A 245,652-nucleotide genomic window follows, 5' to 3' on the forward strand; every position below is an offset into this window, starting at 1 on the left:
TCTTTGTTCTCCCACCTCTGGAGATAGGAGGTATTTCACTGACTATAATTAAGCTCAAACCTCTAAGCTCAAATGGCTATGGAAACAGTGGTGATGTTGCAATTTCTCTTCCTGACTTCCCCATACCCACCTTTCTTTCTTTCTTTTTTTCTTTTCTTTTTTTTTTTTTTTTTTTTTTTTGTGACACAAAGACAGGGACAGACAGGAAGGGAGAGAGATGAGAAACATCAATTCTTCATTGCAGCCTCCTTAGTTGTTCATTGATCACTTTCTCATATGTGCCTTGAATGGGGGGCTACAGCAGAGTGAGTGACCCCTTGCTCAAGCCAGCAACCTTGGGTTCAAGCCAGTGGCCATGGGGTCATGTCTATGATCCCACGCTCAAGCCAGCAACCCAGCACTCAAGCTGGTGAGCCCATGCTCAAACCGGCAACTTTGGGGCTTTGAACATGGGTCTTCTGAGTCCCAGGCCGATGCTGTATCCACTGCGCCAGTTCTGGTCAGGCAGAACTGTGCTTTAGTGTAAGAGTTGGCAAGTATACCTTCTGTAGGCCAAATCCTTTTGGTTTAAGGCCTATAAGCAAAAATTAGTTTTTTTTTTTTTCATTTTTCCAAAGCTGGAAACGGGGAGGCAGTCAGACAGACTCCCGCATGCGCCCGACTGGGATCCACCTGGCATGCCCACCAGGGGGCAATGCTCTGCCCATCTGGGGCGTCGCTCTGTTGCATCCAGAGCCATCCTAGCGCCTGAGGCAGAGGCCACGGAGTCATCCTCAGTGCCCGGGCCATCTTTGCTCCAATGGAGCCTCGGCTGTGGGAGGGGAAAAGAGAGACAGAGAGGAAGGAGAGGGGGAGGGTTGGAAAAGCAGATGGGCGCTTCTTCTGTGTGCCCTGGCTGGGAATCGAACCTGGGACTCCTGCACGCCAGGCTGATGCTCTACCACTGAGCCAACCGGCCAGAGCCCAAAAAATAGTTTTTATACTTTTAGAGGTTTCTTTTTTACATGAAAGGAGGGGAGATAGACTCCTGCATGCACCCTGACTGGGACCCACCCAGCAACCCCTGTCTGGAGCCGATGCTCGAAGCAACTGAGCCATCCTCAGTGCCTGAGGCCGAGCCTTGAAAAAAGGTTTTTTTTAAGCACATAAAAATCCTAAAATATTTACTGTCTGGCCTTTGGCAGGTAATTTGATAATGCTTGCTCTAGAATTTTAACAAAAAGTGGGCATTAGGTTGAAGAACAAGAGAGGTGTTATATATAAATATATGCAAAAGGTGGTTTATGGAAAGCTTTGTGGTGTTAGTCATAACATGAGAATGTAATATATATATATATTTATTTTTATTTTTTTTTAAGAAAGCATTTTTAGGCCCTGGCCACTAGTTCAGTTGGTTAGAGCATTGTCCTGATGTGCCAAGGTTGTGGGTTCAATCCCTGGTCAGGCACATAACAAGTATCAACAATAAATGCATAAATAAGTGTAACAATAAATCAATGTCTCTCTCCCTCCTACTCTCTAAAATTAATAAAAATTAAAAATGTATTTTAAAAAAAGAATTTTTATTGATTTGGCCACTTAAAAACACTTTTGAACACTTACCTGTGCCAGATTCAGTATAAGACACTTTCACATATGACAAATCATGTGGCCCTTAAAGATTTTTGAAGTACACGTGATAAAACCAATTCTCAGGCTGACCAGATCACATAGTTAATGACAGAGCTAGAAGTTTTGGACTCTGCGTCCTTCACATGGAGAGTGGATAGGCAGACGGCTAGTTGTTTGTCCCACTTGCTTCTGCTTAAACACTCAAATGAATGATAACCAAGCTAATGGCCCTCACCTCAGGGAGTCTTGTCACCAATTTACAAGGAAAAAAAAGCTGAGGGTTATTATTTTTTATCTGTTCTTTTAATGTTTTGTCATTAATTTGAACCTTTTCCATCTAGAGTAGAACACATTGAGTTTAATTTTTGTGCTGAGATTGGGAATCTCGGTAAACTGAGTCAAACAGTGGAATGTAATAAGCATGTGTATCAGTATAAGAGGAGCTGTCTAGCCTGCCCAGGCAGTGGCACAGTGGATAGAGCGTCGGACTGGGATGCTGAGGACCCAGATTTGAGACCCCGAGGTTGCCAGTTTGAGCGCGGGCTCATCTGGTTTGAGCAAAAGCTCACCAGCTTGGACCCAAGGTCTCTGGCTCGAGCAAGAGGTTACTCGGTCTACTGAAGGCCCATGGTCAAGGCACATGTGAGAAAGCAATCAATGAACAACTAAGGTGTTGCAACAAAACACTGATGATTGATGCTTCTCATCTCTCTCTCTTCCTGTCTGTCTGTCTCTATCTATCCCTCTCTTTGACTCTCTCTCTCTCTGAAAAAAAAAAAAAAAGTTTTTTTTTAAAGGAGCGGTCTAGAATTACTGTTTTCACTTCTTTTGTATCTGTTATAGAAGTTAATACTTTGGAGTGCCAAGTGGGAAAGAGATTTTTTACTGGTAGGAACAACATAGATTTGTCATTTGGTTCTTGCCAGGTACACAAATAGAACTAGTCACAGCTGGGGTGGCTTGGAGATAGGGCAAGATACCTGTGTGGATGAACTTTGTAATGAAAAGTAGATACATGCATTGTAAACTCATGAGTCCAATGGTAAACATCTGAAAACATCATACTGTTTAATTCATGTATGTTCCTATATATTCATGTATGTATTAAATGTATGCTAATATATACCATTGATTGTAGTAGTAATGTCCCATGAATAAAGGCATTTATTTAGCAAATGAAACACTTGGTATTTCAAAGTAATTGCATAGCTGAAAATATAAACGGTTTCAATTTATTAACCTAATAGTTTACATATTATATCTTTTCCCTACAAACCCCAAATAAGAAACTTTGAAATAAAAGGTAAAAGTAAAATCCATTTATTTGTTTGTTTGTTTATTGTCCAGGGGTACAATCCTTAAGATTCTTATATTTATTCATTGACTGAATGGGATTTCTTTGGTTTTATAGGAATTCTTTTCAAAGAAGTCAGATTGTTCCTTATTTATGTTTGGCTCCCATAATAAGAAGCGACCAAATAATCTAGTAATAGGTAAGTATCATTTAGCTTTTAGTATTTTTATTTATAGAGTCACTTCAGTGGTGATGATGTTGAGGACTCGGGGGTAACTAATAAGCACCAAACTAGTACAGTGATATCTTGAGATGAGCAGAACAATATACGAGTTTTTCTTAACATACGAGCTGCGACTTTGTTCGTATTTTTGTTCGAGATCCGAGCAAAATTCCAAGATAAAAGTCGTGACTAGAGAAGCTGCTGCTAGTTGGCACGTTGGCACACGGGTCCAGTATCGGCAGCACAACACCAGCATCTCGTTCTTTCTCACATGTTACCCACAGAATCAAGTCAAATCTTGTGCGCTGTACTTGTTCTTGCATCATTTTTGCATTTTTTACTAACCTTTTTTGTGTGCTATCATGGGGCCAAAGAAAGTGAGTGTAAAGGACAGTGGTGAGAAGAAGAAGAGAATGATGTTGATAGAAGTAAAGCAAGAAATAATAGAAAAACATGAGCATGGCATATGAGTGATTGAACTGGCAAGGCTGTACGACTACAATACGTCTAATCTGTACCATCCTTAAACAAAAGGATGCCATCAAAGGCACAAATCCAGTGAAAGGAACTACAGTTCTGTCCCAATTAAGGACAAATATCCATGAAGAAATGGAGAAGCTTCTGCTGGTGTGGGTGAAAGAGAAAGAGCTGGCAGGAGATACAGTGACGGAGACTGTAATATGCGAAAAGGCACGTATTATTTACGGCAACTTGAAGAAGAAAGAACCATCAACCTCAAAAGAGGCAGCAGAATATACGTTTAAGGCAAGTCACGGCTGGTTTGAAAATTTCAAGAAGAGATCTGGCATCCACTCGGTGGTGAGGCATGGTGAAGCTGCGAGTGCTGACGTTAAGGCAGCTGAGGAGTACATCGCAGGTTTTGCTGCACCTATTGCAAAGGAAGGCTACATCCCCAACAAGTGTTCAACTGTGATGAAACAGGATTGTTTTGGAAAAAAATGCCCCAGAGGACTTTCATCACCGCAGAGGAGAAGAAGCTGCCAGGCCATAAACCCATGAAGGACCGTCTGACCCTTGCATTGTGTGCAAATGCTAGCTGTGACTTTAAAGTAAAGCCACTGTTAGTGTATCATTCCGAAAATCCTCGAGGCTTTAAGACTCACAAGATTCTTAAAGAGAAACTGCAGGTTATGTGGCACACCAGTGCTAGGCATGGTTTACACAGCAGTTTTTTTATTGAATGGGTAAATCTCATCTTTGGTCCTGCAGTGAAGAAATATCTTCAAGAAAAACTCCCAATGAAAGCATTACTAATCCTTGATAATGCTTCAGCCCACCCACCGGGTCTTGAAGATGACATTCTCGATGAGTTCAAATTTGTGAGAATCCTCTACCTCCCACCCAACATGACTTCAGTCTTGCAACCTATGGGTCAGCAGGTCATTTCCAACTTTAAAAAGCTTTACACAAAGCACTTGTTCCGCTGCAGCTTTGAGGTGACAGAATACAAATCTAACCCTTCGAGAGTTTTGGCAAGATCACTACAACATCGTGATATGTTTGTGCATTATTGACTTGGCATGGCAAGAGGTTACAAGAAAAACCTTGAACTCGGCATGGAAAAAGTTATGGCCTGATATTGTTGCAGACAGGGACTTCGAAGGATTTGAACCAGAGACCGAGACCGAGGTAGAAGCGTTGGAGGAGATTCTGTCCCTCGGAAAGTCATTGAGTCTGGAGGAGTTGAGGGTGAGATAAACAAGCTTGTCTAGGAACATGAGGAGGAACTCTCAACTGAGGAGTTGAAGGAGCTACAGATGATGCAACATACAGAGCTTCTGCAAGAGATTAGTAGTGAGGAGGAGGTAGAGTCGGAGGAAGTGATTCTACAAGTGAAATTAAAGACATGCTGGCAATGTGGGAGAAGCTTTCAAGTTTCCTTGAAAAGAAACACCCAGAAAAAGTTTCAACTGGTCATGCGTCAGCACTTTTTAATGACACTTGTTTGTCACATTTCCGTAACATTTTAAAAGGCAGGCAAAAGCAAACCTCTTTGGATAGATTTTTATTCAAAAGTCCTGCAAATGAAAGTGCCAAAAGTGCAGCCAAGAAGGCAAAAACAGGTGTTGATTAAATGAAAAATATTGTATACGTAATGTTAAGCTTAGGTTAAGTTTAAAGTTAAGAAAGTGCATTATTTTGCCTGACCAGGTAGTTGTGCAGTGGATAGAGCCTCCGACTGGGATGTGGAGGACCCAGGTTCGAGACCCTGAGGTCGCCAGCTTGAGCGCGAGCTCATCTGGTTTGAGCAAGGCTCCACCAGCTTGAGCCCAAGGTCGATGGCTCAAGCAAGGGGTCACTCGGTCTACTGTAGCCCCCGATATCAAGGCACATATGAGAAATTAATCAGTGAACAACTAAAATCCACAACGAAGAATTGATGTTTCTCATCTCTCTTCTTCTTGTCTGTCCCTATCTGTTTCTCTCTCTGGCTCTCCCACATGAAAAAGAAAAAAAGAAAGAAAATGCATTTTTTTTTTCAATTAAGTTTTTGTGGTTTCATTTTAAGTAAAGCAAGTGCAGTTTTACTTTTGTTTAAAGTAAAGAAAATGCAGTTTTAGTTTACATTTAGTGTTAAGAAAGTGCAGTTTTAGTTTACGTGTCTGCAGTGCCTGCATCCCTTCCTCTCTCCCTCCTCCGCCATTCACCTCTGTTAGCTGCACTCGTCTGTCTCTAAGGTAAGAATACAATACTAAATAACACTTTTTTCTTTTATTTCATATATTTTGTTATGCATTGGTAAAGTATACATGTGTGTTTCTTAATTGAAAACATGTCTTTTCTGCCTGACCTGTGGTGGCGCAGTGAATGGGGTGTCGACCTGGAGCGCTGAGGTGGCTGGTTCGAGACCCTGGGCTTGCCTGGTCATAGCACATATGGGAGTTGATGCTTTCTGCTCCCCCCTCTCTCTTTCTGCTTTCTTCTCTCTAAACTGAATAAAATATTTTTTAAAAAATCATGTCTTTTCATAATTTAGGATGGTTTGGGGATGTTTCACAGGCTGGAACGGATTAAATCTATTTCAGTTATTTTAAGTGGGAGAAATTTGTTTGATATACGAATTGACTGACTTATGAGCTCGGCTACAGAACGAATTCAACTCGTATCTCAAGAGACCACTGTATATTTTTTTTGTAACTTGGAATAAAATTTTCTGTCTTCTAGCCTTCAGGTAAAGAAAGAAGAGGCATCTAATTATTGCCCTACCTCAAGTTATAGATATTTTTCTAATATAAAACATACACATCACCCTTGCCAGATAGCTTGGTTGGTTGGAGCATCACCCTGATGTGCAAATGTTGTGGGTTTGATCTCCGATCAGGGCACATATAGAAAAAAATTGATGTTTCCATTTCTTCCTCTCTCTCTCTCTTCCTCTTTCTTCTCTCTCTAAAATTAATAAATTTAAAATATATGTATATATCCTAAATTAGTATTAGAGTTAGGGAAAAACAAAGAACATTGCATTTCTACTTGCATAGATTAGTCTTTTCCCAATAAATATCTGTTTAATGCATACACTTGGGGGAAAGAACCTTTGCCTGGCTGGTCTGAGACCTGGTGTGGTGTGCTCAATGGCTTAGGCAAGCAAACCCGTTACCCTCTGGGCCTTCATTTACTCTTCTGTAAAATAGAGGAATTGGCTAAATGACATCTACGATACTTTTCCAGGACCAAGATTGCAACAGTCTATCCTAGGTAGTATTGAAAATGTAAAGAAGATGAGACGTTTGAAGGTATAAGGAGAAAGAAAAGAGGCAGATATTAGGATGTCTTAAACATTGAAGATAAGCTGTTTGGGATAAATGAATGCTTAAAAGAGAATGTATTTTTCTTCTAGGTCGTATGTATGACTATCATGTGCTGGATATGATTGAATTAGGTATTGAGAACTTTGTCTCTCTAAAAGATGTTAAGGTAAGATACTGATAAAAATAAACGTTTTATAATGTTGCTCCTGGGCAATAGTGACATCTTGTGGTAAAAAGTGTTGATACAGTTTTGTAGCTTAAATAAGAAGAGAGCTTTGTTTTTATACTAGTGTACATTTAAGATAAAAGCACAATTTTATTTTACCTTTAGTTTAAAAAGAAATATATTTACAGCATATAACACGTGTGTCTTCTGGCAGTTAGACTTCAGAATGGATTCTAGCACTTGTCGGGGCCCATGGTTTATGCTATCCTCTCCCTCTGAGTTATCACAGTACCTATTTTATGGAACTACAGAAATACTAGAATTTTCAAAGCAAGCCCGGTTCAAAACCTAAGAAGCTTTAACTGATCAGTGTTTTGGCTGCTAGCCACCAAATTGCTAGTTCAGTCCTTCCCTGAAGGACTTGCATCTTTGTCTTTTTTTTTTTTTTTCCAGGGACAGAGAGAGAGTCAGAGATAGGGACAGACAGACAGGAACGGAGAGAAATGAGAAGCATCAATCATCAGTTTTTCGTTGGGACTCCTTAGTTGCTCATTGATTGCTCTCATATGTGCCTTAACCGTGGGCCTTCAGCAGACCGAGCAACCCCTCATTTGAGCCAGCGACCTTGGGTCCAAGCTAGTGAGCTATGCTCAAGTCAGACTAGCCCACGCTCAAGCTGGCGACCTCGGGGTCTCGAACCTGAGTCCTTCCGCATCCCAGTCCGACGCTCTATCCACTGCGCCACTGCCTGGCCAGGCTTGTGTCTTTTTTGTTTGAATGGGATTATGAAATAGAAAGTAGTAAGTAGTCTTACTTAGTGCCAAGAAAACTCCTAATTCAGTTCCTGAGCACAAATTGGGCTTCTGTTCTCTCAGAACTCTGCTTGCTTTATTTATTTTAAGTAGTATAAAATATATCACAATTTCTTGGGATATTTATTTTTAAATTTGTATATAATTTATAAAAATTTCCTTTTTTTTCTTTGTCGAAAACAATTCAAAGGTTAGTATTATAGTATTTTTAATATATCATATCATAGTATTTACATTAGTATTTAGAATTTTTAGTACCGTTCAGGCTAATGGAATAAACCTTTTCTGTTGTAGTTTCTTCTAGTTCAGGGTTTTTACATTGTGAGAAATATCAGTGATCTGTGTGATAAGAACCGTTTTGCATAACTTGTTCAGTTATATTTTTATGATGTGTATACTGGGTCCTGACTTAAAATGATATTTTTTATTACTGTGCATTATAGTCAGGATGGTTTGAAAGCCAAAGTTATAATTGGTTGGTGTGGTCTCACTTTCTCTTAGTAATTACCATATTTTTCGCTCCATAAGACACACTTTTTCCCCAAAAAGTGGAGGGGAAAATGCCCATGCATCTTACGGAATGAAAAATATGGTACTTTATTAAATATTTTAACACACCATTTGGTTCAGGATATTTTTTTTCTTATTTTCCTCCTTAAAACCCTAGGTGTGTCTTATGGTCAGGTGAGTCTTATGGAGTGAAAAATACGGTAAAGAGCCCCTGTAGGGGTAGGAATAGGAGGGCCAGGTAGGACAGATGGCGTACAGGGAAGCCATTGGATTTGGAAAGTCCACGTAGGCCGTGGATCACACAGATCTTTGGCACACCTCCTAAGGAATAGACAGTTAAGTTGCAGGATTTGGAAGCAGAGAATGCCAGCAGGAGTGGTCATGATAAACAGGGAAGCAGCTGGTGACTCCTGGTCCTATGGCAGAGGATGTTTGTTCTTTCTGTCCGTCTTTTTGTTGTTTGTTTTTTTGTCAATTTGAATAATCCTTCATTGTCAGAGCGGAGGTACTAGAAGCAGTGGGAAGCTCAGACCAACAGCCATTTACCTTCCTCTGTAAATTAATCTTTCAGTTAAAATTTTTTTTCTATTTAATTTTCTTTGGTAGCTTTTCAGTTTAAGTCCTCTTATTACTTATATTACATTCTTCTTGGTATAGAAAATCCAGAACTGGATAAAATACTTTTTTTGGTAAGAGCTTTATCCCTGCTGAGTGAGGATTAGCTCATACTTTCTATAGCTTGTATAAAATTATATTGGTTCTCATGTGAATAATTAGTTGGTAGTTTAATTAGGTTTCATTTAAAAATACTACATATTATGCAATAACACTAGGAAAGGAACAGTAGTACAAATAATTCAAGTACATTTATTTTGACTTTGGCTGTTAGAGGGCTGTGTTTGTTTTATAGTGAATTTAGCTTTTTGTTTTATTCTTTGCATAGAATAATGTTAAGTAGCTTATATCATTTCTCTGATCATTTATTAATTTGGCAATGTGAGGGAGTGGAGTGAAAATTAGTTTTAGTGTAAAAATCTGTAAGTTGAAAAATTCCCAACTCTGGTTTTAAGCCTAAAATCAGTATTCACAGACATAGGTTAGGATAATTTTAAAACTGAAAATGAATCATTACAGATAAGTATCAACTACTTTAAAATCAGCATATAAGCAATTTATATGCTGATTTTACAAAATTACTTCTTTTTATTTCATAGAATAGTAAATGCCCTGAGGGAACAAAACCCATGTTAATATTTGCTGGTAGTGATTTTGATGTAACGGAAGACTACAGAAGACTAAAAAGTCTTCTTATTGGTAAGTGTCTTAATACTTATTATCAGGTAAGCAATCTAATAGTGTCATTGGTGGCACTTGGCCACTTAACTCTAGGAGTACTGCTTTTTATTTTTCATCTCTTTTCTTTCTTTTCTTTTCATTGTTTTCTTTATTCCCCACTAGCAGGAGAGAGTTAAAGGGATGTTACACTTCATAGATCATTATTATTTTTTTGACCAGTTATTAATTTGGCAACATTTTATAAAATGCTTGCACTCATCTCCTGGTTATTGACATCATTAAGTTGAATTTAGAAAATTAAAAGAGCCTTGACCAGATAGCTCAGCTGGTTAGCACAGCATCCCACAGTGCAGAGATCGCTGCTTTGATCCCCGGTCAGGGCACGTATAGGAGCAGATCAGTGTTTCTGTCTCATTCTCTCATTCTCTCTCTCTCTAAAATCAATACAGTAAACATTAAAAAAAGAAGAAAATTAAAAAGTTAGATTTTCAAGGTAGCTATACACCCTTCACTTTCCATTCAAACCTCTACTAGTTTTTCTTAATCTGATATATAAGGCTTTTCATGTTATAACGTGCTTTCTTTATCTCCCCCAATTTTCTTCCTTTCTTTTTCATTAAAAGTGTTTTTTTTAAAGTACATTATGCATATTCCCATTGTTCTTTTCTGATTTCATTCATTTATCAGGTTTATTCTATTCTTGCAAATTGCATTTTTCCAGGAAATTCTCAGTGACCTCTCCAACTCCTTTTATTTCATTATCATTATCATAAGTGTCGGATATATACTAGGCACTTTACATATACTGCTTCATTTTAAAATACTTTGTAAGGTTTATTTTATAGGTGACTTATTAGTGAACTATGCTAGTTCCTAATGATTTATGTGATGATGACTGCATTCTTACCTATGGGTTCACAAGTCACCTTAAAATTCAGTGTGCAGTTATTTTCATCGTCTGCAATTGGCACTAACTTTACCAGTTTTACACCACTTTTTCTCCCCTTTTGGAAAAGCTTATGTAATTGTTCTCCGTGATCTCCCCCCCCTTTTTTTAGAGAGACAAACATATAGGAAGGGAGAGATGAGAAGCATCAATTCATAGTTGTGTCACCTTAGTTGTTCGTTGATTGCTTTCTCATATGTGCTTTGACTGGGGGCTACAGCCAGCAACCATGAGGTCATGTCTATGACCCTGTGCTCAAGCCGGAGACCCCATGTTCAAGCCAACGACCTGCTCACAGTTCCAGGCCAACCCTGTATCTACTGCGCCACTGCCTGGTCAGGCTACATGATTTCTTAAATGTTACTGATACTTAATATTCTGCAGTCACATCTGCCAGCTGTTTTCTAACTCTGGAAAGAAATTAGTTTACACCTAGAGACACAAATGCCTCTGATACTTGGCAGCCTTATCTCAAGTTTAAATTTATTTCATTTGAGCTTTTCTTGCATCACTCTTACAAGCTAGGCCATGTACTTTATTTTTTTTTCTTTTTTTTAATTAAGATTTTCTTTATTGATATTAGAGAGAGGAGGTAGAGAGAGAAAGGGAGGGAGAAATGGGAAACTTCTTTCATGTGCCTTGACCAGGCAAGCCAGGGGTTTCAGCCCGGCAACCTCAGCGTTCAAGGCTGTTGCTCTGTCTACTGCACCACACAGGTCAGGTTCTAGGCCATGCGCTTTTTTGGTTGCCCTTCTTTTGGATCTTTATATTTTTCCCTAGATCACTTTTGAAAAGTTGGTGGGATTTTTATTATAAATTATATATGTGTTCTTTATAGATCTGAGTTGACAAAGTTTTGTACATAGACACTGCTTTCATTTTTCTTTATTGAGACTATTTATGGCCTTATTGCTAGGTTTAGAACTTTCAGAACTTCTCATTTCTCTTACTAATAAATGGCTATTTTTAGAAAACTGAGTGCCACTATAACCTGCTTAATCTTTTCTAAAACTCTTGAGTTTGATGACATTCTATTTTTCAGGTGGGAAAATGGAGGCTCAGAGAGGTAGGTGAGCCAGAATCAAAACCCGAAGCCTAAGCTTTTCTGCCTCCACCTACTATCATGCGGTGGTGAACAATTCCCTTGTAGAGTCTTTGCTAGAGGTTCTTACCTATATTTTTCATTAATTAAGAAACAATCTGGCCCTGGCCAGTTGGCTCAGCAGTAGAGCGTCGGCCTGGTGTGCGGGGGACCCGGGTTCGATTCCAGCCAGGGCACATAGGAGAAGCACCCATTTGCTTCTCCACCCCCCACTCCTTCCTCTCTGTCTCTCTCTTCCCCTCCCGCAGCCAAGGCTCCATTGGAGCAAAGATGGCCCGGGCGCTGGGGATGGCTCCTTGGCCTCTGCCCCAGGCGCTAGAGTGGCTCTGGTCGCTGCAGAGCGACACCCCCTGGTGGGCAGAGCGTTGCCCCTGGTAGGCGTGCCGAGTGGATCCCGGTCAGGCGCATGCGGGAGTCTATCTGACTGTCTCTCCCCGTTTCCAGCTTCAGAAAAAAATACAAAAAAAAAGAAACAATCATACATGAAAGACAATGACCAACATTTATTTCTTTCAATGTCATACACCCCAGAATGTCAAGGGTGCGTTTCCAGCTTACTATTACTTGCACTCCAATGGCCCATATTTCCAGCCTTTTATCCCCTGATTTTTTTGATTGATTATTGTCAGTAAGGTTAGCACTTATCATTTGTTATTACAGAGAGGGCTTTTGTTTAAATGTTTTTTTATAAGTCTTGATCTTACTACCTTGTGTTTCCACTAGCAGGAATAACCACGTATTGCAGTGAGGGGATGGAGTGAAAACCATAAAGGAACCTGGGGAAAGAAAAAAGAAAGGTAGAGGAATGGAGTGAGGTTGTTGGGTACCAAAGGAAGTTAAGTTTTTTTTTTTTGTTTTTTTGTTTTTTTGTTTTGTATTTTTCTGAAGCTGGAAACCGGGAGAGACAGTCAGACAGACTCCCGCATGCGCCCAACCGGAATCCACCCGGCACGCCCACCAGGGGGTGACGCTCTGCCCACCAGGGGGCGTTGCTCTGCCCCTCCAGGGCGTCGCACTGTTGCGACCAGAGCCACTCTAGCGCCTGGGGCAGAGGCCAAGGAGCCATCCCCAGCACCCGGGCCATCTTTGCTCTAATGGAGCCTCGGCTGCGGGAGGGGAAGAGAGAGACAGAGAGGAAGGAGAGGGGGAAGGGTGGAGAAGCAGATGGGCGTTTCTCCTGTGTGCCCTGGCCGGGAATCGAACCCAGGACTTCTACACGCCAGGCCGACGCTCTACCACTGAGCCAACCGGCCAGGGCCGGAAGTTAAGTTTTTAATACAAATATGAAGTAAGGCAGCTGCTGACTTCTGGTTTATGTTTTCTGTTCAAATGAAATAAAGTAGAACAGTAGGGAAAGAGTTTTTTTGTTTTTTTTTTTTACAGAGGCAGAGAGTGAGTCAGACAGAGGGACAGACAGACAGGAACAGAGAGAGATGAGAAGCATTAATCATTAGTTTTTCATTGCGTGTTACAACACCTTAGTTGTTCATTGATTGCTTTCTCATATGTGCCTTGACCGCAGGCCTTCAGCAGACCAAGTAACCCCTTGCTGGAGCCAGCGACCTTGGGTTCAAGCTGGTGGGATTTTGCTCAAACCAGGTGAGCCCGCGCTCAAGCTGGCGACCTCAGGGTCTCGAACCTGGGTCCTCTGCATCCCAGTCCAACGCTCTATCCACTGCTTCACCGCCTGGTCAGGCGGGAAAGAGATTTTTATCAGGACTTTCTTCCTCCTAGGAAGGTGTGTGTGAAAGAGCGAGAGAAATCTGTTGTCTATGTGTGATATATAGTCTTTGAATAATTTCTCCCAGTCTGTGGCTTCCCTTTTTGTTTTGACAGTATCGTCCAAAGAGCAGAACTATTTAATTTTGTGAAGTCTCTTTCATACCTTTTTGTCTCTATTGATATGTTCTTACTGTTTGTTTAAGGAACCTTTTCTTATCCTAAGATTGTAAAGATTCTTTTCTTACATTTTCTTTTTTTCTTTTCTTTTTTTAAATTTTTATTTATTTATTTCAGAGACAGAGCGAGAGTTAGAGAGAGGGATAGACAGGGACAGACAGACAGGAACAGAAAGAGATGAGAAGCATCAATCATCAGTTTTTCATTGCAACACCTTAGTTGTTCATTGATTGCTTTCTCATATGTGCCTTGACCGTGGGCCTACAGCAGACCGAGTAACCCCTTGCTCGAGTCAGCGACCTTGGGTCCAAGCTGATGAGCTTTTTGCTCACACCAGATGAGCCCGCACTCAAGATGGCGACCTTGGGGTCTCAAACCTGGGTCCTTCCGCGTCCCAGTCTGACGCTGTATCCACTGCGCCACCGCCTGGCCATACTCTTACATTTTCTTTTTGATGTCTTTTTTTCTTTTTTTTACAGAGTAAGACAGGACAAGAAGGGAGAGAGATGAGAAGCATCAGTTTATAGTTGTGTCACTTTAGGTGTTCATTGATTGCTTCTCATGTGCCTTGACTGGGAGGCTGGACCCCTTGCTCAGGCCAGCAATCTAGGGCTAAAGCCAGCCCCTGCGCTCAAGCTGGATGAGCCCACATTCAAGCTGGTGACCTCAGGGTTTTGAACCTGGGACCTCAGCATCCCAGGTCGATACTCTGTCCACTGAGCCACCACTGGTCAAGCCTTCTTGAAGTCTTAATCATCTGACCTGTGGTGGCGCAGTGGATAAAAGCGCCGACCTGGAAATGCTGAGGTCGCCGGTTCAAAACCCTGGGCTTGCCTGGTCAAGGCACATATGGGAGTTGATGCTTCCAGCTCCTCCCCCCCCCTTCTCTCTCTCCCTCTCCTCTCTAAAAATGAATAAATAAAATTAAAAAAAAAAGAAGTCTTAATCATTTTACATTTACATTTAGGTTTGTGATCTATTTAAAAAAACATTTTTTTTAATTTATTCATTTTAGATAGGAGAGAGAGAGAGAAAGAGAAGGAGGGGAGGAGCAGGAAGCATCAACTCCCATATGTGCTTTGACCAGACAAGCGCAGGGTTTCGAACCAACAACCTCAGTGTTCCAGGTCAACACTTTATCCCTTGCGCCACCATAGGTCAGGCTGTGATCCATTTTGAATTAATTTTTGTGCATGGTGTGTAAGGGTCAATATTCTTAAAACTTTCTACTTTTATTTTTTGTTTTTCTTCTTAAGAACTTCTGGAAAAAGCACATATGCCTGTAAGTTTTGTGTTACAAAAGCTGTTTCAGGGGAGATTGAATGTATATATCTCATTCCCCAGAACAATTCTGACTTCAGTAAGTCTCCACAGCAAGAAGCAGGGCTTTATTAATGAGGCCACTTAAAGAGCGTCAGGTTTTGGCAAAATAATGAGAAAGCTGTTATTAATTATAGTCAAACTTTAAATCAGCCTGACCAGGCAGTGGTGCAGTGAAGGGAGCGTTGGCAAGGTACAAAACCTTGAGGTTGCCAGCTTGAGTTCAGGGTCGCTGGCTTGAGGGTGGGACGTAGACATGACCCCATGGTTACTGGCTTAAAGCCCAAGGTTGCTAGCTTGAGCCCAAGGTCACTGGCTTGAGCAAGAGGTCCCTGACTCAGCTGGAGCCCCCAGTCAAGGCACATATGAGAAAGCAATCAATGAACAACTAAGGTGCTGCAACAAAGAATTGATGCTCCTCATTTCTCTCCTTTCCTGTCTGGCTTTCTCTATCTGTTTTTATCCCTGTCTCTCTCTGTGTCTCTCTCTCACCAAAAACAACGACAACAACAACAAAAAACTAGAATACCTTGAAAAAGTACATACTTGGTTCATAAAAATATTCCTGAGGAGTTTTTGTTTAGTGGAGTAGGGAAGGGTGGTGTATACATGTGCATGCATATTAGTGCTGTGATTTTCTTCTAGTTAACCATAAGAAAAGCAAAGCAAACAAAAGAGATTTGCGGGTCCCATCTTATGAGCTAAGGGGAAGAGGGAAGGAAAATGTTGGGTAGCTACAGATTGGGACGGAATGGATTTCCTGTTGAATAGATCACCTGCTTTCCGTCAGCTCTTCCTAAGTAATTAAGTTGGTTAAACTTATGTATAAGTTTTTCTTATTAAATGTTATTCTTGTGTTTCCATTTATCCTCCTTGGTGTTCAGTCCTCTTAGCAGTAAAATGAAGGGACCAAACTTAATTGCTGTTTTCCACATTTCTTTCATTTATGTGCTGCCTTCATAACTTTAAGCAGATCCATGAATTAGTATCTATAGTGTTGTTCACTGGGGATTTTTCTTTAATTCTTTTTTTTTAAAGCAAACTTTATGCCTCAACCATGAGTAAAAAAATGTTATATGATAACATAAATAATATATAGTAACTATCTGTTTGTACATAATTTAAAATCATCTCACATGTCACCAAAGGTATAATTATCAGTGTGTGGAAAAAACAGCCTAATCACTGATGTTGGTTCTTTCCTGCCTTTAAGAGTATTGTCTGTTATTCTTTGCTCATATAATTGAGAATTCTTTTTTTGTGTGTGTGTATTTTTCCTAAGTGAGAAGCACGGAGGCAGACAGACAGACTCCCACAAGTGCCTAACCAGGATCCCGCTGGCATGCCCACCAGGGGGTGATGCTCTGCCCATCTCGGGTGTTGCTCCATTACAACCGGAGCCATTCTAGTGCCTGAAGTGGAGGCCGTGGAGCCATCCTCAGCTCCTGGGCCAACTTTGGTCCAATGGAGCCTTGGCTGTGGGAGAGGAAAAGAGAGAGAGAGAAAGGAGAGAGGGGAAGGGGTGGAGAAACAGGTGGTCGCTTCTCCTGTGTGTGCTGGCCAGAAATTGAACCTGGGACTTCCACACGCTGGGCCAACGCTCTACCACTGAGCCAGCTGGCCAGGGCTTAATTGAGAATCTTGTTAGATTTTTCTTACTTGTTGGCTTTTGCCATAAAACAAAGTCTCATCTGATTTACTAGTCAGTATTGTAATAGCTATTTTTATAGAAATTTGCCATCTTAACCTACCTCCTGTCTTATAGGTTAAGATTTGATGTCTTGATAGTTAATATCCATGATAAATGTGACACACTTCTGTGCTGAGCATTGGCTTAGCGGAAGTACTTCAAAACTGAAAAATTAAAATGGCTTAGTAAACTAAACAGAGAAGTAAGGTCATGAGATTAGTAGAGGGTTAGGATGGAGCAGTCATTTTTCAGGGGTTTGTTTTATGCTATCTTGTCTTTTTAGATAAGTGTGCAAAACAGCTTTTAGAATACATCTATTTGTAACTGAATTTTAAAATTATGTTTATTATTTTTAAAACAATCTAATATTTTCTTTTAGATTTTTTCAGAGGCCCCACAGTATCAAATATCCGCCTGGCTGGTTTAGAGTATGTCCTGCACTTCACTGCACTGAATGGGAAGATATACTTTCGAAGCTATAAGTAAGTGCCTTTCTTAGCATGTTTTTATTAGTCCCATGGTTAGCATTTTAGTGTGACTGGTTATATAGAGCTCAGACTTAGAATTGATGTTGGGCCAAAAGTTTATTTAGAGAGTTTGCAGAATAGCAGTGGCACAGCTGTTCTGTTCTGAACCTCAAGTCTGTCATTCCTCTATCAACTTGTCTAAAACCCTGCTTCCCAGGGCCCTGGGACATCTAACACTGCACTCCCTCTGAGCTTAGAACTCTAATGCAGTCTTGAACCTCCCTACTTTTATGCAGCATTTCCTGATTTTTCTTGACTAGCTTTAGAGCACCAAGCCACAAGACTTAGGCCAGTCAAAGCAGATCTCAAAACCTAGAGTCTAAAAAATGGAGTCTAAAGGCATAAGAAGATTAAGTGCCTAGACTGATTTTATTTAGCCTAAGCCTTCTACCACTACCCCCACCACAACGTAAATCTTAACATTAATCCTAAGCTGATTTTGTTTTTATTAAAAGACGTAATGACATGCTACAGTCATGCTTTTTGTATTGATAGAGCCCACGCTTTCCTCGAGAGTACCTTGACTCAGACAAACTGCCTTCCTTTGACTGTCAAATTCAGACTGACGTTTTCTTTGAGCTGTGGCCTGGCAGGGCAGCCTGACTCTCCGAGTTAAAAATGTCTTCTGTGCAGCCATTTGTGCACTTCAGCATTTCCCCATGGTTTTAATTTTGCCTTTGTCTTTACAATGCCATCCATAGTTGACCAGATTATGTCCAGGAGCATCCAAATGAAACTAAATGTTCCCCTCTTTTGTCAATAATTTCCATCCTTGGCCCTGGCTGGTTGGCTCAGTGGTAGAGCGTCGGCCTGGCATGCAGAAGTCCCGGGTTTGATTCCCGGCCAGGGCACACAGGAGAAGCGCCCATCTGCTTCTCCACCCTTCTCCCTCTCCTTCCTCTCTGTCTCTCTCTTCCCCTCCCGCAGCCGAGGCTCCATTGGAGCAAAGATGGCCCGGGCGCTGGGGATGGCTACTTGGCCTCTGCCCCAGGCGCTAGAGTGGCTCTGGTCGCAACAGAGCGACGCCCCCTGGTGGGCAGAGCGTCGCCCCCTGGTGGGCGTGCCGGGTGGATCCCGGTCGGGCGCATGCGGGAGTCTGTCTGACTGTCTCTCCCCGTTTCCAGATTCAGAAAAATACAAAAAAAATAATAATTTCCATCCTTGTCTCAGCTGTGTTGAGTCAGAGGTACTCAGTTTTTCTTACCATATGATTAATACCACCACATGTGTTTTTCTGTTTTACTCTCCCTTAAAATAGAAGGAAATGCAATAAAATGTCCACATGACTATAAGAGTAATTAGGGATTTTATAATAATTTTTGGCTTACTGAGCTTGAAAGCTCCCCAAGTCTGTTGTTTGAATTTCCCAGCTTGATTTTTGGCTTTTTAGAGCATATTTTAGGCCCTGTCTGGTTGGCTTAGTGATAGAGTATCAGCCCGGTGTGTAGATGTTCCGGATTCGATTTTCAGTCAGGGCACACAAGAGAGGCACCCATCTGTTTCTCTACCCTTCCTCCTTTTCTTTCTTACTATCTCTCTGTTCCCCTCCCACAGCCAAGGCTCCATTGGAGAAAAGTTTGCCCAGGTGCTAAGGATGGCTCTATGGCCTCTGCCTCAGGCGCTAGAATGGCTCAGGTTGCAACGGAGCAATGCCCCCTAGTGGGCATGCCAGGTGGATCCCGATTGAGCACATGCGGGAGTCTTGTCTGTCTGCCTCCCCACTTCTCACTTCAGAAAAAATTTTTTAAAAAGCATATTTTATTATAAAGTTGGTGTCTCCTATTCAGAGAACAGGAAATAAAAGATGAATAACTACTGATATAAAAATTAGTTTGAAAACTTGTGTTAAGGGGACCCTGAAGATACAAGTAAAATAAACAATAAATTAAGAACTCTGATAATGAACAATTTCACAGAAAGTATCAGAACATGTATTCAGTGAAAAGAAAGATTAATTGGTAAAGACAAAAAGACTTTTTTGTCACAGAGAAAATTTTAAAATGGACAAAAAATTAGAAAATCAGCTTGACCAGGTGATAGCGCAGTGGATAGAGCATCAACCTGGGATGCTGAGAACCCAGGTTCAAAGCCCTGAGGTCGCCAGCTTGAGCATGGGCTCACCAGCTCAAGTGCACGGTTGTCATCTCAAGTGTGGGATCATAGACATTATCCCCGTGGTCACTGGCTTGAGCCCAAAGGTCTCTGGCTTGAATCCCAAGATAAATGGCTTGAGCCCAGGGTTGCTGGGATTAGCAACAGTCACTGGCTCAACTGGAGACCCTGGTCTAAGCCTGTATGAAAAACAATCAGTGAATAACTGAAAGTGCTACAACTACAAGTTGATGTTTCTCATCTCTCTCTCTTCTTTCTGTCTCTATCTCTCTCTCTGAAAAAGAAAAAAAAATTAGCAAATCAGACTTGAACAAGGGTAAATTAGCAGAGTAAATATACACATTACTTACCCATTTACCTTAAGAATATAATGTGAAGTCAATATTAGGTTAGCATGGCAGCTCCTATAGTGGAAAAGTTTTCTTTGAATTTTTAAAATCAGAGAACCTACTATAAAATTTTAATTCTAGGTGTTTCATATATGCCTTATAATGTCTATTAGCTATTGATTTGCAATAGAAGCTGGACAGCATGATGATTGAGAGCTGCTACTGGGAAAATTACTGAGCATGTGGATTAGCTTAGCCTCCATGGGCCGTGCCACACTTGGGAGGGGAAGAAAGTTGAGCATCCCCTCTGAGTCTAGTGACCTGTCTCTGGACTGAAGCTCAACCACATGATGTGAGCAGGTCACGTCTCAGGGCCCCTTGTTTTTTATTTGCAGTGTGTAGCAGTACCATTTAGGTAATTCTGCGGTCCCTCCAAAATTGATCCTTTAAGAGGGATAGAGGGTGCAGATAGAGGAGGGAATATGACAAACTTAGAATTGGGTGTTTTGCCTTGTTCATGTGGTGTAAATTACAGTATCTGACTTAGTACGGCTCCTTGGACATGTGTGCAGGCTGCACTGTGCCCTGCCCACTCTTTTGCCATGTGCCAGTTCTTAAGTAGCTGGTAAAAGTTAGTTAGGTAATATTCACACACATTATTTGTGAAGGTTAGTAAGACTTATAAGTGGTTTTGAGCTTAGATGAAAGGAATTCTTAACATGAAAGTATATTAATATAACCTTTGACTTGACCTACTAGGGGACTAAGGCAGTGTTACTGCCCTCTTGTATATCCTATAATAATTACTCACTAATATCTGAGTGACAAACTCTGTTCCTTGGAGGACTTTATTCACTGGAAGTCCAGAACCATAAATATGAAGCAAAATCTTTATTTTTTTTTCTTCTGAGACAAGTTTTTAATAACTTCCACATATACTTTTGCAGTGGCATTAGTTAGGCTTTATGGAAAGAAGTAAGCAAAACAAGTGTTAGCATACTTTAAAAGTAGACACAACCTGCTAAGCAAGGAGTTTAAATAATGAGAACAGAACCTCAGCAGGAGAGGGGGTGTTCAAGGGAGAAAAATAAGGAAAGTACAATATGTAGAAATTACCATTAACATATCTAATAGCTGGAGCCAATTTGAGAGGGAAGTAACTGAGTTCTGTTTTTCTTTGTATCACTATATCTCTGCCTCATGCCCCCCCCCTTTTGAAATTGATTTTAGGGAGAGAGAGAGAGAGAAACATCAATTTTTGTTGTTCTGTCCATTTATCCATTCATTGGTTGATTCTTTTATGTGCCCTGACCAGGGATTGAACCTGCAACCTTGTTGTATCTGGACAATGTGCTTATCAACTGAGCTACCGGGCCTGGACAGTACCATATGGTCTTGCAGAACTGAATTTAGAGCTTATAGGGAAAACAAAATGAGTTTAGAATCCAGGATGGAGATTAGGGATATGATCTAAAAGTTCTGGGCAATAGATATTTGGTTGGAGATAGGAAAGGCTGGAATTGAAATGTCTATAGTATTCACGGGGCATATGTTCTAAGACACCCTCGCTTCCCCGCAGGCACCTGAAACTGAGGATAGATAGCACTGAATCCTCATCAACTTTTTCAACTTGTCAGTTTCTTTATTGGCAGATACAGCCTCTCCAGTAATTTTTATATTTTTATTCCAACCCTATTCCTAAATCTGTAACCATCCTTTACTTGCAGTAAATGGCTTGGTGTTTGGTATCACTTGTTTTTGAGGAGCCCTTGCTGAAGTTTTCATACAGGCTTAATGCTTTCTGGTGCAACTCAGTGCTGTTAATCAGAACACACTTCTGTTCAAGTCTTCTACCCATGAATATAATGTCTCTTTCCATCTTAACTAAGCACTGACCATGCACAGCGGCCTTCACTTTAGCAGTTTGAAGTAATACAGCAAAACTAGCACAGATTTTTTTTTTCCTTGATCATAATTTCATGGATAGGAAATTCATTCTTATTATAGATCTTAGCAAACTCAGTATATGTTTTTTTTTCTTCTCTTGTCAAAGAAGTTTTACCTTTTGACTTAAAGAAGGTACTTTATACCTTCTCTTTGGCATATCTGAGTTGTCAGCATCACTACTCTTGTAGTTTGGGACCATTATTAAGTGAATAAGGGTGACTTGAACACAAGCACTGCAGTACTGGGACCATTGATCTGATTACTGAGATGGCTGCTGCGTGACCTGGTGAGGGAGCTTATACACATGGAGATGCTGGACCAAGGGATGATTAACGTCCCAGTCCTGACAGCGCAAGACGGTGTGAACTTTCATCGTGCTATTCAGAACAACGCACAAGTTAAAATTTATGAATGGTTAATTACAGAATATTCCATTTAATATTTACAGACCGTCGTTGACCATGGATAACTGAAATCATGGGAAATGAAACCACAGATAAGGGGGACCACTGTATTCTTTATTTATTAAAAATTTTGCCCTGGCCGGTTGGCTCAGCGGTAGAGCGTCGGCCTAGCGTGCGGAGGACCCGGGTTCGATTCCCGGCCAGGGCACACAGGAGAAGCGCCCATTTGCTTCTCCACCCCTCCGCCGCACTTTCCTCTCTGTCTCTCTCTTCCCCTCCCGCAGCCAAGGCTCCATTGGAGCAAAGATGGCCCGGGCGCTGGGGATGGCTCTGTGGCCTCTGCCCCAGGCGCTAGAGTGGCTCTGGTCGCAACATGGCGACGCCCAGGATGGGCAGAGCATCGCCCCCTGGTGGGCAGAGCGTCGCCCCTGGTGGGCGTGCCGGGTGGATCCCGGTCGGGCGCATGCGGGAGTCTGTCTGACTGTCTCTCCGTTTCCAGCTTCAGAAAAATGAAAAAAAAAAAAAAATTTTTTTATTGATTAGAGTGAGAAGGAGAGAAAGAAACACTGATTTGTTATTCTACTCATATATGCTTTCATAGATTGATTCTTGTGTGTGCCATGATGGGGGTTGAACCCACAATCTTGGTGTATCAGGACAATACTCTTACCAACAGAGCTACCTGGCTAGGGCTTAGAAAACTTTTTTTTTTTTTTTTTTTTACAGGGACAGAGAGAGGGTCAGAGGGATAGATAGGGACAGACAGATAGGAACGGAGAGAGATGAGAAGCATCAATCATTAGTTTTTCGTTGGGACACCTTAGTTGTTCATTGATTGCTTTCCCATATATGCCTTGACTGCGGGCCTTCAGCAGGCCGAGTAACCCCTTGCTCGAGTCAGCGACCTTGGGTCCAAGCTGGTGGGATTTTTGCTCAAACCAGATGAGCCCACGCTCAAGCTGGCGACCTTGGGGTCTCAAACCTGGGTCCTCTGCATCCCAGTCCGGCGCTCTATCCACTGCGCCACCGTCTGGTCAGGCTAGAAAACTTTTTGATTGAAATTTTATATATAGTTTCCCTGATTTCTTAAGTAATCAATTGAACACATTTTTTCTTTTTTTTTCTTGACAGAGACAGAGAAAGGGACAGATAGGAACAGACAGGCAGGAAGGGAGAGAGATGAGGAGCATCAATTTTTCGTTGCAGTTCCTTAGTCTCCTTAGTTGTTCATTGATTGCTTTCTCTGCTGTGCCCTGGGGGCTGCAGCAGAGCGAGTGACCCCTTGCTTAAGCCAGTGACTTTGGGTTTCAAACCAGTGACCATGGCGTCATGTCTGATCCCACACTCAAGCCAGTGACCCCGTGCTCAAGCTAGTGAGCCTGCTCTCAAGCCAGATGAGCCCACGCTAAAACCAACCAACTACCGTGGAGTTTCAAACCTGGGTCCTCCAGGTCCCAGTCCTACACTCTGTCCACTGCACCACCACCTGGATAGGCTGAACACATTTTTTCTTGATGTGTTCATCAAGATACTAATCTTGATCTGAGTTCAGCAGTATAAATATGATTTATTTGGAGATACTGAAGATGTGGGTACAAATGCAGAAGTATGTGTGATATGACAGTCAACTGATCACTACCCCGTATGCTTTGAATTAGTTCTTTGGGAAGGTGCCCTGAAGCCGCCAGCTTTAGCTTCTAAAATCGTTTTCCCTCAGTGAGCCCGAGACAGGCATTTCTCTCTCTCCTCCTGGAACCATGTGAAGAGAGTGGCTGCCCAAAGACTCTTTTTGGGGCTCTTTTCCCCTGTGCTTGTTCTATACAGGTTCCATACTAATATTCATTTATCTTTTAATTTCAGTCTTGCTTTTCTTTTATACTTCAGCTCTTTACATATCCTAGGCTGGTGGGTTTCTTTCTTTTCTTTTCTTTTTTTCTTTTTTTGTCTCACTCAATTAGGTATAGATTACTGTGTCTGATAGAGCATATTTACCACTGTGACTCTTCCTGCAGCCAGTGAATGCACCTCTCATGGGTGCACTGTATTGGTTGGGCATCTGCGTGTGACGCACTTAAGGCCCAAAGGGCCTGCTAATGAGCATTTGACATGCACTTCTTCCCGGTGTTTGCTGCTCTCTTGTGTATTCCTTACTGTGCTTCCCTCTTCTTTTCTTGTGTCACCTGCTGCCTCTCTCACACTCTGGCTTTTGTATGAAAAGGGTGACCTTGTATAAATATTGTTATACAATCATTCCCACCCCCCCCCCCACCCCACCCCCGTGGAGGTCACTGTAACAAGTTGAGTCAGCTTAGATAATCTTCAGGCCTCTCAGCTATTTTTGTGGTATCACTCATAAACAGAATTTGCTGGTCTCCCCGCCTCCCCACTGTATCTCTCACGTTTTCAGATCCAGAGCTATTTGGACATGTGGTATCGAGAAAGTTGTGGTAATATTATGATTTTAAAGTTCATTCTAGACTCCAGAGATCAGTAAATGTCTGTGCTATGGAGAAAAGTTGATTCTAAATAGGTCTTAGATAAACAAGGATTTGTTCATCACTTAAACGTAATATTTCAAAGACCCAATTAAAATTATTTTTATGCTTATGTAAATCTTATGTAAAATGAAGTCAGATCAAAAAATTCCATTTCTTAGAATTCTTATCTCATTTGCTGTTTCTTAGCAATATTGTAAACTTTTTGTATACATTTTTTTAGTTTTAAAAATAATGTGAATCAGCCCTGGCCGGTTGGCTCAGTGGTAGAGCATCGGCTTGGCGTGCAGGAGTCCTGGGTTCAATTCCCGGCCAGGGCACACAGGAGAGCCGCACATCTGTTTCTCCACCTCTCCCCCTCTCCTTCCTCTCTATCTCTCTCTTCCCCTCCTGCAGCCAGGGCTCCATTGGAGCAAAGTTGGCCTGGGTGCTGAGGATGGCTCTGTGGCCTCTGCCTCAGGCGCTAGAATGGCTCTGGTTGCAACAGAGCAGCGCCCCAGATGGGCAAAGCGTCGCCCCCTGGTGGGCATGCCGGGTGGATCCCGGTTGGGCACATGCAGGAGTCTATCTGACTGCCTCCCTGTTTCTAACTTCAGAAAAATACAAAAAAAAAAAAGTGTGAATCAAAGAATACACTTGGCTCAGATATATAAAGTAGTTAAGATGCTTAGCCTTTCTAAAGATTTTATGTCATTTTGTGGAACTGGAATGCTCTTGGACAAATTTTTTTTTTCTTTTTATAGTGAGAGAAAGAGACACAGAGGGACAAACAGGAAGGGAGAGAGATGAGAAGCAACAACTCGTAGTTGTGGCACTTTAGTTGTTCATTGATTGCTTCTCATACACCTTAAGCTATCAACCTTGGGCTTCAAGCCATCAACCTTTGGGCTCAAGACAGCAACCATGGGGTCATGTCTGTGATCCCACGCTTAAGCTGGTGACCTCAAAGTTTCGAACCTGAGTCATCAGTGTCCCAGGTCGATGCTCTATCCACTGTGCCACCACCTGATGAGGTGGACAAAAATATTTGATGGGGATAGGATATTTATCAAAGTCTGTGTAATACTTCTTTTTTCATATTTCATGAAGGCTGCTTTTGAAGAAATCTGGTTGCAGAACACCACGGATTGAATTGGAAGAGATGGGACCCTCACTGGATCTGGTTCTGAGGAGAACACATCTGGCATCAGATGACCTTTATAAGTTATCCATGAAAATGCCAAAGGCCCTCAAGGTATATGACTTATAGATTGTATATTCCACTCTTTGCAAAAAGGATTTGTGGCATACATTAAAATATATACCTCAAAAGATCCATTTAATATATATAATTAGACTTTCAGAGCCAATAAAAGGAGGAAGAAGCAAATAAGTCAACCATAAAGTATAATAAAAGAGTTGTAGAAACCAGGCATTAAGTGTGGCTGAGAACTTTCTGGTATCCAAGACTGCCAGTTTTCAGCAAAGAGAAGAATTGTTTGGGGCATTGTGAAGAGTGAGGATTCAGAGCACAGGATGTGTAACCCATACTTGCATGAAAATACATTTGGACTTTTGAATGGTTTTAAAAGACAAATAGAGGTGGCATCTCTGGAATGCCAATAAAGATATAATAGTCACAATTCTTGAACCTAAACACAGGAAATTCTCTCAATGCATGTTAAAGGTCAGTGGAGTCTTATTATGTTGCACGTCAAAGTGTGGGGTCTGACAATTTACCTGGGAGTTGTTACAAATACTGAATCTCAGGTCTCACCCTAGGCGTACTGAATTAGAATCTGCATTTTAACAAGAATTGCAAGTGATTTGTATGTACACCTGAGTTTGAGAAGAAAGGTCAATAGTACTATATATATAGACTCTATAGCATTGAAGGGGTGCTCATTGATGGAAATTGTTGATAAGGTAGTTGTATGTTACATTTTTTTACCAGTTCATGATAGTAGTGACCATTAAATATATATGTTCTGTTTCATAGCCAAAGAAGAAGAAAAATATTTCTCATGATACTTTTGGTACAACTTACGGAAGGATTCATATGCAGAAGCAAGACCTAAGCAAACTACAAACTAGGAAAATGAAGGGGTTGAAGAAGCGACCTGCAGAAAGGATAACAGAAGACCGGGAGAAAAAATCAAAGAGAATTAAAAAAAATTGATGAAACTTAGCCAATAAATAGTTTTATTATTTACTTAAAAGGGAAGTATCATGCATTAGTCATTTATAAGATTTTATTATACATTTTTATAATAATTTACCTAAACTATATATATGTATTATGAACAGTAATGTACTATTATCAGGTTGAAAGTAAGCCTCTTGAGAAATTAATTACATGCTGATGTGCCATTTTTTCTCTGTGATATATTTCCCTCTTTTCACCTGCCCTTCAAAGTTCCCTATCTTGTTGGGTGGATGAGTGAGGAGGGATCTCCAGAATGCCTTTGGTATCTCAGGGAATTTCTGAGTTAAGTTTTAGATAAGGAAGGAAGCCATGAAAAGTAGAAATGACCCAAAGGAACTGCATACACACTCACTCAGAATGACCTACCTGGAAAGTTAACTCCATCTCCCAGCATATACCTACAACTCAGTTTTCTTTTACTTTTCAGTTATGTTGCTTGAAATTCTACCAGTTAGAGATTAATTGGAGATTTTTTGTTATAAAATACAGGCCAAGAGAAATGTCTATTATCTGATTGTGGACATATTACCTTAATATTGATTATTTTAAGAGATTTTGCTACTAAGTGGAGCCCTACCCCCTTCTCTGAGAGAAAGGAAATTTTCAGAAGAGTAGAGTGAGAAAGGAGAAAATGGATAGGATCTGTGCTATTGGGCACTTCAGAGTGCTAGGCCGCTAAAGATCACACAAAGGCCCTGGGTGTTTGCACACTGAGTAGAGCAAGCCAAGGAATTTGTTTTGAAATTTCTATTACATTTTTTTAAAGATTTTATTTATTGATTCTCGAGAGAGAAAGGGTGGGGAGGGGCAAAAAGCATCAACTCGTAGTAGCTGCCTCTCGTATGTGCATTGACCGGGCAAGCCTGGGAATTTGAACCAGTGACCTCAGCATTCCAGGTCAATCCTTTATCCTCTGCGCCACCACAGATTAGGCTACTGTTTTTTTTTTTTTGTAAGCTACTTTATTGAGTTTAATTGGCACACAAGAAAATGCATATGTATAAATTGTACAATTTGATGTTTTGCCACATGCATATCCTTATAAAACTATGCATTAAAATAGTGAAAATAACCATGATTTCCCAATATTTCTTGATATTTCTGTATAATTTGCCCTACTTTGCCCCTATTGCAAGCAGTCATTATCTCTTTTTTGTCCCTATATATTAGTTTGCTTTTTTTAGTATTTTATATATGGAATCATAGAGAATGTGCCCTTCTGAGGAGCAGTTGGGGAGTCTGGCTTCTTTCACTCAATATAATTACTTTGAGACTCATCTATGATGTTATACATATCAATAATAAATAAAGTCACTTCTTGCTCTAACCTGCTGGGATTTCAAGGGGAAAAAAGACATTTATCTGCTATATGAAAATATTATCATCATCTACTCACACTTATATTATCCTAACTCTTCCTTTTTTTTAAGGCCATCAATCACAGTAGTATTTATTGTGGGTTTGTTTGTTTGTTTGGTTTTTTTTGAGATTCTATCATTTCTCTTGGAAAAGAGCCTTGAAAAAAACGAGTTTCAAGAATTTAGAGAAGAAAAACCATTATGTGCTTTGGTCAAATCCATATGTCCTTTTTTTTTTTTTTTTTTTTTCATTTTTCTGAAGCTGGAAACAGGGAGAGACAGTCAGACAGACTCCCGCATGCGCCCGACCGGGATCCACCCAGCACGCCCACCAGGGGCGACGCTTCTGCCCACCAGGGGGCGATGCTCTGCCCATCCTGGGCGTCGCCATGTTGCGACCAGAGCCACTCTAGCGCCTGAGGCAGAGGCCACAGAGCCATCCCCAGCGCCCGGGCCATCTTTGCTCCAGTGGAGCCTTGGCTGCGGGAGGGGAAGAGAGAGACAGAGAGGAAAGTGCGGCGGAGGGGTGGAGAAGCAAATGGGCGCTTCTCCTGTGTGCCCTGGCCAGGAATCGAACCCGGGTCCTCCGCATGCTAGGCCGACGCTCTACCGCTGAGCCAACCGGCCAGGGCTTCCATATGTCTTCTAATGTACTGTCAGTGATGCTCTCGGTTGTATTACCCAGCATTCAAGAGGGATTTTGAAGACTTTTTTATTTTCTAATTGATCTCAATATTCTATTTTCTAGAGTATAACTCTATTCCTCCTTCTCACTTTATCCATCAGCTAGCAGTAAATGTTCCCAAAATCCTTCAGATATGTTTCCTCAATTGAAATCTTGTTGTCAATAGTCATGATTTATATCTTTTTTTCTTTGCATTTTTTTTCCCACAAATTAGTCTTTTGGCTTCATCATAATACTGTCTTTCATCCTGGGACTTCTTTTTTTTTTTTTTACTTTCAGGGAAAGGAAAAACATGATGCTTATGGTAAAATATATTCTAATTTATCTGGACTGCCCTTGCCCAATCAAACTCATTTTGCTAATCACTTTGACTTCTTCCCCCAGTCTTCCCAAGTCCATCCCTTTTGAATTCGTATCTGTCTCTTTGTGTTCCCACTTAGTCCTCTTAATTTTATGATAGTTAAGTATGCATAGAATATATTCCTGCAGTCTGTGAGCTTTTGAATGGCAGCCTTGAGTCTTTGAAAATGTTTTGCACCAATGGAATAAATATTATTTCAGGAGCTTCTGTGGCATTCTCCCTTCTCTGAACAAATGCAAAAGGTTCCAGATGACCTTCCCACCACTCCTTATGGACCAATAGGTCTCTTTATAATCAGTTTTTTTCTTCTCTTTCTAAACTTCTTTCTCTGAAGTGACAGATGATTCATATATGGAGGTGAAAAAAAGAGGGCGCCAAATTAGTAACATGATTGGATCTATCAAATATCGTTTCTGTTTCAATAGGCTGGAGTGTGGTACAAGGTTCTGCACTTGGGCGATGCTAAGGCTGCCTGGTTGGAAGACCTCGTTTTGAGTGAGTGGTACTCTACAGCAATGCTCCTCAAATTTTAGCATGCATCAGAATCACCTTTAAGCTCATCCAGGTTGTTTCACAAACTTAGTTCCTTATGGTTGTAGAACTGGGGTCCTCATTTCCTTGCTGTCAGCCAAGAGCCAGTCTTGTGGCCCCTCCATCAAATGTTAAGTCCCTCATGATTCTAATCACAGCTGCTTCTGCATCTCCAGGCTACTCTTTTTTAAATTGAATTTTTTTGGGTGACATTGGTAAGTAAAATTATATAGGTTTCAGGTGTACAGTTCTATAATACATCATCTGTATATTGTGTGTTCACCACCCCATATCAAGTATCCTTCCATCACAATTTATCCCTCCTTTACCTTCTACCTCTCTCCACTGCTCATTCCTGTGGTAATCACCATACTGTTGGCGTTGGCTTTTGTTTTTGTTTTTTGCTTAATCCCTTCATCTTTTTCAATAGCCCTCCTATCCCCCTTCCCCTCTGACAGCTGTCAATCTGTTCTCTACATCTATGAATCTCTTTTTATGTTTGTTAATTTTATTCATTAGATCCCATATGTAGTGGAATCATGGTACTTGTCTTTCTCTGACTGGCTTATTTCACTTGGCATAATACTCTCCAGGTCCATCCATGCGGTTGTAAAGGGTAAGATTTTCTTTTTCACAGCTGAGTAGTATTCCATTGCATAAATGTACCACAGTTCTTTTTATCCATTCATCTACTGGTGGGCACTTGGACTGCTTCCAAATCTTAGCTATTGTGAATAACACTGCAGTGAACATAGGGTTATATATATTCTTTCAAATTAGTGTTTTGGGTTTTTTCAGATATATTCTCAGAAGTGGAATCACTAGGTCATAAGGCAGTTCCATTTTTAATTTTTTGAGGTAACTGTATACTGCTTTTTACAGTGGTGACACCAATCTGCATTTCCACCAACAGTGTATAAGGGTTCTCTTTTCTCCACATCCTCGCCAACACTTACTGTTTGTTGATAGCCATTCTGACAGGTGTGAGGTAATATCTCATTGTGATTATAATTTGCACTTTTCTGATTAGTGAGTGATAGTGAACATCTTTTATTGATTTTTTAGAGAGAAGCATCAAACTCATGGTGTCACTGATAGTTGTCATTGATTGCTTCTCATAGGTGCCTTGACCGTGGGGCTCAAGCAAAGCCAATGACCTTTGGGCAAGTAAAAAAACAAAACGGGAACAAATACAATATTTAAAATAAAGAACAAGTAAATTTAAATCCACAAACTGACCAATATTTCAATGGGAACTATGGGCCTGCTTTTGGCTAATGAGATGGTCAATGTCTGGTTCCATATTTGTCACTGCTAGCTGTAACAAGTGATATGACGCACTTCCGGAGCCGTGACGCGTGCGTCCCGCATCACCGGAAGTAGTACTGTACGTGAGCGACACCGCGCTTTGCATCCGCATCCTGTGCTGCTCTCACTGACCACCAATGAAAGAGGTGCCCCTTCCGGAAGTGCGGCAGGGGCCAGATAAATGGCCTCAGGGGGCCGGATGTGGCCCGCAGGCCATAGTTTGGGGACCCCTGGCTATATTCACTGCACCACCACTGATGTTCACATTGAGCATCCTTTCATGTCTATTGGACTTTTGTCGTATTTGGAGAATGTCTATTCAGGTGCTTTCCCCATTTTTTAATAGGAGTGTTTTTGTATTGGAGGGGAGGTTGGGGTTCAGTTGTGTAAGTTCTTTATAAATTTTGTATATTAACCCCTTATCAGATGTATGATTGGCAAACATCTCCCAAAGTAGGTTGTCTTTTCACTTTATTGATGGTTTCCTTTGCTGTGCAAAAACATTTTCATTTGATATAGTCCTATTGTTTATTTTTTCTTTTGTCTCTTCCCCAAGGAGATATACCAGAAAAGATATTGCTACAAGAAATGTCCCAAGGGCCCTGGCTAGTGGCTCAGTGGATAGAGTGTCAGTCTGGCGTGTGGATGTCCTGGGTTTGATTCCTGGTCACAGCACATGACAGAAGCACTGATCTGTTTCTCTCCCCCTTCTCTCCTTCCCCTCCCACAGCCAGTGGTGCTATTGGTTTGAGCATCAGCCTGGGTGCTGAGGATGGCTCTGTTGGTCCTAGAATCTCAGCCTCAGGTGCTAAAAATAATTCAGTTTATTCAAGCATTGGCCCCAAATGGCATTGTCAGGTAGATCCCAGTGGGGACTCATGCAGGAATCTGTCTCTCATCTCCCCTCCTCTTACTTAAAAAAATAAAAAATAAAGAATGAAAGAAATGTCCCAAGATTTTACTTCCTATATTTTCTTCTAGGATATTTTGGGTTTTAGGTTTAGTATTTAAGTCTTAATCCATTTTGAGTTTATTATTGTGTATGGTGTTCTAGTTTCTTTTTTTTAAGTGAGAAGTGAGGAGGCAGAAACAGACTCCCACATGTGCCCCAACTGGAATCCACCTGGCAAGCCTCCTACCAAGTGATGATCTCCCCATCTGGGTCACTGCTCTATTGCTCAGCAGTTGAGCTATTTTAGTGCCTGGGGTGAGGCTGTGAAGCCATCTTCAGTGCCCAGGGCCAACTTTGCTAGAATCATTCAAGCCATGGATGCAGGAGGATAAGAGAGAGCAAGGCAGAAGGGGGGAGTGTTGGGAGGAGAAGCAGATGGTTGTTTCTCCTGTGTGCCCTGACCAGAAGTCGAACCCAGGACATCCATATGCCAGGCTGATGCTCTACCACTGAGCCAACTGGCCAGGGCCATAGTTTCTTTCTTTCTTTCTTTTTTTTTTTTTTTGCACATATCTTCAATTTTTCCAACCCCATTTAGTGAATAAACTCTCTACTCCTTTATATGTTTTTGTCTCTTTTGTTAAATATTAATTGACTTTAAAGGTGTGGGTTTGTTAGTGGGCTCTATATTCTGTCCCACTTATCTATATGTCTGTTTTTATGCCAGTACCATGCTGTTTTGATTACTCTGGCCTTGATAGTGTAGTTTGATATCAGGGAGCGTGATACCTCCAACTTTCTTCTTTCTCAAGATTACCGTTGTGCCTGACCAGGCAGTGGCGCAGTGGATAGAGCGTTGGACAGGGACGTGAAGGACCCAGGTTCGAAACCCTGAGGTCGCCAGCTTGAGTGCAGGCTCATCTGGTTTGAGCAAGGCTCACCAGCTTGAGCCCAAAATCGCTGGCTTGAGCATCAGGGCACATAGAAGAAAGCAATCAATGAACAACTAAGATGCCGCAATGAAAAATTAATGTTTCTCATCTCCTTTCCTGTCTGTTCCTATCTGTCCCTCTCTGTCTTCTGTCTCTCTGCTACAAAAAGAAAAAAAAGATTACTGTTACTATTTGGGGTCTGTTGTTATTCATTGTTCTAGTTCTGTGAAATACACCATTGGTATCCTATTAGGAATTATATTAAATCTATAGATTGCTTTGGGTAGTATGGACATTTTAATGTTAATTCTATTTATGCACACTGTTTACTTCAACTTACTTGTATCTTAGTTGTTTTTTTTTCTTCAGTGTCTTATAACTTTTTGAGTACAGTCTTTTATATCCTTGGTTAAACTTAATCCTAGATACTTTATTTTTTCTGAAGCAATTGTGAATGGGCTTGTTTTTTAGTTACCCTTTCTGATAATTCATTATTTGTATATATAAATGCAGCTGGTTTCTGGATATTTATTTTGTATCCTGTTACTTCAGTGAATTAATATATTCTAGTAGATTTTTGGTGGAATTTTTAGGGTCTATATATACAGTATCATGTCACCTACAAATAAAGACAGTTTTACTTCTTCCTTTCCAATTTAGATGCTTATTATTTCTTCTTGTCTGATTGATGTGGCTAGGGCTTCCAGTACTATTTCAATATGATGGTGAAAGTGGGCATATTTGTCTTGTTGATATTAAGAGAAATAAATGCTTTTAGTTTTTGCTCATTGAGTATGATATTGGGTTTGTCATATATGGCTTTTATTACCCCTTTATTGAGAGTTTATCTATTATAAATGAGTCCTGGATTTAATCAAATGCTTTTTCTACACTTATTTATAGGATCATGTGATTTTTATCCTTCATTTTGTTTATATGGTGTATGACATTTATTGATATACAGATATTATACCAACCATGCATCCTCAAAATAAATCCAATTTGATCATGGTATGATTGTGTATATGTATGATCTTTTTAATGCATGCTGGATCTGGCTCACTAATATTTTGTTGAGGATTTTTGCATCTGTGTTCATCAGGAATATTGGCCTATACTTTTCTTTCTTTGTAGTGTATCTGGTTTTGAAATTGGGATAATGCTGGCCTTATAAAATGAGCTTGAGAGTCTTCCTTCCTCTTGAATTTTTTGAGTAGTTTAAAAAGGATTTGTGTTCTTTGAATGTAACATTCACCTGTGAAGCCATCCAGTCCAGGACTTTATTTTATTTATTTTATTTTTTGTATTTTTCCCAAGTGAGAAGTAGGGGAGGCAGACAAACAGACTCCCACATATGCCCAACCAGGATCCACCTGGCATGCCCACCAGGGGGGCAACGCTCGTCCCATCTGGGGCGTTGCTCTGCTACAACTGGAGCCATTCTCAGCGCCTGAGGCAGAGGCCACAGAGCCATCCTCAGCACCCGGGCCAACTTTGCTCCAATGGAGCCTTGGCTGCAGGAGGGGAAGAGAGAGATAGAAAAGAGAGGGGGAAGGGTAGATAAGCAGATGGATGCTTCTCCTGTTCCCTGGCCAGGAATCCAACCTGGGACTTACACATGCTGGGCCAACGCTCTACTGATGCTCTACTGCTGAGCCAACTGGCCAGGGCCCAGGACTTTATTTTGTTGGGATTTTTTTTTTATTACAACTTCAATTGCATTGGTTGTAAGCTGTCTACTCAGATTTTCTGATTCTTCCTGATTTATCAGTTTTAGAAATTATATGTTTCTAGGAATTTATCCATGTCATTCATATTGTCCAATTTGTTGGCATATAGTTAATTGTTCATAATATTTTCTTACATCCTTTGTATTTCTTTGGTGTTGTTGCTTCTCCTTTATTTCTAATTTTATTTATTTGGATCCTCTGTTTTTCTTGATGAATCTCATTAAAGGTTTTTCAATTTTGTTTATCTTTTCAAAGAACAAGCTTTTGGTTTGATTGCTCTTTTGTATTTTTTTGTAGTCTCTATTTCGTTTATTTCTGCTCTGATCTTTGTTTCCATCTACTCACTTAGGGCTTAGTGGGGTTTTTTTTAGTTCCTGTAAGAGTAACGTTAGATTGTTTATTTGAGATTTTCCTTGTTTTTGAAGTAGACCTGTAATGCCATGAATTTCCTTCTTAGGACATTTTCACTATGTCCAATAGATATTTGGTTGTTGTAAGTTATCTTTTGATTTCTTCATCACATTGTTAACTCATTCATTGTTTAGTAACATTATTTAGCCTTCAGGTATTTGTGTGTTTTTCAGTTTTTTCTTGTGATTGATTTCAAGTTTCATACCATTATGGTCATGGAAGATGCTCAATATGATTTCAGTCTTCTTAAATTTATTGAGACTTGTTTTGTATCCTAACATGTCACTTTTCCTAGAAAATGTCTGATGTGCACTTGAAAAATATGTATATTCTACTGCTTTAGGATAAGATCCTCTAAAGATGAATTAATCTGCTCTAATGTGTCATTTAAAACAAAATTATTTTTGTATTTTTCTGAAGTTAGAGTCAGGGGGGCAGTCAGACAGACTCATGCATGCGCCCGACCAGGATCCAGCCGGCATGCCCACCAGGGGGCAATGTTCTGTTGTGGTTGGAACCATTCTAGCACCTGATGCAGAGGCCATAGAGCCATCCTCAGCACCTGGGTCAACTTTGCTCCAATGGAGCCTTGGCTGTGGGAGGAGAAGAGAGAGAGATAGAGAGGAAGGAGAGGGGGAAGGATGGAGAAGCAGATGGGTGCTTCTCCTGTGTGCCCTGACTGGGAATCAAACCAGGGACTTCCACACGCTGGGCCAATGCTCTACTGCTGAGCCAACCAGCCAGGGTAAAACAAACAAAAAAAATTTTTTTTTAATTTTTCCAGATGGCTAAAACCTCTTCTCCATAAAAATGAGGGTGCTAATGTCATTCATTTACCCTTGTAGTTTGAAAATACGTTTAACCAAAATCATTCTATTTATCTGAAGCGAACATTTGAATTTTATGTCTAAATAGGAAGAAAGGGCTAATATAATGCCATCAGCAAGTGGATAGACCGTAGTTGAGATGGGGGATCATTAAATGGCATCAGAAATGATGGATACATAGTTCTCCCCCAATACCTGGCCCCTGACTGGTCCAGCTAATGCTAATAGAGATAGTGATTCAGGAGGCAAAGCAATGGGTCTCTCACCAGCCACTTACTGGAAGGACCCCGTGAAACCTTGACCCCTCTCCACCAGGAAGACCTACCCCAACAATTTTTCTTCTTAATGTAAAGATAGCCACAGTTTCCATATGTGGGACATTGTCTTAAGGGTGGGGTTTTTTTTTGTTTTTATCCATAGCCCTCTAGTTTGAGATTTGGTAATAGAGCCTTCTGTTTCCTATGTAGTTTTTATATTTGATAATAGTATCTAGTAAGTATTTGAATGCATCTTCTTAGAGAAGTATTATGTAGTATTACTGAAATCTAATTCAAAGACTGTTAAAAAATCTTTTTGTTGTCATTGTAAAACTATCTGGAACCCTTGATCCACCATTTATATCACTGTTTTTGTGAGAAGTGCATTTTGTCACTTGTTTTTGAACTTTAGAACACAACCTATATAAAATTGGAGAATATGTATTTATTTCAATAGAGGTTGTAAATTGCCTGTCTTAAGTTTTACTTAATTTTGGATCATGGTAGATGAGGAAAGCAGGTTAGAGGTTTTTAGTTTTATTTTATACAAACTCCTTGTATTTTTTTTGTAGGATGTTAATACTACTGTAATACCAAACTGTTATGATTTTATGAAATTTGGTTTCAGGTTTACCATTCAAATGCTGACCCCCCCCCCAAATCAAAATAGACACATTATTACCCAACTGAAGGATGGAAGAGAGGAAAGAAGGAACTCACCCCAAAGCAGTTTTCTTCCTCTTTCTCTTCCTCTTCCCTATCTTCTTCTTCCTCCTCCTCATTCCTTTTGTAATGTGAGAGGAGAGAAGATAGTGAGACAGACTCCCAGATGCGCCCCAACCAGGATCCACCTGGAAACCCATCTGGAGCCATGCTCAAGTACCACACTCAGACCAACCAAGCCATCTCAAGTGCCTGAGGCCACACTTGAACCAATTGAGATGCTGGCTGGGGGGGGGGGGGGAGGAGAGGGAGACGAGGGAGAGAGAAGCAGATGGTTGCTTCTCCTGTGTGCTCTGACCTGGATCAAACCCTGGACATCTGTATGCTGGGCTGATGCTCTATCCATAGAGCCACTGGCCAGCGCCCCAAGTCATTTTCAATTACCTAATTATCTAGTTTCTGATCTCTATTTCTATTTATAGCCATTTTGCCATCTTACCACCCCCCACCCAAAGAGGGGGGAGGCCAGGAAATGATTAAAAAAAACTTTAAAATGGAAGTTAAAATCACTGCTAAAATTTGATCAACAAGTGAAAATTGGTTTGTTCTTTTATGAAATTTCAGTGCTTTTTGTCCATTATAAAATTGACCTGCAAAAATACAGGGTCTTCACTGGTCTTTAATGCACTCTCTTCTTTAAACAATAGAGATTGAGGAAAAGATGAGAAGCATCAACTCATAGTTGAGTCACTTTAGTTGTTCATTGATTGCTTCTCATATGTGCCTTAACAGGGGGTGAGGGTATACCATCCAAGCCAGTGACCCTTGCTCAAGCCAGCAACCATAGGATTCTATCAATGATCCCATGCTCAAGCTGGCAACCCTGAACTGGTGAGCCTATGCTCAAGCCAGATAAGCCCACACTCAAGATGGCAACCTCAGGGTTTTGAACCTGGGTCCTCAGCATCCCAGGTTGACGCACTATCCACTGTGCCATCACCAGTCAGGCTGTCTTTAATGCACTATTTTTTCTGTATTTTCCTTAAGTGAGAAGCAGGGAGGCAGAGAGACAGACTCGCACATACGCCTGACTGGGGTCCACCCAGCATGGCCACTAGGGGGCAATGCTCTGCCCATCTGGGGCCCTTGCTCCATTGCAACCTGAGCCATTCTAGCGCCTGAGGCAAGGCTGTGGAGCCATCCTCAGCTTCGGGGACAACTTTGCTTCAATAGAGCCTTGGCTGTGGGAAGGGAAGAGAAAGATAGAAGGGCGAGGGGGAAGGGTAGAGAAGCAGATAGTTGCTTCTCCTGTGTGCCCTGACTGGGAATTGAACCCAGGACATCCACATGCTACCACTGAGCCAACCAGCCAGGGCCAAATGCACTTTTAATACATCACAGAAATGATCAAATATCCTATAATTACATTGAAGACATATTATAGCATACATACATCATAAAATTCTACCTTGAGATCCGAGTTTAAATAGTTCTGTAACTGAGCTCGTAAGTCAGTCAACTCGTATGTCAAACAAATTTCTCCCATTTAAAATAACTGAAATAGATTTAGTCCGTTCCAGCCCTATGAAACATCCCCAAACCATCCTAAATTATGAAAAAAGACATTTTTAATTAGGAAACATACATGTATACTTTACCAATGCATAACAAAATATATGAAATAAAAGAAAAACGTGTTATTTAGTACTGTATTCTTACCTTGGAGACAGACGAGTGCGGCTAATGGAGGTGAATGGCAGAGGAGGAGGGAGGGAGGAAGGGATGCAGGCACTGTAGACACGTAAACTAAAACTGCACTTTCTTAACACTAAATGTAAACTAAAACTACATTTTCTTTATTTAAACAAAACTAAAACTGCACTTTCTTTACTTAAAATGAAACCACAAAAACTTAATTGTAAAAAAGTGCACTTAACTTTAAACTTAACCTAAGCTTAACATTACATATTTTTATTTAATCATCACCTGTTTTTGCCTTTTTGGCTGCACTTTCGGCACTTTCACTTGCAGGACTTTTGAATAAAAATCTATCCAAAGCGGTTTGCTTTTGCCTGCCTTTTAAAATGTTACGGAAATGTGACAAACAAGTGTCATTAAAAAGTGCTGACGCATGACCAGTTGAAACTTTTTCTGGGTGTTTCTTTTCAAGGAAACTTGAAAGCTTCTCCCACATTGCCGGCATGTCTTTAATTTCACTTGTGGAAACCACATCCTCCGACTCTACCTCCTCCTCACTACTAATCTCTTGCAGAAGCTCCATATGTTGCATCATCTGTAGCTCCTTCAACTCCTCAGTAGAGAGTTCCTCCTCATGTTCCTCGACAAGCTCATTTATTTCACCTTCATCTACCTCCAGACCCACTGACTTTCCAAGGGACAGAATCTCTTCCAACACTTTTACCTCGGTCTCTGGTTCAAATCCTTCGAAGTCCCTGTCTGCAACAATATCAGGCCATAACTTTTTCCATGCCAAGTTCAAGGTTCTTCTTGTAACCTCTTGCCATGCCAAGTCAATAATGCATAAACATATCACGATGTTGTAGTGATCTTTCCAAAACTCTTGAAGGGTTAGAATTTTATTCTCAGTCACCTTGAAGCAGCGGCGAACAAGTGCTTTGTGTAAAGCTTTTTTTTTTTTTTTTTTTTTTTCAAAATATGTAGAGCATTTTTTTTTTTAATTTTTATTTTATTTATTCATTTTAGAGAGGAGAGAGAGAGAGGAGAGAGAGGAGAGAGAGGAGAGAGAGGAGGGAGGGAGGAGCTGGAAGCATCAACTCCCATATGTGCCTTGACCAGGCAAGCCCAGGGTTTCGAACCGGCGACCTCAGCATTTCCAGGTCGATGCTTTATCCACTGCGCCACCACAGGTCAGGCATGTAAAGCTTTTTAAAGTTGGAAATGACCTGCTGATTCATAGGTTGCAAGATTGAAGTCGTGCTGGGTGGGAGGTAGAGGACTTTCACGAATTTGAAATCATTAAGAATGTCATCTTCAGGACCAGGTGGGTGGGCTGGAGCATTGTCAAGGATTAGTAATGCTTTCATTGGGAGTTAATTTTCTTGAAGATATTTCTTCACTGTAGGACCAAAGATGAGATTTACCCATTCAATAAAAGAACTGCCATGTAACCCATGCGCTAGCACTGGCGCACCACATAACCTGCAGTTTTTCTTGAAGAATCTTGTGAGTCTTAAAGGCTTGAAGATTTTCGGAATGATACACTAGCAGTGGCTTTACTTTACAGTCACCGCATTTGCAGACAATGCAAAGGTCAGATGGTCCTTCATGGGTTTATGGCCTGGCAGCTTCTTCTCCTCTGCAGTGATGAAAGTCCTCCAGGGCATTTTTTTCCAAAACAATCCTGTTTCATCACAGTTGAACACTTGTGGGATGTAGCCTTCCTTTGCGATAAGCGCAGCAAAACGTGCGATGTACTCCTCAGCTGCCTTAACATCAGCACTCGCAGCTTCACCGTGCCTCACCACCGAGTGGATGCCAGATCTCTTCTTGAAATTTTCAAACCAACCATGACTTGCCTTAAACATCTCTTCTGCTGCCTCTTTTGAGGTTGATGGTTCTTTCTTCTTCAAGTCGCCCTAAATAATACGTGCCTTTTCGCATATTACAGTCTCCGTCACTGTATCTCCTGCCAGCTCTTTCTCTTTCACCCACACCAGCAGAAGCTTCTCCATTTCTTCATGGATATTTGTCCTTCATTGGGACAGAATTGTAGTTCCTTTCACTGGATTTGTGCTTTTGATGGCATCCTTTTGTTTAAGGATGGTACAAATTGTAGATGTATTGCGGTCGTACAGGCCTTGCCAGTTCAATCACTCGTACACCACACTCATGTTTTTCTATTATTTCTTGCTTTACTTCTATCGACATCATTCTCTTCTTCTCACCACTGTCCTTTACACTCACTCTCTTCGGCTCCATGATAGCACACAAAAAAGTTAGTAAAAAGTGCAAAAATGATGCAAGAACAAGTACAGCGCACAAGATTAGGCTTGATCCTGCGGGTAACACGTGAGAAAGAATGAGATGCTGGTGTTGTGCTGGACCCATGCACCAATGTGTCAACTAGCAGCAGCTTCCCAAATCATGACTTGTATCTCGAAATTTTGCTTGGATCTCAAACAAAAATACGGACTGAGTCGCAGCTTGTATCTTAAAAAAAAAAATCATATGTTGATCTGCTCCTATCTCAATAGAATATTATTCATATCCATTGAAATAAGACTGTGAACAAGATAAAGTGGGCTTGCTGGCTTGACATTTATGCTAGTTGTCAGAAGAAAGTCAACTTGCTTTTAAATGTATGTTGTTTTCCTGTCACACAAACAATTTGAGTTGTTCAAGTTTAAAAAACAGTAAAGATATCACTGTGTTTCCTGTACCACCCAGAGTGGGCCATTTTAGGATTTTTATTGTGCCATAGTTGAACTGGAGCCAGTCTGCACTTTTTTCCATTTCAAAGCCCTTTAGGGAAAAGTTTTGAAATATGGCATAAATGAAAGATAGGTCTTTTTTTGTAGATAACCATGCATTTTGTTACTGTTCTTGTTTCTGCCTCATCCTTTACAGAACTCTCTCTTCCCTCCCCCAATCCTTCTCACCCACCCCACCTTTCACCCATATTCTGGGCGTGTTCCAAACATTGGGAGAGAAGTCTAGCATTGTGCTGATCCCTGTTATTGAAAGGACTGGGGCCAGCAGGAAAGAAGGCAGATAAAGAGGAAATGGCAAAGCTTCTAATATTTAGCAGTTAGGGCTTTTGCCAAAGATCAAAGCTCCTGAATTTTTAAGTACACTTACTGGATTGAGATTGATTCCTCAGGCTGAAAGCTGGATTTTGGAGGGCTCAGCCAGAAGCAGCGTGGCAGAGGCATGCTCTGTGAGGCATGCTCTCTTCCACTCAGCCAGAACCCAGGGCTGCAGAGGCACTACCTTGACACCTGATCAGGGTGTCTGCAACCAGAGTTAGAATAGCCCCTCTGTCCCTCTCAAACGCTGCAAGCAAGCTCAGAAAGAAGTACCTGGAAGGCAAAATACAACCTGTTTTCCTGGTGCATTTCAAATGCACACGGAGAAGTTTCTTTTCCGATCCCTCAGCTAGTTCCCCATAGTTATGTGACAAAAGTAGATGGGACATTTACTGTTTTATAAAGTAATGACTGAGACATTACTTTAAATGAGAACTTGCAGCAGCACCAAGCTCAGCCTCCCAAAGGCAGCTTGGGGTTTGTGGCACTGAGGGAATGAGCATGAGAACTTATTACTGTCCCCATTAGACCCCATTTCCACCCATTGGGCTCATCAAAGCTAGCCTATGTCATAAATGTGTCCTTAGTTTTGTCCCCAGTACCTTCCTCCATACAGGGAGACCTTGGAGAAGATTAGACAGAATCTTAAAAAATCATTTAATAAAGCTCAAGTGGCATGGGAGCTCCTCAAAAATGGAATATATGGGAGGGAGGGACAGCAGGCAGTGAGTGCAGTGTTGGGAATGAAAGTTGTGGCATTTAAAAAAAAACAAAAAAACACTAGCATCTCTGTTCTCTGAGAGCCCAGCTAATATTTAAAAGCACAAGGACCCACTGAAAGACAGCACAAGACCACCATGGGCAAGACCAACCAGTGGAATGGTTCTCTAAGAGTAGTTCCCAACATTTTTAAAGGGTCCTATTAAGGCAGGTGGTATAAATACTAGCTGGCAGAGTTCTTATGTGATTTCCACGCTTAGAAAATGAGCAGAACCATGGCCAGATACCTCGGGTGGTTAGAGAGCATCATACCGATACACAAGGGTGGCAGGTTTGATCCCCAATCAGGACACACACAGGTACAAATCAGTGTTTCTTCCTCTCTCCCCTTTCCTCTCTCTCTAAAATAATAATAAAATTAAGAAGAAAACAAAATGAGCAGAACCATCATGCTTGAGAGTGGGGCTCCAGAGAGAAACCTTATCCTAACCTCAAGATGGGTGAGACATGGTATGGAAAGCCCCTGGCAGATTGAAATGACTTGAAGCTTCAATACCAGATAAGAGCAATCAGTTAATCCTGTAGAAATTGTGAGGAAGTAGAGTGAGACAGATATAGTTAACTTCTAGATTTCGCCCTGGGAACATTTTGGGAGGAATCATTAGGTAGGTGGCTTGTGAGGTTTTACTAAGATATTGCTAGGAGCCAGCGTGAGTTTTCTGCAAGCTTAGAGTGTCAGCTAATTCCCTTCTTTTTTTGAAAGGAGTACTTGCCTAGCACATAGAATAATCATTCACTCCACACTTCTCAATCATTATGTTTCAGGCATTGTGCTAAAATAATGCTTTTCATTGTATATGTTTACAATTTAGAAAGCATCTTGTTTAAAATACAGGTTTAATTTTTTTCTTGATAAAAAAACCAAATTATTTTTCTGATTATCAAAGAGAAAGTTGCAGAAAATAAAAAGTCAACTCTAATTTCACCATCCAGAGATACCACTTATTAACATTTTGCTGTATAACTTGCCACTTCTTATAAATGTGGGCTTTAAAATAAGAATAGGTCTGGTCTGTGGTGGCACAGTGGATAAAATGTCAACCTGGAACACTAAGGTCACCAGTTCAAAACCATGGGCTTGCCTGGTCAAAGCACACACAACAAGCAACCAACGAACAACTAGAGTGAAGTAACTACTTCTCATTTCGCCACCTCTGTAAAATCAATAAATAAAATCTTCAAAAAAATCAAATCAACATAAGACAGATTAACAAGAGAAAAAGACTAAATTTTTTTTTTTTTTTTTTTTTTTTTTGTATTTTTCTGAAGCTGGAAACGGGGAGAGACAGTCAGACAGACTCCCGCATGCGCCCGACCAGGATCCACCCGGCACGCCCACCAGGGGGCGACGCTCTGTTGCGACAAGAGCCACTCCAGCGCCTGGGGCAGAGGCCAAGGAGCCATCCCCAGCGCCTGGCCATCCTGAAGGAGGGGAAGAGAGAGACAGAGAGGAAGGAGAGGGGGAGGGGCGGAGAAGCAGATGGGCGCCTCTCCTGTGTGCCCTGGCTGGGAATCGAACCCGGGACTTCCGCACACCAGGCCAACGCTCCACCACTGAGCCAACCAGCCAGGGCCAAAAAGACTAAATTTAATTACCTATATATCTACTGGAACCCCATATACACGAGGGATTCAGAGGCAGAAAGAAAAAATGGGGTAATAATGATGTTCTGAGCTAAAGATGAAGTAAGTTACTTTAAGGCTTCAGAGGAGAACATCATTTGCAGGATGGTAAGAGCAGATTTAAATTCATATGATAACTCTATGTCTATCTTTTTGAGAAATCTCCAAACTATTATCCATAGCAGCTATGCCATTTTACCTTCCATAACAATATATAAGGATTCTAATTTCTCCACATTCCCACCAACACTTCTTATTTACCATTTTTATTATAGCCATAATATTGGATGTGAAATAATGCCTCAATTTGTGGTTTCTGTTTTAGATGTTGGGTGCTATTTATAAATAACACAGTGTCAAAAGCTCTTTCAGCCTGACCAGGCTGTGGTGCAGTGGATATTGCATTGGATTGGGACATGGAGGACCCAGGATCGAAACCCTGGGATTGCCAGCTTCAGTGTGAACTCATCCAGCTTGAGTGCGGGTTCACCAGCTTGAGCATGGGGTCACTGGCTTGAGTGTGGGATCATAGACATGACCCCATGGTCATTGCCGTGAGCCCAAAGTCACTGGCTTGAAGCCCAAGGTCGCTGGCTTGAGCTCAAGGTTGCTGGCTTGAGCAAGAGGTCACTTGCTCTACTGTAGCCCCCTCGTCAAGACATATATAAGAAAGCAATCCATGAACAACTAAAGAGCCACAATAAATAACTGATGCTTCTCATCTCTCTCCCTTTCTGTCTGTCCCTCTCTCTGTCTGTCCCTCTCTTTGTCACACACACACACACACAAGCTGTTTTCAGGCAGACTTGTTTCTCTTTGTTTTGAATTGCATTTCTGTGATGACCAGTTATGTTAAGCATCTTTTGATGTGCTTATTAGCTATTTATATGTCTTGAAATAATATCTATTAATCTCCCTCCTTATTTTATTTTATTTTATTTTTCTTTTTTTGTATTTTTCTGAACTTGGAAACAGGGAGGCAGTCAGACAGACTCCCGCATGCGCCCAACCAGGATCCACCCAGCATGCCACCAGGGGGCGATGCTCTGCCCATCTGGGGCAATGCTCTGTTGTGACCAGGGCCATTCTAGCACCTGAGGCAGAGGCCACAGAGCCATCTTCAGCGCCCGGGCCAACTTTGCTCCAATGGAGCCTTGGCTGCGGGAGGGGAAGAGAAAGACAGAGAGGAAGGAGAGGGAGGGGGTGGAGAAGAAGATGGGTGCTTCTCCTGTGTGCCCTGGCCAGGAATCAAACCCAGTACTCCTGCACGCCAGGCCGACGCTCTACCACTGAGCCAACCGGCCAGGGCCTCCCTCCTTATTTTTAAATTGGGTTATCTTTTTATTATTGAGTTGTAAAGTTTTAAAATATATTCTAGATACAAGTCTCTTGTTAGATATATGACTAGAAAGTATATTCTCCTATTCTGTGAACTGTTTTCATTTTCTTGAAGTACTTTGAAGCACTAAAGTTTCAAATTGTATGATGTACAACTTATCAATTTTTTTATTGTGTTTGGGCATCTAAAAAATTACTACCTATTCTGTCACTAAGACTCCTATGTTTTCTTTCAAGGCATTCAAAACTTTCTTTTAAAAGTTTTACCTCCTATATTTAGGTCTTTGATCCATTTTGAGTTAATTTTTTGTATATATCATAGTATGACATAGGAGTCTAACTTTATTCTTTTACATATGGATATCCAGTGTTCCAACACCACTTGTTGAAAAGACTAACTATTCTTTTTTCTTTATAATCAAGTAGTCTTATAACCTAATCAAAAATAAATTTATACTAAGTATGAGGTTTTATTGCTGGACTTTTAATTCTATTCCATTTATCTATGTCTATCTTTTTAAAAATTATTTATTTATTTATTTTAGTGAGAGAGGAAGGGAGGGAGAGATAGAGACAGGAACATCTGCTCTTGTATTTATCCTGTTAGGAATCAAACTGGCAACCTCTGTGCTTCAGGATGATGCTCTAACCCAGGGGTCCCCAAACTTTTTTTTTTTATTTATATATATAGCCTGATGAAGAAGCTACTCTTTTTTTTTTTAATTTTATTTATTAATTTTGGAGAGAAGAGAGAAAGGGAGAGAGAAAAACAGAGAGGGAGAGAGAGGAGAGAGAGACAGAGAGAGAAGGTGGGGAGGAGCTAGAAGCATCAACTGCCATATGTGCCTTGACCAGGCAAGCCCAGGGTTTTGAACCGGCGACCTCAGCTTTTCCAGGTCAACGCTTTATTCACTGCACCACCACAGGTCAGGCAGGGTCCCCAAACTTTTTACACAGGGGGCCAGTTCACTGTCCCTCAGACCATTGGAGGGCCGAAGTATAAAAAAAACTATGAACAGGCCCTGGCCGGTTGGCTCAGTGGTAGAGCGTCGGCCTGGCATGCAGGAGTCCTGGGTTCGATTCCCGGCCAGGGCACACAGGAGAAGTGCCCATCTGCTTCTCCACCCCTCCCCCTCTCCTTCTCTCTGTCTTTCTCTTCCCCTCCCGCAGCCAAGGCTCCATTGGAGCAAAGTTGGCCCGGGCGCTGAGGATGGCTCTGTGGCCTCTGCCTCAGGCACTAGAATGGCCCTGGTCGCAACAGAGCAACACCCCAGATGGGCAGAGCATCACCCCCTGGTGGGCATGCTGGGTGGATCCCGGTCAGGCGCATGCGGAAGTCTGTCTGACTGCCTCCCCGTTTCCAAGTTCAGAAAAATACAAAAACAAAAACAAAAAAACTATGAACAAATCCCTATGCACATTGCATATATCTTATTTTAAAGTAAAAAAACAAAACAGGAATAAATACAATATTTAAAATAAAGAAGAAGTAAATTTAAATCAACAAACTGAGCAGTATTTTTTTTGTAGTAGATTCCTTAGAATTTTCTTTTTTTTTTTTTAAAGATTTTTTATTTATTTATTTTAGAGAAGGGGGGAGAGAGGGAGGGGAGGAGCAGGAAGTTTCAACTCCCATATGTGCCTTGACTGGGCAAGCCCAGGGTTTCAAACCGGGAACCTCAGCGTTCCAGGTCAATGCTTTATCCACTGCGCCACCACAGGTCAGGCCCTTAGAATTTTCTATATGTAAGATTACTTTATGAGCTAATAGGATAATATTTCTTCTTTTACAATCTAGATGCTTCTAGTTCTTGTTCTTGGCTAATTGCCCTGGCTAGAATGTCCTGCACAGTGTTGAATAAAATGGGAGAAAGGTCATCTCATCTAAGATGAGATGCTCCTCATCTTGAGGGAAAGTACCCAGTATTTCAACGTTAGGTATAATGTTTACTATGAGTATTTTGTAGATGCCCTATATCAAGTTGAGGAAATTCCTTTTTATTCCTAGATTGTTAGGTGTTGTGATAAGGGGTCTTGAATGCTGTCAAATGAATTTTCTGCATCTACTGAGATGACCCTGTGGGGGTTGACCTTTATTCTGTTGGTGTGCTGTATAACAGTAATTGACTTTTGGATGTTAAGCCAATATTGCATTCCTGTGATAAATCCTACTTGGTCATGGTGTGTAAATTTTTTTTTTTTTAGATTTTATTTATTGATTTTAGAGAGAGGAGAGAGAGAGAGAGAGAGAGAGAGAGAGATTGGTGGTGGGAGAGGAGCAGACAGCTTCAACTCATAGTTGTTGCTTCTTGGATGTGCCTTGACCAGGCAAGCCTGTGGTTTTGAATGGCAGCCTCAGCATTCCAGGTCAATGCTTTGTCCACTGTGCCACCACCGGTCAGACTAATCTTTTGTAAACTTTTTAAAACAAACAAATTGGAGTCTGAAAAATCTACTTTTATGAATATGGAAGAATTAGAAAATGAATATATATATATATATATTTTTTGACAGAGACAAAGAGAGGGACAGATAGGGACAGACAGACAGGAAGGGAGAGAAAAGAGATGCATCAATTCTTCATTGTGGCACCTTAGTTGTTCATTGATTGCTTTCTCATATGTCCCTTAACTGGGGGGTTACAGCAGACCAAGTGACCCCTTGTTCAAGCCAGTGACCTTGGGCTCAAGCCAGTGACCATGGGGTCATGTCTATGATCCCACGCTCAAGCCAGCGACCCCACACTCAAGCTGGTGAACCTGTGCTCAAGTTGGATGAGCCACGCTCAAGCCAGTGGCCTTGGAGTTTCGAACCTGGGTCCTCTGCATCCCAGTTCGACACTCTATCCACTGTACCACTGCCTGGTTAGGTGCAAATGAATATTTTTATTAAAACATATTAATACTGCAAACAAAATTCAGTATAAGTATTCCTAAGATAGTAAGTATCTTTTACATATTAAATGATTCTAATATCTAAAGGTTCACCCACAACCTTTCAGAAATACAATGGTCTTTTAAAATAAGGCACACCTATGTGTATAAAGTTAGAAAAATGGGAAATCTAATACAATGGTCCCTTGTCAATCATGGGGGTCAGGTTCCAGAACCCCGGGCAATAGGCGAAAATCCGTGAAGTAGCAACCTTATATTTATTTTATTATTTATATATTTTTAAGTCTTTATAAGCCCTCCCCACACTCTTACAAACCTTTGACACACTGTTATTAACCTTTCCCACATTTATTTATTTATTTATTTATTTATTTTTGGTGACAGAGACAGAGAGGACAGATAGGGACAGACAGACAGAAAGAGAGATGAGAAGCATCAATTCTTCGTTGCGGTACATTAGTTGTTCACTGATTGTTTTTTCATATGTGCCTTGACTGGGGGGCTACCGCAGATCAAGTGATCCCTTGCTCAAGCCAGCAACCTTGGGATCAAGCTGGTGAGCCTTGCTCAAACCAGATGAGCCTGCACTCAAGCCGGCAACCTTGAGGTTTCAAACCTGGGTTCTCCGTGTCCCAGTCCGACACTCTATCCACTGTGCCACCGCCTGGTCAGGCCCTTTCTCACACTCTATAACATTTCCTATGCTCTTAAACACTTTCTACACTCTTAAACCTACATGAAAACCCACAATATAGCAAAATATTCACGATACAATATTAGACATATACAATTTAAGAATTTATGAGACTGTAAAAAGTAAACCGCAATATGGTGAGGGATGACTGTATTTGGATTTCTTTTAGAGGTAAAGATCTGATATAATTATTAAGGTAATTAGCCAACTCTGTTCATGTTAGATTTATTTAGCAGAAATATACAAACTTAATATTTTTGCTCATCTTAAACATGTTCAGAAACCTTTGGGACAGAAAGTACAAAATACCTTTAGAAGTAGATTGATTTTTTTAATTTACAGAGACAGAGATAGAGTCAGAGAGAGGAACAGACAGGAAGGGAGAGAGATTTTTTTGTTGTGGCACTTTAGTTGTTCATTGATTGCCTTCTCATATGTGCCTTGACCAGAAGGCTACAGCAGACCAAGTAACCCCTTGCACAAGCCAGTGACCTTGGGTCCAAGCTGGTGAACCTTGCTCAAACCAGATGAACCGGCGCTCAAGCTTGCGACCTCGGGGTCTCAAACCTGGGTCTTCTGCATCCCAGTCCGATGCTCTATCCTCTGCGCCACCACCTGATCAAGCTAGAAGTAGATTTTATTAATGAAACTTCAGTAACTTATTGTATTTTTATTTTTGATTAATTGTTCTCTCTGCTTTTGCATAAAGTTAGATGTTTTGAAATAATATTGCATTGTTCCAACAATCTGTCAGGCATGGATTTGATTTTTTAGACTAGGAGATATTTAGGGCCAGCTAAGGCAGAGCAATCACTGCTCTGAATCTCGGTTTCATGTTAGATGTGGAGATTATAACAGACTCCTTTTACTTCTGGCTCAGTGTTAGAGACTTGGAATAGATTTCAATTTCCCTGTGTTAGTCCTTTCTTGAACAGTTCAGCCTTTGTGATATGTGGTGGTTAGAATAATCTTCTTGCCTACAAAACTTATAAGTTGCTTGGGTTTTATGTTGTTGGATTGTTACGAAGAAAATACATAATGGTCTGAATACATTTGGATGTCTTCCTTCAACAGACTAGGTGGAGTTTGGAGCAGAGTTAGAAGGAAATGCACTGCAGTTAATCAAATTCTGACCAATTTAAAGTCACACGATTACTTCCAACCTCGTCTCTAACCAAGCCGTTGCTACAACCACTAACAAACAAACTGCTTGAAAGATTATCTTTCTCCATGCCAATGAGGTCAGTAAAAGGCATTAAGTAGCTCAAGGGAGCAAGAGAGTGTCAACCCCCAAACCCTAGGGTGTAGGGTTAATGCTTGACACGGCCCTTCCATACCTCCTGGCAGATGGAGAGCCCAGGTCTATCCGCTCTTAAATGTGCATCATGTTCTGCAAAGGACCAAACAGACCTTGAAGAAGGCTTCTGTTCCCTGACTCCCAAAACATGTGCTTCTTGCCTTTGGCTTTGTGACACTAATGTCTAACTACTTTATAAGCAAGACCACTTGCATGGCCAGTGTGGGTCTTGGTTGCCCATCCAGCAGTCATTGGGCTTCCCTATATGTAACTAATAAAATCTATGTCCACTCCATTTGGTCCTCCTTGTTGTTTCTTTGGGATCTCACAACAATACCAGATCCATTTTCTAGGTCTGGACCTCCTGCATTACACAAACATAAACTTAGTTTCAGCTCTCCCAGAAATGGAATATTTAATCAGTCAATTAGGAATTACCTGATAAATGTTAATTAGGTAATCTACCAGGCAGACCTCTCTGATCCCCTAAAGGAAAGTAACCTTCCAATAACCAACCTGCTTTTTTGCCTAAAGTAATTTCCTGTTCCTCCTCCCTTCTGCCTATAAAAATGTCTTACATTTTGTGCAGCTTCTCAGAGCTTCTTTCTATATGCTTGATTGGATACTACCTGATTCCATTCAATTTTTGCATAACTTTATCCTCTAATGGGGGGGGTGTCTTAGGGCTTCATTTCAACATATGAATTTGGTGGGGCACAATTCAGTCCATCATAACAACTTTAAGCATTTTAGATCTGCTTTAGAGCAGTAGAAAACCACTGAAGGGGTTCTGGCTAGTTGGCTCAGGGGTAGAGCATCAGCCAGGCATGTGGACGTCCCCAGTTTGATTCCTGATCTAGGCACACAGGAGAGGTAACCATCTGCTTCTCCATACCTCTCCCTCCCCTTTCTCTTTCTCTCTCTCTCTCTCCTCTTCCCATAGCCATGGCTCAATTGATTAGAGTGAATTGGCCCTGGGTGCTGAGGATGGCTCCGTGGCCTCTGCCTCAGGTGCTAAAACTAGCTCTGTGGCCGACCAATATAGCAACATCTTAGATGGGCAGAGCAGCCCCCAAAAGGGGGCTTGCTGGGTCAATTCTGGTTGGGTTGCATGCAGGAGTCCGTCTTTCTGCCTCCCCTGGTCTCACTTAATTAAAATAACAAAACAAAAAACCATTAAAAGGTTTTAAGCAGGGGCTATAGTGAAGGAGATGTAGCAGATAATTTTAGATATCAGTTATTTACTAACAAACCTTGTTTTTGGTTCAAGGCATTTATGTGTTCAGCCTAAAATGCAAATTGACTGGTTTCCTTGTTTAATGCAGGAGTTTGAGACTAGGTATATCCACCTGTCTCACAGATATTAAAAAAAAAACCACAAGGAGGGACAGATGGAGTGGACATAGACTGTATCTCTTACATATAGGAAGGCCTAATGGCAGTCAGTTGGCCAAGCAAGATCTGCATGGGCCACATAGGCAGTCTGGCTTATGAAGTAGTTAGATAATAGCAGCACAAGTCAAAGGCAGGAAGCACATGTACAGTCAGTCGTCCCTCAACGTATCATGGTTCACTTTTCGCAGTATCACTGTATTGCGGATTTTTATTTAATTTTATTTTTTTAAATTTAATTTAATTTAATTTTTGTTTTGTATTTTTCTGAAGCTGGAAACTAGGAGGCAGTCAGACAGACTCCCGCATGCGCCCAACCAGGATCCACCCAGCATGCCCACCAGGGGGTGATGCTCTGCCCATCCAGGGCGCTGCTCTGTTGAGACCAGAGCCATTCTAGCACCTGGGGCAGAGGCCATGGAGCCATCCCCAGCGCCCGGGCCATCTTTGCTCCAATGGAGCCTTGGCTGCAGGAGGGGAAGAGAGACAGAGAGGAAGGAGAGGGGGAGGGGTGGAGAAGCAGATGGGCGCTTCTCCTGTGTGCCCTGGCCGGGAATTGAACCTGGGACTTCTGCACGCCAGGCCAACGCTCTACCACTGAGCCAACCGGCTAGGGCCGTATTGCGGATTTTTAAATTGTATATATATCTAATTTTGTATTGAGGATTTTTCGCTATATCACAGGATTTTGCAGTAGTCTTATATATTTATTATTTTAAATATTTTTGTGGTAAAATAAGCAAAATAAGTGTGGGAAAAGTTTATGAGTGTGGGGAGGGTTTATAAAGCCTTAAATATATATGTATAGCCCTGGCCGGTTGGCTCAGCGGTAGAGCGTCGGCCTAGCGTGCGGAGGACCCGGGTTCGATTCCCGGCCAGGGCACACAGGAGAAGCACCCATTTGCTTCTCCACCCCTCCGCCGCGCTTTCCTCTCTGTCTCTCTCTTCCCCTCCCGCAGCCAAGGCTCCATTGGAGCAAAGATGGCCCGGGCGCTGGGGATGGCTCTGTGGCCTCTGCCTCAGGCACTAGAGTGGCTCTGGTCGCAACATGGCGATGCCCAGGATGGGCAGAGCATCACCCCATGGTGGGCGTGCCGGGTGGATCCCGGTTGGGCGCATGCGGGAGTCTGTCTGACTGTCTCTCCGTTTCCAGCTTCAGAAAAATGAAAAAAAGAAAAGAAAAAAGAAAAAAAATATATATGTAGATATAGATATGTATATATCTACATATATATATGATAAATATAAGGTTGCTACTTTGAGGATTTTCGCTTATCATAGGGAGTTCTGGAACCTAACCTGTGCAGGAGACGAGGGACCACTGTACTGGTGGGAGTCAGGGAACAGGAACCTTTTCAAGGCCTTTTTGTTCTTTGACAGAACATGATGCACACTCAAGAACACATGGACCTGACTGGTGGTTGCACAGTGGCGAGCATCAAATTGGTACACTAAGGTCCTGGGTTTAAAACCTCGAGGTTGCCAGCTTGATCACAGGCTCATCCAACTTAAGTGCAGGGTCTCTGACTTAAGCATGGGATCATCAACATGATATCGGGGTCGCTGGCTTGAGTCCAAAGGTTGCTGGTTTGAAGCCCAAGGTTGCTGGCTTGAGCAAGGGGTCATTGACTCTGCTTGAGCCCCCCAGTCAAGACACATATGAGAAGCAGTCAATGAACAACTAAAGTGACACAACTACGAGCTGATGCTTCTCATCTTTCTCCCTTCCTGTCTCTTTCTCTCCCCCTCTCCGCCTTCTTCTCTCTGGCTCTTTCTCTTAAAAAAAAAAAAAGAGCAGATGGGTGGACCTGGACCCTGGGTCACCTTCTAGGAGGTGCGGAAGGGCCGTGTCTAGCATTAACCCTAACCCTTTTAGTACGAGGGGTGGCAGTCAGATATAATTTGGAAGCCTACTGAGTGAACTTTCAATAATCATAGGGAAAGCTATTGTTTAACTGATAAACATGGTTTGTCACTTTGCTTTACACTTTCTTCTTTTTCTTGTCTGGGAGGATACAATACCTGGAGGTGCAGCAGTCATCTTGCAACCATGCGGAGGAAGGAAGGTTTCATGTCAAGGATATAGAATGGGCAGATAGAAGGAACTTGGTTTTCAGATGACAGCCTTGAGCAGCTATATAAATTTCAGTTAGCCCACATCCAGATTTTTTGTTACATGAGAATAGTAAATACCTACTTGTTTGTGTGGGTTTTTTTGTTTGTTTTTACAGAGGCAGAGATAGACAGGGACAGACAGACAGGAACGGAGAGAGATGAGAAGCATCAATCATCAGTTTCTCGTTGCGCATTGCGACTTCTTAGTTGTTCATTGATTGCTTTCTCACATGTGCCTTGACCACGGGCCTTCAGCAGACTGAGCAACCCCCTGCCGGAGCCAGCGACCCTGGGTCCAAGCTGGTGAGCTCTTTGCTCAAGCCAGATGAGCCCACGTTCAAGCTGGCGACCTCGGGGTCTCGAACCTGGGTCCTTCCGCATCCCAGTCCGACGCTCTAGCCACTGCGCCACCACCTGGTCAGGCGATATACCTACTTGTTTAAACTACTGAGGTAGGGATTCCTGTTATAGCTGAACACATTTCTGACCAATATAGAGGGCTGGAACAGAAGAAAGAATACCAATTTGAAAGCTTTTGCCTAAGTCCAGATCAGACGTGACAAGGACCTGTATTAGAATGGCAGCAATAAACTTGGAGCAAAGACACAAGATACATGGCCCGAACAGTCCCCATATGGATACCAGGAATTTCCCTTACAGATGGGCCATTGAACCCATCTGCATTTAAGACATTGGAGAGACTGAGGCTGGGAGTTTGTTGTTGTTTTTTTTTTTTTGTATTTTCCAAAGCTAGAAACGGGGAGAGACAGTCAGACAGACTCCCGCATGCGCCCGACCGGGATCCACCCGGCACGCCCACCAGGGGCGAAGCTCTGCCCACCAGGGGGCGATGCTTTGCCCGAGGCTGGGAGTTTTGAAGAGGTTTCCTGGAATATATGGATTTGCACAAGTCAGTGAATGAGGGATAGAAAACAACCTTTTTTCTGAAACAAAGTTCACTCTTTCAGTCTTGTTATTTTTTGTACTTGCTGCCTCCATTTACTAACAAGAGACATTTCTGCTTCCTGGGCCTCTGAGTACACACCTATCCTGTGGGTGGGAGATGGAAATCTCAGAGTTCACATTCTTGGCTCACATGGCCAGACCTGGCAGGCAGGTCACCTCCTATCACTTTGGCTCAAGAGAGGGCCCAGCTGTTCCTAAGACAGCCACCTAAGAAATTGCTCTTTCAATAAATAGAACAAGGCAGCTTTAATTTGGCAACCTGGAGCAGGCTCCAAGATACACTGATAAGTGAGAAAAAGGAAGCACAGACACTGTGTACAATATGCTACTCTTAGAGGGAGAAAAAGGAAGAACATTTATTTGCAAATACACATTTGCATATATGTAGAATATCACTGGAAGAACACAAAACAAACAGGCTGGAGCCAGTTTTATGTTTGAGGTGAACTGGATAACTGAGAGAGACTTATTTTTCATGTATACACTGCATTTTTGAATTTTTTTTTTTTTTTTTACCAGAAGGCAGAGAGACAGACTCTTGCATGTGCCCTGACCAAGATCCACCCGGCAAACGCACTAGGCGGTGATGCTCTGACCGTTTGGGGCATTACTCTGTTGCTCAGTAACTGAGCTCTTCTGAGCACCTCAGGTGGAGGCCATGGAGCCATCCTCAGCGCCTGGGACCAACTCACTCCAATCAAGCCATGGTTGCAGGAGGGGAAGAGAGAAAGAGAGAGAGAAAAGCAAGAGGGGGAGGGGTGGAGAAGCAGATGAGTGCTACTCCTGTGTGCCCTGATTGGGAATTGAACCCAAGACATCTACATGCCGGGCCAATACTCTACCACTGAGCTAACTGGCCAGTGCCTCAGGTAAACATTTCTATAACATTTGAACTGTTGATTATGTTGTATACCCATCACCCAAAGTCAAATCATTTTCCATCACCTTATATTTGTCCCTCTTTACACCCTTTCCCCTACTCTCTCCTCCCTCCCCCATCCCACTACCCCACTTCCCCTTCCCCCTGGTAACCACTTCAGTTTTACCTATGTCCATGAGTCTCAGTTTTATATCCCACTTATATGTGAAATCATACAGTTCTTAGCTTTTTCTGTTTTACTTATCTTTACTCAGTATAATGTTCTCAAGGTCCATCTATGTTATAAATGGCAATATGTCATAATTTCTTAATGGGAATTCTCTCCTTTTAAAACTATTTTCAAATTTTCTTGTATTATATCTTTTTTTTCATAGTAGTGAAAAAAATAAGCCTTATAACAACGAAAATAAATTGCTTTTTCTTCCCAGCAACTGAGCTGTCTGTAAGAAGACTACTCTGTCCACATGGTGTTGACCTCCCTGTGGCTTGAAGGGTTAGATTTGGAATAGAAATGAGGCTGAGAGCCAGTGGACAGAGTCAAACAAAGAAAAATACAGAAAGGATTTCAACTGCCTTCCACCTGAGAGGTTTGTTTGTTTGTTTACCTTCAGCACAGATGTTTTCCAGTGTGAAAGAGTCTTGTGTTCTGGGATGGGCATTCCTACTCCTTAAAGTTTTCTTCATCTATTATGCTACCACCTCTTGGGTCACCAACTCTTCTAGTCTGTAGCTCATAATTTCATACTTAACTCCTATACTGTCTGGTAGCGTCCGTTTGATTCTCCACCTGTGGGTGCAGCTCCACTACTAGGTTTGTCCCTGTCTAGGCTAAAAGTGTCATATTATCAACTGCTTCCTGGGTGTCTTTCCCTGGAGAATACCTAGATACTTTAAAAAGGGTTTGAAATGAATGAGCAACTCCTCTTCTAAACCTGCTGCCTATGCCGTACTCCTAATCTCTGTTAAGAGCACAACCACTCACCCAGTGGCCCAGCCAGGGATCTCCAAGTTCACCTTGATTCTCTCCTCTTCCTCTTTTCTGCCAGTTCTCCTCTTCTTTCCATATCCTTGCCTGCTATTTTTCATCCCTACCCTCCCAGCCTTTAGTTCAGTCTACCATTTTAAAATTGAAATCTCACCAAGCAGCTCTCCTACTTAAAGACTTCCAGCAGGGCCCTGGCTATTTGGCTCAGTGTTAGAGCACTGGCCTGGCATGTGGAAGTCCTGGGTTCAATTCGCAGCCAGGGCACATAGGAGAAGCGCCCATCTGCTTCTCCACCCTTCCCCCCCCCTCCTTTCTCTCTATCTCTCTCTTCCCCTCCCACAGCCAAGGCTCCTTCGGAGCAAAGTTGGCCCGGGCGCTGAGGATGGCTCCATGGCCTCCACTTCAGGCACTAGAATGGCTCCAGTTGCACCAGGCAATGCCCCAGATGGGCAGAGCATCACCCCCTAGTGGGCATGCTGGGTGGATCCTGGTCAGGCGCATGCGGGAGTCTGTCTCTCTGCCCCCCTTCTTCTTACTTCAGAAAAAAAATACAAAAAAAAAAAAGACTTCCAACAAAGCTACTATCTCTGGTTGCATCTCTGGCCAGTGCCTAAATTACACAAACCTTCAGTTTCTTAGTGTTGCTTGAACAAATCTTGTCCTTTACAACTCTGTCCTTGAGTACATGCTGTTTCTAATACTTAGCTCTCTTCTTCCCAACTTCGCCAGAGGGTGGCTGCAGTTCCCTCCTCTGTGCGCTTGGTACCAGGCCTTAATCCATAATTCTTGCACCTACGCAAGAACAGCAAGTGTATATTATTCTTTATTTTCCCAGAGCCTTCCCTACACAATGCCCTGCACACAGTAGGTGCTCAAAACACTGAGTGAACTAATGAAGGTTTGCATTTCATCTGTACTCCTACAATGCTATAGTGGCCCTGAATGTCGTCAAATCACTGGGTAACAGAGAGCTAGGGACCAGAAATCTTTAGTAAAGAAAACTTCCCTTTCGCCTGTTTCTCTGGTTCTTTCCCTCCAGTTCTTTCCCCCGTTATCAATCAGCAGACCTGGGCTATGTGGGTGGTAGTATGCATAATAAAACAACTAAGGCTTTGATTTAATTCTATTCTTAATTTTCATCCTACTCAACTCTATTCTTTCCAAAGGTTTACTAAGGAAGCACAAATTCTCTCTTGATATCAGGCCGCAAATGGAGCAAGAGGATTCTATTACAGCTAAGGGCATCGTCTAAGCAAACACAAGAATGGAGAGCTCAAAGTTGTGCCGGATGGAAAAGGGCTTTCAGGCTCTTGGAAGGGAGCTGCCCACCCCAATCCTCTGGCTTTGATCTCCAGGCTCCTCCAGAACAAGGTATTATCTTTAACCGGCTCTTTGTTTCTCTGCCAGGAATGTAGACCAAGCAGTTGTATATATAAACTAAAAAGAATAACAACAACAAATTGTGTCAGAGTCAGACATAATACAACACCAGGAGATGGGTCCTGTCAGACATACTCAAAAACAGTCAGGAGGCTTTGGCTAGGAACGACTGACAAAGTTTTATTAAAGGGTCTTAGGGTCCTACATTCTTAGCCTGTAAAATGGTCCGAGATGATAATCTTCAGAGGTCTGGTGGTCTAAACAATGGAACTATTTCTTCTTGAGGTCATTTAGATGGTCATCTGAGGATCTGATGTATATCCAGGCATTGACTTGGACTAGAAAGTTCAGAAGTTTAAGTTCTCAGGCTGGTTAAGGCAAGAATAGAATTGTTTCCTCATGCCTCAGCCTATTTTATTTTAATAATTGAGCAGCTTGACCATACTGACTCCATTTTATTTCTTTACTCTAGTCCTCAAGACAAGAAGAGCAGTTTTGGCTGTGATCTAGAAAAAGAGGAGCAGGTAATCCCCGTCTGCAATTTACCAGCTTTCCCTGGAGCCAGAGCCCCTGCTGACCAGAGGAGGCTAGGCTTAGGACTTTCTGAAGGCAGCTGCTATGGCCATGCCTCCGGGGGGAGATTGCTACATGGATAGAGTGGGAACAGAGGAGGCACCAAGACCACTGAATCGTCTCAAATGGTGTCCTCTTCTTCCCTGGGAGAATGATAGTGTCATTCACAGAATAAGGAGGTCAAGGGTAAGTGGTCTCTCATTCACTGTCTGTGAAACCTTGGGGTCATTTTTGGCCCTTTTGTGCCCTTTCCCTCCCCTCACTAGCCTATCAGCTGAGGAGTTGCCAAGTCCCAACCAGTCCCCCTCACAGGATCTCTTTACACCTGCCAACTCTCTTCGTCCTCACTGCTGCGGCAGAACCCAAAAGTGGGGTGGGGACCCTGCCACCGCCAACCCCAGCTCTCCAACCATAACCTTCTTCCTATTTGTATTACTTTCCTAGGGTTGTCATAGTGAATATCATAAACTGAGTGACTTAAAGCAACAGAAATTCATTCTCTCACAGTTCTGGAGACTAGGAGTCCAACTTCAGGTGTTGGTAGGGTTATCTTCTTTCATAGGCCCTAAGGAGAATCTATTCCACGCCTCGCTCCTGGCTCTGGTAGCTGCCAGCAATCCTCGGTATTGCTTGGTTCCTAGATGCGTCTCTCCAGTCTCTGTCCCTCTCTGTTTCTCCTCTCTCCGTGTGCATCCCTTTGTCTCCATTTTCTTAAAGGAAGACCTGACATTGGATTTAGGGTCCACTCTAATGCAGTAGGATTTTTTCTTAGCTAATTATATGTACAAAGAACCTATTACCAAATAAGGTCACATTCTGTGGTGGACACATTCTGGGTGGACATGGACTTTTGGAAGGCACTATTCAACCCAGAACACAGTTTTTCCTGCTGTCACAGTCTCACGCCCATACTTCCTCTTTCCTCTCCAGTCTCGCTGTCTCCCTACTTTGTCTGAGTGCGTCAGTCTTGTGTTGACCTCTGACATTTCTATCTAGCCTTGACCACAGTTGATGACCTGAACCTTACCATCCTTCCCTTGACATTCCGTTGCTCACCCCACAGTCTGCCTCCCTCCAAGCCATACGCAGACTTCTGCCATTTGCTAAATGAAACTGCACACCCACGAGGACTGCAGTCACAACAAAACTTTGTCTTGGGTTGCAGCTGGGCCCTCTGTGCCAATCAGTAGTGTTCAGAGACTCTTGGAAAGCTTCTCTCTTTCTGAGCCCTACTGACTGATCCTCCTTTAGTCTCAGGAATGGACTCCCTACTTCATCAAGAAAATTGAGCCACAAAGCTTTAAAAACCTCAATAACCTGCTCCCCCTCCATTTTACCTACATTTACCACTAACTTCACTGCTCTCCCCATGACACAGGGAGAGCTTCCCCCTCTGTTCAGGCCAGGCCAGGCCCCGCACAGCCCTCTAGGGACTTGCTCTTTCAGCCATCTCTGTTCTGCCTCTCAACCTACACCCAGGCTCAAGTCACTCCGGTGTGGAAACATGCCGTGCTCTGATCCCGTTTCCTTCCAGCTAATGCCTCTTCTCTCTCTCTGTCTCTCCTTCTCTCCCTCCTACTCCTCCCTCCCCTTTGCCCCCTCTCTCATTAGCTAAATTGTTTGGAAAATAGTCTCTGTAGTTTATATCTCCTCTCTTCCCATTCACTCAGAAGTCACCTGCTTCATGGAGCCCTCTCAGTGAGTTGCCGCTACTCCTCCCCCTCCCCTAAACCCTAAGCGACTTCCGTTGGTGTCCTCGTACCTTCCAGATTCGGAGCACATGGGCTGAGAGATACAGCAACCTTTTTTTTTTTTTTTTTTTTTAGTGAAAGAGACAAAGAGAGTGATAGATAGGAAGAGGAGAGAGATGAGAAGCATCAATTCTGACTGGGTTCTACAGCAGAGCAAGTGACCCCTTGCTCAAGCAAGCAACCTTGGACTCAAGCCAGCAACCTTGGACTTCAAGCCATAAATCTTTGGGCTCAAGCCAGCAAGCATGGGGTCATGTCTATGATCCCATGCTCAAGCCAGTGACACTATGCTCAAGCTGGTGAGCCCGCCCTCAAGCCAGATGAGCCCACACTCAAGCCGGCAACCTTGGGGTCTCGAACCTGGGTCCTCTGCATCCCAGTTCGAAGCTGTATCCACTGTGCCACTGCCTGGTCAGGCGAGAGACAGCAACTTAATGAAGCAAAGAGACAGACCCCAGCATCCAGGATCTCCTCCCTGTGGATGCTGCTGCTGCCTTCAATGAGTAGCAGCTAGTGGCAATTTGGGCCGGGAAAGGGGGGAAGTCCCGGGACTGAGAGGGCAGCTCTCCCAGTGGTGCCAATACCCTGCTTACCTCCCTTCTGACCTGACACTTACCTCTGCACATGATGGCGTAGGAAGCGTGAATTTCACTTCATGTGTGGCTTTGCAGGCTTAGTCTTTGCTGGCTCATCCTCTGTTCTCCTCCTCCTTCATACAGCAGTGGGGCAACCTTTTCTCCCCTCCACCTACAGGCCTCTTGTTTTTCTCTGGGGACAATATTAGCCACTAATTATTAAATACAATGTGTTAAATAAATAAATAAGCCCAATGTGTTAGGCTCTGAACTAGGTGCTTTACATACGACTTTCTTTTTTATTTATTTATTTATTATTTTTTTTATTTATTCATTTTAGAGAGGAGAGGGAGAGACAGAGAGAGAGAAGAGGAAAGACAGAGCAAGAGAAGGGGAGGAGGAGCTGGAAGCATATGTGCCTTGACCGGGCAAGCCCAGGGTTTTGAACCGGAGACCTCAGCATTTCCAGGTCGACGCTTTATCCACTGTGCCACCACAGGTCAGGCTTTACATACAACTTTCTTGAGTCCTTATAGCTCCCTAGTGAGGCAGGTATTATTTTCCTCATTGTATAGGTGAGAATTTAAGACTTAAAGAAGGTAACTTTCCCAGTCACGCTGCTAGTCATTTATGCCCCCAAGCCCTGGCCTGGGTGCTGCCAAAGCCCACACTTGTGGCCACTACTCCAGCCTGCCTTCTTTTCTCCAAGGTCAGCCTTTATCTGAAGTTCTTCCTGACCTCACCCATGATGGTTCTGGGGTGCCTTAAGTTCTTCCTGACCTCACGCATAATAGTTATGAGGTGTGAGCTGTTCAAATGACACAACACCCCCTCTTCCCTTTTGGCTTGCCCACTAGTTCTCTCTTCCATTATTTATCACAGAAATACACAGTGGGGGGTGTGGGTGGAGAGGGAGTGATTGAAAAGAAAACAATGGATAGGAGCTCTTACTGCATAGATTCCATTCTACTTGACTAAGGGACAAGGACTAGGGTTGCATTCTCTCCATTTTCATGTCTCTAGTGCAGTGGTTCTCAAAGTGTGTGCTAGGGCACTCTGGTGTGCCCTAGAAGATTTCCAGGTGCGCCCTACGGTATTCCAGAGAAATATGTGCCTGTTGGGGACCAAAAAACCAACAGGGTTTTTGGAGTTTAGATTTTTGGGGGATAGAGGTATGGGGAATTGGCTGTAACCTGACAGTCTGCCCAACCCCCCACCTCACTTGCCTGATTAGGTTGCAAAAGGCTGTTAAGCTGTGGTGCTGGATTGTTTATACTACCCGCCATGTTCCCTGAAAGACTGGAGGCAAGTTTCTTCTATCCTTTGTTTCGTTGAGGAGGAAATGAGAGTTTGTCTTTCAAATATGTGCCCAAACATTGAAGAAATCGCTAGGACACATCAGGCTCCTGTTTTTCATAAATACAAGAATGAAAAAACTTAACACATTCGTGCCAGGACCTGCTGAATTTACTAAATCTTACTAAGAATGAATATATATATATATATATATATATATATATATATATATATAGATAACTTTTTTGTTGTTTTTTATTTTTTAACTCCTCTTTTTTACAAATTCTAAAAGGCATAACTCAAAAACTGTAACATAAAAATATCTTTAATGTCAGAATAAATTTAATTTTGTCATATTTATTTCATTTAATTACCATAAAAACACACTTAAACTTTATATTTTTTTCTTTAATATTTGACTTAATTATTATAACATATTTCTCAGGAACTTGTATATAGTGTGCCTACAATTATTTGTAGGATTTTAAATGTGCCCTGACTTCAAAAAGTTTGAGAACCACTGTTCTAGTGACTTAAAATATGTGCTGAGTGAAGGAAGACACTTTTACTCCTGACCAAAATCTACAAGCACATTTATTTTCCTTGCTGTGAAAAATGTTGCAGAAGCAGATTCCCTTGTTGACTCTCTTCCCACTGCATTATCAGAATGTCATCTCAACAGTCCTGTTGAGATGCCCTGAAGTCTGTTGTCCAAGAGCTGCAAATGGTTTGGACATTAAAATTGCATGAATATTTAATGTGATAACTTGAGTAAAACCTGGCACAATTTTTATTGAAAGGGAAGTGTTTAGTAAAGTATAAAACATATATTGCTTCATAGCTAATCCTCCAAAGTAGCATCCAAATGAGTGTGGCAAAGGGGGTAGTCACTTTTGTACCGCTTTAAGTGGCCATTTTACCTTAGTGGTGTTCTTGCCGCGGTGTGTGGCACAGATAAAAACATATCAAAACCAGCCACTCTACTTCTCTTAGGCTCTACACTGGACTCAATAAAACCCAGCTACCTCCTCTAACGTCAGGCCCTCCTTCATCTGGCTCCTTCTCCTGTTCTCTCTGTTCTCTTGGCTGAGGGAGCAGCCCAGAACTTGCTTAAAATGCTCTGCACATGCTTTTCCCTCTTGTCCTTCAGGGCTGAGTTGAAGTGTCATCTCTTTCTCTGATCACCACCCAGCAACGTCCTTGTTTGTCTTTTGTTTTGATTGTAAAATGATCTTTTTTTAAAAAAAAAAGATTTTATTTTTTATTTATTTTTTTGTATTTTTCTGAAGTTGGAAACTGGGAGGCAGTCAGACAGACTCCCGCATGCGCCTGACCGGGATCCACCCGGCATGCCCACCAGGGGGCGATGCTCTGCCCATCTGGGGCATTGCTCTGTTGCTACCAGAGCCATTCTAGCGCCTGAGGCGGAGGCCGTGCAGCCATCCTCAGCACCAGGCAAACTTTGCTCCAATGGAGCCTTGGCTGCGGGAGGGGAAGAGAGAGACAGAGAGAAAGGAGACGGGGAGGGGTGGAGAAGCAGATGGGCGCTTCTCCTGTGTGCCCTGGTCGAGAATCGAACTCGGGACTCCTGCACACCAGGCCGATGCTCTACCACTGAGCCAACCGGCCAGGGCCATAAAATGATCTTTAATTGAAATATTTTCTTTTGTAGTTCTTTAATTGAAATATTTTCCTTTGTAGTTCTTAACTATATGAGCATTCCACTATATTACTATATATTTATTCTTCACAAACACTAATTACTGTGCTAGGTGCTGGGGGTTAAGATGATGCACAGTCTCTCCCTTCAGTGTGTTTATTTTATTTTATTTATTTATTTTTTAAATTTTATTTATTCACTTTTAGAGAGGAGAGAGAGACAGAGAGGGAGAGAGAGGAGAGAGAGACAGAGAGAGAGAAGGGGGGAGGAGCTGGAAGCATCAACTCCCATATGTGCCTTGACCAGGCAAGCCCAGAATTTTGAACCGGCGACCTCAGCATTTCCAGGTCGACGCTTTATCCACTGCGCCACCACAGGTCAGGCCTCCCTTCAGTGTGTTTAGCAAGGTAGACAAACAAGTAAAAAAATTATAGTATTGTGAACTAACTAGCTGGGCATTTGTGAAGGTGGCAGCCATCAACATTGCAGCCCATAGACTGGGCAGTCCCCAGGATCTCTTTAATGATTCCAGGGAGTTTGTTTGTTTTTTAAGTTTATTTACTGATTTTAAAGAGAGAAAGGGGAAGAGATAGAGACAGATACATTGATCTGTTCCTGTATGTGTCCTGACTGAGGATCAAACTGGCAACCTCTGCGTATCAAGAGAATGCTCTAACCAACCAAGCTATCCAGTGAGGGCCAGAGAGTTCTTTAATTAAAGATCTATCTATGCCTCATCAGTTGGGCAATGTTGACATCTCATTAGAAGTGTTATTTCCACTGTGTTTAAATTTTTTTTTCTTCTTTCTGTCCCTTGGTGGTTGAGGGCTTGGATAGTATGGGCAGAGGCAGAAAGTACTACTTCAATCATGGCCTCTCTCTTCTAAATGGTCAATTTCACTGTACTCCTCAGACCCTTCCAATCACTGCTTGCTCTGGCGATGTCATCACCAGCCATTTTTGAAGACAGACCTAGGGGACCACTTGTGGGGCCAGGGAAGATGTGGCACCAACTTTGCCACTGGAGTACCTCAAGTATATGACTTTGATCTTTTTTTTTTTTTTTTTTTTACAGAGACAGAGAGAGAGTCAGAGAGAGGGATAGGCAGGGACAGACAGACAGGAAAGGAGAGATGAGAAGCATCAATCATTAGTTTTTTGTTGCGCGTTGCGACACCTTAGTTGTTCATTGATTGCTTTCTCATATGTGCCTTGATTGTGGGCCTTCAGCAGACTGAGTAACCCCTTGCTCGAGCCAGCGACCTTGGGTCCAAGCTGGTGAGCTTTTGCTCAAACCAGATAAGCCCACGCTCAAGCTGGTGACCTTGAGGTCTCGAACCTGGGTCCTCAGCATCCCAGTCCGATGCTCTATCCACTGCGCCACCACCTGGTCAGGCTCACGACTTTTTTTTTTTTTAATAAATAATTTTTTTTTTTTTTTTGTATTTTTCTGAAGCTGGAAACGGGGAGAGACAGCCAGACAGACTCCCGCATGAACCCGACCGGGATCCACCCAGCACGCCCACCAGGGGCGAGGCTCTGCCCACCAGGGGGCGATGCTCTGCCCCTTCGGGGCGTCGCTCTGCCGCGACCAGAGCCACTCCAGCGCCTGGGGCAGAGGCCAAGGAGCCATCCCCAGCGCCTGGGCCATCTTTGCTCCAATGGAGCCTCGGCTGCGGGAGGGGAAGAGAGAGACAGAGAGGAAGGAGGGGGCGGGGGTGGAAAAGCAAATGGGCGCCTCTCCTATGTGCCCTGGCTGGGAATCGAACCCGGGTCCCCCGCACGCCAGGCCGATGCTCTACCGCTGAGCCAACCGGCCAGGGCTATAAATTTTTATTTTAATGGGTTGACATCAATAAATCAGGGTACATATATTCAAAGAAAACATGTTCAGGTTATCTTATCATTTAGTTCTGTTGCATACCCATCACCCAAAGAGAGATTGTCCTCCATCATCTTCTATCTAGTTTTCTTTGTACCCCTCCCCCTCTCCCTCCTTCCCTCCCCCCACCCCCCGCAACCACCACACTCTTGTCCATGTCTCTTAGTCTCGTTTTTTATGTCCCACCAATGTATGGAATCCTGCAGTTCTTGTTTTTTTCTGATTTACTTATCTCATTCCGTATAATGCTATCAAGATTCCACCATTTTGTTGTAAATGATCCGATGTCATCATTTCTTCTAGCTGAATAGTATACCATGGTGTATATGTGCCTCATCTTTTTTATCTAGTCCTTTATTTTTTTTTACAGTGATTAAAGCCTTTAAGCAAACTCTTGGCCAATACAGCAAGAATCCATAAAAAAGTAGTGTCCTTAACATGTTCACCAAGTCCAAATTGGCCCCATCACCATGCCAAATCCCTGAAAAATGCAACCCAACCACAGTTCAGTCTGTTAGGAGCTGTCACAGGGAGCAGTAGTCCAGGAAAAGTCCACATCCAGGAAAAGTCTGCATGGCACTGGAATTGTTGTCACCATTCTATACTTTGCAGCTCATGTCCAAGTCCTAATGACCGCTGCTTCTAGCTGGTAATGATTCAGGTAGACTGGAAAAGCCATGTGCAGCATGTGTGGATATGGAGCTTCTGTTCTCCTCTACCTGGAGACATGAGACCAGGTTGCTTTTCCCTGGAGCTCTGCGACTGTGGCGTGGTCAAGAGAACCTTGGGATACACTAAGCTGGGTGGCAAAGGTAGATTCATAATAGAAGTTGGCAAAAGGGGGAAAGAGAGCTCTAAATTAGGAGTAGGTCCCAGCCTGAAATATGAGTGGGGCATTGAGGTAGGAGGGATAAAGGAAACACTATATATTAAGCAAAACAGCAGAAAATAGGACTATCAACACCCACAACAGAGATCTTCGAGGGAAGAATAAAAAACCTGACTATTCAGGCAAAACATAGTTAAGGGGCCCTTGTGCAAATGAGATCAGTTTACCTGCTTCTTGGAAGAAATACCCTAGGCTCGTCCACAGTGTTGTAGATGGGGCCGACGGCCTTGGGCACCTTCAGCCTTCAGTGGCAAACTCGAGCTTTCTGGGCAAGGTTAGTTCAAAGGTGGCTAGAGCAGGGCTGGAAAGGCTCACGATTTTGATCTTGTTGGGGTCAAACTTAGGTGGCCTAGTGGAGGTGGCTGGTGTCGGATGAACCCATATGCTGAACCCAGATGCTGAACCCAGATGCTGAACAACAGAAGCAAGTTGCACCTAGGCCTTCTCTGAGCCAAAAGCTGAAAGCTTGGCCTGACCTGTGGTGGCGCAGTGGATAAAGCGTCAACCTGGAAATGCTGAGGTCGCCGGTTCGAAACCCTGGGCTTGCCTGGCCAAGGCACATATGGGAGTTGATGCTTCCAGCTCCTCCCCTCTCCTCTCTCTTTCCCTGTCTCTCCCTCTCCTCTCTAAAATGAATAAATTAAAAAAAAAAAAAGCTGAAAGCTTGTCTGTCTTTTTTTTTTTACAGAGACAGAGAGAGTCAGAGAGAGGGATAGATAGGGACAGACAGACAGGAACGAAGAGAGATGAGAAGCATCAATCATCAGTTTTTCGTTGCGACACCTTAGTTGTTCATTGCTTTCTCGTATGTGCCTTGACCATGGGGCTACAGCAGACCCAGTAACCCCTTGCTCAAGCCAGCGACCTTGAGTCCAAGCTGGTGAGCTTTTGCTCAAACCAGATGAACCCATGCTCAAGCTGGCAACCGCAGGGTCTCGAACCTGGGTCCTCTGCATCCTAGTCCATCACTCTATCCACGGCGCCACTGTCTGGTCAGGCGCTTGTCTGTCTTTTTTAAAAAAACTACTCTATGGCCTGACCTGTGGTGGTGCAGTGAATAAAGTGTCAACCTGGAACACTGAGGTCGCTAGTTTGAAACCCTGCACTTGTCTGGTCAAGGCACATATGGGAGTTGATGCTTCCTGCTCCTCCCCCCTTTCTCTCTCTCCCTCTCCCCCCCCCCTCTCTTTTCTCTAAAATGAATAAAAAATTAAAAAAAAACTACTCTATCTCCAAGAATGCCTGACAAATAGATGTTCAATAATTAGTTGTTGACTGTGTGCACGAAGGAACAGGACCATTGCTACTTTAGGTGGTAAAGGTGGGTCTTGTTTATTTTGGAGTTTTATCTGTCTTCAGGGCTGTTTTCAAAGTGATGCCCTGAATGATTTTCAAAATTTTGGTTGATCTGGAAGATATTTTTTAAAAATAGAAAAAAAACCCTTTTGGTTTGTGAATCTAGTAGATAATTGCTTGAAACATTTGTAGCAACACCTGGACACCATCCATTTCCTGATTCTGCCTTTTGCCCTCCCCTGCCACCAGCACTATATGTCCATCAGTGTAGCTTATTGTTCCACTGCTATTTTCTAGATTTCTTGACATACTGCTTTCCTGATTTCTGATCTAACAAAGAAAACCTAGTTTCACAGCTTTTTATCCTAATTAAAATTATTGAACAGCCTGACCAAGTGATGGCACAGTAAATAGAACATCAGAGTGGGACGTAGAGGACCCAGGTTTGAAACCCCAAGGTCACTGGCTTGAGCATGGGCTCACCAGCTTGAGTGCAGGGTTGCTGGCTTGAGCGTGAGATCCTAGACATGACCCCGTAGTCGCTGGCTTGAGCCCAAAGGTTGCTGGTTTGAAGCCCAAGGTTGCTGGCTTGAGCCGGGGTTGCTGGCATGAGCAAAGGGTCACTCGCTTTGCTGTAGGCCCCCCAGTCAAAGTAATATGAGAAAGCAATCAATGAACAACTAAGGTGCCGCAACAAAGAATTGATGCTTCTCATCTCTCTCCCTTCCTGTCTGTTTGTCTCTATCTGCCCCTCTCTCTGTCACAAAATAAATAGAGAGAGAGAGAGAGAGAGAGAGAGATAAAAGTATTCTACAACATTATTAAGAAGAGTGACAAAATTTGTTTCGTACTATTTGCCAAACTCTTCATATGGAGTTGGTCAGTTTCAAACTGGGGCCACAGTGAGGCTGACCTGCCACAGAGATTGTTAGCAGCCAATGGCAAGGGTCTCAGCCATGGGACAGAAGTTGCAGGTTTAGGGCTCCTGGGGAGCTATGGTCTTGCCTCTGAGCACCATTAAGAGGTGCTCTACAGTGTGACTGGTGGTGGTGCAGTGGACAGAGTGTTGGCCTGGAATGCTGAGGTTCCAGGTTTGAAACCCTGAGGTTGCTGGCTTGAACACTGGCTCACCAGCTTGTGTGCGGGGTTGTAGGCTTGACATGATCCCATGGTTGCTAGCTTGAGCCCAAAGGTCACTGGCTTTAGCAAGGGTCACTGGCTTAGCTGGAGCCCCTGGTCAAGGCACTTACAATGAACAACTAAAGTACTAAAGTGCTCCAACTATGACTATGAGTTGATGCTTTTCATCTCTATAAAATAAATAAATAAATAAATAAATAAATAAATAAATAAAACTTGTTCTACAGAGGAGAAAGAAATAAGTCTAAAAACCAGAAATATTTTCCAACAGAAAAGAAAAGTTAAAAAGAAAAGTGAATGTTTGACAATCCTATGGAAATAAAAAATGGCATTGACCAGGACAATGAGGCTTATATATTTACTCACTCCTTCATTCTCTCAGCATTTATGCATCTATTCAACAAATACTTGGTGCATTAGGCAACGCACCAAACAAAGTCCCAGATGATGATATAGGGACAAATGAGTCTTGGTTCTTGGCTCTAAATAGCTCAAATTACATGGCCAAATGATATGGTGTTTGTGAAAGTGGATTGTGAATGGCACAACACTATAATGTGTTGATTATTTTTCCAACGTTTAACACAAAGGCTGGCATGGAACAGCTGTTCAAAAATGACTGCTGAGTGAATAAATTAGGAGCAGGACTGAAACAACAAGCCAAAATATGTGAGTACTGATCACTGCTGGGACTGAAAACTACAAAGGAGAACTGTGTGATTCAGGAAAATACCAATCAGGGCTCCTGGATAACTTCAGAGGTTGGGAACTCAATGTTCTAAACCCTCAACCATATGACCTTAGTTGACTTAATCTCTCTGGGATTGAGTAAAAAAGTACTGTACAACCATACCATGAGAGTAAAGTTTTAAATTTTTGAAAAAAATTTATTGATTTGAGAGAAAGTGAGGAAGGGAGAGAGAGAGAAACATCAATCTGTTATTCCACTTATTTATGCATTCATTGGTTGATTCTTGTAATGTGCCCTGACCAGGGATTGAGCCTGCAAACTTGATGTATGGGGATGACACTCTAACCAACTGAGCCAAGTGGCCAGGGCAAGATTACCATCTTTGATGTGCTATATTTGTGAACTGGGCTCCATCCTAAAATTTGCTAAAGTAGCTGGAGTTGAGATAATACCTTACTGATTCTCAAGTGTAAATCCTTTCAAATCCCATGAAAGAAAACAGATAAAACTGTTGAACAAACATTTCCTTTTCTGCATAGGAATATGGTCATCTCAAATAAGAATCAGTAGTTAAATTATAACCTTGTTCTGGTGCTTACATGAGATTGTCTTTCTCCTGTTGATCTCCAGGAAGCTGCAATGAGAATTTAATTTGGAAATTAATTAGCTAGTTAAGTTTTGACACTTACTACTTTTAAAAGAGTTTCAATAATTGTGCCAAATTAGGTTCCTCAATTTCTTATATCATAAAGTGACCAATAGTGGTTATAAATATAATAAATAAAAAGTGTTTGAAGGCTGTTTGACCATCAAAGCCAATTATCACTCTTAATTTGTGCCAGGTCAGGGAAGAAATGTGGCCCGAAACTACAGTGCAGAAAAGTTTAACAGTGCCCCACATTCCAGAATGAGTTGGAGAGAAGTCAAAATTTAATCCTACAACCTTGTAAATGCTTTATGACTATAATTATTACTTGGAAGCTATCAGGTGGCATATATATACACTACTACTGTGGAAATTCAGTAGTACGTCTTCATTTTTCAACAGAGAGATTACTTTGAGGGTAAATTTATCATAAGTGGTAAGGATCTATTTTCTATTAAAACATTTTGATGTATTTCTTTATATGGTTAATAAATATTATTGTCGAAAAATTAGAAATATATAGATAAGTGAAAAAGAGGAAAAAAACACTCAAAATCCCATCCTGTAGGCAAAAACCACACACATACTCCCCTCCCACCCCTCACTGATTTGAAACAGAGGAAGGGGGGAGAAAGGAAGGGGGGGAGAGAGGAATGGGGGGAGAGAGAGGAAGGGGTGGAGAGAAGGAGAGAGAAAGAGAAGCATCAACTTGTTTCACTTAGTTGTGTACCCATTGATTGCTTCTCCTTTGTGCCCTGATGGGGGCTTGAACTGGGGTTGAGACAGTGACCCTGGGATCAAACCAGCAGTCTCAATGCTCCAGGATGATGCTCTATCCACTGGGACACCAGCCAGTGCCACACACATACTTTTTAAAATTAAAAAATGGGATACTATTTGTAACAGAAAAAATACTCAGAAACTAAGATCAAAATGTCTGTTTTCATATTCTTGTACTAGAAAGAGAAGCACCTAGAAAATGGTAGAAGTAAAGTCTGACACTTGTTTTATAAATTATAAATATAAAGGAAAATGAAAACTTTGAAAAAATACCTTAAGGCCCTGGCCAGTTGGCTCAGTGGTAGAGCTTCAGCCCTGAGTGTGGATTTCCTGGATTTGATTCCCAGTCAGGCACACAGGAGAAGCACCCATCTGCTTCTCTACCCCTCCCCTTCTCGCTTCTCTCTCTCTCTTTCTTTCTTTTCTCCTCCCCTCCTGCAGCCATGGCTCGATAGGAGTGAGTTGGCCCCCGGGACTGAGGATGGCTCCACAGCCTCCACCTCGGGTGCTAAAAAATAATGGCTCTGGTCACAGTGGAGCAAGGCCCCAGGATGGGCAGAGCATCGCCCCCTAGAGGGCTTTCTGGGTGAATCCCAGTCAGGGCACATGCAGGAATCTGTCTCTGCCTCCCTTTCTCTCAGTAAATTAAAAAAAAAGAAAAAGAAAATAACACCTTGATATCAAGGCAATTTTCTATGTTGCCTTATATTATATATATTTGTATGGTATTATTTGAGGTTAGAGAACTTGAATTCCTTATTTCGTCTTCTTAATCCTCATAAGTGTTTATTGAATTGTTTGCTGACTGGTAACGTTCAAGTGTTCCACTTAGTCTAGTAGGTGTGATAGTGTTTATTATACTCAAGTACAAAGCTTAGCAGGAATCAGCCTGGCACAGTGTTTTGTTCCTAGTAGAGACTCAGTGAGTGTTTGTTGAATAAGTGAATTTATGTACACTGTTTAAACCATAGTTATAAATATTATCCGAGTGAACAAGCCTAGGTGTTGTATTCATATAGAGTTCATGGGTCTCAACAATCTTCAGAACACTGTTTTCTTCTTTTTTTTTTTCCCTGAATCTGGAAACAGGGAGAGACAGTCAGACAGACTCCCACATGCGCCCAACTGGGATCCACCCGGCACGCCCACCAGTGGCGACGCTCTGCCCACCAGGGGGCGATGCTCTGCCCCTCCCGGGCATCGCTCTGCCGTGACCAGAGCCACTCTAGCGCCTGGGGCAGAGGCCAAGGAGCCATCCCCAGCGCCCAGGCCATCTTTGCTCCAATGGAACCTTGGCTGCGGGAGGGGAAGAGAGAGACAGAGAGGAAGGGGGGGGTGGAGAAGCAAATGGGCGCTTCTCCTGTGTGCCCTGGCCGGGAATCGAACCCGGGTCCCCCGCACGCCAGGCTGACGCTCTACCACTGAGCCAACCGGCCAGGGCCAGAACACTGTTTTCTTAAGAGACCTGAATGACATGCACAAAGTACAGAATGACATAATTATAGAGACTAAATGGCATGCTTCATAAAGTGCCCCAGAATTTGTCTGGCTACTAAGATAAAAACTTGATTCATAGAAACAATAAATAAACTGCAAACCTTTAGGAAATTTCATCACAAGGAAAAAGTATAGGCCAAGAGTGCTGGTTTAACAATTCCCCATCAGAAAATGATAGTTTATTTCAAAGGCAAGGAGAATTTCAGAGAAGAGGGAAAGACTTGCTTCCAAGTCACATAGCTAGCTAATGGCAGTGATAGGACTAGCATGTCTGTAATAGCATGTGTCCTACAAGTGCTGGGTCAGTGGCCTCAATTTTGAATACTTTCACATCATATTATTTCTTTTTATTTTATTTTTTTAAGTGAGAGGAGGAGAGATAGTGATACAGACTCCTACATGTGCCCCGGCTGGAATCCACCTGGCAACCCCCATCTGGGGCCAATACTCAAATCAATCAAGCTATCCTCAGCACCTGAACCAGTCGAGACATTGGCTACAGAAGGAGAAGAGGGAGAGAAGGGGGAGAAGGAAGGGGAAAAAGCAGATGGTCGCTTCTCCTGTGTGCCCTGACCAGGAATCGAACCTGGGATGTCCATATGCCAGGCCACCGCTCTATCCATTGAGCCTACCGGCCAGGGCCCACATCACATTTCTAATGATGAAAAGCAAATGCTTACCATCCTTATTGTAGATATAATAATCACCTCCTAAAGAAGTCCACATCCTAATAATCCTCACATTTTGTGAATATGTCACCTTACATAATAAAAATGATTAAGTTAAGCATTTTGAGATGAAAAGATTATCCTGGATTACCTGGGTGGCCCACAAATAACCACAAGGTTCCTTATTACAAGAGTTGGGAGTGTCAGAGTCAGAAAAAGGAGCCAAAGATTGGAGTGATGGAGCCAGCTCACAAAGAATGCTGCCAGCCTATAGAAGTCGGAAGAGGCAAAGGACGGATTTTCTCTGGGTGCTTTCATAAGGGACCAGCCCTGAGCACACCTTGATTTTAGCCTAGTACCGTAACTCATTTCAGTTTTCTGACCTCCAAATAGGTAAGAGAATCAATCTGTGTTGTTTAAGCAACTAAATCTGGTAATTTGTTATAGCAGTAATAGAAAACTAATACCATTTTCATTAAACTTTTAAAAAAATTGATTTAGCAAGAGAGGAAGTGGAGGAGAGAGAGAGAGAGAGAGAGAGAGAGACAGAAACGTAGATATGTTCCTGTATGAACCCTGACCAGGGATCAAACCGACAACCTCTGCGCTTTGGGATGCTGCTCTAACCAACTAAACTATTCAGCCAGTGCTGTCTTCTTTTTCTTTTTCTTCTTTTTTAGGTGATAGGAAGAGAGATAGAGAGACAGACTCCCACATGTGCAGTGACCAGGATCCACCTGACAACTCTATCTGGGGCCGATACTTAAGGATCAACCTATTTTGTTTTAAGCACCTGAGGCTGACGTGCTTGGACCAACTCAGCCATCCTCAGCGCCTGGGGCCACATTCGACCAATTGACCCACTGACGGCTGGAGGGGAAGATGGAGAGATGGAAGAGAAGGGACAGAAGGGAGAGAGGGAGAAGGAGCGAAGCAGATGGTTGAGGGGGAATCAAATCCTGGACACCCATATGCCAGGCTTATGTTCTATCCACTGAGCCACCAGCCAGGACCCATTTTCATTTTTAAAAAGATTTATTGGTTTTAGAGAGAGGAAAGAGAGAAAGGTGCCAGGGAAGAGTGGGAAGCATCAACTAATTAGTTGCTTCTCATATGTGCTTTGACCAGGCAAGCCCAGGGTTTTGAACTGGCAACTTCAGCATTCCAGGTCAACGCTTTATCCACTGCATCACCACAGGTCAGTCCCCATTTTCATTTTAATGTAGTTCTAATCTATTTTTTATCAGACTATTGAAAGTCTGGAGGGTGGATAGGTGATAGAAGAAAATCCTTTTTGCTCTGTGGGTGCTCAAATATTTTCCACTTTGTTTTTCAAAAGCTTTGTAATGTTTTGCGTTTATCATATTCACCTATTTTTCTCTCTCCTTTTATCAAGCCGTCTGTTTACATATCCCATTCATATTTTTTCTACTCTTATTAAAGCAAACTGTTTTATAAAGAACTTATTAGGTCACTTACTATATCAGGGAGAATAAATTGGAGCTTCTATTTGTACCTTTTATCACAGACCTCCCATACATCTTACTCTTTCTCCCCATCCCAATTCTTTCTTCTCTTTAGGTTTCTTTTTCTCAAGATCCCTCTTTCCTCCTGCACCTTCTATCCTGCCCCTCTGATTGATATAATTCCAGTTAAATTGCTTAATCATCCACTTTCTTACGTTTTTTTCTCTGGTGCTCTCTCTTACCCTGTCATATTCGTGAGTTTCCATCTAATCTTGCTTAAAATAGTCTAGACACTTTCTCTACTTCATTTACACTTCCCAGAGTTTCTCATCCAAGGCTCAAAACCAATCAGAGGAGTCAGAGATCCTCAATTTGAAGGATTTCATAGATCATCTAGTCTAACTACCCACCCATTTATGTTTGAATTCATACTTCCTCCCTGATATGTTTGACAAATAACTTCCTTCCACAAATTTTTCTTTTTTTAAACCCATGTGTCAGGCATGCGCTTAGCCTTTGCTTGAACATCCCCAGGATGGAGAGCTCATTCATCAGGAAATTCTAAACTGATTGGTTTAAAATTCCACTTCTTGGAGGGGTTGAAAATGCAATTAGGTTAGTTATTAAGTTTTGGTTTGGGGACTTGGTTTAGCAAAAGTGACTCCATTTGGGGTCTTTTGTTTCTTTCTTACAGTGCTTTATTGTTATAACAACAGCAATTTGTTTTCTCACAGTTCTGGAGATCAAGATGTCAGCAGGTTTGGTTTCTTCTGAGGTCTCTCTCCTCGGTATACAGATGGTGGCCTTTCTCCTGTGTCCTCAAATGGCATTTCCCAGCTGTCTCTCTCTCTCTCTCTCTCTCTCTCTCTCTCTTTGTATATCCTATCCTCCTCTTACAAGGACACCAGTCAGATTGGCCCACCCTAATGGTCTCATTCTAACTTAATCACTTTTTTATAGGCCCTATCTGCAAATACAGTCACACTGTAAGGTACTCGGGGATTAAGGCTTTAATGTATGGAATTTTTTTTTGGTGGGAGGCAACACAATTTAGTTCATAATAATATGGTTCTGATTTTATTTTAAAATGCACATTTTTTAAAAAGTCTGAAAGGAAATATAATAGATCTGTGGATTTGTGAGCAATCCTGAAGAGTATATATGGTCATTGGTAAATAACTGCGGATGTACAAATCTGAGTCATATGAATTGCTAAAGGTGGTCTTTGCAATAGGCACTGGGCATCATTATCTTATCAGGTTTATTTATGTTTCACTTTAAGTTGTGGTTTGGGGATTTTGTGCATTTTAAAATAAAATATCATCTTGGCCTGACCAGGCAGTGTTAACAGTGGATAGAGCATCGGACCGGGGTGCAGAGGATCCAGGTTCAAAACTCCGAGATTGCCAGCTTGAGCGCAGGCTCATCTGGCTTGAGTGCAGGCTCACCAGCTTGAGCTCAGGGTCACTGGCTTGAGCATGGGATCATAGATATGACCCCATGGTTTCTGGCTTGAGCCTAAGGTCGCTGGCTTGAGCAAGGGGTCACTTGCTTTGCTGTAGCCCCCTGTTCAAGAGACATATGAGAAAGCAATCAATGAACAACTAAAGCGACACAATGAAGAATTGATGCTTCTCATCTATCTCCCTTCCTGTCTGTCTGTCCCCATCTGTCCCTCTCTCTGTTTCTCTCTCCCTATCTCTGTCATACACATACATACATAAATATATATATGTACATATATATATTATATATACTATATATATATATTTCATCTTGGATGCAGCTATTTTCATTAGGAGTTAAGAGTCACAATTATTTTGGTGCTACCATATCATATACCGTGTATGTATATATATATATTATTTATATATTCTTTTTTTTTTTTTTTTTTGTATTTTTCTGAAGTTGGAAACGGGGAAGGCAGTCAGACAGATTCCCACATGCGGGGACCCACCTGGCATGCCCACCCGGGGGCGATGCTCTGCCCATCTGGGCGTTGCTCTGTTGCAACCAGAGCCACTCTAGCACCTGAGGCAGAGGCCATGGAACCATCCCCAGCGCCTGGGCCATCTTTGCTCCAATGGAGCCTCGGCTGTGGGAGGGGAAGAGAGAGACAGAGAGGAAGGAGAGGGGGAGGGGTGGAGAAGCATATGGGCACTTCTCCTGTGTGCCCTGGCCGAGAATCGAACCCAGGACTTCCGCATGCCAGGCTGACGCTCTACCACTGAGCCAACCGGCCAGGGCTATTTATTCATTTTTAAAGAGAAGGGAGAGAGAGAAAGAAAAGGGGGGAGGAGCAGAGGAGCAGGAAACATCAATTCCCATACGTATCTTGACCAGGTAAGCCCCAGGGTTTCGAACCGTCGACCTCAGTGTTCCAGGTTGACACTCTATCCACTGCACCACTACACGTCAGGCTATCATATCATATTTTATGGGAAAAATATGCTACAAAAATATTTACAAATAATGATGCTCTATCTTTCATAAATACATAAATAATAAAAAATATTAAAGGTTAAGTGAGGTTATTTGAGGAGTGTGGTAATAAGTTATTTTAATTTACTGTGTTTTATGATATTTGCTATTATGAGCATGTATTACTTTTATAACTGGGAAACAAATCTATGTTGTTTAAAAAATATTGAAAAATTTCTACCTGAAAAGATGGGACCAAAACTGATGTGTTTGATTTTATGGTTTGTGATTCTTTAAATATTTTTTAATATTTTTTGAATTTTATTCAGTTTGATTAAACAAATATACTGCTCACAAAAATTAGGGGATATTTTATGGCTTCATATTCATTTTGAAATATCCCCTAATTTTTGTGAGCAGTATATTTGTTGTACACCTACACTATACTTGGTGTTATGGTTCAAGGCTTCATTGAGACATCATCTGACCTGTCTGAAAATTCTTACTCTAGTTAAGGAGACTGAAAACCACTGTGCCAATTATGAAAACTGCTATAAATAAAACATGGCAGCTTAGATGAAGAATCAATCAAGGTTTCACAGAGGTGACTTCCATTTTAGAGTTAAATCTTAAAGATAGACTAGAATTTCACCATTCAAAAAAGGGGAAAGCTGTCATTTTGAATGTGGGATCTGCAGGGAGGCAGGCATGGAGGTGTTTCTACCTGCTCCTGAAATGAGGAGCAGGCCTAAAGCCTGGAGAGTATGTTCAGGCAGGAGTATGGTAGAGGATGAATTGGTGGAGGCAGTTTTTGTAAGACTAGTTAGGGAGTCATTATGATGGTCCATGAGAAATGATAAGGAACCATTAGGGAACTAGCAGCTATGTAGATGGAGAGTAGGGGGCAAGTCAGAAGACCCTCTGGACCTAGAGTTGGCAGTATTGTACACATATTTGGGGGAAGTAGCAAAGAGGTACATATCAAGGAGTTTATTAACCTGGGCTTGAGAAGATTAGGGGAAATTCTAGGGATGAGCAGTTTGAGGGATTTCTGAAAGAGATGAAGAAGCGAAGGTCAGAGCCTTAATTCAGCCTATTTCTAAAGAGAAGAATTTAGTGACAAATACTTCATTTATTATTTTTAAGTCAATATTGAAGAATTTCTGTGCATAAAAAATTTTTTTTAAGTGAGAGGAGGAAAGATAATGAGACAGACTCCTATATGCTTCCCCAACCACAATCCACCCAGCAACTCCTGTCTAGGGTTGATGCTTAAATCAACTGAGTGGCCCTTAGCCCTTGAGTCCTACGCTCAGACCAACCAAGCTATCCTCAGTGCCCCGGGCTGCGAGAGGCAAAGAGAGACAGAAGGGAGAGAGGGAGGAAGAGAGAAGCAGATAGTTGCTTCTAATGGTGCCCTGACTGGGTATCAAATCTGGGATGTCCATACGCTGGACCAACACTCTATCCACTGAACCACCACAGGTCAGGCCCAGATGTTAACTCTTTAATCCTTTAAGTCAGAGCTGTTCCTATATAAATTTTCCATGAAAAGTGTCAAACTTTAATCTGACATTAGGGTATGCGATATAATGTTTAGAAATAATATCGACACATAAATAGTATTTTTTAAAATTTTTATTATTTATTTATTTATTTTTACAGGGACAGAGAGAGGGACAGATAGGGACAGACAGGAATGGAGAGAGATGAGAAGCATCAATCATCATCAGTTTTTCATTGCAACACCTTAGTTGTTCATTGATTGCTTTCTCATATGTGCCTTGACCACGGGCCTTCAACAGACTGAGTAACCCCTTGCTTGAGCCAGCGACCCTGGGTTCAAGCTGGTGAGCTTTTTTGTTGTTGCTGTTGTTGTTCAAGCCAGATGAGCCCACGCTCAAGCTGGTAACCCTGGGGTCTCGAACCTGGGTCCCTCCGCATCCCCGTCCGACGCTCCATCCACTGCGCCACTGCCCGGTCAGGCTAAATATTATTCTAATTGAGAATAACTTATATATTCAAAATGAACATTTCATGGCCTCTGTAAAAATACATATAGCACTTTATATATAAAATGAAAGTTTAAAAATAAGCTATCATGTTTAATACATTGATATGCACACAGACATATATACATTTTTTACAAGATAAAATAAACTTTATTTTTTAAAGTTTTAGATTTAAAGAAAAATTGTACCTGACCAGGTGGTGGCACAGTGGATAGAGTGTCAGCCTGGGATGCTGAGGACCAAGTTTCGAAACCCTGAGGTCACCTGCTTGAGCGCGGGCTCATCCAGATTGAACAAGGGTTCACCAGCTTGAGCACAGGGTCACTGGCTTGAGTGTGGGATCATAGACACAACCTCATGGTTGCTGGCTTGAGCCCAAAGGTTGCTAGCTTGATGCCCAAGGTCACTGGTTTGAGCCCAAGGTTGCTGGCTTGAGTGAGGGGTCACTGGCTCAGCTGGAGCCTGCAGGTCAAGGCACATATGAGAAAGCAATCAATGAACAACTATGGTGCTGCAATGAAGAATTGATGCTTCTCACCTCTCTCCCTTCCTGTCTCTCTCTCTTACTAAAAATAATAAAAGAAAAATTGCAAAGATAGTATAGTTTCCATACCTCTACATCCAGTTTCTCCGATTATTAACATCTTAATTAGTATGCCACAGTTGTTACAATTAATGAGTTAATATTAATAATGAACTCCATATTTTACTCAGATTTCCATAGTTTTTATCTAATGTCCTCATTCTGTTCCAGGATCCCATTCTAACATTATATTTAGTAGTCATATCTCTGGTCCCTATTGGCTGTGACAGTTTCTCAGACCTTGTATGTTTTGGATGTTTCTGACAGTTTTGTTTTGTTTTTATTGATTTTAGTGAGAGAGGGGGAGGGAGAGAGAAAGAGACAGAAACATCAATCTGTTTCTGTATGTGCCCTGGGATTAAACCAGCAACCTCTGTGGTTTGGGAAGATTAACCAACCAAGCTATCCAGCCAGCACTGTTCTGGGCAGTTTTGAGGAAAACTGGTTTATTATTTTGTAAAATGTCCCTCAATTGGGATTTATCTTATTTCTTGCCCCTCCTCACCATGATTAGACTGGGGTTTTAGGTTTTTGGGAGGATGATCACAGAGATAGAATGCCATTTCATCACATCATACCAGGGATACATACTTGAGTATGTATCCCTCACCAGGCAGAAGTAGCATTCATCAGTTTTTGTACTCTAAAGGCCCTGTATTCTGTCCTTTTTCATACTTGCTCTAGCTGGGTAACTCAGTTGATTAGAGCATCATCCTGATATACCACGGTTGTGGGGTGTTTTTTTTTTAAGATTTTATTTATTTATTTTAGAGGAGGGAGAGAGAGAGAGAGAGAGGAAGAGGAGGAGCAGGAAGGACCAAGTCCCATATGTGCCTTGACCAGGCAAGCCCAGGGTTTTTTTGTTTGTTTGTTTGTTTGTTTGTATTTTTCTGAAGTTGGAAATGGGGAGGCAGTCAGACAGACTCCCGCATGCGCCCGACCAGGATCCACCCGGCATGCCCACCAGGGGGCGATGCTCTGCCCATCCGGGCGTCGCTCCGTTGCAACCAGAGCCATTCTAGCGCCTGAGGCAGAGGCTACAGAGCCATCCTCAGCGCCTGGGCCAACTTTGCTCCAATGGAGCCTTGGCTGCGGGAGGGAAAGAGAGAGACAGAGAGGAAGGAGAGGGGGAGGGGTGGAGAAGTAGATGGGTGCTTCTCCTGTGTGCCCTGGCCAGAAATCGAACCCGGGACCCCTGCACGCCAGGCCAACGCTCTACCACTGAGGCAACCGGCCAGGGCCAAGCCCAGGGTTTCAAACCAGCGACCTCAGCATTCCAGGTGGATCTTTTATCCACTGTGCCACCACAGGTGAGGCACAGTTGTGGGTTTGATCTCTGGTAAGGGCACATACAAGAATAATACACTGCCCACAAAAACTAGGGGATCAGGGAATGTGCAGATAATCCAGTACTTCCGGTCTTTTGTATAGTGCATTTTCAGCAATGAAATAAAAGTTGGTTTTGCCCTGTCCAGTTGGCTCAGTGTTAGAGCATTGGCCTGGCATGCAGGAGTCCCAGGTTCGATTCCCGGCCAGGGCACACAGGAGAAGCGCCCATCTGCTTCTCCACCCCTCCCCCTTTCCTTCCTCTCTGTCTCTTTCTTCCCCTCCCGCAGCCAAGGCTCCATTGGAGCAAAGTTGGCCTGGGTGCTGAGGATGGCTCTATGGCCTCTGCCTCAGGCGCTAGAGTGGCTCTGGTTGCAGCAGAGCATCACTCCCTGGTGGGCATGCCGGGTGGATCCCGGTTGGGCGCATGCAGGAGTCTGTCTGACTGCCTCCCTGTTTCCAACTTCAGAAAAAGAAAAAAAAAAAAGTTGGTTTTGCATCTTATTTGCATAATTGAACAACTTTCTTTGACTTATTTGCTTTTCTGATGTTTTTGTTTAATAAAAATATAAAATGCTTTTTTTATTGCTTCATATTCATTTTGAAATAACCTCTAATTTTTGTGAGCAGCATACTTTTATTTTTGAAGGAAATCACTATACACAGCCCATACTTAAGGAGTGAGGTGTTGTTCTTCATCTGCTTGAGGTTGGCATATTATTGGCAATTTTCTGCAGGGGAAATCCATTCCCATTCTCCTTCCTCCCCATTTATGTACTTAATCATTTACTTATATCAGTATTGACTCATGGGTATTTATTTTATATTTCATGTTCTTATCCATACTTTATTTGATGTGCTTTCTTTGTACAATAAAATGTTGTGGACAGTGCGACTAGTGGTGGTGCTGTGGATAGATAGCATTGGCCCAGAATGCTGAGGTCACTGGTTTGAAACCCTAAAGTTGCTGATTTGAGCACAGGCTTGTTGGCTAGAGTGCAGGCTCACCAGCTTGAGTGTGGGGTCGCTGGCTTGAGTGAGGGATCATCAAATGTTCCCAAGGTTGCTAGCTTGAGTCCAAAGGTTACTGCCTTGAAGCCCAAGGTTGTTGGCTTAAGCCCAAGGTCACTGGCTTGAGCAAAGGGTCACTGGCTCCGCTTGGTCCCCTGGTAAAAGCACTTAAGAGAAACAGTCAATGAATAACTAAAGTGAAGCAACTGTAAGTTGATCCTTCTCACTCTCTCTCCTCCCCCCTCTCTCTCTTTCTGTCTCTCTCTCTCTCTCTTTTTTTTTCTTCTGTATTTTTCTGAAGCCGGAAACGGGGAGAGACAGTCAGACAGACTCTCGCATGCGCCCGACCGGGATCCACCTGGCTCGCCCACCAGGGGGCAACGCTCTGCCCACCAGGGGACGATGCTCTGCCACTCCGGGGCATCGCTCTATCGCGACCAGAGCCACTCCAGCGCCTGGGGCAGAGGCCGAGAAGCCATCCCCAGCGCCCGGGCCATCCTTGCTCCAATGGAGCCTCAGCTGCGGGAGGGGAAGAGAGAGACAGAGAGGAAGGAGAGGGGGAGGGGTGGAGAAGCAGATGGGCGCCTCTCCTGTGTGCCCTGGCCAGGAATCGAACCCGGGACTTCTGCACGCCAGGCCGACGCTCCACCACTGAGCCAACCGGCCAGGGCCCTGTCTCTCTCTCTCTAAAAAGGAAAATCTTGTGGACAACTTTCAAAGTCAATAGAGGTTAACATAAGTTTTAGAGGTTCTATAGTACATATCTAATCAATACTGTACTGATGCACTTTTTTGCTTCTCCTTTTTCCTTACTTCCAGAAATGATGAAATAACATCCTTGTACATTCTTTGTGTGTGTGCACTTGTGTGATTCGTAGTTTATCCTTTAGCCCCATCCCTACAACACATTATACTTGAGCTATGTTTCCTGCTCCTCAAGTACACCTTGCTTTCCTCAGCTTACACCATATTTTCTCTATGTAGAATGCTCTTCCCCTATCTTTGCCTGCTGAACTTCCCTGTTTGATTCGGGGCTCAGCTCAAAGGGCTTCTTGCTATGAAAGGTCGTCTTGAGCGTTTCAGATATAGTGTAATGGTTCCATCCCATTTCTCTTTGTTGAATATGTATCATAGTACATCATCTGAGTCTCCTACCCCAGGGCCTTTTCCTACTAGCTTATGTGCATGTAGAGGAAGAAATGTAATCAACCACACTCATCAGTGTACTTCATCACAGTGGTAGACACATAAAGTAACTAGCATATTTTGACTTTGGAGTGACGAATCAGAAATTAAGTAGTTGTGCTCAATACTGAATAGCCAATTACTCTTCTTTCTTTTCATACATTGTTATTCCATGCTTCAGGGGACAGAGAAGTTGCATACAGGTGTTAGTGTTTAAGTGCAAACAGCTGTGCTGTAGTTTAAAAGTGATGTTTACTAGCTGTCTGTCAAAACTTCCAAAATGAGCTTGTCAGTGTGTCAAGTATTTAAAGGAAATTGTATATGAATGTAGGAGGAGTAAAGTAATTAAACAAGGCCTCCTACTCCGCTTTTAAGTAAGCAGGTGGCATAATGTTTCTTATATGTTATAATTAGTAATTAGAACTGAATGCCAAAAAACAAAACAAAGAGACAATGTTTGGTTGTGAGGCTATCAGTGAGCTGAAACTAAAGATTCCATACTGCTGCCCTGCAGACCCACCAGTCTGTACCCAGGAGACGCGTGCCTTCCGTTAACACTTTGAGGCCGGATGACCTACCTAGCTGTGACCCCGCACTCGGTAGGAGGAGGCTCCGCAGGAAGCGCGCGCAGTTACCACCACCCGCCAGCACCTGGGACCGCGCTCAGCCGGGGTGAGGAGTGGGCCCCGCCTCCGCTCCCCGGAAGCCCAATCATCTGAACACCCTGAGCACGTCCCCCTGCCGGCCACGCCCCCAGCCAGCTGGCGGGGCGGGGGGCGTCTTTAAGTGCCCGCTGCTGGGGCCTCGGCTCCGTCGGGCTGCGGAGCTGTGTGTCGGGAGGCCGGAGTGCTAACCCTGAGGCGCCGCTGTGCAAGCGCCTTCCTCGCGGCAGGCTCCGCGCCCTGCGCCGCCTGCCAGCCCCGGGCTCCACAGCTCTCGCCGCGGCCTCACCAGCCCGTCCGCCGGTCTCTGGGCAACTCCTCCGGCAGCTCGCCGGGAACACGCGCTCCCGCGGCGCCCAACGGGACAGGCTGGGGCCATGGTGCCCTCCCCTGCGACGCCCGCCGCCACGCAGGGGACGAGCGAGACTGAGTCGCTCGGCCCCGCGCCCATGGGGGCTGCTTCGCCGCCCGGCCTGGGACCCTCGGACGTTCCCGAGGCGGCCGCCGAGAAGGTGGAGGTAGAGGTGGAGTTGGCGGGGCCGGCGGGTGCCGACCCCCCTCAGCCTCCCGAGGGCGGCTGGGGCTGGCTGGTGATGCTGGCGGCCATGTGGTGCAACGGGTCGGTGTTTGGCGTCCAGAACGCCTGTGGGGTGCTCTTCGTGGCCATGCTGAAGACCTTCGGGTCCAAGGACGATGACCAGATGGTCTTCAAGACAGGTGAGGCGCGGCGCCCGCCGCGGCCAGTCCCGGGGGACACACGCTTGGCCCCCGCAGCCGCCCAGACGCGTTCCGCGTCCGAACTGTGGGTCCACGCCGGCGTGTGCGTCTCGGACGGTCCCTGTGTGCCTGGGTTTTTTTGGGGGGTGGAGGGCACGGCTGGGCCAAATACGGAAAGCAGAGGAGGCAGCCAGATTAGGGAAGGGAAAGGTGAGGGTTTACCTTTTCCTGTTGTGTTCTTTGTCGTGCTTAACGATTTACCAGAGTAGATGATAAAGGTGCAGACTCAACCTTTTTTCCCCAGCGTTAATACGTGGTCTCTTGACTGATTAGGCAAAAAACAAGTCCAAGACCTTCTGCGTAACTCTTTTACATACATTATTTCACTTTATCCTGCATGCAGGCATTGTCAACCCCATTTAGGTGAGCACACTAAAGCTTGGTGAAATAAAAGTGGCTTGGTGAGTAGCAGAATGGAGATAGAATACACCTCTTATGACTTAAAGGGCTAAGTGATTTCCATTGCTAAATTAGAACCCCTCCTCCCTCACTTGGAGGACTTTATATGATTAATTGCCTTTTAAAAACCTTAGTTTTCTGTTAGAGTGAATATTCCTTAGGTCTTTAGTGTGCATATAATAAATATGCAAGACTGTTATTATAAGTTTTAAGGCAGAGGTAATGTCCAGAGTTTTAAAATCTTATATATTATATAAATAATATTCTCCTATAAGTATTGTTCTGCAATTTGCTTTTCTTTTACTCTATGTTATGTCTGCAATTTATCCATATAATACTTCAATTTGAGCTGCTAGCCAAATTTTTTTATTTTAACTCTTGGTTTTCCATTGTAGGATTTTTATATTTTATTTATGCATTGTCCCTTTAATAGACATTTAGATTACTTCCAAATTTACTATAAACAATGCTGCAATGAATATTATTGTACATTGTCTCCTTGCGCATGTATTAAGTTAGGTACCATATTTACCCTGGAATTTCTGCTCTATAAATAGCTCTTGAAGCTGCTGTGTTATGCAGGTCACAAGGGTAGGTACAAAAGTGTTAAAAATGTAATCATTACTTTCTTTGTAAGAAAGGTTACCATTAAAAAGTTTATGCATATGTAATGGCAAACAAAAATAATTTTGTGTCTTTTCTATATGAGTATCAGGTATCTAGGAGGGAAAAGTTCAAGGAGGCTGAACTGACAGTTACCATTTGTTGTTCACTGATTGCTTTCTCATTTGTGCTTGGGGTGGGGGGCTATAGCAGAGCGAGTGATCCCTTGTTCAAGACAGCAACCTTTAGGCTCAAGCCAGCGGCCATGGGGTCATGTCTATGATCCCACACTCAAGCCAGCAACCCCACACTCAAGCCAGATGAGCCCGCACTCAAGCTGGCGAACTCGCGGTTTCGAACCTGGGTCCTCAGCATCCCAGTTCGATGCACTTTCCACTGCACTACTGCCTGGTCAGGCTCACTAATTTTTAACTATGGGACTACATATGAAATACAAGTTTGAAATAATACATATGGACCAAAACAATGTTTCTAACCTTCTTTGTTCCCTCTTGATTAGAATTCTCCTGGTCCCTGAAATGGATACACACCTCCAAGGGTAGTTTACCCTTTGATTGAGGATCACTAATATTCATAAGATAAAGCCAAGTATTTATCCACCAGCAAAGATTTTGTCACTTTATTTTTAGTTTATTTTGCAGATAATTAGGATTCTATTTTTGTTTTGCTTTTTTTAAATACAGAATTATGGTAGAGCATTGGCCTGGCGTGCAGGAGTCCCGGGTTCGATTCCCGGCCAGGGTATACAGGAGAAGTGCCCATCTGCTTCTCTACCCCTACCCCTCTCCTTTCTCTCTGTCTCTTCCCCTCCCGCAGCCAAGGCTCCATTGGAGCAAAGATGGCCCAGGCGCTGAGGATGGCTCTGTGGCCTCTGCCTCAGGCGCTAGAATGGCTCTGGATGCAACAGAGCAACGCCCCCGATGGGCAGAGCATCGCCCCCTGGTGGGCATGCCGGGTGGATCCCGGTCGGGCGCATGCGGGAGTCTGTCTGACTGCCTCCCTGTTTCTAGCTTCGGAAAAATGCAAAAAAAATTTAAAAAAATACAGAATTATAATATTGAGTATTTTTTTTAATTTAATAATTTTATTTTTTTAATGGGGTGACATCAATAAATCAGGATACATATATTCAAAGATAACATGTCCAGGTTATCTTGTCGTTCAATTATGTTGCATACCCATCACCCAAAGTCAGATTGTCCTCTGTCACCTTCTATCTAGTTTTCTTTGTGCCCCTCCCCCTCCCCCTTTCCCTCTCCCTCTCCTCCCTCCCCCTATAACCACCACACTCTTATCAATGTCTCTAAGTCTCACTTTTATGTCCCACCTACGTATGGAATAATGCAGTTCCTGTTTTTTTCTGATTTACTTATTTCACTTCGTATAATGTTATCAAGATCCCACCATTTTGCTGTAAATGATCCGATGTCATCATTTCTTATGGCTGAGTAGTATTCCATAGTGTATATGTGCCACATCTTCTTTATCCAGTCATCTATTGACGGGCTTTTTGGTTTCCATGTCCTGGCCACTGTGAACAATGCTGCAATGAACATGGGGCTGCATGTATCTTTACGTATCAATGTTTCTGAGTTTTTGGGGTATATACCCAGTAGAGGGATTGCTGGGTCATAAGGTAGTTCTATTTTCAGTTTTTTGAGGAATCACCATACTTTCTTCCATAATGGTTGTACTACTTTACATTCCCACCAACAGTGTATGAGGGTTCCTTTTTCTCCACAGCCTCTCCAACATTTGCTATTACCTGTCTTGTTAATAATAGCTAATCTAACAGGTGTGAGGTGGTATCTCATTGCAGTTTTGATTTGCATTTCTCTAATAAGTAACGAAGATGAGCATCTTTTCATATATCTGTTGGCCATTTGTATTTCTTCCTGGGAGAAGTGTCTGTTCATGTCCTCTTTCCATTTTTTTTTAATTGGTTTGTTCGTTTGTTTGTTGTTGAGTTCTTTGTATATTTTGGATATTAGGCCCTTATCTGAGCTGTTGTTTGAAAATATCATTTCCCATTTAGTTGGCTGTTTGTTTATTTTGTTATCAGTTTCTCTTGCTGAGCAAAAACTTCTTAGTCTGATGTAGTCCCATTCATTAATTTTTGCCTTCACTTCTCTTGCCTTTGGAGTCAAATTCATAAAATGCTCTTTAAAACCCAGGTCCATGAGTTTAGTACCTATGTCTTCTTCTATATACTTTATTGTTTCAGGTCTTATGTTTAGATCTTTGATCCATTTTGAGTTAATTTTAGTACATGGGGACAAACTGTAGTCCAATTTCATTCTTTTGCATGTGGCTTTCCAGTTTTCCCAGCACCATTTATTGAAGAGGCTTTCTTTGCTCCATTGTGTGTTCTTGGCTCCTTTATCAAAAATTATTTGACTATATATATGTGGTTTTATTTCTGGGTTTTCTATTGAGTATTTTTTTTTAACAGTCTTTGGACTCCTTGGTTTTTTTATTTTATTTTTTTTAATTTATTTATTCATTTTCGAGAGGAGAGGGAGAGACAGAGAGAGAGAAGGGGGGAGGAGCTGGAAGCATCAACTCCCACATGTGCCTTGACCAGGCAAGCCCAGGGTTTCGAACCGGCGACCTCAGCATTTCCAGGTCGATGCTTTATCCACTGCGCCACCACAGGTCAGGCTCTATTGAGTATTTTTTAAAAAAACTAAACATGTCTCCTGGAACTCTGATATGCATCTTAGTGAGGGAGAACAGTGCTTACTTCCTTCTCCACTCCAGTCTCCCCGCTTGAGAACTGCTGACTGGAGTTTTAAATTCAATTTGAGTACAGTCGTCCCTCGCCATATCGCAGTTTACTTTTCGCGGTCTCCCTGTATTGTGGATTTTTAAATTGTATCTAATTTTGTATCGCAGCTTTTTGCTATCTCGTGGGATTTTGCGGTATATAGGTATTTTAATATATTTATTGTTTTTGCAGTAAAATAAGCAAAATAAGCATGGGAAAGGTTAATAGTGTGGGAAAGGTTTATAACAGGTGGGAAGGGTTTATAAAGCCTTAAAATGTATATAAATAATAAAATAAATACAAGGTCGCTACTTCGTAGATTTTCGCCTATCATGGGGTTCTGGAACCTAACCCCTGCGATAGATGAGGGACCACTGTATATTTTTTTATGATCAGATAGTTAAAGCTCGATGAAAGGTCAGTTAATGGTCAATTCAAAGTATGTTTTCCTATAGTTAGATAGTTAAAGCTCGATGAAAGGTCAGTTAATGGTTAAATGGAAAATGGTTAAAAGTCAGGGAAAGGTGCATTGCTCTGCAGTTCAGCTCTTACCCATTTTTTTTCCTTGCTAAAAAGTAAATCATGTCAATAGTATTCTGTGTGTGCTCAGAAAGTCAAAATGTATTCTTGTGACAAACTTGAACTGGATCCAAAACCAAATTATGAGATACATTTTGTAAAAATAGAAAACCACTATTCATTAAATGGAGATAATTATTGATTTTTCTGGGTATATAGGTATTAATGGCAAGTTGAATTGGTTAGTCTAGTGACTATTTTTAGTAGTAAAAACCTTTTCATCTTGCTTAATTATCCTTTTTATTAGTTTTGACTTCATGTTCCACTTTCAAATGACAGCATCTCAAAGGACTCACACTTGTCAGTGGCTGTTTAAACAGTGACATTCTGCAAAGTTGATTGACGTTTCTGTGTAGATGGAGACAGAAAGTTACCTTTGTTGTGGTAGCAATACCCCCAATTTTGTAGTTATCCCTGAACTCTGGGTTTTGGGGTTTCTTACTTTTTGTTTATTTGTACCTTCTAATTTTTTCTGTGTTGAATAGTATTGCTTTTATAATAGTACACATTTTAATATTTTTAAAATCTACCATTAACATTAGAAATATTAGTCTTCAGACTTAGCCTTCTGTCCCTGGTGATGTTGGAGCATTTATGATGAAACATGGCCAAACTTCAGTTATGTGCCTGAAGCTATGGCTTCTTCCTCTCCAGAAATGATAGTTCAGTTGTGAGGCAGCCCTCTAGTAAGGCAAGGCACTGAAACATTCTTGGATTTGGTTTGTTTAATAAAAGTTGTAATAAGTTAAAAAAAAAAAAGACTAATGGTAAACTTGCCCTAAGAATAAGCCATTTTGTAGGAATAAATGATAGATGAGTGGAGTTTTAGTTATAGGTGTATGTTTTGTTTCCTACTCAGAGGAAAGTGTTTATCATGGAATACACTGGAATTGGCAAAGGGACCTGATTTTGAATAAGATTAGATTATTTGGCCTCTTTTATTTTTGGATCAAAATGGAGATATTTCATATCAGGTGGACAATCATTAAAAGCTAGATCATGTCCTGGCCAGTTGGCTCAGTGGATAGAGGGTCAGCCTGGTGTATGGATATCCTGGGTTCAATTCCTGGGCAGGGCACACAAGAGAAATGACCATCTGCTCCTCTGGCCCCCCTCCTGCTCCCCTTCCTCCTCCCCCTTACTCTCCCCCACCCTCTCCCACTCCCCCCCCTTCCCTTCCTCACTCCCTCTCTTCCTCTCCCTCCCTCTTCCCCTTCCACAGCCAGTGGCTTGATTGGTTCTAGTGTTGGCTTTATGCCCTGAGGATAGCTCAGTTGGTCTGAGTACATCAGCCTTGGGTGCTAAAAATAGCTTGGTTGAATAGAGCATTGGTCTCAGACAGGGGTTGTGGGGTGGATCTGGTAGGGGTGCATACAGGAGTCTGCCTCACTATCCTCTCACCTAAAAAAACAAACAAACAACAAAAAACTAGTTCATGTGGTACTAATCATACCTGAGTCCAACCAGGCACTGCACATTAAATTGTTGAATTTTTTTTTTGTGAGATAAAGATTAGAGAAGGATCCGAAGAGATAATAGACTCATATTTGTGTCTGTATGATAGTTGTTCTTTTTTCAGAGAGAGGGACAAACGAGAGAGATGAGAAGCATCAATTCTTTGTTGCGGCATCTTAGTTGTTCATTGATTGCTTTCTCATATGTGCCTTGACTGTGGGACTACAACAGAGCAAGTGCTCAAGCCAGTGACCTGAGGCTCAAGCCAGCAACCTTGAGTTTCAGGCGACCTTTGGGCTCAAGCCAGAGACCATGGAGTCATTCTGTGATCCCATGCTCAAGATGGTGAGCCTGTGCTCAAGCTGGATGAGCCCACACTCTCGCTGGTGACCTTGGGGTTTCGAACGCGGGTCCTCAAAATCCAGGCCGGTGCTCTATCCACTGTGCCACCCAGGCAAGCCTAGGGTTTTGAATCGGCGACCTCATCGTTCCAGGTTGACACTTTATCCACTGCAACACCACAGGCCAGGCAAGTTTAAAAAAAACAAAACACAAAAAAACCCCTGAGGGTTTATTATTTCTTTCAATAAACTTGTAAATGATCGTTAGTAGGACAGATGACTGACCCTATTCCAGAAATGCTGTGAAATCCTTGATAGGAATCTACTTGAGTCTAAGTAAAAAGAAATTGTGACAAGTTCAGTTCTGTTGGTTTGGAACTTGTAATTATTTGGAGAGGAATTTGGTTTATCTACAGTTATTTCTCTTTCCGTACATTCATGCAGAGGTAGCCATTTTTAGGAGTCGTCCTGAAAGAGTACACTCCTATAAAGCACTGTTTACAACAAAACCTAGGAATACCAAACTTTAACTTTTACTTTAAATTTATAACTGATGCATATATACATATGTCGTTCCATATGCATAGAGGTCATCAGTACAGAGCCAAAGTCCCTTATCTGAAACTCTTGGGACTAGATATGTTTGGGGTTCAGATTAGTTTTGAATTTTGAGAAAGTAATCTGGTATATACACCTATATCTTTTAACAGCCCTCAAGGCAGCACCCTGTAATTGACATTGATATTTCTACAACAAAATGGTTTGGGTATTCAGAACAAATGGGACAGATAGAGATCATAAATAGCCTCATGTGAGTTTAGATCATGTTTTGGAGTGTTGATACCATCTTACAAAAAACTTTGGGTTAGGGGTTTTATTTCAGAATTGAAAATAAGGAATCATAGATTTAAATGTAAATATTTACTTTGTTTTCTGTTTCTCAGTGAACATTCTCTTTAAGGTATGTTTTTCTATATCATATAGTGTACCTAGTGTTTTCAGTAAGTGTAATATTCTACCTTACTGGTTGGTTACCTCAGGTTATTCAGCCAACCTCCTTGGCTGCTGTGTGAATTGCAAGCAGTGTTATGTGGTGTAAGTAGCATATGTGTATACATCTTTAAACAAATTGTTTTTCCCCCCTTTGGATTGCTTCCTTTAGGTATATGTCCAAAAGTGAGATTACTGGTTCAAAGGGTATGAAAACTTGATAACACTTGTTCCATACTGCCAGCTTGTTCTCTAGAGAACTTAAATTGCTTTACTTTGCCCCAGCAATCCACTGGCTTCCTGAAAACTACCCGTGCTAGGTTTATTTTGATCAATTTGATAAGTGCCACTGATATTTTCAAAAATTAGTTTTAAGTCATTTTTCATTGCTTTTACGGCTTTGTGTTCTCCCAGTTTTTGAAGCCTTTAGGAGCAGAAAATGCCTTGGCAATTATACATAATATCTAGAAATATAAGAGGACACATACCAGTCAATAAATTTGGAGTAAAACTTTGATACCACAGGTGGGAATAATAGGAAGGCCTGAGAAAGAGAGAGAGAGAGTGAGAAGGAGAGAGAAGAATTCATTTGTTGTTCCCACTTAGTTGTGCATTCATTAAGTGTTCCCACTTAGTTCTGCTTCCTGAAGAACTGGGGATTGAACCCACAGCCTTGATGTTTTGGGACCACACTCTGACTGAGCCAGCTGGCCAGGGCCAAATTATCTCTTGACACACTTTGGCAGGTGGGACATACCCTTGTTCCCTTTCCTCTGCTCTCTCAGTGCAGGTGTTGATTAAGGCCTTTCTTGGGGTTGAGAGTGGTATTGGAAATTAACCATCTGGAGACTTAGCCATTAGTTCTTTATGACTCTTCCAGGTGACAGACAGCTCATCCCTCAGAGGCTCAGTCTGCAAGAGCAGTCCTGTCTCCTACTTTGCTTCGACCTTCTCTGGACCTGGCTAATTCTGTTGAAAATACTTTAATTAGTCCGAATCTATGTGTGTTTAAAATAATTTTTTGCTTCTGTTGGATTTTTAAAAGTTATATAAAAATCATTCAATTTATTGAGCAAAAACTATGTACTAGGGGCCATGCAAGAAACATAAATTTGACTTACTCCATATTTGTGAGAGGTTATGAGGGCAGACAGAATGCTATGTACATAACTCGAAAGCAATATGCTACCCGTGTTAAGTGCAGTGTAAATAAGAGGATTTGAGAGGAAGGCAAAGTGACTTCTGACTGCGCCGACCAGGGAAGGCTTCCCAGAGGTTGCTTTTGAGTTGGGCTTTAAAAGGATTGGTAAACAGTCCTCAGCAGATTTAGCAGAAAAGGTATTGCATGTGGGGGTGTAGGGCCTGGGCAAGGGCTAGTAAAGTCTAATAATGAATGTTTTACTGTGTAGTTTGTTTTATCTATTCAATCATCCTATGATATTACTCTTATTACGATCTTCATGTTTTATATCGGCAACTGAGACTAGTAAGTAGAGGGGCTGGATTTGAACTTAAATCTCTTGCATCAGGACCCAGGTTCTTTATACTGAACTATATATACCCTGGGCTTATTAAGTGAACAACAAGGAGTGTGGTTTGGTTAGAGCCTAGAGTGTGTAAAGGAAAGTCCTAGAAGGTAGGTTGGAAGGAGGTGGTTGGCGAATGGAAGGTTTGAATGCTGAGTTAAGCAATTCAGACATTATTTAACAGACAGGCAGTGGGACAATAATGAGGGTTTCTGAAGAGGGCCTTCAAAACATGTGAGTGGATTGCAAAAGGAAATAAATAGGAAGAACACCAGTTATGAAGTCCTTGGCTGAAAGCCAGGTGAGATTTGAGGTGCCGCAGCAGAAGAAAGGAAGGTACTTTTGTGAGACATTTCACAGAATGGACTGAAGGAATTCTGGCAAATGATGGTTGTGGCAGGACATGGGAACAGATGATGTCTGTGTCTGGAGACTGCGTGTAAATAATTTTTGAACTGGGAGGCCCCACATTTTCATTTTCAGCTATGTCCCCTACAGATTATGTAGACAGTGATGGCTGGTGCCATTGATAGGACCCAGATCTGTGAAAAGGAGTTGACAGAGAAAGGCTGACTCAGGTATTAGACATATGACTGTTAACTGCCAGCAAAACATCATAGGGTGATGCCAAGCAGATAACTGGAAATGTAAACCTGGAGCCTCAGAGTGAAGCTGAGGCCAGAGGTAGAGCTTTGGAAAGAGTATATGTCTCTAAGAGAAACATGTTGTAATAGTAAAAACCAGGAATTCTGTCGCAAGCAGCTCTGGGGGCTGCTTCTAGGTAGTTTCCACTGAAATCATCTTATTTAAAAGTAACAAAACTTCATCCCTTAAGAAGTCTTTCCAGCATTTAGATTTCTCAAATTCAGATTTGTAACTTTCCAAAGGAAGGATTGTATTTTTACTATCATTGTCTTAAGTATTTCCAAAACTTAGTCTTATGACTTTGTCATTTTTTCCTTTAATTTAACAAGACTTCCGAGACTGTTGGCATTTATGGTTTCTTTCATTCATGATATAGTTAAGCCAGTCTGTAAGTCTTACTTTCAAGATGTTTTAGGCCAAGAGATTGTGAGAATAGCTTAGAATCATTTCAATTAATTTATGTATTTCTAATTTAAATGTATTGACTGTGGTGGAAAACTCGTTCAACAGGCAGGTAATGTTATCTTGTAGATCAGCCTTTACACATAGAGTAACTGAGTCAGCTACTTCATTCACAATTCATAATGAAAACAGCCAACTTTTAAGTGTAGGCTCACTCTTTAAAAAATTGTTTAGGCTCTGGCCATTTGGCTCAGTGGTAGAGCGTCGGCCTGGCGTGCAGGAGTCCCGGGTTCAATTCCCGGCCAGGGCACACAGAAGTGCCCATCTGCTTCTCTACCCCCCCCTCCTTCCTCTCTGTCTCTCTCTTCCCCTCCCGCAGCCAAGGCTCCATTGGAGCAAAGTTAGCCCAGGCGCTGAGGATGGCTCTATGGCCTCTGCCTCAGGCGCTAGAATGGCTCTGGTTGCAACAGAGCAATGCCCCAAATGGGCAGAGCATCGCCCCCTGGTGGGCGTGCCAGGTAGATCCTGGTCAGGCGCATGCGGGAGTCTGTCTGACCGCCTCCCTGTTTCCAACTTCAGAAAAATACAAAAAAAAAAATTGTTTAAAGTCCTGGCTGGTTGGCTCAATGGTAGAGTGTCAGCCCAACATGTGCAAGTCCCGGGTTCAATTCCTGATCAGGACACACAGGAGAATTGTCCCCGGGCACTGAGGATGGCTCCATTGCCTCCGCTTAAGGTGCTAAAAAATGGCTCCAGTTGCAATAGAGCCGGGGTGGGGGGTGGGGGCGTGACAGGGGCGGGGGGATGGGTAGAGCATCACCCCCCTGTGGGCTTGCTGGTTGGATTCCAGTCAGGGCTCATGCGGGAGTCTGTCTCTGCCTCTCCTCTTCTCACTAAATAAATAATAAAAGAAAATAAAAAAAGTTGTTTAGGAAAACTCTTAAAAAATTAAAACAAATGAAATTATGTTCTTTTTTGACTAGGACAAGGGTGGAATATCGTACACTTTGTTAAGAAACCTGACTTGCACACTAGACAACTGAGGTTTGACAGACAGAGGAAGGGTTGTCTGTGTTCTTGTGGTGCTCGCTGGCCGGAAATGGAGTCAGTTCTAGTTCAGATTATAACTATATAGTTCCCTGGCTACACACAGTTGTATTTTGCCTTAATTTCCTGTCACTCAGTATAGCAATGAGCCTCACGGTAATAGAATGTCAGTGTTTTGGATGTATAAAGCACAACAGATATGTCAAACAGTATTGTTACTGAGCAGGTTGGCACTGTCTCTGTGTGGGTGTGTATGTTGACCCATGTGCCGTGCTGTAATCTCTCAGAACTCAGGTCCTGAATTGCTCTCTTGTGATTGAAGCCCGGCTGAAGGTGCTGGAAGTGCAGTGACCCTGGAGGAAGAACCAGTAAAAGCAGGGGGTGGATGAAAAGGGAATTGATAGTTGTGCAAGAAGAGGGTGTCTGCCTTATTTTGTAAGCCGAGACACCCTACCCTTCCAGTAACTCTTTCATCTTTTAATATCATTTGGCTTCATTTACAAGGTCTGAATTAAAGCAAATGATAAGGTTTAAGGCAGTATTTTGACCATGCTGTTGCTGGCTGGGGTGGACTGAAGTACTGGCTTGCTGACAAGTAAATCTGACATCTGATAATTACGGGGAAAGTAGGAAAAGAGAAGTTTAACTAAAATATTTTTTCTTCAGAATTTGAGTAATAGAAACCATATAGTCTTAAGTCCTGTGCCAACACACCAGACAGAAAGAGACTTGTAAATACCAATGGTTGGGAATCACAAAAGAGTTATACATACTTTTTTGGTATACACTTTAAAATACACTGTTTTCTATAACTTAGAGTTCATTTGTTATGTGTATGCTAGGATAATTACTTTTGTATATATGGTAATTGGTGTTTTTTTTTTTTGTAACTTTGATTAGGAACAAATACTAAGCCACTTAAAAGGCAAACTATTATTCTTTTCAGGGAAAAAATGGGTAAAAGTAATGCTTAATCCAATTAATCTGCCTTCTTCCTCTAATTCATCCTGATGACTTTGGGTGTCTGGTGGCAACTGAGAATGGGTTATGGAAAAATGTCAAGGCAGTGTAATCCCTATTATTTATGGTCACTTAAGAGGATAAATTGATCATTGGTCATTAATCTTTGGATAATTACTCTATTTAGTTGGAAACATTCTTAGCTTTTTGGAAAGCAAGTCAGTGAGTTAGAACTGTCAAAATTGATCAGTTTTTCTGAGTCTAATGATAAGTGAATGGAAACGAGTTGCCTTCAGCCTTTTCTCTCCTGAGCTGCAGTATGATCATTCTGTAACTCTGGGAACTGTATATGGAACAACAGGGAAAAGACATTAATATACTACCTTGTGATTTTCAGATGGGCATGAATAGCCTTACCCGATCTGAGGATTAATAAAATTACCTGAACGGGTAAAGGCTTGTGACCTGTATATGTGTTTTGGTTGCTAAAATTAGGCAAGTTAATAATGTTATAAAATTTGTTTAAATATAGATTATTTAGGAAGTGAGTCTTTGGTAATAGCAATTCCATTTATGTAGTAAATAAATATCTTGAAGGACTTGACATTAAATATTTTTTTTTCCTTTTATTTGAGAGGTAGGGGAAGAAAGAGAGAGAGAAGCATTAACTCATCGTTCCACTTAGCTGTTCCATTTAGTTGTGTACTCATTGATTGCTTCTCATATGTGCCCTGACTGAGGATGGAACCCACTACCTTGGTGTGCCAGAACAATGCTCTATCCACTTAGCCACCCAGCCAGAGCCAGTGGTCAACATTGTTTAAGAACTGTATTTATTAGGTGCTAGATGTGGGAGTGGAAATAAGGAAAAAAATATACTGCAAGTCCCAAAGAAATAAAAAGACGAGGAAATCCTTGCTTTGTTTTCTTTATGGGTATAGTGTCTCAAAGGCAGACTCTCATGTTCATCGTTTGGATTTTGAGGTTTTCATTTAGAAGTTTCCCAAAGCATCTCTGTATTTGAGAGCAAATGAGATTGCTGTGTGGTTAGAATCAGAGACATGCAATTTATTTATCACACAGCGTTGCCACTTTGGTAATAACAGATTCACATGCTTATGTCATAGGAAATAAAACAGAATTCTACTATGTATTGTTTCCAATCAGTTGAAAAGGATTTGTGTCATTATGAGAAACAATACCACATATGGGATTGAATTTCTGTAGAATTAAAATGTAGATAAGGACATTTAGAAAACAAATACAAATTTAGAAATCTTAACTAGGACCCATTTTTAAAGACTCACTTTAATTAATTTTTAAAAGTCAACTTTATTGAGGGATAATTATATAATGTTAAAATTTAATAATTTTAAGTTTACAATTTGGTGAGTTCTGACAAATGTATACAGTCATGTAACCAACATCACAGTGATGACCTGGAGACTTTTCATCACCCCAAGATACTCCCTTGTGCCCCTTTGTAGTCAGTCTTCTTCTGTACCTCAGCCACTGGCAACCATTGACATGTTTACTGCCACTATAGTTTTGCTTTTTCTGAAATTTTCTGTAAATGGAATAATACTGTATGTTTCTTTTGTGTCTAGCTGTCACTTAGTGAGATGCTTTTGAGATTCACCCATGTTTTTGCATGTAGTTTATTACTTTTTATTGCCGAGGAGTATTCTGTTGTATGTCTGCATCACAATTTTTTTTATCCATTCATATATTGATGGACATTTGACTTGTTTTCTGTTTTTGCCTTTTATGAATCATACTGCTATGACTATTGTGTGCAAGACTTTGTGTGGACATATGTTTTCATTTCTCTTGTGCACACTTTATTATTGTTTTAATTTTATTCTTTATGCTTATCTGTATAAAAAATAATACTATACATATATATATATTTTTTAATTAAAAGAAATTGTGGCCTAACTAGTGGTGGTGCCGTGGCTAGAGTGTCTACCTGGGACATTAAGGTCCCAGATTCAAAACCCTAAGCCTGAGTTTGAGCATGGGCTGACCAGCTTGAACGTGGGGTTGCCAACTTAAGTGTGGGATCATAGATATGATCCCATGGTTGCTGGCTTGAGTCCAAAGATCTCTGATTTGAAGCCCAAGGTCACTGGCTTGAGCAAGCAGTCACTGGCTCAGCTGGAGCCCCCAGTCAAGGTACATATAAGAAGCAAACAATGAACAACTGAAGTGCTGCAACTATGAGTTGATGCTTCTTATCTCTCTCCCTTCCTATCTCTCTCTCTCTTGCAAAAAAATTTTTTAAAAAAGGAGGAATTGTGACTGTGAAAATATGGAATAGTGGGAATGGGAGGACTCTGAAGGATGGGTTTTCACTTGGGTGATTGGGTGGCACTGTCAATCCACAGTCAAATATGGCTGAGGATTTCTATTTTTAAAAAAGACTGAAGAGGGTTCACTGAAGTGAGTCATTAGGAAATCACTGATGATCTTTGGCCTTGGTATGCAGGGTATGGGGCCTGAGTATATAGTGTGTGAGGCAGTGAATGGAGGTAGAGATGGGGGTGCAGGCTAATGAATGAGGAAGTACCATCAAGGGGAGAAATAAGGTGGTAGCTGGAGGAAGACTGGGGTCAAGGATGGGTAAGAAATTAATTTGTTAAAGATGGAAGTAGTTTCAGGAGAAGAAGGCTGTAGAGAGAGAGAAGGTGAAGTTACCAAGTGGCTAATTGATAGAATAAGGTTCATGAGTAGGGAGCAGATTGGAGATGAGGGAACCCAGCACTCAGCTGGTGGAGGTGGAGTTCACCAGAGGTGCCACCTATTGGGGCCTGTAGAGAAGAAAGGAGAAACCGGAGCAAATGGAGGTAAGGTTGGGGAGGATCAGGAAAACCAGGGGCCTGTGTTTTCTCTTTGTTAAGTGTGGTGTGTGGGGTTGAATTGCAGATTTGAAGAGAGTGGCAAAGGTTTGGGAGCTGACTAGTGGTAGGAAAAGGATTGATAACAGTTTTGAGATTGGAAACCATGAATTTAAAGTGAAACCAGTTTCTAAGATTGTGGCTTCCACCTCTGCAGCTGGATATGTGAGCAGGGAAGGTGAACTGAACAGTTGATATAAGGCTAGAAGAGAATCGAAGCAAAGTAATATCACATTTTCTATTTTCAGCTCTGTGCCTTCTGGCTTCTTCTTTTCTCCACTTTTTAATATACCATTCTGCAACTTCTAAGAACACATGTGTTTTAAGTCTTTGGTGAAGTTGATTAAAAACATTTCACAACCCAGTGCAATTTTTATGCTATTTAAAATATTATGGTAAAATATGTGTAACATAAATCTACAATTTTAATCTTTTTAAGTGTACATTTCAGTGGCATTCACAATTTTGTGCTCCCATCGCCACTATATTATAATTTTAATTTGAAGCATGACTTTGTCATCTTTTTCCTCTCTCTGTATCAGTTCTGATCCATAAATTCAACATAGTCCTTTGTTGGATTCAGTATTCATATTTTTGAAATTGAGGAATTAATAACAGTACTACCAAGTTTAACTTTGGCAGGTGCTATATAAAGCACAGTTGTGGCATTAGCTTTCTCGTTATTTAGTTGTAATTATTTATTATTGTCTCTTCTCTTTACTAAATATATAAGGTTCACGGTGCAGGTGCTATCTATGTCTGATGTTTACAATGATATTTGTATTGTCAGGCACAGTGCTTGGCACATAGTAGGCATTCAGTGAAGTTTTTTAGTAAATGAAAGTCCTTCATTGAAGAAATTTGTATGTTTAATAAGTTTTTTTCTGTATGCTTAATATGAAGTAGGCAAAACTTGTATTTACACATTAATACAGATTACAGGGCATGGCACATTTTGATGTCTAGTTAATTAATAGAAATCAAAAAGAGTTTATATTTGCAATTTCATGTTGGAGTGTATTAGAACAGATTGTGCATTAAACAAATGGTTGTACAGAATTGGCAGCAGTAATCTGGAAGCTTGAAGACTGTAGGTTAATTAGGATAACTTGACAGAAAGTGAGTTAATCAAATTTGAGAGTTGAAAGAATGTTCCAATAATTTATGTTCAAACACACTTCAAATACATCAGCAGGTAACAGGAACTTTAGTTGCATAACGCTCCAAACATCAGCACACCAGTGGATTTTATGATTTACAGTAATGTTATGGAGAAAGAAAACTAAAAAAATAGTTTGAGGTTGTTTGGTTCTCTTACCCTATATTAAATATAATACACTAGAGTTTAAAATAGTACTTTTGTTAAAGATAAAAAAGATACAGTTTAATGCCCTGGCTGGTTGGTTCAGTGGTAGAGCATTGGCCCAGCGTGTGGAAGTCCCAGGTTTGATTCCTGGTCAGGGCACACAGGAGAAGTGTTCATCTGCTTCTCCACCCCTCCCCTTCTCACTTCTCTCTCTCCTCCTCTGTCTCTCTTCTCCTCCCCTCCTGCAGCCATGGCTCGATTGGAACAAGTTGGCTGCAGGTGCTGAGGATGGCTCCATAACTTTGCCTTAGGCACTAAAATAGCTTGGTTGCTGAGCAACAGAGCAATGGCCTCAGATGGGCAGAGCATTGCCCTGTAAGTGGTTTGCCAGGTGGATCCTGGTCAGGGCATATGCAGGAGTCTGTCTTTCTGCCTCTTTGCCTCTCATTTAATAATAATAATAATAATAATAATAATAAAATTTAAAAATGTAAATAAAACAAAACAATGTAAGAAGTAAAAAGATAATACAGCTTATTAATAAATTATTTTAGGATTTCTATTTTTTCTTTTACAGTTACATTTATGAATAAATTCAGTAATACTTTTATTTATTTAAAAATATGCTTAATATGGGCATGTCTGTGTTAACTGGTATTAAATAAGTAAAACACTATCATTTTTTTCCAACTGGCTTATGGGTAAATGGAGTTAAAGGAAAAAAACCACATGTATATGGATTAATTAACAATAATGCATTCCTATAATAATAATCACAATATGTCCTCTGATTCTGAAAAGTAAGGGCTCTTGGTGTATATTTGTAGAAAAACTTATTGAAACCCTTTTAAAAAAATAATACCTCCCTCCAGCAAAGTATTTTTGGATTATATGGAAAGAGAAAAGACCGTGCTGTGAGGAGCCAGAGTTCTATCAGTTCCTTACCCCTTTTGATTCTCTCTATAAGTTAAAAATGGAATTTGGTTTTAGGAATCAGTAATGGGGATTTTCTTCTGTGCCATCAGTAAAATCTAGTACTGAAGAATTGCTATGGCTAGTGTGTGTGTGTGTTTGTGTGTGTAGGAGAGCGACAAACAGACAATGGACATAGGTCTTTGAAATGGACTTCCTCAACTAAAGAATAGAGAGAAGAATGTAAATGAGTGCGGAGATAGGGGAGTGGAGAGATGAGGTGAGGTGGAGGGAGGAGGAGGAGCAGAATCTGAAGAAACAAAGACTGAGCTGCGGTGTGGGTTGTGTAAAAGCCACTGCCTTGTCTCTCCATCACTGCAGCCTGCTTTGTCATGATGGTGGTGGTAGCCCACTTTGAGTGAGTGAGAGGAGCTGGCTGTGTGAGGCAGGTCCTGCGATCTTAGTGCGTGCGTGGCTGACGGGAGCAAGTTGTGTCTCTGCTGGGCTCTGGAGTAGCAACAGCACAGATTTCCAGGAAACGTTCCTCCTGTCATCATTTTTATTCCTGAGTTATCACGTTCCGTTATTTAGATGTGTGCTGTCCCCAACTACTTACATATCAAGCAGGCAGCTTTTGGGTTTTTTCTCCCCCTTATTTCTATCCTGAGTGTTACTCTTCTTTTAGTCAAGCACCCATATTTGAACACAACAGTTGCCATTTCTAAAACTAGTAAGCATAAGATTTCCTCCTTACCTAAATGACTCTTAATCCTATGGTGTGTAGTGGTGAAGTAAGACATTTAAAGATGTTACATACATGTAACAGTATTGGTAAGTCTCAAGAACAGAGTATTGGCCCTGGCCGGTTGGCTCAGTGGTAGAGCGTCGGCCTGGCGTGCGGAAGTCCTAGGTTCGATTCCCGGCCGGGGCACACAGGAGAGGCGCCCATCTGCTTCTCCACCCCTCCCCCTCTCCTTCCTCTCTGTCTCTCTCTTCCCCTCCCGCAGCCGAGGCTCCATTGGAGCAAAAGATGGCCCGGGCCTGGGGATGGCTCCTTGGCCTCTGCCCCAGGCGCTAGAGTGGCTCTGGTCGCAACAGAGCGACGCCCCGGATGGGCAGAGCATCGTCCCCTGGTGGGTGTGCCGGGTGGATCCCGGTCGGGTGCATGCGGGAGTCTGTCTGACTGCCTCCCCGTTTCCAGCTTCAGAAAAATACAAAAAAAGAACAACAACAAAAAAAGAACAGAGTATTGAGTGAAAATATGAAGTTGTAGAATGTCTAAAATGATACCATTTGCATTTCATTTAAAAACTTTGTAAAACAGTACTACTATATTTCCTGGATAAAACACTATGGTCTGAGAAATGCACCATTATTTTATGTACCCCAAGAAAAGGGGAAAACCTGCAGATTAAATTGTAATGTAATGCTTTGTTATGGATTGTAAAATACATCCCAGTTTTAGAGATGCTACAATGTGAACAAAATATAATCTTAGAATTGAAGACATTAAGGTATATATGTATTTTATTGGAACATACTTATGTAATAAAATAAAAAACATGCATAGAAATGATACATAGCCAATGTAGGGTGTGGTTTATCTCTATGAAGGGAGTGAAGGGTTAGACGATAGGGCCACCCAAAGGGCTTCAACTAATTTTTTTTATTTTTCTTATTATTTTTTCTTCTTTTCCATGTGAGAGAAGGGGAGATAGAGAGACAGACTCCTGCATGTGCCTGGACCGGGATCCACCCAGCAACCCCCGTCTGGGGCCTATGGTCTGCCCATCTGGGGCCATGTTCACAGCTGAGCTATTTCAGCATCTGGGGCAGTAGCTCCATGGAGCCATTCTCAGCACCCGGGACTGATGGACTTGAACCAATAGAGCCGTAGCTGCAGGAGGGAAAGAGAGAGAGGGAGAAAAGAAAGAGAGAAGGGGGAGGGAGAAGGGTGGTAAAGCAGATGGTCACTTCTCCTGTGTGCCCTGACCAGGAATTGGACCTGGGACATCTATCCACGTGCTGAGCCAACCCTCTACCACTGAGCCAGCCAGCCAGGACTGGATAGACACTTTTAAAGTAGAGTCATGAAGCTTACAAACTGTTTTTTTACTGTTTTACTGAAACCTAAACAGAGTGTCTCAGTTTTGCCCTCTGACCTCCAGATGGAAGGATCTGGAGTAGTAGAATGTTTGCTTATTATGCCCTAAGTGGTAAGGAGTTGAAAGGCTGAAAGGAGTATTTGATTTATCATACTACCATTGAGACTTTTCACTTTCTACTTCCATGAGAAAGAAATATTTTTTTCCTATCCTGTAATATTTTAGTATCACACTTAGGTGTTTAATAGTACTTACTGTTAAATTAAAAAATAAATTGGGCCTGACCAGTTGGTGGCGCAGTGGATAGAGCGTCGGACTGGGATGCGGAAGAACCCAGGTTCGAGACCCCGCAGTTGCCAGCTTGAACGCAGGCTCATCTGGGTTATTTTATTTTATTTTATTTTATTTATTCATTTTAGAGAGGAGAGAGAGGGAGAGAGAGAAGTGGGGAGGAGCTGGAAGCATCAACTCCCATATGTGCCTTGACCAGGCAAGCCCAGGGTTTCGAACCAGCAACCTCAGCATTTCCAGGTCGATGCTTTATCCGCTGCGCCACCACAGGTCAGGCCCCAGGCTCATCTGGTTTGAGCAAAGCTCACCAGCTTGGACTCAAAGTCGCTGGCTCAAGCAAGGGGTTACTCGGTCTGCTGAAGGCCCGCGGTCAAGGCACATATGAGAAAGCAATCAATGAATAACTAAGTTGTCGCAACGAAAAACTGATGATTGATGCTTCTCATCTCTCTCCGTTCCTGTCTGCCTGTCCCTATCTATCCCTCTGTCTGACTCTCTCTCTGTCCCTGTAAAAAAAAAAATAAATAAATTGGCAGACCTATTAAAAAATGCCAAGCACAGGGGTAAGTAAAAGTAGGTTTCCAGTTGTTCGTCTGGAAAATAATATGATAATAAATAAATAATAATACAAGAATAAAGCCTTGTGTTTTTTGTCCTCACAACTGTAAAGCTACTTTCGCTCCATCATGTATAGTCACACCTCTTGACCTGGGATCTCATTCCCTGTGAGATGGCCTAGTCACTCCTCAGGAAAAAAAGCTATATGCATGAAGATCCTCACTACTGTAGGAAAGTACAACTCTAAGAAAGTAAATCTTTAGGGGTGGGGCAACTTAAATGCCCCCCCATATTATCAAATAAATAATGAATATCTACTTTATAGATTATGTTGCAACTGTAAATAATGATTGCTATGTAGCAACATGGGAAATGTTTGATGATGAAAGGAGTAGGAAATATCACATGACTGACTTAAAACATGCGTGGATGTGAATAGTGATTAAGGGAATATGGAAAAAGAAAAATAGTTGCATTGGAGTGGTAGAATTTTGAGTGAATTTCCCACTTCACCATTTGTAAAAAATTTTGTACTTATTTTTTGGGGGAAACCAGGTTTTTTTGTTTTTGTTTTTTTTACAGAGACAGAGAGAGAGGGATAGACAGGGACAGACAGACAGGAACAGAGAGATGAGAAGCATCAATCATTAGTTTCTCGTTGCACATTGCGACGCCTTAGTTGTTCATTGATTGCTTTCTCATATGTGCCTTGACCATGGGCCTTCAGCAAACCGAGTAACCCCTTGCTCAAGCCAGTGACCTTGGGTCCAAGCTAATAACTTCTGCTCAAACCAGATGAGCCGCACTCAAGCTGGCAACCTTGGGGTCTTGAACCTGGGTCTTCCGCATCCCAGTCCGATGCTCTATCCACTGCGCCACTGCCTTGTCAGTTGGGAAACCAGGTATTTTAAAGAGCATATTGCGTGTCTCTTTAAGAAAATGGCAGATGATGATAGGATGGGGTGATACCTAGAACACTAAAAGTAAGTGGCCCGTTTGAAGATAAAACTAAAACATTTTAAGCCAAATTGCTTTAGCAATGCACATATTGATTATTTAATTTTATCTTTTAGAAGAAAGTTGGCCTAGTGAAATTGTGTGGAAATCAGACTATTGAAGAGGATTGGTAAAAAGAAGTGGGAGGATCAAAGCCAATGTGGCCGGCTTATTCTTTTGCACTACCAAATAAACCAAATTTTTGGACTATATCTGCTTTAGTCAATATTTGGTTATTTGCTTTGAAGCTATTTGTTTGTAATAATGTCATTAACATCTTCAAGAGCCAGAGTCTGACCCTGAGATGGTAGAATCTTAACTAATTTTATTATTTACAGAAGTGCCCCCTGCCCATCCTTGGTTCGCTTTCTGTGGTTTTCCACGGTTTAAGCACGTTTTGAAAATATATACGGAAAATTCCGGAAATAAACAATACATAAGTCTTAAATTGCACACTGTTCTGAATAGCGGGATGAACTCTGTGCTGTCTTCTTCCATCCTGCTGGAGATTTGAACCACCCTTTCTTGAGTGTACCTGCACGTCCACACTCGATATGCCACCTGCCTGTTAGTCACTGATTAGCCCTCTCAGGAGCACAGAGCTTGTGTTCAGGTAATCTTGATCTTACGTCACAAGGCCTGAGTCATTTACCCTATTTCATCTCACCACACAGGCATTGTGTCATCTCACATCATCACAAGAAGGGTGAGTGCAGTGCAGTAGGATATTTTGAGAGAGAGAGAGAGAGAGAGAGAGATCATGTTCACATAACTTTTATTACAGTATATTATAATTGTTCTATTTTACTTATTTATTTTATTTTAGTGAGAGGACAGGAGGCAGAGAGACTCCCGCATGCACCCTGACCGGATTTTACCCGGCATGCCCACTAGGAGCGGATGCTCTGCCCATCTGGGGCCATTGCTCTGTTGCAGACAGGCTGTGGAGCCGTCCTCAGCTCCAGAGGCCAATTTGTTTGAACCAGTTGAACCATGGCTGCAGGAGGAGAAGAGAAAGTGAAGAGAAAGAAGGGGAAGAGTGGATAAGCAGATGGTCGCTTCTCCTGTGTGTCCTGACTAGGAATCGAACCTGTGCATCCACACGCTGGGCTGATGCTTTACCACTGAACATGTATCCACTGAGCCAACGGCCAGGGCCTATTCTATTTTATTAGTAGTTGTTATTAATCCTTTCCTGTGCTTAATTTATAAATTAAACTTTATCATAGTTATGAATGTATAGAAAAAACATGGTATATATAGGATTCAGAACTATCTGCGATTTCACAACTATACACTGGGGCTCTGGGAACATATCCCCTGCTGTATGTAGAAGCCAAACTTCTGAGGACATGAAGGATCATTTCTTTTTTATATATGTACTACTACTTTTTGATTTTAACATCACCACTGACTTATGGCTACCAAATAAAATGTCCTATAATTAATTCCCAGTTAAATCATCAGAGGTAGAATGGGGCTGCTGGTGATTGAGAGAATAGAAAAAGATCAATAGACAAGTAATTTTAGACTTTTAGTGCCATGCTGACCAATTAATCCAGCCCCTTTACATTATAAGTAGGAAAATAAGTCCCAGCCTGACCTGTGGTGGTGCAGTGGATAAAGCGTCTGACCTGAAATGCTGAAGTCGCTGGTTCAAAACCCTGGGCTTGCCTGGTCAAGCACATATGGGAGTTGATGCTTCCTGCTCCTTCCCCTCTCTAAAATGAATAAATTAAAAATATATTAAAAATAAAAAGAAAGTAAGTCTCAGAGACTCAGCAATGAACCTATGTCTTAGACTCCAAATCTAATACCGTTTCTATTGTACTGCAAGGAGAGAAGGAGGGAAAGGGGGAGCCAGCCAAATTATTTACATTTTAGGGGCTACTTTTTTAGGAAGGGTGGAATGTTGGACTTGATGCCATTATCATCCTAAGTTATAGTTTTTACAAAGACCATCCAAAAATAAAAATAAAAGACTTGAACAGACAATTCACTAAAGAAGAATGATAATAAACACGAAACATGTAACGTAATTGAAGGAATGTAAATAATAAAATAAATGCATATTACTACCTGAAGGTAAAACTTTGTTATTCAGACCATTGACCTAATTGGGATTCTTTTTTTTTTTTTTTTCTTTTCATTTTTCTGAAGCTGGAAACAGGGAGAGACAGACAGACTCCCGCATGCGCCCGACTGGGATCCACCCGGCACGCCCACCAGGGGCGGTGCTCTGCCCCCCAGGGGGCGATGCTCTGCCCATCCTGGGCGTCGCCATATTGCGACCAGAGCCACTCTAGCGCCTGAGGCAGAGGCCACAGAGCCATCCCCAGCGCCCGGGCCATCTTTGCTCCAATGGAGCCTTGGCTGCGGGAGGGGAAGAGAGAGACAGAGAGGAAAGCGCGGCGGAGGGGTGGAGAAGCAAATGGGCGCTTCTCCTATGTGCCCTGGCCGGGAATCGAACCCGGGTCCTCCGCACGCTAGGCCGACGCTCTACCGCTGAGCCAACCGGCCAGGGCCTAATTGGGATTCTTGTTGGCAGTTTACTCTGTATTTTAGGAATGTGTGGTAATTATAATGGAAAAATGCTGCAAATGATAAAAGACAAACTACAACCTGGTCAATAAATTTCATAAAAGTTGTAGTTTTAAACCTCTTTTTATTCATTAATTCAATCCTAGCTGACACCCATGGCTGAATGATCTCAAGTGGTGTTTGCCAACAGTGAATCACTAAGAAGGAAACTGTAAAGAGCTCAAAGCAGTTGAGAGTAGGTATCAGCACCTAATTTTACTTTCCTCACAACCAGAGAAGCTGCTTTAGATTTGACTGGGGAAATAGGGCCCCAGGAAGACAAAGCCAAAAATGAGAATAATCCAAACAGGAATGGGACCAAAGGCACAAACAGTTAAGTTAATGGAGGGTGTCATGCTAAAAAAGATGGGTGGGACTTTGCTGTGACTCTGATAATAAATGACCTCAAGTCAAGTGTGGTTCAGTAAAGCCAATGAATGATAAGGGGACTGAGTGGGTTATCTGTCCTTGGCAAACATCTTTTGCTTTTACAAACAAAGTTATAATGAATTTTTATACATATGGATTATTAACATATGTTGGTAAATTTGTAGATGCATTCCCTAAAGGTAAAATTTCTGCGTCAAAGGTTATATGCTCTTTTTGCACTTTTAGAAACTTTTTATTTAGAAATGAAGTTGCAGGAACAAGGATAGTGTAAAGAATACCTATAAATTTTTCATTACCTCATGTTAACATTTTATTCCATTTGCTTTATCTTTTGTGCTTGCTCTTTCTTGTGTGTTTGTATATATACATACACACACATATATTTGAGGAAAAAATTTTCTGAACTGTTTAAAATAAGTAAGTCGAATATATTATGGCCCCTTTCTCCTAAATGCTTGTATATTTCCTGAAAATAAGGTCGCCAGCTTGAGTGTGTGGTCGCTGGCTTGAGTGTAGGATCATAGACATGATCTCATGGTCACTGGCTTGAGCCCAAAGGTTGCTGGCTTGAAGCCCAAGGTTGCTGGCTTAAGCAAGAGGTCACTCACACCCCCGTCAAGGCACATAAGAGAAAGTAATCATTGAACAACTAAGGTACTGCAACGAAGAATTAATGCTTCTCATTTCTCCCTTCCTGTCTGTCCCTGTCTGTCCCTCTCTCTGACTCTCCCTCTGTCTTTGTCAAAACAAACAAAAAGAAACTGATTTGTACGAATTACTAATTTATTGTGAAACTCAGTTATTTGTCAGTAATATGATTTGCAAATATTTTTCCCAGTTTGTCATTTGCTTTTTGTATTTGTTTATAGTGTTTATTGTTGTTACTGTTTGTTTTGATTTAGGACATTTTGAAACCATGATGTACTGGCAGGATGAATTGTGAATATTTTGTATTATATATATGTTTGGGTTTTTTTAGTGAGAAGAAGGGAGACAGAGAGACAGACTCCCACATTCACCTGAACTGGGATCCACCGGCAAGCTCCTTATGGAGAGATGCTCTGTCCATCTTGGGCCATTGCTTGGCAACCAAGCTATTTTTAGTGTCTGAGGCAGAGGCTCCACAGAGCCATCCTCAGCATTCAGGGCCAACTCATTCAAACCAATGAAGCTACGTCTGTGGGAAGAAAAGAGAGAGAGGGGCAGGGGTAGAAGCAGATGGTCACTTCTCCTGTGGACCTGGACCAGAATCAAACCTGGGACATCTACATGTCAGGCTGAAGTTCTACTACCGAGCCAACCAGCCAGGGCCTGTATAATATTTAGATTTCATAATCACATACAGAAATGTGCTTAGGCTGGCTATCAGTAGAGCAATATAAGAAAGGAAGAAGCAGGTTTTCCCCTGTTGTTATAAAGGGGTGAGTAAAACAAAACATAATGCATTTATTTTGGACTTAAATAATTGCTACTATCCCCATTGTGCCAAGGCTGTTATCTCTGTATCTCAAAAAAAAAAAAAAAAAACAGAATAGTTATGGTGAATATCTTATAATGTTGCCTGAAACTTGATCATATCCAGGCCCTACCTAGGACTGGGAATTTTGGAAACTAAACAATACCACAAGAGACCATTGTAACCTTAATTGTTTTGGGAAACATTGGTATTGGTAGGATTTCTGGTCTTTATTTTTATTATTTTGGATGTTTGTCTTCAGTATTTTATGTATCCAAACTTATAGTTTTTATGATAAAGGAACTTACTTTAAAGTTAATTAGGTATAGTTATTAAATATGAAGCTGGTATAAGCCATTAAGTAGTGTTAATGGGGATATTTATTATAGAAATTAACTCAAAATATTTAGAAATATAAAAAATGTGATTATGACTGTCATGCCTATATCTATTTTGATAAAAGCTGATTTGCATATATCTTCACATTGAAGAATTACATGTATTCAGAGAAACATGCTGACACTGTTTTTCCAACATCCCTAGTTTGGGTTTCATGAAGCATTTTTTTTTCCACTTTTTATTTTTCTGTGTGTAATACTTTCTTAGATTCTTGGAAAAATAATTAAGACATTTCCTCTGGGTTTATTTATAATTTTAGATTTGTACCCAATGTGAAAAGTGATCATCAACGTTGTTTTAAAATATACACAAACACACAAAAATGGGACCCTAAATCAGAGATTAGAGTTGATAAATGGCAATTTTCCTACATGTCACTGTTTTACAGATTTAATTTAGTTTATGGACTAATTTAGGGCTAGACAACTTTGGCACCTTTTCATTTTCAAAATATGCTTCTTTAGCCTGACCAGGTGGTGGCGCAGTGGATAGAGCATTAGACTGAGATGCCGAGGAGCCAGGTTCGAGACTCCGAGGTCACCAGCTTGAGCGCGGGCTTATCTGGTTTGAGCAAAAGCTCACCAGCTTGGACCCAAAGTCACTGGCTCAAGCAAGGGGTTACTCGGTCTGCTGTAGCCCCACGGTCAAGGCACATATGAGAAAGCAGTCAATGAACAACTAAGGTGTCACAATGTACAATGAAAAACTAATGATTGATGCTTCTCATCTCTTTCCGTTCCTGTCTGTCTGTCCCTGTCTATCCCTCTCTCGGACTCTCTCTCTGTCTCTGTAAAACAATAAAAAATAAATAAAAAATTTTAAAAATGCTTTTTTATATTTAGAGTTTCTACACAATATAAATTTTATACCTTAAGTCAAAGTAAAGTGCTAATTGGAATCTGTTATTGTGTGTATATTTTCAGTTCAAAATGACTGAAAAAAAATGAGGCAGACAACATTATATGATTAGATTTATTAGGCATAGAATTACCCTTTCAAATTACTATAAACATTTTGAAACACTCTTAGTTTCTTTAGTTATCTTGTAGTGAATTGGCCATAAATAGATCACAGACTGCCCACCGCAATACTTGGACCACTTTAAGCACTAGTCTCTATGACTTTAATTTATGCCAACTGAGTAGGTACTGTAGATTATTTGACAGCCTTTTTGCAAAAATGATAAACATCATGTCACAGTGTTGATTATTAAACTGCTCCCCTAATTTTTGTGAGCAGTATATTATTTGAAGACAATATTAGGGTTGTCTCAATCACTATAGAGTGGTCAATGTGAGATTTTATAAGAGTTGATTTGATAGTATCTTAGGATGTCAGGGTTTTTTCTTTTTTTAGCAAGAGAGAGAGAGATGAGAAGCATCAACTCATAGTTGTGGTACATTAGTTATTCATTGATTGCTTCTCATACATGCCTTGACACCTAGGGCTCCAGCTGAGCCAGTGACCCCTAGCTCAAGCCAGCGACCATGGGATCATTTCAGTGATCCCACACTCAAGCTGGCGACCCCACACTCAAGTTGGTGACCTGTGCTCAAGCTGGTGAGACTGCACTCAAGTTTAAGACAGTGACCTTGGGGGTTTTGAACCTGGGACCTCAGTGCCCCAGGTCAACACTCTATCCACTGCACCACCACTGGTAAGGCTGTTGGTTATTTTTAGTCTTCAGAACTTCTCTTATAAAGTGAACTACTCTGAAGAAAATCTTATTTTGTGGAGAGTTATTTTTAAAATGTGTCTATGTGAAAATGAGGCAAGCTTTGGCCCATGGCTCAGTGGATAGAGTGTCAGCACGTGTATGGACATCCCGTTTGATACCCATTTGGGGCACACAGGAGAAGCGACCATCTGCTTCTCCACTCCTCCCCTTCCCCCTTTTCCCCATCTTCTCCTCTCACAGCCAGTGACTTGATTGTTCGAGGAAGGCCCTGGGCACTGAGGATAGCTTGGTTGGTCTGAGCATGTACGCCTCAGGCACTAAAAATAGCTCAGCACTGGAGCATTAGCCCCAGACTTAGTTGCTGGATGGATCCCGATCAGGGCACATGTGGGAATCTGCTTCACTATCTCTTCTCCTCTCATCTAAAAAAGAAAAAAAGAGGAGGAGGAGGAGGAGAAAAAGAAGAAGAAGAAAAGAAAATGAAGCAAGTAATTTTATTTCTCTGATGGAAAAAATAGAGTGTTTTATGAAGTATTTCTGTTTATTGTTTATTCATTCAAAGTATATTTGGAATGTTTATTGCCACATGATCTTAGAATATACAATACAACCAGCTTTTTAAAACTCCAGTTTAAAGGAGTCACAGGTCAAATGTTACCTGTAAAATTTAATGACACATATGTTTCCCACCCACATTGGAGAAATTCAGACACGCTGCTTCCCTTATAGTTCTGGATTAGTTTAGTTCCATGGCACCAGTATTATCAAGATTTCACTGTAATGCCAGGAATAATTTCTTCTCCAAACTGAGTTTCTTACCTGTCTCTGTCAGCTTCCTAGGGTCTGACTTTTTGACCGTGGCTTGCCCTTATTGTTGCTTGTGAGTCTCCCAGCTTTGTTGGTTATGGCCTTTCTTTCATTCATTCTCGTTATTGACAGCCTCTGTATCTTACTCTTGGGTGTCCTGAACCTGGACCTGACTCTGCCCCTTGGCCTGAGTCTGGTCCACATCTTAGTATTCCCTAGAAAGCCTGCTCAGCTGCATGGACAAAGAAGACGGTGTTTTGGGTTGTAAAGAGAAAGCTAGTATGACTATCAGAAAGGAGTACAGATTCTGGCTAGACTCCGGTCACTGATTTTCTAAGGTAGAGAAACTTAATGCTTGTTGTACTGCCCACCAGTAAGAACTCCTTTTTCCACAGGAGGGTGGCTGGGGAGGAACTCTGGCCTTTTATCTCATTGTGCTCTTTAAAGGTTCCAGGGCCCAACTGTGAGATCCTTCACTGCAGCTCTTCATGCAGCCTTAGCATCTGGTTTAGATAGGGCTCTTGTTACTTGGTTCTTATCACACTCCGCACAGCACTTGCTTCCTGCTTCTCCAGAGAGAACTGGTGGGTTCTGTTTCAGGGTGTTCTGCACGGTTGGAGTTCACCCTCAGTTGCTGTCACCTGTGTCCCTGGAGAGGGGGCCTGGGCATAATCGCTAGGCACTGCTGTTGGCATTTTCTTTACAACCAGTTCGTCATTACTGAGAATCATGCCATCTGGAAAATAAACATTGCCTCACCTGTTCATGGTATAATATTTTTACACTTGGCTTTCACTCACATGTTGCATATTAACTTTCCTTCTGAAAAGATCAGTGTGCTCTGGGAGCCTGGCGTGATCTGGATCGTATTACGCCCCATGTATGTTTTTATCATCATGTGTTTCCTTCAGGCTCTCGCCCATTCCTCCCACCTGTCATCATCCTAGTGGGCTGATCTCTGCCTGGGTCTTCATTAACTTTGCTTTTGTATTTTTATTTCTTCTCCTACCTATGCTCACTTCCCCTGTCAAATATGATCCTCTTATGAACAACTGATAATCCCAATGCAAAGGCCCAGGGTGTTTTAATGCTTGCAAGGAAGTCTCTTTAAATTACAGTAGCGTAAAAGAATCCTTTCCCTTTCAGCCTCTTGGTGCTTACTGGATCAATTATTTATGTATTTGTGTAATTCGTGTCCATGCTCAGGTACGTGTTAGTGTAACTCTGAAACTGGCTTCCTCTGGAGAAGGATCTGTGTCTGAGATTAGCTCCTTCCTCAGTGTCTAATTTATTGAGGACTAAATCGGGGGGAGACTTACTGGCAGGAGACCTGCTGTTCTCTCAATTATTTGGTACAGCCAGGAGCTGACAGTAACTTTGCCTGATTCTGTTGTATGCCAATAGACTAATAACCAGTAAAAGTTACTAAACCTGATGTAGGTCTAAGGGGCAAATAGGAGTGTGAGTAGGAGTTTCTTGTCACAGATGGCTTCCCTGGGGTGCTGGATTTGAGTCTTTGTTCTCCTTCATACCAACTTCTGTGCCACTCAGCTGAAGGGGTTTTTTCTCACTTAAATGCCTTTCTGCAGGAGGTGCCAATGCCAGATAGACTTTACAGCTGTGGTCCCCAACCCCCGGGCCATGGACCGGTACCAGTCCATGGGCCATTTGGGACTGGTCCGCAGAGAAAGAATAAATAACTTACATTATTTCCATTTTATTTAAGTCTGACGATGTTATGATGTTTTATTTTTAAAAAATGACCAGATTCCCTCTGTTACATCCATCTAAGACTCACTCTTGACGCTTGTCTCGGTCACGTGATACGTTTATCTGTCCCACCCTAAAGGCTGGTCTGTGAAAATATTTTCTGACATTAAACCAGTCTGTGGCCCAAAAAAGGTTGGGGACCACTGCTTTACAGTATGTTACCATCAGGGAGACACTGGTTTGAGCTCCACCCTTCTCCCCTTTTAAAATCTCCAAGAAGTCCAAGGAGTCAGTAGTGGATCAGAAGAGGCAGGAAAGTTTGCCAGTTGAGGTAGGAAAGGGCTGTGGGTTCCAATGCTTTACAGGGAGAATTGAGAGGCCACATTAACAGCCAAACAAACACGCCGAGAGTCTAAGAGAAAATTGCTCTAAATCCAGGACGATTTCATCCTAAAATATAAGATGGAGGCTGTGGGCTCATTAGCTGTGGGCTGGCTTTTCAGATGCCACCCAGTAAATAAACTTTGGGTGGTAGAAGTGGCCACAGTAAAACAAAGGATTCTATGCCTTCAGCTCTTCTTAAATTAAGACCTTTTCTCTGCTTCCTCTGAGCCTAAGTGTTTAGGATTGGTTGATGGCTGAGAAATGGACTTTTGTACTTATATAATAATTTGGGGGGGAAAAAAAGAAAACTTGAAAAGATTTTTGTTTTCCCCAATAGAGTGCTTTTCCTTCCTTGGATCCCTAAAACTTTATTCTGGCTTACGTTAATTTTTAATGTGATCTTTAGTATGATGTAAAAATAAATCTCTGACAACATGAAGTAGGAAATGTTCTTTATAGACTTTCTATAGGAAAAACAAATGTTTTATAAGCTGTTTATCAACTGTTTGTTTTTCCTACCTCTGCAGTTTCATCCATTAATAACTGTCAGAGTTTAAGTTCAGTTTGTTGCACAGTATCTGGAAATTTTCCTCACTGATAATAAGTCTTTGAATCATAAGTGTGATGACTGAATGGCACAATTCATTAAAGATAGTCATACTTTAACCTTAATACTGCTACATTGGGAAGATGAAGTAAAATTAAAAATATATTTTATTAAAATATCTTAAATTTTTATTAATAAAATTAATCTTAACCTTGATTTAGCCTTTATTTTTGTTTCTATGTTTATTAGCTAGATCTAAATAGATCCTGAAATCTACAGACTTATTTCAATTCAAAGATCTTCCTGCTTCTGTAACTAACCTCACTAAAGCTCACATTATCAACCTTAAAAGCAGTGTTATTAAATTACAGAGAATTCAACAGTTCAACTCCAGGGCTAATGGGAGTAGTTTGGGGTCAGTCTTTGTAGAAATGGTAGTAGGTTTGTTAAATGATACGTGAACTCATGGAGTGGCTCCTGTGAAATGTCTGGAAAGTCATACTTTTGAAAACCAGGACACATTTACAGTAAGATGTTAAGATTAAGACTCATTAATAACCTGTGTGGCCTGACTAGGCGGTGGCACAGTGGATAGAACATCGGCCTAGGATCCTGAGGACCCAGGTTCGAAACCCTGAGGTCTCTGGCTTGAGCGTGGGCTCACCAGCTTGTGTGTGGGTCACCGGCTTGAACATGGGATCAGAAACATGACCCCATGGTCACTGGCTTGAGCCCAAGGTTGCTGGAATGAGCAAGGGGTCACTGGCTCAGAGGGAGCCCCCTGGTCAAGGCACGTATGAGAAACTAAAGTGCTGCAACATGAGTTGATGTTTCTCATCTCTCTCCCTTCCTATCTGTCCCTACCTCTCTCTCAAAAAACAAACAAATAAATAATAAAAACCTATGTGACTTGATGAGTTCACCAAAATACCACTCTCTACAGGTCTTGTCAAAATGCTCTTGAAATCCCTTTGCCTCTATGATAAATTTTTCTAGAAGGTCTGAGTAAGAGTGTAATTTGTTGGATAGTTCTGTGGTTAAATAGTTTCTTAAAATTCTCTTCAACCCTGTTTGGCTCAGGGGTAGAGCGTTGGGCCAGTGTGTAGATGTCCTGGGTTCAATTCCCAGTCAGGGCACACAGGAGAAGGACCCATCTGCTTCTTCACCCCTCCCCCCTCATCTCTCTCTCTCTCTCCTCCCCTCCCACTCCCCCTTCTGCAGCCATGGCTCGATTGGAGTGAGTTGGCTCCTGGCACTGAGGATGGTTCCATAGCCTCCACCTCAAGGGCTAAGAAGAGCTCAGTTGTCGAGCAATGGCCCCAGATGGGCAGGGCATTGCCCCCTAGTGGGCTTGCTGGGTGGATCCTGGTTGGGGCGCATGTGGGAGTCTGTCTCTGCCCCTTCTCCTTTCACTGAATGAATGAATGAATGAATGAATAAATAAAATTCTCCTCAATCCCGACTAGCAATAAAAGTTTGTATTTATATTGTATATTTGCTATTAGAATTGCTTTCAATTGCTATATAAGAAAATGTATAGTCTGTTTACTGCTTGGTACTTTTTGGTGTATTTTTACATAACTAATACCCTAATCCCTACTTGACCAACATTTAGGATGGTGGCATTATTATTATTATTATTCTCCTTTTCACTTAAAGTCCTAGAATATTTTGAAGACTATTAACAGTGTTGTAGATTGGGTATTCTTTCTCTCTCTTCCCATGTAATGAACGAGGACCCAACGTGCTGGTGTTTAACTGTAAAGGTGAAGCTGACTTCATCAGGAATATTTTCTTGGAGAGATATTTATAGGTCCTCTTTTCGGCTCTGATTCTTTGGTTAACTTGTTCCTATACTTCATTCATACTTACACAGTTGCTGCTAAAGGATAGGTGGGTAAAACATGCATTGACTTATGTTGAAATATATATGTAGGAGGGTCACATTCACACTACTGACAGCTATGCCAGCAATGAAGTGTGAGATTAAAGAATTTTACTTACTACATTTCTTTTTGACCTAGTTAGATTCATGTTAGGCAGTTTGTAACTACTTAGGATATTTTAATACTTTTGCATAGCACTTTACATTTTTTCATTGTTTTTATATTGGAGTTCTTCACAATAAACCTGTTAAGACTAGTGAAATGATATGGTTATTACAGTATGTTACAAATGAAGAAATATGACTTGGACATTGTGGTTAAGAATGTGATTTATTTTATTTTATTTTATTTTTTTTATTGATTTTAGAGAGAGAGGGAGGGAGAGAGAAAGACAGGAACATCAATCTGTTCCTGTCTGTGCTCTGACTGGGGATTGAACTGGCAACCGCTGTGCTTTGGGACGATGCTCTAACCAACTGAGCTATCCAGCCAGGGCAAGAATGTGAGTTTTTATATTCTTATATATCCTTTTATGAATGAGACCAGAATCCTGACTCTGCCAGTTACTACCTGAGTGACCTTACAGCAAGTTATCTATTTAAGCCTAGGTATTCTAATCCATAACATGGGGGACCTTGTGAGTTATTGGAAAGTTTAAATGGGATGAGTAGAGAGTATTTAGAACAGTGGGCAATCAATAAATACTGGTTAGTCTCATTTCCAGAGGTTATTACTCATGTAGCTAACTCAGCAAAAGCTGAGAGCCCCTCCTATGTGCTAGTCATTGGGCTAAGCATGTGGGACATGATGGTGAACTTACTCGAATAGAATTGATATTTTAGTAGTAGAAATGGTAAATGAGTCTACAGGAATTTCATGAAGTGACAAGGGTTTTCAAGAAAGTAAAAGGGGACAATGTTGAAAAGGGCATTCTTAGTTTGGGAAGTCCTGTTGGAGAGAGTGGTGTTTGATCTCACACTCGAGTGGCCATAGCCATAAGAAAGTCTGGCAGAATAGCCTTCCAGGAGGAAGCGGATGTGCAGAGGCTGAGAGGCAGGAAAAAGGTGTCACAGGCAAGAAGACACTGTCCTCTGTGGAGAGGCGGAAGGGCCAGGTTGTATAGTTTGTAGGCCACGGTGAAGAGCTTGCGTTTCTTCCAAGTGTGGGGTTTTAAGCAGGGAATGGATATGTTCAACCTTGGGTGAGCAATTAGGCCAACAGCTATGAAGGAAACAAAGGTATAGGGAAAACATTTCTTTCTTCCTGTAGTGCTTTGTCTTTGGTGTCATAAAACTAGTGCCTGGCAGATTAGCAGTTAGAGTACTGCAGTGTTGCTGCTGGCTGCTCCTAATCTGGTAATGGGTGCTGTTTGTCCTGTGTGCTCCCTGCAGTCATTTCTGAAGTGACATTGTGGTTCTTGTTATCCATTGACAGATCTGTTTCTCTGATTGTCTAAAGGGGTGTGGAGGATGGAGACAGAATGGAGGGAGAGGACAAAGAGGCTATTTCTAAACACTGGATACAAAATAGAGATTAGGAAGTAGAAGAGTGAAGGGAAAAATGCAAGACCTTGTGCACAGAGATGTTTAAACTGTGGCTCTTTAAGGTGATGTTGGGTGAGCGTACCTGGCCAAAGTGACATGTCTCCCAGGTTAGTCGATGCAGGCTGTGCAACCCTCGATGCTGCCATCTTGGCTGAAGTATGAGACTGTTTACTGGCAGCTTTTCTCACCTCCGCCAAGAGTGAAAAGGGCATTCATACCTTTCTGTTTTCTTCTCTGAACAGGGTTCCAGTCCTTTGGAAGTCTGTTTCTTTGAACCATCCTATCAGTTTAAGTTAATCAATTAACATTATAATAATTATATATAATCATTATAGTGACTAACATTTAAAAACTTTTATTGATTGAAATTTTAGATAGAAAGGGAGAGACAGAAACATCCATCTGTTTCTGTATGTGCCTGTTACAGTAATATAATGTTATAGTAATTAAATATAGAGAAATGGGAGATATATAGAAATAAGTTAGGATATAATATTAAAAGCAATTAAGGAAAGTGAATAAGGCTATGCCGTCTGGATAGGAATTAATCTAGTGTGTACAGATATGATAGGCAGACTCTGCCTTTCGTGCAGGGCCCAGTTAGTGTGTGTGTGAAGTTATATATAGATAAAAAGTGGCTTGATGTCATAACTCTGTAGGATAACATAAACAAGAAGCTTCCCTAGGAACACCTTAAAAGCGGCTTGATGTGACATTTCAGTAGATTAACATAAAAAGGGCTCCCTGTGAGGAACTCCCAAAAAGGTGGTTTGAGGTGATAATCCTGTAGATTGACACCTGTTAGAAGGTGTAGGCCAGAAAAGGTACTAAAGCTGAGGGCCCTCCCTGCTGTAGTAGTCGCCCAGACTCTAGTGTTGAATCTGGAGTGTCTCCACACCGCTCTGACCAAGGACAGCCGAGAGGAGCACGCTGACGGGCCCCATTTAGCTGTACCCAAGCATGCCAAAAGGATTTGTGAGTAATAAACTGCCTATGTGATTCTTGCAACTAACTTGTGTATCAGTAGGTCTTTCCTCTGGTGGTAGTTGGTCTTGGCACTGATAAGTAGAATCCTCACAGCCACCTCAAGAATAGTCTTGAAGAGGCTGCCAGCCCTGCTGATAAGCAGGAGTGTCCCACTGGGCGGAGAAGTCGAATTGGGGATGCCTGATCCATGTAGAGTTTGGGCTCTGCTGGGACAGTGCCCTTACAAAGAATTGAACCAACAACCTTTGCACACCAGGATGATGCTCTAACCAACTGAGCTATTCAGCCAGGACTAGTAACTAGCATTTTATGCTGACTGAGAGCTAGTTACAAGCTCTTTTACCTACATTAGTCTACTAATCCTTAAGCCCTCTGAGGTAGGTGCTACTACTCTAACCACTTTACTGATGGGAAAAATGAGGCACAGAGAGGTTAATTAATCTGCTTGTGGTCCCAGAGCAGTTCAGTGAAGCCAGGGCTCACCCATACTTAATTACAGACTGAAGACTATGTTCTTAATTGCATCTTCACACACTAATACACAGTTACTTATTGGTATTTATGGGCTGATAAGAAGGAGAGTGGTGGTGCTCTTCTAGGGGGGAAAGTAGACTAACTGATCTAGATGATACCAGTTAGTTTTAAGAAGAAATATAGAAGTTAATTCCATAGCGTCATGCTATGAACCTTTCTGTTCCAAAGAGTTCCACCTGTATACCATTAAGTGAAGTGAAACGAAATGAATTAAGGGAGGCTACTTACTGAGGAGAGAACAAAGATGTGTTGTCTCTTATAGAAAGGGCTTTTACCAGTGACAGATTGCGAATATAATATTATTAATAATAACAATTTATATCAAGAAAAACTTTACCCCCAAATTAACTGTTTTAATTTTTTTCTCTTTCATTTACAGTTCTTGTGTTTATTTGTGTATAATTTGTGCATATTTATGTAGAGCATCTATTCACTTTTTATTTAATCTTATGCGATAACAGGTTTTAAAGTTAAGCAGCAAGTCTATCCAGTGAAGAGGAAAGGATTGGAATATGGAAAGGCTGTGAGGCATTCATAATTGATTGGGGTGATGTCTACCAGGCAGCCACGTCAGTTTTGGAGCTGGCCTTGGAAGGAGCAGCTGTGTTTTTGGACCTTGGAAACTCTTCATCTTTCCATGCAGTCTGTCAGGCTTCCAAGGAAGTCAGGGGGAAATGGAAAAATACAGTGATTTGGAACTGATGTGAAACTAACAAGCTGCTTGAGGTCAGTGTGGAAAAGAGGAAAAACATTCCCTACCTGATAGGGCACCTGAATTGAGGGTAAAGCTTTAGTGAACAGGCAGTGCATCATTGTTTGTCAGAATTATCAACAGTTTGCTCTTTTCAGTGGCTTGAATAGTTACTTCCTGGTTATAAAAGCAGTTTTATCAGACTGAAAGAATAAAGTTCTTGACAAATACTATTTTAGTGATAAAACTGTTATTCTGTATTTAAGTTGAGTTTAACTCAAAGTGGTTTTTACGGTTCAAATTTGTGTAAATATAGACTAGCCAGGTGGTTGTCAACGGCCTCCACGCTCTAACTACCGACACCTTAAGTTATGGAATCGCATATTCAGGATTTTTATTGATAGCTCCCTCATCCAAATTGCCCTTTTTCTCTTGTGCAGCTGGATGTGACAAGAGTTAACTTGAGTGAAAGGCAATAGGACAAAGTAGAAATCTTGTTAAACTAGGATGGAGAAGGCATGATATAATTTGTAGACATACTTGTTTCCTTTTTGTTATTATAAAGTAAGTAAAATTTAGTGTTTGGGGGGGGGTTTTTTGGCTTTGGTTTTGGGTCTGGCACATAGATGATCTGATTGAGATCATCTTACACAGCAGATCCCTGGGAACATAACTTACACACACTAGAATTCAAAATTAGGTTTTATGTTAAGTTTAGTCCATTACATTTTAAATTAAGGATGCCTAAATTTGAGTTAAAAATTGGAATATTTAATTATGAGACACATCATTATGTCAGAATATGTAGTTTGCTTCAAAACACTTTGTGTGTGCTCTAACACTCTCCCCTTTCTTTATAACAAAAATATGAGACAGATGTTGGTGCTGGAACATGTACCATATTTTTTGCTCCATAAGACGCACCTGACCATAAGACATACCTAGGGTTTTAAGGAGGAAAATAAGAAAAAAATATTCTGAACCAAAAAGATGTGTTAAAATATTTAATAAAATACCATATTTTTCGCTCCACTTTTGGTGGGGGGGAAAGTGTGTCTTATGGAGCGAAGAATACGGTATATAGGTCAGGGGTCATGTGATCTAAATGAAATGCCACCACAGTGGAGTTAGCACAGTGATATTTCTGGGAGAGCAGATTTTCCTATTAAGTTCACATAAAGGCTTTCTTCTCTGCTACGGAAACTTGTTTTTGTGACAGTCTTTAGTGAGCCCATTCACTGACTTGTGGCCACTTCCTTTGTGTTTACATATAAATATGATAGTAACCTGGAAAGAAGCATCTTTCCCTAAGCCCTTGCGTTTTTTTTTTGTGGTCTCTGCCTTTTTTGGAGGGTGCTCCAGTTTGAATAACCATTGTGGACCCGGATATCCTGTTGTGTGTGTACAGCTGCCTTGTGGCCTGGCAAACATTACATCTGCCCTCAGGGAGGCTGCAGCCTTGCCAGGCAAAAAGGCCACTTATGTTTTCTGCTGCTGTTTGCCCGGTGCCTCAGTGCACATCCTCCTGCTTCCCTCCCTGGACCCCACACTTGGGTTCCATGTTGCCTTCATCCGTGCTCCCACCTGTCCATCTCTGTTCTGATGGAATGCTCTAGGATACTGGAGTAGCTTTCTCCCACAAGGATAATCTGATTTTTAATAGGCAGCAATACGTAGTAGGTTAGAGCACAATTTCAACTGCCTATTGTCAATGTAAGAACTGTCTAAACCTCTAAGAACTTTGTAGGATTTTATTTGAGCTAAACTGATGACAATTGCCAGGAAGCAAAATTTCAACGGATTGAGAAAGTGTTCCAGAAAATGGCAGTTTCACTTCTTATTTTAATTTTTATTTATTTATTCATTTTTACAGAGGAGAGGGAGAGACAGACAGAGAGAGAGAGAGGAGAGACAGAGAGAGAGAGAAGGGGGGAGGAGCTGGAAGCATCAACTCCCATTTGTGCCTTGACCAGGCAAGCAGGGTTTCGAACCGGCGACCTCAGCATTTCCAGGTCGATGCTTTATCCACTGCGCCACCATAGGTCAGGCTCACTTCTTATTTTATACATCAGAATCAAAGGGGAAGACGTAAGGTGCTTACATGAAATCCACTGGTGATAGATTGGGGAGGGGGGTGGAGAAAGTGAAGGAGGTAATCTTTGGAACTGGATAAAAAGTAAAATGTTTAGACACTTCTTTTGCATAGGCAGGTGTGGAATAGTTAACAGTTAACAATTAACATGATATAATATCAATGAGGGGATTTGTGGTTTCTACTGGGGGGGGGGGACCGTGCCCTGAGGGGGCTGCAAAAGAAAAGATTTATTATCAGGTAATTGTTGTAGATACAAAAAAGACAACAGACTGGCTCAATTAAGATAAGCATTGACTTTTGTTATAGAAAAATACCGGCCTAGGGCTTAACTTCCAACCAGGAACTGCTTTTAGTTAAAAAAAGTTTTAATTTCAGACCTTCCCGGATGGCTACTTTTTAAGTTTCTTTTGAGTCTGCAAGGCCGCCATGCAGGCCTTCCCTGAGCTTGTCTGGGTCAGCATGTGGCCCCTTTTTCGTTTACACTGTTTGAATCCTGGCGGGGTTACTTACTAGTTGTGTAATCTTGGGCAAGTTACTTAATCTCTGTGCTTTGGATTCCTTAGGTAAACAGGGGATACTAATAATTCCCTCCTCAGGGTTGTTATGAGGATCAAATGAATTGATATTTATAAAACACTTAGAACTTATATAAGCATAAAGTAAAATAAGTACTTTTTTTCTAATTATAAAAGTAATATACTAACATTCAGAGAATTCAGAAAAGTGGTATTACTCAGTAAAAGTTGAAATAAATAATGGGGTAGTCATGATGGCAGGAGTATATTTTAGGCAGGGGGGTGTGTGATGTCAAAAAACTGAGACTAGAATCTGGTCTTTGAACCCCTAGCCTGGTTGTCTTATTCATTAGGATGGTTTGCTCCTCTTTCAGTTCCTAGATCTTTCTTCTACTGTTGATAAGTCAGTGACTTTGGTATATTTGATGAAGTAATCGTCAGCGCGCTGGACTTGAGCCAGCATTCTACCAACTTGTTCTGTGGCCTTTTGGGGAATTACTTATTCTTTGTGCGCCTCTGGTTTCCTACCATTGAAATGGAGTTAGTGTTCCCTGTCTGGCAGGGCTGCTGCCAGGATTAGATGACATGTATATGGAAAGCCCTTGGCTCTGTGCCTGGCAGTTGGTCAGGCTATTTGGGTATTCTTTTCTTTTGGTTCCTTCCCAGCTCTTCTAACAGTACTGGAGATGATGTGCTGTATACTGAAGGTCTCCGGTCGCCTCGAGGAAGGAGATTCTGGAGAGTTGTATGACTTGACCCAGGTTCTCCAAAAGCTGAATCCATATATAAACAAAGTGTGCATACTGACAGTCTCACCATACTTTATATACCCAGTTTAGTTGGAAGATTCATAGTGTCCATCAGAGTCACATATTGTGACCTTCTGAGATGCTGCTTTTCATTTTCCTCTTTTTTTAACTGTGAAATGTAACCTATGTACAGAAAAGTGCAAAAACATGCTTGTATAGTTTGAAGGAAAATTATAAACACCCTTATAAAGAAATAGAACATTCCCAGCCCTGCCTGCTTTTAAAGTACAGTTGGAGTTCTATGTATTTTACATCTAACAACTGTTAAAATATGCTCTTTACTTTGACAAATAAACCTTTATAACAACAAAATTAGGAAACATGTCAAGTAATGTTTTTAAAAAGTTGAAAATTTGCAAATTATCTAAGATGATTAAGTTCAATTATGTCACATACCTTAGTATTCTTAGGATATGCTATGATGTTTGAGTAATAAAGTAAAATAAAGACTTACAGTAATATAATGTTATAGTAATTAAATATATAGAAATATAGAAAAATATGGAAGATATATAGAAATAAGTTAGGATATAATATTAAAAGCAATTAAGGAAAGTGAATAAAGCTGTGACATCTAGACAGGATTAATCCAGTGTGTACAGATATGATAGGCAGACTCAACCTTTCTCGCAGGGCCCAGTTAGTGTGTGTGTCAAGTTACATATAGATAGAGTAGCTTGATGTCATAACTCTGTAGGGTAACATAAACAAGAAGCTTCCCTAGGAATACCTTTAAAGTGGCTTGATGTGACATTTCAGTAGATTAACATAAAAAGGGCTCCCTGTGAGGAACTCCCCAAAAGGTGGTTTGAGGTGATAATCCTGTAGATTGATACCTGTTAGAAGGCATAGGCCAGAAAAGGTACTAAATCTGAGGGCCCCCTGCTGCGGTAGTCACCCAGACTCCAGTGTTGAACATGGACTGTCTCCATGCCACTCTGACAAGGACAGCGAGAGAAGTATGCCGAAGGGGCCCCTTTAGCTGTACCCAGGCACGCCAAAAAGATTTGTGAGTAATAAACTGACTGTGTAATTCTTACTGTTAACTTGTGTGTTGGTCACGTCTTTCTATCTGGTGGCAGTTGGTGTTGGCACTGATAAGTAGAATCCTCATAGTCACCTCAAGAGTAGTCTTAAAGAAGCTGCCAGCCTGCTGATAAGCAGGAGTGTCCCACTGGGCAGGGAAGTCGAATTGGGGATGCCTGTCTACATAGAGCTCGGGTTCTACTGGGACAAAGACATATTCATACATTACTAAATAATTATTGAATGAGATTATTTACCTTTATTTCAGCAAAACCACTGTTATTATAATCTAGATATTTTGGTGTACTAGTAACATGATGTAATCACAGTAATTGTATTGAACCACAATATTTGAATGATTTTCAAGAAAGATGTAAAATAAGGCCCTGGCCGGTTGGCTCAGCAGTAGAGCGTCGGCCTAGCGTGCGGAGGACCCGGGTTTGATTCCCGGCCAGGGCACACAGGAGAAGCGCCCATTTGCTTCTCCACCCCTCCACCGCGCTTTCCTCTCTGTCTCTCTCTTCCCCTCCCGCAGCCAAGGCTCCATTGGAGCAAAGATGGCCCGGGCGCTGGGGATGGCTCCGTGACCTCTGCCCCAGGCGCTAGAGTGGCTCTGGTCACAACATGGCGACGCCCAGGATGGGCAGAGCATCGCCCCCTGGTGGGCAGAGCATCGCCCCTGGTGGGCGTGCCGGGTGGATCCTGGTCGGGCGCATGCGGGAGTCTGTCTGACTGTCTCTCCCTGTTTCCAGCTTCAGAAAAAAAAAAAAAAGAAAAGAAAGATGTAAAATAAGGCAAAATAAGTATTGTATGGTTCCATTTATATAAAAATCAAAAGATGCACACCAACCTATAGTGACAGAAAATGAATCAGCAGTTGTGTGGGAAGGGCAGAAAGGAGGAATTACAGTGAGGCAAGAGAAGACTTTGGGAGTGACAGAAATACTCATTATCTTGATCTCGGCAATGATTACACAAATCTATACAAAAAAGTCATCTTCTCATTCAGCACTTAGGTGCAGTTTTAGCATAGCAGTTATGTCTAAAACGTAAAAAGTAAATGAAAATTTTGTTTTTAAAATGTTATATTCTTCTAAATATTAAAGATTATTAAGATAAAAAAGGCGCCTGATCCAGGCGGTGGCGCAGTGGATAGAACATCACAGACTGGGATGCAGAGACCCCAGGTTTGAAACTCCGAGGTGGCGGCTTGAGTGTGGGTTCACCACCATGAGTGTGGGGTCATAGACATGAACCCAAGGTCGCTGGCTTGAGTACAGAGTCACTTGCTCTGCTGTACCCCAAAGACACATTTGAGAAAGCAATCAGTGAACAACTAAGGTGCTGCAATGAAGAACTGATGCTTCTCATCTACCTGTTTGTCCCTATCTGTTCCTCTCTGTCTCTGTCACACACACACACACACACACACACACACACACAAAATAAAATCGGTGAAAAGAGCAAGCCAAAGCAATTGAATGGGAGAAATAATAGACTTTTTAACTAATTGCGTTGGGCCAGTTGGATTGTCACATACATAAAGAATGGAGTGGGATGCTTATTTTATACCACATACAAAAATTAATTCAAAATCCATCAAAGACCTCTGGGAGCTAAAATTATAAAAATTTCAGAAGAAAACAGGCATAAATCTTCATGAGCTTGAATCATACAGTGTTTTTTAAGATATCACATCAAATGCCTAAGCAACGAAAGAAAAAATGGGTAAGTAGAGAATCATCAAAATTAAAAACTTTTGTGCTTCGAAGGACACCACCGAGAAAGCGAAAGAGGCAGTTCCTCAGCGGCCCCAGAAGAGCGCCACACGGTTAGATCCGCGCTCCGGGGGCGGGGCGCCGGGGCCCTGTGGCTGGCAGGCGCTGCACCCGGTCGGAAGTCATGGAGGAATGCAGCATTGCAGACGGTGTGGATCCTACGGGCTCAGGCAGCGGAGCTCTGAGTGCGGCGCAAGCACAGGACGTTTCGGGACAGAGAGGAGACACCGCACTCACGGCCAGAAGGCCGGGAAATCGGCTACGTGTATTCACCCTCAGTGTGCCGTTCCCCTCCCCCTTGGAGGCAGACATCGCCTGTGAATCCCTTGCCCCAGATGCGGAACCCCACCGAGAGGCAGTTAGGAAGGAGCTCACTGTGAACAGAGGCATCTTGTTGGTCTGATGGAGGGCTGAAGATTCTCGCCTTCTTCGAATTTCCATCATCAGCTTTCTTGACCAGCTTTCCCTGGTGATGCAGACCATGCAGCTCTTTGGGCCCCCTCTTACCCACTAAACCTGAGCTAGGAAAAAGGGGGCTGAGGCCCAACCTCGTATCCAGTCCTAGGCAGTGAATCCTTTCTACCGCAGTGAATTCTGTGGTAGTTGCCACATTATTATGGGGCCTTAATCTTTTACCTGTACTGGCCTTTGGGTACTTGCGGTCCACTTGTTTTATTTGGTGCCTAAGTATTTGTCACAGCAGCAAATAAAACTGAGCTACTATTCCATGTCTGAATTTCTTTTCAAATACAGCGCCTAATAGTCTTGCCTTTGACTATTGGAGGGAAGGTCTGGGAATCATATATTCAACCACTCCTAGGTAACTGAAGACAACTTAGGAAATAGAAGATGGGTCTTATCATTCAGTATTAGCTACTGTAAACATTTTGAAATCTTTCCTTAATTTTTCATTTTTATTTATTGATTGAGTTTTAGAAAGGAAGTGAGAGAAGGATTGATTTGTTGTTTCACTTATTTGTGCATTCATTGGTTGATTTTTGTATGTGCCTTGACTAGGGATCAAACCTCCAACCTTGGCATATTGGGAAAATGCTCTAATCAGTTGAGCTATGTGGCCAGGGCTTTCCTTAGTTTTCTAGCTGTATTTATATACTAAATGTATAACAATAACAATGTATAATGTTTTGCAAGGTTTACATTTTTACTAGTATTTTTCATCAAACATGAACTTTTTCTCTTTTTTTAAGATTTGTTTTACCTGGAGATGATAACTTTATTTTTCATTTATTTATTTTTTCTTTGTAATTAACTCAAACCTTCAAACTCTCTCTCTTTTTTTTTTTACAGAGACAGAGCGAGAAAGAGAGGGATAGATAGGGACAGATAGACAGGAACGAAGAGAGATGAGAAGCATCAATCATCAGTTTTTTGTTGCGACACCTTAGTTGTTCATTGATTGCTTTCTCATATGTGCCTTGACCGGGGGTCTGCAGCAGACCGAGTAACCCCTTGCTCAAGCAACCCCTTGGGTCTTAGCTGGTGAGCTTTGCTCAAACCAGATGAGCCCGCGCTCAAGCTGGCGACCTCAGGGTCTTGAACCTGGGTCTTCCGCATCCCATTCCGATGCTCTATCTACTGCTCCAATCAGGCTGAACTTTTTCTGTTTCTAAAAATTCTTTAAAAGCATTACTGAATGGAGGCATAACAGATACATTATGATGTGATTATTGACCATTTAAATTATTTTCAATTTTTGTCCTATTATAGGTAATAATTCAATGGAATTCTTCTATATAAATCGTTGTATGAATGATTGTTTCCTTAAGGTACATACATTCCAAGAAGGTCCTGGCCAGTTTGCTCAGTGGATAGAGCGTCGGTCAGGTGTATGGACACCCTGGGCTCGATTCCTGGTTAGGGCACACAGAAGTGATCATCTGTTTCTCTCCCCCTCCCTCTCCCCTTTCTCTCCCTCTCCAGTAGCCAGTTGGTTCATAGCCCCTGGGCTCTGAGGATAGCTGGTTGGTTCCAGCCTCAGCCTCAGGTGCTAAAAATAGCTCAGCTGATTCCTGCATGGACCCCAGACAGGTAATGCTGGCTAGATTCCTGTCGAGAAACAAGCAGGAAGGAGTCTGTTTTATGATCTCCCCTCCTCTCACTTAAAAAAAAAATCAATAAATAAAATCTTTGGAAAAAAAAGATACCAAGAGGTAGACATACTGAGTTAAATATCAATATTTATGATTTATTTTATAAAGCTCTCATTTTACAGTACAAAATTGCACAATAGAAAGTGTACTCTTGCACCAGAATGCTGGTTTCCCACATCTTTGTCACAGTTCGGTGTCCTTGGCAAACATCTTTGTCACAGTTGTGTGTCCTTGGCAAAATTTTTTTTTTTTTACAGATACAGAGAGAATCAGAGAGAGGGATAGACAGGGACAGACAGGCAGGAACGGAGAGCGATGAGAAGCATCCATCATTAGTTTTTCGTTGCGACACCTTAGTTCAGTGGTCCCCAACCCCCGGGCTGCGGACCGCTACCGGTCTGCAGAGAAAGAATAAATAACTTACATTGTTTCTGTTTTAATTATATTTAAGTCTGAACAATGTTTTATTTTTTAAAAATGACCAGATTCCCTCTGTTACATCTAAGACTCACTCTTGATGCTTGTCTCAGTCACATGATACATTTATCCGCCCCACCCTAAAGGCTGGTCCGTGAAAATATTTTCTGACATTAAACCAGTCCCTGGCCCAAAAAAGGTTGGGGACCACTGCCTTAGTTGTTCATTGATTGCTTTCTTATATGTGCCTTGACCGTGGGGCTACAGCAGACCGAGTGACCCCTTGCTCGAGCCAGCAACCTTGGGTCCAAGCTGGTGAGCTTCTGCTCAAACCAGATGAGCCCGCGCTCAAGCTGGTGACCTCGGGGTCTCAAACCTGGGTCCTCCGCATCCCAGTTCGACACTCTATTTACTGCGCCACCGCCTGGACAGGCGGCAAAAATTTTTTTTAAATTTAGTTTGTGTCCTGGCTGGATAGCTTTGTTGGTTAGTGTTGTCCCAGTATACAAAGGTTGCAGGCTTGATTCTTGGTCAGGGCTCATACAGAAACAGACCAATGTTTCTGTTTCTCTCTCTCTCTCTCTCTCTCCCTCCCTCCCTCCCTCCCTCTCTAGAATCAATAAAAGTTTTTAAAAAATAGTTTGCATGAGAAGAATGAACAACCCAACAAACACTAAAATCAGACCTTTGTGGGCTGACTGGCCTTGTCTTGGATTAGTGAAGAAATGTGCTCGGACAATTGGTTTAAGCCTTTCATTGGAATGAGTGAGCTCCCTGTGAATTATATCACCTATCCTGCTGAACTCACTTATTATAGCAGCTCTTTTATAGATTTCATCAGATTGTCTCCGAGATGATCATATTTTCTTAGAATAAAGGCGATTTTATTTCCTTTCCAATTTGGATGCCTTTTATTGGTTAATATTTTTTCTCATAATGGGATTGTATTTTCCTACTTCTCCACATGTCTGATATATTTTAAAATGTTTTAAAGTTGAATTTGTTGGAGTGACATTGATTAATAAAATTACATAGGTTTCAAGTGTGCAATTCTATAAAAAAAATAAACTGAGTAGGAACCTACATGGGAGAAAATTTTATGCGAAATGTATCTTAAAGGACTAGTATCTAGAATATATAAAGAACAACTGAACAGTAAAAGGACAAGTAACACAATTTAAAAATGAGCAATTAGCCCTGGCCGGTTGGCTCAGTGGTAGAGCGTCGGCCTGGCGTGCAGAAGTCCTGGGTTTGATTCCCAGCCAGGGCACACAGGAGAAGCGCCCATCTGCTTCTCCTCCCCTCCCCCTCTCCTTCCTCTCTGTCTCTCTCTTCCCCTCCCGCAGCTGAGGCTCCATTGGAGCAAAAGATGGCCCGGGCGCTGGGGATGGCTTCTTGGCCTCTGCCCCAGGCGCTAGAGTGGCTCTGGTTACAGCAGAGCGACGCCCTGGTGGGCGTGCCAGGTGGATCCCCGTCGGGCGCATGCGGGAGTCTGTCTGACTGTCTCTCCCCTTTTCTAGCTTCAGAAAAATACAAAAAAAAAAAAAAAAGAGCATTTATTTGAATAGACATTTCTCTAAGAAAGGTTAACAGATGGCCAATGAACATGTGAAAAGGTGCTCAACATAGCCTGACCCGTGGTGGCGCAGTGGATAAAGCGTCAACCTGGAACACTGAGGTTGCTGGTTCAAAACCCTGGGCTTGCCCGGTCAAGGCACATATGAGAGTTGATAGGATGGGAGTTCAGCTCTGCCCCTCTTCCTTCTCTCTCCTCTGTTTCTCTAAAAATGAACTAATAAAATCTAAAAAAAGAAAAGGTGCTCAACAATCAGTCATTAGGGACATGCCAATAGAAATTACAGTGAAATACTATTTCACTGGTACTAAAATAGCTATAATAAAAGAGGATGAACAATAACAAATGTTGGCAAGGATGTATAAAAATTAGAACCTTCATACATTACTGGTAGAAATTTAAAATGATACAGCCACTTTGGAAAATAGTCTGGCAGTTCTTCAAAATGTTACCACATGACAGTAATTTTGCCTAAGAGAATTGAAAAGATATGTGCATGCAGAACCTTATATACAAACATAGTAGCATTATTCATAACTGAAAAGTGAAAACAATCCAAATGTTCATCAATGGAATAGATAAACAAAAAGCAGTATACTGATAAATGGAATATTACTCAGCCACAAAAAGGAAGAAAATATTCATACTTCGAAGCTACAACTTAGATGAACTTTGAAAACATTCTAAGTGAAATAAGCTTGACCCAAAGTGGAAGTGTATTGTATGCTTTCATTTATATAAAATGTCCAAAGTCAAAAAATATGTTAGTGGTTGCTAGAGGCTCGGGGGAGAAAGGATGGTGTTTCTTTTTGGGGTGAATAAAATGTTCTGTAATTAGATTATGATCATGGTTGCTCAACTTTGTGAATATACTAAAAACCACTGACTTGTGCATTTTTTAAAAGGTCAAATTTTATAGTATATAGATTATTTCATTAAAATAGTTACATGAGAAAAAATCAAAAGTAAAATACAAAATATAAACCAAGAATTTTAATATTTTTGAGAATTTTAATTTTTAAATACAAAATATTTGTAGCTGAATTTATTTTTGAAGTTGTCTTATTATTTGTATAAAGTCACAACCATCCTAACATTCAGTGTCTACTAATTTCCAATATAAACAATTAGTGTCATGTTTCACTCACTTTAGATCCAACAATGTATGTGTGTATTTAAGAATAATGTAAATTGTTTGATACTGCCACGTTTCTCTCCAAGTACAATGTCTGTGAATATCATGCTGATTGGTGAGTACCACCAGAACCATAAATTGGAACAGGAAGAAAAGCAAGGAAATGAATACTCAGTTCTGCTTGGAAGTGAAACTTCATTATTCAAGAATCCACTGCAATCCTGCTCCCTTAGTGAAGGACTAAGTTAATTTGTTTTTCTCTTACCTAAGTGCTGCTGCTGCTCAAGTCCTCTGCACACACTTGAGCCATCTGTGGTGCCACTTTCTGAGTTTGGCAATGGCACAGGCACAACTTCATGGCCTTTGGAAGAGATCCCCTTTTGTTTTTAGGACATAGAACAGTAGATGTGGAAATGGTCTTTTTTTGAGCCCTGAACAAGAGCAAGTGTAGAGTTATGAGTCTCTCTGTGTCAGTGCTGAGCCTCTGCGTGTTCTTAAATAAGATTTTTTTGTGAGAGTTTGCATCGGTGATCTGCAGGGGTTCTTCTGTGAGAGTCTAAGGGAGTGGTGCTGGTCACATCACATCCACCTTCAGGTTTTAGTTGGTTATCAATCTTTTTACTGTTACACTTCCAACAGAGGCCTGTTATTTGAATTTGATTTTGAGATTAAATAGACTGGCAGAGGTAATTTTGATTTGGCTAAAATCTTTCTTTCATGCTATGGCAAGAAAGTCAGAATTTCTAGAGCATAGGAGAACAGAGTAAAAGATGACTGGTTTTGGTATCCTTTCTTTTAAGCTATTTTTTTTCTTAGTCATTCATCAACTCAACTTGTCTTAATAAACTCTTTTATGTAAAAGCTGATCTAGGTCCAGAATCTTCTGTTGGAGAGGAATGTGAGTGAGAGGTGTGGCTTGAAATCCAGCCTAAATATGCATTTTGTGGCTTATCTTGGCAGTTTAAATGTTACCTCTTAATTTGCTGCTATTCAATAGTAAGTAACTCCTTGGCAGAATTACTTATGCCTAGGAATGCTGTTATGAGAGCATCTTTGTTTAGTTGGCACTTAGGACAGGGGAAAGAGGCATTTGATTCACAGAGATAGAAATCTACCTGTTAGGTTGAAACTTATCTGTGTAGGTTGATGCTTTCTTAGAATATCAAGACTTGTTTGTACAGAACAGTTTCAGGAGGAGGTGCTCCAGTGTGTCTCCATAGGTTTGCTGTAGTTGCTTACAGACTTGGCTTTGTACCTTTGTGGCCTTGGGCAAGTTGTTTAATCATTTGCCTCAGTTTCCTCCTTTGCACAGAGATAATAAGTGTACTTCAATCAGGGTTGTTTAAGGATTACACATGAATGATTAAACATTCATTATATTAATAATGAATATCAAGCACTTAAATGGTGCCTGGCATGTGGTAAGCACTTAATAAATGTTACTTAGCACAAAACTCTATAGGAAACATATGCAAAGTTCTGTGCAGGGCTATAGAGGGGTGACAGTTTGAGATTAACTGGAAAATTTTTTTTACCTTAGAGTTTTCCTAGACCTATCTAAATTACTTAAGAATAACCTACCTCATAAGTTTGCTGTGGATATTAAATAACTTAAAATATATGAAGCATCTAGAGTTTCTGGCACATAGTGAATTTTAAATAAATTCCAGCATCATCATCATCATCAATATCATTATGATGCATGGCCACCAAATACCTCCCTCTGCCTTGAAAGGATGGGAATGGTGTGGCAGTTACAGGTGAGGTGATCCATTTAAGTCTCTCCTGCAGGCTTTGCCCTGTAAACGTATGTCATGGATTATCAGAGAATTTGGACCTCCTGGGGACAGGCTACTACTAAGGAGGGAAGCCCAAAGGGGCTGACTGACATGCTCAGTTCCTTTTACCAAAGGCACCAAGCAGATCATCTTTCCCAAGTCACCGAGGGGGTGGAGGCAGGCCTTGAGTTGACTCCATTGGGAAGTCCCTGAATGGGAAACAAGAGACCAGGGAATGAGGAAGGTTTTCTGTGACGAGTCTCTACTCGCACAGTATTAGGACACATATTTTTGTTTTGTGAGTGCATATTTGTGATCTCTACAACATAACTACTTACTCACTATGTTGCTTTTTGAAATTTATAACATCTAAACATGCAAGTATGAGGCATGCTCCAGGAAAATAATCAATCTGTTAAATTTATGTGCTCCTTTTTAACCAATTATGTCTATCAAGTCACCTCTACTAGCATTCAAAACCAGCAGCAGTCAAGGTAGTTTCTGGCTTGTCTCCACCAGCAATAATTGTTTCAAAATATAGAAATTGAGAAAGTGCCCTATGATACGGAAATTTTTGAAAGATAATTTAATATAAAGCAACTACTTCTTCCCTCAGGAATAATTTTGGAAAAAGAAACTGGCCTTACATTCAGGCATATTGAGTAAGTTGTTGGTATTTTTAAACAAACTCATTATCCCCTTTGCCCACTCCCCAAACCCATTCTTTATTCTCGGACTCTGCCTCTGCCCTTTCTCCACTTTGTCACTTAGCCAGATCTTTTAAGAGTCAACCTGTAGCTCAGTTGGTTAGAGCATTGTCCCGATAAGCCAAGGTTGTGGCTTCGATATGTGCCAGGGCACATATAAGAATCAACCAATGAATGTGTAAATAAGTGGAACTACAGATTGATGTTTCTCGTTCTCTCTTCTCTCTCTAGATCAATCAATAAAAATATATATTTTTTAAAAAGAGTCAACCTTATTGTCAACTCCCTTTATCTTTTCATATTTAATGAATCATAAGTTCTATTGATTCCATCACTACATCTCTCTGTTTCTTTGGATTCTTTGCCACTTCTGAGTTCATATCATTATTTGTCGTTGTAGAAGCCTCTCAACTGCCTCCCTCACAACCTCCCCCATGAATAATAGTTCATTCTCTGAACTGTTGGCAGAGTGAAGTTTCTAAAATACCATTTGATCATGTAATTCCTAGGTTAAAACCTAATGACATCTTAACGTGTTAAGGTTAAAGTCTGTATTTCTTAGAATGACAGACAAGGCTGTGCTGTGATTCTGTCTGCACCCGTCAATAACTGCTTATAGATGTTAATTCTGTACATGCTTTGCCCTCTGCATGGAATGTTCCTGCCTCCTCTTTCCCCCATCTTTGTCTGATTAAGGCTTGCTCATTCTTCAAGACATTTTGGGTATTACCCTGAGGAAAGAGGGTCTGACAGCTCCTTCCCTTCCATATCTGGGGTGGGTGTCCCTCCTGAGTGGTCCCACAATACATGGTTCACACCTTGTTCAGTTACCACACAGCTGTATATCCCTTTCCCATTTATATTTGTCTGTTTAATTTCCTGGACTCTATATGTAAAATGCTATATTTTCTCCTTCATTAAATTTTTTTCTTTTTTTATTCAGTGAGAGGAGAGCAGGCCGAGAGACAGACTCCTGTATGCTCCCCTACTGAGATCCACCTGGGAAGCTCATTAGGGGCGATGCTCTGCCCATCTGGGGCATTGCTCTGTTGCTCAGCAGCTAAGCTCTTCTTAGTACCTGAGGTGGAGTACATGGAGCCATCTTCAGTGCCTGAGGCCAACTTGCTCTTTTTTTTTTTTAATTTATTCATTTTAGAGAGGAGAGAGAGGGGGAGAGAGAGATAGAGAGAGACGGAGAGAGAGACAGGGGGGAGGAGCTGGAAGCATCAACTCCCATATGTGCCTTGACCAGGCAAGCCCAGGGTTTCGAACTGGCGACCTCAGCATTTCCAGGTCGACGCTTTATCCACTGCGCCACCACAGGTCAGGCCCCAACTTGCTCTTATCGAGCCATAGCTGCAAGAGGGAAGAGAGAAAAAGAAACAAGAAGGGGGCCCTGGCCAGTTGGCTCAGCGGTAGAGAGTCGGCCTGGCGTGCGGGGGACCCGGGTTCGATTCCCAGCCAGGGCACATAGAAGAAGCGCCCATTTGCTTCTCCACCCCCCCCCTTCCTTCCTCTCTGTCTCTCTTTTCCCCTCCTGCAGCCAAGGTTCAATTGGAGCAAAGATGGCCCAGGCGCTGGGATGGCTCCTTGGCCTCTGCCCCAGGCGCTAGAATGGCTCTAGTCGCAACAGAGCGACGCCCCAGAGGGGCAGAGCATCACCCCCTGGTGGGCAGAGCGTTGCCCCTGGTGGGCGTGCCGGGTGGATCCCGATTGGGCTCATGCGGGAGTCTGTCTGACTGTCTCTCCCCGTTTTCAGCTTCAGAAAAATACAAAAAAAAAAAAAAAAAGCAAGAAGGGGAGGGGTGGAGAAGCAGATGGGCCTTTCTCCTGTGTGCCCTGACCAGGAATCGAACCCGGGACATCCACACGCCAGGCCAACCCTCTGCCACACACAGCCTGGCCAGAGTCTTCGCCATTAAATTTGATTTTGTTTTCATGGTTTCAGTCTCCTTTACATATGGCTTTTGAGTCTAATTTTGCCAATTACCCTTTCAACCATTCTTTCTAGTTCTTTTGTCACCCAATAGAATGGCAGCTCCATAAGGGCAGGGATTTATGTCTGTTTTGTTCACTGCTATCCTCAGCACCTAGAACAATAATGGCATATACATTATATTGTTGAATGAATACGTAGCATACAAATTTGATAAATAGAACTTTTATTTTCTTTCAGGACTTGGTCCTTACCTTAGTTACATTCTATTCAACATTTTTATTAGAGTTAACTTTTTAGAAAGTTATTTGTTGTTACATAGAACTTGATTCTATCAACCCTATGGCAGAACAAGGCTGAACTGAGAAATTCAAGGAAAGTCTCATGAATCAGGGCTATTTCATTGCGGGAGAAGTAAAGTAGCACAGAAATGTCTGATACCTTGCTGTAGGTAGGTTTAGTTGTATGTCCAGGAACTCTTTTCTGGCTTCTCAGAAAGCATGTTGCTGGAGTGAGGAACACCTTACCATGGACAAAGGAAGTACATTTGGATCTAGTCATATTTGCAAAAGGTAGAATAATCTGATATTACATATCCAGCAGGAATTTCCCTTTCAAGGATTGAATGTCCCCATTTATTCATTTATGTGGCACTTTTGAGTATTTACTATGATATGAAGATAGTAGGGAGGAAAGCATATGTAAGGTATGGTGGTGGCATTTTAGAAATTTAGATGCCTGGCCTGTGCTGGCACAGTGGTTAGAGCACCATCCTAGAGCGCTGAGGTTGCCAGTTCAAAACCCTGGGCTTGCCTGGTCAAGACACATGCCACAAGCAACAGATGAACAGCTAGAGTGAAATAACTACTTATCATTCTCCCTCTCCTTTCTCTGTAAAAATCAATAAATGGAAGAAAAAACGAAATTTAGATTTGGAGAGACAAGGTGAGTGGGTGTAAAGACAATGCAAGGGCAAAGAACCTTGGTTCAGTGACAGTGAGGGGCACCAATAGCAAGTGCTGGAGAAGCTCGGGAGGAAGTGGATGCCGAGCGCCTATATGGTAGAACATCCTTGGAAGAGCTTGGTTTTGTTATATTCTTCCATAGAAAGGCATTTTGAGGTTATAAAAGCAGTATAGTTGTGCCTGACCAGGCGGTGGCGCACTGGATAGAGCATCAGCCTGGGATGCTGAGGACCCAAGTTAGAAACCCCAAGGTCCTGGGCTTTACTGTGGTCTCATAGACATGGCCCCATGGTTGCTGGCTTGAGCAAGGGTCTCTGGCTCAGCAGAAGCCCACCCACCCCTGTTAAGGCACGCATGAGAAAGCAATCAATGAACATCTATAGTGCTGCAATAAGTTGATGCTTCTCATCTCTCTCCCTTCCTGTCTGTCCCTGCCTGTCACTCTCAATAAAAGAAAAAGAAGAAAGTGAGAGAGAGAAAAAGAAAGAGAAGAAAGAAAGAAAAGCAAGCAAGCAGTATAGTTGTTTATAAGAGGTGAAGGAGTGGACAGAGCAGAGCTTTGGACCAGACAGTATGGGGTATAAATTTAGAGGCTTCCACTTTAACAACTGGGCACCCTTAGGCAAATTACTTCTTCTCTGAGCTTTGGCTACTTCAAATACTGTAATGTGGTGATACTGTCTATATCCTGGGGTTGCTCTGAAGATTGAAGTGGTGTGTATAAAGTGCCCCACATATTGTCTGCCACTTGGTAGGTGCTCCATAAACGGTAGTTTTTCTTTTTCCTTACGAAGACAAGATGCTTGCTCTTGAGTATATTTTTAGTGTTTCTATTGAGCATTATTAGTTATGATTTTAATTCTTGGTGTGTAGCCACCACTCTTGTGGTTCCTGCAGTTAAGAAAAGAGACAGACTGGCCTGTGGTGGCACAGTGGACAGAGCGTAGACCTGGAACACAGGGGTTGCCAGTTCGATACCCTGGGCTTACTGGTCAAGGCACATACAACAAGCAACAAGCAAGCAATGAACAACGAAAGTAAAGCGAATATGAGTCGATACTTCTTACTTCCCTGCCTCTCTAAAACCAATAAAATAAAATTTTTAAGAAAAGGAAAGCAAAGAGAAAAGTTGACCATGGGGGAGAAGAGGTACACAGAAATAGAGGTAGAGAAAATGGATGTTTGAAGGGATCTAATTAGGAAAGTATTTTTCTCAATGGCCCAGAATTTAAAATTATGTTGTAGAGTCGTATCAGAAAATGATGTTCAGGTGAAGAATAGTGGTTTATTTTCTTTCTTTTTTGGAGAGTATTTAAAAATATATATATGGAAAAAATTTTCCTTTTAACTTTCTCTCTACAGTTCATTAATCTTGTTATTACTACAAAGTTTAAACAACTATCATAATGGGATTATATGTATATTAATTTATATTACTTCATTCTGCAAAGGATATGAGGTGGTATTCGGAAGTATAAAACACTACACAAATAAAATGGTAAGATAGGAACAGAAAATTGGAAATCAGGAAGCATTGAAAGTATAAAGTATATGGTATGTGGTTAAGACTGGGGAGGGGGGAGTGGTACCTAATACATAAACAGTAAGGGCCTATATTGTTATAATGCGATAACAAATTTGATTCTAAGCTTCCTGGCAACCAAAATGTAAAGGGAAGTATGGTGAAGAAAGAGAGTAAAATTTTGCCTATTATTACTCAAGGAAGCTCAGTGTTTCCTAACCCATAACTTCTTGTGGGAAGCACTGAGTAATGAATGAATGTTGGCGTTACTTTTATGATAGGTATAATAATGGACTTCATCAGGTTGGTTCTTTAAATGTCTTTTGTTTAAAGCTGAAGCTGTGACATCAAGAGATAACTGAAAATAGTTCTACCAGGAACCAGTTCATCTGGTCCAAGATTCGAGGTCTGGCCTAATCTAAGGAGGCCTAATCTGTAGAGAGTACACTACACAATTTTTCCATTTTAACTAGCATTGCTTTCAATAAAAGCTGTCCAGGAGTTTAGGACCTGTATTGTGGGTATTTTATTGTTCATTTACAATACACTTATCTCCTTTAGAGCTCAAACTAACAGACTTTCAGGTTGTCATCCTTGCATGGAAACTGAGAAACCTAATTAAAACTCACATTTAGCCAGACCTGTGGTGCCCCAGTGGAAAAAGCATCTACTTGGAATGCTGAGGTCACTGGTTTGAATCCCTGGGTTTGCCTGGTCGAGGCACATATGAGAAGCAACTATAGTGCTCACAAAAATTAGGGGATATTTCAAAATGAATATGAAGCAATAAAAAAAAGTATTTGATTTTTTTATTAAGCAAGAACATCAGAAAAGCAAACAATAAGTTAAAGAAAGTTGTTTGATTATGCAAATGAGATGCAAAACCAACTTTTGTTTCATTGGTGAAAATGCACTATATAAAAGGCTGAAAGTACTGGAGTATCTGCACATTCCTTGATCCCCTAATTCTTGTGAGCAGTGTACTATGAGTTGATGCGTCCTGCTCCTCCCCACCTCCTCGCCATTCTCTCTCCTCTCTCTAAAATCAGTAAATAAAATCTTTTTAAAAATCACACTTAACCATAGTGACTAGCACACAGCCTTTATGGACATGGGCTGGGAGATTTTACCTTCTAGTTTGAACAGTAGTAGGGTTAGAAAACGTTCATTACTCTTAGTATGAGTTCTAATCAGTGAGGAGTGAGGAGCTTTACATTAGAGGCTAGAAGTGTGAAGCTAAGTTAGGAGGTAAAATCTCCGCAGGGTAGCTCAGTTGCTTAGAGCACCAAGGTTGCAGGTTAGATCCCTGATCAGAGCACATACAAGAATCAACCAATTAATGCATAAATAAGTGAAACAACAAATCTATGTTTCTCCCTCTCTCTCCCATCCTTTCTCTAAAACCAATAAATAAAATCAGTCAATAAATAAAAATTTAAAAATAAACTTATTGCCTGACCTGGTGGTGGCGCAGTGGATAGAGTGTCGGACTGGGATGCGGAAGGACCCAGGTTCGAGACCTTAAGGTCGCCAGCTTGAGTGCGGGCTCATCTGGTTTGAGCGAGGCTCACCAGCTTGGACCCAAGGTCACTGGCTCCAGCAAGGGGTTGCTCAGCCTGCTGAAGGCCCACGGTCAAGGCACATGTGAGAAAGCAATCAATGAACAACTAAGGTGTTGCAACGCGCAATGAAAAACTAATGATTGATGCTTCTCATCTCTCTGTATTACTGTCTGTCTGTCCCTGTCTATCCCTCTCTCTGACTCATTCTCTGTCTCTGTAAAAAAAAATAAATAAATAAAATTTAAAAAATAAATAAACTTATTCCTACCAACCCTGAAAAAATAAAAAAATCCCTCAAAGTCAAGACCAAATTCTTTAAATTTCTGAGAACTGTAAAATTAAAGGCAAACACTGGAGACCCAACAGTTGATATGGATATGATGTATTGTGATTTTTTATTTTTAACCCGACTTGATGTTACTTTTCATATTTTAGGAGTAGTATATGATACACAATTTCAGAAATCTCTGTAGATGTTAAGAGTTCAGTGCTTCCCAAGTGAGCTGAGTAATTACAGGTGAGCATCAACATTGATCCCCTCAGTGTTCCTGAAGCCCAAGTCCCTGAGCCACTGCCTCCAGCTATGAGCAAACTTGTCCATTTTACCCGAGTGAGCTGTTTGACTGTTATTATTTCCTATGTATGCCATGACCTGGGAAATATGTGGAAGTGAAGCTTTAGTTCACTTTATGTCTAGATGATCTTAGGATTGCTTTAACATTCTTTATATAGAGATTCTAAATATTTTTAATAAACCAGAAAAATATGGCTTCTTAGAGATTTCCTCTCAAGGGATAAGTTCATCTCTCCTTTTCTTCCTGAAAGAAGTAGGTGAGTCCAGGTCGGTTACCTCAGTTGGTTGGAGCATCGGCCCAAAGTGCAGCAGTTGCCGGTTCAATTCTTGATCCAGGCATATACAGGAGCAGATCTGTATTTCTGTCTGTCTCCCCCTTCCTCTCTCTATAAAATCAATAAAATAAAATAAAAAAGAAGTAGGTGAAAAGTCGGAGATTATCAGATTTGAATGACTTGTGAATTTATGGTTCATATAATACAGATATGGATGGTCACATATAGAAAGTACTTATAGCTATGTGTTACAGGTATGTGTATATGCATAGGTCCATGTACAAGCATGTATTTCCTAGTTCTGTCAGCAGAGAGGACAAACTGTCCTAGTCAAGAAGAGTTGAGACAGTAACTGAAATAATGTTTATTCTGGCTAGAATCCTAGAACAGATAAAGGACATTAAGTAAAAACTAATCTGAATAAAGTATAGAATATAGTATAGATGGAATAATATATCAATATTGGTTCATTAATTAGATATACCATACTAATATAAGATGTTAATTAGTAGGAGAAGCTGGATGTCAAGTATATGGGCACTCTTTACTGTCTTCACAATTTTTCTGTAAACCTAACAGTATTCTAAAATAAAGCAGAGAAGTCTTAAGTTTTGATCTTACTGTTGAAATAAGACTTATTTTTTTCTGAGAATTAGGTTTCTGAGAATTGTAGGTACAAGTTAGCCAGGTAGTCAGTATCCATGAAAGCATAGAATAGAACCTCAAACTACCTGTAGTTTTAAGGCAGTTCAGCAAGTGTCAGAACTATGATCCTAACTGCCAGCACCAAAAAAGCTGCTTTTCTAATCTGTGCGCCTCATGAATGCCAGTTAGTATACAAAAGTGATGGAGAAGGGGGGCGTGATAACACAGCTCTTCTATTATATTTTTGATGGCTGTGTGTGTCAGAGACAGAGAGTCAGAGAGAGGGACAGATAGGGACAGACAGACAGGAAGGGAGAAAGATGAGAAGCATCAATTCTTCATTGTGGCACCTTAGTTGTTCATTGATTGCTTTCTCATATATGCCTTAACCCGGAGGGGTGTGTGTATGCTATAGCAGAGTGAGTGACCCTTTGCTCAAGCCAGCGACAATGGAGTCACGTCTATGATCCGATGCTCAAGCCAGCAACTCCGCGCTCCACTGTGCCTTCTAAGGCATTTTATTTGATATTTTAAAAGAACTATTATTATAATGTGAAGAGAAGCTTTAATTCCAGATCAGTGGTAAAAATGGAATTGGAATATTTCAATTTTGCCAAAATAGCCTATCGTTTTTAAAGTGAGCTTTCTAATGGAAGAAGTTTGAAAGTTATTTCCCCAATATTTAGCTCTTTTTTGTAAAGCTATTCTACCTCCTCTAGAATAACTCTTTTGAGAATCTGAAAGCTAACTTCCTGTATCTTTTTATTCAGTATTTTGAACAAACAGAAAAATGCAATGAATAATATAACAGATGCATTTCTATATGCCCACTCCTCATATTCTAATTTTCTTTCCTTTTAAAAAGATGTAAAATGTAATATCCTCGATCATGGTCCCTGTATACCTCTCATTATTCCTAATCTCCTTCATCCATGCCTTCCCAGAGGTAATCACTATCCTGAATTTGTTTTTATTATTCCCATCATGTTTTATACTATTGCTATGTATGTGTGAATCTGTATTTCATTGTATGTTATACCGTTTCTTTATTTGTTCTAGTGTGTTTAGGTTGTTTCCAGCTTTTTACTGTTATAAACAGTGCTTCAGTACTCGTGTCTCCTTGTGCACGTGTGAAATTTCTCTGGAGTACATATCTGGAAGTGGCAGTGCTAGCATGTAGGGTTTGCATATCTTGACTTTTCTAGATGTTACCAAATTGCTGTTCACAATAGTTATTTCAATTGGTATATGTAAGAGTTCCCATTTCCTCATGGCCTCACTAAAATTTGTTATGGTCAGACTAGTTATTCTTTGCCAAATTATGGTGATTTATTGTTTTTTTTAATTTGCATTTTCCTGATTACCAGTAAGCATCTCTGTAAATGTCAACGGGCCATTGGGTTTTCTCTTCTATCTCTTTAATCCCATCTCCTTGGCCCATATTTTTGTTGAGTTGTCTTTCTTATTGATTTATAGGCTCCCTTTATAAATGCAAGATGGTAATAGTTTACTAGTTAATACTGCAATGATCTATGCTATCGATCATCTCTTTTTGATTTAGTTCTAGGGTCTTCAGAGGCATTGAAGTTGTAATTTTTTTTTTATTCAGTGAGAAGAGGGGAGGCTGAGAAACAGACTCCCGCTTGTGCCCTACCGGGATCCACCAGGCAAGCCCTCTAGGGGCTGATGCTGTGCCCATTTGGGGTGTTGCTCTGTTGCTCAGCAACTGAGCTCTTCTTAGCGCCAGAGGTGGAGGCCATTGGAGCCATCCTCAGTGCCTGGAGCCAACTCTGAACCATAGCTGCAGGAGGGGAAGAAAGAAAGAGAGAAGCAAGAGAAGGGTGGAGAAGCAGATGGGCTCTTCTCCTGTGTGCCCTGACCGGGAATCAAACCCGGGACATCCATATGCCAGACTGACACTCTACCACTGAGTCAACCAGCCAGAGCTGAAGTTGTAAATTTTTAATGAGGTCAGATTTCATTCATATTTTCCTTTATGGTTTGTACTTAAGTCTTAAAAATCTTTCCTATCATGAGGTCAAAATATTCTTTTAAAAAAATATTTTATTGATTGATTTTAGAGAGAGGAGAGAGAAAAAGAAAGAAGGGGCAGTGAGGAGTGGAAGCATCAGCTGGTAGTAGTTGCTTCTCATGTGTGCCTTGACTGGGCAAGCCTGGGGTTAGGAACCAGTGACATCAGCATTCCAGGTCGATGCTTTATCCACTGCACCATCAGAGTTCAAGCCAAAATATTCTTTTTTTTTTTTTTTTTCTTTTACAGAGGCAGAGATAGACAGGGACAGACAGACAGGAACGGAGAGAGTTGAGAAGCATCATTCATTAGTTTCTCGTTGCATGTTGCGATTTCTTAGTTGTTCATTGATTGCTTTCTCGTATGTGCCTTGACCGTGGGCCTTCAGCAGACCGAGTAACCCCTTGCTGGAGCCAGCGACCTTGGGTCCAAGCCAGTGAGCTTTTTGCTCAAACCAGATGAGCCCGCGCTCAAGCTGGCGACCTTGGGGTCTTGAACCTGGATCCTTCTGCATCCCAATCTGACGCTCTATCCACTGCGCCACCACAGGTCAGGCCAAAATATTCTTTTTAAAAATTTATTTATTTATTTATTTATTTAATTTTTACGGAGACAGAGAGTCAGAGAGAGGGATAGATAGGTACAGACAGGAATGGAGAGAGATGAGAAGCATTAATCATCAGTTTCTCGTTGTGGCACTTTAGTTGTTCATTGATTGCTTTCTCATATATGCCTTGACCAGGGGGCTACAACAGACCGATTAACGCCTTGCTCAAGCCAGAGACCTTGGGTCCAAGCTGGTGAGCCTTGCTCAAACCAGAGGAGCCCGTGCTCAAGCTGGCGACCTCGGGGTCTCGAACCTGGGTCCTCTGCATTTCAGACCGACGCTCTATCCACTACACCACTGCCTGGTCAAGCCCAAAATATTCTTTAAGATACTTTTTTCATTGCTTCTTGGCCTTTTGGCTAAGATCCAGTGTAAGATACTTTTTTCATATTTAACTTTCTAATCTGAAATAAAACATTTTCTTTTTATTATTATTATTATTTTCTTAACTGAGAATTGGGGAGGCAGACAGAGTCCCATATGTGCCCTGACCAGGATCTACCCTGCAAGCCCTCTATGGGGCGATGCTCTGTCCATCTGGGACCATTGCTCCATTGCTCAGCAACTGAGCTATTTTAGTGCCTGAGGTGAGGCCATGGAGCCATCCTTAGCACCTGGGGCCAACTTGCTCAGTACCTGGAGCCCACTTGCTCCAAGTGAGCCATGCCTGTGGGAGAGGAAGAGAGAAATATAAGGAGAGGGGGAGGGGTGAAGCAGATGGTCACTTCTCCTGTGTGCCCTGACCAGGAATTGAACCTGGGACAACCAAACATCAGGCCAACCCTCTACCTCTAAGCCAACTGGCCAGGGCCCATTTTCTTCATCTATTGAATTTTTTTCTTCAGTGACTTTTTTCATATTCAGGATTGCTAATGAAGAGTCTTTTTTTTTTTTCAGATTTTATTCATTTTAGAGAGAGGAGAAAGAGAGAAGTGGGGGGAGCAGAAAACATCAACTTTCATATGTCTGAATAGTCTTTTTTATGCCCTTACCCTTGATTTTCTTTGCTTGTTTTGTCATTTCCTTTTTATTTTATTATTATTATTATTTGCAAGAGAGAGAGGTACAGACAGGGACAGACAGACAAGAATGGAGAGAGATGAGAAGCATCAACTCATAGTTGTGGCACCCTCGTTGTTCATTGATTGCTTCTCATGTGCCTTCATGGGGGGAGGGGGGCTCCAGCCGAGCCAGTGACCTTGGACTCAGGCCAGCAACCTTGGACTTCAAGCCAGCGACCTTTGGGCTTAAGGCAGCAACCATGGGTCATATCTATAATCACATGCTCAAGGTTATGAGACTGCACTCAAGCAGGTGGGATGAATTCATGCTCAAGCCAGTGACCTTGGGGTTTCAAACCTGGGTCCTCAGCATCCCAGGCTGGTGCTCTGTCCCCTTTGCCATCACCTGGCTAGGCTTTAAGATTTTATTTATTGATTGTACAGAGAGAGGAGAGAGGGAGGGGGAGGAATGAGAAGTAACAACTCATAGTTGCTTCACTTCAGTTCATTGATTGCTGCTCATATGTGCCTTAACTGGGCAGGCCCAGGGCTTCGAACTGGCAACATCAGTGTTCCGGGTCGATGCTCTATTTACTGTGCCACCACAGGCCAGGCTGTCATTTCTTATTTCTTTTTCTGTTTGTTTGTTTTTAAATGAAAATTCTTTCCTCTTTTTTTTCTTTTCATTTATTTCTTTGAAAGTTCTCAACATACTTATTTTGGAGTGGTAGTCAGGCTGGTCTATAGGATTAATTTTATGTGGAGTGATGCTATTTGCTAATTTTGTTGGTTGTCTTTCTTAGGATTGTATTGGCTTCAGTTTTTTGGAATTCGAGTTTACAGGATCATTTTGAGTGGGAGGTATATTTTGTTTGTTTGATTCTCTCTTTCCTCACCCTCCTTACCTAATGGTTTCTTCCTCCTTGATTTCCCATTTTAGAACCAGGGCTTTTAAATTTCTTCTCCATATTAGCAATGGAAATCTCAGACACAGCCAGGGAACTAATGGGGACCTTGTTTCAGAGCCAGATCAGGAGAGTGAGTCTATGTGCTACTCCTTCCTTAGAGCCTTGTAGTGTTCTAAATCTTAAATCTGTATAGAAATCATTGAGTTCCCCCCAACTCTCTCTCAGCTCCAGCCTCCTTTCTCCAGGTATTGGGGAGTTTCAGCTCTGGCCTCAGTTAATCAGGTTAGCTCTCCTTTTCTGGTTCAAAGGGAGCACTTTTAGTGTTCTTTGTCTGCCAATGCCTGCTTCCAGACTCGAACCTGAACCTCAAAGGACATGTCCAACCTAGCCTATCTCTTTTTGCAGCTAGTCAGCAGCTCATGACTAGGTCTTTATTGTATTTTTTTAAAAATACTTTTAACTTTATTGCTAATTTGTGTTGGGAACAACAGATGATGCGAGGAAGTGTGACTTCGCTGTGTCATCTTGATTGGGGTCTGGAATTTGTGTTATTGTAGCTCGATTGTAAGCTTCTCCAGGGAGGGATGGCTTTTTATCAAATTCAAGTATGGTGCCTGGCTCTGGTGCTCATGGTAGATGTTTTTTAATGAAGGACTATTGGGCATGTCTTCTTATTCCTGTTACACCTGGAATGTTTAGTTTGAATCCCTCTAAAGTTGCATAACCTTGGCAAATTGCCTAACATCTCTAATCTTTTTCCCCATATTTAAGATGAAGATAATATACCTCAAAGGGTTGCCTAAAAGATCTAAGACAGTTCTCTGCAGGTCCTTCCCATGGATTAAGAGGCATTCCAGAAAGGTTAGTTCTCTCCTGCATCTGTCGCCACCCCACCCTCGTCAGTGATTAACAATTTCCCTGGCAGAGCAAACAATTTTCTGCAATTGTTGGATATAGAGTTCTATATATGTCAATTAGGTTAAGATGGTTGACAGTGTCATCTAGACTTGAATATTTTATTGATTGTTTTTGGTCTTCAGTTCTACTAATTACTGAGTGATGTGCTAATAATACAAATATGATGTAGATTTATCTAGTTCCTCCTTTCTGTTTTATTCTTTTTTTTTTTACTGTTTTTTATTGGCATTGGTTTTTTCTTTTCTTTTTCTTTTTTACACCATCTGAAAGAAAGAGACAGGAAGGGAGAGAGCTGGAGATAAGCATCAACTTGTAGTTGTGGCACTTGAGTTGTTCATTGATTGTTTTCTCATATGTGCTTTGATGAGGAGGGTGGCACTGCAACTGAGGCAATGGCCCCTTGCTCAAGCCAGCGATCTTGGGCTCAAGCCAGTGACCATGGGGTCATGTTTATGATCCCACGCTCTAGCTGGCAACCCCACACTCAGGCTGGAGATCCTGTGCTCAAGCCAGATGAGCCTGCGCTCAAGCCAGCGACCTTGGATTTTCAAACATGTGTCCTTAGCATCCCAGGTCGATGCTCTATCCATTTTGCTACCACCTGGTCAGGCCCTGTGTTTGTTTTTTATGACATTTTTTGTTCCTGTTGAAATCTTCCATATAGGTTCTGCACATTTAAGGTATGCAATTTGATGAGTTTTGTCATATGCATGTAAACTAGTGGAACCACTACTATAGTCAAGATAATGAACATGCCATTACATTAAAAAAGTTTCTTTGTGCCCCTGGGTAATCCGTTCCTTCAGCTCCCCCCCTCCCCCTCTCCAACTCCCAATCAGATAAACACTGATGTTTTCTCTGTCACTATAAATTTCTTTTTTTTTAGAATTTTTGTCTACATGGAATCATACTTTATATACTCCTTTGTTGTTGATTTCTTTCACTGAGCATGATTATTAGTTTTCATCTATATTATTATATTTATCAATAGTTCACTCCTATTTATTGCTGAGTAGTATTCCATTACATGAATACAGCATAATTTGTTTATTCAATCACTTATTTCTGGACATACGGATTTTTTCAGGTTTTTTATTATTAGATAGCTATAAATGTCTGTATACAAGATTTTCTATGGACATACACTCCATTTGTTTTTTTTTGTTGTTGTTGTTTTTAAAAGATCTTATTTATTGATTTCAGAGAGAGAAAAGCAGGGAGTGGGGAGAAGTGGGAAGGATCAACTTGTAGTAGTTGCATCTCGTATGTGCCTTGACTAGTCAAGCCCAGGGCCTGGAACCAGCAACCTCAGGGTTCCAGGTCGATGCTCCAGCCACTTCACCACCACAGATCAGGCTGAACACATGCTCTTGTTTCTCTTAGGTAAACACTTAAAAGTGGTATAGCATCTCATATGGTAAGGTTATATTTAACTTTTAAAAAAATCCTAAACTGGCCCTGGCTGGTTGGCTCAGTGGTGGAGTGTCGGCCTGGCGTGTGGAAGTCCCGGGTTCGATTCCCAGCCAGGGCACACAGGAGAGGCGCCCATCTGCTTCTCCACCCCTCCCCCTCTCCTTCCTCTCTGTCTCTCTCTTCCCCTCCTGCAGCCGAGGCTCCATTGGAGCAAGGATGGCCCGGGCGCTGGGGATGGCTCCCTGGCCTCTGCCCCGGGCGCTGGGGTGGCTCGGGTCGCACCCCGGAGGGGCAGAGCATCGCCCCCTGGTGGGCGTGCCGGGTGGGTCCCGGTCGGGCGCATGCGGGAGTCTGACTGTCTCTCCCCGTTTCCAGCTTCGGAAAAATACAAAAGAAAAAAAAAAATCCTAAACTGTTTTCCAAAGTGGTTGTACAATTTTATTTTCCGAGGAGCAATGTATGACAGTTCCAGTTGCCTTACATCCTCACCCAACACCTAATATGATTAGTCTTTTTCTTTTTAGCCATTCTAAGAGGTGTGTGTGGTTTTTCATTATTTCATTTATATTTCCTTCATGACTAATGATGTTTAACATTTTTTCTTATGCATATATCCATTTGTATATCTCTTTTTAAGAAGTGACTTCTGCCCATTTTTAAATTGGGTTGCTTTGTTTTCATTGAGTTTTGAGAATTCTTTAATAAAATCTGGATACAAGTTTATTATTAGATATATAATTTTCAAATCCTTCCTCTCTCTGTTTGTGGCTTGTCTTCTCATTCCTAACAGTGTCTTTCAAGGAGAAGTTGTTAGTTTTAATGAAGTTTAGTTTATCAATTGTTTTCTTACATAGATTGTGTTTTTGTTGTATCTAGAAAATCATTTGCTAACCCAAGGTCACAAAGATTTTCTCCAATGTTTTCTTGTAGAAGTTTTCTAGTTTTCAGTTTCACATTTAAATTTTATGATTCAGCCCTGGCTGGGTAGCTCAGTTGGTTAGAGCATTGTCGTGAAGCGCAGAAGCTGCCAGTCTGGTCCCCGGTCAGGGCACGTACAGGAACAGATGAATGTTCCTGTCTCTCTCTCCCTCTCTTCCTTCCCCCTGTCTTTCTAAAACCAATACAATAAACATTTAAAAAATAAATAAGATAGAGTTTATGATTTATTTGAGGTAATTTTTTAATATGATAAGGTAGGGATCAAATTTTATTGCTTCCTATATTTCTGAAGCACTATTATTAAATATGTATAAATTTGTCATTGGTATATCTTCCTGATGCATTGATACTTATCATTATTGATGTACCCCTCTTTGTTTTTAATGCTAGTTCTTGTCTTGAAGTCTATCTTGTCTAATATTTGTATAGCCACTCCAGCCTTCTTAGGGTTATTTACATGGCAAATCTATTTTTATTTTTAATTTTTTTTTAATTTATTCATTTTGAGAGAGGGAAGGAAAAAGAGAGAGAAGGGGGAGGGAGGAGCAAGAAGCATCAACTTCCACATGTGCCTTGACCGAGCAAGCCCAGGGTTTCGAACTGGCCACCTCAGCTTTCCAGGTTGATGCTTTATCTATTGCGCCACCACAGGTCAGGCTTTTTAAATATTTTTAAAAAGATTTTATTTATTGATTTTAGAGAGAGAGAGAGAGAGACAAAGACAGGGGGAGGAGCCCTGGCTGGTTGGCTCAGCGGTAGAGCGTCGGCCTGGCGTACGGGGGACCCGGGTTCGATTCCCGGCCAGGGCACATAGGAGAAGCGCCCATTTGCTTCTCCACCCCGCCCCCCTCCTTCCTCTCTGTCTCTCTCTTCCCCTCCCGCAGCCAAGGCTCCATTGGAGCAAAGATGGCCTGGGCGCTGGGGATGGCTCCTTGGCCTCTGCCCCAGGCGCTAGAGTGGCTCTGGTTGCGGCAGAGCGACGCCCCAGAGGGGCAGAGCATCGCCCCCTGGTGGGCAGAGCTTCGCCCCTGGTGGGCATGTCAGGTGGATCCCGGTCGGGCACGTGTGGGAGTCTGACTGTCTCTCCCCGTTTCCAGCTTCAGAAAAATACAAAAAATAATAATAATAATAAAATAAAGACAGGGGGAGGAGAGGAATGGGAAGCATCAAACCACAGTTGTTTCTTGTATGTGCCTTGAGTGGGCAAGCCCGGGGCCTCCAAATGGTGATCTCAGCATTCCAGGCTGATACACCATCCACTGAGCCACCACAGGTCAGACTTTTTTCAGTTTTAAAAATTTTACACTTATTTGTGTTTTTTTATTTAAAGTGCATCTCTTTAAACATGATATAATTGATTTTTGAGTTTTTATCCAATCGGTCTCTGCCATTTGATTGGAGTCTTTAGTCTATTTTTATTTTATTTTTAAAGATTTTATTTATGGATTTTTAGAGAAAGAGAGAGAGAGAGGCAGGGTGGGGGAGCAGGAAGCACCTACTTGTTGCCTCCCGCATGTGCCTTGACCAGGCAATCCCAGGGTCTTGAACCAGTGATCTCAACATTTCAGGTTGATACTCCATGCACTGAGCCACCACAGGTCAGGCCAGTCTATTTTTATTTAGTGTAATTACTGATATGGTCATATTTAGGTTTGACATTTTGCTATTTGTCTTCTATTTGTCTTATCCGCCTTTTCTTCTGTACCTTCTCTTCTGCCTTCCTTTGCATTAATCAAACAATACTTAGTAATCAAAAATTTTTTTTCTCCGAAGTTAGAAGTGGGGAGGCAGTCAGACTCCCACATGTGCCTGACCAGGATCCACCTGGCATGCCCACCAGGGGGCGATGCTCCGTTGCCGCTGGAGCCATTCTAGCACCTGAGGTGGAAGCCATGGAGCCATCCTCAGTGCCCGGGCCAACTTTGTTCCAATGGAGCCTTGGCTGCAGGAGGGGGGAAGAGAGAGAGAAAGGGAGGAAGGAGAGGGGGGAAGGGTGGAGAAGCTGATGGGCGCTTCTCCTGTGTGCCCTGACTGGGAATCGAACCTGGGACTTCCACAAGCCAGGCTAATGCTCTACCACTGAACCAACTGGCCAGGGCCTTAGTAATCAATTTTAATTTCTCTGTTGGCTGTTTAGCTGTATCTCCTTGCATTATTTTTTACTACTTACTTTTAGCTGGATATAGAACTCATGATTGACAGGGTTTTTAAAAAATCTTACTGTACTTTGAATATGACAGAACCTATGGTACTCCATTATTTCTTATGAGAAGCCAACTGATAATGGTATTATTGTTCTCCCTAGATATAATGTCATTTTTTTCTGGATGCTTTCAAAATTTTCTTTTTATCTTTGGCATTCAGAAGTTTAACTCTGATGTGCTTAGGGTTTTTTTGTTTGTTTGTTTTTTGCTTAGTGTTTGTACTGCTTGATGTTATTTGAACTTCTTAGGTCTATAAGTTAATATTTTTTACAAAATAGGTGATTTTTCAGCGACTGTTCTCCATATATCTTTTTCTGCTTTTTGTTCTTCCTTCTAGGATTTCAGCTATGCTTATCTTGGGTTTCTTGATTTTTGTCTTACAGATCTCTAAAACTGTTCATTTTTATTTAACATTATGTTTCTTGTTTTTTGAATTGGGTAATTTCTGATTTCAAATTCCAAGATTATTTCTTATTATTTATCTCCATTCTACTAGTGAACCTATTAAATATCTTTTTCAGTTATTTTACTTGACCTAGAAAAATCTTAAATATTAAGCCCAACCACTGCCTTTCACTGATTTGCATTCTCTTTTGGCCATACATTGAGAGCTGAGGATTTGTTCTTAGTATGGAGTAGGAAACAAAGAGGGTCTGGATAGCTAAAACTATAAAGCTGCCTGGTATTTTTTTAAAAAGTTTTTCAAAAACTTGGATGTCTCTCTATAACATCAAACACATACACAGATTAAAGCCATTATTATACATTAAAAAATTTTTATTTATTGGCCCTGGCCAGTTGGCTCAGTGGTAGAGCATCAGCCTGGCATGCAGGAGTCCCAGGTTCGATTCCCGGCCAGGGCACACAGGAGAAGCGCCCATCTGCTTCTCCACCCCTACCCCTCTCCTTCCTCTCTGTCTCTCTCTTCCCCTCCCACAGCCAAGGCTCCATTGGAGCAAAGTTGGCCCTGCTGAGGATGGCTCCATGGCCTCTGCCTCAGGCGCTAGAATGGCTCTGGTTGCGACAGAGCGACGCCCCAGATGGGCAGAGCATCGCCCCCTGGTGGGCATGCCGGGTGGATCCTGGTTGGGCGCATGCAGGAGCCTGTCTGACTGCCTCCCCGTTTCCAACTTCAGAAAAATACAAAAAAAAAAATTATTTATTATTTTTTTTATTATTTTATTTATTTGAGAGACAGAGAGGAACATTGATCTATTCCTGTATGTGCCCTGACCAGGGATTGAACTGACAACCTCTGTGCTTCAGGACGATGCTCTAACAAATGGAGCTATCTGACCAGGGCCTAGTATACATTTTAAATTTTTTATTTTTCAATTACAGTTTACATGCAATATTATTTTATATTAGTTTCAGGTGTACAACTATTAAACATTTTATTTATTTTTATTTATTTACTTCTTTTAAGTGAGAAGAAGGGAGATAGTGAGACAGACTCTCACGTGTGCCCCACTGGGATCCACCTGGCAACCCCACTCTGGAGCCAGTGCTTGAATTAACCGAGTTATTCTCAGCACCTGAGGCTGATGCTCAGCCCAGCTGAGCTATCCTTAGTGCCTGGGGCCCATGCTTGAACCAATTGAGTCACTAACTGTGAGAGGGGAAGAGGAGAGAAGGGGAAAAGGGATGGGAGGAGAAGCAGATGGTCAGTCACTTCTCCTGTGTGCCTGGACCACGAATCAAACCCAAGATGTCTGCATGCTGGGCCAATGCTCTATCCACTGAGCAATCCGTCTAGGGCCTATTATACACTTTTGACAACTATATTTCCTAAGGAATTAAGCATATTCTCTGGTATTCTGGTTGTACCTCTATTTGCATATATGCTAATAGACTGAAAATTATTTGAAGGTAGAGAAATCTCCTCAGCCTAGGATAGTGCTTAAACATTAATTGGCACTTTTTTTTTAATAATTTTATTTTTTTAATGGGGCGACATCAATAAATCAGGATACATATATTCAAAGATAACATGCCCAGGTTATCTTGTCGTTCAATTATGTTGCATACCCATCACCCAAAGTCAGATTGTCCTCTGTCCCCTTCTATCTAGTTTTCTTTGTGCCCCTCCCCCTCCCCTCATTGGCACTTTTAATATGATGGGAGAGAATGTTATTCCATAGTTTAATTTGAAAAATTTAAATTTATTTAATTTAGTGAGGAGAGAGAGAAGGGAGGAAGGAGCAGGAAGCATCAATTCCCACATGTGCTTTGACCAGGCAAGCCCAAGGTTTTAAACCAGTGACCTCAGCATTTAAGGTCAACGCTTTATCCACTGTGCCGCCACAGGTCAAGCCTTATTCCATAATTTAAATAGCACCTCTTTCATTGGAAAAGATTTATTTCTTCAACAATTTTAGGAAACCCCATGTGGGTGTTTGGTTGAATTACGTAGAGGTACTAGGTCTAGTTTGCATTTTTTAAATAAGATTTTACCTTGCTGGATATAGTGACTATGTATTTGACTTTCTCAATTGTTAAATGAACTTAATAACTACATTCTTTGGCATACAAAAATATTTTATCATTTCAACAGCTAACACTTGAGTTTTTATTAATAGTAATCCCAGTCAGACTAGGAAGAGGTGAAAGAGAGTAACAGTCTTATATTTTTATGGTGTATATGAACCCATAACACCTTGGATTCTTTGGGATACTGGATTAAAACTTTATAAAACTAGAAATTTTATGAGTTTACAATGGCAAATAATTATTCATTGAAGAATTAATTTCTTGAATTTGATCAGAAAATAGATCTAACTTCATCTATTGCTAATTATTGTAACAGAACACACTACTGGGATTTAACTAAGTCACTAAGATACAATAATGTGAAATTTAAAGGTGAGGTATTTTGTGTTCAAGAACTAGGTAGAAGCTCTAAAACCCATAAAAAGAATTTTAATGGGTCAAGGAAGAATATTTTGTGTGGATTCCTTCAGAAAATTATGCTGTGGCTTCCTTCTACCCCATGGAAGAAGTGAGCATGCGTGCTCTTTCATTTGCTGTCTTGTGAGAGGAGCTTTGAAAGGATCACTTAGAGATTCAAAGAATTGTCTTCAGTGTGCTCTCCTTCCTGGGAGTATGGCTATGCCTTTCTCTTCCCTCTCCCACAGGCGTGCATCTCCTAATTCTAAGGGTCCCCATGAGACTTGTAGCCAGGGGAGCAATGGGCAGTGGCTAATTGCCTGAACCTGTCCCCAAAGCCCCCTTTTCTCTGACTTCCAGTAAGCTGACAGCAGCCCCACCTTGGCTCACGTCTTCCCCATAATGTTTCTAGAGAGCCAGAGCAGCCCACCTAGTCTCTTCCCTGTTGATTGTTCTATCCTAGGCTCTTCCTTGTTTCACTGTTCCAGCTTTAATAAATGTACTCTCAAAAATATATATTATTTTAATTTAAAAGGTGCAGAGAATGGGGACCTGAATCCCTGGGAAAGAAGGAGAAAACTAGCTGGCTAACTGTTCCTATGGCAAGAGCTGTCCAACAGGTAGCTGTGTTGGAATTTGTTGTGTTTGTCAGGGCAAAAGAAATATAAGTGTTTCCTCCTGATTAGAGACAGGCCAGTGGAGGAGAGGGGCAGCCTGGGACTGTTGACTCCTGCCCAAATAAACTGCCTGGAAGGACAGCGGGGCTCCAATACTGAGTCTTTAAAATGACAGCCAGAAAACCAGGAGGCAGATGAATTATCCACATTGTTAGAGCTACAGCCAGAAAAAACTTTGAAGTGAGTCTCTGAAGAACACACAAAAGTACCTCTGAGCGCCCGACCTGTGGTGGCAAAGTGGATGAAGTGTCAACCTGGAATGCTGAGGTTGCCGGTTCAAAACCCAAAGCTCGCCTGTCCTGTGGTGGCACAGTGGATAAAGGCGTCGACCTGGAATACTGAGGTCGCAGGTTTGAAACCCTGGGCTTGTCTGGTCAAGGGACATGCAGGAAGCAACTAATACAGAACCCAGAGCTTGCCTGGTCAAGGCACATATGGGAGTTGATGCTTCCTGCTCCTTCCTTCTTCCCTCCCTCCCTCTCTCCCTTTCTCCTCCCTACTTCCTTCCCCTCTCTAAAATGAATAAATAAATTTTTTTAAAAAAAGAAGTACCTCTGAGAAAAAAGAGTCAGCTTTATACATCATCAGACAGTCCTTTTGGCAGGACCATTGAAGTTGGAATTTTCTTGCCTGCTTTTTTTCCAGAATACCTCTCTCCTGTGCCCACTTTGAAGAATAACAGCTGGATGGGAGGGAGAGGAGAAGTCATAGAGAAAAGATCAGAACTGATTTTATTCTCTTCCCAGAGGGGTTGGGAAAAAAAAGGTTTGATTATCAAGTGAAGATTGGTTTGTTAATTGAAGTGACCCCAGGTCTTTCTGTTACTTAACATTGGCTAGAAAAGTCATGTGGACCTGCTGAAGTGGACATACAGTGGCAGGAGAACATTTCCCCCTGCATAAATTTTAAGAGGATAATTGAGACAAAAATAAAGTTGTATTTTACAGTATCCAGCAGTTAGTACTTGTTCAATGGACATAAAAATCTGTAAAAATTTGCCTGACCTGTGGTGGTGCTGTGGATCAACTGTCGACCTGGAACGCTGAGGTCACCGGTTCAAAACCCTGGGCTTGCCCGGTCAAGGCACATGTGGGAGTTGATGCTTCCTGCTCCTCCCCCCTTTCTCTCTCTCTCTCTCTCTTCTCTAAAATGAATAAAAAAAATAAAAAAATCTGTAAAAATTTTCATATTTGGTATAGCAGATCAAAATCTATAGTAATGCATAAAGAATTGCTTTTATTCTTCTTTTTTTTTTTTTTTTTTTTTTTTTTGCATTTTTCTGAAGCTGGAAACAGGGAGATACAGTCAGACAGACTCCTGCATGCGCCCGACCGGGATCCACCCGGCACGCCCACCATGGGGCGATGCTCTGCCCACCAGGGGACGATGCTCTGCCCATCCTGGGCGTCGCCATGTTGCGACCAGAGCCACTCTAGCGCCTGAGGCAGAGGCCACAGAGCCATCCCCAGCGCCCGGGCCATCTTTGCTCCAATGGAGCCTTGGCTGCGGGAGGGGAAGAGAGAGACAGAGAGGAAAGCGCGGCGGAGGGGTGGAGAAGCAAATGGGCGCTTCTCCTGTGTGCCCTGGCCGGGAGCTTTTATTCTTGAAAGTACTTTGGCTTATATAATGATATGCTCTTGAATTTTTTTCTTTTTCTTTTTTTTAGAGAGAGACAGGAAGGGAGGGGGGAGGAGAGAGATGAGAAGCATGAACTCATAAAGTTGCTTCACTTTAGTTGCTTATTGATAGCTTCTATACGTGCCTTGACCGGAGGGCTCCAGCCCAGCCAGTGATCCCTTGCTCAAGCCATTGACCTTGGGCTCAAGGCAGCGACCTTTGGGCTCAAGCCAGTGACCCTGGGACCATGTCAATGATTCTGAGTCAAACTGGCACACCTATGCTCAAGCCAATGAGCCTGCACTTTAGCTGATAACCTCAGGGTTTCAAACCAGGGCCTTCAGCATCCTGGGTTGACACTCTATCCACTGCATCACCACTGATCAGGCATATGCTCTTGTATTTCTTAATGTGGTCTCCTGTTTAGTGTTAGCATTTTACTTAATTGTGAAAGAGCCTGTATCCAAAAATAGGTATTAAAATGTTATTCTTCTAGTCTGCTTAGGTTGTTTGGATTGTTTCATTAATATGATAGATGACTAAACTTTTTTGAATAAGATTAAATTATTACAAATTGGGGATATTTTGATATAAGATAATAAACTAAAAAACTTATTTCGCACCTGACCTGTGGTGGCACTGTGGATAAAGAGTTGACCTGGAACGCTGAGGTCACTGGTTGGAAACTCCTGGCCTGCCCAGTCAAGGCACATATGCGAAGCAATTACTACAAGTTGATGCTTCCCACTCCCCCTGCCTCCTCTTTCTCTTTCTGTCTCTCTCTCTCTCTCTCTCTCTCTCTGTCTTCCTCTCCTTTCTCTAATCAAATAAAATCTTAAAAAAAAAAATTCTTATTTCTCCTTAAGCAGACCCATACTAAACAGCTCTGCACATCTGGCACTGGAGCTGTGCTAACTCATCTGGCCAATTGCCTCTCTCTACTATCCACTTCTGAATTCTCCCAGCCCTCCCACTAACAACACCTTAGGTCATTGTTTGTACAGTCTCTTCATTGTGTTTTGTCTTAAGATCAGTCTGTTTCTGGTAAGTGAAGAAAGGAAATATAGCTGATTAAAATATACAGAGTAAAAGAAGTGTACAAGTGCAAAGAAATAAATGAAATTGGTAGTCTTGGACTTGGAAATTGGATAAAGCTTGACTTGGACATTGTTATTAAGAAATGATCATTTAAGCCTGACCAGGCAGTGGCGCAGTGGATAGAGCATCGGACTGGGATGCGGAGGACCCAGGTTTGAGACCCTGAGGTCACCAGCTTGAGTGCGGGCTCATCTGGTTTGAGCAAAGCTCACCAGCTTGGACCCAAGGTCGCTGGCTCGAGCAAGGGGTTACTTGGTCTGCTGAAGGCCCGCGGTCAAGGCACATATGAGAAAGCAATCAATGAACAACTAAGGTGTCACAGCAAAAAACTAATGATTGATGTTTCTCATCTCTCTCCGTTCCTGTCTGTCTGTCCCTATCTATCCCTCTCTCTGATTCTCTGTCTCTAAAAAAAAAAGAAAGAAAAAGAAATGATCATTTAAAACAAAAATTTTTTAAATTTATTGCTTTTAGAGCAAGAAAAGGAGTAGGAGTGGGAAGCATCAACTCTTATATGTGCCTTGACCAGGCAAGCCTGGAGTTTCAAACCAGAAACCTCAGCATTCAAGGTTGATGCTTTATCTACAGCACCACCACAGATCAGGCTTAAGAAGTGATCATTTGCAGAGTTTAGACGTCCTTTGCTGAGGAAATACAGTAATGTACTAAATGTTCAGAGCTTGATGGAGATTTGTAGATCATGTTTTATTTTATAAGATAATTTGTTGTTAAAATTCTAAATTATTAAGTGCTTCTGTGCTAGATACTGATGTATATAGATACATTTTCTCTAAACCTGAGTAATTCTGGAAACATTTATATGTTTGATTATCTTTTGAGGTAAGAAACAGACTTCGGGGAAGTGATTTGCCCAAAGATACATTGCAGTTACAGAGTTGGGGGATTTGGACCCAGATTCATGTGCCCTTAAGCCCCATTAGTTTATTATACTTTTAAAGATTTATAGATTTGATATCCTTTGAGATCACTCATTTCTTTGGCACAAAATTACAATTTTAACTCAGGATTTGTTTCTTTCTCTTTTGGTTTCCTTTTGTTTTGGTTTTTACAGAATCAGGACAGGAAAGTATGACTTCTTATTCTTAATATTTTAATTATGAAAGATAACATACTTTTAGAAAGGAGATAAAATGTAGGTAGGATTTGTAAATACTGTGAGTACCCAGTAACTATTATCCATGTCCACAAATAGCCTACCTGTGTATGACTTGATTCCCTTAGCACAAGAACTAAGCCCAGGCTCTAGAAAATGTTCAGTTCTTAAGTACTAAGTCCAAATGGTAATAATTCTTTCTTTCTTTCTCCTGGTAGTTAACAACTATCCTTACTTCAGTGGTCATAGTTTCTTTGCAGTTTTACTTCTTAAGGCATGTATTCCTGCCTGACCAGACGGTGGTACAGTGGATAGAGCAGAGGCCTGGGATGCTGAGGACCCAGGTTCAAAACCCTAAGGTCACTGGCTTGGAGACCAAGGTCACTGGCTGGAGCAAAGGGTCACTTGTTCTGCTGTAGCCCCCCAGTATAGGAACATATAAGAAAGCAATCAATGAACCACTAAGGTGCTGCAACTATGAGTTGATGCTTTTCATATCTCTCCCTTCCTGTCTGCTTCTCTCTCGCACTCTCGCTCTCTCTCGCTTAATTTGAGTAGTACGAATGTTCATATATGTCCTTGTGCCTCCTGACCATCCAGAATATGATCGTACATGTGTAAGGCAACATTAAAAAAAGACAAATGTATGTTGTTCTTGTTTCCATAAATTGGTTATCAAACAAACATTTTAAGTTAATAAAACTGGAACTGGAACTAATTTCATTTTTTTGGAAAAAAAACTCACTCCCAGGGATCAGTGAGCATGAAAAAAAACTACTCAAAGGGTTAAAAAAAATGGCATGCATTCCTAAATGTATCTCTTTTTTATTTTTAAATGAATTTCTTTTCATAGAGTAGAAGTTGCTTAAAACCATAGAAGTCAGGATAGAGATGAAAAGTGTTTGGGTCATAGAAGAATGTTTGATTTATTTAAGAATACAAACTTCAAGAATTTGATGAAACACAAACAATTGCTATGCTAAGGATTGGCCAGGCCATTGACCTATGATTCGTATTTGTTACTAATTTATTCCAACTTTTCCCCCATTCATCGATCTGGATAATATCTTTTCTGCATTAACATTTTCCTAAATATGTATTATAGCTTGTGGCGTAAGTGCGCATGTAATTTACCATGTTGTAATGTCCCTGTTCTTCTCGTTACAGCGTGGGTCAGTTCTCTCAGCATGGGGATGATTTTCTTTTGCTGCCCAATAGTCAGCGTCTTCACAGACATATTTGGTTGTCGGAAAACAGCTGTTGTGGGTGCTGCTGTTGGATTCATTGGACTTATGTCCAGTTCTTTTGTGAGGTGAGGACTTGGTTTCTTTATGTTGCTTTTCAAGAAATCTTAGATACCTTAAGGTTTTCCTTTCAGAAACTGTGCTGTTTACAAGGAAAAATCTTCCTTTCCGCTGCTTAAACTATAAGCAGTTGACTTACACACTGTTGTCTATAGCAGCAAATCAGAGCTTGAGAAATTGACTGCATTTGTTTGCAGCGCCCGAGAGTTAAATGTCAGTTGGGATATATATATGTTCCCTGGAGCAAGAAAAATGTTGCTCCTTTTGTTTTTTTCTGTTCACATAAAAATCCTAAAATAATTTGTAACAGTGAGTGTTGTCTAAAGCAATAACATTAAAGGTCAGCTCAGTCTGAGCCCAAAGGGAACAATAAGTGCTATGTTGAAGCAGTTGTTGATAGACTTGATATGAAATATTTTTATTAGTGAATCAAAACTTTGCTATTTATTTCAACCCAGGTAGAAAATTCCTTGTGTATTTTTTTAAAAAACATGCTAAAATTTAAAAAAATCATAGCAAAACAAAGTGTTCAAATGCAGCTTAAAATAAAAAACGTCAATACTCTTTCCCTGTGTCTGTTAAAAGATGTGCACTAAAGAAGATATTACTGGCCCTGGCCGGTTGGCTCAGCGGTAGAGCGTCGGCCTAGCGTGTGGAGGACCCGGGTTCGATTCCCGGACAGGGCACACAGGAGAAGCGCCCATTTGCTTCTCCACCCCTCCGCCGCGCTTTCCTCTCTGTCTCTCTCTTCCCCTCCCGCAGCCAAGGCTCCATTGGAGCAAAGATGGCCCGGGCGCTGGGGATGGCTCTGTGGCCTCTGCCTCAGGCGCTAGAGTGGCTCTGGTCGCAACATGGCAACGCCCAGGATGGGCAGAGCATCGCCCCCTGGTGGGCAGAGCATCGCCCCTGGTGGGCGTGCCGGGTGGATCCCGGTCGGGCGCATGCGGGAGTCTGTCTGACTGTCTCTCCCTGTTTCCAGCTTCAGAAAAATGAAAGGAGAAAAAAAAAAAAAGATATTACTGTATGAAGCACTTCTCCTTCCAGTTCTAGTTCTACTAGTAAATCGCCTGGCATCATCAGAACAATCCCTAGTTAGAGAAAGGCGGGTTTACTAGGTTGTTCTGGCTAACAGGAGGTGATTAAGAAGAAAACCTCATAAAATGATTTCCATCTTGTGTCTACTTTAGTGGTTTGTCTTCATTTCCTGCCTCTTTCCCTTCCCTAGCTATTTTCATGCACTAGTTGAAAAGCATTATTGAAGTCATTGGGGAAAAAACACACACATTTCTTGCCCTATTTTTTAAAAATTCTGGATTTAGTCAACAGAATCTTTAGTTTACTAATTTCACCCCTACCTACCCTTACCTACACCCCTTCCTCAACTCTAAACTGAGCCTCTTTCAAGTGCCTTTATGATTTTATTTCTTCTAAAATTGTCTTTTAAAGAAACAAAAACCAATTTTGTTTGAAATAAGATTATGCTTGGGAAATTCTGTGAAATCAATTCCCTTTAGTTCTTTCTTTGGCACTAATACAGCATTGTGCTAGATCACCACCTTGTCAGACACCTGTTTTGGTCGGGAGGCTTCCAGGTTCCCATTGTCAGCACTGGTGGCCCTTCCACTTGCTGAATGTGATAATACTCAGGCTTTGGTGAAGAAGAACCAGGAGGTAGAAAACCCATGGTATTTACTACCTCGTTTTGTAGACAAACACATATGTACAAACCTACTTATAGCAAACAGTTTTTTTCAAACTTTTTTGATGATTGAGAAATAAAAATTATGAAATGTGTTTTATACTACAACTCGGTTTTCTCTCTTTCTTCTCTCCCTACCGGAAACAAAATGTTTTGAAACCATATTTACCTTACTACATGTAATGCTCTCATATTTTCTATTTAGTTTCACTATTTAACCCACTGATAAAAAGCAATCAGACTTTTAGAGCAATATATATAGCCAGGAGAAATGTGATATAAATTCCAAGTGTCGAACAAGGGACCCACTTTTCCTTTAGTTCAAGTTCTGCCTTCTTAGGCAAGCCTTCTCCAGCAATCTCAGGTCGTGTGAATGTCCCTTCTCTGAATCCTTATTACACACATGACTGGTATCTTACTGATACACACTGCATGTATTCAGTTGTCAAACTTCAACAATTTGAACCATTTGTTACTGAGGTAGAAATTTAGGAGTGAAAAGGCCTCAGCAGCAGTGAAATGCCATCTTAAAGCTTATGTAATTTACTCTGTGGGAGAGATATGAAGCTAATCTCACCTAGCACTAAGCATTTTAAAATGTCATGCAAATAGTGGATCAAGCCTTGACCTGGAGTGCTGAGGTCGCTGGTTCAGAACCCGGGGCTTGCCCAGTCAAGGCACATATGGGAGTTGATGCTTCCTGCTCCTCCCCCCTTCTGTTTCTCTTTCTCTCTCTATCTCTCTCTCTGCTCTAAAAAAATAAATAAATAATTTAAAATGGCATGCAAAAGAATGTTTTCTGTTTGTATTTGTGGCTCCCTGGTTTTCTAGCTGATAATTTTACAGTGCTTATGGTATAACTGTATAGAAATTGATATTCATGATGCTACTGTGTTGTTGATACCATTTTTATTTTTATTTTTTTTTTGTATTTTTCTGAAGTTGGAAACAGGGAGGCAGTCAGACAGACTCCCGCATGCGCCCGACGAGGATCCACCTGGCATGCCCACCAGGGGGCGATGCTCTGCCTTTCTGGGGTGTTGCTCTGTTGCAACCAAAGCCACTCTAGCACCTGAGGCAGAGGCCATAGAGCCATCCTCAGCGCCTGGGCCAACTTTGCTCCAATGGAGCCCTGGCTGCGGGAGGGGAAGAGAGAGAGAGAGAGGAAGGAGAGGGGGAGGGGTGGAGAAGCAGATGGACGCTTCTCCTGTGTGCCCTGGCTGGGAATCAAACCCAGGACTCCTGCACGCCAGGCCTACGCTCTACCACTGAGCCAACCGGCCAGGGCTGATACCATTTTTTTTTTTTTTCTTTTCATTTTTCTGAAGCTGGAAACAGGGAGAGACAGTTAGACAGACTCCCGCATGCGCCCGACCGGGATCCACCCGGCACGCCCACCAGGGGCGACGCTCTGCCCACCAGGGGGCGATGCTCTGCCCCTCCGGGGCGTCGCTATGTTGCGACCAGAGCCACTCTAGCGCCTGGAGCAGAGGCCACAGAGCCATCCCCAGCGCCCGGGCCATCTTTGCTCCAATGGAGCCTTGGCTGCGGGAGGGGAAGAGAGAGACAGAGAGGAAAGCGCGGCGGAGGGGTGGAGAAGCAAATGGGCGCTTCTCCTGTGTGCCCTGGCCAGGAATCGAACCCGGGTCCTCCGCACGCTAGGCCGACGCTCTACCACTGAGCCAACCGGCCAGGGCTGATACCATTTTTAATATACACTTTGAAGAAGGCAGAGTAATGTACAATAGATTTTTCCGTTATAGTTAAATAAAAATAAAATTATAAATTAGTGCCTTAGGAAGTAAGTTGCAATTATCTGAAAAACTCTTTATGTGGAAAAACTGATGCAGAAATAAATGAAATAGTATTTGTATTTTGTCCTGTACTATATGGGGTAAATGTCTTATTTTACTAAGCCGACTATGAGTAGGGCATAACCACATTTTAAATATTTTTTTCACCAAGTACCTAGAACACAACAGCTGCTGAATATATGTTTATTGAATAAAGGGTGGAGATTCAGTAATGGGAGATCAGAGTGAGTCAAGTTAATCTGGGAGTGACTTTTGAGCCTGATTGAAAGATGCTGCTAGCTGTGGATTAATAGAGGGGAAAGGCCACCTGAGAGGGTTGCATGCATGCTTTAATCTTTATCAGATTCTCGAGTTCTTTGTGATTATCTCAGCATATTGCTGGACTACTGTTATTGTCCAAAATTTAATTATTAACCAACTTTATATTTGTGTCTAATAAATAGTTTCCCTTTACTACTTGATAATTAGCCTTTTGAATTGGACATTTCAAAGAAAAAAAAACTTGAGCACTTTTACTCCTTACATTAATTGTTTCAAAGAATGTAGTGATATGATCCTTTATTTTCATAAGAAATGTATAATTACATTACTTGGTTAAACTATAAAATTCTTAATCCTTTATTATTTTTTTTTGAGATGTACATGGCCTTAAAGCTTCCAGTCTGGGATCACCAATGAACAGGCTCTGTTTAGACTTCCTGCTGTCAGAAGATGGTTTCTTGTTGTCTTGCACAATACTGAGAACTGTGCAATACAGGGCAAAGGTTGGTCTGTAGCCCTTAGACCAGCAAAAATGAGACGCAACTGCTGTTCTGTACAAACCTGCTGACATGACCTTGGGGAGAAATATAGAATGTAGCTTTTTCTTTGACTAGATTGCTTAGTAAGTGCCTGGGAAAACTCCATGAAATAATGAGTTTTCATAGTTAAATTATAATTTTTTTTAAACTTTTTTTAAGAGTAAGTTTTTTGTTTGTTAGTTTAAGCACTGTGCTGTATGAGTTGTGGAGAGCACAACAGATTTACCCAGCGCTGCGTGCTTTACTGGGAACCCATGGAAACAGAAGGAGGAACAAAGTCACTGATCATGATAATGGTCATTTTTCACATAATTGAGGCTTTTGAATTAACCATTCAGATTATATAAAAATATTTTAGTGCTGCATTCTTGGTTTATTACGTTTTTCACCTGTGTTTAATTAAATTTTACTTGTAGAAAATACACTGATTAACTAAAGCCCCACTTATATGCGATAGTTTTATTCTACGAAGCACATGATAAAAATAATGAAAGCTGCTTTCCATCTTTTTCATCTTTACACAGTTCCATCGAACCTCTGTACCTTACGTATGGAATCATATTTGCCTGTGGCTGCTCCTTTGCATACCAGCCTTCATTGGTCATTTTGGGACACTATTTCAAGAAGCGCCTTGGACTGGTAAATGGCATTGTCACCGCTGGCAGCAGTATCTTCACAGTTTTGCTGCCTTTCCTTTTAAGATTTCTGACCGACAATGTGGGCCTCCTTCACACACTGAGGGTCCTCTGCATCTTCATGTTTGTTCTCTTTCTGGCTGGCTTTACTTACCGACCTCTTGCTTCCAGTGTCAGAGATAAAGAGAGCGGAATCAAAGGAGGCAACAGAGTCTCCCTCTTTTCCAGGAGAAAGTTCAGTCCTCCAAAAAAAATTTTCAATTTTGCCATCTTCAAAGTGACAGCTTATGCAGTGTGGGCAGTTGGAATACCAGTTGCACTTTTTGGATACTTTGTGCCTTATGTTCACTTGGTGAGTATGCTTCCTTGGTTTTGCTTGTAACAAAGATATTCTTTCATACTGGAAAACGTCTTAGAAGAGCAAGATAGATCAGGTGTTTGGCCTTAAATGTTATGCTGATTGCAATTCAGGAACTCCTGAATTTCAAGGTCTTTTAAGACAGGGTCAACATAGCCATCAGATCATTAAACAGAAGAAATGTTTAATGGTGTGCTTTGGTATTTTAAAAATCACCAAACCTAAACAAAGACAACTTAAAGACAGGAACAAATGACATCAATATGAAAAACTTTATAGGTCACTGTTGCTTCAGATGGCTTACAGATCATAGTCAGGGATAAAAATGGTGCAATGATTTTCCAACATCAATAAATTCTTTTTCAATAGATGGGTGCAGAAATTAGGTAAATAGTAAAAGCCAGTGGCCTTGACACAAAGAAGCATTACATTCATTTGTGAGATAATTCTGGGGAAACGGGAATTCTGTTCAACAGATTATTTGAGAAATGTTAGTAAGTTCCCAATGAGGGGAGAGGGAAGGGTTTCATAGGAAATTAAGATTTCAGGTGCTTAAGCAATTAAATTGCTTATATCAGTGTCAAAGGCAAATTCAGCTTCTTTATATTGAACCAATAATAAGCACTGTCTAAAATATTTGCCTCTGGCAGAATTTGCTCAAAATTGCATAATATGTCTTTTTCTTTTTTCTTAACTGTTGTGGCTGAAAAAATATATATATATTTATAGTTCAACATAGCTGATAAACAAAAATGATACTAGGATAAATTTCTCTTTTTTATTATACTATGTATGTGAACCCAGATCTTTTGTAGCTTTTAGTATACTTTTGGATGTTCATGCAATTTTTCTTGAGTTAAAAGTTTTAGTGAAAGTTCATAACACAGTTAAAAAAAATGACTGTACTCAAGGGGTCAGCTGGTAAACTACATCCTCAGCACTGTGGGTTCCTGTGCCCACTTCATTGAGGAATTAGGTTAAGGAAACATGAAGAGAGATGCCCCGGATCTAAGAGTAATTTTGATTTCTGAATTCTCCTTATTCTCTTTTTGTCAGAGGTGTTAGGGAAGCATCTGGGATGACCAATGGGGAGAAAAGAAGGACTAGTTTTTAGTACTCTGAGCCACTTGGTATTTTGAAACTGAGGTACTAGGTAAAATGACCTAGTATGTGGCCATATCTTTTTTTTTTTTTCTTCAGGAGAGAGAGATAGGCAGGAAGGGAGAGAGATGAGAAGCATCAACTTGTAGTTGCATCACTTTAGTTGTTTATTGAGTGTTTCTCACACATGCCCTGACTGGGGAGCTCCTGCCGAGCCATTGACCCCTTACTCAAACTAGTGCTACCTTGAGTTTCAAGACAATGACTTTTGAGTTCAAGCCAGTGACCAGGGGATCATGTCTATGATCCTACGGTCAAGCTGGATGGGCTCACCCTCAAGCTGGTGATCTCAGGGTTTCAAGCCTGGGTCCTCAGCGCCCCAGGTCAACACTCTATCCACTGTGCCATCACCAGTTAGGCATGTGGCTACATTTTGATCTAATGATTCACGTCACACATTTTTGAAAGGCATATCTGAACCATTGGAAACTATTTTTTGTTGGACTATAGATCCATTATGGCAGGATTAATTTCACCAACTACTTCTTTCATAGCTTCTGTAGTTAGTTATTTGTATGCCTTTTTCAAAGATGAGTAGATTTTAAGAAAAATTCTCTTTGGTACAAGGTGAACACACCCAGAGAAATCAAGTCTCTCACCTTTGCTAATACCAAACATTTACCCAAGGACAAGTAGTAGCTGATGGTCAAGTTATTTCTGGTAATGTATTTATAATTTGTAAAATAATTTAACATATCTTCATTTGACCCTCACAATAAATCTGTGAAGTAGGCAAAATAATAATCAGATTATGTTTTACAGACAGAAAATAGATCCATAATTAACAAAGATGTTAAATGACTTCCCAAGAGTAAGTGAGAGCAGGGGTTAGTTCCCTTCCACTGTGCTTACCTGGTGTTAGTTCCCTTCCACTGTACTTACCTGAGGTTGGTTCCCTTACACGGTGCTTACCTGGTGTTAGTTCCCTTCCACTGTGCTTACCTGGGGTTGGTTCCCTTCCACTGTGCTTACCTGGGGTTGGTTCCCTTCCACTGTGCTTACCTGGGGTTGGTTCCCTTCCACTGTGCTTACCTGGGGTTAGTTCCCTTCCACTGTGCTTACCTGGTGTTAGTTCCCTTCCACTGTGCTTACCTGGGGTTGGTTCCCTTCCACTGTGCTTGCCTGGGGTTAGTTCCCTTCCACTGTGCTTACCTGGGGTTGGTTCCCTTCCACTGTGCTTACCTGGGGTTAGTTCCCTTCCACTGTGCTTACCTGGTGTTAGTTCCCTTCCACTGTGCTTACCTGGGGTTGGTTCCCTTCCACTGTGCTTACCTGGTGTTAGTTCTCTTCCACTGTGCTTACCTGGGGTTGGTTCCCTTCCACTGTGCTTACCTGGGGTTGGTTCCCTTCCACTGTGCTTACCTGGGGTTGGTTCCCTTCCACTGTGCTTACCTGGGGTTGGTTCCCTTCCACTGTGCTTACCTGGGGTTGGTTCCCTTCCACTGTGCTTACCTGGGGTTGGTTCCCTTCCACTGTGCTTACCTGGGGTTGGTTCCCTTCCACTGTGCTTACCTGGTGGCAGATCTAGTACAGCCTTTCCTCGGAGCTTGTTAGGCCACTTCCTTGGATATTCAGCCAGATATGTCCATCTTATTGGGGGGAAAATGAGTATGCCTAAGAAAATTCAATAAATATGGTCCACTTTTTAATGGTCTTTTTCTTAAAGTAAATCAAATTTCTTAGTGGGTGATGAGTTAGACAGTGTTATAGATACTGTCATTATCAGGAGGCTATAAATCAGGTAGTACACAGAACAACAAGGTCTCTGTTAACTCTCATGAGAAACCAGGCCTTTAATCCTGCTTTTCCTCGTTTGGGCATGTTTTCTTAGAAAGGGTGCTGAAAGTTGGGATTTTCTCTTTGTCAAACTTAAGGCACTGAAAGCCACGTTGGAGAGGAAGCACCAGACAGTTAAGTGCCAAGTAGTATGTTTGAATCTCGTGTCTGATGGGTGCATTGAGCTTGTCACTGTGTTGTAACTGAAGGTTTGGATTAAGGACACAGTCCAGAAGTCATGGAATGGGACACCACTTTCCTCCTCAGAGGGGAAAAAGGTGTCTCGAATCTTTCCAAAGACTAGTAGATGATATACAATTCATATTAAGCCCTTTATTGATGTTAAAGGGCATAGACATGTAAGCATAAGAACCTGTCCTGGAGGAACATAAAATCTGGTAATGTAATAAAAACCATTATAGTTTGTAAAGGGCTTTAACATACATGATCTTATTTAAAAACAGTGCACTAGCTGTGATGTATCATCCTCATTTCATGGACAAGAAGACTGAAGCACTGAGAGATTTAAACGTTTGCCCAGGATCCAGAGATAGTGACGGCTAATTAGTGTAGTACTTTATGCAAGAGGCAGTGTTGTATGGTGGGTATTGGAAAAGGCTCTGAAATAGGACAAATTTGGATTTCAGTCCTGATTTTGTCGCTTATCAGTTGGACAATGTTGAGTAATTTCTGTAAGCATTAGTTTCATCTATAATATAGGGATAAACCTAATTTTGCAAAGTAGTAAGAATTAGAGAAAACGTGTAAAGCATCTATTCAGTTCTGGTATGAAAATGAGAGTTATTTTTAAGACAATGTGATTGCTGGTTGAATAGTTTTAGGAGTTGAGAGGACTGTAGAGTCAAAGCAAAAAGATGTTATCCATTTGGAAAAGTGGTTAGTAAAAACTTCACAGGATTAGAATCAGACCTTGAGCGTGAGATTTGGTGTTAAAACCAGATCCTTAATCAACTAGGGAAATTATTTATCTAGGTCTTCTTTATTTATTTCCTTTTTTTTTTTTTAGTTTCTTGGAGTGATACTGGTTAACAAAAATATATATAGGTTTGAGGTGCACAACTCTACAGCACATCATCTGTACACTTTATTGTGTCTTCACCACTGCAAGTCAAGTCTCTGTTCATCGTATCTAGGTCTTTAAAAATTCTAAGACCTTGTTTATTAGATTATGCACTATGATTTGAGAGGGAATGTGTATGCTATATAGCAATCTTGCTTGCAAATCAAGGTTGGAGGTTTTTTCTTGTAGTAGTTCACTTTTAAAATGAGGAATCATATTGCTCCTTGGAAACTGTCAGATTATCTTTTCTAGGCTTACCCACTTTTTTTTTTTTTTTTTTTTTTTTTTTTACAGAGGCAGAGATAGACAGGGATAGACAGGAACGGAGAGAGATGAGAAGCATCAATCATCAGTTTCTCGTTGCGCGTTGCAACTTCTTAGTTGTTCATTGATTGCTTTCTCACATGTGCCTTGACCACGGGCCTTCAGCAGACCGAGTAACCCCCTGCTGGAGCCAGTGACCTTGGGTCTAAACTGGTGAGCTCTTTGCTCAAGCCAGATGAGCCCGTGCTCAAGCTGGCGACCTCGGGGTCTCGAACCTGGGTCCTTTCGTATCCCAGTCCGACGCTCTATCCACTGCACCACCACCTGGTCAGGCTAGGCTTACCCACTTATAATCTCCATTGTAAGGGTACAAGTCTTACAGATCCATTTAGGTGAGACCTGAATTTCTAAATAACCATTTCTAGTAGCAGCTGCTTTAGTTTTTATGAGGTGCCCTTGTTGCCTGAGAGTTTTGTTTTGTTTTCTGGGTTAAGGTTTTTGTTTTGTTTTTTTAGGTGAGAAGAGGGGAGATAGGAAACAGACTCCTGCATGTGCCCCAACTTGGATCCACTTGGCAACCCTGTCTGGGGCTGATGCTGGAGCACCAGACTATTTTTAGCACCTGGCTCAGACCACCCGAGCTATTCCAATGCCTGGGACCATGCTCGAACCTATCGAGCCACTGGCTATAGGAGGGGAAAGGGGGAGAACAGGGAGGGGAGGGGAAGAGAAGCAGATGGTCACTTCTCCTGAGTGCCCTGACCAGGAATCGAACCTGGGACGTCCATACACTGGGCTGGCACTCTATCCACTAAGCCACCAGCCAGGGCCTGGGCTAAGTTTTTATGGCTCCTTCTTATCCAGTTTCTCTTCATTAGCTTCCAGAAGCATATACTCTCAGTTTTCCTCCTACTTTTCTATTGTTCCTTCTTAGTTTCTTGGCTGGTTTCTTCTTTTTCACCCTGATTCCTGAATATCAGCTTGCCCCTTGATCTTTTTATTCCACTGGTGGTTTCATATAGCAGTTAATTTCCTCACCATTTTAATCTTTAAAATTCTCTGCTGTGATGCCATCATGATTTTTCACATTCTGTGCTTGGAGGACATTATGGTATTCATAGTCATTAAACACTTTTAACAAATAAGCTCAAACTCAACAAACCTCAGAATAATTGAAATAACACTAATGCCATCTGTTGATGGAGGAAAGAGTTGTTGTGTTTTGCTTTGAACCACAGCTTTATATGCATGTGTTGAAATTATAACCTGATAAAATAGAAGAAATTTCTGTATCTCTGTCGTAAGAATAAAGAAGGAGGGAAAAGGAAGTCTTGGTGGCCATCCTCATTAGCAAGGAAAGCTAGACAATTGGTGTTCACCCTACTGTGTAGGAACTGAAAATCTCAAAGAGCCTTAGGTGGTGTGTAAGAATAGGATGAGGATGCAAGAGCCATTGGCCAACCACAAGTCTAAATAGCTTTGGTAGAGCACTGACCACAAGCAGTGACAATGATGAGATAACTTTTCTGAGTGGTTTCTCAGGCTCAATCCTCAATATGAGGGTGGTAGGTGATAAATTAGTTTTAATTGCTTCAAATCTCTCCACTTCTCAGCTTTGGAAACAGCTATTTAGTACTTGTATTCTTTGACTCTATAACAATATCATAGTTGGGTAGCTCTAGTGTTGAGGGTTTTTTATTTTTTATTTTTTTCCCTATTTTTTTATTTTTTTTATTTTTATTTTTTTTACAGAGGCAGAGATAGACAGGGACAGACAGACAGGAACGGAGAGAGAGATGAGAAGCATCAATCATCAGTTTCTCGTTGCGCGTTGCGACTTCTTAGTTGTTCATTGATTGCTTTCTCATATGTGCCTTGACCGCGGGCCTTCAGCAGACTGAGTAACCCCCTGCTGGAGCCAGCGACCTTGGGTCTAAGCTGGTGAGTTCTTTGCTCAAGTCAGATGAGCCCGCGCTCAAGCTGGCGACCTCGGGGTCTCGAACCTGGGTCCTTCCGCATCCCAGTCCGACGCTCTATCCACTGCGCCACCACCTGGTCAGGCTTATTTTTTTATTTTATATATTTTTATTTTTTTACAGAGACAGAAAATCAGAGAGAGGGATAGACAGGGGCAGGCAGACAGGAATGGAGAGATAAGAAGCATCAATCATTAGTTTTTCGTTGCACGTTACGACATCTTAGTTGTTCATTGATTGCTTTCTCATATGTGCCTTGATCGTGGGGCTACAGCAGACCGAGTAACCCCTTGCTTGAGCCAGCGACCTTGGGTCCAAGCTTGTGAGCTTTGCTCAAACCAGATGAGCCCGCGTTCAAGCTGGCGACCTCGGGGTCTTGAACCTGGGTCCTCTGCATCCCAGTCCAACACTATCCACTGCGCCACCGCCTGGTCAGGCTAGTGTTTAGGTTTAAATCCATATAGTTCTCTCTCAGAAGATAACTGACTCATGTTGAAATCTGCAGTATAGGTATATTAAGCCTGTTTTAAAAAAAAACTTCATAAGATATGTGTCAGTTTTATAGCAGACAGTAATCTATTCTTCTCAAAAGAAACTTTGACCTGATAAAAGGATCTTACTTGCCTGATATTATGATTAAAGACACAATCATTTGCCTGCTGACAGGACTATAAAGTAGACATCAAGACCAGTTGTAACCGGGAACAAACAAGTTGTATTTTTTAATTAGAAATGAAAACTTGAAACAAGCCAATAAGTTTGGCATGTAATGCCTCAAGAGATATTTAATAGCTTTGATTAATGCCAAATGCTCTCATGGGTCAATAATGGAATGTAGCTATTAGACCTCACTAGCTAGGGCATCTCTGTTCATGTTGTGCTCCAAGCAGGAATACTACTCCAATTCCAGAGCTCAAGGGCAAAATGGGAGTAGCGTGCAAGCTTTTAACTCTTTGTGGCTTCCTCAGAGAGAGATTCAGGTTACTTTTATCAAGACTGTATCGGCCCTGGCCAGTTGGCTCAGTGGTAGAGCGTCGGCCTGGCGTGCAGGAGTCCCGGGTTCGATTCCTGGCCAGGACACAAAGGAGAAGCACCCATCTGCTTCTCCACCCCTCCCCCTCTCCTTCCTCTCTGTCTCTCTCTTCCCCTCCCGCAGCCAAGGCTCCATTGGAGCAAAGCTGGCCTCTGCCTCAGGCGCTAGAATGGCTCTGGTTGCAACAGAGCGACACCCCAGAGGGGCAGAGCATCGCCCCCTGGTGGGTATGCCAGGTAGATCCCAGTTGGACGCTTGCGGGAGTCTATCTGACTGCCTCCCCATTTCCAACTTCAGAAAAATACAAAACAAAACAAAGACTGTATCATGTGTCAAGCATTTTTACAAAAATTTCACAAGGTTGAGTATAATAAGTAAATACATACTTAGATCTAGAAATGACTCTGCTAAGCTATGCTTATTCAAGGTCACTCACTGAGAGTTGGGATTTGAACACAGGTCCCAGACTATAAGTCTCATGCTCTTTTTATGAAAAAGTGTGCTGTTTCTTCATTGGGTCAGAAGTGGAATGCTGCCTGTTATGAGCTACTCTGGACCTGGACCAGAGTTTTCATTGCCTTGCAAGTTTTCCTTTTATTCTCAAGGGCTCTCTGGGAAATCTCCAAGTTAGTTTGGAGTTTAAAAAGAGTTATTTTAGAATTTGATTTTTGGAAGTTTGTCAAAAATACCAAAAGGTTTGGACACTTTACTAAATAAATAAGGATCACAGATTATTATGAAGCAATATTATATATTTTACCAGAGGGATAATAAAAGATTACAAAGACAAAATTTAGAAAGTTAGCTCTTACCATTGAGAAGATCCAGTTTTCTTAAGTAATCAAAGACCTGATTAAGACAATTTGAAACACAGAAAGTTATTTTGAGGAAACACAGAATTTTACTTTCACAAATTTTTTCTCAAAAAGCAAAAGCTTTAGCAAATAAAATTAAGTTTTAGTTTTATATAAATATACCATTGATATTAAAGGTTAATTTAAAAAACCCTAATAATAATAATTCCGTTTTTAGCTTGCTTAATAACACAAGGTAAAATTCTCTTTCTCTCTTCAACTTTTTGTATACAGTTAGCTTATCTTTTGTAACCAGAAATTCTAGTTTAGTTGGTTTTTTTTATTGATTTTTAGAGAGAGAGAGAGAGAGAGAGAGAGAGAAGGGGAGAGGAGCAGGAAGCATCAACTCCCATATGTGCCTTGACCAGGCAAGCCCAAGGTTTCGAACTGGCGACCTCAGTGTTCCAGGTCGACGCTCTATCCCACTGCGCCACCACAGGTCAGGCAGAAATTCTAGTTTAGACAAAATGATTCTCATTTCTCTTAACAATGCATCTTCATTTCTCATACCTTTTTGTAGCTAAAAACACATCCTACTTTCCTTGTGGTCTGCAAGACTAGGAGGCTTGGCTTTGGGTGAAACTGTTTGCAAATTCAGTTGGCTCCAGGCAGTGGGTGTGCGGCAAGATTTTTTTTTTTTAAGTGAGAGAAAGAGTGATAGACTCCACCTGTGCCCTGACCCACCTGCAAACCCCGTCTGGGGCCTTACCTGTGGTGGCGCAGTGGATAAAGCATCAACCTGGAAACGCTGAGGTTGCCGGTTCAAAACCCTGGGCTTGGCTGGTCAAGGCACATATGGGAGTTGATGCTTCCTGCTCCTCCCCCTTTTTCTCTCCCCTCTCTATAATGAATAAATAAAATCTTAAAAAAAAAACAAAACCCATCTGGGGCCTACCTATCCTCAACGGCTGGGGCTGACACTCAAACCAACCTGAGCCACAAACTGCAAGAGGGGAAGAGAGAGATATGGAAGAGGGAGAGGAAGAGAGGCAGATGGTCACTTCTCATGTGTGTCCTGACTAGGGATTGAACCCAGGACATCTGCATGCCGGGCTGACACTCTGTCCACTGACTCAACTATCCAGGACCTGCAAGAATTTTCTTTCTTTCTTTTTTTTTTTGAAGTGAGAAGCAGGGAGGCAGAGAGACCAACTCCTGGCATGCACCTGACCTGGATCCACCTGGCAAGCCCACTAGGGGGCAATGCTCTGCCCATCTTGGGTGTTGCAACCAGAGCCATTCTAGCATTCTAGCCATGGAGCCATCCTCAGCACCCGGACCAATTTTACTCCAATGGAGCCTTGGCTGTGGGAGGGGAAGAGAGAGATAAGAGAAAGGAGGAGGGGAAGGGTGGAGAAGCAGATGGGCACTTCTCCTGTGTGCCCTGACTAGGAATTGAACCCGGGATATCTACACGCCAGGCTGATGCTCTTCCACTGAGTCAACCGGCCAGGGCCACCTGCAAAAATTTTTAAAACAGTCAGGTATTTCATGTTTAGTCAGGTATTTCAAGTGAAAAAAATGACAACAGCCAACACAACAATAGCCAGTCTGGTGTGAATGTCCTGTCTTGAATCATAAATATATAGGTCATATAATAGAGTTGCACCTTATTGATCATGCCACATAATAGGGTTGCATCTGATTGGTTAATTCTTGGTACCAGAAATTTTTTTTATTTTTATACAGAGACAGAGAGAGTCACAGAGAGGGATAGATAGGGACAGACAGACAGGAACGGAGAGAGATTAGAAGCATCAATCATTAGTTTTTTGTTGCGACACCTTAGTTGTTCATTGATTGCTTTCTCATATGTGCCTTGACCGTGGGCCTTCAGCAGACCGAGTAACCCCTTGCTCAAGCCAGCTACCTTGGGTTCAAGCTGGTGAGCTTTGCTCAAACCAGATGAGCCTGCACTCAAGCTGGTGACCTTGGGTCTCAAACCTGGGTCCTCTGCGTCCCAGTCCGACGCTCTATCCACTGCGCCACTGTCTGGTCAAGCCAGAAATCTTTATATATAAGTATAGGCACTTGATTATTTTAAAAAGTCACTTTGGAGCAAAAACGGCAGGTTATCACTATTATTTATTTACTTATATTTTGGTAAGTCAATCAAAATTATACCTTTTTTTTGTCAGATCAGCAAGAAATATATTTTTTGGTTTGTCTCAGAATTTTAGTAATTAGTTTATGTGTACATGAGATAAAAAAGGTTGAAAATCACTGCTTTAACTAGTTAGTTGGACCTGGGTAGAATTGTCTCCCATCTCAAGCTGATCAGCCCTGCAGAGGAAAGTGATTTAGACCTGGAGCTGAACTCGAAGAGAGGAGAGTGAAACCAGGAGGGATTTACCAATGTCTTGAGGAAACTGTGAGAAAGTGAACTCAAAATGGGGTTTGTGGGCTCTGTGCCTGTGTTTTTCACTGCCCCAGAATACCATCACAGGATCACTTAGTTTTGAAGCTGTCACCAAATCTGTTACCAAAGTTCAACTGGGTATCACTAGCCGGATAGCTTGGTTGGTTAGAACATCATCCTGAAGGGCAAAGGTGGCCATTCAGTCCCCTATCAGGGCACATACAAAAGGAACAGCTCAACAGCTTATGTCCCACCCCACCCCCAATCTCTCACTGAAATCAGTAAATAAGAATTATATTTAAAAATTCAGCTGAGTAAATTTGAAGATCTAATTGTTATTGCCTGTCTTGTTGATGATAATAGCCAATCTAACAGGTGTGAGGCGATATCTCATTGTAGTTTTGATTTGCATTTCCCTAATAGCTAGTGAAGATGAGCATCTTTACATATATCTGTTGGCTGTTTGTATGTGTTCATGGGAGAGGTGTCTATTCAGGTCCTTTGCCCATTTTTTAATTGGATTATTTATCTGTTTGGTTGAGTGGGTTTTTTTGTTTTTTCATTTTTCCGAAGCTGGAGACAGGGAGGCAGTCAGACTCCCACATGCGCCCGACCGGGATCTACCCAGCATGCCCACCAGGGGGCGATGCTCTGCCCATCTGGGGCGTCGCTCTGTTGCATCCAGAGCTATTTCAGCGCCTGAGGCAGAGGCCACAGAGCCATCCTCAGCACCCGGGCCATCTTTGCTCCAATGGAGCCTCGGCTGCGGGAGGGGAAGAGAGAGACAGAGAGGAAGGAGAGGGGGAGGGGTGGAGAAGCAGATGGGTGCTTCTCCGGTGTGCCCTGGCCAGGAATCGAACCCGGGACTCCTGCACGCCAGGCCGAAGCTCTACCACTGAGCCAACCGGCCAGGGCTGGTTTGAGTTTTATAAGTTTTTTATATATTTGGGTATCAACCCCTTGTAGGAACTGTTGTTTGTGAATATCATCTCTCATTCTTTTAGCTGCCTTTTTTTTTTTTAGAGAGACAGAGAGAGAGTCAGAGAGAGGGATAGAAAGGGACAGACAGAAACGGAGAGAGATGAGAAGCATCAATCATTAGTTTTTTGTTACGACACCTTAGTTGTTCATTTATTACTTTCTCCTATGTGCCTTGACCACGGGGCTTCAGCAGACCGAGTAATCCCTTGCTCGAGCCAGCGACCTTGGGTCCAAGCTGGTGAGCTTTGCTCAAACCAGATGAGCCCACGCTCAAGCTAGCGAGCTCGGAGGCTCAAACCTGGGTCCTCCACATCCCAGTCCGACGCTCTATCCACTGCGCCACTGCCTGGTCAATCTTTTTGACTGCCTTTTTGTTTTGTTGTTGGTTACTTCTGCTGTGCAAAAGCTTTTTAGTTTGAGAAAGTCTCATTTGTATATCTTTGCTTTTACTTCCTTTGCCTCTGGGGTTAAATTAAAATATTCTCTATGACCAAGCTGCATGAGTTTAGTACCTCTTTTCTTCTATGTAATTTATTGTTCCAGATCTCATATTTTGAATGAATTTTTGTACATGGGGACAAATTATAATCTAGTTTTATTCTTTTGCATGTGACTTTCTAATTTTCTCAGCACCATTTATTGAAGAGACTTTCTTACATTGATAGTGAACTTTTTTTGATTGTGCACACAAAAGATTAATGTAGACATATTAAAGGAGACTCATCTTGGCCCTCCTATTCTTCTGAGGAGGCTGATCATCCTGGGGCTTGTCAACCTGGGAGGCATGATTTCCCATGTTAATTTTAGTTTTTGTTGTTAATTTTAGTTTTTTCTTTGAGAGCTATAGAGTTTGAACAAATTTCTAGGGAAAATAAGCATTTATGTACACTGTCTAAAAGATGAGCCAGATTTGGTGGATATCCCTGTAGGACTGCTTCATGCCCTAGAGGAAATTTTTTTTTTTTTTTTTTTTGTATTTTTCTGAAGCTGGAAACAGGGAGAGACAGTCAGACAGACTCCCGCATGCGCCCAACCGGGATCCACCCGGCACGCCCACCAGGGAGCGACGCTCTGCCCACCAGGGGGCGATGCTCTGCTCCTCCAGGGCGTCGCTCTGTCGCGACCAGAGCCACTCTAGCGCCTGGGGCAGAGGCCAAGGAGCCATCCCCAGCGCCCGGGCCATCTTTGCTTCAATGGAGCCTCGGCTGCAGGAGGGGAAGAGAGAGACAGAGAGGAAGGAGAGGGGGAGGGGTGGAGAAGCAGATGGGCACTTCTCCTGTGTGCCCTGGCCAGAAATCGAACCCGGGACTTCTGCACGCCAGGCCGACGCTCTAGCACTGAGCCAAACGGCCAGGGCCCCTAGAGGAAATTTTTTCTCAGGCAACCACACAAAGATTGTTAGCCACAAGAATACCTAAGCAAGGACCAGCAAGAGCTTACCAGGTGCCACTGCAACTACTGTGCTTTTTAAGACATGGGCCCCACTCTCTGGGTGAACCCATTCCAAGGCCCCCTGCCCTTTACAATGATAAGTGAGCTCTCCTGGGGCTCCCACCAGCTTCTCTGGGATTGGTTGCATTACCATAGATACCTTGCACCACCCATCTTTGCCACTTTGGATTTCAGGATCTGAAACAACTGTCATCACCCTGCTGACTTCAGAAGCAAGTGTCCTCTCTCTTTTCAAGCTAAAGAAAGTTCAGTCTCTCATTTAACCAGCATAGATTTTGTTCAGACTCTCAGTAAGCAATCCAATTAAAAGCTGAAATTAAAAGCAGCAACCCATTTCCCCTTCCCCTGGATTATTTCAACGGTATTCACCTTGAAGATTTTCTAGAAACAGCTCAAAGTCAGGACCCTAAAGCCGGATGACTGGGATACTGGGAATAGTAACCCAAGTTCAACCAAAGCATAGTGGAAGCTGGTGTGGCACAAATGGGTCCTTGCTGGTACATATTGCTGGGTCTGGGTCTACAGGGTGGTCCTGCCTACTAGGTCAAGTAAATATCACTGTAAGAAATATCCAAACCTGTAGAAAATTTTTATGAGTTTATTTGAGCCAAACTGATGACAGTTGCCAGGAGGCAAGATCTCAAATACTATGGAAAATGATAGTTTTACAGTACTGTTTATTTATTTTTAGTAGGATGTAGTGGATTTGCTCACAGTTTGCAAGACTTCCGTGTGGCATTCAACATAGTTTGTGGTGCAGGAAAATTCTCACATGTCAGGTCTCCTTAATGATATTTTAAAACATGCTACTTCAGGCCCTGGCCGGTTGGCTCAGCAGTATAGCGTCGGCCTGGTTTGTGGAAGTCCTGGGTTTGATTCTGGCCAGGGCACACAGGAGAAGTACCCATCTGCTTCTCCATCCTTCCCTCTCTCATTTCTCTCTATCTCTTCCCCTCCTGCAGCCAAGGCTCCATTGGAGCAAAGTTGGCCCAAGAGTTGAGGATGGCTCCATGGCCTCAGCCTCAGGCACTAGAATGGCTCCAATTGTAGCGGAGCAACGCCCCAGATGGGCCCAGCATCGCCTCCTGGTGGGCATGCTGGGTGGATCTTGGTCTGGCACATGAGGGAGTATGTCTGTCTGCCCCCCCACACTTCTCACTTCTGAAAATACAAAAACAAAAAACCAACCCCCCCCCCCCAAAAAAAACATGCTACTTCAGCCCTGGCTGGGCAGCTTAGTTGGTTAGAGCATCATCCCAATGCACCAAGATTGTAGATTCCATTCCCAGTCAAGGGCACAGGCAAGAATCAATGAATGCACACCTAAGTGGAACAACAAATCAATGTTTCTCTCTCACTCTTCCTCTCCCTCTAAAATCAATAAAGTTTTAAAAATAATAATTAAAACACACTACTTCAAATGATCCCATGAGCTCTAGTTAGAATGATTAAATGGTGACACTATCCATATGATAATTCTCTAATGTTAAAGGGAGTGTGATCTGTTTACTTGTGCACCCTGAGTCCTCCAGGGAGCATCACAAACATACCTGGCAGCCTGGAGTTCTACACCAAGCCTTTCTCATACTTTTTTTTTTAAGTATGTGATTCAATAGGTTTAATATGTTCTCTGAATTGTGCAACCATCACTAAAATTATCAAACATTTTTATCATTTCAAAAAGAAATCCATACTTCACAGCAATCACTTGTGATTACTCTATTTTACCCCATCCTTAGGCAATCACTAATCTACTTTTCTAACTCTGGATTTGCCTAGTCTGGACATTTTATAAAAATGGACTCATACAATACGTGGTCTTGTGTAACTGGCTTCTTTTACCTACTGTGTTTTTGTTTTATTTTTAAATTATTTTTTATTTTTCAATTACAGTTGACATGCACTATTAGATTCAGGTGTACACCCCAGGGATTAGACATTATACATCCTACTAAGTGACATCCCAATAGACCTCACACTCATCTGACACCATGCATAGTTATTAGGTTATTACTGACTATATTCCCTGTGCTGTACTTCCTATCCCTATGACTGTTCTGTAACAACAATCTGTACTTCGAAATCCCTTCCCCTCTCCCATCTTGCATCTGTCAATACGTTCTTTGTTTCTATGAGTCTGTTTCCGTACTGCTTGTTTATTTTGTTTTTTAAATTCAGTTGTTGATAGATACGTGTTATTGTCATTTTATTGTTCATATTTTTAATCTTTTTTTCTTCTTAAATAAGATCCTCTACTATTTCATTAATACTGGTTTGGTGGTGATGAACATTTTTAGCTTTTTCCTGTCTGGGAAACTCTTTATCTTTCCTTCAATTGTAAATGATAGCTTTGCTAGGTAGAATAATCTTGGTAGAAGGTCCTTGCTTTTCATTACTTTCAATATTTCTTGCCACTCCCTTCTGGCCTACAAAGGTACTCTTGAAAAATCAGCAGACAGTCTTATGGGAGCTCCCTTGTAACTCACCGTTTTTCTCTTCCTGCTTTTAAGATTCTCTCTTTGGCCCTGGCCAGTTGGCTCAGTGGTAGAGCATCAGTCCAGTGTGTGGATGGTCCTGGGTTCAATTCCTGGTCAGGGCACACAGGAGAAGCACCCATCTGTTTCTCTACTCCTCTCCCTTCTCTACTACTCTCCCTTCTCTCTCTCATTCTCTTTTCTTCCCGCAGCCATGACTTGATTGGTTTGAGTGTATTGGCCCAGACACTGAGGATGGCTCTGTGGAACCTCTGCCTCTGGTGCTAAAAATAGCTTGGTTGTGAGCATGGCCCCATATGGGTAGAGTATTGATTCCAGATGGGGGGTTACTGGTTGGATCCCGGTCTGGGCACATGCAGGAGTCTGTCCCTCTACCTCCCTTCCTCTCACTTGGAAAATAAGGGGAAAAAAGATTCTTTCTTTGTCTTTAACCTTTTGCATTTTAATTATGATGTGTTTGTTGGAGCTTCTTTGGGTTCATCTTGTTGGGACTCTGTGCTTCCTGGGCTTGTATATCTGTTTCCTTCACCAGATTACGGAAGACCTAAATGCAACAGAGGCAAGCAAAGTACCAAATACAAAGTTCAAAATATTGGTTATAAGGATGCTCAGGAGCTTTGTGAAAACTTAAACAGCGTGAAAAAGGACATAGAAACAGAGGTGGATTAAGGTTGGTTGAGGCCCTGGGCACAGAAGAAAATATTGGGCCCCTTAAAAAAAAGAGAGAGTCAGGGAAAATAAAAATACATGTTAACCATATTTTTAAATAAATAAAAAATATTATGTACTGTTAATGTTAAAATTGCACATGTGAAACCAAACTTGGTGTTGTTAGAAAAAAGTGTAAAGTTGGGGTTTTGCGGGGCCCCTCAGAAGTCGGGGCCCAGGGCACGTGCCCAGTGCACCCACCGTTAAATCTGCCTCTGCATAGAAATCATGAAAAGAAAGAACCAGTCCAAAAAGAAGAATATACTAATTGAAGAGAAGACTTACAGGGAATTAACAATAGAATAGATGAAGCTGAGATTCAAATCAGTGATTTGGAATATAAGGAAGCATAAACCACCCAATTAGAACAACACAAAGAAAAAAGAATTAAAAAATGGGGAGTATAAGGAGCCTCTGGGACAATTTGAAGCATACCAACATTCACATCATGGGGGGTGCATGTATTTGCTTTTGGCTGCTTCCCTATGTTTGTTTCTATGTATTAGGTAGACCTGCTATGTCTGCCAGACTTGGTAGAATGGCCTTGTGTAGTAGGTTGCAGTTTCTTTTATATATTTAAAATTAAGGAGAGAAGGTAAGATTAAATGAAAGGGAGAGCCTGATAAGTCAGTGGCTCAGTGGATAGAGTGTCAGACTGGGATGCAGAGGACCCAGGTTTAAAACCCTGAGGCTGCTGGCTTGAGCATGGGATCATAGACATGACCCTCTGGTCACTGGTTTGAGCAAGGGGTTACTCGCTCTGCTGTAGCACATACACCCCCACCACTCCCCCCCACCCCCGTCAAGGCACATATGAGAAAGCAATCAACTTACAACTAAGGAGCCACAATGAAGAATTGATGCTTCTTATCTCTCTTCCTTTCTGCTATCTGTCCCTATCTGTCCCTCTCTCTGTCCCTCTCTCTGTCTCTGTCACAAAATAACTAAATAAATAAAAATAAATGAAATTGGGAAAAAGCAAGGTAGGGATTAGATTATAGGATATTGAACAAGATCATGTACTCTCTTGAGGGTGGTTACAATTATTTCAAAGCTGTGTTAACCCTGATGCACAAACAATGGACAGGGCTTGCTTAAAGCAAAGATAAACTTCTTACTAAAAAGTTATATGCATGGGGCTTGACTACCATGACCTGCCCTGTTAGGAATTTTTGATCAGATCACTCTGGTAGATTGCTTTCCATAGAACCCCTTTTTTGGTTTACACCTTATTTATACTGTAATTTTTCCAATACAGTTTAGGGCAAAAGTAGGTTTAGAGTTGTGTGTACATGAAACACAGTTTATTCTTGTATTATTATTTATTGTATTATTTTTCATATGAGCAATTGTAAATCTACTTTTGTCCCACCTTGTATGTATATATCTATAATAAAGCTTAATTTAGAAATTAAGCACAGTAAGAGATTAATAATAAAATAAAACAATTAGAAAAATATACTGGCCTGGCTTGTGGTGGCGCAGTGTATAAAGTGTTGACCTGGAATACTGAGGTTGCTGGTTCAAAACCTTTGGCTTGCCTGGTCAACGCATATATAGGAGTTGATACTTCCTGCTCCTCCTCTCTTCTCTCTCTCCTCTGTTTAAAATGAATAAACTAAAAAAAAAAGAAAAGAAAAAAATTATACTGGCCCTGGCCGGTTGGCTCAGCGGTAGAACATTGGCCCAGCATGAGGAAGTCCCAGGTTCAATTCCTGGTCAGGGCTCACAGGAGAAGTGACCATCTGCTTCTCCACCCCTATCCCTTCTCTCACTCTCTCTCTCACTCTCTTCCCTCCTTCATCCATGGCTTGAATGATTCAAGCAAGTTGTGGCCCCGGGCACTGAGGATGGCTCCATAGCCTTGCGTCAGGTGCTGAAATAGCTCAGTTGCCAAGCAACGGCCTCAGACAGGTGGATCATCTCCCCCTAGTGGGCTTGCCAGATGGATCCCAGTTGGGCACATGTGTGAGTCTGTCTCTCAGTCCTCCCTGCCTCTCACTTAATAAAAAAAATATTAAAAATTATAAAATATATATACTGTAATAAAAATTATGTGAATGGGGTTTCTCTTGGAAAACTAGCACAAATTTCTCTTCACAATTTCACAGAAGATTTGTTCTTACTATATACATCTTAGCATCCTCAGCATATCTTTTTTCTTTCCCTACTAAGTTGAGAACTTTCACCATTTCACTTACAGGAAACGCTTTATGACTTTTCTTTGGTATATTTGAATTGCCAGCATCACTACCTTTGCACTTTGGGAGATTATTAAGTAAAATAAAGGTTACTTGCCTGACCTGTGGTGGCGCAGTGAGATAAAGCGTCGACCTGGAACACTGAGGTTGCCGGTTCAAAACCTTGGGCTTGCCTGGTCAAGGCACATAGGGGAGTTGATGCTTCCTGCTCCTCCCCCTTCTCTCTCCCCTCTCTAAAAAATCAATAAGTAAAATATTTTTTAAAAAAATTAGGCCTGACCTGTGGTGGCGCAGTGGATAAAGCGTCGACCTGGAAATGCTGAGGTTGCCGGTTCGAAACCCTGGGCTTGCCTGGTCAAGGCACATATGGGAGTTGATGCTTCCAGCTCCTCCCCCCTTCTCTCTCTGTCTCTCCTCTCTCTGTCTCTCCCTCTCCTCTATAAAATGAATAAATAAATAAATAAATAAAAATTAAATCTGGTAAAAAAAAAAAATTAAAAAACAAAAATAAAGGTTACTTGAAGAAAAGTACTGTCAATTTGATAACTTAGATAGCTACTAAGTGCCAAACAAGTGGATAGTACATACAGTGTGGTACATTGGACAAAGGGATGATTCACTTACTGAGCAGGCTGGTAAGAGATTTCACCATGTATTCAGAATGGAGCACAATTTAAAACTTATGAATTGTTTATTTTTGCAGTATTCCATTTAATATTTTTGAACCACAGTTAACCGCAGGTAACTGAACCTGCAGAAAGTGAAACTGCAGATGAGGGGGATTACTGTACTTTAAAGAATAAAAAGTAATCACATTGCTTTTTCACCAAGATTTTCTAATTTTTGTTTTTCTATTGTTCATTTTAAAAGAGGCTTATAAAATTTGACACAAGTATATTTTTTGTATATTGTATTGATCAAAATTTATCCATTGAGACTCATTGTGTGCTGATTATATGCACCTGCACAATCCCTACATACATTTCTTGTTTTTTGTTATGTGGTCTGGAATTATTTTGTTCATTCATTCATATATTTATTTACATTCCCTTTTCATTGAACTTCCAAAAAGGATATGAAGGTATTTACTTCATTAGTACTTTTTTTTTACAGAGACAGAATCAGAGAGAGGGACAGACGGGGACAGACAGAAAGGAAAGGAGAGAGATGAGAAGCATCAATTCTTTGTTGTGGCACCTTAGTTGTGCATCAATTGCTTTCTCATATGTGTCTTGACTAGGGGGCTACAGCAGAGTGAGTGACCCCTTGCTCAAGCCAGAAACCATTGGGCTCTAGCCAGCAACCACGAGGTCATGTCTATGATCCCACGCTCAAGCCAGTGACCCCGCGCTCAAGCGGGTGAGCCTGCACTCAAGCCTGTGACCTTGGTCCTCTGTGTCCCAGATCGATGCTTCATCCACTTTGCCACTGCCTGGTCAGGCTGTATATTTTCTGATTCAACTCTCACAGCAGTCTTTTTTTTTTTTTTTTTTCTGAAGTGAGAAGCAGGGAGGCAGAGAGACAGACTCCTGCATGCGCTCGACCGGGATTCATCCCACAAGCCCACTAGGGGGCGATGTTCTGCCCATCTGGGGCGCTGCTCCGTTGCAACCGGAGCCATTCTAGTGCCTGAGGCAGAGGCCATGGAGCCATCCTCAGCTCCCAGGCCAACTTTGCTCCAATGGAGCCTTGGCTGTGAGAGGGGAAGAGAGAGATAGAGAGAAAGGAGAGAGGGAAGGGTGGAGAAGCAGATGGGTGCTTCTCCTGTGTGCCCTGGTCAGGAATCAAACCCGGGACTTCCACATGCTGGGCCAACGCTCTACCTCTGAGTCAGCCAGCCAGGGCTTCAAAGCAGCCTTTTATGAGCAAAGCAGACTGATACTGGTTCACCCACTAATAGATAAGAACCCTCAGATGTTTTTTTCCTTCTTCTTACGATTGCACAGTAAGTGGCAGAGTTGTTATTAGAATAGAATTAGAATGAGTTTTTATAGCCCTGGCTGGATAACTCAGCAGTTAGAGCGTCTTTCTGATACACCAAGTTTGTGGATTCTATCCCCAGTCAGGATACATACAAGAATCAACCAGTGAGCCTGACCAGATGGTGGCACAATGGATAGAGTGTCAGACTGGGATGCAGAGGACCCAGGTTTGAAACCCCGAGGTCGCCAGCTTGAGCATGGGCTCATCTGGTTTGAGCAAGGCTCACCAGCTTGAGCCCAAGGCCGTTGGCTTGAGCAAGTGGTCACCCAGTCTGCTGTAGCCCCCTGGTCAAGGCACATAAGAGAAAGCAATCAATGAATAACTAAGGTGCTGCATCGAAGAATTGATGCTTCTTATCTCTCTCCCTTCCTGTCTGTCTGTCCCTATCTGTCCCTCTCTCTGACTCTGTCATGCACACACAAAAAAAATCTTAAAAAAAAAAGAATCAACCAGTGAATGCATAAATAAAGTGGTACAACAAATTGATCTTTGTCTCTTTCTCTCCTTCTTTCTCCCTATCTCCCCTTTTCTCTTCCTCTCTCCTTACATCCCTTCTTCTCTCTCTCTGTCTGTCTCTGTAAAAAAAAATCAGTAAAAATGGGTTGTTACGTTCTGTGATTGTATGTGTATGACTTCCTTTAATTACAACTCAGTCGAACAGTTCCAGGGTTCGGGAGATAGTTCCTAGCATTCATGTAGTCCCTACTCTCACAGAGCTCAAATAAGTATACATATAAATAAACAAGGTGATTTTCAAATAATGATATTTTATTTGAAGAAAATAAAATGAGATAAAAGATAATGTTAGGAGGTAACTTTATTTTGGGAAGTCAGAGACAACCTCTTTGAGATGATGAGTGCATTCTGGGTGAAGAACAGCATTAGATATTTAGAAGACACAAAATAAAACGGCTTCCTATTGCTCTTGGGAAGCCTATGACATAAAACATCTCTAGTTTCTATCTTAAAGGCCATCCATTTTACTTCAACTTGTTTAAAATTTTTTTAAAAATTACTGATTTGAGAGAAATCAATTTGTTCCACTTATGTTTTGGTTGATTCTTTTTTAAAAAATATCTTTTTAAAGTTGATTTTGAGGGACAGAGAGACAGAGAAGAGAGAAAGTGAGAAGCATCAAGTCATAGCTGCTTCACTTTAGTTGTTCATTGATTGCCTCCGTATGTGCCTTGACTCGGGGCTCAAGCTGAGCCAGGGACCCCTTACTCAAGCCAGTGACCTTGGGCTCAAGCCAGCAACCTTGGGATCATGTTGATGATCCTGTGCTCAAGCCAGCAACCCCACACTTAAGCTGGCAAGCCCATACTGAAACAGATAAGCCTGCGCTCAAGCTGGCAACCTTGGGATATTGAACCTGGGACCTCAGCATTCCAAGTCAACACTATTTACTGCACCATTGCAGTTCAGGATCATTGGTTTTTTTTTGTTTTTTTTTGTATTTTTCTGAAGCTGGAAACGGGGTGGCAGTCAGACAGACTCCCTCCCGCATGCGCCCAACCGGGATCCACCCAGCATGCCCACCAGGGGGCGATGCTCTGTTGCAACCAGAGCCATTCTAGCGCCTGAGGCAGAAGCCATGGAGCCTTCCTCAGCGCCCGGGCCAACTTTTTGCTCTAATGGAGCCCGGGAGGGGAAGAGAAAGACAGAGGAAGGAGAGGGGGAGGGGTGGAGAAGCAGATGGGTGCTTCTCCTGTGTGCCATGGCCAAGAATCGAACCCGGGACTCCTGCACGCCAGGCCGACGCTCTATCACTGAACCAACCAGCCAGGGCTCATTGGTTGATTCTTGTATGTGACCTGACTGGGGAATCAAACCCACAACCTTGGCATATGGGGTCTACAATCTGACCAAATAAGGTACCTGGCCAGAGCCCAACTTATTTTTATCTGTTGTATTGTACAAGGTGAGCAAAAGTAGCTTTACAGTTGAGAGTATGCAAAACACAGTTTATTCTTATGTTACTATTTATTAATTATTGTATTATTTTTATATGAACAACTGTAAACCTACTTTAGCCACACTCTGTATTAAAATCTGCATGTTGAAAATTTTAAATTCTTGCAGAGGACCCAAGTGTTGCTTTTTCTTTAGAGACTTTATTCACTATTTATATCTTCTAATAATCCACTATTGTCCTTCTGTTCTCATGGTTTTTACATGGATGATTGAGCATCTTTTCTCCTTCGCATTATCCCCACTTCTTTTAGATTTTTTTCATGATGTCTATGCTTCTCTTGCTTTTCTAACCTTGCATTTATTTCCCTGCAGATCTCAACATCTGCTGCAATCTGACCACTCAGGTTAGTGCACATTTGCCCGTTTATCAGTTTTGTGCCTTGGGCAGTCTTCACCAGCATTCTCCTACTTTAGATATATGAGGATCTTGACTTCTGTGGCCACTTGTGACTCATGGATGGTGAAGTTAAATTTACGGGACACTCTCATTAAAACAAGCTAGTTGTTTTTTTCTTTTGAGTATTTTTTTTTCAAATTGTAATATACCAGTATAGGAACTAGATAGGAGGATAGGGCACAATACATAAGAATAGAGAAAACTAATCATTTCCTAATAATAAACTAAAATGGAGATGCTTTTAGTAGGCAGAATAAGTTTGTCACATGTTCCAAATTACATTTAGTTAGCTAAAAATAAATATTCGTAGATAATTTGACAGTTTTTAGAAATAATGCGTGGTTTATTCAGGCATGAAAATTATTCCTAGAATGTAGGCCCCAAAACCACTAAAGGGTTTAAAATTTGCTAGGGAGAAAGAAATCCACACATTTTTAAATGTCTACTTTTAACTTAAATTGAAGTAGCAGTAGTATATTTTGTTAGGTGCTTGTACTTGTATAATGTATTCAATGAAAGTATGGGAAAGGCTGGTGAAAACTGGATTTATCTACAAAACACATTGGGGATTTTTATGTTGGAAGTGTCCTGACACTTCAGAAAGTAATACAGAAGAAACCAGTAAAGTAGACCAGGCACTTCACAAGGGTGAGGACAGAGCCCCATTCATTTCTCCATCCCCAGTACTGGCCGTCAAATACTTTTTGACCATTTTAAGGCTGAGCTTAAAGGTTGGTTGAATTGCTGAAGTATAAGGTCTACTAATTTCCCTGCTGATGACTACTTTTCATTTTAATAACATGATATGTTCTTCAAGTTCTTTCTTTGACCTTTAATATATTACCCCCAAAGGTGAGCACAATTTTATCTTCATCTAACAGGGAAAGCAGTTAATCGATTTAGAGAGTTTCTCTGGTCATAAACATAGTGACAGGGTGTGGTTTAAAGCTTAAATAATAGAAGTAAAAGTATGCTTATCTACACAGGTTTCGATGTGGAATAACTTAAAGATATGGAAGTGGGTGGCAGGAGGTACAGAGTCAGTCCTGCTAAAGTAAGAACACACCTGCTTCCCGCCGCTTGCTGAAGAATGGGTGGCACAAGGGTGACCACACCCATAAGCAGGTTAACACATGCCCACACTCCTCTACCCCTGTGCACATCTGTAAGATTTAAAATGCTGCCATGTACTGGTTATTGAATTTATAAAACATTATAATAGCTACAACATAAATCAAGTGTCCCTGTCCCTACTTAATTGTATCTTTGCTTCCGTAATTACATGGTTTTCTTTCATATGTTTTGGCTCCTCAGAAGCTGCCTCGGGGACTTTTCCTAATTCTCTGCCAGGTGTCTCCTTGCTCCTTATCTTCAGCTCCCGGGACTGCTCTAAATCCTGGGGTTGGGATTGTTCATCCTGGTTCCCCATTCTTCTCTGTCTTGTGAAATGCTCTTTAAGCTCTGCAACCTTGTCATGTGTCTAGAGGAGTGTGTTGGATCCAGTGCCTCCGTTCCTCTCCTGAAATAAAATTCCTAGATGTTGTAAAACCTACCTATACACATATATATATATATATTTTTTTTTTTTTTCTGAAGCTGGAAATGGGGAGAGACAGACAGACTCCCGCATGCGCCCCACCGGGATCCACCCGGCACGCCCACCAGGGGCGACGCTCTCCCCACCAGGGGACGATGCTCTGCCGACCAGAGCCACTCTAGCGCCTGGGGCAGAGGCCAAGGAGCCATCCCCAGCGCGCGAGCCATCTTTGCTCCAATGGAGCCTTGGCTGCGGAAGGGGAAGAGAGAGACAGAGAGGAAGGAGAGGGGGAGGGGTGGAGAAGCAAATGGGTGCTTCTCCTATGTGCCCTGGCCGGGAATCGAACCCGGGTCGCCTGCACGCCAGGCCGACGCTCTACCTCTGAGCCAACCGGCCAGGGCTTTTTTTTTTTTTTAACAGAGACAGAGAGTCAGAGGATGATAGACAGGGACAGACAGACAGGAACAGAGAGCATACACATAATTTTTTTAAAGTCAATGCCCCACCTGTGACACAAAGGAAAAGGAAAAGAAGTAATTTATGAATAGAATAATGTGTATTTTAAAGGGCAGTGCTTGGGCCTGACCTGTGGTGGCACAGTGGATAAACATTGACCTGGAATGCTGAGGTTGCCAGTTTGAAACCCTGGGCTTGCCGGTCAAGGCACATACGAGAAGGAACTATAGTAACTATGAAGAAACTAGGAGTTTATGCTTCCTGCTCCCTTCTTTCCTTTCTCTCTCTCACCACTCTCTAAAAAATCGATATGTAAAAATCTTTAAATATATATATATATAATGCTTGAGACATGTGCCGCAATGTGGCTGGACCTTGAAGGCATGCTGAGTGAGATAAAGCAGACACAAAGGTTACACACTGTATGGTTCCACTTGGCTGAGGTACCTCACGTAGTCAGACTCATAGAGATGGAAAGTAGAATGGGGTTGCCAGGAGCTGGGGCAAAGGGAGATGGGAGTTAGTGTTTAGTAATCCAGAGTTTCAGTTTGGGAAAGTGAAAAGGTTCTGGAGCCTGACCTGTGGTGGCACAGTGGATCAAGTGTTGTCCTGGAACGCTGAGGTCGCCGGTTCAAAACCCTGAGCTTACCTGGTCAAGGCACATATGGGAGTTGATGCTTCCTGCTCCTCCCCCCCTTCTCTCTCTGTCTGTCTGTCTCTCTCTTCTCTAAAATGAATAAATAAAAATAATTTTAAAAACGTTCTGGAGGCCCTGGCCGGTTGGCTCAGCGGTAGAGCGTCGGCCTAGTGTGCGGAGGACCCGGGTTCGATTCCCGGCCATAGCACATAGGAGAAGCGCCCATTTGCTTCTCCACCCCTCCGCCACGCCTTCCTCTCTGTCTCTCTCTTCCCCTCCCGCAGCCAAGGCTCCATTGGAGCAAAGATGGCCCGGGCACTGGGGATGGCTCTGTGGCCTCTGCCCCAGGCGCTAGAGTGGCTCTGGTCGCAACATGGCGACACCCAGGAGGGTCGCAACATGGCGACGCCCAGGATGAGCAGAGCATCGCCCCCTGGTGGGCAGAGCGTCGCCCCCTGGTGGGCGTGCCGGGTGGATCCCGGTCGGGCGCATGCGGGACTGTCTCTCCCTGTTTCCAGCTTCAGAAAAATGCAAAAAAAAAAAAAAAAAAAAACGTTCTGGAGATGGATGATGGCACAAGACATTAAACGTATTTAATTGCCACTGAACTGTATATGCCAGGTACATGCAGGAATCTGTCCTCCCTCCTCTCAAAAAAAAAATGGTTAAAGTAGTAAGTGTAATGTGATATCAAGTTTTTTCTTCCTTTTTTGTGTTTGGTTTTTAAATATAAATTTTATTTTAAAAAAAGTTCTTGGGCACAACTATATTGGAAGTATACCCTCAAGTGGTAGTACTACCCATATTGTGAGCCAGTGTGCAGATCAGGAAACTGATGCCCAAGACCTTAGAATCAGTAAGGAGTGGAGCTGGTAATTTGACTCCAAAGACATTTTTTTTTCCCTACTATGCCTGGACCTTCCAACTCTAAGTCCACAGAAGTGTTCTCTGCTATGCTAGTCGCCTTAATCCAGACCACTTAGACCTTTGACCTATTCTTCTACAGGGATGTGGTCTTTTTCTTCCCGAACACTTTAATCACAAGACATGTTTGAAATATGTTTAAAATAATGTTAATCAGATCTCCCCACCCCTGAACTCTAAAATAGTCTATTTTTAAGAAGAGGTAAAAAGTTGAAGTCGGCCTGGCGTGCAGAGGTCCCGGGTTCAATTCCCAGCCAGGGCACACAGGAGAAGCACCCATCTGCTTCTCCACCCCTCCCCCTCTCCTTCCTCTCTGTCTCTCTTCCCCTCCCGCAGCGAGGCTCCATTGGAGCAAAAGATGGCCCAGGCGCTGGGGATGGCTCCTTGGCCTCTGCCCCAAGCACTAGAGTGGCTCTGGTCGCAACAGAGCGACACCCCGGAGGGGCAGAGCATCGCCCCCTGGTGGGCGTGCCGGGTGGATCCTGGTCGGGCGCATGCGGGAGTCTGACTGTCTCTCCCTGTTTCCAGCTTCAGAAAAATACAAAAAAAAAAAAAAAAAGTTGAAGTATGTGGAAATGACAGTAGTGGAAGGAAATTTGATCTAGGCCTAATCCTAACAATTTTTCATCTTCTAGATTTAAAAAAATTTGCATTTGTAGTGGTGGTTGGGAGAGAGTCAGCAATTAAATATCTCTTATAATTAATAGAAAAGACTCAGCACTATATGTCTTACAAAGATTAGAGGGGAAAGGAGGATATGAGGCTTTAGTAAAGGAGTTCTCTAGCCAGCATCACTGGTCCTATGGAATCTTAGTGAGGTGAGGTTAGAAGATAGAATTTTTATGGAAGGATCAATCTTTGTTCACTTTAGAATTAAGGGTGAAATTAAGAAGTTGAATAAGAACTAATGCTCTAATTTTTCTGCTTCTCTCAAAAAATCAGATCAACCTTAAAGTAAATAAATAAAAATTTCAATAAACTACCAGTCTGCACATCTTTCATTGTTCAAGAAGAAATAGAACCAGTTTTGATAATTTACAAAATATATGGCTTATTGACATTCTTTTTTTTTTTTTTTTTTTTTTTTCTGAAGCTGGAAACGGGGAGAGACAGTCAGACAGACTCCCGCATGCACCCGACTGGGATCCACCCAGCACGCCCACCAGGGGCGATGCTCTGCCCCTCCGGGGCGTCGCTCTGCAGCGACCAGAGCCACTCTAGCGCCTGGGGCAGAGGCCAAGGAGCCATCCCCAGCACCCGGGCCATCTTTGCTCCAATGGAGCCTTGGCTGCGAGAGGGGAAGAGAGAGACAGAGAGGAAGGGGGGGGTGGAGAAGCAAATGGGTGCTTCTCCTATGTGCCCTGGCCGGGAATCGAACCCGGGTCCCCCGCACGCCAGGCCGACGCTCTACCGCTGAGCCAACCGGCCAGGGCCGGCTTATTGACATTCTTGACAGGGCCATTAGAAAAGTTATCAAGTTACCCAAAATCCTAGTAATTTAAACAATACTTTCTGAAATCATCCCTTTCTTATTTTAACATGAAATTATTTTAAACTTCCAAAATTTAAGCTTAATCAAACTAGCTTTTTGTTCAATGTATTTGTTCATTTTGGACTACGTTTTCAAATTTATATACTTCATCTACTAATTAATGACTCCTTAACCTACACCTGTCTACTTATTTGCATGCACATTTATCCAGTGGGTGATTTTACCTCCAGGTAAATTCAGGAGTAAATTTAAAAGAGCAAATCCTTTAAAAAAAAAAATACAAACATGGAAACACTTACGATGCCTCATTAAGAGTATTAATTACATCTTTGAGGATCTTTGTAGCCACTGTGTATCTTCACAGTGCTCTGATGAAGTACTAGTCAGTCATGCAGGAAAGCTGCAGGCTCTGGCTGAGCCCTCTAGAGCCATCCTTCTTTTCTTTTCCTTTCCTTTTTTTTTTTTTTTTTTTTTGCAAGACAGGAAGGGAGAGAGATGAGAAGCATCAACTCACAGTTGCTGCACTTTAGCTGTTCATTGCTTCTCATGTGCCTTGACCAGGGGGCCCCAGATGAGCCAGTGACCCCTTGCTCAAGCCAGCAACCTTTGGGCTCAAGCTGGCAACCTTTGGGCTCAAGCCAGCAACCTTTGGGCTCAAGCTGGCAACCTTTGGTTTAAGCCAGCGACCATGAGATATTTTGATGATTTCATGCTCAATCCAGTGACCCCGTGCTCAAGCCAGCCACCTTAGGGTTTTGAACCTGCAACTTCAGCATCCTAGGTCAACACTCTATCCACTGTACCACCACTGGTTAGGCTGAAACCATCTTGATGACCAGAGTAGAGGCAGTCTAACTCCTGCACAGAAAAGACACTATCTGAACAATCCACATTCCACTGTGTTCATTGCTAGCCAAAAATCAAAGGTGTGAAATCTAGTGGACCAAGAATGAGACTCTAAGAATGGAACTGTTCAGAATCACATTTGGATTAAGGTATAATGAATAAAAATTTAAATAAACCAACAGATTTAATACCTTTCATTGTTTGGAAAGGAATAGTACAGTTTTTGATGATTTGTGAAGTATATGGCACAGAAATTATTAGCAGGGTCATTAAATAATTTCAAGTTTCCTAAAAACCCCAGTGATTTATTTTCTATTTTAAAATGAAGTCCATCTTAACTTCAAAAATTCAGGATTATTTAAACTGGCGTCTAAACCCAAATTGGCTTTGATTGATAATTACTCTAGAATATTTTGTCAAATCTCGATCTGATCTAAATACAGTGCTACCTTGACACACGAGTTTAATTTGTTTCATGGCCAAGCTCGTGACTCAATTTGCTCATGTGTCAAATCGAATTTTCCCATTTAAATTAATGAGAATACAATTAATTCATTCCTGTCACAAAAACCACACGAATTTTTTGTTTTATATGCTTTTAAATAAGAAAATGTACTTTATAAATGACAAATATATATACATATATATATATACATAATAAGAGAGAATGTAAAGAAATAAACTGGTTTATGAAGTGTATTTACCTTCAAGGTCAAGTGAAGATGCTGGCAGAGGAGGAGGAGACATTAGCATAGGGTCCTTCCCTAGCAGGAAGGTAATTAGCAATTTCATAGGCAGCTGCCCAGCACCATTTTTAACAAATAAAAGTGAGCAAACTTAGAAAATAGAAATTTTACAAACTCATTTGCCCAGCAATCATCATTTTTCTTCACTTACTTTTGTCTTTTTTGCCACACTTTCCTCACTTTCACTTAAAGGCCGTTTCAACAAAAACCTTTCCATGGAAGTTTCTTCCTCCCTTTCAGAATGTTCGGCAGGCTATCTAGTGGAGGGTGGCAGAAGCTCATGATTGATATATCTGCTTGTGACGTAAAGCAAAATATCCTGTGAGTGACTGCTTGTCTCTCAAATTGCTCATGATTTCAAGTGCTCGTGTGTCAAGGTACCACTGTAATGCTATAATAAGGATGGATTATTTTGTTTTAACCTAAGGAAAATTATTTTTTTGAAAAGTAACAATTACAAAGGTGATTTTTAAAAAGATTTAATTCATTGATTTTAGAAAGGAGAGAGAGAAAGAAAGGGAGGGGGTAGGAGCAGGAAGCATCAACTCATAGTAGTTGCTTCTCATATGTACCTTGACTGGGCAAGCCTGGGATTTCAAACCAGTGAGTATTCCAGCTCAACGCTCCATCCACTGCAGTACTCTACGCAACAATAACAAAGGTTTCAAAAAATTTTAGAGTTAGAAAATGTTTTCTCCCTGGCCAGATAATTCAGTTGGTAGAGCATCATCTGGAAGCACAGAGGTTGCCAGTTCAATCCCTGGTCATGGCACATACAGGAACAGATTGATGTTCCTGTCTCTCTCTCTCTCTCCCTTCTTCTATCTCTAAAATGAATAAAAATTAAAAAAAAATTTTTAAAGAAAATGTTTTCAAACTTAGACCAATTATCAGTCATCTTTCTTTCTTCAAAACTCTTCTTTTTCTAATCTTCACTCTGGAATCTATTTCCTCTTTTTTCTCTGTCTTAGCTTTTACATGTCTTAATTGGTGCCATGTGGATTATCGACACCATGGAAACCAGTCTTAATGAGATGGAAAGACTGTGTGTTAAAACAAACAGAACCAACTACCTGTGTCTTCTAGCGTCCTCTTAGGCCAAAGGTCTGTTCTCCATTTTGTCATCTGCTGAGGAAGCAGTAGGTACCTGTACTATGGGTCTAGTCACAACGGAAATATCTTATTAATAATAGACATTGGGGTACCTAAAGGTGGTAGTCCTTAAAAATGTTGGCAGGCTAAGAAATTTTGTGTTTTCACTTCAAGCATATCTTAGAGCTGTTTATCATGTTAAATTTTTTTATTGAATTTATTGGGGTGACATGGATTAATAAAATTATACAGGTTTCAGGTATACAATTCTACAATACCTCATCTGTATATTTCATTGTTTGTTCACCACCCCAAGTCAAGTCTCCCTCCATCACCATCTCTACCCCCTCTACCCTTCTCCACCTCCCCCTCCCCAGAATTGTTTATTCTCAAAGCACAATTGATCAAATTTAATTAGCTAAAATGACATTTTAAGGCTGACCTAATCAATATATATCTTAATAGCCATAAAGTCATATTTCAATATTATATGATGTAAAGGGCTTAATTTTATGTACCCAAATCTGTAGTTAGTTGTTTTCTACCTTCAAGACCACCACCTTACTGCACTTGCGGGTGTACAGCGCTTGAGTCAAACCTCCTAAGGGAATGGCCCACTTGTTTTAATTTACTCCCTTTATTTAGTAACCAGAGATAGAGAAAACACAAGTTGTTTATAAAAGAAAAAAAAAACCAGACCTCATTCTGATCAGATTTGTTCATTTTACTTTGAAGTCAAAGGGTAGTGTTGAGTTTTGATTTGCAACAAATTCTGAGATTACCCATTAACCAATCTAGCAGGCTCTCTAATCCCTTTCATATGCACATCTAATTTTTAAAGGGGCCAGGTTCTTTTCCTTGAGCTTACCTTTAAAAAAGTATATTTAAGCCAAAGTCTTTAGTGATTCATATATCTGCTCGTGACTTAAAGCAAAATATCCTGCAAGTGACTGCTTGTTTCTCAAATTGCTTGTGATTTCAAGTGCTTATGTGTCAAGGTACCACTGTAATGCTATAATAAGGATGGATTATTTTGTTTTAACCTAAGGAAAACTGTTTTTTTGAAAAGTAACAATTACAAAGGTGATTTGTAAAAGGATTTTATACATTGATTTTAGAAAGGAGAGAGAGAGAGAAAGGGAGGAGGTAGGAGCAGGAAGCTCCTACCCATTAAGAGTTATGGAATAAGATTTTAAATGTTGAATGGATATAATCTTAGAAATTAAACTACAAGCAAACGAAAGGCAACAAGCTGAAGCTGCTTATCTCTGGAGTGAAGAGCAAGAGAGTAAAAGTGCTCTGAACCCAGTATACATCTGCTGGAAAGGAGGAGACTGTAGAGATCATTCTGCATTCCAAAAACACTGAAAATATTGTGTAGCATTTATTGCCCTGTTTTTGGATGTATCATGTAAACATAAAAGATAGAGGTAACCTGCTCCAGCCAAAAGAATTTATTCTCCTAGACCAGGGGTCGGGAACCTCTTTGGCTGAGAGAGCCATGAACGCCACATATTTTAAAATGCAATTCCATGAGAGCCATACAATGACCCGTGTACGTTATGCATTATCCAATGAAACTTTGGTGTTGTCCCAGAGGACAGCTGTGATTGGCTCCAGCCACCCGAACCATGAACATAAGCGGTAGGAAATGAATGGATTGTAATACTTGAAAATGTTTTATATTTTTAACATTATTATTATTATTGGAACAGAGAGAGAGTCAGAGAGAGGGATAGATAGGGACAGATAGACAGGAATGGAGAGAGATGAGAAGCATCAATCATCAGTTTTTCGTTGCAACACCTTAGTTGTTCACTGATTGCTTTCTCATATGTGCCTTGGTGCTAGAGCCAGCGACCTTGGGTCCAAGCTGGTGAGCTTTGCTCAAACCAGATGAGCCCGTGCTTAAGCTGGCGACCTCGGGGTCTCGAACCTGGGTCTTCCGCATCCCAGTCTGACGCTCTATCACCTGGTCAGGCCATTATTATTATTATTGTTGTTATTTTTTATTAAAGATTTGTCTGTGAGCCAGATGCAGCCATCAAAAGAGCCGCATCTGGCTCGCGAGCCATAGGTTCCTGACCCCTGTCCTAGACTCTATAGAGCAGGGGTCCCCAAACTACGGCCCCTGAGGCCATTTATCCGGCCCCTACCACACTTCCTGAAGGGGTACCTCTTTCATTGGTGGTCAGTGAGAGGCCACAAAGCGCGGCATCACTCACGTACAGTACTACTTCCGGTGACGCAGGACGCATGCGTCGCAGCTCCGGAAGCGCGTCATATCACTTGTTACGGCTAGCAGTGACAAGTATGGAACCGGACATTGACCATCTCATTAGCTAAAAGCAGGCCCATAGTTCCCATTGAAATACTAGTCAGTTTGTTTATTTAAATTTATTTGTTCTTTATTTTAAATATTGTATTTGTCCCCGTTTTGTTTTTTTACTTTAAAATAAGATATGTACAGTGTGCATAGGGATTTGTTCATAGTTTTTTTTTATAGTCCAGCCCTCCAGCGGTCTGAGGGTCAGTGGACTGGCCCCCTGAGTAAAAAGTTTGGGGACCCCTGCTATAGAGACTAGGTAAGTGCACCTACCTACCTGTTGCCTAATCCTCTTTTGAATTTGTTAATTATCTGAAGAAGAAGGACAGAGGATCAGGGAATCAAAATCATCACAGATAAGGGCAAATGATGACTGCATATCTGAAATCTGTTTATCTTCCAAAGGGCATAGTAACTGCAACAACAGTGGGTGGTAAATACAGTATTGTTGACTTTTCTCCTTCAGTTCTGCAAAGGTAGTTATAGTTCTATTAGTTCCATAGCCTACAGTGTTCTTTTGTGCCTCTGGCCCTGTTTTCCTAGCCTCCCTAAAGTACTGCCTTTGTGAACAATTGGTACTTGAGTCAGTCAGCTGTTGCTTCCAAGTCCACCATCAGAAATAAAGCTGTCTTGCCTGACCTGTGGTGGTGCAGTGGATAAAGCGTCGACCTGGAAATGCTGAGGTCGCCGGTTCGAAACCCTGGGCTTGCCTGGTCAAGGCACATATGGGAGTTGATGCTTCCAGCTCCTCCCCCCCTTCTCTCTCTCTGTCTCTCCTCTTTCTCTCTCTCTCTCTCTCTCTCTCTCTCTCTCTCTCTCTCTCCCTCCCCTCTCTAAAATGAATAAATAAATAAAAAAAAAACTAAGAAATAAAGCTGTCTTTGTTTTAAGTGTCCCATAGTTCCCCTTCTTCTGTAACTACTATTACCTAAAGATATATGCAGACATACCTCGCTTTATTGTGCTTCGTAGTTGCTGTGGGTTTTTTTGTTTTTGTTCTTGTTTTTTTACCAACTGAAGGCAGCACTCTCCACCAGCAAAGAAGATTTCTACTTGCTTGCTTTATTGGGATGCTTGCTTTACTGTGGTAATCTGGAACTGAACCTGCAGTACATCAAAGTATGCCTATGGTTTAACGTATATGCACTAAAGTTTTTGATCATATTTCTAATGTAATAAATTACATAAACAGTCTAACCTGTGGTGGCACCGTGGATAAAGCATCAGCCTGGAATGCTGAGGTCACCAGTTTGAAGCCCTGGGCTTGCCTAGTCAAGGCACCTATGAGAAGTAACTACTATGAGTTGATATTTCTGGCTCCTTCCCCCACCTTTCTCTCTTTCTATCCTCTCTCTAAAATGAATAAAATCTTTTTAAAAATAAATTACACCCTGGCCGGTTAGCTCAGTGGTATAGCACCGGCCTGGCGTGCAGGAGTCCCGGGTTCTATTCCCGGCCAGTGCACACAGGAGAAGCGCCCATCTGCTTCTCCACCCCTCCCCCTCTCCTTCCTCTCTCTCTCTCTCTCTTCCCCTCCCGCAGCCAAGGCTCCATTGGAGCAAAGTTGGCCTGGGCACTGAGGATGGCTCTGTGGCCTCTGCCTCAGGACTAGAATGGCTCTGGTTGCAACAGAGCAACACCTCAGATGGGCAGAGCATCGCCCCCTGGTGGGCGTGCCAGGTGGATCCTGGTCGGGCACATGCGGGAGTCTGTCTGACTGCCTCCCCGTTTCCAACTTTAGAAAAATACAAAAAAATAATAATAGGCCCTGGCCAGTTGGTTCAGTGGTAGAGCGTTGGCCTGGGGTGCAGGAGTCCTGAGTTTGATTCCTGGCCAGGGCACACAGGACAAGCGCCCATCTGCTTCTCTACCCTCCCCCTCTCCTTCCTCTCTGTCTCTTTCTTCCCCTCCCGCAGCCAAGGCTCCATTGGAGCAAAGTTTGCCCCGGCGCTGGGAATGGCTCTGTGGCCTCTGCCTCAGGTGCTAGAATGGCTCTGGTTGCGGCAGAGCGACGCCCCAAGATGGGCAGAGCATCGCCCCCTGGTGGGCATGCCGGGTGGATCCCGGTCGGGCGCATGTGGGAGTCTATCTGACTGCCTCCTCATTTCCAACTTCGGAAAAATACAAAAAATAATAATAATAAATAAAATAAAATAAAATAAATTACATAAATATTACATACAAGACATTAAGGGAAATCCACTCATCCCATTAAAAATGTGTGTGGGGGAAGGACAACTGAGGCTAATGACTATCATAGCATGACCAAATAGCACAATCTGAGAGAATAATACTCTAGGGAATTACTGGACATTTTTACCAGTGACCTTGATTTGCAGCTGTGTACCACCACTGGGTTTCAAGGGATTCTGTAAATAAAGTGACTTGGGGTTTCCCTTCTATTGTATTAGGCATTTGTAAAGCCAGTAGCCAAGGCCACCATCACAGCTGCCTTGCCTATGCAGGTTCGTGTTAAATTCGGACAGATGGCAATGAAACAACGGAGCCAAGAACTGGTGGGCCATTTGCTTTAATCCTAGCTTGCACCCGGCAGGCAAGTAAAAACATACACTGGGCTTCAAAACCCACTCATTCAGTGCTCACAAAGCTACTGACTTATCCAAGTTTCCTAGAATCAAAGGTTTCTAGCTCACTAGCCTTATTCACCTCTGTTCCCCATATCCTCTCTGCACAAACTTTGCACAAAGTGGCTTCTTCAGCACTCCTCCATCTTGGCTGACTCTCCTCTCTTCCATGTGGCCTTTCTCTGCTCTCTTCTCTAATGCCAATCTCAGGAACGGAGAGAGAGCAAGCTCCTGGTCTGCCCCACTTTATAGTGTAGATTCAAAACCTTTAATCCAATATACAAATAGGGAAGTCTCTGACACAAAGTCACTTATCTGAGGCATAATGGGATTCCTCATGAGAGTGTACTACCCCACATCAAAAAGGATGGGAAAGGCTTAGTCCCAAAACCAAGCCCCAGACTACAAGGATCCTGCCTGCCCACAGCCCGCCCCCAACACACATTAATATAATCGGGCCCATCCCAAGCAAGAAGGGCAACCAATACCATCACCTGGGCAACAGGCTTCCACGTGGGCAGTGCCATCTTTAATAAAGTGAAAATAATATATTTTATCTGCCCAACAGTATTCTTCTATTGTGAAACTATTTGTTGAAGAGAAGCTTGAGTTTCCGGTGTACTTATATCAGCTTTATTGGAGTTGATTTTATACTATGGCCACCAGTTTAACTTCCTTCATTGTCTTTTTTTTTTTTAATATTTTATTTATTGGTTTGAGAGAGAGAGAAAGAAAGGCAGGGGGGAAGGAAGAACGGGAAGCATCAGCTTGCAGTTGCTTCTCATATGTGCCTTGACCGGACAAGAATGGGCTCTCGAACTGGTGACCTCAGCATTCCAGATCGACGCCTCATCCCCTGCGCCACCACATGTCAGGTGACTTCCTTCATTGTTGACTTTGAGAGCCAGAGGACTCAGCCTGGATTCTCAGTGAAAGAACATTAACTGATGTCTCCAAATGTTTGGCACTGTGGCTCCCTTGTAGGGAAGAAGGGGAGGAGCAGGGAGGTCAGAGCTGAGGCCAGTTTAGTAAGATAATGGCTTTAGCTTCCTTAGGCTGCTGCTCATAAAGGGATCTGCCTCTAGGCTCCAGTGAGGGGAGAGGACCATTCTCCCATCAGCTGGCTGGTCAAAACATGTCATTCATAAAGAGAGGTTGTCTCATCATTTACTTAAAGTGGGGATGGTTAGGAAGAAGGGAAACTGAACTGTTTTGTGATTGTTTTCCTTTTTTTTTTTTTAATTTAGTTTTTAAATTAAATTTATTGGGGTACCATTTATTAATATGATTATATAGGTTTCAAGTATACATATCTGTGGTACATGAGCTGTATATTGTATTGTGTGCCTACTTCCCAAAGTCAGATTATCTTCTGTCACCAAATATTTGGTACCCTTTTGTGGATCAAATAAGTTTGCAAATATGATGTATATGTTTGCTCGCTTATAGTTTGCATTGGGTGTGGGGGACAGTCTGTAAGCAGGCAGGGTCCTTATAGCCTAAGGCTTAGTTTTTTTGTTTGTTTGTTTGTTTGTTTTTCACAGAGACAGAGGGATAGATAGGGACAGATAGATAGGAACGGAGAGAGATGAGAGCATCAATCATTAGTTTTTTGTTGTGACACCTTAGTTGTTCATTGATTGCTTTCTCATAATAGGCCTTGACCATAGGGCTACAGCGAACCAAGTAACCCCTTGCTCAAGCCAGCGACCTTGGGTCCACACTGGTGAGCTTTTGCTCAAACCAGATGAGCCCGCGCTCAAGCTGGCAACCTCGGAGTCTCGAACCTGGGTCTTCCGCATCCCAGTCCGACACTCTATCCACTGCGCCACCGCCTGGTCAGGCTAAGGCTTAGTTTTCAGACTAAGCCTTTCCCACCTTTTTTTTTTTTTTTTTAATTTTTTTACAGAGACAGAGAGAGAGTCAGAGTGAGGGATAGACAGGGACAGACAGACAGGAACGGAGAGATGAGAAGCATCAATCATTAGTTTTTCATTGCGCATTGCAACACCTTAGTTGTTCATTGATTGCTTTCTCATATGTGCCTTGACCGCGGGCCTTCAGCAGACTGAGTAACCCCTTGCTCGAGCCAGCAACCTTGGGTCCAAGCTGGTGAGCTTTTGATCAAACCAGATGAGCCCGCGCTCAAGCTGGCGACCTCAGGGTCTTCAACCTGGGTCCTTCCGCATCCCAGTCGGACTCTCTATCCACTGCTCCACCGCCCGGTCAGGCCAAGTTGTATGACTTTATGTATTTTGTATATTAACTCCTTGTTGGAGCTGTTGTTTGAGAATATCTTCTCTTATTTGGTTGGTTGCCTTTTTGTTTTGTTGTTAGTGTCTTTTGCTGTGCAGAAGCTTTGTAGTTTGATATCATACCATTAAGTTATTTTTGCCTTTACTTCCCTTACCTTTGGGATCAAATTCATAAAATCTTCTCTAAGACTCAGCTGCATAAGTTTAGTACCTATCTTTTCTTCTTTGTAATTTATTGTTTTGGCTCTTATATTTAGGTCTTTGATCTGTTTATTTTTCCCTCTTTCACCATGGCTGTAGAATGAGCAGACATTTTGAGTTATGATTTCTTATTTATCTTTGGATAACAAAACAATAAAAATAGTTTCACACAATCCAAAAATGGCTTCTGTGGTTAGGGAAAGTTGTTTGTTGCTTGAGTGAGCAGATAGTATTCAAGCTGTCAGTAAGCAAGGCTCCAGTAATCCCTGAGAGGTATGCAACCCTGCACTGAACAGATGTTTAAGAACATAAATAAAAGGTTAATTCGTGCCTTGAAGGCACTTCCACATTCAGATAAAATTGACTTAAAACAGTTGCTGTACCAAATGATGTTTTCTCCGTTGTAGAGAGTGTCCTCTAGTATAAGCATTGTATTGGTTTAAACAAGTTAGGTTAAATGTGGAAACATTGGTTCAACATATTCATATCCCTATCTATGCAACTCTTCATTAGCAGTATCAGTTTAGCCTAATATTCATGCTTTCTGCTAAATTTAAGTATATGCCAGTCTTCAGGGGATAAGAGATGGTCAGGGATTTGTAAAATACTTGACAGCAATCATGGGAAGCCCAGGCTGTAAGTTGAACACACCAGATCCCCTAAGTACTGCTACCTCAGTGAGGAAGGACCTCTGGGACCCAGAGGGCCAGCATCCTCAGATTCTGTTCTCCATCTACCAGATTCCCTTATTCAGTGACCAAAGAAACTTTTAGTTTTAGTTTGTAGATTTTTGGCTGAGGGTGGGGACAGGGTATTAGAAACTGAAGTTCTTGCTTTATTTAAACAATAACAAAATTCAATGAAAGAATGCCCATTATAGCTGAAGAACTAAGTGTCCCCTCAAGCATAATTTGTATTTATAAAACTTACCTTTTTTCAAAAGACTCAAAACATTTCACCTATTATCCCTTTTAAAGATTATAGAGTAGGGGGGAAAATAAACAATTAATAAAAAATAATAGCAATTTGATAGGCAGGTACTATTGGTTTCATGAAAAATGACTGGAAAATTCAGGGTTTTGTTTTTTTTTTTGAATAGTAAAGAATGTCTCTTAAAAAGTTATAATAGCCTGACCAGGTGGTGGCGCAGTGGATAGAGCGTCGGACTGGGATGCGGAAGGACCCAGGTTCGAGACCTCGAGGTCGCCAGCTTGAGCGCGGGCTCATCTGGTTTGAGCAAAACTCACCAGCTTGGACTCAAGGCCGCTGGCTCCAGCAAGGGGTTACTTAGTCTGCTGAAGGTCCGCGGTCAAGGCACATATGAGAAAGCAATCAATGAACAACTAAGGTGTCGCAATGCGCAATGAGAAACTAATGAATGATGCTTCTCATCTCTTTGTTCCTGTCTGTCTGTTCCTGTCTATCCCTCTCTCTGACTTTGTAAAAAAATAAATAAATAAACAAAACAAAAGTTATAATAGATCCATTGGATGCTTCCTGAAGTAGATTATATAGTAGAGTCGATTCAAATTCCAAAGAAAGCCAATGAATACACTTAATTATATTCCACCTACGCTAAGACAGAGAGAGGGACGATAGGGACAGGCAGGAAGGGAGGAAGATAAAAAGTATCAATTCTTCATTGCAGCACCTTAGTTGTTCACTGATTGCTTTCTCATATGTGCCTTGATGGGGTGGCTACAGCAGAGTGAGTGACCCCTTGCTTAAGCCAGCGACCTTGGGCTCAAACTGGTGAGCCTACAGTCAAGCTGGATAAGACCACACTCAAGCCAGTGACTTTGGGATTTCAAACATGCGTCCTTTGCGTCCCAGTCCAATGCTCTATCCACTGCGCTACCACCTGGTCAGGCTATTCCACCTGCTTTAGATGAGATTATTCATTTTCTTCAGAGTTGAGATGGAGTCATCTCTTTCTACTTTGTCTAATCTCAAAATGGGAAGTGATAAGGATCTGGAGGAATAAGCCAGTCTGTCATCCTTTATTGACAACTGTCTTAACTTTGCAGGCACAGGTGGATGTTTAGACCAACAATGTTCAATAGAAATATAATTCAAGCCACATATGGAATTTAAAACTTTTTAGTATTTATATTTTAAAAAGTAAAAAAAATAAAATAAAATTAGTTTTATACTATATTTTATTTAACCAATATAGCCAAAATACTATTTCAACATGGAATCACTATTTTAAAATTATTATTGAGATATTTTACATGCCTTTTTCTCATTAAATTTTCTATGTTTGCACCTGACCAGGCAGTGGTACAGTGGATAGAGCATAGGACTGGATGTGGAGGACCCAGGTTCAAGACCCCGAGGTCACCAGCTTGAGCGCAGGCTCATCTGGTTTGAGTAAAGCTCACCAGCTTGGACCCAAGGTTGCTGGCTTGAGCAAGGGGTTACTCGGTCTGCTGTAGCCCCGCGGTCAAGGCACATATGAGAAAGCAATCAATGAACAACTAAAGTGCCACAATGTAAAAATTGATGCTCTCATCTCTCTCCATTCCTGTCTGTCTGTCCTTATCTATCCCTCTCTCTGACTCTCTGTCAAAAAAAAAATTTTTTTTTGTATTTTTCCAAAGCTGGAAACGAGGAGGCAGTCAGACAGACTCCCTCATGCTCCCGACTGGATTCCACCCGGCATGCCCACCAGGGGGTGATGCTTTGCCCATCTGGGGCGTCGCTCTGTTGCAACCAGAGCCATTCTAGCGCCTAAGGCAGAGGCCACGGAGCCATCGTCAGCGCCTGGGCCAACCTTCCTCCAGTGGAGCCCCGGCTGTGGGAGGGGAAGAGAGAGACAGGGAGGAAGGAGAGGGGGAGAGGTGGAGAAGCAAATGGGCGCCTCTCCTGTGTGCCCTGGCCGGGAATCGAACCTGGAACTTCTGCACGCCAGGCCAACGCTCTACCACTCAGCCAACCGGCCAGGACCGACAAGCCACATTTTAAGTGCTCACTAACCTAGGCTGTGTTGGACAACAGTGTTAACATGGTGAATACAAAGAGGCAGTGGAACGTGAGGCTGCAGTTGCAAAGCAGGAAAGTTTCATCTGTCAAACCAAGGGTTTCAGCTTTACCCTGAAGGCAATGGGAGCCATAAAAGGCAGAGAAGTGTTATTTTTAATATTGAACTTTAATATTGAATCTGGAGGTTTTAGAGAATATAGGTTAGAGATTAGGAGTGGGGGCCCAAGCAAGAAGCATTGTTAGAAGGCTGTCGTGGTCATCCAGGTGAGGAGTGATAAAAACCTGAACTAAACACTGGGGGACGTGGACCACAGCAAGTGTGTCTGACAGAGATTTAGGAGGTAAAATCATCAGATTTTGGTGGTGAAGAGAGGATTTGGATTTGAAGAGAGGAAGGAGTAATCTAGGATGGTTATCAGGTTTGACGTGGAAGAGTTTACGCAAGAGTATGTGTAGAGTTAGAAGCTGTCAAGACTGGGTAGGAGCTCATACTTAAGGTGCCAGTTAAAACTAGGCAGTAACAGGAGGGGCTGTGAGGCTGAGGTAATCACGGGCAGCTTTATAGAAAAAGGGATTTAAACAGAGTCTTGACTGGATAGAATTTAGAAAGTTAAAGAAGATAGAAGAGGCAGCAGAAATGTAGAGAAGTGAAAATGTTTCAGACACTGAATATACGCATCCAGCTGGGCTAGATGGGATTAGGGCTGAGATCCAAGCTGGCCCAATGCAGTTGGCAGACATGTTTTGTTTGGCTTGCATGGGTGGGGTTGGACCGGGTAGTGTTCTAAATTTAAGTTAGGTGCCAACATGTCTGCACAAAAATCCAGATTTCTGAGTTCTTTTTAAAATAAAAGGGGACTGGGAGGTGGTAGATTGGCAACCCTGGGGGTTCTGTGTGGTAATAATCAACTGAACTGTTTGAGCCCCTCTCCAGCAGTTTGTTTTACTCTTTTATGCTCTTTGTCTGAGTCCTGTAGACATTTGAGTATTCTACTTCTGAGTCAAGGATAAGTAGTTTTGCTTTTTTTTTTTTTTAAAGGTTGTATTTATTGATTTTGCAGAGAGAGGAGAGGGGGAGGGGAGAGAGAACAAAATGTATCCACTTATAGTTGCCTCACTTTAGTTCATTAATTACTTGTTATATGTGCCTTGACCGGGTAAACCCAGGGTTTTGAACCAGCAACCTCAGCGTTTCAGGTCAATTCTCTATCCACTGTGCCATCACAGGCTGGCAGGATCAGTAGGTATTAAAGATACAAAGATAGATTGGTGACAGATTAAGGAGAGCTTTTAATGTCAAACTAAGGAGCTTTTAATGTCAAACTTTTAATGTAGGCAGTGGACAACTGATAAATAAGGCATTGATGGCCCTGGCCGTTTGGCTCAGTGGTAGAGCGTCGGCCTGTCGTGCAGGAGTCCCAGGTTCGATTCCCGGCCAGGGTACACAGGAGAAGCACCCATCTGCTTTTCCACCCCTCCCCCTCTCCTTCCTCTCTGTCTCTCTCTTCCCCTCCCGCAGGCGAGGCTCCATTGGAACAAAGTTTGCCCGGGCGCTGAGGATGGCTCTGTGGCCTCTGCCTCAGGTGCAAAAATGGCTCTGGTTGCGACAGAGCAACGCCCCAGATGGGCAGAGCATCGCCCCCTGGTGGGCATGCTGGGTGGATCCCAGTCGGGCGCATGCAGGAGTCTGTCTGACTGCCTCCTCGTTTCCAACTTTGGAAAAATACAAAAAAAAAAAGGAATTGATGAAATTAAAGCCATAGTTAGGAGGACGATTTTGGACCAGTATGAAAACAGAAGAACAGTGCCCAGTTTTGAAAGAGAAAAGACAAATGTGATGGTGTTGGCATAACCACGGGGGCTCAAAAATGCTAAATGGAAGTCCTTTAAGGAGATCATCCATAAAGGCTACTAGTACCACTTGGGAACCACTGGGACCTTTTAACTTGCTGGGAAATCTGCTTTTCAGGCTTCCAGAATTCAGGCCAGTGTTTGGTGGAGGGTGGAGGGGGACAGTGAGTCTGAGTGAAACAGCTGTTTGTATTTGTCTTAACATCTCAGTAGGAGTGCAGACATGCCTTTTCTTCTTGTCGTGAGCAAGATCGATGGATCACTAAGAAAATGGAAGTGCGCCCTGGCCTGTTGGCTCAGCGGTAGAGCGTCGGCCTGGCATGCGGGGGACCTGGGTTCGATTCCCGGTCAGGGCACATAGGAGAAGTGCCCATTTGCTTCTCCACTCCTCCCCCTCTCCTTCCTCTCTGTCTCTCTCTTCCCCTCCCGCAGCCAAGGCTCCATTGGAGCAAGGATGGCCCGGGCGCTGGGGATGGCTCCTTGGCCTCTGCCCCAGGCGCTAGAGTGGCTCTGGTTGCGGCAGAGCGACGCCCCAGAGAGGCAGAGCATCGCCCCCTGGTGGGCAGAGCGTCGCCCCTGGTGGGCGTGCGGGGTGGATCCCGGTCAAGCGCATGCAGGAGTCTATCTGACTGTCTCTCCCCGTTTCCAGCTTCAGAAAAAAAAAAAGAAAATGGAAGTGCCCTGGCCGGTTGGCTCAGTGGTAGAGCGTCGGCCTGGCGTGCAGGAGTCCCAGGTTTGATTCCCGGCCAGGGCACACAGCAGAAGCATCCATCTGCTCCTCCACCCCTCCCTCTCTCCTTCCTCTCTGTCTCTCTCTTCCCTCCCACAGCCAAGACTCCATTGGAGCAAAGTTTGCCCAGGCGCTGAGGATGACTCTGTGGCCTCTACCTCAGGTGCTAGAATGGCTCTAGCATTCTAGCAACAGAGGGACGCCCCAGATGGGCAGAGCATCGCCCCCTGGTGGGCATGCCGGGTGGATACCGGTCGGGAGCATGCGGGAGTCTGTCTGACTGCCTCCTTGTTTCCAACTTCAGAAAAATACAAAAAAAAAGGAAGTGCTGAGAAAGGTGTGGCGAACTGAAACTTAGGGCTGTGGGAGCAAAGCTTACATTCAACATGAGTGCTGAGCTGCATGTTGTGTCATCTGACATAACACCTGCCTGGTCACACGGCCTCCTGAAACATTGTCAGGCTGTTGGTTTACAGCAGGGGTCTCCAAACTACGGCCCGTGGGCCACATGCGGCCCCCTGAGGCCATTTATCCGGCCCCCGAAGCACTTCTGGAAGAGTACCTCTTTCATTGGTGGTCAGTGAGAGGAGCATAGTTCCCATTGAAATATTGGTCAGTTTGTTGATTTAAATTTACTTGTTCTTTATTTTAAATATTGTATTTGTTCCCGTTTTGTTTTTTTACTTTAAAATAAGGTATGTGCAGTGTGCATAGGAATTTGTTCATAGTTTTTTTTATAGTCCGGCCCTCCAACGGTCTGAGAAACAGTGAACTGGCCCCCTGTGTAAAAAGTTTGGGGACCCCTGGTTTACAGTCACTGTTCTAAGTAGACTGTAAATTAAAGGAAAAGTCCCTTCAAAATAATTAGTCTAAAATTAATATCATTATTAACTTTGTTTCAGGTACTTTTCTAAGTTTTTTTATACAGACATTTAATCATCACAGCTCTCTTTTGAAGTACTATTGCTATCTCCATTTACCAATAAGGAAACTGAGGCGCTAGAGGTTAAGAACTTACCCAGGGTACAGTGACTCAAAGCTTGCCAAGTTTTCCCATCACATTGAGTGTGGCTTCCTTCACTTTGGTCTTCAGGTGAAATATGTGAATGAGAGGTTTCAAGATAAAAGCAACGAAGAGGTGGTTCTCACGTGCATTGGCATCACTTCGGGAGTTGGACGGCTGCTTTTTGGCCGGATCGCAGACTATGTGCCTGGTGTGAAGAAGGTTTATCTACAGGTACTTTCTTTAGTCCTTTCCCCCAGCAAAATTATTCCATCACCTGGAATCCATGACTCATTGTTTGTATTTATTTGCTTAAATTTTTCTGTAAAAATGAGGTCTATATTCTAGAACCTTACTTCTACAAGCAGGTTTTCAAGGGCAAAATAAGTTATAAGTTTTGGGTTTTCAACATGAAAAATTGGTGATCAGACAACAATCTTCTTTGTTTTGTCATGGAACTGCACCAAACCAAAATACTTTTTTGCCCTTTAATTCGCTAAGAAGAGTATTCTTGGCATAGTTCTTGTAATCAGGCGCCTTTTGCAATATCTTGTGAAATTCAGGGGTGTGTATGTTTGTCTTTTGAGCTTCTTTATTGCAAATTGCCTTCTGGGTATTGTACAGTACACCCAAAACAAATGCTAATTCTAAAATTATAAGAACCTCATCCAACAAGTATTTAAGTGACTTTTCCATGCCAGACACGGTGTTAAATGCTACAGATGGAACATGGTGTGTGCCCTCAATTAGTAGCTAATGGTCTCATGGGGACACAGATAACAGTGTTACAGCACAGTGGAATAATGGGCATGTTAGATTGGTGCCATAGCAACATAGGCTCCAAGCATCCGAATCTCTAGTGCGGGGCCTCCTGGGCTGGCAGAGTATTGAGAGGTGAGTAGTAGGTGGATAAAGAAAATAGAAAATGGTGTTCCAAGCAGAGGAAACCAAAGAGGTGTAGATGTGGTGGAGTATATTTTGTCTGGAAAACTGAATGTTTGAATGGAAGAAAGAATAGTAGATTGATTGGCTGGGGAGGTGGGGCGGGAATAAGCAGGAGCCAGGTTGGAAAGGTCCTTTATGAGCACAAAAGAGGATAAACTCTATCCTGAAATTTACCAGGAGCCATTAAAGGATTTTAAACAAGAGGATGACATGACATGGGATGTATTTTATAAAATTTAATCCAATAACTATGAAGGGTAGAATGAAGTGGAGGAGGAGTAAGAGTTGAGGTCACCAGAGGCCACATATTGAATGGTTTCACTTCTATGAAGTTTACAGAACAGGCAGCTCCATAGAGACTGAAGTCAGTTAGTGGTTGCCAGAGGCTGGGGGAGGAGGGAGTGGAGAGTAAGTGCTCCTGGCTGTGGGGTTTGGGTTTCTTTTGGGGGTGATTTAAATACTCTAAAATTAGACACTATTGATGGTTATACAACCTTGTTAATGAACTAAAAGTCATTGAACTGTGTACTTTAAATGGATGAATTTTACGATATATATACTTATATTTTAGTAAGGCTGTTATTTAAAAGAAGAGTGGAGGCAGGGGGACTAGTTGCAGACTACTGCAGTACTCTTGGCAGAGATACCAGAATCAAACAGTAAAATAATGATACAGGGAATGAGAGGTCGATGGAGCCACCTAAGCTGAGTCTGAGATTTGTGGCTCAGAGAACAGAGTGGATAGTTTTGCTGTTTTATCAAGATCAGTAATTCAGTAAATTGGAGTAAGATGATGACTTCACTTTTGCCATGTTAAGTTAGTGGTACTTGTAGGACAGCCAGGTTGAATTTGGAGCTCCTGAGAGAGTCTAGATAAGAGACCTTTGGGACTTTGGCATTCATGGGCCGCATGGGGTGAATGGAAGACCAGAGGTATGAAACAGACCCACAGGGAGTGGTAGGGCACAGAGTGTTGCCAGGGCCAGCAGTGGTCAGCAGAGCCGCCAGTAACTAAAGAGAGGGCAGGCGTGTTAAAGACAAAAAGGTTTTCATTGGATTTAGCAGTAGAAGTGCCAGTGGAGTGGCAGGTGCAAAAGACTGATCATGACCAGCTGAGTCAATGGAAATGTAGACAACTTTGCCCAAAAGCCTGGCTGTGGAAGGAAGGTAAAGGAGAGCCAAAAGGGGGTTGGGGGGTTGGGGGTTGAGCATGTGTGTTCACTATGAAGAGGAGATGCAATATTTGAGCAGGGCCTTGAAGGGCACAGGAAAATGATTGGGAAAAGCAGATAAAGTAACTTACTGTGTATGGATGTGAAAGTTGGATGTGAAGAAGGCTGATAGAAAAAATTGATTCATTGAAATAAGATGTTGGGGGAGAGCTCTACGGATACCCTGGACTGCCAGAAAGACAAACAGGTGGGTCCTAGAGCGAATGAAGCCTGAAACATCACTGGCAGCAAAAATGACAAAACTGAAGCCGTCCTACTTTGGGCACATCATGAGAATGCAGGGTTCTTTGGAAAAGACAATAATGCCGAGAAAAATAGAAGGCAGCAGGATGAGAAGAAGACCATATATTAGATCAGTGTTTCCCAACCTTTTTTGTGCCATGCCCCACCTTAACCTTTCTAAAATTTTTATGTCCCCCTCTATGTAACATACATAATTTTTAACATTAAAAAATTGATTTGTTCAGTTAATAAACATAAATGATAGGTTCTAGGAAGAAATCACTATGAAATTGTTAACAAAACACAGTAAGTAAAATTTCAAAACATATAATGAAAAACAGAAATTTAAATTCCAAATAATTTTAATACAGATTTTTCTATATTAATTTATTATTTTAATTTAGTGTGATCCTTGCGCTTGATGCTTGCTGCACAGAGATTTTTATATTAGGTTCCAATTTGGTTAGCTTTAGTCTCAAGTCTCCACATTGTGTTATATCCAGCCAATTTCTTTTTTTTACCAGTAAATCATTTACAGCACTAAATCCACATTCAGCTAAAAATGAAGATGGAAACGGTAGCAATAGTTTTCTTGCACATTTGGTTGAATTTGGGTATTTGATTTCTGTTTCCTCACAAAGCCATGTCATCGCTCCTTTGATATTAAATAAAGCTTTAACTGACTCATCATTTTGCAATTCTGCGAGTTCTTCTTGATACTGCATATTTGATATATCAGACAAATCCACTAACATTGGCTGCATCATCCATGTTGGGAAATCAATTTGTTTTAAATCAGAAAATCTTTCTTTTAAATTAGCCGATAGAAATTCAAATGATTGACAATAACAAGTAAAGCGGTATCAGTTACTTCACATTTTTGGAGCCAATGAAACTGTTTAAAGTTTTTGTTGTTAATATGTTTCTGACATAACTCAATATTGGTAATGAAACCAAGTATCTTTGCTTTTGCATCAACAAGAGTTTTATTTGTTCCTTGAAATTGCTTATTTAATATATTTAGTTTTTCAAAGATATCGGCTAAATAGCTCACAAATGCTTTGCAATCTATTGTTAACAGATACTTCATTTCAGGTTTGTCGCTTAAAAAACCACTAAGAGTATCAAACAGTTCCATAAAACTTTTCAAACAGTTTCCTTTAGATAGCCATCTTACCTCAGTATGAAGTAAAAGTCTCACATGGTCTTCATTTTGTTCTTCACAAAATAGCTTGAGAAGATGCTCACATTTGGCACTAGCTTTAATAGCATTAACACACTTTATTACTGTATGTAATACTTCATTCAGAACAGGCGAGATGTTTTTAGCTACCAAGTTTTCCCTATGAATAACACAATGCACAAGAATCATTTCTGGATTCGCATTTTCATCAATTTTAAGCAGCCATTTTTCTTGCCCATCATATTGGGAGCACCATCTGCAGCACAAGATGTTATATTTTTCATTGGTATATCATTGACATCTAAGTAGTTTTTTTAGCTTATTATATATATCTTTGGAGGAGTGGTGCTTTCTAATCTTTTACAGAACAACATTTCTTCAGCAAAATGTCCTTTATCAATATATCTTACGTAAGTTATCAATACTGCCTCACTTCTCTCAAAGTTGATTCTTCCATTTGCAAGAAGAATTTTCTTGTTTTCAGCTTTTCAATAAGTTGTTTTTCAATATCCTCACTCATTTCGTCTATTCTTCTGCTAACAGTATTGTCACTGAGTGGCATAGCTTTTACATCTTTGTCATCTTTTTCTTTTTTTTTTCTTCTTTTTTTATTTTTTATTTTTTGTATTTTTTTTTTCTAAAGCTGGAAACGGGGAGACAGTCAGACAGACTCCCGCATGTGCCCGACCGGGATCCACCCGGCACGCCCACCAGGGGCAACGCTCTGCCCACCAGGGGGCGATGCTCTGCCCCTCCGGGGGGTCGCTCTGCCGCGACCAGAGCCACTCTAGCGCCTGGGGCAGAGGCCAAGGAGCCATCCCCAGCGCCCGGGCCATCTTTGCTCCAATGGAGCCTTGGCTGTGGGAGGGGAAGAGAGAGACAGAGGGGAAGGAGGGGGGTGGAGAAGCAAATGGGCGCTTTTCCTATGTGCCCTGGCTGGGAATCGAACCTGGGTCCCCCGCACGCCAGGCCGATGCTCTACCGCTGAGCCAACCAGCCAGGGCCTGTCATCTTTTTCAAGAACCGTTTTAAGAAATGCTGATATTGACGATTTTATTAAATTCTCTCCTATAGTGTGATTTTCTCCAGTTTTAGCGATGAATAAAGAAATTTGATAACTAGCCTCAAGAACACGATTATTAGTTGAAGTATGAGCAGGAAATAGAGACTTTAATGTTGTTCTTTTTTCAAAATTTTTCTTTAAAGTTTTAAAGTAACTCAAATCTGAATTAATATGAGCACTATGTTTCGCCTTCAAATGCTCCTCAAGACAACCTTGTTTCATTGATTTGTTGGTCAAGCATTGCTGGCATAAAAGACAAAAAGGAATCCACTCATCATGAACAGCGGGTATGAACCCAAATTTTAAATATTCCTCCGAATATTGACGAGTTTTTTTCTTGCTTGCACCACTCATTTTACTATGGGCTATAAGAAATAAAAATAAGATCAATTAAAAACTAATATTAGGATATGTGTTAAAATATATTCAGTGTGACATAGAGTAAACATATACTAAAAATTCATATTTATTTAAATGTATATAACACATTTACTACACTACCACCGCAAATCAAAAGGTATCTATATTTTTTCCACTTGACAAAATTTTCTGGAAAGTTATGCTTCTAAAATTAAAATTGTTGTGCATGCACTATTATAGCCCCAATAATATGTATAAAATATTAGTGCTTTCTAGCCCTGATGCAAGAAGTACTTAATAAAGAGTTTAATATTGTTAAAAATAAAATCAAATACTTACCAATTATATCTATACAATATATATGTATATTTATTAAATCAACAAGCTTTTACAACAGTTTTGACTGACACTTATTTCAAATTAACACCAACTGAATGATGTGAAACACTACAGAAGTTGCGATGGGCCAATTAGGTGAGAATAACTGCGTTGTTTAGCGAGTTTTTAAAACGTCCGGGGTTCCCCACGGCAGACGGCACGCTCCGCGGTGAACCCAGGACGAAGTTTACTTGACGACGCCAATCACCCAGTTGATATTTTGGTCTCATCAAACGAAGTTATAGTTAATAATTATTTACCGCAATTATTTAAGAATTGCATTTTTTGTTAAATTTGGCACCGATATCTAGCATTGCATTTAAATGGCCCAGGGCGAAAGAGTTCAAGTCGTGTCGAGTCCATTTTCAAATTGCCCCCCTTAACTATCGAATTGCCCCCCTGTGGGGCGTGGGCCCCACGTTGGGAAACACCGTATTAGATGGACTGAGTGTATAAGACGCCATGGATATGAGTGTACAGGAGCTGAGCAGGGCTGTTAAGGACAGAGCAGGTGGACACCATTCATTCATAGGGTCACCAGGCGCCAGCCCACTCAGTAGAATGCAACACACACAAAATTGATTTAAAGTAATAACAAACACTACATAGTGAGCACTTCCACATGTGTTATCTCCTTTACCCCTTGCCTGGCCCCTTGGGGAAGGTGCTGTTGCCTTTTCCACTTACAGATATGAACACTGAGGGGCAGAGAGGCTGTCTTGCTGTGTGTTCTGTGTGAGCATCAGTTCAGGCAGAGAGCCACAGGAAGGAGTCTGGTGATACAGCTAGGAGGAAGTGGGGGAGAATGCGCCTTTTTAAAGCATTTACTGTATGTACTCTGATCATTCTCCCTTCTTTTACTATCTAATTGTGGATATCCTTGTCAAGCATTTGACTGAACCTTTGGTCTTCTCAAGTGTCAAGGGAGCCCTCTAACGGATATTTATTACATTACAAACTTTCAGCTTCTTTTTCATTCATTCAAAAAACTCTGGACATAGCCTACATGGAGAACTCACACCCACAGCGTGGAACAGTGCTCCTGCAGCCTCGCGGAAGGAAGTCGCACCACCTACAGCGTCCCCAGTCTGGCATATTTTTGTTTTGAGGAACAAAAGCCATGGGGAAGGTGGCATAAGGATGATAAAGGAACCATATTATTTCATTTCATTTTCTCTTTCTTTCTTTCTCCCTTTTTATTAAGTAAGAGGCAGGAGACAGGGAGGCAAAGACAGACTCCTGCATGCTCCCCAACTGGGACCCACCCAGCAAGCCCCCTACAAGGCTGTGCTCTGCCTATCTGCAGCTGCTGCTCCATTGCTATCTGGGACAACTGAGCTATTTCAGCACCTGAGGCAGAGGTCATGGAGCCATCCTCAGTGCCGGGGCCAAATTGCTCGAACCATTTGAGCCGTGGCTGCAAGAGGGAAGGAGGGTGGTGGGGAGAAGCAGATGGTTACTTCTCCTGTGTGCCCTGACCGGAATCAAACCGGGGACATTCACACACCAGCCCGATGCTCTACCACTGAGCCAACTGGCCAGGGTCTTCATTTCAATGAATGAATGAGAGAGAGAGAGAAAGAAAAGAATGAAAGAACGAAAGAAAGAAAGGAAGAAAGAAAGAAAGAGAAAGGAAAGAAAGAGAAAGAAAGAAAAAGAAAGAGAAAGAAAGAAAGAAAGAAAGAAAAGAAAAGAAAAAAAAAGAAAGAGAAAATCTAAGTGTTTACTGCACTCCGAGCACCAGCCTGGACCCGGTGGGGTGATATAAATAAGACACATGGTCCCTGAGTTCCTGGGGCAGGAAGAGGCAGGGAAAACTAGGCGTGTGTGGGAAGACAGGCGGACGGAGAGCGGGAAGGTAAAAGGCTGAAGAGCCGGAGGCCACAGGGTCTTGGAACCAGGATGGAGAGATTTTACTTTAAGTGTAGTGGGTGTTTGTTAGAAAATAATATGGCCTGGTTTTACATTTAAACATCACTGTGGTTACCCTGTGTGTGTCTAACGGATACTGAGAGGAAGCCATGTGAGGAGGGGAGGAGGACCACGTGGGAAATCAGTGGAAGGGCTGGTGAGAGCGGATGCAGGTCCGCTCAGCGCAGGGGCCCGGTGAGAGCGGATGCAGGACCTATCAGCGCAGGGGCCCGGTGAGAGCGGATGCAGGTCCGCTCAGCGCAGGGGCCCGGTGAGAGCGGATGGACGAGCGCTCAGCGCAGCGGCCGGGTGAGAGCGGATGCAGGTCCGCTCAGCGCAGGGGCCCGGTGAGAGCGGATGCAGGTCCGCTCAGCGCAGGGGCCCGGTGAGAGCGGATGCAGGTCCGCTCAGCGTAGGGGCCCGGTGAGAGCGGATGCAGGTCTGCTCAGCGCAGCGGCCGGGTGACAGCAGATGGACGAGCGCTCAGCGCAGGGGCCCGGTGAGAGCGGATGCAGGTCCGCTCAGCGCAGGGGCCCGGTGAGAGCGGATGCAGGTCTGCTCAGCGCAGCGGCCGGGTGACAGCAGATGGACGAGCGCTCAGCGCAGGGGCCCGGTGAGAGCGGATGCAGGTCCGCTCAGCGCAGGGGCCCGGTGAGAGCGGATGCAGGACCGCTCAGCGCAGGGGCCCGGTGAGAGCGGATGCAGGTCCGCTCAGCGCAGGGGCCCGGTGAGAGCGGATGCAGGTCCGCTCAGCGCAGGGGCCCGGTGAGAGCGGATGCAGGTCCGCTCAGCGCAGGGGCCCGGTGAGAGCGGATGCAGGTCTGCTCAGCGCAGCGGCCGGGTGACAGCAGATGGACGAGCGCTCAGCGCAGGGGCCCGGTGAGAGCGGATGCAGGTCCGCTCAGCGCAGGGGCCCGGTGAGAGCGGATGGACGAGCGCTCAGCGCAGCGGCCGGGTGAGAGCGGATGCAGGTCCGCTCAGCGCAGGGGCCCGGTGAGAGCGGATGCATGTCCGCTCAGCGCAGCGGCCGGGTGAGAGCGGATGCATGTCCGCTCAGCGCAGCGGCCGGGTGAGAGCGGATGGACGAGCGCTCAGCGCAGAGGCCGGGTGAGAGCGGATGGACGAGCGCTCAGCGCAGAGGCCGGGAGAGAGCGGATGGACGAGCGCTCAGCGCAGCGGCCGGGTGAGAGCGGATGCAGGACCGCTCAGCGTGGCGGCCGGGTGAGAGCGGATGCCGGACCGCTCAGCGTGGCGGCCGGGTGAGAGCGGATGGACGAGCGCTCAGCTCAGCAGCCGGGTGAGAGCGGACGGACGAGCGCTCAGCGCAGCGGCCGGGTGAGAGTGGATGCCGGTCCGCTCAGCGCGGCGGCCGGGTGAGAGCGGACGGACGAGCGCTCAGCTCAGCAGCCGGGTGAGAGCGGACGGACGAGCGCTCAGCGCAGCGGCTGGATGAGAGCGGATGCAGGTTCACCAAGGTGCCACACTGGGGGAAGTCATGGTGTATTTTACACCTCAACGTTTCACTCCAACTTTTAAAAAAAATTCTTACTACAGGTAGGGTAGTCAGGTCGTTTACAACATTTTGGGGGCACATTTTAATACTCATTATATTTAACTTACAAAGGAAAATACAGGCTTTACTAATCTCTCCCATGTTTGGTCAGTAGTAACACAGCAGTTAGAAGTCAGTCATTTGGTTTTGGATTGGATGTTAGTCACACTACTTTTAGGTCCCGTTTTAGGTCTTATCTGGTTGGTTTTTAATTTTTTTTTTCCATCCAGATGGATGGGGTACAGTCACAGGTGAGATGACTGCATTTCAGAGACGCCTGCAGAGTGTCCTGTGGCCGCTGGGGGCCGCTGAGGGGCCGTCCTGTGAACGCAGGGGCACAGGAGCCAGCCCGCACAGGCCCACCATGCGGGGCACAGGAGCCAGCCCGCACAGGCCCACCAGCGGTTACTGGACTGCCCTGCACAGCGCTCCCCTGTTGTCTCTTCCTGGCTTCCCTGCCCCAGCTCCTAACATTCAATGTGGTTTTTTATTCTTAGCTTTCTTCTTAGCTGCAATCAATAACTGCTCTGCCTATTTCCATATTCCTCACTTCCTGTCCTCTTTTCCTCCCTTGTCTGCCTTTGGGCCCAGCCTTTCAGAATTGGAATGCTCCTGATGCTTACCTCTCTCTCCTTCCTCTGTTGGTGTTTTCTCAGACCTACCCGCTTTCTGCTTTCACTGTTACAGCTTAACCTCCTGGGGCTATGAGAATTCTCTCCCATCCTGTCCCTTGAAGCCACTCCTGAGTGGCAGCTGGGCACAGAACACACTTTATACAACCTCCTACACAGTCTGATTTCTGGTCAGAGTCATCCCGGGTTTGTGAGGCTGCAGAGCAGAAAAGCAAAGGCTCTGGAGTGGACAGTATCACCAGCCCCGCCACCTGTCTCCAGAACAGGCTGTGGTGAGCATTCATGGTGACATCTTATATAAAGTGCTGGGCTAGGGTGGAGGGTAAAGGAATCTTTGCTTTTATTATTGCTTTAATATTCTATCAAACACTAAGGCAGATCCTGATTTGGAACAGGTCTCAAGAAAGGAGACCTTGGTTATCCTGAACTGGAGACTTTGTCATAAGTAACAGTTTAGGAGTATATCTCACACTTTTGCTTAATAGTTCTGAATTCGAACTTCCATCAAGGTCCTGGGTTCCGGCTACTTCAGCCTAACAATGTTAAATCCTGAGTGAAGAGGTAACTGAACTGCATTATGTGGAATAATAATGGTTAAGAAAATCTTTGTAAAGGTTCCCAGAGTATGTACTTCATTGGGAAGAGGAAAGGCTGTGTTCTGTTATTTCCTTACCATCACTCCTAACTTCACAGGCCTGCTTTTCTAGTTGCCATTAACTTATTACAGGTTTGTGTCTCCAACATCTAACTGTCTCAGAAGTGTGAGAGTGTTTCAGAGGTTTGGAAATTATAACACTGTAATGAAAGAACTGAAAATTTTGGATTTGGATCACTTTCCCATTGTGTCCTATTTCTGTGTGACATGGTGTAAGCCGGGCTGCCGCCGCCATTATGGCCATTCACATGCAGATTCTCATTAAATTCAGGCAGACGGTAGGCAGAGTCAGAGGATGGTGGGCCGTTCTGTTTGTCGGTGTCTCACCAGGACAGGCCAGCCACAAGAAAAGCCAAGGGAAACGCAGAACACCTGCTTCTCCCACGGAGGACAAGAGACTCGGGAGAAGAGAAAGAAATCCTCCTGCCCCTCTTGGTGGGGGGAAAGGGGGGGGCAAAATCTCTCTTCCAGGAAACATTAGCAAGACAACGGCCCCTCCCAATCAGGAAGGCGACCTGCAACCTCACAGACCACTATATCCGACATTGCCCAGCCCCCAATGCAAACCACAAGTGAGCAAACACAAACATCATATTTACGAACTTATTTGACCAACATTCCACCCCTTTGCTCGCTTTACAATCTACACCACAGGTATCTTCCATGATGGTCACTGTGCGAGGAGTGAGGTCATTGCATAAACGGAAACAGTACAAAGTACAGCAATAGAATTACCAAATCATAACGTGTAAAGCCAGTAGCCACGGCCACCATCACAGCCGCCTGGGCCATGCAGGTTCACATTTGCTTCAGACAAATGGTAATGAAATAACAGAGCCATGAACTGGTGGGCCATTAGCTTTAATCCTAGCTAGCACCCAGCGGGCAAGAAATACACACAGTGGGAAAACACTTCCCTTTCCATTCAGGGCTCCCAAAGCCACTGACTTATCTGAGTTTCCTAGGATCAAAGGTTTGTACCTCACCAGCCTTATTCATCTTTGTTCCCCATCTCCTCTCTGCACAAACTGATTTCTTCAGCACTCTGCCATCTTGGCTACTTCTCTTCTTCTCCACGTGGCCTCTCTGCTCTCCTCTCTGCTCTCTTCTCTAATGCTAATCTCAGGAACCGAGAGAGAGCAAGCTCCCAGTCTGCTCCATTTTATAGTGTAGAAAACAAAACCTTTAATCCAGTATACAAACAACGAAGTCTCTGATACAAAGTCACTTAGGGTGGGAAAGGCTTAGTCTTAAAACTAAGCCTTAGGGCCCTGGCCCATTGGCTCAGTGGTAGAGCGTCAGCCTGGCGTGCAGGAGTCCCAGGTTTGATTCCCAGCCAGGGCACACAAGAGAAGCGCCCATCTGCTTCTCCACCCCTCCCCCTCTCCTTCCTCTGTCTCTCTCTTCCCCTCCCGCAGCCAAGGCTCCATTGGAGCAAAGTTGGCCCGGGCGCTGTGGATGGCTCTGTGGCCTCTGCCTCAGGCGCTAGAATAATGGCTCTTGTTGCAACAGAGCAATGTCCCAGTTGGGCAGCGCATCGCCCCCTGGTGGGCATGCCGGGTGGATCCCAGTCGGGCGCATGCGGGAGTCTGTCTGACTGCCTCCCCATTTCCAACTTCAGAAAAATACAAAAAACAAAACAAACAAAGAAAAACAACTAAGCCTTAGGATATAACTACCCTGCCTGCTTACAGCCTGTCCCCCACACCCAATGCAAACTATAAGTGAGCAAACCAATATATCATATTTACAAACTTATTTGACCAACATTCCACCCCTTTTGCTCACTTACAATCTAAAGCGCAGGTATTCCTGCACAAGGAAATTAGGCACATTACACAAATTACAACAACATGACAAATCATACAATTTCAACAATTACAAAGGTACATTTCACCAGTCTCTGAGCACTTTACCAAAAGCACAAAATGTCCTCGGCCTTCTTTCTAGCCATGAGAAAAGCTTCCCGGGGAAGGGGGAGGGCCTCCAGCAAAGCCGCCCCCCACCCCCATGAGGGTATTTCACATTGTCCAAAATCCGTAAGTCCATCCAACAAAGGAGCCAGTGCCCACTCTGGTAGTAGTCCAGGAATCAGTCCACGCACATGGGGCCTCAGCCACCCTCCTTATTCCTGCCGTCCTGGCAGGTCTTACACTGTCCCAAAGAGGAGCACATGGCAATGGCAGTCAGCATTTCCATCTCTGCTCTGGAGAGCATGATGGCAGTCACTCCTATGTCCCAAAATCGGAGACCTACCAGGGGCATAGTAAGTACTCCTTGCTGCTGGGCTCTCACCTTCTGGAGACTGAGTCGCAGCTCCTGCCCAATTCTCCTCATCCTCCAAAGAGGAACTGAAAACACCAGCTCCTGCTGCTGAGCTCGAGCCCCGGGCCGCTGCCGCCTTCTGGTCTGTGGGCCTTGCAGCCCCAACTCCAGCCTCAGCCCTGGCCTCCCACCGCTGCTGGCTATCCTCAACATCCAGGGCAATCTGCGACTCATGAACCTGTGATTCCTTCTCCAGCAGCTGCTCCATTTCCAAGCGAATCTCACGAACCTGGTCGGCCTCCTTCTCCGGTGCTTGCTCCAGCTCCTTCCACTGCTCGGTTGGCAGATCCCAGGCAGCCTCTTCCACAGAGCTCTCGGTTTCCTCACTCATGGCTGTAAAACTCAGCCAGCCTACGGTCCCCAAAAGGACAGCCATAGGGAACCATAATAGCAGCCAGTCCTCTACTCCACCTCTTCAAAGGTGGTGGTGGCTCCATACCGAACTTGTCCAAATCCTGTCAGAGACTACACCAAATGTAAAGCCAGTAGCCACGGCCATCATCATAGCTGCCTGGCCCATGCAGGTTCTCATTTGATTCAGATGGTAATTGTTGGTCAAATAAGTTTTTAAATATGATATATGTTTGCTTGCTTATAGTTTGCATTGGGTGTGGGGGACAGGCTGTAAGCTGGCAGGGTGGTTATGGCCTAAGGCAGGGGTCCCCAAACTACGGCCTGCAGGCCACATGCAGTCCCCTGAGGCCATTTATCTGGCCCCTGCCGCACTTACGGAAGGGGCACCTCTTTCATTGGTGGTCAGTGAGAGGAGCACAGGATGCAGATGCAAAGCGTGGCATCGCTCACGTACAGTACTACTTCTGGTGACAAGGGACACATGTGTCACGGCTCCGGAAGCACGTCATATCACTTGTTACGGCTAGCAGTGACAAATATGGAACCGGACACTGACCATCTCATTAGCTAAAAGCAGGCCCATAGTTCCCATTGAAATACTGGTCAGTTTGTTGATTTAAATTTACTTGTTCTTTATTTTAAATATTGAATTTGTTTCCATTGTTTTTTTACTTTAAAATAAGATATGTGCAGTGTGCATAGGGATTTGTTTATAGTTTTTTTTTTTATAGTCCGGCCCTCCAACGGTCTGAGGGACAGTGAACTGGCCCCCTGTGTAAAAGGTTTGGGGACCCCTGGCCTGAGGCTTAGTTTTAAGACTAAGCTTTTCCCCACACCCTTGACTGATTGCATGATGTGGGGTGGTGCACTCTCATGAGGAATCCCATTATGCCTCAGATAAGTGACTTTGTGTCAGAGACTTCCTTGTTTGTATATTGGATTAAAGGTTTTGATTTCTACACTATAAAGTGGGGCAGACCAAGTTCCTGAGATTAGCATTAGAGAGGAGAGCAGAGAAAGGCCACATGGAGAAGGGGAGAGGCAGCCAAGATGGCAGAGTGCTGAAGGAGAAGAGTTTGTGTAGAGAGAAGGAGATGGGGAACAGAGGTGAATAAGACTGGTGAGGTAGACACCTTTTTTTTTTTTCCAAAGACAAGACTCCTGCATGCGCCTGACCGGGATCCACCCGGCATGCCCACCAGGGGGCGATGCTTTGCCCCTCTAGGGCGTCGCTCTGTTGCATTCAGAGCCATTCTAGTGCCTGAGGCAGAGGCCACAGAGCTATCCCCATTGCCCGGGCCATCTTTGCGCCAATGGAGCCTCGCTGCGGGAGGGGAAGAGAGAGACAGAGAGGAAGGAGAGGGGGAGGGGTGGAGAAGCAAATGGGTGCCTCTCCTGTGTGCCCTGGCCGGGAATCGAACTCGGGACTCCTGCACACCAGGCCGATGCTCTACCGCTGAGCCAACCGGCCAGGGCCTAGACACCTTTGATTCTAGGAAATTCAGGTAAGTCAGTAGCTTTGTGAGCACTGAATGAGTGGGTTTTGGAGCCCAGCGTGTGTCTTACTTGCCCGCCGGGTGCAAGCTAGGATTAAAGCTAATGGACCACCAGTTCTTGGCTCCATTGTTCCATCACCATATGTCCAAATCCAATGCGAACCTGCATGGGCCCAGCGGCTGTGATGGTGGCCATGGCTACTGGCTTTCCAGTAATGAAACGACGGAGCCAAGAACTGGTGGGCCATTACCTTTAATCCTAGCTTGCACCCAGCGGGCAAGAAATACACACAGTGGGAAAACACTTCCCTTTCCATTCAGGGCTCCCAAAGCCACTGACCCGAGTTTTCCTAGGATCAAAGGTTTCTAGCTCACTAGCCTTATTCACCTCTGTTCCCCATCTCCTCTCTGCACAAACTCTGCACACACTGGCTTCTCCTTCAGCACTTCGCCATCTTGGCTGCTTCTCCTCTCCCCCACGTGGCCTTTCTCTGCTCTCCTCCAGCCTGGGCTCCTCTGCCCCATTTTATAGTGTAGAAATCAAAACCTTTAATCTAATATACAAACAAGGAAGTCTCTGATACAAAGTCACTTATCTGAGGCATAATGGGATTCCTTCTGAGAGTGCACCACCCCACATCATGCAACAGTCAAGGGTGTGGGGAAAAGCTTAGTGTTGAGAAGATCTTAGTATTAAAAGGGTGGAAAAGGCTTAGTCTTAACTAAGCCTTAGGCTATAACAACCCTGCTTGCTTACAACCTGTCCCCCACACCCAATGCAAACTATAAGCGAGCAAACATATACATCATATTTATAAACTTACTTGACTAACAGTGGGCCATTCTGTTGATTGGTGTCTCACCAAGACAGGCAAGCCACAGGAAAAGCCGAGGGAAAAGCAGAAAACCTGCTTTTCCCATGGAGGGCAAGAGATCAGGGAAAAGAGAAAAAAATCCTCCTGCCCCTCTCTGGTGGGGGCAGAATCTCTCTTCCAGGAAACATTAGCAGGACAGTGGCCCCGCCCAATCAGGAAGGTGATCTGCAACCTCAGACCACTATATCTGGCGTTGCCCAGCCTGCAGTGCAAACCACAAGCAAGCGAATGTATACATCATATTTACAAACTTATTTGACCCTCATACGGGCATCCTGAAGTGTAGACATCATATCCGTGAATGTAAAGCAGATAAACCTAAACATGTGGGTGTACACAGGAAAGACCTAGGAGGATGCAAACCAAACTGAGTGGTTATTCCCGACAGGAAAGTGAGCATGGGCTGAGGGTAGAAGGGATTGAAGGGAGACTTTCATATATCACTGTATACATTTTTCCTAAGATTTGAATTTTGTGAAACAATGTATGCACGGCCCTGGCCAGATAGCTCAGTGGATAGAGTGCTGTCCTGGTGTGCCAAGGTCGCAGGTTCCAATGAGTGTGCAACTAGATGGAACAACTAAGTGGAACAGGAGTTGATGCTTTTTTCCCCTCTCTCTCCCTCTTCCCCACTTTTCCTCTCTCAAATCAATGGGGAAAAAAGTTAATGTATTCATGAGTTACTTTTATACTTTAGAAAAAAAATTTTTTTTTTGTAATTTAGAAAAATTAAATCCATCCAAACTTTTATCCATCTTCTTGTGTTAGCTTCCTCTTCGAGTCGAGGTAGGATGGACTGATCAGTGTTGCCCAGTTTTTCATTCCATTTTACATTTTCCTTAAGATACCTTGGGATAAGGATATATGCTTTACCAACAGAAGCTATTTCCAAAATATTATCCAAATACTTCGCAATTCCCCATCCTACATAAGGAATAAGACTGTGAGGCCCCTGCTTCTCGGTGAGGCTGTGGCACCAGGGCACAGCAGATGGCGGTCCTCGTGCTGTGGAGAGACTGAACAGACTCCCCCTGCAGCATTCGAAAGGAGGGCCTCTGGGTGCTTTAGAGAGAGCCAGCCACTTGGCTGTGGCCTGAATACTTCCTGTTGGTGTGTGATGGACTGGCAGATCGCTGCTGCCAACTGCTGTCTGCTCTGAGTTACTAGCCAGAGGCTCTAAGGGTCTGGAAATGTTATGTTGCATAAATTCATAGGAGGAACACTTGAATCTAACTGTGGCCAAAATTGCATCTGCCTCTGAAAGTGCCTTCTGCTTATTCAGGTGCAGCTCATTTTTCCTCTTAAACTGTACTTAGATTCATGAGCAAAAGTTAAACATCCATTTCTCCAAGAATGCTTCCTTTGTGCTAGAAATGGGAATGGTAATAGCAAAAAAATGTTTTTGTTTTTTGTGTTTAGGTACATAATCTAAATAAAACAGGGGGTTATTCTTCTAGAGCAGTGGTAGTCAACCTGGTCCCTGCTGCCCACTAGTGGACGTTCCAGCTTTCATGGTGGGTGGTAGCGGAGCAACCAAAGTATAAATAAAAAGATAGGTTTAACTATAGTAAGTTGTTTTATAAAGATTTATTCTGCCAAACTTAGCGAAAATCCGACATAAAGTACTTGGTAAGTAATTATTATTATATGCTTTAACTTGCTGTAACTCTGCTTTATAAATTTTATAAAGTAAAGTTACTTCCCTACTTTATTAATCACCATTACTGTGGAACTGGTGGGCGGTTAGAAAATTTTACCACTAACAGATACAAAAGTGGGTGGTAGGTATAAAAAGGTTGACTACCCTTGTTTTAGAGCCTGTAATATTATGACAGAAGACATTTCCTTGGATTTGTTTCACTTAGTTGTTCTATTTGGTTGTGTACTCCTGGTTTGCTTATCATATGTGCCCTGACTGGGGATTGAATCCATGACCTCAGCATACAGGGAACATGCTTTATCCACTGAGCTACTTGGCCAGGGCCAAGAGCACTTTTTTTTTTTTTTTTTCATTTTTCCGAAGCTGGAAACGGGGAGGTAGTCAGACAGACTCCCACATGCACCCGACCGGGATCCACCCAGCATGCCCACTAGGGGGCGATGTTTTGCCCCTCTGGGGCGTCGCTCTGTTGCGTCCAGAGCCATTCTAGCGCCTGAGGCAGAGGCCACAGAGCCATCCCCAGCACCCGGGCCATCTCCGCTCCAATGGAGCCTCGCTGCGGGAGGGGAAGAGAGAGACAGAGAGGAAGGAGAGGGGGAGGGGTGGAGAAGCAAATGGGCGCCTCTCCTGTGTGCCCTGGCTGGGAATCAAACCCGGGACTCCTGCACGCCAGGCCGACGCTCTACTGCTGAGCCAACTGGCCAGGGCCAAGAGCACATTTTTTGTTTTGGGGTTAGTGGATCACTTTTGCTAAAGTCACTTGGGGAACTTGTGAAAACTGCCACTCCTGGGTCTCTCATTCATACTCTGGTGATTCTGGTGCACACTGCGGTTGTAAGGGGTTGTTCTCAGACATGCTGACAAGCTCGGTGTGCTGTGGGTGTGCTGAGCAGATCCTAGGACAAAACAGCAGAGGAAGTGGTGATCCAGATAGTCTCCCTGTCTCCCCACCCACACTCTCGTTGGCGGTTCCCTCCCAGAACAGTTCCGTCAGCTCCCTGCTACTGCCCATGCCGGCATGGGCGCCAGGCTGGTTCCCTCTGTGCCGTGACCATGCTGCTAAACCTCTCCCAGCATCACTAGCTTTTTCTGTAAAGCAGGAATAACATTAGTACCCACCTCATAAAGTTGTTACGAAAGCCACCATCTGAAGTTCTTAGAACAATGTCTGCCATTGAAAAAATATTAAATAAATGATAGTTGCTATTATATGCATGCTTTTTAAAAAACCTGATGCTTTGCTCTGGCCAGGTAGCTCAGCTGATTAGAGCATCATCACCATATGCCAAGGTTGCGGGTTTGATCCCCAGATAGGGCACATACAAGAGTCAACCAATGAATGCATAAATAAATGGAACAAAAAAATCGATGTTTCTCGCTCTCTAAAAAAATAAAATAAAATAAAAATCAATGAAAAAGAAAGACAACAGCCAACTGGTGTAAATGAATCAAAATTATACCTATTCTTTTCTTTTTGTTAGATCAGCAAAAAATATAACTTTTTTTGGTGTGCCACAGAATTTTAGTAATTAATTCATGTGTGCTTTGAGACGAAAAGGGTTGAAAATCGCTGCCTTAATGGAAGTATTGGGAGAATACTAGGGGAACTCGGGAGATGATTATGGAAGTTGATTATGTATATAAAATCAAGGTGAAACTGGCCCAGGAACCAACAACTACTTAAAAGTTCTAAACAAGTTGCTTAGTGATTGTAAAACATTTCCTGAAAGCAGAGTTGACATTGTGGTGTCTGTCCTAGGTAATCTCCTTTTTCTTCATCGGTGTGATGTCCATGATGATTCCCTTGTGTAGCGTCTTTGGGGCCCTGATAGCTGTGTGTCTCATCATGGGCCTCTTCGACGGATGCTTCATTTCAATCATGGCCCCCATTGCCTTTGAGTTAGTTGGTGCCCAGGATGTTTCCCAAGCAATTGGATTTCTGCTCGGACTCATGTCTCTTCCCATGACTGTGGGTCCACCCATTGCAGGTAAATATAATTATTCTCTAGTAATTATATTAATTCATAGAATTTTACTGCCAGTTCTAAGTCTCAGTTGCATGTAAAATACAGAATTTATTAGTTACTGGTCTTTTGTTTTTGTGTGCTACAAAAGCCAAATACAAAATGTCACATATTGCATGATCCCATTTACGTGAAATATCCAGAATAGGTAAATCCATGGGGGCAGAGAGTAGGTTTGTGGTTGCTAGGGGCCAGAGGGAAGGGGGGATTAAGGAGTAACTGCTTAATGGGAATGAAATTCTGCTTTGGTGTGATGAAAACATTTGGAACTAGACAGAGGTGGTGGTTGCACAACATCATGAATGTATTAAATGCCACTAAAATGGTTAATTTTACGTTTTGTGAATTTCACTTTAGCAATCTTCTGAATGATAGTACAAAGATGTCATATGTTCAATATTATTTGGTTGCCAGTGTGAATTAATATGAAATTTGATAAAAGTTAAATGTTTGTACTATCATCTGTGTCTGACACGTGAAGGACTCAGTTCAAGTTCAGCTCAATTCATTTTCACCCCCATAACCACACATATCTAGCAACTCTGCCACTTGGGAACCTGGTCACGAATCAAGCACGCAGTCACCACTGTGCAGACTGAATAAAATTTAAGTTCTCAAGGCCCAAGGAGAACCCTCAGTCCTTCCCCTCTCTGCCAGTAGTCGGACTACTTTTACACCTTTCAAGCTTAGTTTCTTAGGGTTTCCAAGTCCACAGTAGGTGACAAACAGCACTTTAGTAGGAATGGTGTTTGATGTGAGAAGTAACTGGTAACAGACTAAGAATAAAGGAGGTAACAGAAAACTTCCGAAGTAGGCACAGAGCGGAGCAACACAGCCCCGGGCCCACCGGGAGGCTCTGAAGGACCGTAGTATTACAGCCAAACAAAATAATTAATGTGCACAAGGAGGAAAGGTTCAGTTATATATGAAATAATCTGATTCAGAAGATAGAAAAATCGCATATTTAGATAATGTTGTGCCTAACCAGGCGGTGGCACAGTGGATAGAGTGTCGGACTGGGATGCGGAGGACCCAGGTTCGAGACCCCGAGGTCGCCAGCTTGAATGCGGGCTTATCTGGTTTGAGCAAAGCTCAGAAGCTTGAGCCCAAGGTCACTGGCTTGAGCAAGGGGTCACTTGGTTTGCTGTAGCCCCCTGGTCAAGGCACATATGAGAAAGCATCAATATTTCTCATCTCTCTCCCTTCCTGTCTGTCTGTTCCTATCTGTCCCTCTCTCTGACTCTCTCTCTGTCTCTGCCAAAAGGTAAATAAATAAATTAATTAATTAAAAAAAAGAATTTCTAGATAATGTTGTATTTTTAGGTTTCCATCCAGAATAAATGCACACTTTTTTAATGTGTTGGTACTTAATTGCAGAAATCCTCAACAGGGTCAGACATTTAGTACTTTGTGCTCCCCGGACATTTAGATAACTGAGGTTCAATACTAAAAGTTTAAAAACACTAAAATAACTAATTAAAATTTGGATTGTGTTAGAGTAATTAGGGTGAGGAGTATGCTAAGTAAGTCTCCAGAAGCAGAACGCAGGGTCGAGTAGAGTGTCGCACAGTCCGACATTCTCCTCTCCTGTGCCGACAGACCTTGGTTACCGATTTAACAGCCCTTTCTTCTTAACTTAGATTTATAGCTTTTCATGATTTTGAATTATAATTTTAAATAGTTTCAAATTATTTCATAAACAATCAGCCCAAGAAAGGTTTGAAATGTAGGCATTTTGAAGTATGAGAAGCTTCAGCTTGGTGGTCTGTCCACCTTGACACCCTGTGTCAGAATGCCCCAAGCGACCTCTGAAAGGTTTTGAGAAAGCCAAAGCTTGGTTTCAAATGTTTTTTTCCATGTAATATCTTGGTGTGCGACAAGATGAAAGATATGAGGTCTTTTCCTTCCCCACATCAGAAAAGGTTTATATTTCAGACACATTTCCTTAAAAATGTTTAATAATCTGAGATGTTTGTGGTAGTACTGCTGAGATGAAATTATTAGGTTGGGATCAGGCAGGCCATTTGTATGACTGATCTGAGACCCCTAAGTGCCACACTTGTTCTCTCTTGGTGACAGTTTTTTCCCTTCCCAGGGTTACTTCGTGACAGACTGGGTTCCTATAATGTGGCATTCTACCTCGCTGGAATCCCTCCCCTTATTGGAGGTGCTATCCTTTGTTTTATCCCATGGATCCATAATAAGAAGCAAAGAGAGATCAATAAAACCACTGGAGGAGAAAAGACGGAGAAGATGCTGGAGAACCAGAACTCTCTGCTGACAAGTTCATCTGGAATCTTTAAGAAAGAATCTGACTCTGTTATTTAATGTCTTATATACATACCTCCACCAGACTGGACTTGCTTTCAGAAGCTTAAGCAAGTTTTCCTTTTATATGAATTGAGAGTTTCTTATTTTTTTAATCACATTGTAAGAATAGCACAGTAATGGGAAATAGAGCCCTTATTACTGTATATAAGAACCACTTTCTGCCACTGAATAGCTATCTGATACTTCCAAGATTCTGAGGGCAGAGACTCTGGTACATGAAAAAATGTCTGAAAGTCAACTATTATGAGAATTTGAACCTATCTCAGTAAAAAGCAACTTGGGAAACTGTGAATGCTCTTTATCTTCTACAGATACTATATATTAAAATACCTCAAGCTATACCATAAAGGTTGTAATTTGGTTAAGACTGGAAATATTGTTTGTTGTCTCACATGCTGTTTTTAGTTCTGGTATCTATCTCTATTTTAATTTCTTCTATTTGTAAAATTTTTACAAAATTTAGGCCTGGATTCTAGATAATGTGAGATCTATCTAAACGTCAAGTCTGTGTTCAAGTTGCTTTCCTGCTATTAAGTAGGCTACGGATTGGAGATGTTCTGACTTGCTTAGTGTCAGGATCTTCTTGGAGCAGATGCTAACAATGTATTCAGAATCAATATGTGAGATGAAAACGATTTTGTTCATCAGGGCAGAGCAACTAAAAAATCAGACATTTCTTCCATTTATGTTCATTCCCTTTGGGTTTGCAGTGTGTTTTGTTCAAGTAGCCAGAAACGCCCCAAATTTCTGAATTTGTTTAAATTGTAACAAAGTAAAATACAATGAATGAAAGGTACTTTAGCAATTTTAACATAGAATTTTTCTGACTTTTGAATATGTTAGCACTAGGACCTGATATTTAAACAAAGCCTTACTAAGTATGTTGTTAACCTGCAGTTTCAGGCACAATGAGAAAAAATATCTGTGTGTTTGTGAAGAAAATATCTGTTTCTTATAGACACAGTTGCTTATATTGGTTTATGAAATTAATGAGTCTTCAAAGGTTAAAAGCATTTATAAAGAGAAAAATTCCTACATTTCCAAACCTTCCGGCAGAAATTTGCTTTTATATGTATTTTTCCTAGTGTGTTCCCCATTAACATTCCAGTACTTTTTTCTATTTATACGCAGACAATTTTAAGAAAGCTATTGGAGTTTTAAGGACATAAAATTAAAACCAAAGTCATGTCATGACCAATTCCTCATCTATAAAAAATAGGAACACTTTCCTCACCCCTGAAATTATACTTCAGTACATTTTTGTTTCTTTAAAAATTATTTTTTATGTATTGATTCAAGAGAGAGAGAGAGAATCATCCGTTTGTTGTCCTACTTATTTATGCATTCATTGGTTGACTTTTATATGTGCCCAGACTGGGGATCGAACCTGGTATATCAAGACGATACTCCAACCAACTGAGCTACCTGCCCAGGGCACATCTTTGTTTCTTATTTAGGTCTCTAAAAGTTAATAATATGCAAATATATTTAAATCCAAAATATAAGTGTATTTTAGATCTTCCTCAAATGTAGGTTGTTGACCTGGGAAGAATGTTGTCCTTCTCTAAAGCTCTGCCAGGATCCACCTGTTTCTAAATTCTCTGTGAGGAAAGTTAGTCTGTTATCTTCCCCTTTACTTTTCAGCTACTGTTACTTCTGAAAGGCAGAGTGCTTCCATTCCTTGTCTCTAGCTAAGGACAGAGATACCTAGGAAGCATTTGGATTTATAGCTGATGCGGAATAGAGAGGTAGAACACAAGAGGCTGGAGGGAAGTGAGGCTGTTAATTAAACAGCTAGATAACCCAAAACTTTTCTTTTTAGTATCAACATTCTTACTTGAAACCATGAAAGTTCAAAGTGTTTAAACACTAAGTGTGGAATCTATTTTTAATAGGATTTTAAATAATTTTGATTGTGAATACATTCAGCAAGTTACTGTGCCATATACATAGTTGCAACCTACTACTTCTGATATTTCCGTATTTCATATTCAGGGGACTTAGATTTTGTGTTTTGGAAGGTTCTGTTGCCCCTCCAAAATCCTACATTTGACCACACTGCCCTTTTATGTTCTTACATTAAACTTTTAGAAAATGATTTAGAAATGATAATGTAATACATTACCAGGTTTTTCATTTCCTCATTATTGTCAGTGCTTTTGAGATCAGCAAAAACATATAGCTAAGACCGGCCCTGGCCAATTGGCTCAGCAGTAGAGCATTGGCCCAGTGTGTGGAAGTCCTGGGTTCAATTCCTGGCCAGGGCACACAGGAGAAGCGCCCATCTGTTTCTCCACCCGTCCCCCTCTCCTTCCTCTCTGTCTCTCTCTTCCCCTCCCGCAGCCGAGGCTCCACTGCGGCAAAGTTGGCCCGGATGCTGAGGATGGCTCCATGGTCTCAGCCTCAGGTGCTAGAATGGCTCCGGTTGCAATGGAGCAACGGCCCAGATGGGCAGAGCATCACCCCTAGTGGGCATGCCAGGTGGATCCCAGTCAGGTACATGCGGGAGTCTGTCTCTCTGCCTCCTGCTTCTCAGTTTAAAAAAAGAAGAAAAACAAAACATATAGCTAAGACCAATAATCAAACCTACCATTAAAAAATTATTTTTATAGTTTGTAAGACTCCTAAGACTCCCCCACCACTAATTTAACAGAAAGAATAATTCTAAAATAGAATATTTAGTCCTGACCTGTGGTGGCGCAGTGGATAAAGCGTCGACCTGGAAATGCTGAGGTCGCCGGTTCGAAACCCTGGGCTGGCCTGGTCAAGGCACATATAGGAGTTGATGCTTCCAGCTCCTCCCCCCTTCTCTCTCTCTGTCTCTCCCTCTCCTCTCTAAAAAAAATAAAAATAAAAAATAAAATAGAGTATTTACTCAGTAAAGACCCCCAAAGAGCTTTTCCTTTCAAATTTGGCTGATTTTAGGGAGGGGATATAATCTGAAACTCAAGGACTTGATGTTACTTTGTTTGTTTTCATAATAAAAGAGCAAAGTAACTTAAGTATTTATAATAAAACTTAGATATCAGAATATTAAACATATAATATTACACCTATGTAGTTTTCAGTATAATGCAATGAGTCAAAATGACCTGTAACACTAAAAAGCTCCTCTCTAACAGACTCTATGGAGAGTACTGTGCTATAATAATATAAAGTTAAAAAGAAAAAGTATAAAAGGTAAGATACTAAATTCTGTAAAATGCATATTTAGTAATATGTTGTTTGGCACAAAAAGTTCTAACAGTCAAAAGTTCTACAAACTAAGGAAATGAAAAATAATATCCAAGGCCCTGGCCGATTGGCTCAGGGGTAGAGCGTCAGCCTGGCGTGCAGGAGTCCCGGGTTTGATTCCCGGCCAGGGCACACAGGAGAAGCGCCCATCTGCTTCTCCACCCCTCCCCCTCTCCTTCCTCTCTGTCTCTCTCTTCCCCTCCCGCAGCCAAGGCTCCACTGGAGCAAAGTTTGCCCGGGCGCTGAGGCTGACTCTATGGCCTCTGCCTCAGGCACTAGAATGACTCTGATTGCTGCAGAGCGATGCCCCAAGATGGGCAGAGCATTGCCCCCTGGTGGGCATGCCGGGTGGATCCCGGTCGGGCACATGCGGGAGTCTGTCTGACTACCTCCCCGTTTCCAGCTTCGGAAAAATACAAAATATATATATATATATCCATAAAGATTCATGTTTCAGACCAAGAAATATTACTTTAATCTTTCATCAGAGTAAACCCTTTCTAATTTCTGAACTGCTATTGCAGTTAAGTGACCTGATGGACTTAATTTCTTTTTTTTGCTCAATTCAGACACTTTTTTGAGAGGAAAATAATAGTCAGAATTCTATTTTCTAGCTTATCCTAATTCTGATAGGATTCAGCAGATTCTCACATTCATAAGGTTCTTGCATTTGAGGCTAATGGCAAGCAACGTAAGAAGGAGGGAGGAGTAATTAGTGTTCCTCTTTACAGAGACTCTGGATCAGATACACAGGTAACAGACGCCCAAAGGTCTTCCAGAGCATTCTGGTTAAATCTTATTGCAGTAAATATTGTTGGGATCCATCCATTTCAGTAATAAACCACCTAGGTTATTGATACTTTATTCAAAATTTATAAATCTCCTTGATCACAGTTGCAATGCTTAGTCTATAGCCCTGCTACAAGATTTGTAATTTCCACAGAAAATTACACAGTGATTGCGTTAAGTTTCCAATTCTATTCTTAAATAAAAACAAGACCTCATTTGCATATCATGACCCATATCTTGTCTATTATACTACTTGCAGATAATTATATGGGAGAAACCTTAAGTGGTATTAGCTTCAACTTCTTACACTTTTAAAGTAAATGTATACTTAGTTGTAAAATAAACATCTTTACTCTTTTCATATTAACTTAATTGCTATTATTCTTTTTCAGTTTACTTCCCCCATCCTTCAAAAATCTACTAAAGAGTCCATAACATCCTCTTTGAATTATACTGGCAGCTGAGCTGTACTACTTACTAGTCCCCGTGGCTTCAGCGGCTGGAACCGCCCTCAATTTGTGTAACCTGGAGAGTGGTTTGCTCTTAGCCTTCAACTTAGAGTTCTACTGGTCTACACTGAAAAATTTTTTTAATTGTGTGATTAAAATGGGGGGGGGTAGTAATGTTTCATATAACTGGCATCTTTTGTGCTAACATAAAACTTTATTTAAATGGTTAAGGTAAATGCTTTGAAAAAAGACTGTCAAGTTCTTAGCATAGGTATTTTTGGAGCACATAAATTTTTACTTTGATTTTTCTATTCCTTTAAAGTTTTACTACATCACAGTTCTGAGAGCACAGCTGCCTTGGAATGCAGTGAGCCTCTCAGATGCAGTTCCCAGGGCACCTGCCTTACGTTGGGTCATACCTGGTGAGGAGAGCGGTAGAAGTGGAAAGGGTGCACCCCGACGGGCGAACCTGCAACCATGGCGTATGGCAACAACGCTCTAACCCACTGAGCCACAGGGCCAGGACTTATTTTTTTAATTAGAAAGACTAGTGTTGTCTTGGCTAATAGAAAAATGCATCATCCATATAGTTTAACAAAAAAAAAATCAATCAACTCAAACCTTTTGCTTTGTTATTGAAACAAAATAACCATTTGCCATTGACAATGGTGATGTGGTAATGTGGAATAACAACACACCACAGGAGGAAGGATGCTACTTTACTGACAAGGGTTAATTCTGCTCACATACTCAGTGACTTTTGTTGATGGTTTGGAATAAAGGAAATAAAAAGACCACCTGGGTGGAGTGTGAGACTGGTTCGGAGGTAAAGCATCGCAAGGCGGACAGCAACCACAGGCAGCTTCCTGGGCTCACTGTTATTTCATAGCTACAGCCATGGTTATTTTATTTGTGGCCAGAGACTAATGCTTTGTTTTGTAAATATACTACAGAGTGATAGGTTACAGTTCTCAAGAATCAAGGGCCAAATGCCCTAAATGTGAAACCTGAATATAACTTAGAGCCCAATTACTCAACCAAATAAATGTGGACTTTATCAGATGACTCGAGATAATAAAGATCCATGAAATAAGTCATTGCCACATCTTTGAATCACTTAACGAAACCTTGAAGTTTGGGACATAGTAGTTTACTTAGCTTGTCCTTTTTAAATGATCAATTTTTAAGTAGTGAACATTAATCATCTTGGCCTCTATACATTCACAGAAATCCTTCATTGTATTCCTTTCTTGACAGATATAATAATATAGGACTATCTCATTTATAACACAGATTTCAATTTTTTTACTAGTATGCTGGAAAGATGTTGGGAATGAAATGAAACTGTTCTAAGGACTTGAGCATGACACTCACTTGACCATGACAGGCCACCTACCTCAGCTGTCGGTGTCCAACTAAAAGCCTTGCTTTCAATTCTTGCTCAATAAGAAGGAAGCTAATGGTGATCCTGGGATTGAAAAGCAAGGAATGCAAGTTGTTAAGGGGTCAAAATAGTAAAATTTCCTAGGTACTTCGTTCTGATAAATGGATATAAAAGGAACGAAAAGATGTTAATTAATATGGTCTGGGGATAATCTAACAAAGGAAAAAAAACTGAAGAATTTTTTTTTTTTTAAACAGGGACAGAGAGAGAGGGATAGATAGGGACAGACAGACAGGAACGGAAAGAGATGAGAAGCATCAATCACCAGTTTTTTCATTGCAACACCTTAGTTGTTCATTGACTCCTTTCTCATATGTGCCTTGACCGCAGGCCTTCAGCAGACCGAGTAACCCCTTGCTCGAGTCAGCGACCTCGGGTCCAAGCTGGTGAGCTTTTGCTCAAACCAGATGAGCCTGCACTCAAGCTGGCGACCTCGGGGTCTCGAACCTGGGTCTTCCGCATCCCAATCCGAGGCTCTATCCACTGTGCCACCGCCTGGTCAGATGAAATTTTTAACATATATAATTATGAACACTTATTACAGTGCTTTACCAGTGACTTCATATTATGCTGGCATCTTGATGATGAGGTCTTGTTTTCATTTGTGTTTTCTTTGGCAGGGTGGTCACTGACAATAGATTGTATGCTTGTGCCTTATCCTTGTAGCTTCCATGTTGAGTGCCTGTAAAAGGCTCCCCTTTCTTAGTAATGATTTTTTGTCTCACTGGAGTTTTTGAAAATAATGTTGTTGACTATGTCTGGAGTATAGAAGTTAACCCAGAAGTTCCCAATTTAATTAAAGATATTTCTAGCCTTTTTTTAAAATATAGAAAATTAACTTTAACAGGGGGACATTGGTTTCTAGCCTTTCAATGAGTTCTGTAAGAAGAGGATTTTGGAGTTGAATGTCACTAAGCATGTAAGTGATAGGAACTATCTATATAAAATAACATTATGAAGTCAAATTAGATATATGATACTATTAGGAGCCTCTGATATACAGGGTGAGGCAAAAAGTTGTTCGTATGGAAAATAGGACAATAATAAATAATAATACAAGAATAAACTTTTGCATACTCACAACTGTAAACCTACTTTTGTCCCACCCTGTTTGACTTTTATTCTTCACTAGATAATAGTTTTCAGTATCTATGTTATTAAGAGTGGATTTTGAAAATACTTTAAATTTGTGTAAACACAAACCTTTTCTACTGTGATCTTCCTAAATGTAGTCTTCTGTAGTATATTCTAATTGCTAGAAAGTAATGGGTAAATGCATCTTTCATAATTCAACCTATATTGGCATATTATTTCAGGGACTGAGGGCTTGTTACCAAGAGTGCTGTATTTTGACTCCAGGCTATGAACAGACTGTGTACCATATTTCCCCACTTATGAGATGCATCTTTTCCCAAAATGTCTGGGGTCTAAAAACTGGGTGCATCTTATACAGTGGTTGTGGCCTTTCAAATGCCATAGATGGAACTGAGGACGAGGCAATATAAGAAGACAGTGATGAGGAGTTGTAGGAATTATATGATGAAAAAACTTGAGTTCAATAACTTTATGTAATACATTTTTTTTCAAATTTTGGGCCCCAAAATTAAGGTGCATCTTATACATGGGAGCATTTTATACATGAGGGAATACAGTATTTGGTGCCTTTTTTTGTTCCTACCAAAGAAGGATTAGCTCAAGATTGGTGCTAAATTTCATGTTTCTTTCAAAATTATCAATATTTCTTCTTTTAAAGTTTATATAACAAAATAGGATATGTGTGGATCCAGCAGTGTTTCTATGTTGCATTTTCTATCTACATCTGAGGGAAAAAACCATACCTATAAGGTAATTATTGAGTTCAAGTACCTACTTAGAGGTATATAATTTTGTAAACATAAGACTTTAAAGTATGAAACTTACAAGAAAATGATCACCAAATGCAAACTTAATGATAAAGGTAGTCCTTAAACATCTTTAGCGATGCTTCTAGCACAAAGTTAGCTTTCAAAGTATTCTGTAACTTGGAGGGTATGTAAAAGAAATTATATTTTATTACACAGTTATATATATGTACATATATACATACAAAATAACTTTCTATTGCATTTATTTAAGTAGATATTTTAAATTTTTTTCAGTCTAAAATCAGAGTTCTGGGTGTTATCAATTTTAAAACATAATGAGTTACATTATTATTAATTTTATTTTGAGAGTTTATTAAGTGGGTAACAGTGAAACAAGGAAGGACTTAGAATGGAAGAATCAACAGGAGAGCCTAGGTGAGCTGCCCTGGCTCTCTAAAAACGTCATGGGAAAGAAGTGAGCCAAGGTGGGGCTGCTGTAGCTTACTGGAGAGTCAGAAAAGGGGCGCAGGGTGTTAGCACAGGATGAGCTGTTGCTGCCCATTGCTCCCCTGGTTGCAAATCTTGTAGGGCCGCTTAGAGCTCAGGAGATGCATGCCTGTGGGGGACACAGGGGGTTGGGGAAAGGCGCAGCCGTGCTCACAGGAGGGCGAGCATGCTAATGAGTTACATGAAAACAAATCACACCGAAAGTAATCATTGTTCATCATTCAGATTTAACCTAAAGACTTGAATTAGTAAGTACTATGTCTGAGTCAGTGTAAGCAAATTTCAAACCTCTGATTGATCAAGGGCTGTCAGCATCATGGTTGTGACTGTGTGACACTTAATCTAAAATTCCACCCAGCATCCCATGTGGATTTCTGAGTCCTGATGTACCTGTAAGTAGGAGTCAGATGAAGTGGGGACCACAGGTTTTTGTTTAATCCTGCTGTCTTTTATAAACTTTGCCTTAACTCTATTTTATGAGGATTTGATAAATATAAATTATAAAAGTGATATACACTATCATTTTCCTAATTAGGAAGACTTTACATATAGAATCTACTAGAGTTTACTGGATTCTCTGTTCACTGAGAACCTTTCTGCTATTAACATGAGATATATGGAAGGGAGAATGGAGTTTGTTACTCAGAAGTTATGGTAGGGTAGGATGAAATATCTCTTAAACAGTAACTTCTGATGTACCTGTTAATATACTGTGGTTTGAGAAATGTACAAATGGACAGACTTGCACAGTGCTTAATAAGTTTGTGTTTGGCCGGTTTGTTCTCCTGCCAGTTTATTTTAGCTGAAGGTTACAGCTACCACAGATTGAACTTGCAGTATTATTAAGGAAGAGCTTGGATATTTTAAGTATCTTCTGGTATAATTTGACCTTTTTTATGCCAGGTTACTTTAATATTTATCTGGAAAGTAACTTTAAATTATTTTGCATATTTTCAAAGTTAGAAAAACATGCTTTATCTTAGACATCAAAACCAAATTATTCCACGAGCATGCTGTACACCACAGTGTAGCTCTACTTTTCTCTCTGCCTACACAGGAAGCTATTTTTGGCACAATAGTTGTTCAATGGTTATGTTAGATTTGATCAGTATGCAGTGTTTTAATTTAGTATGTGCCTTTTTTTAAAATGTTTGTTTTTAAAGAGTATAATTTATAATTGATTTTTTTATAATTGCCATTAATATAGATAACCAAAACCTTTTTAATGAAAAGAGCTTTGTAATCATTTGAAGGATAAGATGAAATCACTATGGAACAATATGATAGTCTCAGTAAATACAATAAAATTTTTTAGCAAATTTCTATAAGGCTTTGTGATTATATTTATGGAATTCCTAGGGAATAAAAGGGGGGAAATAACTAAAGTAAAGGAAGCGGCTTGTGTTGAATAAAACAGAAATACGCTGTGTGCTTTTTTAAGCTGTGTCAATATATTCCGAGTATGTTTGGGTATTGTTATTTCTGTAAGATAAAGGACAGGAATATAAATGATCCAAAACCACTGGGCAGTCTAGAAATTATTTCTATTTTACACTTTTCTGTAGTTAATGCACATTACTGTTTGTTTGTTTTTTACTTATTTTGATTATGCTTATTCAATTCAGCCAGTACTACATGACTTTCTATTCATTGATAATTTCAGGGGATGATCAAGAACCAGGCTGGGAAATCAACAAACCATCTCCGGTTATTAATTACCCACATTCAGAGGATGTTTATTATTTGATAAATTTGTAGCCCTAACTACAGAGCAAATCATTTATGTTTAATGGTGCTAAAGAGATTTTTTTACATTAAACTCAAGAACATGGAATTTGTAATCTATCATTTAATCCAATAATAATGTACATGCCTGTGTGTATGTGCCAGAATGTGCGGGCCACTGGGTGGCCTTGAGAAAACTGCGAGAGAATGGATATGACAAATTGTTACTGATTCTGAGCAAGATAAAATTCACTCTCCTGAAAAAATAATTTTTATGAAATGAATTAAAATTCCACTTTTTTTTTTTTTTTTTAGGGAGAGAGAAACAGAAGCAGAGAAGGACAGATAGGGACAGACAGACAGGAACGGAGGGAGTTGAGAAGCATCAATTCTTCATTGTGGCTCCTTAGTTACTCATTGACTGCTTTCTCATATGTGCCTTGACTGGAGGGCTACAGCCAAGCTAGTGACCCCTTGCTCAAGCCAGCGACCTTGAGCTCAAGCCAGCAACCATGGGGTCGTGTCTGTGATCCCGCACTCATGCTGGTGAGCCCATGCTCAACCTTGGGCGACCTTGGGGTTTTGAACCTGGGTCCTCTGCATCCCACACTGATGCTGTATCCACTGCACTACTACCTGGTCAGGCCATAGTATCAAACTTTTAAGATTTAAAGTTCTCTTCTCATAGTCTCCTACAGATCAACCTAAAACTTTAAATCCAAGAGTTCTTTTTTAAGTTCTCAATTTAAGAAGTCACCAGTGTCCTTCCAGGGATAGGAAGCTCACTGCTTCACACAGTGGTCTCCACAGCTGGGCTCTCTACCTCCCATGCTCACCACTTCCAGCTCTGCTACCTTTTACCTTATCACAGTCACCTGTGGACCTACTGGGTCACTCCCATATGTCTATCAGTTACTCCCACTGGCATTTGGTGCAATGTTCAATGTTCATGTAGAGCAACTTTATTTCTGCTCACACTTAACAGAGACACTTGGAACCCTGTCATCTCTGGAAATGGCTCCATCTTTTGAAATCTTAGGTAACATTCTTTCATCACAGCTTCCTATCACTTTATTCCGTTCTCCTCAGTTCCTCGGGGCCTGCTCTTCAACTTTGTTGAGGTCACCCTCCCCTTGACTCCGTTTCTTCCCAGTCATTCTGTCTCAATCTATCAGCTCTCTCCATCTTTATTTTGTTCCCCAACCCTTAACCCTGGATCTGCAAAACTCTAATCAGCTTTCCAAATATTCACCTCACAAGTGGCCCCTATATTGCCGCCCTGTCCCCTCAGTGAAGTACTTCTAGCTTCCTCAACTGTCTCTTCTATCCCTTGCATTATTTTTTCCCTCTCTATATTGCATCATTTCCATCAGCATATATATATGCCATTATATACATCTTAGCTTGGGGGGAAGGGAGGCTGAGGAAAGGTACATAATTATTCAAAACTATGGCCTGACCTGTGGTGGCGCAGTGGATAAATCATCGCCCTGGAAACACTGAGGTTGCCAGTTCAAAACCCTGGGTTTGCCTGGTCAAGGCACATATGGGAGTTGATGCTTCCTGCTCCTCCCCCTTTCTCTCTCTCTCCTCTCTAAAATGAATAAATAAAAAATTTTAAAGAATATGTACAGTGGCACCTTGAGATACAAGCAAACCAACATACTTTTTTTAAGATACGAGCTGCGAATCGGTTAGTATTTTTTGTTCGAGATCTGAGTGAAATTCCGAGATATGAGTCGTGATTCGGGAAACTGTCGCTAGTTGGCATGTTGGTGCACGGGTCCAGTATCAGCAGCACAACACCAGCATCTCGTTCTTTCTCACGAGTTACCCACAGAATCAAGTCAAATCTCGTGCGCTGTACTCGTTCTTGCATCACTTTTGCATTTTTTACTAACCTTTTTTGTATGCTATCATGGGGCCGAAGAAAGTGAGTGTAAAGGACAGTGGTGAGAAGAAGAAGAGAATGATGTTGATAGAAGTAAAGCAAGAAATAATAGAAAAACATGAGTGTGGTGTACGAGTGATTGAACTGGCAAGGCTATACGACCGCAATACATCTACAATTTGTACCATCCTTAAACAAAAGGATGCCATCAAAAGCACAAATCCAGCAAAAGGAACTACAATTCTGTCCCAATTAAGGACAAATATCCATGAAGAAATGGAGAAGCGGCCCTGGCCGGTTGGCTCAGCGGTAGAGCGTCGGCCTGGCGTGCGGGGGACCTGGGTTCGATTCCCGGCCAGGGCACACAGGAGAAGCGCCCATTTGCTTCTCCACCCCCCGCCCTCCTCCTTCCTCTCTGTCTCTCTCTTCCCCTCCCGCAGCCAAGGCTCCATTGGAGCAAAGATGGCCCGGTCGCTGGGGATAGCTCCTTGGCCTCTGCCCCAGGCGCTAGAATGGCTCTGGTTGGGCAGAGCGACGCCCCGGAGGGGCAGAGCATCGCCCCCTGGTGGGCAGAGCGTCGCCCCTGGTGGGCGTGCCGGGTGGATCCCGGTTGGGCGCATGTGGGTGTCTGTCTGACTGTCTCTCCCCGTTTCCAGCTTCAGAAAAATACAAAAAAAAAAAAAAAAAAAAAAAAAAAAAAAAAAAAAAGAAATGAAGAAGCTTCTGCTGGTGTGGGTGAAAGAGAAAGCTGGCAGGAGATACAGTGACAGAGACTGTAATATGCAAAAAGGCACGTATTATTTACAGCGACTTGAAGAAGAAAACCATCAACCTCAAAAGAGGCAGCAGAAAATATGTTTAAGGCAAGTCACGACTGGTTTGAAAATTTCAAGAAGAGATCTGGCATCCACTCGGTGGTGAGGCATGATGAAGCTGCGAGTGCTGATGTTAAGGCAGCTGAGGAGTACATCTCCCATTTTGCTGCACCAATCGCAAAGGAAGGCTACATCCCCCAACAAGTGTTCAACTGTGACGAAACAGGATTGTTTTGGGAAAAAATGCCCCAGAGGACTTTCATCACCGCAGAGGAGAAGAAGCTGCCAGGCCATAAACCCATGAAGGACCACCTGACCCTTGCATTGTGTGCAAATGCTAGCAGTGACTGTAAAGTAAAGCCACTGCTAGTGTATCATTCCGAAAATCCTCGAGCCTTTAAGACTTACAAGATTCTTTTTTTTTCTTTTTTTATTTTATTTATTTGTTGTATTTTTCCGAAGTTGGAAACGGGGAGGCAGACAGACTCCCGCATGCGCCCGACCAGGATCCACCCGGCACGCCAAGGCTGCAGGAGGGGAAGAGAGAGGTGAGAGGAAGGAGAGGGGGAGGGGTGGGGAAGCAGATGGGCGCTTCTCCTGTGTGCCCCGGCCAGGAATCGAACCCGGGACTCCTGCACGCCAGGCCGACGCTCTACCACTGAGTCAACCGGCCAGGGCTCACAAGATTCTTAAATAAAAACTGCAAGTTATGTGGCGCACCAATGTTAGGGCATGGGTTACACAGCAGTTTTTTATTGAATGGGTAAATCTCGTCTTTGGTCCTGCAGTGAAGAAATATCTTCAAGAAAATAAACTCCCGATGAAAGCATTACTAATCCTTGATAATGCTCCAGCCCACCCACCTGGTCCTGAAGATGACATTCTCGATAAGTTCAAATTCATGAAAGAGTCCTCTACCTCCCACCCAGCACGACTTCAATCTTGCAACTTATGGATCAGTAGGTCTTTCCAACTTTAAAAAGCTTTACACAAAGCACTTGTTCCGCCGCTGCTTTGAGGTGACTGAGAATACTAACC

General features: G+C 42.1%; 2 protein-coding genes and 2 non-coding genes across 4 annotated transcripts in view; all 4 read left to right on the forward strand.

Moving 5' to 3' along the window:
• Positions 1 to 27,968, forward strand: part of RPF2 (ribosome production factor 2 homolog) — a 44,190-nt gene extending 16,222 nt beyond the window's left edge. The window contains exons 5-10 of the mRNA XM_066247769.1: positions 3,023 to 3,104; positions 6,991 to 7,067; positions 9,604 to 9,703; positions 17,022 to 17,124; positions 25,546 to 25,690; positions 26,435 to 27,968. Of these exons, the coding sequence (XP_066103866.1) occupies positions 3,023 to 3,104; positions 6,991 to 7,067; positions 9,604 to 9,703; positions 17,022 to 17,124; positions 25,546 to 25,690; positions 26,435 to 26,614 (687 nt within the window). The 3' untranslated portion in view covers positions 26,615 to 27,968. The remainder of the gene's footprint in view (positions 1 to 3,022; positions 3,105 to 6,990; positions 7,068 to 9,603; positions 9,704 to 17,021; positions 17,125 to 25,545; positions 25,691 to 26,434) is intronic.
• Positions 27,969 to 83,844: 55,876 nt separating this feature from the next.
• On the forward strand, positions 83,845 to 241,511 carry SLC16A10 (solute carrier family 16 member 10). Its single transcript, XM_066247767.1, has 6 exons — positions 83,845 to 84,454; positions 160,915 to 161,059; positions 165,889 to 166,351; positions 210,809 to 210,952; positions 229,321 to 229,549; positions 231,681 to 241,511. Exons 1-6 carry the CDS (start codon positions 84,115 to 84,117, stop codon positions 231,911 to 231,913), a joined length of 1,554 nt encoding a protein of 517 aa, XP_066103864.1. The 5' UTR covers positions 83,845 to 84,114; the 3' UTR covers positions 231,914 to 241,511.
• On the forward strand, positions 145,312 to 145,502 carry LOC136316559 (U2 spliceosomal RNA). The gene has a single exon (XR_010727780.1). It is a non-coding gene; the product is annotated as a U2 spliceosomal RNA (small nuclear RNA).
• On the forward strand, positions 208,502 to 208,577 carry TRNAD-GUC (transfer RNA aspartic acid (anticodon GUC)). The gene has a single exon. It is a non-coding gene; the product is annotated as a tRNA-Asp (tRNA).
• Positions 241,512 to 245,652: the final 4,141 nt, after the last annotated feature.

This window comes from Saccopteryx bilineata, chromosome 12, assembly GCF_036850765.1.
Source record: "Saccopteryx bilineata isolate mSacBil1 chromosome 12, mSacBil1_pri_phased_curated, whole genome shotgun sequence".
Taxonomy (NCBI): domain Eukaryota; kingdom Metazoa; phylum Chordata; class Mammalia; order Chiroptera; family Emballonuridae; genus Saccopteryx; species Saccopteryx bilineata.

Excerpts from the sequence above, each read along its gene's own strand:
- SLC16A10 (XM_066247767.1), top strand. The coding sequence starts at position 84,115 with ATGGTGCCCTCCCCTGCGACGCCCGCCGCCACGCAGGGGACGAGCGAG. Across the intron at positions 84,455-160,914 it reads CCAGATGGTCTTCAAGACAG|CGTGGGTCAGTTCTCTCAGC; the intron begins GTGAGGCGCGGC and ends TTCTCGTTACAG. Across the intron at positions 229,550-231,680 it reads TGTGGGTCCACCCATTGCAG|GGTTACTTCGTGACAGACTG; the intron begins GTAAATATAATT and ends TTCCCTTCCCAG.